Source organism: Carcharodon carcharias, chromosome 4 (genome assembly GCF_017639515.1).
Source record: "Carcharodon carcharias isolate sCarCar2 chromosome 4, sCarCar2.pri, whole genome shotgun sequence".
NCBI classification, from domain to species: Eukaryota; Metazoa; Chordata; class Chondrichthyes; order Lamniformes; family Lamnidae; genus Carcharodon; species Carcharodon carcharias.
Genome location: NC_054470.1, coordinates 139,385,902 through 139,674,259, shown reverse-complemented (window position 1 = coordinate 139,674,259; position 288,358 = coordinate 139,385,902).

Below are 288,358 nucleotides of genomic sequence, written 5' to 3'. Positions count from 1 at the left end.
AGCCATAAATCCTCCAGAATTACGCTGTCAACTTGAACACCTGTATTGTAATCACTTCTCCAGCCATTGTCAAACAAATACCAACCCAAAGAAACAGTGCAAACCAAGAAATTAGTTCCAAATCTTTAATTTTTGAATAGAATGCAAACAAATTAGAAAACTGAAAGTCGCCTGCCATAAGTGGTTTCAGGCTAATCTAGTGCTCTTATGAGGTACTGAAACTCAGTAGTTTCACAACAGGAGATGGAAGGCTGCTAATTATACACTAAAGGCCCTTGAGATGGCAGTGGTGGGTGACCTCTGATGTTCACTTTTCAATATTGGTGTCAGCCGGGGCGGTTGGGTCCATCTGACTGTCTGGTTCCAATACAGGCAGTGGTTGAGAGGCACACATGGGAGCAACATTGCCATCCACCTGAGGGAATACAGCATGTGCCTCCCTCATGATGCTGTTGGAACTTACCTTAGCACTTTCGCTGGTCTACAAAAGAACAAAGCTCAGGAAAGATGTGACCATTTGGCCAATGTGTCTAGGCTTTGCATCATACTTTGCAAACTGAAGGAGATGTTGGAGTCCAAAGCCACAATGGCAGAAGTTTGAACTTCTATCAAAGCTGTCAGAACTGTCACCAAAGGCTCCACAGTTGAGTGCCCTGTTGCAGAATATATAAAGATGACAATTGTTTACATTTTTCCTTTGCCCTGATATCAGAGTAGATTAATTTATGTAGTGCTTGAAAGTTGCCTCCAACGAGAAATGAAGGAAGTAACTGTGAGGTTAATGACAAGAACAGAGTATGTAAGTGGCAGCAGAGGGAGGGCCAGAAATGTGGTTGGAGGAGAACGACAGGAAGCAGGAGAAGGAAAGCTTAGAGTGCTGGAGCTACAGATGGTGCATGATATTAGCCTGTTCTGTCACCTCTGGCCTTTGTTACTGTGGACTTTTCTTCATCCATTGGAAAAAGCAGCTCACTCCTCATGATGCCTAAGAATTGGGCTGTCCTTGTAGAATGTATCCTAGTCACCATCTTCACTTTACAGCAGTAACTGCAATCTTTGATTCAAAACAATCTGTAACTCCTCTTTAAGAGATACATGTTGCCTTTACATGGTGCCATTTCCACCCAATTTTCCACACCCCATTCAGCAAGTTACCCATAAACAGAAGAAGTAGTTTGCCAATCATAATCAAATGGCCTCAATGACTTCCTCTCGAGCCCATCTCCAGTGCTACAACCCCCTTGCATTCTTCAATATTCTATCCCAGGCCTCTTCCACATTCCTCACATTTTTTGATGCAGTATTGGCTGCTGTGTTTTCCAATGCCTAGCTCCCACTTTCAATTCCTAACATATTTTAAAGGAAAGGCCCTCCTTAAAACCTGGTTGCATAAACTTGCCTTTGGTCAACATATAACACCCCTTATGGCACAGGTCCTTTTTCCCCCCTTATACCTTTGTGTAGAATTGTGGAACATTTTTCTTTGCTAAAGGTTCTAACTAAGTGCAAAATGGTGATATTGATATGATGTAGAAAAATTAGAGGAGTAGAAAGGATTCGAAAGATCACCAGGATCGACTCAGGGAATAGATAGAGGAAAGAGAAGGAGAAGGCTAGGGATTGGGAATGCAAAGCAATAAACAAGAAGACATAAAGGAAACTGTAATAAATTGGAGAAAGTCAGGAAAAGGTAAATGGGTGAAGAAAGGAAAAAGTTGAAACAATGGAAAAATATACAACATGACCAGAGAAACATAGTGAGTATGGAAGAAATAAAATAAAGTAAAAAAATAAATAGAATAAAGTGATAAAAAGAGGAAATAAACCATTAACTTTCACATTAGTGAAAAAGATTACAGAATGAAACTGAGGGAGAGATAACTGATTACACAGATATGCTTTACTATGGTTTGGCACAAGTCCAAGTTGCTATTACATTAACAGGAAGGAGTGGATACTGATCCTGTACTGAAATTATAACTGTAGATTAAAAAAGCAGGCCAAAAATTGTGGAGGAGACAAAGATTAATTATCTCTGTGCACACACAGTAATGTTTGCATTACAAACAAATTATATTTGCTTGTATTTAAACAGTGCATAAATCTGACACATGCAGATGAGTAAGCTGCAATGCCTGTTCAGGATGAGTGAGCACACTTGTTTGAATGTCATATTTATCCCTGTACTTTGTCAGAAAATTAACTTCTTTGGAGTTTGTACTTGAGATGAGCATATGGTTGCTGATCTCAGGAGATGACAGCCTATCCAAGCGATAGCTCCATGCGGCTCCAGCAGTCCTCCGTTGGCAGATGCTTTGGGCTTTTCTGCGATTAAGCAGAGATCATCACTGTTTTCTTTGAGCACTGCTGTGCCTTGTACTCTGAAGTGTTTTGTTAATCACTGTCTGCCTTCGACAGAAGCTGCCAAAGCTCTCATTAAGTTTGAATTCTGAACTGTCATGCTCGGATGACGGAATTTCATCCTTTTTCTGCATGACTGGGATTTATCATGGAAAGATGCCAGTTAGAAAATCCTGACACTAACATTATTTGTTTTTGCACTTCACTAACAAAAAAAGAGTTTTTTTTTTACTTTTGGTGTTAATTCCAGAAATAGTTAATTTGTGCATAACCACTCATTATTTTCCAATATTATTTTCTTCTCCTGGAGTTAAAGCAATCCCTGGTCCCAGTTCATATTAGCAGATTTCTACACATCTGCCCATGTTGACACTATACAGAGCATTTCTAATTTCTGTCATGAGGTTTACTTATTAATGCTCTACTCTTTTAGACCATGTGAACTCAACATATGTAAAATAAATACTTGAGAAATGAAACCAACTCCAACTATTTGAGCAGTTTTTTCTATGCTTCTGAATTTCTTGCACGTTACCTGTTTACTCGTTGACGACCAGTCCCATAGGTGCAGAATGTCAGTCCACTCCTAGCATTTCTGTCTATCTTGGGGGAAAACAGAAGCTTTTTTGTTGAAACAGGATACAAGATCAGGCAATAAGAATGACTGTTTTGTTCCTACATGCCTTATATCAATAGAATAATTCAGGTTGTTGCTGTTAATAATAAATCATGGTAATTTGTGGGTCATAGGACGAAGCAACGTGAGAGAAACCTAGAAGATGGCTAGATCAAGTGTTGCTAGAAAACATTAACCTCAATTCAATTCCAGATAACAAGTGACTGAATGGGTCTGTTGACAGCTGCCCCTGTATTTGCTTGCAGTTCTTCAGTGGAGCTTTTGATGCTGGTTTGCCTGAGCCCACAGCCAACCAGTTCCTGTCTGTGGTAGGTATTCAAGAGTGGCCATATCTATAACACCATACAGGCTTAGATGTTACCTTGAATCTCATAGTTTTCCCTATCTTGAGGGAAAAGTTGTGTTCTCAATAACATATTAGCTTTAAGAATCCAACAAAAAGTTATTTTAAAATGTTACTGAAAGAAATGCTTATACAAATGGATATGTTTATACCATAATGTATATTGCATATATGAACAATAGCCTGCTAAATGAAAAAAAAATATTCTGATCCTAACAAAAAATGTTTAGATTGTTAAGGCTTCATTTATTAAACCAAATTATCATTGGTTGCAAGAAGCAAAGGCAAAGTAAAAGTCCAACACTAAGGTTGAGTTTAGATGGCCTCTTTGAAAAGTAGCATAGCTCTGCAGTGGGATTGAATTTGTTTCAGGTCTAGAAGATGTTGAGCCTGAGATGCTATGTTTGTTTTACTGCAGTTCAGAGAATATTCACTCAACTGATACCCTGGGGAGGTTAACTTATGAGGAAAGGTTGGACAGGTTGGACCTGTTTCCATTGAGTTCAGAAGAATGAGAAGAGACCTTTTGAAACATAGGGCAGGATTTTGCCCTTGGCAGGTGTGCTTGGCGGGGGTGGGCAGGGGCGGTCGGGAAGACAACCACTACCTGTGATTGGCTCCACACTGCGATTTCACACAAGAGGGCCAATTAATGCCCGCCCTGTGTGGTTAGCAAGCGGCAGCACTGAGCGCTGCCTGTGTGGGTGGTGGGAGGAGGGAGAGCCGGGCCTAGAGCGCAGTTTGTGCATGCGCAAGAGAAAGCACTTTAATCTCCCTGAGGCAGGGAGCTGCCTTAGGGAGATTGAAGCACTGTGTAAAAAAAAATGAAGTGAATAAAAATTTAATAAAACATATCCTCTCATGTGACTTTGTCACATGAGCAGGGGCATGCTTCCAATTCAAAAATAAAGTTTTTATTTAATGTTTATTTGCTTTAGGAAACCTCAATCTGCTCATGGATGCGGTTTCCTGAAAAATGTAAAGGCCACTTGGCCTTTTCACCTGCCCGCCAACTGTAAGGTTGGACGGCAGCGTAAATTTAAATTTAATTAGATTGTTAATGGCCTTAATAAGCCTTTTAATTATCGGCGTGCACCCGCTGAACAAAATATCGCGAGACTGTGCGGGAAAGTTTTTATGTTACATAGTAGTTGATCAGCCAAGGGATTGCATATAAGAAAGCAAGGCCCACTGTGGTCTATAGGTGAGGTGAGAGGCCAGGACATAATTGGACCAGGGTGCACAGCTATAATTCGGTCCCTATTTTTAAAAAAAGTCCTATATTCTGCTTTCTTGATAATATACATTTCTATCTCCACACTTGTAATGGAAATTGCCCGTATAAACTTGTCATGCTCAAATTATGTTTTCTTACTTTAATTCTGAAACTTTAATAGGTATTAGCATTTGAAACTCTAAAGAATTTAATTCATAAATCCACTCTGTTATTAAAGATTCACTTCGCATTGAGGGTAATACCAATGTTGGCCAATTCCATGCAAAAGACTGTTTGATTCTAAGTGCCTTGAGGGAAACCACAGGGAATAAATGTTATGATCAGCTTTTGTGTCGCATTGTAAATATATTCTCTTTGAATGTATCTCATGGTGTCATTACACAAGTCTCCCCTCATCACCAGTGTCATTTATGGTGGTAGGGAGGAAAAAATGTTGAAGGCCTTTTGCAGCTGTGCTACTTTTGTGACTTAGGTCAATAATATGCTGTTTGAATAGAGCTAGGATTAGTTAACTCAATCTTAACTGATTCAAACTGTGTCTCTTAAAAACAGAGGATTGGTCAGACTGGTCAGATTAAAATGCCAGTAGCATAGTAAACGTTCCACAGTTTGATTGGATTATATTTGGACATTGAGTAAAATATTTATTTTGGATCCAAATTTTCTGTTGGTACTAATTCTTATCTGTGAAAGGATCGTTTTTCATGTTTATCATAAAGTCTCACAAATCCTTATTATTATGAATCACTGTAAATTTGTTAAAACAGATCTTGTAATATGCTACCATTTTTAAAATATAATTATTTCTTTCTAATAAGTAAAGTTGACATATAACTTTCTAAACAAATTAACTAATCAGATGGATTTTGTAAAATGTGTTATTTCTAACATGGTGATTCTTTTAAAATGTTCTGTTATTTCCTTTGTTTACTCTTGATGTAATGAGTTAAGATTAGCTTGCATTACATAATGTTTGAAACTGTCCAGAGGTTCCGCATCGCAGACCACTATAAAGCTCATCTTCAAACTGACTAGCTGAATTTCAGTAGATGACATTTATAATGGGATTGACTATTAATTCTGTTAGCTGGTTCAAACCTAGGATGTTGTAATCCAGCCACTTTAGTCTGCTTGAATTAGATAAATGTTCACATGTACAGCTCTGGTCTGTACAAGCAACAGTTATGATGGTATACATTAGAATATGGCTTTTGGCACTACAAGGCTTGGACACACAAAAAATTCAGATAATAATAGATAAAAAAATGGAGACATGGACAGAAATGGCTATTTTGCAACAAGTATAAGATGCTGTGATCATCACAAATGCTGAGGCCAGCTGAGATGTTTAATGGGAGGTGTGCGCAGAGCTGATTCTTGTGTTCTCTTTGCTACTGTTTCTTTTACTATTCATTTGTCTGAAATTTTAAATCCAGAATGAAAAGGTGATATTTAAAAGTTGTCTTGAATGTTGCTTTTTATGCACGCCTTCTCAATAACTTTCAATCCATAGTCCACTGCTGCATTGTTGAACCCAGGTAAATATTTCATAAGTGATCATGTCTATAGTCACAATTATAACTGTTATTTATGGTCCTTGAGACAAAAGAATAATGTTTTGTTGGATCATTTTGATTTACATTCTGTGTAATTTGTTTGCGGAGTGAATAAATATCGTGCACCGAAGCGATATAATAAAAAAATTATTACCCATTGACACTTATTATTTCTTCAGTGCATTACCAGTTTTGCAAAATTGGAAATTATGCATTTTGTAAAAAAACATGTTCAACAAATCTAATTTTTAAAAATCTTCTTTAATTATGAAAAATTACAGGTATAAAATATCTTCTAGTTTTCGTAACTCCACTCTGGCATGACTTATTAGAAATGTGCAGAATATCAGGTTTGCAAATGTTATTGATAAGAGAACATATTTTGAAATGGGAAAGATAATTCATAATATTCCGAGGGTTAATAGATACCCTGGCTGACTTGAACAAATTCAGTAGTCTGATCTCCATGTCCTATGGATGTATAGTTGACTACATGCAGGGATTTGCTTCACAGGGCTGATGCAATTGAGACAATTTTTGTCTTAGCTGAAGCAATGAATTATATTTGCAATGTTAGCAAAATTCTATGCATTGTAAGAACTCTAAACACATATGGAACTGAATTTTTACCTAGACACAAGATACAATGGAATTTTCACCACAGGAATCCCATTTTCCTTAGGATATATTGGCGCAAATTATGTTTATGCTGATTTTGTGCTACACTGAGCTGCATTTTCCCTTTTGACCTTGCCTTGGGGCCAAGTCTTTGCTCTGCACGTCATTTTAATCTCCAAATACACTAATAGGTAGAGGAGTCTATGAGTAAAAAATGTAGCTCATGTTATTTTCCCTGTTTTTTCACCGGTGCAAATAACTATGCCATCAACACAGCAAGAGCCAAATAACCAGAGGTGAGTAATTTAAAAGCACAGTACATGGAATAACATGGCCTTGGGGAATGCTATTATCTGTGTATGGAGTAGAGGAAGAAAGAAAAGCAACAGAGGGTATAGATGGAGAGGATCTATTGGCCCAATAGAAGCTTATGGTCTCTGTTGAATTAGCAGTGCTGAAGCTCATTTAGTCTTCAGAGCCTGACTGTTTTCTACTTATGTGTAGAACTAAGTATGAATCTAGGGAGATTGAGCCCTTTATTGGTACTCATTTGCTAGCATAGTAGTGAAGGTGACATTTTTCAAACTTTTACTAGTGGCTTATAGCAGTCATCTGTTGGCACCAACAAAATTGCTGTGCACTGTCATTAAACAGACCACAACTTCTTGGTCAATCAATCAGCCCAGTATAGTTGCTTCCCTGGAACCTCTGAAAAAGAAAAGCAAGCAGAAAGATAGTTATATAATTTAGTGATTTTTACAAGGGTTCTGAAATAATTCATTTGTGGTGATCAGTATATAAGAAAATACAGAATAGGGAAAGACTATTCAGCTATACAAATCTACTTCTTCCAATGAGCTATGTACAATTATCCCCAAATTATTTCGCCTTTACACACATCTCATGCCAGGTGAAATCTTCTAAGGACATAAAGACTGTGCATTTTTTCTCAAACAACTCTTGCCATGTTAACTAAGGAAGAACATTGAGATATCAATCTGTCTTTCATCACAACTATTTATAGTATGTCCATTCATTTCACTTGGATTAATCTTCCACTGAAGTTGTTAAACTGCAAAGTGAGATTACTTATGGATGTACTTCAGGAATGTGACTGACACATATAGTTATCACAATCTGCATTGATCACTATATAATTCTTCAAACAAAATATATTCATGTTCATTGATTCTTTCAATTATGTTGCCTTCTTCTAGGCACTAGATGTCCCTTGCTCTCTCTTTCAATAAATGTACTTGTATTACTGTAGTTACATAAGGGGGAGGCAACTGTTTTAATTACCAACACATCAACAAGAGACATATAGCAAACAATGAAAATATTAATCATAGATTACAATTTCGTAAATGCTGAATCAGTGCCATCAAACTATTAAATGCTACTGAATTTACTTAAACCTCCTCCAACATTTGTTGTCATTTTTAAATTCAATGGGTCTGATTTTGCATAGTATGAGGGCGAAACTGTCAGTGTTACCTTCATTGCTCCCTGAAACTGACAGCAACTTCTGGAGTCTAAACACATGCAGTTAGATGTAGAAATCCAGAAGTTGTGATTGGTGATTCAATGCTTCTCCATAGAATGCACTGTTGAAGTCCCCTAGACTGCAAGCAATTAAAATTCACTGAGCTAATGAAAATTTTCCCCTTTATACTATTACTATTACTGTAAAAACCTTTGAAAAAGTTACACCTTGCTGTCTGAGGTGGAACTGGGCATTTAATAGCATACTAAATTCATAATTACTGTTGAAAAACCTCTCAGGCCCTGAAAAACGTATATTTGTGGAACATCAAGTATTTCCATTATGATAAAAAAAACATTTTTTAAAAATGCATTTTTATAAGTTTGATATTTCAGCTTTTACCTTAATCCCATATGTATATCCCAATCATTTATTTTGTTCTCTGCAAAATGGAATTAAAGATAATCAGCACTTTTTGTACTCTGGGGGAAGAATACTCAGTGTGATTGGCTGCTTCTCTGCTTGATGAAATGACAGTTGCTGGAGGCCTGGCAATCCCTTGACTCAGGACCAGATTCAAATTAACATCAGGATAACTAAAAATAATTAGAATTTTGTAGGCAGCTTTCTTCATGTCAGCAGCGAATGTCACCACTTGCTACTGGCTGCAGAATTCAACGCACTATCTATTTCAAAGTTATAGTTTATTTTATTACGCAGTTTTGGTCCCTGGATACAGGCTGTAACTTCCATTGAATTCTGTTTCAACTGAATAAGGCACCAGTCCCACCCATCCTATTCCTATAGCTCAAATGTGAAATGGAACAAAAAAATACAAAAGTCAAACGACTGAATCATAACTCTACAAATTTGACTCCAGAATGGTTGATGGTTGATTATTGCTGTACATTGATATACTAGTGTGACACACCACCGAATATTGGGACATGAATCCTATATAGTTGGAAATTCTGGAAAAGAATGGCAACAATAGAAGTAAAACAAAAATGGAAGCCCAGAAGTGCATGCAACCACACTACTCTCCCATCACATCTCCTGTGACCTTAACTCTGTAGCCCCTATTTCTCTAAACTGATATGGCATCTCATTGCATCCACTCATCCAATTTTGGACAATTTTTCTTTGAGTTACCCAGTTGCAAACCAGGATATCTTGTGGAGTTTTTCCAAACCAGTTTAATTACTGAAAGACTATGTAATTTAAAAACAAATCTAATGAAATAGATCTACTAAGCTGACACAATTGTATAAACAAAATGATTACTCTTATTATCTCATTCATTACTTGTTGCATGAATACTTGCAAGTATGATTTTCTTTTCTCGTCTTTCAAAATACAAGGATTCAGGCTAAAACCATTACATAAGTAGTTTCCCCCTCTTGTCCCATGTGCTGCTGCCTATTATCAAACCTGTCCTCTTCTACCTCTATGATATCTCCTGCTTCCACTTCTCCATCCACCTCTTACTGAATCAATCCTATATTGCTTTGTTACCTCCAGACTGCAATGCTGCAATGCTTTCTCCTTACTTTCTATTCTTGATCCTCCATAAACATCAACTCATTCAAAACTCTTATACTTAAATTCCAGCCCACAGAAAATCATGCTCACCTATCCTACTCGTACTCCATTCCTTAATAACCTACATTGGTTTCTGGCCTTATTGCCTTATATATAAAATTATTGTGATTGTCTTTGAATCCATCCGCGCCTTCCACATTCATAATCTCCTCCACAGAAGCCCTACAAACTTCCTCTTTGAACTCTCCATTATACTACTCCAACCATTTGTGTATTCCTGCTGACCCAATGCCTTTGGTTGCTTATTTTGGAATTCTATCCCTAAATCCCTCTGCCTATGCACCACCTGCCTTCCTTTAGGAATCGTCTTAATACCTACCTCTTTAACCTAACAGTTGGTCACCCCTCCTAGACTTTCCTTCATTAGCTCCATGTCCATTTTCCTCATATAATACATGAGGAAAGAAGAGTCATATGGACTAGAAACATTAACTCTTTCTCTCTCCACAGATGCTGCCAAACCTGCTGAGTGTTTCCAGCATTTTCTGTTTTTATTTCAGATTTCCAGCATCCACAGTATTTTGCTATTATCCATTTTCCTCATGTGTCAGTGGAGTACCTTATGACACTTTTCTACATTGAAGAATCTACATAATTGCAAGTGGTTGATATTTTCTATTAATTAATTGTTTAGGTGGTATTACAATTAGGAACATTAGGTGCACAAAGATCTAATAAAACATTTGTTTATTGACAGATTGCTTTGATGTACAGATTATACCCCATACGGGAGTTTCACCCCTTTTCTTTTACTGTAGTATAATGGAGTATGTTAGACTAAGACCCATAAAGGGTTAACTCTAACAATCTGTGATGTCATAGAAGGAAGTGACCTGCACTCATGTCATCTGAGAGTTTAGGAGAAAGCAGCATGATCAGAAGCTAATGTCAAGAAGTGTTCTCATAACTGTAAATATGTTACAATAAAGTTAGAGTGTTTGCAGGTTATAGTCTTCAGGAGTTATTGAAACTTCTGCAATCCAACAACACAATAATATATAGTGGCAAATAATAATAGGATGGCACTACAAAAATCTCTACCTTTACCGGAGCACTACAGGAAAGTTGCAGGCCTAAATCAGGATGAAGCATGTCCAAAGTGGTATGAGAGATTTGCTCATTTTCACACTGCATCGGGCCTTGCAGCAAAGCCAGAATGTGAGCAGGTTAGTACGCTTTTGTAAGTGATGGGTGACTGTATGGACAACATTTTAGTTACCCTGAGGATTGATGAGGGTAAAGCCATCAATGCCAAAGTCAGTGATCCATTGGAGACATATTTCAGTCTCCACAAGAACATCATCATGGGACACACAAAATTCAATAAATGTACCCAGGGACATGGGGAAAGCTCTGACACATTTGTTAATGATTTATACAGAATAGCAGAAGACTCGGACTACGATAATCTGGAAGAGGAGCTAGTTTGCGACAGAATAGTTATTGGAGTAATGGATGATGTATTATCAGAGAATTTGTGGTACCGAGATGACTTGATGCTGGCGAAGGCAAATCAATTAAGTAGACAAGATGAGATTAGGAGGCAGAACTGATCAGTAATCAGAGGCAGCCTAAATCCCAAAGTTACACGTACAGTTGAATTTGTCAGACATAATAAAGGGAAAATAGAGAGAAGGAGACACGTGCAGCGTGAAAAGCAATTATTGGCAGCAGCCCAGATTTGCTGTTGTTGGTGCGGAAGAGAAGGGCACAGGCAGGGGAATTGTCCTGCCATAGACATGCAATGCCATTGGTGCAAAAAGATGGCACTTATTCAGGCAGTATGTGCAGTAGAAAAGCAGGCCAACAAAGAAAAAGTTTTAAAAGGAAACAAAGTCCATGAAGGTGAATATCCACAAGACATTGAGATATCCTTCTTTGTAGAGATTAAATAAGTAAGTGGAAATTATTGAAGTGCAGAAATCCTGGTAGAAGGTCACAGGGTACACTTTAAATTAGCTATTGGAGCAGTAGTTTCAACTCTTTCACATGCTAAACCATGGTTAAACAAGGCAGTTTTTCAACATCCTATAAAAAGTCAAACAGACCAGGAGGAACAGAGCTGAAGGTTCTGGGAGAATTAATAGCAACTTTAAAGCACAGAGAGAAAGTAATTACTGAAGTACTGTATGTAATTGAAGATTAGAGTTGTTCACTTTTAAGTAGGAAATCTTGCATGGAATTGAATTTAATTATCAGAATAGAAGAAATAAAGAATGGTGAAGGTCAATAAAGAGACTTCAGAGAAGAATTCCCGAAGTCATTTACAGGATTGGGAGAGCAAAAACAATGTATTGTATCACACTAAAAGCAGAAGTGAAACCAATATGGTTATTTACACCCAAAAAGGTTCCATACACTTTATTTACAAATAAAGAGATCAACTCAATGATTAGGCAAGGAGTCATTTCACCCATAAAAGAATCAAAAAGTTGATGCTAACAGTTGATACTGGTTCCGAATCCAAACAATTCCATAAGAAACAATAAGATAAAATCAAAATACTGCAGATGCTGGAAATCTGAAACAAAAATAAAAATAGCTGGAAAAACTCAGCAGGTCTGACAGCATCTGCGGAAAGGAACACAGTTAATGTTTCGAGTTCATATGACTCCTCATCAGAACTGAGGAAAAATAGAAATGAGGTGAAATATAAGCTGGTTGAGGGGGGTGGGACAGGTGGAGCTGGACGGAGGGCCAGTGATAGATGGAGGCAAAGAAGAGATTGCCAAATATGTCATAGACAAAAGGACAAAGGGGTGTTGATGGTGGTGATATCAGCTAAGAAGTGTGCTAATGGTGACATTAAGGGTGGAAAGCAGGATGATCAAGTGATAGCCCTAGCGGGGGTGGGGTGGGGGGAAGGGAACGTATGTGTTGATCTCACACAACTCAATAAAGCTGTGAAAAGAGAAGCCCATCCAATGTTATCAGTGGATGAGAATCTTTCAAAATTAGGGAAGAGCTCAAGATTCTCTAAATGAGACGTTGACAGTGGATTCTGGCAAATACCACTGGAAGAGGACTCCAATCTTGGCAAGATTTTCATAACACCATTTGGAAGATTCTGGTTTCACTGGTTGTCCTTTGGAATAACATCAGCACCGAGATTTTTCAAAGAGCCATGTTAAATCTTTTAAAGGGCTTATGCGGAGTTGTTTGCCACATGGATGATATGTTGTTACATGGGTCCGCTCAAGCTGAACATGACATGAGACTGAGAAGACTACAAGAGGCAGGATTGACACTCAGCAGGAAGTGTGAGCTTTCACAGCCAACAATTCCGTTTCTTGGTCACATAGTGAGTACAACAGGAATAAAGATTAATCCACTGAATGCCAGAGTCATACAAGAATTTCCAGCTCCAAGGAACATCACAGAGTTACAAAGGTTCATGGGAATAGTGAATCAAGTGGCAAAATTTCTAAACAAACTTAACAGAGTTCAACAAGCTATTTCAGTTGTTACGCCAAGGCAGTGAATGGTGTTGGGAAGAAGGACATCAGAAATCATTCAAAAAAATCAAGGAGAGTTTGATGTCTTCAGAGATATTAGCACATTACAATCTGGAGTTACCTACAATAATAGTTGTGTCCTACAGGATTGGGAGCAGTACTTTTTAAGATACAAAGAGATGGAAAATGCAGACCAGTCTATTAAGCATCACAGTCATTAACAGCTACAGAGAAGAGATACGCATTAGAGTAAGGAAGCATTAGCAGCCACGGGGGCATGCAAGAAATTTGCTGACTGTGTCTTAGGTCTTCCCATTATGATAGAAACAGGCCATAAACCTTTAGTCACATGATTGAATTTAAAAGAGCTTGCAGTGATGCCATCAAAAGTTCAAAGGTTTAAATTAAGATTGATGAGGTTTGACACTCATACGGTATATGTTCAAGGGAAACAACAGAACACAGCCAATGCATTATTATGCATTGAAACAGAGAATCCAGAAAAAAGCAATATTGAATTTGTGGAAGAAGTTGAGGATTTTACTATAATGACAGTACATACATTACTAGCAACTACACAAAGATTGAGTGAAATCAAAGAGGCTCAAAAATCAGGCAAGGAATGTAAGCAGATCAGAGAATTTTGCATTGTAGGATGGCCACATATATACCACATAGTCATATTTTGACACCATATTTCATGCAGTGAGCACACCTAGTAGTGATTTCCTGGTGTACAATGATAGAATAGTAATCCCAAGAGCATTGAGACTTCAAATCTTAAAATGCCTACATCAAAGTCATTTAGATATTACCAAGCGCAGAGTCAGAGCACGGTATTAGGTTTGGTGGTTGGGTTTCTTGAAGTCATGGGAAGAAATGATGTCCAGATATATCACATACAATTCACAAACAGGAATCAAAATAACCCCTAATTTCATCACCTTTTCCTACAAGGTCATGGGAACACCTAGGAATAGATTTATTTGAGCAACAGAGTAAAAACAGGTTGTAATCATCACAAATGAAAGACAACACAGAAGCAGGTGATCTTGAACCATTTACTAGTTTGAATTCTTTTAAACAGCATCCAGAGAACCAATAGCAGGATGAGAATGTGTTATTCCCTACAAATGAGAGGAGAACAAGGTATGGTAGAATATGAAGACAACACAATGCATATCAGTGTAAGAGAAGGTGAGAATCTCAATAAAATCATAAGAAGGAGAAAGAAGAGAGAACAAGAAGAAAACAACATTTACCAAGGAGAGCAAAAAGAAGCTGCATTTCCTATGAGACTTCAAAACACTGACAAGTTCAGAATCAACAGAGACTGACGGATTGGGTTTCCAGAATGTCAGTGAACATTAAAGGCTAAACAGAGACTTGGGGGGAGATGTAGTATAATGAAGTATATTAGACTAAGTTCCATATATGATTAACTGTAACAGTCTGTGATGTCAAAGAAGGAAATGACATACACGCATGTGATCTGAGTGTCTAGGAGAAAACAGCATGATCAGAAGCTGGTTTAAAAGAGTGTTCTCAAAACTGCAAATATGTTACAATAAAGTTAGAGAGTTTATGGGTAACAGTCTTTAGGAGTTATTGAAACAGCTCCAACCCAACAACACCATAACATAGTGATCAGGATTAGGGGCACCGAAGAATTGAAGCAGTTCTGTATAGAGTGAGAGAGAAATTCAACTACTCTAGGCTGCTGTCACATACAGTAAATTATAATTAGTCACAAACTAGTTATAATAACGCATAGACCTGAAACCTGAAGAAAGTGTATGTCACACAGGACATAAATAGGGTAGAAAATTACTTTAAAAATTAAAAGGTGGAGTGACAACAAAAATGCAATCCTGCTTTATTTGTGATTACATTTATCTAATCAATTGAAAATATCAGCATTGATCTGGTATTGGGATATGTAAAAGTTTGCCTGCGCATCCTTTGTAAAGATACTCTACTTATATAGTTTCAACATTTAAGCTTTAATATTTATATTGCAATGCAACATATGCAATTTTTTGATTGGTTATGTCTTTGATAGCCTGAATTCTGCAGCATTATGAGACATTGATGAAACCCAATGGTCGCAATTTGTAATTCCAAGTGAACCTTTTGATTGGACTTCCTTCTCTTAATTCGTCAATGGCAATACAGCACCTTCTGTTGGTGGTAACACAATTACTATAACCAATTGTCAAAATAACTTCCTCATGAAACATTAAATAGCACAATACCCCACTGTATTCCATTTATGAAGTTGAGTTTTATATACCTTTCTTTCAACTGTTATTCCTGATTTGTTAAAATGTCTCTACTGATTGAATAAAATGGGCATTTCATTACTGGCTATATATATATTTGCTATTTACTATTAGGAACTATTAAGGTACAACACACACATCTATAGGTTCATTTATATTTGTTTTCACATTACAGAATGACATTTTGTAATTAAACATTTTGGTCTTTGAAATTATGCATACAATGGAACAGAATTGTTTTTTTGTATGCTTTCTTGGCACATTCTTGTTAATGTAATTTTTGAGAGATGGAACATTGTGGAAATTGAAGAGTTAATAGCTCAGGTATAGAGAGTATGAGAATGCCAGTTGGCAAAAGTTAGCAGGTAGCTGTCACAGTAAATGGCAGCAGCTGCTTGGAGTTCTAAAGAGCATGTCCCAGTCAGAACTGAAAACTGATGGCATCTACATTAATACTACCTTAATGGCCCATCTGCTGCTCCGTAGGGTCCCTAGCTGCAGTATGGAGTCATAGGCATTTGACAGGCAGTCTCTGTATGCCAGAAGTGCATCATACCACATGTTTGAGACTGCACTGTATCATTCTGATCTGTCAAACTTTCTCAGTCATTTATCAGGCAAGAAGTTGTAAAGTTTTTACACGCGAATGGCTTTTGACATGAGGGAAGCCATTTTGGCAAGAAACAGAGCTTTTTTTTAAGTTATAGAAGCTCAGGCTGCATGTCACTCTGCTTAGGAAAAGAGACTTGATTCTTGATGAGCAACGCTGTGCATTCAGCAAGATATTATGACAGGCACATAGGAAAAATGAGTTCATCTGACAGTCAACAGTTCAATGTCAAGTGCATTCTTTGCAAAAGCAATTGCTGTGCCTGATGATATTTCTTCAAGTTGTATGGTGGTGTGGTTGTAATAAATGAGTGGGTATGCATTATTAATGAACAATGCAATGCCAGACAAAGTTTGAGCATTTGACTCAAGACAAACCACAATGGGAAAGTAAATCTTCCTGCATTGCACCCAGTTTTCCAGCCTACAATGAATGCAAAGCGTAATAATTTAGCAGTGCAACAGCATGTGTCCAATCTGCACAGGCGTTAGTCCCACTGGCAAATTCCTATGGCCCATTTTTTTAGGCATCCTGGATTTGGCATGTCATCTGAATCAGATGGAAAAGGGCATGAGAAGCAAGCAAAAGAATGGGCAAGTGATCAAGAAAACAAAAGAAAAAGCTGGCAACAAGCTATAGATATAGATTGGAAAGGCAGCCGGAAGAAGGGAGAATCTCAAAGCTCATAAAGTACTGCCAATCCACTTGTACTTTGGACAGAAATCTCCATATCTCTCATCCTGCTCCACCAGCAGAAATGCTCATGATATAGTTATGGTGTTGAAGTGAGAACAACTCTGAGGAAATTCAGTTTCTAGTCCACAGTCAAAAAGGGAATATGAGATCTAACATTTTAATTTAACCCAGAACTAATATTTGTGATTATTTGAACAGCACATGCTAACTTGATTGCACTATTAGGAAAATACTTTTAGTCATATTCAATTAAACACTGGCTAATTGCAGTATTTCTTGATAACAATTGAGTTATGTTGATTCTTGCGGGTAAAATATATTCTGGGCCCGCTTTCAGGATCAGGCTAGGCTACACAATCAATGCACACGAGCAAAGAGGCTTGAGATCAGCCTTGGGCCTCATCTACATGTTCGGGGTGAGCTGCCTGTCACACTTCCACAGAAAGTTCACCCCATGAGAAAAATGAATTTTGGGCAAACTGCCTTGCTAGCTATGACCCACAGGTAAATTCCAGGGCAGGACCAGGCATTGTTGGTGCAGTGATTGTTAGGACTGTGCACTAGGGTCCTTTTACTTTAAAAAAAATGAACTAATGCTTTTGTATTGTTCACTGTCATGGGAGCTGTCAAACAATCCTAAGTGGGGCAGGTCTGACTCTGTCCCGCTCATCGATAACTTATTTTGTAAAGGGGTGCTTCAATATCTGTTTTGCCTCTCATATTGAAAGCACTGAGTGCTTGTTTTAGAAATCTGCCCTGGATGCAGAGAAATATGCCCCACAATTTTAGCAGTGAGTCCAATGCTAGAGCAAATTGGGTACAGATTGCTCCACTACTAAATTGGTATGCTTTACACTGATTTATGCCTAAAAAATAGACAAAATACATGCCACTTTTTACTCCTTAGAATCTACTGGAGTAATTCATATATTTCACTTATGTTTAATAATAATAATTACCTGCAGAAGATTATATTTATTTGAAGTTTTCAATTTCTATTTCTGTTCTTGAAATTTGCTGAGAAGAGAGACATGTTGCCAAAGCTTTTTGTCTTGCACTCATCAGGGCAAATGCAGGAATTCCAAATTTCAAATAATCACAACAACTTATACTACAGGAGAAAAGGGTTTTGATTGGTTGGCAAGTTGCCTGTGATTGACTGAGGCATTGCCATGGAGAAAGCAATGAGGAGCTATAGGCTCTCCAAGCTCTGTTCTTTTTTTGCTTTTTGGATCTCTCATTGCTATCAAAGTTACTCCTTAAGCCTGTAGAATATGACATTTAGGCAGGTACATTTCTCAGTGGCCGCTGTAAACAGGGCCAGATAAAGGGGAGAAAAAAACTGGCACTGCCTGCTGATCTTTGGCCTAGCGATGGGGCATTCAGAAAGCATCCTGTTTTTGTGATCCAATGGCTCTGCAAAACAAAGATGTTCTATGGTGGTGCAGGGTTGGAGGACGTTTGATTGCCAGTTAAGTCTATGATTTGAATTTGTTAACTTGTTGGTTATATATTGCTCTACTTCAGGTATTAGTAGACAATCCTGTTGGCATCCATAACCCAAATATATTGCAAGGTAACCTCTGTCAGCTAGAATTTCAACAATTAGAGTTGACTGCATGTGTCAGCCTCAGATGGTAGGAATTCCCCCAGGCCATATTAAAGTCTTAGTATTTTATACAAATACACAGATGGTATACAGATTTTTATAGAAACAATGACAGTTTTTTTGGCTCTAACATGGCAGTATTCAATCATTTTTCTTTCCTTCTGTTTGAAGTCATCCCTGATCAATATGCATTCTTTGCAGATGGAATCCTATTCCATTGATCTGATGTATTTTACTCCTTCAAACCCACTGACAACGTTGAGCTGAACAGCTGTTAATGGTATTGAAGAATAACTTGGAGAGTAAGAAAAATAATTGTACAAACAGTGCAAAAATTAGGAGGGCTGCAAATGTTGCAGCCAAATGTAACTAATTATAATTGGGATAGGAATTCCTTTGATTGTTACATTGAATTTGCAACATTGTTTGGCTAAAGCAGTCTGTGTTGGTGTATTTCTTCCACACCTTTATCTAATGTTTACAATTTCCCTCAAAATCAGCCAAAGGAAATCTTCATAAATGTACGTACAAGGTTGCTGCATGTAGCAGCCAGAAGGATTATTAGATGATTATTAGAAATTAGAGGTGAATTGTAGAATTATAGCCAAAGAAAAAATTTAGCAAAATGTACAAAGTAGGTGGAGAATAAAACACCTGAAAATGTAGGTACAAATGTCTTTGGGAATTTGGGAAATGACAGATGTCTGGAATTAATTTTTCACGCCAGTATTTATAAATAATAACAAACTTTTGGGGTTTATTGTTTAATGTCAAAGCAAGTTCCAAGCCTAGATGATTGGTTCAGGAATCAATGCCATATATTGTTAAACAAGTAGGAATTTAAGCGTTGCATAAATAAAGAAAGAATGCCCAAAGACTAGATGATATTTCTCAAAATCCTCACATTCAGATGGTGCATGATTCAGGGAATTTCATGTTATTCTAACTATAGAAGGAAATTGTTGGGACTGATTTATGGACTTCTATCAATATTTATATAGAAAGCGTAGAAGAAAATAGAAATTGGCCTAGAAATTGGTTTGTACCCCCAGCAGAATATATGAACTAAATCCGATGAACAAATGGATCTCTTGCATCATCAAGATGTGATTGACATGCTGGCAATGCCAGTTGTGCCAGTCATGAAGAAAAACAGTTGTGAGTTTGGGATAGACAGCTAGACAGAGTTTTGGTCTCTCAGGCAATCAAGGGATATAGGCGGGAAATTGGGGTTGACATCAAGATCAGCCAAGATCATATTGAATGGTAGAGCAAGTCACCATCACTGGTGCATTCCCCATGGCAACACCACTTACTAACCAATCAGCACTCTCTTCACATACAGTAGAGATTGTCATTTTCTCTTTATATTGATATTCTTGCGAGTGTCCTGATGAATGCAAGACAAAAAGCTGAGACATGTCTCTTTTTTCAGCAATACTCAAGTTCTGTACATCCAAATGACTATTTGGATAGTGTAAATGTGTGTGCTAAGTGACTCAATGATATTTAGAGAGTGTTGCTATTACATTTATGTCAATCAACCTCAAGGACCTCTCCACAAAGCCTCACAGATTGCGCTGACACTCATCTTCCCTTTTATCCCCAATCTTTGTCTCCCTGACAGTGTAAGCTAATGTTCTTCTCCCCTCCACTCCTCCACCACTCCATCCCCTACCATTCAAGCTGATATGCTTTTCCCCATCCCAACTTAAGCTGGTACTCTTCCTCTACATGGCACATTCAAGCTGGAATTCTTATTCCTCTTTTCCCTTTCACCCAAAATTAAGCTGGTGGTTTTCTGTCCTCTGCCCCTCAGCCTCTTTGTTTCTGCTGGCACTTGCCCTCCTCCATTCACTGAAGTGTTACACAGTTTTTGATCTCCAAAATTACTGGTCTGGGCTTCTTCCCTCCTCCCCCTCCCAACTCACTATGACCAGTATAGTATAAGTCTACAGAGAACTATTCTGAGCCCCCTGCTGTTTACTTTCCTGAGACTTAATATGATGATTTGTGGTTGTTTTCAGCTATAACAATCAAGGACTTGAATAAACCTCTGTTAGCTCCAACAGGATGGGCTGCTTTGAGACTGGGGAATCCTCATCCTGTAGAGCTGATTAACAGAGATCCCCTCCTAGCAGCTTGTCTCTTTGCAGGGGGCTGCATTTCCTGATCATTTTACTCTGCAGGGGAATTATATTTCCCCGTGTGCAGGAACCTGTTTTAAGAGAACCTTTTTCTTGCTTTAGATACAACACAGAGAAATTGGAACAGGAGAAAGACATTGGGAATTGATACGTGAGGCAGGTCACTTAGAGGTTAGCTTTCTCCATTTAATGTAGCCCCCTCACAAAATAGAATTTGCCTATGATTTCTTTAGCTTTATTCATGTTCAGTATTTTTTCTATTTGATTTTGCACAGAGTACCTCCTATCTTACTCTTAACCATTATCCCATTTTGCAGAATGGGAGACATGAAAGAGGTAACATGGGACATTCTTGGAGATTTTCTGGAGCATCCACACAATCAGCTAAGCTTTTAGCTGGTTTAAGAAATTGTATCTTCTTCTCACAATTTATGAAATAAATGGCTACTTAATGTATTAAATAGAATGTGACTGGAGGCATCAAAAGTTATCACAAGAAAGATCTAGTGCATATATATGTAGATATGTGAAGCTGTTATGACCTCAGGGCATCCAAAGAAGTACATACTTGAACTTCTGACTACAGTTGCTGTGATAATGAAGGGAAATTAAGGGGAGGTGGTGACATAGTGGTATTGTTGCTGGACTAGTAATCCAGAGGCCCAGGGTAATGGTTTGGGGACCTAGGTTTGAATCCCGCAGCAGCAGATGATGGAATTTAAATTCAATAAAAGTCTGGAATTAAAAGTCTATTGATAACCATGCTGATTGTTGTAAAAGCCCATCTGGTTCACTTATGTCCTTTAGGAAAGAAAATCTGCTATCCTTACCTGGTCTGGACCTGGTCTCCAGACCCACAGCAATGTGATTGACTCTTACCTGCCCCCTGAACATGGGGATTTAGGGATGGGCAATAAATGCTGGCCTAGCCAGCAACACCCACATCCCATGAATGAATATATATATAAAAAAAATGACAACCAACAGCAAAATCCCACAAACAGGAATGTGATATTGCTTGAGTGATAAATGTTACCGAGGACACCAGAGTAACTTCCATGCTCTTTTTTGATAGTATCATCAAATCTTTTATGAAGACCTAAGAATGTAGCTGGGATCTTGGTTTATCATCTCATCCAAAAGACTGCAACTCCAATGTTGCAGTGCTACCTCAGTAATGCACTGCAGTATCATCCTAGGTTATGCATTCAGGACCTAGAAAGGGATTTGAACCCACATCCTTCTGACTTAGAGATGAATGTGTGGCTGCCAAGGTTGACACCTGATTTAATAGGCATATGGGCTTGAGATAGAAATTAGATTGTGGGTAATGGGCAAAACTCTCATTAATGATGCTACTTGCTGGAACATCTTGGTGTTTTTGGGCTGCTTTTAAGTAGCAGTTTTAATGTAAACAATTTAGTAACATGGAATAATTGAGAATCATCAACGGGTGTACTTTTGTATATTAGTCATTACCTGGTGATCGCTTTACCTTTAAGGAGCTATCTTAATCTCTTTGAGTGTAAGTTCTTCCTGAGCTATACTCTAAAATTTTCCATTTGTGATGTTCTGAAAAAGAAGTACACAGGAATGACACCAGGATTAAATTGACAGCCTGTGTAAGTGAAGCTGAAGGTGACTCCTCGCTTTATTAAACCCCTTTGTACTCTATGCTAAGTGTTTTTGCTTTTAAATGCTATTGATCTACATGTTATTTTTCACAAATGACCAAGGGAGCCCAAATATTTATTCAGACATCTGTGTGACAGAAGAGTATCAGCAAGGTACTCAGGCTTTTTGCTGACATTCTAATCTAAGCTTCTGGCTTCAAATTGTCCATTTAGCTGTGGTACAAATACCTAGTAAATTCAGGGATGAGCAAAACATTTGGATTTGACACACACATTTAGGGAGTATTGACTGTCTCAGATCTTTGACATTTGCAGCCTTTTCCTGTATCGTAGTAACAATGCTGCTTTAAAAAAAAATGAAGATATTTTGTATCTTCAGAGCATGGCTTAATTTTGTATGAAGTATGTTTGGAAAAAATACTTCCATGTAATCAGGGAAAGTATAGTCTCTCTTGCAAATGCCCCTTAAAGAAACCTGTCAAACTTTTGGCTCATCCTTAGAATGAATGGATTTACTGGGAGAGGAAATAATCTTATGTGAAGTGAATGCAGCTCAGTCTGTAGGTGAATATGGATGAGATTTCCTACATCCTCGTTATTGTACTGACTCCTCATAAATGTGGGGGGAATTACGGACGAACAAAATAAAGCTGTTTTCCTTCAAATGGCAGTTAAGATAACTCGAGGAAACATCATTAAATGGGAATGCAGTGGTGGCCTTGACAGTTCATCCTGACTGTGTATAAAATTTGTGTCATTTTCCTGAGCCACTTAAAATCAGCTTTGATAGTCTTCAGATTTTTGCCATCAACTAGAATGATTAGATTATCAAATCACTCCTGAAACATACATTGAAGAGGAAACAGGATAATTGCAGTTTTTAAGGTTGTCTGTGAATAGGGAAAGACGTGATTTTTTTTATCCCCAGTTTAGCATCAGAATTATTCAGCTATATTATTGCAGCTTAAGCCCATGTAACTCAAATGTATTGGAACATGAATATTCTGATAATATGACACTAGAGGGCGGTCTTAAGTCGCCGTAGATTGTATGGGGAAACATCTTAAAGAATTTCTCCTCCGTCCATTCAAGAACCCAAAATAATCACTGCTGTACATTATCATGACTGTGTTCTTGAAATGACTTCATTGCAGTTTACAGTTAGTGCTCTTACATCAAATTCATTGCCTTAAGAAGCAAATTACATTTAATAGTGGTGATTAATTTACACTGATAAAATATCAGGAATTTAGGGCTGAAATGGTTTATGTTTAAGAGTCATGATAATCTAAGAAGGGGTACATTGTACCCTTGTTCTTTGGAAAAAATATACTTCACAACTAGAATTTTGACAAGTAGATTATTTGAAAATTCAAAGATAAAATTCTAGACAAGCATTATTTCAATAGTATAGCCATTGTTACATAAAAAAATCAGGGGTCATATTGAACTGATAAAACTAAGAAAATAGCTCTTTTGAAACAATCAAATAGATATATACCATCAGAGGTAAGGGAAACAAATCACAATGGTCAATAAAATCTTAAAATCCAAAGAGGGGTAAACACTTAAAAGAAGCTATAGAATGAGTGATGCAAATTGCTAGTAGATTAAATAAATTATTACACTTACGCTTATAAATATCCCTTTCTATATTTGTATAATTTTCTAACTGGTGATTTGTTGCCAATTTCAGAACATTGTAATATATATTAATCAGTACGAGGACATCACTGTCATGAGAATTATAAGAGGTAGACCAATTCTGGTGACACCAGTGACTTATTTTAAGTTGGTTTGATTTAAGATTATTTTGAGCTGTAATAATTTGTGGATATCACGTGCAATTTTACTCAAAATAACAGAAAGTCAAAGATGTTTAAAGTGAAATTAGTCTATAATTTTCAAAAATCTAACAATCTAGTCTGACATTGCAATGCAGTACTTAGGGAGTGCTGCAGTGTCAAAGGTATCATCAGATGAAATATTAAATCTCTCAGGTAGGTGTAAAAGATCCCAATGAGGCATTCAAGAAAATACCAGGCAGTTCACCCAAGTTTCCTGGCCAATATTTATCACTCAAGCAACATCACTAAAAACAGTTTAAATCACTAAAAACTGATTATCTTGCTTTTAATTTCATTGCTGTTTTGGGAACTTTCTATGCACGGATTGGCTGCTGCTATTCCCTACATTACAATAGTGGGAATTTTCCGAGGCAAGGGGAGGTGAGTTTGCCTGCATGCCAGGAATTAAATCCCAGGAAATTGATGTCAGGTAGGGATCCCAACATCATTCCGCTCTCTTTTTGGTTCTGTTGGGCAGGATTGAGAGCAAGTGGGGAATCCCCTTGGATCTGTTGGTTATGCCATTAATGTAATTAAAAAGCCAATTAAGATCAGTTTTAACTCTCATTTCTTAATTTCCCAGCCAAAGCACTTGTTTCATGACCTGTCAGCAACTCAACAGGGTCTCAAAGGTGAGTGCACAGCAGGAAGAGATTCTCTGGTAAAATTAACATGCTGGGAGGCTTTGATCAGTTAGACAAAAGAGCTCCAGCCCTGGCCATTGAGAGACTGCTCTTAAAATCATTTCTTCTCTCAGGGTGCTGTGACTGCTTGACAGGTGATTGCCAACTTGTTGGAAGGCACTTCACCTTTCTAGTGTCTTACATTCAGCTGCACTTTCCTGCTGCCAGCCTTCATCCATAAGGAGAGTTGCAGAGGTTTGGGCATTTGAGATTCAATTTTTGTAAGGTCAGGAGAAACATTAATATGCCTCTTGACTTCCCAAAGATTATGTACAGATCTTTACTCCCACATTTTCCGAACAGCTTGTAGTTGTCCCTTTAAGAAACAACAAGTGTCAATGGGCAGAGATCACGCAGCATATTTTTTCCCCCAGATTGCTCCAGGGTAATTGACCCTGATTTCCAAAGGATAATGAGGCTCCCATTTCATGGTTCCAACCAAAATGGTGAAGACCTGAATGTCCATGGGAATTTTAATTGTATTACTGACTCCCTCCCATCCAGGCAATTGGATGAAACATGGCCCCAAATAACTTCTAGTTGAAGTATTCTCTTCCTTCCTCATGGGGCAGGATTTTTACCTCATTGGGCGGGCATGGCGGGTGGGCGCAGGACCAGCTGCGAAACTGACTGCTGTCCCGGATCTCAACCCGACCGCAATTTCACGCTGGCTGGCCAATTAATGGCCAGTCAGTGTGAAAGGCACGCTCAAAGCCTCAGCGCTGCTGGGATGGGTGCACAGAGCTGCCTCAGAGAGCTGAAGATTTTAAAGATTACAAATAAAGAATTGAAAAATAAGGAAAACATGTCCCCTCATGTGATTACATGAGCAGGGACACGTTAAAAATGAGTTATAAAAGTCTCTTTTAAATTACCGATCGAAACCTCATCCTGCCCGTGGATGTGGTTTCACAAAAAATGCAAAGGCCACTTGGCCTATTCGCCCACCATGAATTGTAAGCTTGGATGGGCAGGGACGAAATCAAATTAATTAATTAATTAATGGGCTTCACAGCCCTCTTAATTGTCAGCAGGCACGCTGCCAACTCCTGCACGCACCCGTTGACCAAAATATCACATGAGTGCGCAATGATGTTGCTCGCTATTTCACACTAGTGCGTGTTGGGCATGCACCCACACACCGAGCTGTAAATTCTGGCCATAAAAAAGAGCTTTTGTACAGAGTTTTGACTTCATGGAAACATGCCATTTTGTATCTCTGCTTTGCTTCTGAGTTAGTCCAAAGATAAAGGTCATATGTGCCCTGGAACAGCTGCATTGATTTTAATGGGAGCCAGGACTTTGGATTGGCCTACAGACAGTCCCTGAGCTATTCAAATAAAGTCGGATAAGGCTAAAAGTGCTGTACAAAATGAAAATATCTTTGGATACTTTTTAAAGAGATAGTTGTGGAGAGAGAAATATTTTGTCAAGAACAACTCTATTTCAGTGGAAGTCATTTTGCAAGTAAACAGCAGCTGATTCCTATCAATGAACTTGAGGCTTTAAAATTGTAGTCCTTAAACTTGTGTGTGTAAACAAACACTCAACTGCTCTCAAATGATGTTTTTCAGCTTTATTTACATCAAGATCAGTATCCTAATTGGTATCGTAGAAATCAATAGTTTACATCACAAGTTACACAGTGATGATCTATTTAAAAGAATTTACAGCTACTTAATTGTCTCAGTGACTGTTTAGGAGGTGCTGTATCCTGTTTAATTAAGAAATTAAATTACATAGCTGATGTATGGCTGATACATGATTTTACTTGTCGAGACAAGAATGTTGAGGGCTACTATTAATACAACGAAAGTTGCCTTGCATCATAATTTTTTGCCTATCTGAAATTGTTTATGTGTACTAAGGCGTATACAATACAATGATTTTATCATGGACTGTTGCTTAGAATGCTTCCCATCATTCATAACTTGACAGGCTTACCTTTCTGAACTGATCTCAGAACATTCTGGGTTTTTTTTTTAAAGTTATAAGCTTAGTAGCAATTCTCACTAATAAATCAAATGCAATATCTACTAATATAATAGCAGATCTCCCATAATGTTCACAGGATAATTACAGAAGAGAAAGGCCATTTGGTCCACTTTAATTTATCTATCTTGAAAGATCCTAAAGCCCCTCCATTGGTGGCATCCAATTGTTTCTTAAATGGTTCCTTGGTTTTGCCTCCAGTACTCTACCTCAAAGTTTGTTTCACGTGTTGGCCATTCTTCTACCATTGTAAGATGGTCTGCTCCACATCCGCCTCAACCCTGCTGCCGAAACCCTTTCCATTTCTCCATCCCTCTGTCTACCATCAGTGGTTGTGGTTTTAGTGGCCTAGGTCCTAAGCTATGTAACAGTTTATTATAACAGTAACAGCTTATTCTGATGGATGAGTAAATGTCAGTGCCACTGACACAGGTGTCAGTCCATCAAACTCCTTGAACATAATTATGTTCTGTTGTCCACTGCACAGCCTACAAACAGTGCAGTGTTTCAAATGTTCTGGTTTGGATTCTGCCCTTTCTTCCTATCAATGGTGGATGACCTTATGTAGATGATTCTGTCATAATCTTAGAAGACTTTCTTTCATTGTTTTGCGTTCATAGATTTTGTAGCAGATGAAACATGGGAAGTAATATATTGTTTTTACTGATAAATTATGGATTATTTATCTGTGGCTGACTCACAGTGCAAAATGTTGAATATTCATAGCTAGGATTGGATTGATATTGCCTTTTCATAGTCTGAGGATAGCTCTGTGGCTCAACCCTAAATCTTTCTGACACATTGACCCAAACAGATAAATGTCCTGGTTGTGATGTCTTTGTTTGTGAAAACTGCTCACTATTCCAGGGTCATCCTGGAATGCAAACATAGCCCCCAGCTTCTTTTCTTTACTGCAACTGTCTTATTAAACCCTTCTCCTTGCCTCTTCAACCATCACCTCCAATGACAAATGCAAGGAACTCATGGACTTCTATGTCACTAAGATTGGGATCATCTGAACAGCTGCCTCTGCCATTTCCCTCCCTTCCCTTATCCCACCAGGCCAAACTTCCTCCAAAGTTTCCCTCTGCCCTAGTCCTGAACATGTATATTTCTTCAGTTTCTCTCCCATCTCACCTTGTGCCCTCTCCGAGCTCATCATGTGCATTAGAACCACCTCTTGCTCTCTCAACCCTCTTTCCACTAACCTGCTGACCACCAAACTTTCCTTCTTGGCTCCCATTCAAGTTGATATTGTTAATATTTCTCTCTCCTCAGGTACTGTCCACCTCTCCTTCAATTCTGCTGCCATTACTCCTCAAGAAAAAAAACAACCTTTCACCCCTGCATCCCTGCAACCCACCGTCCCATCTCCAATCTCCCCTTTCTCTGCAAAATCCTTGAATGTCATTTAGTTTCTCAAATTAGTACCCATCTTTCCTCAAAATCCATAACTGAACTTCTCAGGCTTCTGTCCGTGCCACAGCAGTGAAACAGCTCTTATCAAATGCACAAATGACATCCTGCATGACTGTGACAAAGGTAATATCCCTTCACATCCTTCTCAATCTGCAGACTTTGACACAGGTGATCACACCATCCTCCTCCAATGTCGCTCCCCCATTGACCAGCTGGTTGGGACTGCTCTCACCTGGTTCCATTCTCATCTTTCTAATTGTAGCCAGAGAGTCACCTGTGATGGTTCCTCTTTTTGATCCTGCACAGTTAAATCTGATTTCCCCCATGGACCTATCCTGGATCCCTTCTATTTTATTTCTCAGCTACATGCTGCTCCTAGATGACATTATCAAAATGTCATATGAACATACAAGCATACGAATTAGGAGCCTGCTCTGCCATTCAATAAAATAATGGCGGATCTCCTTGTAACTTCAACTTTACATTCCTGCCTCCCCAGGTAACCTCTCGCCCCCTTGCTTATCAAGAACCTATCTACCTCTGCCTTAAAGATATTCAAAGACTCTGCCTCAACCGTCTTTTGAGGAAGAGAATTCCAAAATCCCTCAACCTTCTGAGAGCAAAAGCTTTTCCTCATCTTTGTCTGAAATGGGTGACACCTTATTTTGAAACAGTGACCCGAGTTCTAGATGCTCCCACAAGAGGAAACATCACTTGACAACCACCCTCCCAAGCCACATCAAGATCTTATGTTTCAGTCAAGTCACCTCTTCCTCTTCTAAACTCCAACAGATTCAAGCCTTGCCTGTCCAGCCTCTCCTCATAAGACAACATGCCTATTCCAGGTATTAATCTAGCAAACATTCTCTGAACTGTTTCTAATGCATTTAGGTCTTTCCTTAAATAAGGAGACCAATACTGCACACAGTACTCCAGATGTGGTCTCGCTAATGCCCTGTACAACTGAAGCATAACCTCCCTAGTCTTGTTTTCAATTCCCCTTTCAATAAACAATAACATTCTTTTGGCTTTCCAAATTACTTGCTGCACCTGTATACTAACCTTTTGCAATTCACACACTAGGACACCCAGATCTCTCTGCATCTCAGAGCTCTGAAATTTCTCACCGTTTAGATAATATGCCTCTATTTTATTCATCCTGCCAAAATAGACAACCTCACATTTTCCCTTATAATACTTGATTTGCCAGATCTTTGCTCACTCGCCTAACCTATCTATAACCTTTTGCAACCTTCTTATGCCCTCTTCACAACTTACTTTCCTACCTATCTTTGTGTTATTAATAAATTTAGTAACCATACCATCGGTCCCTTTATCCAAATCATTTATATAAATTGGAAAGAGTTGAGGCCCCAGCGCTGATCCCACTGTGGCGCACCACACATCACATCCTGCCAACCAGATAATGATCCATTTTTACCTACTCTCTGTTTCCTGTTAGTTAGCCAATCTTCTATCCATGCCAATATGTTACACCTGCACCGTAAGCTTTTATTTTCCACAATAACCTTTGATGGAGCTTCTTATCAAATGCTTTCTGAAAATCTAAGTACAGTACATCCACCAGTTCCCCTTTATCCACAGCACATGTTATTTCTTCAAAGAGCTCCAATAAATTGGTTAAACATGATTTTCCTTTCACAAAACCATGTTGACTCTGCCTGATTACCTTGAATTTATCTAAGTGCCCTGTTATAATGTCTTTAATAATAGATTGTAACATTTTCCCTATGACAGATGTTAACTAACTGACCTATAGTTTCCTGCTTCCTGTCTCCCTCCCTCTTTGAATGAAGACGTTACATTCGCTATTTTCCAATCTAATGGAGCCTTCCCTGAATCTAGTAAATTTTGGAAAATTGGAACCAGCACATCAACTATTTTTCTAGCCACTTCTTTTAAGACCCTAGGATGAAATCCTAGGACCTTGTCAGCCCCTAGTTCCGAAAATTGGCTAAATACGATTTCCCTGGTGACTATAATTTTCTTGACTTCCTCCCTCCCTTCCAATTCCTGATTTACAGCTGTTTCTGGAATGTTACTTGTGTCCTCAAAAGTGAAGACCAATGCAAAATACCTATTCAATTCACCTGCCATCTCCTTATTTTCCATTATTAATTCCCCAGATTTGCTTTCTACTGGACCAACACTCACTTTGTTAACACTTTTCTTTTTTAAATATCTATATAAATTTTCACTGTCTTTATATTCCTAGGTTACTCTCGTACTCTACTTTTCCCTCCTTATTAAACTTTTAGCCACTCTTTTTTTATATTCTGTCCAATCTTCTGACCTGCCACCCATCTTTGCACAATTACATGCTTTTCCTTTAAGTTTGATCTATCTTTAACTTTTTTAGTTAACCATGGATGGTGGATCCTCCCCTTAGAATTTTTCTTTCTCATTGGAATGTGTCTGTTCTATGTATTCTGAAATATCCCCTTGAACGTCTGCCACTGCATCTCTGTTAACCTATACCTTAACCTAAATTGCCAGTTCACTTTTGCTGGCTCTCTTTTATGCTCTCGTAATTGCCCTTATTTAAGTTTAAAATACTTTTAGACCCACTCTTCTCTCCCTCAAACTGAATGTAAAGTTCAATCATATTGTGACCAATGCTACCAAGGGGCACCTTCACTATGAAGTCAGGAATTAATCCTATCTCATTGCACAATACCAGGTCTAGTATCGCCTGCTCCCTGGTTGGCTCCACAACGTGCTGATCTAAGGAATTATCCCAAAAACATTCTGTCATCTACGCAACCTTTTCCCATCTGGTTGTCCAAGTCAATCTGTAGATTAAAGTCCCCCATGATAATCGCTGTACCTTTCTGACCAGCTCCTACTATTTCTCCTTTGATATCCCATCCCACCATGTGATTACTGTTGGGGTGCCTGTACACCACTCCCAAAAGCAACTTCTTGCCTTTATCATTCCTCATCTCTACTCCAACTGTTTCTTTTTCCTGGTTTCCTGAACTTAGGTCATCCTTCTCTATTCTACTAATGTTGTCTTTAATTAACAGAGCCACTGCTCCACCCTTTCTTATCTCCCTATCCTTCCTAAAAGTCAAACAGCCTTCAATATTCAGATCCCAGTCTATGCCATCCTGCAGCCATGTCTCTGTAATGGGTATTAGATCAGGCTTATTGATCTCTATTTGAACTTTCAGTTAATTTGTTTTGTGTAGAATGCTGCGTGCATTCAGATACAGAACCTTCAGTTTTGTCCTTTTATTATTTTTGTAACCTCTAGCTTTATCTGTTGGTTTACTCCTAGACTTGTACGCTCTGTCCCTTCCTGTCATGGTCCATTTATCAGTTACTATATTAACACCTTTCTCTTTTACCTTGTCTCTACTCTTTGATAAACCACATCTTCCCATTACTTAGTTTAAACCTTTTCTACTTCCCTGACTATTTGGTTCACAAGAACACTTGCCCAGCATTGTTCCGGTGGGAGCGGTACAGCTCTCACTTTCCCTAGTACTGGTGCCAGTGCCCGATGAACCGGAACCCACTTCTCCCACACCAGTCTTTGAGCCATGCATTCATCTCCCTAATCCTATTGACCCTATGCCAATTTGCATGTGATTCAGGCAATAATCCAGAGATTATTCCCTTTGAGGCTCTGCTTCTTAATTTGGTACCTAGCTCCTCATACTAACTATGCAGAACCTCTTGACTTGTCCTGCCTATGTTGTTGGTACCTACATGGATCACGACAACTGGATCCTACCCCTCCCATTGAACTTTCCTCTCCAACCCTGAGCAGATGGCTGGAACCCTGGCACCTGGTAGGCAACACAGCCTTCTGGATTCTCGCTCTTTGCTGCAGAGAACACCATCAATCCCCTCGCTATACTATCCCCTACTACTACATTCCTTTTGGCTCCCCCCCCTCCAACCAGCCCCCACCACATCCCCCCCACCCCCCCCCCCCCCCCCCCCCCCCCCGACCCCGCTTGAATGGCTTGCCATGATGCCATGGCCAGCCTGCTCATCCACCTTGTAAACCTTGCTTTTGACCTCAAACCTTTTGGACAATTACAAAGTATGAAGCTCCTCCACCACTGTCTGCTCAGTCCTTTTATCTGCACTCACTCATGGTCAAATCCACCTGACCCTCACCATTGAACAAAACTGGTGACCCTAATCTAAGAAGTGTGACCATCTTCTGGAACATAATGTCCAGACATTTCTCCCCTTCCTTCTGTTGTACAGTATCTGCAGTTTGACTTCCAGATCAATAATCCTGATCTGGGATTCTTCTAGCCGCTTACACCTTCTGCACACATGTTTGTCCTGGATTGCCTTGGCGTCCAGAAGCTTCCAAGTTCCACAGCTACAACATAAGATCTATCCTGCCATTGTTACTTATGTTATTTAGTTAATTTCTTTATTATCTGAATCAATTTAGAATAATTCCTATGCCGATGACAATTCACTGTGCTGATTAAATACTAGTATCACCTTCAACTAAAAGATTTTCAGATGATTATTATAATTATTTTACTTTGCATTTATTTTATTTTAAAGTTAAAGTCTTTTTATTTATAGATCTACCTTAACTCTGGCATCCTAAGCTGGAAACACACTATCCCTTATGCCAAACATTTAGCAGCAAATCAACATAGCAGTTTCCTGGCAAGCCGCAGTTGTTTTTCACTCAGTTTCTTCAAGCTGAGCCCAAGCTACTTTATGGGCTCTCTCTCTCCAAACTCCTACTGCTTTATGGGCCCTCTCTCTCCAAAATCCACACTGATTAATGGACTCTCTCACTCTCTCCGAACTCTGCACTGCTTTAGGGGCTTACCCTCCCTGAACTCTGCACTTGTTCATGGGCTCTCTCTCTCTCAAAGCTCCGCACTCCTTTATGTACTCTCTCTCCAAACTCCACACTAGTTTATGGGCTCTCTCTCTCTCTCTCTGAACTCTGCATACTTTATGGGCTCTCTCTCTCTTTCTCTCTGAACTCCAGCTGCTTTATGGGCTCTCTCTCTCTCTCTCTCGGAAATCTGCACTGTTATTTGGGCTATCTCTGTATTACAGGACTTTGCACAGCTTTATGGCCTCTTTTTCTCTCACCAACCTCCGTGCGTGTTTATGGGCTCTCTCTGTCTCACTGAACTCTGTGCTACTTTATAGGCTCTATCTCTACCAGGTCTGCACTGCTTTATGGTCTCTCTCTCTCTCCAAACTCCACGCTGCTTTCTGGGATTTCTTTCTCCAAGTTCCCATTGCTTTATGGGCTCTCTCTCCAAACTCCCACTGCTGTATGCGCTCTCTCTCTCTCTCTCTGAACTTCCGCTGCTTTATGGGCTCTCTCTCTGACTCCGAACTCCACGATGATTTTGGGATCTTCCCTCTCTCTCTCTCTCTCCTTTCATATCTCTCTGAACCCTGCACTACTTTATGCGTTCTCTCTCTCTCTCACCAATTCCGTACTATTTTATATGCCTTCTCTCTCAAAACTCTGCACTGCTTTTTGGGCTCTCTCTCTCTCCAAATTCCCATTGCTTTATGGGTTCTCTCCTGGAATACCCAATGCTTTATGCGCTCTCTCTCTCTTTGTCTGAACTTCAGCTGCTTTTTGGGATCTCTGCCTCTGAACTTCGCTCTGCTTTATGAGCTCTCTCTCTGAACTTTGCACCACATTAAGAGCTTTCTCACTCCACAAATACCCAATGCTTTCTGGGCTCTCTCTCTCTCCAAACTCTGCAATGCTATATGAGGTCTCCCTCTCTGAACTCCGCACTGCTTTATGGGCTCTCCCTGTCTGAACTGCGCACTGCTTTATGGGCTTTCTTTCTCTGAACTCCCGCTGCTCTATGGGTTCTCCCTCTTTGTCTCTCCAAAATCCTTCTGCATTATGGGCTTTCTCTCCCTGAAATCTGCACTGCTTTGTGGGCTCTCTCTCTTTCCGAACAGGCACCTTGTGGACTCTCTCTCTCTCTGAACTCCCCATGCTTTATGGGCTCTCTCTCTCTCTCACCAAGCTCCATGCTGCTTAATGGTCTCTCCCTCTCTGAACTCTGCACTGCTTTATAGGCTCTCTCTCTCTGTACCTTGCTCGTCCTGCTTTTTACCCTTAATTAGCTCATTCCTTTAGATAATATACCTTCAACACCTCTTTGTCCTTTTGTCTGCGGCATCTTTTGGTTATCTCCACCTATCACTGGCCCTCTATCCAATTCTTCTTGTCCCATCCCCCCCTTAAATCAGCTTATATTTCAACCCTTTTCTATTTTTCCTTAGTTCTGTTGAAGAGTCATGCAGACTCGAAACATTAACTGTGTTCCTCTCCACAGACCTGCTGAGATTTTCCAGATATTTTTGTTTTTGTTTTCCACACTGCTTTATGGGCTCTCTCTCTCTCTCGGAAATCTACACTGTTATTTGGGCTCTCTCTGTATCACAGGACTTTGCACAGCTTTATGGCCTCTTTTTCTCTCACCAACCTCCATGCGTGTTTATGGTCTCTCTCTGTCTCACTGAACTCTGTGCTACTTTATAGGCTCTATCTCTACCAGGTCTGCACTGCTTTATGGTCTCTCTCTCTCTCCAAACTCAGTGCTGCTTTTTCAGCTCTCTCTCTCTCTCCAAACTCCACGCTGCTTTCTGGGATTTCTCTCTCCAAGTTCCCATTGCTTTATGGGCTCTCTCTCCAAACTCCCACTGCTGTATGCGCTCTCTCTCTCTCTCTCTCTGAACTTCCGCTGCTTTAAGGGCTCTCTCTCTGACTCCGAACTCCACTATGATTTTGGGATCTTCCCTCTCTCTCTCTCCCTTCATATCTCTCTGAACCCTGCACTACTTTATGCGTTCTCTCTCTCTCTCACCAATTCCGTACTATTTTATGTGCCTTCTTTCTCAAAACTCTGCACTGCTTTTTGGGCTCTCTCTCTCTCCAAATTCCCATTGCTTTATGGGCTCTCTCCTGGAATACCCAATGCTTTATGCGCTCTCTCTCTCTTTGTCTGAACTTCAGCTGCTTTTTGGGATCTCTCCCTCTGAATTTCGCTCTGCTTTATGAGCTCTCTTTCTGAATTTTGCACCACATTAAGAGCTTTCTCACTCCACAAATACCCAATGCTTTCTGGGCTCTCTCTCTGCAAACTCTGCAATGCTTTATGGGCTTTCTTTCTCTGAACTCCCGCTGCTCTATGGGCTCTCCCTCTTTGTCTCTCCAAAATCCTTCTGCATTATGGGCTCTTTCTTCCTGAAATCTGCACTGCTTTGTAGGCTCTCTCTCTTTCCAAACAGGCACCTTGTGGACTCTCTCTCTGAACTCCCCATGCTTTATGGGCTCTCTCTCTCTCTCACCAAGCTCCATGCTGCTTAATGATCTCTCCCTCTCTGAACTCTGCACTGCTTTATAGGCTCTCTCTCTCTCTGTACCTTGCTCGTCCTGCTTTCTACCCTTAATTAGCTCATTCCTTTAGATAATATACCTTCAACACCTCTTTGTCCTTTTGTCTGTGACATCTTTTGGTTATCTCCACCTATCACTGGCCCTCTATCCAATTCTTCTTGTCCCACCCCCCCCTTAAATCAGCTTATATTTCACCCCTTTTCTATTTTTCCTTAGTTCTGTCGAAGAGTCATGTGGACTCAAAACATTAACTGTGTTCCTCTCCACAGACCTGCTGAGTTTTTCCAGGTATTTTTGTTTTTGTTTTCCATACTGCTTTATGTGCTCTCTCTCTCTCTCTCCCTCTCTCTCCATGCTAATTTATTGGCTCATTCTGAACTCCAAAGTCAGCCCTACTTCATGGGCTCTCTCTCTCTCCATACTCCGCACTGCTTTATGGGATCTCTCTCGCTGAACTCTGCAATGCTTTATGGGTGCTCTCTCTCTCTATGTACTCTTCCATGTTTTATGGGCTCTCTCTTTCTGCATTCTGCCCAGCTTTATGCGCTCTCTGTCCCTGAACTCCACTCTGCTTTTTGGGCTCTCCCTACTGAACTCTGGTCTGCTTTTTGGGCTCTTTCCCTGAACTCCTGCTGCTTTATGGGCGCTCTAACCTGGAACTCTATGCTGCTTTACGGGCTCTCTTTTTCTGAACTCCTGCAGCTTTATGGGCTCTCTCTCTCTCTGAGCTCTACACTGCTTCATGGCCTTTCTCTCTCACCAAACTCCACACTACTTTATGGGCTCTCACTCTCTCCGAACACTGTACTGCTTTAAAGATTCTCTCTATTTGAACTCCATACTGGTCTATCAGCTCTCTATCTCTCTCTCTCTCACTCTCTCTGAACTCTGTGCTCCTTTATGGGTTCTTCCCCACTGAACTCTGCACTGCTTTCAAAGTACTCTCTCCCTGACCTCCTGTTGCTTTATGGGCTCTCTCTCTCACTCTGTCTCTCTTGCTTTGTCTCCCTGAACTCCGCACTGGCCTATGGGCTCTCTCTCTCTCTCTCTCTCTTCCCAAACTCCGCACTACTTTTTGGGCTCCATCTCTACATTTGATGGGCTCCCTCTGTCCGAACACCTCGCTGCTTTGTGGGCTCCCTCTCTCACTGAACTCTGCCCTGCTTTATGGGCTCTCTCACCATGAACTCCACAGTGTTTTATGGGCTGTCTCTCTCTGAACTCCATGCTACTTTATGGGCTCTCTCCGATCTCTGAACCCTGCATGGCTTTATGGGCTCTCTGTCGTATTCCACCCTGACTTATGGGCTCTCTCTCCCTGAACTCCCCAGTGCTTTATGGACTCTCCCTGCCTGAACTCCGCACTGCTTTAAAGGTTCCTTCCATCCGAACTCCAGGTTGGTCTATCGGCTCTCTCTCTCTCTGAGCTGTCGGCTGACTTAAGGATTCCACATTGCTTTAAAAGTACTCTCTTCCTGATCTCCTGCTGCATTATGGGTTCTCTCTCTCAATCTCTCTCTCTCTCGCTCCCTCTCCATGAACTCCGCATTGGTCTATGGGCTCTCTCTCTCTCTCTCCAAACTCCGCATTACTTTTTGGGCTCTATCTCCGAACTCTGCACTGCTTTATGGGCTCCATCTTTACAAAGTCTACAGCACATTATGGGCTCCCTCTGTTCAAACACCGCACTGCTTTATGGGCTCTTTCACTATAAACTCCACAGTGTTTTATGGGTTCTCTCTCTCTCTCTCTGAACTCCGCGCTACTTTATGGGCTCTCTCTGATCTCCAAACCATGCACTGCTTTATGGGCCCTCTCCCTCTTCAAACTGTTTTATGGGCTCTCTCTCCCTGAATTCTGTGCTGCTTTATGGGCTCTCTCTCTCTGTAATCCACCCTGCTTCATGTGCTCTCTCTCTCAGTATTTGCCCTGCGTTATAGGTTCCCCCTGAACTCCACACTGCTTTATAGGGTCTCCCTCCAAACTCTGCACTGCTTTCTGGGATCCACCTCTACGAAATCTGCACCACTTTATGGGCTCTCTCTCTCCGAATTCTGCACTGCTTTATGAGCTCTCTCTCCCTGTACTCGGTATTGCTTTATGGGCTCTCTCTTGCTCCGAACTCTGCACTGCTTTATGGGCTCACTCTCCCTGAACACAGTGCTGATTTATGGACTCTCTCTGCACACCACCCTGCTTTATGGGCTCTCTATTTCTGTATTCCACCCTGCTTTATAGGCTCTCTCTCCCTGAACTCCGCGCTGCTTCATGGGCTCTCTTTCTCTGAATGCCTGCTGTTTTATGGACTCTCTCTTTCTGTATTCCTCCCTGTCTTATGAGCTTTCTGTGTTTCCAAATGTCACCCTGCTTTGGACTCTCACTGAACTTGGCACTGCTTTGTGGGCTCTCCACCTCTCTCCATACTCTACCCTGCTTTATGGGCTCTCTCTCTGTATTCCATCATGCTTTATGGATGCTCTATCCCTGAATTCTACACTGCTTTATGAGCTCTCTTTCTCTGAATTCTTGCTGCTTTATGGGCTCTCTCTCTCTGAGCTTTGCAATGCTTCATGGACGCTCTTTCCCTCTCACCGAACTCCATGCTGCTTTATGGGATCTCCCTCTCCGAAGTACACACTGCTAATGGGATCTCTTTTGCTCCAAACTCCACATTGTTTTATGGGCTCTCTCTCTCTCTCTGAACTCCGCACTGCTTTATCGGCTCTCCCTCTCTCTCACCCTGAACTCTGCATTGCTTTATGGGTCCTCTCTCTCTCTCTTCAAACTCCACTTTACTTTCATGGCTCTCTTTATCTCCGAACGATGCACTGCTTTGTGGGGCCATCTCTACAAAGTCTGCAGCACTTTATGGGCTTCCTCTCTCGCTGAACTCTACCTTGCTTTATGCGTTCTCTCTCTCTCTGATCTCCGCACTGCTTTACGGGCTCTCTCTCACTGAACTCCACATTATTTTAAAGGTTCTCACTCCCTAAACTCCCACTGCTTTATGGGCTCTCTCTCTCTCTCTCCAAACTCCACACTCTTTTCATGGCTCTCTCTATCTCCAAACTCTGCACTGCTCTGTGGTCTCCATCTCCATGAAGTCTGCAGCATTTTGTGGGATCCCTCTCTCTGCACTCCCTGCTGCTTTATGGGCTCCCTCTCTCACTGAACCGTGCCCTGCTTTATGTACTCTCTCTCTGAACTCTGCACTGCTTTATAGGCTCTCTCACCCTGAACGCCACACTGTTTTATGGGCTCCCTCTCTCTCTCTCTCTCTCCAAACCCCACACTACTTTATGCCCTCTCTCTGATCTCTAAACCCCACATTGCTTTATGGGCACTCTCCCTCTCCAAACTGCTTTATGGGCTCTCTCTCCCTGAATTCTGCGCTGATTTGTAGGCCCTCTCTCTCTGTATTCCACCCTGCTTTATGGGTGCTACGTCCCTGAACTCTACACTGCTTTATGGGCTCTCTTTCTCTGAACTCCTGCTGCTTCATGGGCTCTCTCTCCCTCTCACTAAACCCCATGCTGCTTTATGGGCTCTCCCTCTCAATAAAACTGCTGCTTTATGGGCGCTCTCTCTATCTCCAATCTCCAACTGCTTTCTGGACTCTCTCTCTCTCTCCAAACTTCAACTGCTTTATGGACTTTCGCTCTTCAAACTCTACTCTACTTTATGGACTATCTCTCTCCAAACATCCGCTGCTGTATGGCCTCCCTCTCCTAGTACTTCAGCTACTTTATGGGCTCTTCCCCTCTGTACTCAGCACTGCTTTATGGGCTGAACTCCGCACTGCTTTATGGACTCTCTCTCCCTTTGAACTATGCACCACTTTATGGGCACTTTCTCTCCAAACTCCACACTGCTTTAAAGGTTCTCTCCATCTGAACTCCACACTGGTCTATCGGCTCTCTCTCTCTCTCCCCAAATTTTGCACTACTTTTTGGGCTCTCTCTATCACTGAACTGTGCACTGCTTCATGGCCTCCATCTATAAGGAGTCTGCAGCACTTTATGGGCTCCCTCTCTTCGAACTCCCCACTGCTTTATGGGCTCCCTATCTCACTGAACACTCCCCTGCTTTATGGGCTCTTTCACCATGAACTCCACAGCATTTTATGGGCTCTCTCACTCTCTCTGAACCATGCACTGCTTTATGGGCTCTCTCTCCCTGAACACAGTGCTGATTTATGGGCTCTCTCGCTCTCTGCACTCCACCCTGCATCATGGGCTCTCTCTTTCTGTATTCTGCCCTGCTTTATGAGCTCTCTCTGTTTCCAAATTTCACACTGCTTTATGGGGTCCCATTCTCTCTGTGCTCTGCCCTGCTTTATTGGCACTATCTGTCTGTATTTCTCCCTGCTTTATGGGCTCTCTCTCTCTGTATTCCACCGTGCTTTATGGGTGTTCTCTCCCTGAATGCTACACTGCTTTATGGATGCTCTTGCTCTCTCTGTACTCCGCCCTGCTTTATGGGCTCTCTCTCCCTGAACTCCACACTGCTTTATGAGCTCTCCCTCTCTGTACTCTGCACTGCTTCATGGGCTTCTCTCCCTCTCACTGAACTCTATTCTGCTTTATGGGCTCTCCCTCCCCAAACTCCACACTGCTAATGGGCTCTCTTTCCCTCTGAACTCGACCCTGTTTTATGCGCTCTCTCTGTCTCTCTCCGAACTCTGCACTGCCTTATGGGCTCTCTCTCTCTGAACTCCACACTGCATTAAAGCTTCTCTCTCCCTGAAATCCTACTGCTTTATGGGCTCTCTCTCTCTCCAAACTCCGCACTACTTTCATGGACACTCTCTATCTCCAAACTCTGCACTGCTTTGTGGGGCTCCATCTCTTCGAAGTCTGTAGCAGTTTATGGGCTTCCTCTCTCTGAACTCCCCACTGCAATGTGGGCTCCCTCTCTCACTACACTCTGCTCTGCTTTATGTGCTCTCTCTCTCTGAACTCTGCACAGTTTTATGGGCTCCCTCACCCTGAACGCCACACTGTTTTATGGGCTCTCTCTCTCTCTCTGTCTCTCTCCCTCCCTCTCTCTCTCTCCGAACTCTGCATTACTTTTTGGGCGGTCTCTGATCTCTGATCCCCACAATGCATTATGGGCCCTCTCTCCCTCTCTGCACACCACACTGCTTTATGGAATCTTTCTTTCTATATTCCACCCTGCTTTATGAGCTCTCTCTGTTTCCAAATTTTGCACTGCTTTATGGGCTCTCTCTCACTGAACTTGGAACTACTTTATGGGCTATCCCTCTCGCTCTGTACTCCGACCTGCTTTATGGGTGCTGTCTCTCTGTATTCCATCCTACTTTATGGGTTTTTTCTCCCTGAGCTCTGCACTGCTTCATGGGCGCTCACTCTCTGACCTCCACACTGCTTTATAGGCTCTCTCTGTCTCCAAATCCTGCACAGCTTTATGGGATCCACCTCTACAAAGTCTGCACTACTTTATGGTTGCTCCCTCTCTCCAAACTGCTCTGCTTTATGGGCTCTCCCTCTGTGTACTCCGCACTGCTTTATGGTCTCTTTCTCTCTGAACTCCGTATTACTTTATGGGCTCTTCCTCTCTGCACTCTGCCCTGCTTTATGGGCTCTCTCATGCTGAACTCGGTGGTGGTTTATGGGCTCTCCCTCTCTCTCTGTGCCCTATCCTGCTTTATGGGCTCTCTTTCTCTGTATTCCACCGTGCTTTATGGGTGCTCTCTCCCTGAAGTCTACACTGCTTTATGGGTGCTCTTGCTCTCTTTGTACTCCGCCATGCTTTATGGGCTCTCTCTCTCTGTATTCCACACTGCTTTATGGGCTTTCTCTCCCTGAACTCCACACTGCTTTGTGAGCTCTCCCTCTCTGTACTCTGTACTGCTTCATGGGCTTCTCTCCCTCTCACCGAACTCTATGCTGCTTTATGTGCTCTCCCTTCCCGAACTCCACATTGCTAATGGGCTCTCTTTCCCTCTGAACATGGCGCTGTTTTACATGCTCTCTCTCTCTCTCTCTCTCTCTCCGAACTCCGCGTTGCCTTATGGGCACTCTTTCTCAGAACTCCACACTGCATTAAAGCTTCTCTCTCCCTGAAATCCCACTGCCTTATGGGCTCTCCCTCTCTCTCTCTCTCTCTCCAAACTCCACACTACTTTCATGGACACTCTCTATCTCCAAACTCTGCACTGCTTTGTGGGGCTTCATGTCTATGAAGTTTGCAGCAGATTATGGGCTTCCTCTCTCTCTAAACTCTGCACTGCTTTATGGGCTCCCTCACTCTGTACGCCACACTGTTTTATGGGGCTCTCTCTCTCTCTCTCTCGCCCTCTCTCTCTCTCTGAACCCCACAATGCGTTATGGGCCCTCTCTCTCCCTCTTCACACCACCCTGCTTTATGGAATCTCTCTTTCTATATTCCACCCTGCTTTATGAGCTATCTCTATTTCCAAATTTTGCACTGCTTTATGGGCTATCTCTCACTGAACTCTGCACTGCTTTATGGGCTATCCCTCTCTCTCTGTACTCTGACTTGCTTTATGGGCTCTGTCCCTCTGTATTCCACCCTACTTTATAGGTTCTCTCTCCCTGAACTCCACACTGCTTCATGGGCACTCGCTCCCTCTGAGCTCTGCACTACTTTATGGGTTCTCTCCCTCTCTCACCCAGCTCCACGCTGCTTAATGGTCTCTCCCTCTCTGAACTCCACTGCTTTATAGGCTCCCTCTGTCTCAAAATTCTGCACTGCTTTATGGGATCCACCTCTACAAAGTCTGCACTACTTTATAGTTGCTCTCTCTCTCCAAACTGCACTGCTTTATGGGGTCTCCCTCTCTGCACTCCGCCCTGCTTTATGGACTTTCCCTCTCGCTCTGTACTCCGATCTGCTTTATGGGCACTGTCTCTCTGTATTCCACCCTACTTTATGGGCTCTTTCTCCCTGAACTCCGCACTGCTTCATGGGCGCTCGCTCTCTGAACTCCAAACTGCTTTATAGGCTCTCTCTGTCTCCAAATCCTGCACAGCTTTATGGGATCCACCTCTACAAAGTCTGCACTACTTTATGGTTGCTCTCTCTCTCCAAACTGCACTGCTTTATGGGCTCTCCCTCTCTGTACTCCTCACTGCTTTATGGTCTCTTTCTCTCCGAACTCTGCACTACTTTATGGGCTCTCCCTCTCTGTGCTCCACCCTGCTTTATGGGCTCTCTCTTTCTGTATTCCGCCGTGCTTTATGGGTGCTCTCTCCCCGAAGTCTACACTGCTTTATGGGTGCTCTCGCTCTCTCTGTACTCCACCTGCTTTATGGGCTTTCTCTCTCTGTATTCCACAATGTTTTATGGGATCTCTCTCCTTGTCTGAACTGTGCTCTGCTTCATGGACTCTCTTTTTCTGAGTGCCCACTGTTTAATGGGTGCTCTCTCTCTCTCTCTGAGCCATGAAGTGATTTATGGGCTCTCTCTCTCTCTCTCTCTCTCTCACACGAAGCTCCATGCTGCTTAATGGTCTCTCCCTCTCCAAACTCCACACTGCTTTATGGGATCCGCCTCTATGAAGTCTGCACTACTTTATGGGCTCTCCATGTCTGCACCAAGAGAATGAGGATGAAGTAATCGTACTGGGGGAGAAAGACTGCAAGGTTCTTGAACAAACTGATATAGGGAGTGACAAGGTATTGGAGGCATTGGCAGGCTTAAAAGTGGACAAATATCCAGGTCCAGATGATTTGATTCCCAGACTGCTGAGGGGGGCAAGGGGGGAGATTGCAGGGTCTCTGACCCAAATTTTTAATTCCTCTCTGGCCACGGGGGAGGTGCCAGAGGACTGGAGAATAGCTAATGTGGTTCCGCTATTTAAGAAGGGCTGTAGAGATGAGCCAGGGAATGACAGGCCAGGGAGTCTCATGTCAGTGGTAGGGAAACTATTGGAGAAAATTCTGGAGGAGAGAATGGATCTCCACTTGGAGAGGCAAGGTTTGATCAGGGATAATCAGCAAGGTTTTGTCAAAGGGAAGTCTTGCTTAAAAAATTTGATTGAATTTTTTGAAGAGTTGACCAAGTGTGTAGATGAGGGTAGTGTAGTTGATGTAGTTTATATGGATTTCAGCAAAGCCTTTGACAAGGTCCCACATGGGAGACTTATAAAGAAGGTAAATGCACATGGGATACAGGGTTATTTGATAAGGTGGATTCAAAATTGGCTTAGTTGTAGGAGACAGAGGGTGATGACAGAAGGATGCTTTAGTGACTGAAAGCCAGTGTCCAGTGGCGTACCACAGGGATTGTGCTGGGTCCCCTAATATTTGTCATTTATATAAACAACATAGATGACTATGTGGGGGGTAGGATTGGTAAGTTTGCAGATGACACAAAGATTAGCTGGGTGGTTAACAGTGATGTTGAGTGTCTTGGGCTACAGGAAGATATAGACAGGATAGTCAAATGGGCAGATAAGTGGCAGATGGAATTTAACCCCGAAAAGTATGAGGTGATAGACGTTGGAAGGAGTAATTTGACAAGGAAGTATTCAATGAATGACATGACACTAGGAAGTTCTGAGGAACAACGGGTCTTTGGCGTGTGTGTTCATCGATCTCTGAAGGTGGAGGGGCATGTTAGTGGGGTGGTGAAAAAGGCATATGGGACACTTGCCTTTACCATTCGAGGCATAGATTACAAAAGTAGGGAGGTCATGTTGGAGCTGTACAGAACATTGATGAGGCAACAGCTGGAGTACTGTGTGCAGTTCTGGTCACCACATTGTAGGAAGGATGTGATTGCACTGCAGGGGGTGCAGAGGAGATTCACCAGGATGTTGCCTGGGATGAAACATTTAAGTTATGAAAAGAGGTTGGATAGACTTGGATTGTTTTTGTTGGAGCAGAGGAGACTCAGGGGTGACCTGATCGAGTGTACAACATTATGAGGGGCATGGACAGGGTGGATAGGGAGCAGCTGTTCCCTTTAGTTGAATGGTCAGTCACGAGGGGATATAATTTCAAGGTGAGGGGCAGGAGGTTTAGAGGGAATGTGAGGGAAAACGTTTTAGCCAGAGGGTGATGATGGTCTGGAATGCATTGCCTGGGAGGGTGGTGGAGGCGGGTTGCCTCACATCATTTAAAAAGTACCTGGATGAGCACTTGGCACATCATAACTTTCAAGGCTATGGGCCAGGTGCTGGTAAATGGGATTAGGTAGGTAGGTCAGGTGTTTCTCACGTGTCAGTCCAGACTCGATGGGCCAAAGGGTTTCTTTTGCACTGTGTGATTCTGTGATTCTGTGAACTCCACACTGCTTCATGGGTTCCCTTTCACTGAACTTCATACTACTTTATGGGCTCTCTGTCTCCGAACTCCACACTGCTAATGGACTCTCTTTCCCTGCGAACTCGGCTCTGCTTTATGCGCTCTCTTTCTCTCCGAACTCCGCACTGCTTTATGGGCTCCCTCTCTCCAAACTCCATTCTGTTTTATGGGCTCTCTCTCTCTCTCTCTCTCTCTCCCTCTCTCACTCTCCGAACTCCACATTACTTTATGGACGCTCTCTGATCTCTGAACCCAACACTGTGTTATGGGCCCTCTCTCTCTCTCTGCACACCGCCCTGCTTTATGGAATCTCTTTTTCTATATTCCTGCTCTATGAGCTCCCTCTGCTTCCAAATTTAGCACTGCTTTATGGAATCTCCCTGTCTGAACTCCTCACTGCTTCATGGGTTCTCTCTCCCTCTCTCCAAACTCCAGGCTGCTTCATGGGCTCTCTCTCTCTGAATGCCAGACTGCTAATGGGCTCTCTTTCCCAATGTGCTCGGCACTGTTTTATGCACTCTCTCTATCTCCGAACTCCACACTGCATTAAAGGTTCTTTCTTACTGAACTCCCACTTCTTTGTGGGCTCTCTCTCCCTCTATGACCTCTACACTGCTTTATGGGTTCTCTCTCTCTCTCTCTCTCCAAACTCCTGACTACTTTCATGGGCACTCTCTATCTCCAAACACTGCACTTCTTTGTGGCTCCATTTCTACGAAGTCTGTAGCACTTTATGGGCTCTCTCTCTCTCCGAACTCCCCACTGCTTTGTGGGCTCCCCCTCTCACTGATCTCTGCCCTGCTTTATGTTCTCTCTCTCTCTCTGAACTCCGCTCTGTTTTGAGGGGTCTCTCTCTCTCTCACCTCCTCTCTCTCTCCGAACTCTACATTACTTTATGGGCGCTCTCTGATCTCTGAACCCTGCACTGCATTATGGGATCTCTCTTTCCATATTCCGTGCTGCTTTATGAGCTCCCTCTGTTTCCAAATTTTGCACTGCTTTATGGGGTCTCTCTCACTGAACTCAGCGCTGCTTTATGGGTTATCCCTCTCTCTATGCTCTGACCTGCTTTATCAGCTCTCTCACTCTGTATTCCACCCTACTTTATGGATGCTCTCTCCCTGAACTTTACACTGCTTTATGCACTCTCTTTCTCTGAACTCCTGCTGCTTTATGGACTCTGTCTCTCTGTATTCAACCCTGCTTTATGGGCTCACTTTCCCTGAACACCGCACTGCTTTATGGGCTCTCTCTGCCTGAGTCAGTGCTGATTTCTGGTCTCTCTCTCTCTCTGCACTCTGCCCTGTTTTATGGGCTTTCTCTTTCTGTTTTCCGCCCTGCTTTATGAGCTCTCTCTTATTCCAAATTTTGCATTGCTTTATGGGCTCTCTCTCACTAAACTCGGCGCTGCTTCATGGGCTCTTCTTCTCTTTCTCTCTCTGCTCCGCCCTGCTTTATGGGCTCTCTCCCTAAACTCTACACTGCTTTATGGGTGCACTCGCTCTCCCTGTACTCTGCCCTGCTTCATGGGCTCTCTCTCTCTGTATTCCTCCCTGCTTTATGGGCTCTCTCTCCCTGAACTCCACACTGCTTTATGGGCTCTCCCTGTCTGAACTCTGCACTGCTTCATGGGGTCTCTCTCCCTCTCACTAAACTCTATGCTGCTTTGTGGGCTCTCCCTCTCCAAACTTAACACTGCTAATAGGCTCTCTTTCCCTCCAAACTCCACTCTATTTTATGCGTTCTCGCTTTCTCCGAACTCCGCACTGCTTTAAAGGTTCTCTCTCCCTGAACGCCCACTGCTTTATGGGCTCTCTCTCCCTCTCTCTCTGAACTCTGCACTGTTTTATGGGTTCTCTCTCTATCTCCCTCTCTCCAAACTCTGCACTTCTTTCATGGGCAGTCTTTATCTCCGAACTCTGCGCTGCTTTGTGGGCTCTATCTCTACGCAGTCTGCAGCACTTTATGTGCTTCCTCTCTCTCTGAATTTCCCGCTGATTTGTGGGATCCCTCTCTCTCCTTGAACTCTGCCCTGCTTTATGGGCTCTCTTACACAGAACCCCACACTGTTTTAGGGTCTCTCTCTCTCTCTCTCTCTTTCTCACTCTCTCTCTCTCTCTCGCTCCATCTCTCCGAACTCCTTGCTACTTTATGGGCTCTCTTTGATCTCTAAACCCAGCACTGCTTTATGGGCCCTCTCCCTCTCCAAACTGCTTTATGGGTTCTCTCTCCCTGAATTCTGCACTGCATTATGGCCCCTCCCTCTCTCTCTGTTCTACGACCTGCTTTATGGGCTCTCTCTCCCTGAACTCCACACTGCTTTAAGGGCTCTCCCTGTCTGAACTCCGCACTGCTTCATGGGCTCTCTTTCTCTTAACTCCCGCTGCTTATGGACTCTCTCTCTCTGAGCTCTGCACTGCTTTATGGGCTCTCCCTCGCTGTACTTTGCACTGCTTTATGGGTGGTCTCTGGCTCTGAACTCCACACTGCTTTATAGGCTCTCTCTCCCTGAACATAGTGCTGATTTATGGGCTCTTTCTCTCTTTCTCGCTCTCTCTCTCTCTGCACTCCGCCCTGCTTTATGGCCTCTCTCTTTCTGTATTCTGCCCATCTTTATGGGTGCTCTCTCCATGAACTCTGCACTGCTTTATGGGCTCTCTTCCCCTGAACTTCTGCTGCTTTATGGGCACTCTCTCTCTGAGTTCCATACTGCTTCATGGGCTCTCTCTCCGTCTCACCGAACTCCATGCTGCTTTATGGGATCTCCCTCTCCGAACTCCGCACTGCTAATGGGCTCTCTTTCTCTCTGAACTGCGCTCTGTTTTATGGGCTCTTTCTCTCTCTCCAAACTCCACACTGCTTTCTGGACTCTCTTTCTCCAAACTTCCACTGCTTTATGAGCTGACTCTTTCTGTATTTGCCCTTCTTTTTGAGCTCTCTCTGTTTCTAAATTTCACACTGCTTTATCGGCTCTCTCTCACTGAACTCGGCACTGTTTTATGGGCTTTCTTTCTCTCTCTCTGGGCAGCTTTATGTGCTCTCTCTCTCTGTATTCTACCCTGTTTTATGGGTGGTCTCTCCCTGAAGTCACACTGCTTTATGGGCTCTCTTTCTCTGAACTTCTGCTTCTTCATGGGCTCTCTCCCCCTCTCACCAAACTCCATGCTACTTTATGGGCTCTCCCTTTCCGAACTCCACACTGTTAATGGGCTCTCTTTCTCTCCGAACTCCACTCTGTTTTAGAGGCTCTCCCTCTCTCCGAACTCCCACTGATTTATGGGTTTTCTCTCTCTCCAAACTCCCGCTGCTTTCTGGACTCTCTCTCCAAATGACAACTGCTTTATTGGTTTTATCTCTCCAAACTCTGCTCTACTTTATGAACTTTCTCTCTTCAAACATCCCCTGCTACATGGCCTCCTTCTCCCCATACTTCAGCTGCTTTATGGGGTCTTTCTCTCTGAACTTCGCTCTGCTTTATGGGCTCTCTTTCTCTAAACTCCTGCTGCTTTATGGGGTCTCTGTCCCGGAACAATGCCCTGCTTTATGGGATCATTCTCTCTCTCTCTCACCAAACTCCACACTGCTCTATGGGCTCTTTTTCTCTCCAAACTCCACTCTGCTTTATGGGCTCTCTCTCTCCAAACTCTGACCTGCTTTATGGGCTCTCTTGCTCTGTACTCCCACTGCTTAATGGGCGCTCTCTCCAAACTCCCACTGCTTTCTGGGTTTTCTCTCTCTCTCTCTCTCTCTGAATCACAACTGCTTTATGGGCTATTTCTCTCCGAACTGCCCATGATTTATGGGCTCACTCTCTCTGAAGTTCGTGTTATTTTATGGACTCTCTCTTTCTCTTTCTATCTCTGAACCCCAAAGCGCTTTAAGGGATCTCTCTCACTCCAAGCTCCTGCTGCTTTATGGGCTCTGTCTCCCTTTGAATCCCCATTGCTTTATAGGCTCTCTCTCTGAACTCCTGCTGCTTTGAGGGTTCTCTCACTCACCCCAAACTCCTGCTGCTTTATAGGCCCTCTGTCTCCAAACTCTGACTGCTTTATGAGTGATCTCTCTCTCTCTCTCTGGGCTCCTGCTGCATATTGGGCTCTCTCTTTCTGAACACCCATTGCTTTATGACCTCTCTCTTTCTCTCTGAGCTCTTGCTACTTTATGGGCTCTCTCTCTTGCTTCAAACTCCTGCTGCTTTATGAGTTCTCTGTCTCTGAACTCCCACTGCTTTATCAGCTCTCTGCTTCTCTGAAATCCCACTGGTTTTTTGGGCTTCTCTGTCTCTCCGAAGTCCACTCTACTTCATGTGCTCCATGTCTCCAAAATCATGCTTCTTTATGCATTCTATCTCCAAACCCATGCTGCTGTTTGGGCTCTCTTTCTCTCTCCGAACTCCACACTGCTTTATGGACTGTCTCTCTCTCCTCTCTCTCTCCAAACTCCACACTGCTTTATCGGCTGTCTCTCTCTCTCTCTCTCCGAACTCCCACTGCTTTATGGACGTTCTCTTGCTTTCTTTCTGAATGCCAGCTGCTTTATAGGTTCTCTCTCTCTCAATCTCTGAACTCCTGTTGCTTTACGGACTCTGTCTCTCTGTCGCTCTCGATCTCCGAATTTCCACTGCTTTAAGAATTCTCTCTCTCCGAACACCCATTGCTTTATGGGCTCTCTCTCTTTCTGAACTCACGCTGCCTTATGGGGTCTCTCTCCCTTTCTCTCTCTGCACTCCTGCTGCTTTGTGGACTCTGTCACTCTGAACTCCATGCTGCTTTAAGGGCTCTCTCTCTCATTCCAAACTCCTGCTGCTTTATAGGTTCTCTATCTCCAAACTCCCACTACTTTATGGGCTCTCTCTCTGAACTGTCACTGCTTCATGGACTCTCTCTCTCACTGAACAGCTGCTGCTTTATGGGCTCTCTCGCTCTTAGAACTCCTACTGCTTTAAGGGCTCTCACTCTCTCTCCATATTCCCACTTATTTTTGGCCTCTCTCTTTCTCCGGACCCCCATTCAATTAAGACCTCTCTTTTTCTCTATCTGAACTCCTGATGTGTTATGGACTCTTAGACTGAACTCCATGCTGCTTTAAGGGCTCTCTTTCTCATTTGAAACTCCCTTTGCTTTATGGACTCTCTCTCTTGCTTCAAATCTGCTGCTTTATGGACTCCCTCTCTCTCTCTCTCTCTATCCCTGAACTCCCACTGCTTTATGGTTTCTCTCTCTTCCTCTCTCTCTCTCTGAACTCTGCGCTACTTTATGGCTCTCCATCTCTCTTTGAACCCTGCACTGCTTCATGGGCTCTCTTGCTCTCTGAACTATGTGCAGCACTATGGGCTTTCCTCTCTCTCCCAACTTCACGCTTCTTTATCGGTTCCCTCTCTCTCTCTCCCTGATCTCTGCACAGCTTAATGGGTTCTCTAGCTCTCTCGGAACTCCCACTGCTTTATGGGCTCCCTCTGTCTCTGAGCTCCCGCTTCTTTAGGGGCTCCCTCTGATTCCGAACTTTGAGCTGCTTTATGGGCTCTCTGACTCCAAACTCCTGCTGCTTTAGGGGCTCTCTCTGTCTCCAAACTCTGCGCTTCTTTATAGGCTCTCTGTCTCTGAGCTCTCACTGCTTTGTAGGGGCTCTGTCTCTCTCCGAACTCCTGCTGTGTTAAGGGCTCTCTCTCTCTCGCTCCAAACTCCTGCTACTTTAAGGGCTCCCTCTCTCATCAAATTCCCACTGCCTTATGGGATATTGGAGTCTGAGCTCCCATTACTTTAAGGGCTTTCCTCTCAGTACAAACCTCTGTTACTTTATGGACTCTCTCTCTCTGAACTCCTGCTGCTTTATGCACTCTCTGTCTCCAAACTCCCACAGCTTTATGGGTTCTCTCCAATGTCCAGCTACTTCATGTTTTCCAACTCTCCAAACTCTTGCTGCTTTATGGGTTGTCTTTCCAAACACCCACTGCTATTTTGATTCTCTCTCTCTCTCTCTCTGAACTCTACACTTCTTTATGGGTTCTCTCTCTCTCTCCCAATGAGCTCTCTCTATGAACTCTGCATTGTTGTTTCGACTGTCTCTCACTCCAAACTCCTACTGCTTCATTGCCTCTCTTTCTCTCCCCAAACTCCTACTGCTTTATGTTCTCGCTCTCTCTCTCTATCTTGCTGACCTGTCACTGCTTTATGGTTCTCCCTGTCTCTGAACTCCTGCTGCTTTTGGATCTCTGTCCCCGAACTCCTACTGCTTTATGGGCTCTCTCTCTCTCTCTCCAAACTCCGTGCTGCCTTATGGGCTCTCTGTCTCACTCTGAAGTCCCACTGCTTTATGGGCTCTCTGTTTCCAAACTCTGCACTGATTTATGGGTTCAATCTCTCTCCCAACTCCCCAATGCTTTATGGGCTCTTTGTCTCCCAACTCCAGGCTGCTTTATGGGCTCTCTGTCTCTGAACTCCCACTACTTTATGAGATCTCTGTCTCTGAACTCATACTGCTTTATGGGCTCCCTCTTTCTCTCTCTCTCTCCGAACTCCTGCTGCTTTAAGGGCTTTCTCTCTGTCTCATTCCAAACTCCCACTGGTGTATGGGCTCTCTGTCTCTCTCCAAACCCCCGCTGCTTTATGGGCTCTCTTTCCGAACTCTGCACTGTTTAATGAGCTCTTTCTCTCTCTGAAGTCCCACTGCTTTATGGGCTCTCTGTCTCCAAATGCTGCAGTGATTTATGGGCTCAATCCCTTTCCCAACTCCCCACTACTTTATGGGTGCTCTCTCTCTCCCAGCTCTGTGCTGTTTTTTGGGTTCTTTCTCTCCAAACTCCTGCTGCTGTTTGGGCTCTCTCTCTCTCCTTCTCTCTCCAAACACTGCACTTCTTTATGGTCTCTCTCTCTCCCCCAATACCCACTGCTTTATGAGCTCCCTCTCTCTCTGAACTCTACACCACTGTTTGGGCTGTGTCTCACTCTGAACTCCCACTGCTTTCTGGACTCTCTCCCTCTCTCTCTCTCTCTCTGTACTCCTGCTGCTTTATGGGCTCTCTCTCTCTCTGAACTCCCGCTGCTTCTTGGGCTCTCTCTGTCTCTGAATTCCCACTGCTTTAAGGACTCTCCCTCCCTCTCTGGACTCTAGTTGCTTTATGAGTTTTCTCTCTCTCTCTCTGAACTCCACACTGTTTTATGGGCTCTCAATCTCTCTCTGAGCTACTGCTGCTTTATGGACTCTCTCTCTGAACTCCCGCTGCTTTTAGGGCTCTCTGTCTCTGAAGTCCCACTTTCTTATGGGTTCTCACTCTCACCGAACTCTGTGCTGCTTTATAGGCTCTATTTCCCAATTCGCCATTGCTTGATAGGATCTCTGCCTACAAATCCCACTGCTTTATGGGCTCTCTCTCTGTGCTCTTGCTGCTTTAAGGGCTCTCTCTCTTGATCCAAACTCCCACTGCTTTTTGGATTCTCTCTCTCTCTCTCTGAACTCCTGCTGCTTTATGGGCGCTCTCTCTGAACTCCTGCTGCTTTATGCGCTCTCTATCTCCAAACTGCCACTGCTTTATCAGCTCTCTCTCTCTCCAAAGTCCATTCTACTTCATCTGCTCCATCTCTCCATATTTGTGCTGCTTTGTGGGTTCTCTCTCCAAACTCCCATTGCTATTTGGGCTCTCTCTCCGAACTCTGCACTTCTTTATGAGTTCTGTCTCTCTCTCTCTCTCTCTCTCAATACCCACTGCTTTATGAGCTCTCTCAATCTCTGCACTCTGTGCCGTGATATGGGCTGTCTCTCTCTCTCCAAATTCCCACTGCTCTATGGGCTCACTCTCCTTGAACTTTATACTGCTGTATGGTCTCTCTCTCTCTCTCTCTCTCTCAACCCCCACTGTTTTATGGGCTCTCTGTCTCTCTCCAAACTCCCACTGTTTTATGGGCTCTCTTCCTTTTTCTGAACTCTGCACTGCTGTATGGGCTCTATTGTCTCTCCAAACTCTGCACTGCTTTATGGGCTTTTTCACTCTCTGAACTCCATACGGCTCTATGGGCTCTCTCTCTCTCTCTCTGTCCCGACTCCACGCTGCTTTATGTGCTCCCTCTCTCTGTCTCTCTCTGTACTCCAAGCTGTTTTATTGGCCCTCTCTCTCCAAAGTCTGCACTGCTGTCTGGGCTCTCTCACTCTCTCTGTATTCCCACTGCTTTGTGGGCTCTCTTTCTCTAAACTCCCATGGCTTTATGGGCTCTCTCTTTCTCTCTGAACTCCCACTGGTTTATGGGCTCTCTCTCTTCGAACTTCCATCTCTTTATGGTCTCTCTCTCTCAAAACTCCCACTGCTTTATGGGCTGTCTCTCTTTCTCTGAACTGCTGCTTTATCACCCCCCTCTTTCTCTTTCTCTCGCTAAATTCCCACTGGTTTATGGTTTCTCTCTCTCCGAACTGTGCTGCTTTATGGGCTCTCTCTCTGAACTCCACATTGTTTTATGGGTTGCTTTATTTCAGTTTCCACATGGTAACACTCTGATCTACCTCATTATCACCTCTCTCAACCTCTTCATTATCTCTAAATTGTCAGGCTGCTGTCTTACTGCTGGCTGAGCATAAGTATCCTCCAATTAAATATTAGGAAGACCTAAGCCATTGTTTTCAGCCCCTTCTACAAATTCTGATCCCTAACCAACCCCATCCCACTCCCTAGCAAGTGTCTGAGGCTGAACCAGATTGCTTGAAACCTTGATGTCACATTTGATATCAAGATCAACTTCTGACTACATATTTGCACCATCACAAAGACATTTCCAACTCCATAACACACCTAACTCCACACCTGCCTCAGCTTATCTGCTGCTGAAATTCTCCTCCATGCCTTTGTCACTTCTAGACTCGACTATTCTAATGCACTCTTGTCAGGCCTCCCACATTCTACTCTCTGTAGACTTAATACAATGCAAAATTCTTCCTCATTTCCTAACTCACAGTAAGTCCTGTTCATCCATTACCCCTGTGTTCACTGACATATATTGATTCCCCATTAAGGCATGCTTCAATGTTAAAGTTCTCACCCATATTTTCAATTCCCTCCAAGACATCATGCCTCTCTATCTTTGTAATGTCCTCCAGCTCCACAATCCATTGAGATAGCCACACTATAATTCTGGCCTCTTGAGCATCCCCAATTCTAATTGATTCACCATTCTGGCCTTGCCCTCAGCTGCTAAGGCCCCGAAGCTCTGGACTTCCCTCCCTATACCTCTCTGCCTCTCGACCACACTCCTTTTTTTAAGAAACTCCTTAAAACATACATCCTTGACAAAGCTTTTGGTCATCTGTCCTAATATCCCTTTTGTGGCTTGATATCATATTTTGTTCTATGATGCCTCTGTGTAGTACCTTGGGATATTTTCTTATGTTAAATACATGTTGTCATTGTTGATATATCAGGAAAAACCCATTTTCCTTTGAAAAGTTATGTGCAAGAATTACTGTTTTCTTCCGGCCTTGATTGGTTTTGACATCCATTCAATCTTCACATGCTTTCCCTTGTGTTTGCTTCTTGTGCACTGTGATTTTTTTGGATTTAGCAGAATCATCCTTGGTGTGCCCATTCCTGCAGATCATCCAGGCCTCTCACTTTTCTGATTCTATTCCTGCATTTATGAAATATACGCAAATAGAAATATCATCAGTAAACACAACCCCAAGTCTCGGTTTGATGTTGAAATGTTATTGACTTAAATGAGGACCAGAATTGGACTGAGACCTGAGTTCTGGGTAATTCCTGCCTTTAGCCAAAACTTGATGCAGATTGTTGTGCCCACACTGACACCAATTGTTCACTGTGCCAAGAAATTCAATATCTATCAAATCATCTCACAGGGATGTCAAGTTGGGAGATGGCTTATCACAGCCCACTGTGCCAAACCTTGTCAACAGCCTCTTCCACATGCAGGAACACAGCCAATGTGCAGTCTTTCCTATTAAAAGCTCAGAGGATATGCTCTGATAGTCATAGTAAGTTGTCACTGATGCTTCTTCCTCTCCTGAACCCTTTTTGGCTTGAAGTCAATGTCCTTGATGTGATCTTGGAAGCGGTGTTTGATGATTCTCACCAGCTGAGCAGGCTGGCAAGCTAGTAATTGCAGCAATCATGACAATCTTTTCCTAGCCTGTGGACTGTAGCGATTAAAAATGGTATTTTAGCATTTCAGGAAGTAGAACAACTCTAATGACTTTGCAAAGGCACATGAGCTGCATGATTGTTTTATATTTATTTTCCATGTGCTTTGAGTTATCATAGAGTGGGAACATAGGAGCACTAGTAGGCCATTTTGCACCACAAGCCTGTTTCGCTATTTCATTAGATCATGGCTAACCTGTGTGTCAACTCCATCTACCTACTATAAATCCATAATTCTTAATATCCTCGCCCAACAAACACCTATCAATTTCAGTTTTAAATTTTCAATTGACCTAGGGTGGAATTTTCCCAGAATTGCACAAAATGTGGTAGTGGACGGGTAAAACAGAGTCCTACCCACTGGCGAAAATGACGAGTTTTCATGCCATATTTTCCCAAACCCACCTCATTATTTATGCACTCCCGGGAAACACACCATTTCCATGGCGAGTGGACTATCATTCGCCCACTCGCCATCACGCCACTGATGCATCATGCCAGCTGCCATCTTTAAAAGGCAGTCACCAGCAAAGCACTCATCGCCACCACCTCATCGCCACTGTTTGGGAGACATGGCCAGCAAAGGCAAAAAGACTGCAGCCCCCCTGCTTCAACGACAGGTCCCTCAAGTGACTCTGAACACCGTGGAGATCCGAGGAGAATTGCTTTACCCCTGCTCTGACTGCAGGATGGGGAACAATATCACCAACCTGGCTTGGGAGGTGATGGCAGCACTCATCAGCGTGAACGCCCTTCAGAGGAGAATAGCCACCCAGTGCCGCAAAAGGATGAATGATCTCCGTTCCTCCAGGGTAAGTCATTCTTTTCATTACTCCCAACTCACACACTCATAAGCCCATCACACACCCACAGGGCCCTCACTCACTGCCAGTGCAAGGGGATCACCATTCACTCTCTCACACATACTGTCATTGTTCTCATCCCATCCATGGGACCACTCACCACATGCACAGGCCAGGTATACTTATCATCTGGCCCAGCAGGAGTCCTGATACACTCTCCACATCTCTATCCATGCAGGACAAACTGGTTCACAACAGGAGGGAAAGGTGGCAGACAGGTGGAGGGATGGCGGAAATCAAAGTTCTGACAGAATTCGAAAACAGAGCCATCTAGCTGGCCAGTGATGACTGGAGCTGGTCCTGTGCTGACGGTGAGGTCGGTGGTGTTCTACCAAGTGAGGATCCGGCAGTGCAACATCCATCAGACAACCATGCTATGTGTGATGTGTCCTCTTTCACAGGCCACTGTCATGCACTAATTACCTCCCTTTGCTTTCGCAGGCATATCTGGGTAGCAACCAACAGAGTCCATGACCCAAGTTCTCCAAGCGAGCTCCAAAGAAACCTCTGAAGACGAATCTGAAGGCACCCTCCCTTAAGTGCCATCACAGCGCTCACATGCACCCTCCACCACCACAGAGACAAACACCTCAGTGGCACCTAGCTTTAGAGTAGCCTCACGATCACAATTTGGTGAGCACATTGCACGTTCTGATCCACATCATGCGGAGGCAGGGACTTCCCAGGTCTCCGGCACTCAGAGTCAGATGATGAGCCTCTGGACTCGGGAATGCCACAGTTACTGGAGCTGCAAAGGCAAGCTCGGGAACATCAGGAAGCGATGAGCGCTGCACTCCTCAGATTACAAGGCACGATGGAGGCAGCCGTCCGTCTTCAGGCTGAGGTGATAGCGCCGGCATTGCAACGCACGGGGTCAACACTGGCAGGATGGCAGTCACCATGGAGACCTTAGTCCAGGATGTCACTCCTGCACTGCTGCACGGGCTTAACTCCATTGTTGATGCCATAGTTGACTTCCAACAGTGTGTGCGTAAGAGGTATGCTGGGCAGCTCAATCTCACTCCAGCTACCTCTTCCGCTCATGGAGTCAGCCAAGGGCCCTCAGGCATCCATTGGGAGGAGGATCAGCAGATGCACGCTCAGGGCCATCCACCCAGGTGACTCTGGGAGTGACCGGCCCATCCAAACCCTATCTTCCTGTGACCTCCAAAGATCCAGCTTCATAGGCCGAGGAGGGTGCTCTGCCACACAGCAGGACCCTAAAAGAAGGCCAGAGCCTACCTAGTCTCAGTCCTCCAGAGGATGGCTACCAAAGTCATCACAGACAGGGCATCACAGTCAGCAGGGAGCACCAAGGCGTAATGGCAGGGTTAGGAAAGTTATGTAAAAGTATTTGCACAGCTTGGGCACTGGTGTTGATCACTTGCACATACTGTTCACTGTTGTCAATAAACTCCTAAGTATGTCTCTATGCCTGTGGCTCACCGTTCTGATGAGCAGTGCTCTTGTTACTCAGATGTGAAATCCTTCTGCACAAGATAAAAGGCAGGTGATTAAGTTCAGGGCCTCTCCCCTGTGCTCTGTGCAGCCTTCAGGCCAAAGTGATGGTCCAGCCTCACACTTCCTGGAAACATTACTAATGCCTGCACCTCGGCAGTGCTGGTCATTGCTGCCAGAATTTGGTGGGCAGGCATACTCTCGATGTACTCTCAGCCTCTTTAAGGTGGGGCTGGCCCCCATCACACCAGCATGTGTGACCAATGATGCTGTGCACCAGTTTCTGAAGGGCTGATGTGCTGAAGGCGGAGACAGCATCAGATGCGTCTAAAGTTTCATGGCTGCGTCTCTGAGATAGCCCTGGTCATGGAGCGCAAGTGAGCTGCCCTCAGCCAGACAGGAGTCAGACATTCTCAGGGGCTATGTGAAGATCTATAGAGAGTCCTCACTTCATGTTGTCATCCTCCTGTGATCGAGCGACAATTAGGGCCTCCTCTGCATCTCCATGATAGGAGCATTCTCACAGAGGGTATTAGCACTGTGATAAACCAGACAGAAGTCAAATGTTCACAACTGGGATGTGAGGATCTACGGGGACACCTCACTGCGTGTCATCACTATCCTCCACAAATCCGTCAGCTTTGAGATCCTCCTGAGTGTGCCTGCCTTGTCCGGTCAGTGTGAGAGCCTCACCCATGTTATTGTCACCACCGTGGACCCCCTCACCCTCATCCCCATCAGCGTCCTCCTCATCGGAGAAGATGTGCAGCTCCTCCATCTTCTCCTCAGCCAGCTCCTCTCCCCATTGCAGCACCAGGTTGTAAAGGGTGCAGCAGATGACGACAATGCATGACACCCTCTGCATACGGTATTGCAGGGCTGCACCAAACTGGTCCAGCCACCGGAGCCGCATCTTCAGCATCCTGATGGTTTGCTCCACCAAGTTGTGAGCTGCTGCTTGAGCCTCATTATAGCATCACTCTGCTGCAATCTGAGGCCACCGCACGGGTGGCAACAACCACGGCCTCTGCGGGTAGCTCTTGTCCACAAGGAGTCAACCCTGCAGCTTCTGTGGACCCTGAAAGACTGCAGGGATCTGCAAGTGAGTCAAGATGTAAGTGTTGTGCACGATCTCTGGAAGCCACGCGCATACCTGCAGGATGCGTTTCTGGTGGTCACTACCAGCTACACATTCAGTGAGTGGAAGCCCTTGCGGCTGATGAAGTCCACTGTGCATAACGATGGAGACCTGAGCGCCACATGAGTGCAGTCAATTGCACCCTGCACCTGTGGGAATCTCGAGATCAGGGCGAGGCAAATGGCCCTTGCATCCTGGCTGTCCCGGTCCTGGGCAAAATGCACAGAAAGTTGTGTGTCATGGAGGAAATAGCATCCAAGATGTCATGGGCGCATTTGTAGATGGCAGATTGTGAAATCCCTCAGAGGTCACCTGCGGAGCCCTGAAAGGAGCCACTGGCATAGCAATTAAGCACCGCAGTCACTTTCACTGCCACTGGCAGTGGATGCCCTCCATGTCCCCTTGGCGCCAAGTCCTGCAGTAAGTGACAGATGTGAGCCACCAGGTCCCTAGACATGTGCAGTGGTTGACAATACTGGTTCTCAGTCATCTGCAGGAATGCCTGGCAGGATGGCCTTTTAGTTAAATGCTAATGTATTACAATTAGCTCCCCATCGGCCAATGGCTGGGAGTGTGGACACCATTGGCAGCCTGAGCAGACGATCGCCAGTGTGAAGTAGGTCACGTCATATTTTCGGCACACGCCACCTATCACATCTACCGCCAGCGGGTTCAGAAAATTCCGCCCCTAGTCTTAACAGTTTTTGGTGGAGTGACTTCCAGACTTCACTCCCCATTGTGTGAAGAAGTGATTCCTGACATCACTCCTGAATGGTGTAGCTGAATTTCATGTTTATGCCTCCTTGTTCTGGCCTTTCGCACCTGAGCAAATAGTTTCTCTAGACCTACTCTATCAACTCTTTTAATCTGTTACCTCTCCCGGCAAGCTTTGGTAGTCGTGGGATTACAAGCATGGCCATACAACCTATCCTCATAACTTAACCTATTATTTAACATAACCCGATATCTTTCTGGTAAATCTGTTTTGCATCACCTTCAAGACCATTAGATCCTTCCTGTGATGCTTTGGATACTTTATTTCCCCAAGAGCAGGTTGAAGACTATACTCGCAATTTATCTCATGCAGAGATCTGATTGAGTTTGTCAATAGCAGCTGGAAGTTTCCCAGATTCTCAACTCACAGTCCAGAGGGCAGGGCAGGCCCAAGCAAGGAAACGTTCTCATTCATATCTCCAGCACTGAGTCATCAATTATATGGGTTTTGTGGCTTTGTTTTCGGAATTTGACAATGTTTTATGTGTTCATTATATTTCAGTTTTTGTTTCACTATGTGTGCTCATCTTAATGAAGAAGGAGAATGACAACAAATATCTAACAAACTTTTAGAATTCCTCATTTTTCTGTTGCTAATTCAATTTTGCTACGTTTTAATTTTTCACATTCAGCTAATTGGATAGTTGATTGGTAAATTAATAACTTTATGCTAATTTGCACCAAATACTAACCTTTCCACCAAAGATCTGTAAGTCTTTCAAGTATGCTGCTGTGAGATGTAATTGCTGAAGATTTATGCTTCTCATGTATGATGCTACATTTTTAGTGGCCGAGGGATTCATTGGCACTGTCTCCACTTTTCAGGTACTAAATGGATGTCCTGAGGCCTCATTTAACTTTCTCTTGACAATTCCTATCCCACTGAAGGAGTACTTGCTCCTTCTCTTTTTCCTTCCAACCATTCATACATAAAGTGCCTTGCATTTGTCCTTATTAAACTCTATTATTACCAATCAGTCCACTTTGCAAATCCTGTCAATCTCTTTGTATTATCTTGGCTTTCTCCTCTTCTAGATTTTAAAAACAGATTGTAAGAGTTTTTACAAATAGATTAAAGGATGAGAATAGCTCAATAAACATTGATCACTTAGAGACAGATATAAGAGACTTTATCACGGGGAATACAGAAATAGTAGAAACATTGAACAAGTATTTTGTGTCTGTCTTCATAGTAGAAGTCACAGGAGTGCAAAAGATAAGGTCATTAATATCAGCAGAGAAAATATATTGAAGAAACTTTAAGGGGCTAAATATCAAAAAAATCCCCAGAACCTGATGGCCTACATCTTAGTGTTCTAAAAGAGCTAGCTTAACGGATGCACTGGTTATGATTTTCCAAAATTCTCTAGCTTTTAGAAACATCTCAGCAGATTAGAAGTTAGCAAATGTAACATTGCCATTCAAGAAAGGAGGGAGAGAAAACACAGGGAACTACAAGCCAGATAATCTGACAACACTCATGGGGGGAAAAATGCTGGAATCATTTATTAAGGAAGGCTTAACAGGGCACTTGAACAGACAGAGGCAATATGGTTTTGGGAAAGAGAAAATTTTGACAAATTCCTTAGACATTTTTGAGGATGTAACTAGTAGGGTAGGGTAGATAAAAGGGACCTAGTAGATGCAGTATACTTGGATTTCCAAAAGACATTCCATGAAGTTAATACACAAGGTAAGGGTTCATGGAGCTGGGGGCAATATATTAGCCTGGATTGAGTTAACAGATAAGAACCAGAAATAGAGATAAACAGAGCATTTTCAAGTTGACAGGCTATATTGAGTGGAGTGCTGGTGAGGACCAACCCAGGGGCCTCAGCTGTTTACAACCTATATTAATGACTTAGATGGTTTGCTGACAATAAAAAGCTAGATGGGAATGTAAGATGTAAGGAGGACACAAAGAGGCTGCAAAGAAATATGGACAGGTTAGGTGAGTGGGCAAGAAGCTGGCATTGGGAGTATAATGTAGAGATGTATCAGATTATTCACTTTGGTGGTAAAATAGAAAAAAGAATAATTTAAAAAAGTGTGAAACTTGTAAATGTTGATGTTCAGAGAAACTAGGGTGAATTCGTACTAGGAAGACGCAGAGTTAGCATGCCGGTACAGCATACAATCACCAAGACAAATGGCAATTTGGTCTTTATAGCAAGGGGATTGGTGTACAATGAGGAAGCCTTGCTACAACTGTATAGGGTTTTGGTGAAACCACAACTAGAATACAGTGTGTAGTTTTTACTCCTGATGGGAGTGGGCATGGAGGAAGAAGAGTGTGGAATCTTGTGCCACCAGTGAGTTCCCCTGCTCCTATTGAGGCCAATTTTTAGAGGCAAACTTGAATTTTCCGGTCAACCTCTAGGTCCCCAAAGGCATTGGGAAGCAGTGCAACTGTCTGGGGCTGACCTCCCACTGGCCTTGGCTACAGCTACAGGCAGCCCTGTGGTCAGGTTTCCCCCTCCATTATGTTGGCCCGGTTGCTGAAGGCATTTTTAAATCTAAAGTTGAAAAAGTTGGAGAGAGGGCACTGCAAAATGGAGAGGTCCTCTCTCTCACTAGCACTGCAAGCTGCTGCTTGCTGCTGCAGAGGCTCCTATTGGCCCTCCAACTTTGGAAGCCCATCTGCTATCCTTATTTGAGCAGCAAGCCTGACTTTCGTCAGTTTTTGGCTAACTTGGGAAAAAGCAAAGTTGAATGAGTCACCCCCACAATGTGGTGAAAATCCTGCTGTTGGTCTCTATATTTAAGGAAGGCTATACTTCCCTTGGGGGCAATACAGTAAAGTTTTGCGAGGTTGGTTCCTGGAATGAGACAGTTGTCCAATGATGAGAGGCTGAGTAAATTGGCCTGATACTCTCTAAAATTTAGAAGAATGAGAGGTGACCTTCTTGAAACATACAAGATTCTGAAGGGGTTTCACAGAATAAACAGTAGGAGGTTGTTTCATTGGCTGGTGAATATAGAACACAGAGACACAGCTTCAGGATAAAGGATTGATCATTTAGGACTGAGATGAGGAAAAATTTCTTCACTCAGGGCTGTGAATCTTTGGAATTGTCTAACCCAGAGGGTTGTGAATGCTGCGTTCATTTAAGACTAAAATAAACAGATTTTTGGTTGCTCAGGGAATCAAGGAATGTGGGGAGTGGGTGGGGAAATGGGGTTGAGGCAAAAGATCAGCCATGATTGTATTGAATAACAGGTAAGGCTTGATGCAACCACATGGTCTACTCCAGTAGCTAGTTCTGGAGTAGACCATATGGTCCCGTCAAGCCTTACCTGCCATTCAATACAATCATGGCTGATCTTTTGCCTCATCGCCATTTCTCCACCCACTCCCCACATTCCTTGATTCCCTGAGCAACCAAAAATCTGTTTATTTCAGTCTTAAATGAATGGAGCATTCACAACCCTCTGGGTTAGACAATTCCAAAGATTCACAGCCCTGAGTGAAGAAATTTTTCCTCATCTCAGTCCTAAATGATCAATCCTTTATCCTAAAGCTGTGTCTCTGTGTTCTATAATCACCAGCCAATGAAACAACCTCCTACTGTTTATTCTGTGAAACTCCTTCAGAATCTTGTATGTTTCAAGAAGGTCACTCTCATTCTTCTAAATTTCAGAGAGTATTGGGCCAATTTACTCAGCCTCTCATCATTGGACAACTGTCTCATTCCAGGAACCAACCTCGCGAAACTTTACTGTATTGCCCCCAAGGGAAGTATAGCCTTCCTTAAATATAGAGACCAACAGCAGGATTTTCACCACATTGTGGGGGTGACGCATTCAACTTTGCTTTTTCCCAAGTTGGCCAATAACTCACGAAAGTCAGGCTTGCTGCTCAAATAAGGATAGCAGATGGGCTTCCAAAGCTGGAGGGCCAATAGGAGCCCCTGCACAAGTCAAGATATGAGCTGCCAAACTTTGGATCAACTGAAGTTTACAGACAATAGAGTATAGAAGGCAGAGCTTAGGAATAATCTAGAGGTAACCAAAGCATGGATGGCAGTTTCACATCTGGTGGGCTGAGATAGAGATGGAGATGAACAATATAATGGAGGTGGAATTATGCAGTTTTGCTAATGGAGCGGGCATTAAGTGAAGATTTTTGAGGCATGCAGAATTCGCAAACCAGAGACAAAGAGGGGAATTGGGCTGTATGAAGGTAAGAATGTTGGGCAGAAATAAATAGCAGGTAGAATATAATGCATCAATGGTGCTAATACGTGAAGCGAATTGTTAAAGGAAACTAATCACATGCAAAACACTTCCATTACATTTGGATTGTTATATATTTGTAAACTATAGATATTGTGAGAGTATAATTAATATTTAGGTGCATCAGCTGCAGTTTTTAAGAATACTTAGTTTTGAAAAAGACAGTAGAATACATTTAAATCTACTCAGTCATTCACATCTGATTTAAATATGTCATCAATCAAAGAAGTTGTCAATAATTTAGAGAAAAAAGGTTTTCAATTTTAATTTTATGAGAATGGGTTACCTGCAATGTTTTTTCTTTAATAGATCGTAGGTTCTCTGCGGTATATAAAATGTTGGTTCATTGTTGGTTTACCCAATTTCATCTTCCTGATATTCAACTTTCCATCACATCTATATTGTTGTATGTCAGAATATTTTACTGGGCACTATCGTACTCAAATGACAACTAACTGTACATTAAATAAAATATAAAATAAAGATTTGCGGTGTAATACATTTTAATACAATTGCCTTCAATAGTTCAGTCAAATCAATGACAGATGCTTGTTTGAGTAAATATCTGTCAATATTGTCTTAGGGAAAATAGAGTATTGGCATTTCAAATTTTCATTCTCTATATGTTGTCATTTTAATTGCATTTCTCTAATATAAAATGAATGCTTTATTTAAAAAAAATGTATTATTAATGTTAAAATATTTGCTTTTGGGTTCACATGAAAAGTAATGTTTTTGAAAAAAAAAGTCTGGGAAAAATGACAGTTCTGTAAATCCTTTATTGATTTACTTTACTGATACAAAATTAAATGATTTAGAAGCTGAAGATTATGAAATCTCTCTATGATGACTGCCTAACATCAGCCCCAATAATAAACTGATGTTTTATTAGAGACCATGCTTCAAACACTGTGCCTGGATACTTTTTACTTTTTGTCCATATCATGTAATGCATTCACCTAATAATCCAACCTTCTCAAGGGCAATTAGGGATGGGCAATAAATGCTGGCCTTGCCAGCAACACCCACCTCCCACAAATGATTTTTAAAAATGACTTTACATTAGTTAAATATTGGCTATATAAGAGCCCTATATTAGGCACAGTCACAGTCCATGTAGGCAAATTCAGGGAGAGTTTATAGTGAGGAAGCATAAATGAGAAAATGTTACAATGGCATTTATTGCTGCCATTCTCATTTGATAGTCTCATGTTTTTCTCCTACTATTGACATCCATCATAAAGTATTGCTTGCATGTAGGAGAAATATCCTTCCTGAATAATTCTGTGTTTGGAATTCTGGTAACAATGCACAAAATTTCTTCAAAGTATCTTAATTTAAACAAAACTCCCTGAAGCATCATCAAGACAATGGTGTGGTCCACAGACTCTGGTGCAAAAATATCTCCGAATTGGTCTTTGCCTTTGTTATAGTGTTATGATCTCCATAGAGACCAATACTTTTAAAACGAATTTTGAACTTCCAGTTAGTAGTTGCAAAAATAACGTCAAGATTTCACTTTTTAAGATGTTTACTCTAACAACTTTTTGGTTTCTAACTGCTCCCTCTCTCCCAGATCCAGACAGACTCAAAAACACCGCCTGTGATATTCAGTGACATTCTCGGAAAGTCATAACCTAACCTTTAGAATGGCTTCCTCTGCATCCTTCCCAATGGCAACATGAATCACATGGGCTTTGTTTCTGGTAGAATTAACTATCTAGAATTGACTCGTAATTAACTATCATTGACCCCCAACTCTCTTCCATCTTTGAAGTAAATGGACAGATTACAGTGCAACTGTTTACAACCTGATACTTTCCATTCCTTTCTGGGACCTTTGGGAGACTCAGAGCTTGCGAGCTTGGAGACCACTGCCATTCTCTCCAACGGTGAAAACCTTATGTCATTGCCCCAGTAACGTAACCTGGACCTCCTGTTGATCTTTAATTGCCCAAGACCTGTTTTCAAGCAGACTTCAGAACAGATCATATGACCCCCTCTGTTTTACCTTAAATTAAACACACAATTCCAAACATAACATAAACCTCATAATTATAACACTAGCTTTATTCTTAATGTCATGCATCTGCCTCATGCTGGTTTTGTTCTTCATCACATCTGTATATAGAGGAATGTCCAAAGTCAAAACACAATAAAACACTGGAAAAGGAAAATCTTGCCTGAAACAACTAAAACACAGCTAGTAGAATCATTTCTGATCTTGCATCATATCAAGATTTGCAAAATGTGATCCAATCAGTTATGTATTTAAATTTAAATTTAATATGTTAATGTTCTTTCACGGGCCGCAATGTTGTGACTCTGTGAAGATGACTCTGCCAACAAACTTTATTCTGAAACTTTAGACAGACTCATAATTCAACAATACTGTGTCTAGTATAAATGTATCCAAAAGTCCATCTGTGTTGGAGGGTGTCTTGTTTCGCCACACCCATTCAGGTTCAGAGCCTCTCTGGTATGCTCAGGGTTACAGCTCAGTCTGAGTTCAAGGAGAAGATGAAATTGTCAGGAGGAAGTGTTTTTTTCTAGAAACCGCAGCATAAAGAGCTTCATGGATTTTCTCAGCAAGCACCCTTGTTTGTGAGCTGTACTTGTTTGGTGGAAACCAAGTGAATGGATAGCTAAAATGTCCCCAGTTTCTTAACTGCTGGGAATGAGGTGAAATTTTTATTCAGATCTTTGGATTGGCGGCTAAACTGATGTTGCTTAAATATGCAGAACAGGATCTGAAGGCGACATCAAGCCCCAAATGCAATTTTAACTCAGGCACGAGTGGAAAGGTCACCACAGTTTTCCCACAAAATTGCAGAGAACCAAGACCTGCCAGAAAGATGAAGAAGCCCTTTTTTTTAAACTTTACTTTGTAGAGCCTGCTGTCTTTGCAACCCTGCAGCATCCCCACCACTTCCCACTTGCATGATGCGCCTGGAAACCTTTCCCCACATCTTCCTTCAGGCTGGCATTTGGTCAAAGCCTATCCATTTTCAGCAGGCCTGCAGCTATTTTCCATCTACTTATTCATTAATGATTCTGCTCAGGCATGCTAATTAAGCCCGGCAGTTAAAATTATTGTAGCTTTATTCTATCGCAGCTAGGAAGAAAATGAATTCACCAACATAGGAACCCACTGTGAGTTAAAATCTACTCAATTGTCTTTGAGTTTGCAGTGATGCCTGTAATACATTGCATAATACTTTAAAAAAAAACCTCTGAAGGCTTAGCAGAAGACATTATCTTAAATAGGTTAGATACATTGTTAAAACAACAAAATCAAGGAGTTTACTGTGAATGTGTTGGCCAACATGTGACAACCACTGTGCAGTGACTTGCAAATCAACAATTTTCCAAGGGTTTCTGACATAATAAAAACTGCAGATTTACAGGAAAATGTATGAAAACCATAATACTCCTGAAAATATTACTATTAAGTCTTTAACTGGTGGAAGGCAAATTTTGCAGAAATGAGAAGGGATTTGGCTGAGGTAGACTGGACAGCACTGCTGGAGGATAAAACAGTGGAAAACCAGTGGGAAGCACTAAAATCGAGATCCTAATTGTACAAAATAGACATGTCTCCTACAAAAATAAGAGTGGTACTGCCAAATCTAGACCCCCCTGGTTGCCTAGAGGAATACAGGGGAAGATCAAATAGAAAAAGAAAGCGTACGATAGGCACAAAGAACTAAGCACTGCAGATAGCCTAGACGAATATAGGAAGTGCAGGGACAAAGTAAAAAAGGAAATAAGGAAATCAAAGAGAGAGCATGAAAAAAGATTAGCAAGTAAAGTTAAAGAAAACGCAAAGATGTTTTACGAATACAATAATGCTAAAAGGTTAGGTAAAGAAAAAGTAGGACCTATCAGAGATGAAGATGGAAACTTGTGTGTAGATGCAGAGGCTGTAGGAAGGGTTTTGAATGAATATTTTGTCTCTGTGTTTACAAAGGAAAGGGAGGATGTAGATATAGTAGTCCAGGAGGAACGCTGCGAGATATTGGATGGAATAGTCATTAAGAGAGAGGAAGTACTCGAAGGGTTGAAATCCTTGAAAGTTGATAAGTCACCAGGGCCAAATGCATTGTTTCCGAGGCTGCTGAAGGAAGTCAGGGAGGAGATAGCTGATGCTCTGAGGATGATTTTCCAATCTTCACTAGATACAGGGGAGGTACCAGAGGACTGGAGAAATGCAAACATAGCTCCATTATTCAAAAAGGAACCAAAGGAAATGCCAAACAATTATAGGCCAGTTAGTCTTACATCAGTGGTGAGCAAATTAGTAGAATCAATCCTGAGAGATAGGATTCACTGGCATGTGGAAAGGCATGGACTAGTCAGGGATTGTCAGCATGGATTTGTTAAAGGAAGGTCTTGCCTCACAAATTTGATTGAATTCTTTGAGGAAGTGACAAGAAGGGTTGATGAAGGTAGTGCAGTGGATGTTGTGTATATGGATTTTAGCAAGGCATTTGACATGGCAGATTGGTTAGGTAAGTAAAATCCCATGGGGTTCAGGATAATGTGGCAAACTGGATAAAAGGTTGGCTTTGTAACAGGAAACAAAGGGTAATGGTCGATGGATGCCCTTGTGAATGGAAAGTTGTCTCAAGTGGTGTTCCACAGGGCTCGGTGTTGGGACCCTTGCTGTTTGTGTTATATATTAATGATTTGGACATGAACATGGAGGGCACAATTGGGAAATTTGCAGATGACACAAAGATTGGCCAAGTAGTGGATAGTGTAGAGGATAGCCATAATCTCCAAAACATTATAGAAGGATTGGTGTAGTGGCCGGTAAAGTGACAGATCGGTTTTAAGATAGAGAAGTGTGAGGTCATACATTTAGGGAGGTCAAACAGTTACAGGGATTACACAATAAATGGGAATATACTAAGAGAGGTAGATGAAGTGAGAGATCTTGGCATACAAATACATAGGTCCCTGAAGGCAGCAGTTCAAGTAGACAAGGTTGTAAAGAAGGCATATGGAATGCTCTCCTTCACTGGCAGAGGTATAGAATATAAAAGTAAGGATATACTGTTGGAATTGTATAAAACACTGGTGAGGCCACAACTGGAATATTGTGTGTAGTTCTGGTCACCACATTACAGGAAGGACGTAATAGCTCTGGAGAGAGTGCAGAGGAGGTTTACAAGAATGTTGCCAGCGTTAGAAAAGTGTATCTACAAGGAGAGATTGGATAGGTTGTGGTTATTTTTCTTAGAACAAAGAAGAGGAAGAGGCGACGTGATTGAGGTATACAAAATTATGAGGGGAATAGATAGAGTGGACATGATAAAATTGTTTCCCTTGGTGGTGAATTCTAGAACCGGGGACATAGATTCAAGATAAGTGGCAGAAGGTGTAGGGGGGCCATGAGGAAGAACTTTTTTACGCAGAGGGTACTGGGTGTCTGGAATCCGCTGGCCAAGTTGGTGGTAGAGGCAGAAACTCTAAACTCTTTTAAAGAGTACCTGGATCTCCACTTAAATTGCTGTAAGCTGCAGGGCTATGGACTGGGTGCAGGAAGGTGGGATTAGAAATGGCACCTGGGTGTCCTCGGGCTGGCATGGACAAGATGGGCCGAATGGCCTTCTCTGCTGTAACTTTTCTATGGTTCTATGGTTCTAAAGGCAATGGCCAATCCCTGGAAAAGGTTTCCTTGATGGATGAAATTAAAACTATTCTTTCTGATGCCTGCTTTTGGGGTGAATTTTTCCTAAGGCGGATGGGCTGGGTGGGAGCGGCCACAGGCAGGTGTGGAGTTGATCGCCACCCACGATTGGCTCTGTGCCACCACTTTACGCGGCCAGACCAATTAAGGCCCTCCTCGCGTGCATCATGGCTCCCGAGATCAGCGGAAAGGGGTGGGCGGTGGCGAGAGGCCACTGACTGCCGGGTCCAATGGCGACCCGGCAGCCTATTTATAAATGCCGTAGACAGCCTCCTAATGGCTGCCACCGATGTTGCACTGGAGGATGTCCAAGAGCGGTCTTGGAGAACAGGCCAGGCGGGAGGGCAGGTCGGCAGGACAGTATGCCCCAAGATATTTGAATGAGTGTCTCGTTGTCCTCCTCGAGGAGGTGGCAGCATGGCGTGACATCCTTGTGCCAAGGGGTGGGAGGGGAAGGCCCCTCTGCATGACGAAACATGCCTGGAGGTGGCAGAACCATTCAGCTCCCACGATGTGGTGATGCGCATGGGTGCAGTGCCGCAAGTGATTTCAATTACCTCTTGCTGTGTTGCTCTCAGGGAGGTGCCAGTGGCTGGTGCACACCCTTCCCACCCCTGCTTGTACCACTCTTTCACCCAGCCCCATTCTTACAGCTCAGGCAACACCCCTCCCCTTCTCCCCACACTCCCCCGACCTTACAGCTCTGGCAGCAACCCCACGGTGTTAAAATCAGTGCTTTGGGCAGTGACATATAAGTCATCAGCATATATAAAACGGCATGTGACACCGTCTATAGGTTGGTCATTCGTGTAGATGTTGTACAGCAGCAGTGCAAGCATGCTTCCCTGAGGAAGACCATTCTTCTGAATGCACCACCTGCTGCGCTTCCCCCCTAGTTCAACATAGAACCGGCGATTCTGAAGCATGCTTTCTAACAGCTCTGTTAAGTGAATATCTTTTGTCATCTCTAGGAATATGCAGAGGAGACGTCTATGGTTCACTGTATCATTTGCTGCTGACAGATCTACAAAAACAGCACCTGTTATCATCCCTTGCTCAAAACCATCTTCGATGTGTTGTGTGAGGTTGAGCAGTTGGCTTGTTGTTGATTTGCCGGGGCGGAAACCTGCTTGATCTGGAATGATCTTCTCATCTACAGTTGGTGCTATCGAGTACCAGGTGTTCAAACAGCTTATTGGTGTGGCAAAACAGTGAAATTGGCTTAGGATCTGAGGGATCTTTTCCGTGCTTTAATAGTGCTATAACATGTGTCTTCTGCCAAATATTAGGTAGCTTGTGTGTTGCCAGGCAGTGGTTGAACAATTGTAGGAGCCATTTCTTTGCTTGCTGTCTGAAATGCTTTATCTGCTCCGTTGCTATATTGTCAAGACCAATTGCTTTCCCGTGTTTTAGACTAGATATACCAGTTTCCAGTTCTTCCATGGTGAATGGTCCACAGAAGCCAGGGTCATCGCTGTACTTCTTCCTATTTAGTTGTTCTCTTGGTTGTTTCTTGTTGATTTTTCCATTTAGGAGCAACTGGTGTGCAATTTGGTTTGCAGACACATTTGGATGTTGGGCAGCTTTCTTGGGATCGCCTCCAAGTTTGCATAGGAGAGACCATGCCTTCTTGCTGTTTTTTGTAAGATCTGTTGTCTCTATCAAGGTGGAGAAAACGCTTTCTGAGGCCTTGGAGGGACTAACATCCTACTATGAAGAAAACCACCTTCAGGCAAACCCATCAAAGATGCAAATTTGTGCTTTACACCTCAGAAACCGTGAAGCCAAACGCCAGCTTAAAGTAACCTGGTGTGGAGCAACACTGATGCATTTCGAGCACCCTATCTACTTAGGAGTCACCCTTGACAGATGCCTCACCTTCAAGAACCACATTGAAAAGACAAAGGCAAAAGTGAGTGCACGAAACAACATCCTGAATAAGCTCACTAACACAAAATGAGAAGCAAGCTCGAAACCATTGCGAACCAGTGTACTTGTTCTTTGCTATTCCACTGCTGAATACGCCTGCCCTGCATGGGAAAGATCTACATATGCTAAGAAGATGGATGCCGTTCTGAGTGCAAGCTGCCGACTTATCACAGATTGTTTAAAACCAACAAACACCAACAGCCTATATATCCTGGCAGGTATCACTCCCCCTGATATATGAAGAACGGTAGCTAGCAAGAAAGAGTGACTCCGTCAAACATCAGATGAGAGGCACCCTCTACATGGTCGTACACCTACACCCAGCCACCTAAAGTCAAGGAAGAGCTTCATGAACAATGTTGTTCCATTACAATCAACCCCATCTGAAGCCTGCATCGCCTTGTGGAAAGACCAGCTCACCAGTCTCGAACAACCCCCAGCAATGGAAATTCTACCGGATGAAAGCCTTCCCCCAGGAGCTAATTGCAACTGGGCAACCTGGAAGTGCCTTAACAGACTTAGGGCTGGTGTAGGTCATTCAAAGGTGTCACTAAGCAAATGGGGATATACAACCAGCCTGACAACTTGTGAATGTGGAACTGAGCCACAGACTATGCAACATCTCCTGTGATGCCTATCACTAGTGGAACCCTGCCCTGTTGCAGATCTTGCCGAATTCAACAACAAGGCGCAAAAATGTGTCCAGATCTGGCTGGGCCATGTATAGACTGTCCATGGACACAATAAAAAAAAGCAACCCCACACCACCACAACTGGACCCCCACTCCTCACTCTTACAGGTTTGGACCGATACCAAAGTGTCCCTTAAAATTTTTGTGGGAGCTGGTCACACTGAAGAGAGGGGAAGTTAAATGGCAAAAGGGATGATGGTGCAAGATCAATGGGACAAGTAAAGGAACAAGAGATGTATTATATCCTGAGAGGCATGAATGGCAAGATAATGAGAAGTCATGTTTTTATTTCAAATTTCCAACACCTGTGAATTTTGCTTTTTTGTATTAAGTTGGATTTTGCAGTCTCATGCAACTATTGGTTATGTGTAATTGGACTTCTTGGCCTGCAGTTGGAGTTCCATTAATGTAAGATGCTGGACATTTTCACAAGGTGGACTCTCATCTGCTAGGAATTGGGTTTAGGCCACCCCAACTCATTTAATGTAGGGTCTAAAAAGCTCAATTAATGGCAAGTCCTTCTACATCCCTCAGATGAATTCAAAACTAAGCAATGAAAGAATGGTCTTCAAATCTGTACACCATCCAAATTTAAAATACATTAAACATTTTATTTCCCGATAATTAACAGAGTCACCATGACTGCAGATGCCATTGTTTGTTAAGTGCTTTATCCCCAATGACAGGTGTTGCACAGACTCTGGTGAAAATACAGGAAATACCGTGAATATAGATTGTATTGTAAGAGATATTTGGAGATAATTTCAATGGTGCTATCTCATCCAGGAATTTAGCAGATAGCTGCAAACCACTCGAGCTTAAATCTTGTTTTGTGACATCAGTTAAAATTGCTAATGTGTTTATTGCTTTCTGATCATAGAATCATAGAATGGTTAATCATTTCTGTTAACTATAATTGTCCATAAGGTCCATAGAATGATTTTTGATAATAGGCGTAATGTTAGAGATCTTCTCCTCCTGCAGATTGTCTGGTTGATACTGGCACAGTTCATTCCTATATTATAGAAAGCTGTGGGTAATCCTAAATTAAGACTAGGATTTATCTTTTGTGTCCCGTTTAAAAGTACACTTTAGCATTGCTGCGGTCAAAAAATTGAAACTTTGAGCTTTTGAGCAATGAGCAATGAATTGTTGTGGTTTAAAAACAGAAAGTGTTGCAAAATGAGAATCTCCAATATAAATGCAGATGATTTATAGGAACAAAAATAAAGTTGATAGTAAATATGCTGCTAGCAATCAGATTCAATGGTCCTTCAGTTCAAAATTCCTGTGAAGGAAAGTTCTTCTAATAGGGTTATGGAGAAGTCAAAATTATAGATGCTTTCATGTTTAATAAGTTACAAGTGTAAGGCTGTATGGAAGTGTGTATTCACATCAAAACCACAACCTCCATCACCTGTTCAGATCATTTTATGACCTTTTCTCAGGTGGGTAAAACTATTATTGCATGTCGATTAAAACCCACACACAATTAAATGGGTGCTACTCTGCTCGAATGTGAAATCAATGTACAGTCTAAATATCAGAAAACATCCTTGTAAACTAATTATCACCTTAACAAAGGAAATGGACATTATATAATTGGCATTACTTCTGTCTGTCTTTGTTAATACAGAGACTTGAAAAATCATTAGTAGAATTAACCTAAACTGAGTGTGTGGGGTCAAAGGGGCCAATAGCTTGAACAAACTTATGCTGTGGTTCGGGAATAGTGAATTAAAAAAAAATAAGTACACATTTATGATATCATAATTATTCAGCTGCGGGAACTGAGATTATTGCCCTTACTGATACCTCAGTCCCCAAAATTTAAAGCTAAAATCCGATTCCACAACTCAGTTTCCTGAAGACAAGTTTTTTCTTTATAACATCTCTGGGCTAGAATGAATTTTTAGCTCCATGACTCACACTGACCTTCTTCCTTGCACCCATCACCACCACCCTACCCAATAACTAACACCTCCCTAAAACCCCCTACTCTCCCACAAAAGACACTACTGTCTAAATTCACCAGCATTATGGTGCAGCTCAATAGTTTGAAATTGTTGCGTTATTGGTAATAATGCTGAAAACTTGGTTTGCTGCACAGAATTTAATAACTAGACATTAGTTTTATTTCTATTGCAGCTACTGACTGCAAGTTCTTATTTTTAAACAGACTATTTTATGTGTGTTCCTAGTTTACAGAACTAAAAAAAAGTACCAGTCAATGTTTGAATGGAACTCTCTGTGCAACTGAAATGGTCATATGATCTTAGTGCTTAATTCCTACCCAGGTATTTTCAAGATGGTGAACTGATACCTCAGCAGGAAGTCATTACACATGAAGGAAATTTTAAATCAATTTCCATGTTTATAATACATTAACATAAAAAAACTACAATTCCAATGTAAACTATTTTTGTGGCATGATTTTTATTTCTATCTGTGAAGCTGGCCATAACTCACTGGAGATCTTTTTTTCACCAGTGACTTAGACAGTCAACCTAATTTTTAAAAAAATCCTGGAAACTCCATTAGAAATAAAAGTCAGGCAGGTTCTGTAATGGGCAATCAGTTCTACCAGTTTACTGCCCAAGGGCTGAAAGGCATAACTTTCATAGTAATTTAACCCCTTTCTTATATTACTGATTAGAAGGTCTACCTCAGTTCTTCGCGACTTCGTCCCAGTTGTTTTAGAAGCTGGTGGGCCCTCTATTCCTCACCTCTCACAACCCTCAGCCCAGCCCACTCCCCAAGCCATCTTCATGCCAACTTATGTCCCCCACCACCCCATGCCTCATACCTCCCATGCCACCTCCAAAGCCAGTCACACTCCACCAGGGGCAGATCTCAGGAACCATGTGGAGATGAAAATAAAACTTCTAATAACCTAATACAGCTCTCACACATACATACTTGTTGGTGAAAAAACTCCCATTCATGAAACACATTCAAAGCTATTAAAGTTCATAGTTGTTAATTTCTTATAAAAACAAACACACTTTTACTCAGTAGCCACATCAAAGACAGCTAATCTTTTAATAGCCTCTATAAGGTGTCAATCAAACTGTGAAGTCAGAAACCCCTGCTGAGATAGCTGTTTTTGTAGCTTTTGAAAATCACCCAAACATTCATAATTACATAATAAAAGCCCTTGGGAAATGTCAACAAACAGCTCTATTGAAAATGTGAAACAGATGGTCATATTTCCAAACCTACACCGGGTGGCCTGTCAATCCATGCAGTCCAGGATGTGGTGTTTTGTTTTTAACTTTCATGGACAGCATCATCCTGGGAGATTTATAAGTCTTCAAATCATGACGCTTAAACAGACTTGAACCACCCTTTAAGAGTGTTTTCATTTACCCCATCAATACATGACTCCCAAACTTTGGGTTAAGGCCCTTGGAGCATCCAAAATAAGATCTGTTTGATCTCGGCGCTAATTTCAAATGGTCCAGCTGAATTTTGGTTCCCCACCAATGTGATTCATGCATCATCTACTCCTTCCATTGGCAAAAATAGGACCTCTCTGAAATGGGGGCAGGACCTCCACATCCTGGTCACGCCCACCATTTTTAAAGGTCCGCAGAGTCTTTCTGGCTCAATGAAAATCAGGCCTCCAGTATCTATTGATGTGACATATCTTTCTGACCACCAGTTCATTCTGCCCATTTTCTTACCCTGTGCCTGCTCAGTGGGAACTAATCTGATTAATTCCTATGACTGCCATATTGTTTCGTCACCCTTTCTCACTCTGAGCAATGCCTGTTTTCCTCTTGCCTCTCTTCCAGTTCTTTGATTAGTTAAAATGAATAGCCGTCCTATGCTTTTCAGCTATAGCTTGCTGCAACACTTATCACAACTTACACTTTTAAAGGTCAGCAGGGTACAGCTGAAAGCTTCTGGTTTGCCCTCCTGCTGATAAATGTGATTAGAACATGATTTCATGATGTCATGCTTTCACATGAAGGCAGCTCATTTTCAGCCATATCCCCCTCCCCCCCACCCCCCCCAACCACCCCCCCACCCCACACCCCCAACCTCTTCATGTAAGTGTCAAGTTGCCCAAACACCTACAATAGTGACACACCCTGCTGGCATTTGGGAGCCCTCAGACAAAGAATCACAGAATCATACAGTACAGAAGAGGCCCTTCGGCCCATCAAGTCTACACCGTCACGTGAGAAAAACCTGACCTACCTACCAAATCCCATCTATCAGCACTTGGAGCATAGCCTTGAATGTTATGATGTGCCAAGTGCTCATCCAGGTACTTTTTAAAGGATCTGAGGCAACCTGCCTCCACCACCCTCCCAGGCAGTGCATTCCAGACTGTCACCACTGGGTAAAAAGGTTTTTCCTCAAACCCCCCCTAAACCTCCTGCCCCTCACCTTGAACTTGTGTTCCCTCGTGACTGACCCTTCAAGTAAGGGGAACAACTGCTCCCTATTCACCCTGTCCATGCCCCTCATAATCTTGTACACCTCAATCAGGTCACCCCTCAGTCTCCTCTGCTCCAACAAAAACAACCCAAGTCTATCCAACATTTCTTCATAACTTAAATGTTTCATCCCATGCAACATCCTGGTGAATCTCCTCTGCACCCCTCCAGTGCAATCACATCCTTCCTATAATGTGGTGACCAGAACTGCACACAGTATTCCAGCTGTGGTCTCACCAAGGTTCTATACAACTCCAACATGACCTCCATACTTTTGTAATTTATGCCTCGATTGATAAAGGCAAGTGTCCCATATGCATTTTTCACCACCCCACTAACATGTCCCTCTGCCTTCAGAGATCTATGGACACACACGCCAAGGTCCCTTTGTTCCTCAGAGCTTCCTAGTGTCATGCCGTTCACTCAATACCTCCTTGTCAAATTATTCTTTCCAAAGTGTATCACCTCACACTTTTCAGGGTTAAATTCTATCTGCCACTTATCTGCTCATTTGACCATCCCATCTATATTATCCTGTAGCCCAAGACACTCAACCTCACTGTTAACCACCTGGCCAATCTTTGTGTCATCCACAAACTTACTAATCCTACCCCCCACATTGTCATCTATGTCGTTTATATAAATGACAAATAATAGGGGACCCAGCACAATCCCTGCGGTACGCCACTGGACACTGGCTTCCAGTCACTAAAGCATCCTTCTGTCATCACCCTCTGTCTCCTACAACTAAGCCAATTTTGAATCCACCTTATCAAATTACCCTGCATCCCATGTGCATTTGACTTCTTTATAAGTCTCCCATGTGGGACCGTGTCAAAGGCTTTGCTGCAATCCATATAAACTACATCAACTGCACTACCCTCATCTACACACCTGGTCACCTCCTCAAAAACCTCAATCAAATTTGTTAGGCATGACCTCCCTCTGACAAAGCCATGCTGACTATCCCTGATCAAAACTTGCCTCTCCAAGTGGAGATAGATTCTCTCCTTCAGAATTTTCTCCAATAGTTTCCCTACTACTGACGTGAGACTCAATGGTCTGTAGTTCCCTGGCTTATCTCTACAACCCTTCTTAAATAGCAGAACCACATTAGCTGTTCTCCAGTCCTCTGGCACCTTCCCCGTGGCCAGAGAGGAATTAAAAATTTGGGCCTGTACCCTCCCCATTTCTTTTTTGAATGCCCCCCCCCCCCCACATTGCTCTTCTGTAGATTTCCCCACAAGTAGCTGTTCCTAGTTTACCTTGGCCAGATCCTGCCTTATTTTACTAAAATCCACTCTCCCCCAATCCAAAACATTTTTTTTGCAACTTGTCTATTTCTTTGTCTGTAACAAGCTTAAATTGTACCATGTTGTGGTCGCTATCACTAAAATGCTCCCCCACCACTACCTCAGCCACCTGTCTGGCTTCATTCCCCAGAATTAGGTCCAGCACTGCGCCGTCCCTTATTGGACCCTCTACATATTGACCTAAAAAGTTCAGCTGTACACATTTCAAGAAATCCACTCCATCCAAGCCCTTAACACTATGTCTATCTCAATTAATGTTGGGAATGTTGAAATCACCTAATATAATTAACCGATTGTTATTGTTTTTACACACCTCCGCAAATTGTGCACATATTTGCTCCTCAATTTCCCGCTGACTACCTGGGCGTTTATAATAAAGACCTAACAACGTGGTTGCCCCTTTTTTATTCCTAAGCCCTACCCACAAAGCTTCATTCGATGCCCACTCCAAGGTATCATCTCTCCTTACTGCAGTAACTGACTCCTTAACTAATAATGCAATGCCTCCTCCTCTTTTACCCCCTCTCCTGTCTCGCCTGAAGATTATATATTCTGGAATGTTGAGCTGCCAATCCTGCCCCTCCCTCGACCACATCTTTGTGATGGCTACTATATCACAATTCCACGTGTCAATCCTCACCGTTAACTTATCCGTTCTACCTGTAATACTCCTGGTATTAAAGTAGAGGCCATCCAGCCTTGCCTTACTCCCTTGAAACTTAATGCAGCTGTACTCCCTCTGACTTAATTGTTTTACTTTATTATGATGTGCCCCTATTCTGCTAACATTCTGTGTCCCCTCCCCCTGCTGAATTAGTTTAAACTCCTCCCAACAGCACAACAAACCTGCCCGCAAGGATGTTAGTCCAGCTCTGATTCAGATATAGACCGTCCCGCTTGTACAGGTCCCATCTTCCCCAGAAACGGTCCCAGTGATCCAGGAATCTAAAACCCTCCCTCATGCACCAACTCTTAAGCCACATCTCAAAGGCTACTACGATCTCAAAAAGTTGATTCTAGCAAAGCCAAGCATGATTGCCATCTCAGGTGTCACCACAATGGTGCCGCATCAGCACAATTTTAAGAACAGGAGGGAAACAAAGGTGGTTAGGTTAATAAGAAGTGGTTGCTCTAACTATAAATGTACTAAGCAAAACCACATGGTTGTATTAGTCCAGTTTTCTGAAGTTAGTCTATTCTTTGATTTTTGTGCTTGAGAGCATGTTTTTAGGTCAGTTTGCAACAAGATTCATGACCTAAATTCCATGAGGTATCTGTTTGTCTTCCAAGATAACTCCAACATTCGTTCAGTCTTCGGATGTGAATGTTCCCTGAAAGGTTGGCACTTATTGCCAATCCCTAGTCACTCTGAGATGGTGGTGCCAGGCCTCCTTCTTGAATAGTCAGTGTGGTGAAGGCGTTCTCACAATGCTATTTGGGTGGAACTATTAGAACTCAGAGATACAGCACAAATGAATGTTTACTCCAGTTTTCTAAGGGTTAAGCTGACATACTGATAGTGTTAGGGCAGAAAAGAAATACACCTCCTGTGGAATTTCAGAACCAGAGTTCTTCCCAATGTTTAATGTTTCAGGGAGATGATGACCCTTCATCATCAATCTTAAACGTAAACTCTGCTTCTCTCCACAGATGCTGCCTGGCTGCTGAGTATTTCCAGCATTTTCTGATTTTATTCCAAATTTCCAGAATCTGCCATAATTTGCTTTTGTGGTCTTCCAATGCTTCATCGTTGAACTGTTGCCTCCTGAAACAGATCTCTTCTGTAATGTCATTGGGGTGTCTTGTAGACCATGGTAGAAGGGTACCGCTTGGTTGGTCTTCTCTTTTCCTGCAACTTCATTTGTGTGCTTCTGCCATTTTATCTTCCTCCTATTCCTGTCTGTCTCTGTTATCGGGTCTTTTCTTTAGGGTTATTTTGAGTCAGGTGCAGTTCTGGCGAAAATGGTGAATTTTTTTGGACAGTGATTTTGGGTCCTTTTGTCTTGTTGTTTGTGTAAGTGAAGTTGATGGCATTCTCTGGCAGCATTTAACTTCATTGGAATTTAGTGTACATTTCTAAACAGCTATAACATTGCCACATCTGACTTGTACTCCAAATTCTGGCCCCCTAATTTGAACAACATCCACATTTGGTAGCAAAACAAATTTGGACATCAATTCTTCTGTATTAAGTATACCAATTAAAAGTTATGAAATTGGGAGAAAGAAAGGAAGTCATTGAGAATTTCTTGACTGAAATAGAGTAATAGAGTGGCGAAATAATTTACTGAGCAAGGCTTTTTATTGAAAAGGATTACATAAACAAGTTTTCACATTGAGGATACCCTCCATCGTGTTGGTGGCAATGTCACCGTTCTAAATGGGATAGATTTTGAACAGATCTAGCAACTCAAAACTGGACATCCATGAGGCGCTGTGGGCCATCAGCAGCAGCAGAATGTACACAACCACAATCTGTAACCTCATGGCCTGGCATATCCCCCACTTTACCATTACCATAAAGCCAGGAGATCAACCCTGGTTCAATGAAGAGTGCAGGAGAGCATGCTAGGAGCAGCATGAGTCATTCCTAAAAATGAGGCATCAATCTGCCAAAGCTACAACACAGGACTACTTACACACTAAACTGCGAAAGCAGCTTGTGATAGACAGTGTTAAGTAATCCCATAAGCAATGGTTCAGATCTAAGCTCTGCAGACCTGCCACATCCAGTCATGAATAGTGGTGAACAATGAAACAACTAACTGAAGGAGGAAGCTCCACAAATATCCCCATCCTCAATGATGGGGGAACCCAGCAAATCAGTGCAAAAGGTAAGGCTGAAGCACTTGCAGCCATCTTCAGCCTGAAGTGCCAAATGGATGATCCATTTCAGCCTCCTCCTGAGGTCCCCAGCATCATGGATGCCAGTCTTCAGCCAATGCGATTCACTCCATGTGATATCAAGAAATGGCTGATGGCACCAGATACCGCAAAGGCTATGGACCCTGACAACATTCCAGCAAAGGTACTGAAGACTTGTGCTAGAGAACTAGCTGCGCTCCTAGCCTTTCTAGTACAGCTATAACACTCCCATCCACCCATCAATGTGCAAAATTGCCCAGGTATGCCTCGTTCACAAAAAACAGGACAAATGCAACCTGGCCAAATACCGCCCCAACAGTCTACTCTCACCATCAGCAAAGTGATGGAAGATGTCATTGACAATAGTATCAAGTGGCACTTACTCAGCAATAACCTGCTCACTGATGTTCACTTTGGTTTGCACCAGGGCCACTCAGCTTCTGACTTCATTACAATCTTGGTCCAAACATGGACAAAAGAGCCGAACCCCAGAGGTGAAATGATAGTGACTCCCCTTGATGTCAGAGCAGCATTTGACCAAGTATGACATCAAGGAGCCTTAGCAAAACTGGAGTCAATGGGAATTGGGGAAAACTCTCCACGGGTTGGAGTCATACCTAGCACAACAGAAGATGGTTGTGGTTGTTGGAGGTCAGTCATCTCAGCCCCAGAACATTTCTGCAGGAGTTTTTCAAGGCAGCATCCTAGGGCCAGCAATCTTCAGCTGCTTCATCAATGACCTTCTCACCGTCATACAGTCAGAAGTGGTGATGTTCGCTGACGATCACAAAATGCTCAGCACCATTTGCAATGACTCAAATACTGAAGCAGTCGAGCCCAAATGCAGCAAGACCTGGAGCATATCCAGGCTTTGGCTAATAATTGGTAAACAACATCCATGCCACACAAATGCCAGGCAATGACCATCTCCAACAAGGGAGAATCCAACCATCTCCTCATGACATTCAGTGGTATTGGCATTGTTGAATCCCCCACTATCAACATTGTGGGGGTTACCATTGACCAGAAATTGAACTGGACTAGCCATATAAATACTGTGGCTGAAAGAGCAGGTCAGAATCTGGGAATTTTTTGGAGGGTAACTCACCTCCTGACTCCCAAAGCCTGTCCACCATCAACAAGGCACAAGCCAGGAGTGTGATGGAATACTTTTCATTTGTCTGGATAAGTGCAGCTCCAGCAACACTCAAGAAGTTCTGCACCATACAGGACAAATTTTGCCACCCCATCCATCACCTTCAACATTCACTCCCTCCGTCACTGACACAGTGGCAGCAGTGTGTGCTGTCTACAAGATGCACTGCAGCAACTCACCAAGACTCCTTCGACAGCACGTTCCAAACCCGCAATGTCTGCCACCTAGAAGGACAAGGGCAGCAGATACACGGGAACACCACAACCTGCAATTTCCCCTCCAAGCCACTCACCATACTGACTTGGAAATATATCATATATTGCTGTTCCTTCACCGTTGCTGTGTCAAAATTCTGGAACTTCCTCCCAAACAGCAGTGTGAGTGTACCCACACCACGTGAACAGCAGCGGTTCAAGAAGGCAGCTCATCACTACCTTCTCAAGGGCAATTAGGGATAGGCAATAAATGCTCACACCCCATAAGTGAATAAAAGAAGCTCTCCCGCACACATGGAACCTTCATCCATCACAATCATCTCACTGTCCTGAACATTTTCAATGCTGCCTGCTGGGATTCTCTTTCCGTTGTCCATCTGATGCTGATCTGCATCACCGCCAACCCATTGATTGCACTTCCAACATGAGATTCTGCTCACTTTCGATTTCGATAGCCATGGTAGTCTTTAAGTTTCTGATCAGCTTCCCCATCCTTTCCCCTCCTTCATTCACCCATGTCTTTCCCCCATCACTGTTGACCCGCTTGGCATCACCTTCCATCTCCACACTGTCACCAACCAACCTGAACCCTTTTATTTCTAGGGTGTCCAAGTGAACGTGCAAATTCCTTACTTCCCTGGCAATCCCACCTCCGTCCTCACTGACGTCCCCAATCTCCACCTCCCACCCCCAGGGTCCGTGTCAGCCCCGAGTCTCTACCAACTACCCTTGCCGTCCCTTCTACCGCTACCATCGCACTCTAATCCTCCCATCCTCCCGGCTCACTCTGACCCCTCTCACACTCACTGTTTTCCCCCCTACCACACCCACCCTATGTTTGCTTCCCAGGAGGCAGTTATTGACTCCACAGGCCCTTCCCTTGCAGGTTCACCTGGACATCTTCCACACCAACCACACCCCCCCATCCCCGCCTACTCCCTCCTCCACTCTTACTCCCTCCTCCACCCTTTTTCCCTCCTCCACCCTTTTTCCCTCCTCCACTCTTACTCCTTCCTCCACCCTTACTCCTTTCTCCCCCCAGCCCCCCCAGTCTCCTTCCTCCCCCCAGACTCTTTCCTCCCCCCCGGACTCCTTCTCCCCTCCGAACTCCTTCTCCCCTCCGAACTCCCCTTACACCTTCCTCCTCCGTTACACCTCCCCCCCCCAACTTGTCGCATTCTCCCCCTTTACACCTTCTTCCCCCTGCACCCAGTCCTCCTCCCTTCCAACCTCACTCCTCCCCTCAGTGGGCAATAAATTCTGGTCTCACCAGCGATGCCCATATCTTCTAAAGAAAAGCACCTTTTATCCCATAAAACATTTGTTGCCTTTCTGATGGACAAAATGATGAAACATATAGGGAAATATTAACTAAGAGGAAATCAATGTGGTTCTTATGGGAGGGTCATGTCAAACAAACCTATTGGATTTCTTCAATGAGGTAATACATTTAATGGATACGCAGAACACTACGGATGCTGTAGAACTGATTTAACATAAAGGTTTACCAGTGGAGAAAACTGGTCATGAAATTCGTCTCCAAAGTGCACAATTTGTAAGATGCTATATTCTATGGCAAAAGAAAATATTAGCCAAAAGTAAGCAGTGGTGGAGATCTAAGGGGCTGAGTTGACTCTGGGGGAGGGCCTCAGTTTTGTGGAACTTCCCAGGGATTGCAGACTTGGCAAAAGAGTAAGTTGATCTTCCTTTTAAATTAAATTTTAAAACTGTGTAAATTATTGTAATCAGAATAATCATTAAATTAAAATAGTTTGCTGTAAAATAGTTCAGAAAACTTTAATTGCACAATTTACAAAGTATTATTTTCACCACAACTATTTCTCTCTCCATTGTTACAAACAATTTTCTTTACCTTCCTCTCTATTCAGGTTTGTGGGATCATATTCTAGGTAAATAGAAAACTGAAAATTTTAAAGAGCTTTTAACAGTTTATGATTCATATTTTTAATTAAGATGTATTGTTGGGGAACAGCAATCATTTAGGTATAGAAAAGGTAATTTATATTCAAAGAACTGTTCAAATAATTTTGAAGTTTCTGCTGGTACATGTAGAAGATAAACAGATAAAGAATGCAGTAAATGTGCTGTTCACCCCCATGGTGAGTTTGAACTATCAGAACAAGCCTGGACTAGGTCAGGTTTCATTGCACTCATCTAAAATGTAATGCATGTTATGCAATTAAATACAGCAGGAAGAATCTGCTGCTCCTGTAAATTTCTTTTTAACAAGTTCTCAGATAAATCTTCACACTACCATTGTGTAATCAGTTTGCTTTTGAAGAAACTACTTCCTAAAAGCATTAGTTTTAGTTGAACTGAGGGTGAAAATACACTTATTGAATATTTTTTGTTCAGAACAGGAACCTGACATTGCTTTAATGTAAACATTCGAAACTGTGCATTTGTAGCCCACACCAAAACGTTAAGGAAAAAGTTCAGTTATCACATTCCATCCATTATCTTTAATAAAAGTTATCTTAGGCCAGCCCCTGAATGAATGTAGCATTTGGCTTGTATTGAGATATACAGACCAAGAAAAACCTTGTTTGATCCTCACTCAGTGTTACATTAATTGATCTTAACCAGAGAATGCAGCAGGGATCAGCAATTGGTTTCAGGATCCCTGGAGGCAAGCACAGCTAGTGTTGTCGCTTTTGATTATTGTCCAGTAACCCTTGCTAGAATAAGCAAATGTATAAAAAGTGGCTGTAATGATACCTCCTCCTAAAATAATAATGCTATTTTACTCCTGCACATCTGTGTTTGTTTGAATGTGCCTGAGTTTGTTTGTGTGTAATCAATTTTAGTTTGTGTGTATGTGCATGCATTCATGTGTTTGTCTGCAGTCATGCATGTTTGAGTGCATGTCCTTGTCTGTGTGTGCCACCTCCCAATGTGTTTTCCCGCCAACGTGGGCAGACGATCCAGCAGGGGGGAATGAGTCCGGCGGGCTGGCCTTATAATGATATGTTTATGTATTACAATAAGGTTCCCGATGGGGAACGTGATCTGCCATCGATGGGCTGAGCAGATGATTGCAAACTGGTTTCACAACATTGTGAAACAGATTTTTGGCCTTCTCACCATATTGTCCGCTCATGCTACCGAATGCACCTGACGCCAGCGGGCACGGAAAATCCTGGCCACAGTTTCAATAGAATGTCATAATCTGGTTGGCTTACATATACAGTAGTTTACAGTAGTTGGACAAGGAAGGGAAATAGAATATCATGATAAACTTGCTGCTGACATCTGTCCTCCTTTCGCTTTCTCAATTCCTCTGCTTACTGCCTCTTCACATGCAGCAAAATCTTCTGCTCATATGACAGCTGGGATTTTAGGATCACCTGTTCACCTGTCACCAATCTCTCTCTCTCTAGTATTGCAGTCTTTTTGTTAATACGAATAATGAGAACAGCCTCTGGGAGCCATAAGTTGTGGTTAAACACAGGTGTCAGAAGCCAAACTGCACGGGGATGATGACATGGTTGTTCACCACACAATTGTACACCATCTGAGGCTTTTGATGAGGCACACGAATGCAAACTGAGAGTAAACTAACAATTCCAGCTGAAGGCATCTACCGCCTCCTGGACATTACATAGAATCATATACAATTTGCAGTACAGAAACAGCCCAGTCAGTTCAACAAGTACATGCTGGTGTTAATTTTCCAAAATTCGCTAGATTCTGGAAAGGTTCCATCAGATTGGAAAGTAGCAAATATAGCCCCTCTATTCAAGAAGGGGGGGAGGCAGAAAACAGGAAACTACAGGCCAGTTAGCTTCATGTCAGTCATGGGGATGTTATTAGAATCAATCATTATGGAGGTTATAGCTGGGCACTTAGAAGAGCTCAAGGCAATTGGGAAGAGTCAGCATGGTTTTTTGAAAGGAAAATCATGTTTAAACAATTTATTGGAGTTTTTTGAAGGAGTAACATGCGCAGTGGATAAAGGGGAGCCTATAGATGTATTGTACTTGGACTTCCAGAAGGCATTTGATAAGATGCCGCATCAAACAATTATTATGGAAAATAAAAGCACATGGTGTAGTGTGTAACGTATTAGCATGAATAGAAGATTGGCTGGCTGGCTGGGAGAAAACAGAGAGTATGCATAAATGCATCTTTTTCTGATTGGCAGGATGTGACAAGTGGAGTTCACAGGGGTCTGTACTGGGGCCTGAACTTTTTAGGATTTACATCAATCACTTAGATGAGAGGAATGAAGGCGTGGTAGCTAAATTTGCAGATGACACTAAGATAGGTAGGGAAGTATGTTGTGAAGAGGACATGAGGAGGTTGCAGATAGATAGCTTGTGTTAGTGGGCAAAGAGCTGGCAAATGGAGTTTAATGTGGGAAAATGTGAAATTGTTCACTTTGGCAGAAAGAACAAAAAAAAAGCAGACTTTTACTTAAATGGAGAATAGCTGCATAATTCTGAGGTGCAGAGGGATCTAGGTGTTCTAGTACATGAGTCACAAAAAGTCAGTATGCAGGTACAGCAAGCAAATAAGAAAGCTAATGGATTGCAATCATTTAATATGAGAGGGATTGAACATACAAGTAAGGATGTTACGATTTAGTTATACAGAGCATTGGTGAGACTGTGTCTCGAAAACAGTGTGCAGTTTTGGTCTCCTTATTTAAGGAAGGATGCATTGGAGGTGGTTCAAAGGAGGTTTACTAGATTGATATGTGGAATGAGTGGGATGTCTATGAGGAAAGGTTGGACAGACTGGCCTTGTTTCCACTGGAGTTTAGAAGAGTGAAGGGTGATTTGATTGAAGTATATAAGATCCTGAACAGCCTTGACCAGTGGATGTCGAAAGGATGTTTCCTTTTGTGGGTGAGTCCAGAAATAGGTGGCACTGTTTTAAAATTAGGGGTCACCCTTTTAGGACAGAGATGAGGAGAATTTTTTCCCTCAGAGTGTTGTGCAACTTTGTAAATCTTTGCCTCAGAAAGTGATGGAGGTGGGGTCATTGAATATTTTTAAAGCAGAGATAGATAGATTCTTCTTAGGCAAGACAATCAAAGGTTATCGGGGTTAGATGGGAATGTGGAAATCGAAACACAAGAAGATCAGCCATGATCTTACTGAATGGTGGAGCAGACTCGAGGGGCCAAATGGTCTACTCCTGTTCCTATTCCTTTTATGTTCTTATGTGTTTATGCTCAACACAAGCCTCCTCTAACCCTACTTCATCTAAATCATGGACCAGCATAAAAATTAGGCTGGTCATCTCTACTTCCACAAAAGGAATGAGACCTTACCTAAACCATGCATTTACATACTTGAGGTATTCAATAATTCATATTAAACAATGCAGTTATGCATTCAACAAAATTACTTAAAATATATATTTGAAATAAATCCAGTCCTACTTTGGCCCCCTTCCACAACTCTTTCTCCGGTACATCGATGATTACTTCGGTGCTGCTTCATGCTCTCGTCGGGACTTGGAAAAATTTATTAATTTTGCTTCCAATCTCCACCCCTCCATCATTTTCACGTGGTCCATCTCTGACACTTCCCTTCCCTTCCTTGACCTCTCTGTCTCAATCTCTGGTGATAGACTGTCCACCAATATCCATTACAAACCCACCGACTCCCACAGCTATCTCGACTACAGCTCCTCACACCCCGCTTCCTGTAAGGACTCCATCCCATTCTCTCAGTTCCTTCGCCTCCGTCGCATCTGTTCCGATGATGCTACATTCAAAAACAGTTCCTCTGACATGTCCTCCTTCTTCCTTAACCGAGGTTTTCCACCCACGGTCGTTGACAGGGCTCTCAACCGTGTCCGGCCCATCTCCCGCGCATCCGCCCTCACGCCTTCTCCTCCCTCCCAGATACATCATAGGGTCCCCCTTGTCCTCACTTATCACCCCACCAGCCTCCGCATTCAAAGGATCATCCTCCGCCATTTCCGCCAACTCCAGCATAATGCCACCACCAAACACATCTTCCCTTCACCCCCCTTATCGGCATTCCATAGGGATCGCTCCCTCCGGGACACCCTGGTCCACTCCTCCATCACCCCCTACTCCTCAACCCCCTCCTATGGCACCACCCCATGCCCACGCAAAAGATGCAACACCTGCCCCTTCACTTCCTCTCTACTCACCGTCCAAGGACCCAAACACTCCTTTCAAGTGAAGCAGCATTTCATTTGCATTTCCCCCAACTTAGTCTACTGCATTCGTTGCTCCCAATGTGGTCTCCTCTACATTGGAGAGACCAAACGTAAACTGGGCGACCGCCTTGCAGAACACCTGCGGTCTGTCCGCAAGAATGACCCAAACCTCCCTGTCGCTTGCCATTTTAACACTCCACCCTGCTCTCTTGCCCACATGTCTGTCCTTGGCTTGCTGCATTGTTCCAGTGAAGCCCACCGCAAACTGGAGGAACAACACCTCATCTTCCGACTAGGGACTTTACAGCCTTCCGCACTGAATATTGAATTCAACAACTTTAGGTCGTGAGCTCCCTCTCCCATCCCCACCCCCTTTCTGTTTCCCCCTTCCCTTTTTTTCCAATAAATTATAAAGATTTTCCTTTTCCCACCTATTTCCATTATATAATAAAAAAAACCCTACTAGAGCTATACCTTGAGTGCCCTACCATCCATTCTTAATTAGCACATTCGTTTAGATAATATCACCAACTTTAACTTTAACACATATGTGTTCTATTGTACTATTGTCATTGACATCTTTTGATGATCTGCTTCTATCACTGCTTGTTTGTCCCTACAACCACACCCCCCCCTCCACCTCTCTGTCTCTCTATCTCTCCGCCCCCCACACACACACCTTAAACCAGCTTATATTTCAACTCTTTCTTGGACTCGAACTCAAGTTCTGTCGAAGGGTCATGAGGACTCAAAACGTCATCTCTTTTCTTCTCCGCCGATGCTGCCAGACCTGCTGAGTTTTTCCAGATAATTCTGTTTTTGTTTTGGATTTCCAGCATCCGCAGTTTTTTTGTTTTTATTTAAGTCTAAAATTATTCATTCCCAGCTAAAATCAGACAAAGCACTGTTCTTGGGCTTGCAGAAAATATGCAGAAAACAGTACTTCAAATCCAGCACCCTCAGGACCGAAGTCATGTCAGATTTTGGATATTTTAGGATTTCGGGTAGGGCGGTGGGCAATTCAAGTCAAGCCAGGTCAGGTGGGGTCAAGGGTGGCTTGGATCATGGGATAGAGATACACACGAAATGGAGAGGCTGGTAACTAGTTTGGAGGCACACTGCGCCAATGCAGCACCTAAGTGAATTGTCCAGGTAAGTTGCTTTTTAAAATTTTATTTATGATGAGTGGATAATTATAAAAATGTATGGTTTTCAACCACCGCCATTTTTTGGGTAGCCAGATTTGAGGTACTCTACCTGTAATGAAAGAAGTGCACTATTTTCTTTGACAAACTAACATAATCCAAATGACTATATATTAATATATTTTTATTATGGATGATCGATTAATGATAATGCTGTAGTACAAAATACCCAGTAAAACAAATGGTACATGCCATATCTTAAGTGAGCACTTCATATTCAGGGTCAGAGATAAAGTTTTGCCTTAAGACTGCTGATAACATCTATTTTTCACCTGGTCTTTCCATATTCTCTTTGCATGCTTAACACTATCATTTATTTCAATCACTGTCACTGGGTCAAAATCCTGGAACTGCCTTCCTAACAGCACTGTGGGTGTACCTACCACATGGACTCCAGCAGTTCATGAAGGCGGCTCACCACCACCTTCTCAAGGGCAATTAGGGATGGGTAATAAATATTGGCCTAACCAGCAATGGCCACATCCTGTGAAAATATTTTTTTAAATCACGTACAAATTTTGTAAGTAATAATTTGACTAGGCATTGTCTGTCCACAAACTGTTTTTATACAGCTAACAAGGATATTTAAAACATCTGTGTTGTTGCAAATTACAGAATTTAGGGATCTTTTACTTAAGGAATTAAAAGATTGACTGGATTGTGCACTAAATGTTAATAAGAAAGGGAGGGATAAAGCACTGGAGCCATCAAGACTTCATTTTGAAAGAATGTTTTCCTTGTTGACATGAAATAAGCTATGTGTCAATTCGCAGTTATTTCTCATTGGCCATATAGGTGCCATGGACTTTGCATAAAAGCTTTGCTTTTTTAACTGTAACAATAGTAATATAAATTAATTGCATTGCTTAGAAAAGTATCGTTTAATAAAAAAACTGTAGACTGGTTAAGTAAAGAAACCTATAAGAAATGTTACCTTTCAGTGCATCAGAGAGAATGGTGCATTCATTACTTTGATACAATGATTATCATGTCATGTTCATTTTGATTATAAAAATCTATGAAAGAATTATTGGTAGGTTTGTCTTTGAAATTTGCTGATTATTTACCTAAATGAAGCTTGCTTGGCAGAAGCTTGCCACAGATAGTTAACACAGTGTAGAGACCACAATGTTACATTGAATAACTGACATAAACATAGAAACATAGAAAATAGGAGCAGGAGTAGGCCATTCAGCCCTTCAAGCCTGCTCCACCATTCGTTATGATCATGGCTGATCATTCAACTCAATAGCCTGCTCCCACTTTCTCCCCATATCTTTGATCCCTTTCGCCCCAAGAGATATATCTAACTCCTTCTTGAAAACATACAATGTTTTGGTCTCAACTACTTTCTGTGGTAGCAAATTCCACAGGCTCACCACTCTCTGGGTGAAGAAATTCTCCTCATCTCAGTCCTAAATGGTCTACTGAATATCCTCAGACTATGACCACTGGTTATGGACTCCCCCACCATCAGGAGCATCCTTCCTGCATCAACCCTGTCTAGTCCTGTTAGAATTTTATAGGTTTCTATGAGGTCCCCCCTCATTCTTCTGAACACCAGCGAATATAATCCTAATTGATTCAATCTCTCCTCATATGTCATTCCCGCCATCTCAGGAATCAGTCTGGTAAACCTTCGCTGCACTCTCTCTATAGCAAGAACATCCTTCCTCAGATGAGGAGACCAAAACTGCATTCAATATTCCAGGTGTGGTCTCACCAAGGCCCTGTATAATTGCAGCAAGACATCCCTACTCCTGTACTCGAATCCTTTCACTATGAAGGCCAACATACCTTTTGCCTTCTTTACCGCCTGCTGCACCTGCATGCTTACCTTCAGCAAGGTAATATTCATTGTACGTTGTTAACTTACATGGGCAGAAGCCTTTGCATTAAAGGCAGCCTTAATGTGACCTAGCAAGTTGTCTTTACAGCATGAAATGAAGACCAAGGGCCCTTGAAAATAACTGATCAGACTAGTGCACTTGTAGTCAATCTGTTACTATCATGGGTAGGGAAATGCACTTTTGACATTTTTTTTATTAAATGGGAACCTTGGGAGGAACTTTTTTCACTACATTTTTAACTGTCCATTTGAAATCCAAATTATTTGGTATAGTCAAAGCCTTTCGGGGTGACATTCCAATAAAGAGCGAGAGAACTAATGTGCTCTTAGAAAAGGCCATAGAAAGTCATACACACAGTGTTGGCTATTTCTCTTTCAGCCTGCCATATTATAATGCTTGTACTTTTTCAGTCAAGTTTACTCCCAGGTTTTCTGAGTTTAGAACAATACAGATAATTATACTGTGCTGTTCTCTTCCAGGATTTGAAGTCGTTAGGATTATCAGATGAAACAGACAATATATTCTTTTATATGAAATAATCATGCAATTATGCAATAGTCTGCTGCCCATATATTACTCGCACCAAATCCTGTTCACCCATCACCCCTGTGCTAGCTAATCTACATTAGCTCTAGGTCATGTCCCAATCCATCCATGGCCCTGCCTCTTCCTATCTATATAAACTCCTGAAACCATACACTTTTCCAAGAACTCTGTGTACCTCTAACTCTGACTCTTGTGCATCTTCTACGTCCTTTATCCCACCATTGAGAACCGCGTCTTAACTGTCTAGGTCCTGAGCTTTGGAATACCCATCCGAAACCTCTCCAGCACTCTACCTCTCTGTCTTCCTTTATCATATTTGTTAAAAATCAACATCTTTGACTTAGCTTTTAGTCTTCGGTCCTAATGTCAGAAAACTCTTGAGTATGTTCAAAATAGCTTTCTGCAATAGTGGCCTGAATTTTTCCCTCGTCACACATGCACGATCGACAGGCCTGGGAACGTTTGGGAAACGGGCCCCCAATTGCTGACCGCGATTTCACACTGGCCAGCCAATTAACAATCAGCCAGCATGAAACACACGCTGAAACGCTCAGTACTGCTGGTTGGGGGTGGGAAGAGGGCAAGCAACAATGTCACTGCAGGTGCGGGTGAGCGCTTCAAGAGAGCTCCCTGGAGGCAGACGGATGCCTCAGGGAGCTGCAGACCTGCAAATAATAAAAGAAAGCATAAAAAAGCTGCAGAAAATGTCCATGCAGCACAATCAAGCACCTGAAAGCATACCTCATAAAAATGCTGTCCCCAGGTATTTCTTTTTTTTTTATTTCCTAACAAAGATTTCATCATGCCCTTGGATGAGGTTTCATGAAAAATGTAAAGGCCTCCTGGCTGATTGCCATGAGGTTGGATGGGCTACAAAAAAATCATGTTCAATTGCACTGTTAAAAGGCTTGATTGCCCGCTTAATTGTTGGCGGGCACGCTTTCAACTGACGCACACACCTGCTGAGCGAAGTATTGCTCGAGTAGGCAATGATGTCGGGAAGCTCACCTGACCTCATCTTGCACGATTTTGCGCCGGGTCAGGTGCGCGCCCACCCATGGAACATAAAATTCTGCCCAGTAGGTCTGAGAGCCAGAAAGCGGGTTGACCATATTAGATTTAGTAATGAGGAATGAGCCAAAGTTGGTTAACAATCTAAAGGCCAATGAACAGTTTTTTTTTGTTCATTCACGGGATGTGGGTTTCGCTGCCTGGGCCAGCATTTATTGCCCATCCCTAATTGCCCTTGAGAAGGTGGTGCCGAGCTGCCTTCTTGAACCGCTGCAGTCCATGTGGTGTAGGTACACCCAAAGTGCTGTTAGAGAGTTATCTAATAGTGATCATAATATGATCGACTTCAGCATAGTGTTTGAAAGGGAGAATCGTAAAACAGCTACAAAGATTCAGATTTAGGTGATTCAGATTTAGGTAAGGTTGGCTTCAATGGGATGAGACTAAGACTGTCCACAGTAAACTGAATAAATCCGTTAATGGGTAAAAGGACAGATCTGTGGAAAGTGTTCAAAGATAAATTTAATGTGACACAGAACCAGTTTATACCCCTGGGGGGGCAAGTGTTCTACTTGCGAAAAAAATGACATGTGTGACTAAAGGGGATAGAGGCAGCATAAAGCTAAAAAAAAAGTGTTCAAATATACAAATAAAAGCACATATCCTGGCATAGGGATGATACAAAAAACAGCAATGGATGACAAAACAGTAATTTGATCAACATTTAAAGAGATATTAAGGGAACAGATAGGGTAGAAGGAGAGAAACTATTTTTGCTGATTGCTAAGTCTAAGACTAGGAGGCATTTCTAAAATTTAGAAAATTGGAGCCAGACCATTCAGGAGTGTATTATGACACACTCCTAGATACAAAGGGTGGTAGAAGTTTGGGATTCTTTTCCGCAAAGTGCAATTGATCAATTAAGTCAATTGTTAACTTTAAATCTGAGATTGATAATTTTCTGTTAACCAAAGGTATTCAGAGATATGGAACAAAGGCAGGTATGTGGAGTTAGGTTGCTGATCGGTCATGATCTCATTGCATGACAGGACAAGCTCAAGAGGATAAATGGTGTATTCCTGTCCCTATATTCTAATACTTCCTTCTTCCACTTGTTGTCAATTATATTTGACTACACTCTTGTGCAATAACTTGGGATGTTTTCCTATATTAAATGTTCTGTATGAATACAAGCCATTACAGTTACTGTTGCTATATTAGGTTTGTAAAAGTGTGGCACTGTCATTGAAGTCTGAATTCACTGTCCATATTCATCTATCCACATTAATTTGTGGAAATAAACAAGAATGACACTTTTTAAAAGAAAAACCTCCAAGAAAGTTCTCCCATTCTTCAAGCATTTTTCCTAGATTTCCATGACTCTTGCACCAATGGTACAGTGAACAAGTGAGAAAAACCTCCTGGAAATGCACAACTATTATCTGTGAGATGATGATCGATTATATGATTATGCTTTTTTATTTATGAAGCAATTTGAGCAGACCCAGCTTTCTGACACAAATTATATAAGCTTACATTTGCTTGATGATCATCTGCTTATGTATAGCAGTATTATGGATTAAAATCATCATCAGGAACAACCGTTATTTTTAGCACTTTACAGAAATTTGAATGAGAGAAGTAGCAGCAGCTTCAGTTGTCTTGACAGGACAGTTTTCCCTTGTGCAAACCTATATTTTGTCAAAATAGACATATGTTTCATTCTCCAGTAATGAAATCAGAGTCACTAAGCAAAACACATTATCCTTTGAATCCAAGAGCCCCTCAGGAATGTGATTCTAGATTTGGTTTAAATCCAGCACAGTCTACTCCACTTACTTTTATATCTGTTACGTGTACAATTCTGTTAAATAAATTGTTTTGAAAAGCTGATATTCTGCCCTATTGATTTCTACAGGAGTTTAGTTCTGCTTTCAAATAAATTTGTGTATTGCAGTATATTATACAGTATGTACTCTTTCTTGAAATGTAGAAACACGATGATATTGGAGATACTCCAGACACTTAGGCACAAATTCTCAGCTGACATTCCTGTACAGTATTGCAATGGTGCCACACTGTCAAAGGTGCTGTCTTTCAGATAAGATGTTAAACTGAGGCCTCTTCTGCCATCTCAGGTGGAGGTTAAAGATTTCATAGCATTATGTCACAGAAGATAAGGGAGTTCTCCCCTGTGTTCTGGCCAATATTCATCCCTCAACCAACATCACAAAATAGATTATCTGGTCATTATCACGTTGCTGTTTGTGAGGGTTGCTGAGCACAAATTGACTGCTGCATTTCCTGCATTACAACAGTAACTACAATTCAAAAGTATTTATTTGGGTGTAAAGTGCCTTGGAAAGTCTTGAGGTCATAAAAAGCAGAAATGCAAGTCTTTCTTTATCTGCTCTAAGTATGTGTGTGTGTTAAGGTTTTAAAAGCAAACTTGATTTAAAGGAACACTAGTTTAATTGACAGCAAGCTAAAGATTTTATCCTCCACTTTAAGCAAAATTTTAGAGCTAGATGGTAGTTCATTTTCAAATCATTTTACACAGGATACAAAAGGCCCAGTATGAAGGCTATCTGGAGAATTGCTATCTCTTAGCTTGTAATAGATGCACATAATGGATGGAATTTAACTCCCCCCTTGGGAGCATGATAAGAGGTAAAGTAGTGGAGGGGGGGGGGTGGTAGGTGCTGCTGTTGAATTGGGGGAGAATACGGGAGGTGGAGTACATGTCATCTTCCTTACTTAGTTGGGCTGGGGAAGATCAAGAATGGCCTTCCTACCCGGAGGTAATTAAGTGGCCAATTAATTCTTCTAGCAGCAGAGGGGTCAAATGTCACATTGAGGAGCCACCCAGTAAAAACTGGTGGCCTCCTTGACCTCCTGATTGGGCAGCTTGAGGCCCACAAAGGACTCCCCTGAAAGATAGCCTCCTGACCTCACAACCCAACTGAACCCTTCCTCCCCCCACTTCTCACCTGGTAAGCCCCACAAACCCATCTGCTGGCCTCCAGGGCCTCTTCCATGCTGGCTGGTCTGGGTTTGTTTCAGTACCAGAAGTGGTCACCGCTGCTGGTGGAGCTGTGACTGAAATGCTCCTGGCTCTCTGATTAGCTGACAGCTCCTGCAGGTGGGATATCTGCCCTTAAAGGACCAGAAGCCTTCACAGCAGGCAGTTAACTGCCTGTTTGCCAGTGAATTCCATTGGAGTTTCCAAAAATGGCTGGGGTGACTTTGACCCTGACCTTCTAGCTGATGGCTGGGGCCACTGCCACAGCCATTAAACTCAGCCTAATGTATGTGGACAGTTAAATCATACACTGGAGCACAAAGCTACTAGTTGCCAACTGTCGTACACTTCGCACCTTCTGTTGGATTCCCTTCTACCTGGGTTCTCAACTGCACCACAACACCAAAACTCCTGCAGTCAACATTACCAGTATTATCATTTGTGGCTGCACATTTTTCCTACTTTATCTTTTAGTAGACTTTGACACATTACATTTTGTTCCACTGCTTCTGCCCTATTCTGCATCTTTACAGCACTATTCTATCTCTGCTTACACCAACTTAACTAGTACATTCCAATACAATGGCTTCTGGTCTCATCTTTCTGTAAACAACCCTACCATGCATGCAGGTTTAAATCTTGGTCCCCTTCTATTGTGCCAGTCCCCTCTTATGTGCTGTCCAAAAACAATATTTACTCTAAACATAGAGGTCAGTTTCAGTTTATATGCTGATGACACCCAGCATCACCTATATCTGTCACCATCCTTGACCCTACCACTGTTAGTTTATTTTCCAAATGCCTGTCTGATATTAAGTGATGGATAGACATAATAGCACATTTTATTATTACTCTAATAGAGCAATTAGAAGCCATTGTGCTTGGTTGCCACTAAACCTATTGCCTTCAATTCCATTTTCCTTTCTGTTTACTGTTTCCTTTTTAAACCCAGTAAGTAAACTTCAAATCTCACATTTGCTCCAACACCAATAGTGCCTCCTTTCATCTCCATAAAATTGCCCATCTCCTTCCTTAATTCACCTCCGGGGTTTGATTTTCGCTGATGCACTCTGCCTTGGTCTCTGTTTTCCTGCCTATCAGTTTCATATCTTCATGTAGCTGACATTCTTCAGAGGAAAAAGGTCAGCAGAGGAATGACAGGCAGGCCAGGTTGTCCTTGCTACTTGCTCAGTTGAGTTGTGCAATGAGAACCTGTGTCACATTCACACTTTTTAATACCTCAGTTCATTTTTAGAATAACCTATTGTGTAACACATAATCACTTAGTGACACCAAGATGGCATGCAGATTGTCTACATGACTATCATTATGCATATTCTCCTTTAACTACCAACTTTCAAGGAGCACTTTTCTGCTGGAATTGCCAGATGGCACCTTGATGGTTCAATCCGAAACCTGGTGAGTGGATGCCCTCATTAAACCTCCTGTGATATGCCCAGATGAGCAAAACAGTGAATTTTTCAGAGATAACAGAACATATGCAAATGATAATGAGTTTTGCACCATGGAACAGCAACAAGCCCCTGTGTCCTCAGCATTGTACCAGAGCGATAATTTTTCTCATGTACACCAAATTATTTCTCATTGACATTACAAGTTGCATAACCATAATTGACAATATTTATTTTACACAAAGAGAACACTGACTGGTCTCTAACTCTACTTGTCAGTGTAAAACTCTGTTTTTAAAAGGATAGGATTTTAAAAATTACAAATTTCAGCATTACAATTAGTAATTACTGCTGTTACCTCCTCCAGACATTGAAACAGAATTCAGACAGAACTATTCCTTGATAAAGCTATGCAATTTTAACAGGTCTAGCAACTGTACATTACTCAGAAGAAGTCTCATGTGTGACATTCCGATTTTCATCCTTCTCACCTCAGGATCACTATCTTATCTGTTTAAGAAATGTGTCAATAATTGTTAGTTTCTGTTCCTTTCTATTATGGGAAAGGAAGAGAAATTACTTGCTCATCCCGCAGGCAAGTGGTCTATGAATGGAGAAACAGAAGTACAAAGTAAGTATGACACAAGGTGGAATGCAGTGATTCATTAGGGGAGGTGGTGGTGTAGTGGTGTTGTCATTCAAACTAGTAATTGGGAATCCCAGGGGCAATACTCTGGGGACTGAGGTTCAAATCCCACTGTGGCAGATAGTGTAATTAAAAGTTTAATGATGACTGTGAAACCATTGCTGATTATCATAAAAAGCCATCTGCTTCACTAATGTCTATTAGTGAAGGAAATCTGCTGGTCTGGCCTACATGTGACTCCAGGTACCCAGCAATGTGGTTGACTCTTAAATGTCCTCTGAACAAGTGCAATTGAGGATGGGCAATAAATGCTGGCCAAGCCAGCAACACCCACATCCTATGAATGAATTGATCTTTGATCAGATTGTTTTTGTTGTCCACCAGTTGTTTTTGGCATTTTGATTTCTTTCGGGGAGCTGACACAATGGGCCTACTTCTATGCTGTTAAATTGTGTAGGAGAATAACTGTACCTTATTACGTCCAGTTCAGAACAAAGCACCAACTTCATGGTGTTATGTCCTGTGCCCAAACAGTGCCTGAAGTACATTTGGCACCATTTTAGTTCAGAAAATAAAAGTGAGCACCTGAAACCAAAATTAAGCCTCATGTTTCGCGATCCTGCTCCAAAACTTAACAACACTAATCAACGCATGTGCCAGATTCTGTCTGAATTCTCTATTCACTTCAAATGCAAAAATTTTGTGCCCGGCTTCTTCAATCTTGGTCAGCATAAACAATTTGTCTGGACTTACCTTATACATTTTTGAAACCTCCTATATGTCCACACTGAAATCTTGTTTCAATGAGAATAAATGTGACTTAACCTTTGCTCACAACTTAGATTCCTGAGACTAGGTATCATTGGTGTTGCTGTATGTTGCCACAACACAGGGCATTAATATTCTTCAATATTTCGTCGAACAAGTTCAAAATAACCTTCCCTTCTTCGATAAATACCAGCTGTTCCTTTGTCAAACTGTTCCCTTCTAACTGTTCACTAGTGAATCTCTTAAAAACTTCAGGTAAATATTTCAGTGTGTTTCAGATTCAACATCGGGAGTTTGTAGGGGGTGGTGGTGTGTATGTCAGCTTCATCTCTGACTTCTGAGCGGTTCGAATCGCTCCCACTCCCTGGGTTCTAGACCATGGACTTATTTGGGAGTTGTGACAAAGTGCAGCAAAGAACTAGTTTTGGTTGCAGAAAAAAACTGAGTTTATTGAAGTCACAAATGAACTTATAACATTAGGATTACACTGATATTATACAGACTTACAAAGTACACTTAGTTAAGAATGGGGAACACACGACATATTGAGGGAAAATCATGCTACTTATCCCCTTACCCTTGTCCCACCCCCAAAACCTAACTAAGTTGAACTAGGAGAGGTCAGGGATCATGCTCACCAACCAGGGTTCCTTGACCATTCGAAATCCAGCCAGGTAAGCTGGTTGCAGTTTTGGGGTACGCTCTTTGTGTCCTCTGGGCCCTGCCATCCCCACGTGGTCCTGGTATGTGGAATCTGCAAAGGTTCTTCAGTTGGGTGGAGGGCACGGTTGTGGGTAGTCGATCTTTGTAGAGGGCTGCAGTTGCGGCCTTGCTGTCTTTGGTTGAGCCTGCCACCCCGTGCCCCTCGCCGTGATGTTGCCTGCGGGCCTGCAAACCTCCGGATCTCCTCCCTGCTTGGCTCAGCTCCCTGTTTAAACTCGGCTTCAACCGACCCCAACTGCTCACTGCCCTGTGTCAGCTTTCAAAACTGCTCACCCTTCCGTGTCCCTGCCCAAAACTGCTCACTAACCAAAACAACTGCTCACTTCAGATCTCCTGGCCCAGTTATACTGTTTTTTTTCGAATTTCTTATCTCAATCCAAATCAAAGTTAGTTCTTTGTTTGATCTTGGTGGGCTTCCCCAGGTGATTGTTGTCTCGTTTTTAATGGGCTTGTGTGATCTTTATCATTGTCTTCCTGCCCCCGTAACTAGTATTGAACTGAAAGCCATTGTATTGACGGGTTCGCATAATTGCATTGATTGTTATCTTCCTGCCTTAGTAGTTAGTAGTGATTATTTATGCAAGATTTTGATGGGCTTTAGTTTTGTGTCTTTCTCTGGATTGATTGTTTTAAAGGGAAGAATGTGTATTCTGTCTCGTCTCATTGTCTGGTTTCAGGTAAAAGTCCAAAGTCCTTGTTGATGATATGAAAAATGTGGGAATTTTGAGAATCCTTCAAATTGCTAATTGATTTTAACTTTAAATACTCAATTCCGGCATGACAAATATTGAACTATTCATCATTTGGATTGGTGGAATTTTATGTCAATTTATTACATAGGCTGTTTAGTTCAAAAAAATTTCACAGGGAGCTAATATAACATAATTTGCTCATCAACACATTGGCCTGGATTTTGCGGTCTGCGATGAAGTGATGCCACATGCCGCCCACCTCGAACAAAGCAAATAATTGCTATGTCAAAGATTTCACCTTTCTGGTGCTAATTTTACTCTGGCATCAAATCAAGGGGATTTCCAAGTGCACAGCAATGTGAGATCATCAAGCAGTCTAACTGCAATGAAGAATTTCCACAGACAACCAACCAGGATGTAAACTGCACTGACGATCCTTCACTTTTCATAAATTTTACAGAGTGAAATAAAGTTTGGGACATAGATATAAGAAGCTGAAATGTTGTAAACAAACTTTAAAAAGCTTACATTAAAAGAAGATATGGTTTTTTTTATCATAATGGAAAAATTTGAAATTATCTAAATATAAAATTAGTTTTGCATGGCTGGGGGAGTTCTTCAGCAGCACTTATGCCTTAGCATGCTGTTAAAAAGTAGTTACACCTTATTAATATGGTGCAACTATTTTAGTTAACAGTGCTGTTACAGCTATCAAGGGAAGCTTTCCTCAATTCAGTGATTTCTAGAAGATTGCCAACTGCAGGGAACTAAAACAGTGCACCCTGGGCAGAGAATCATTGACGGCATCTTCTGGATTTCTGGATTTAACTGTGCTTGTGCAGACAACAGAAGTTACAATTGACAGTTGTAATGACAGTGGTGTTTCACCATAATTACAAGCTCAAAATCCAGGACATTATGACTTAATATATCAAATAGCAGTAATTGAAAATTATAAATTGACATTATTGGATTAGCATGCATTCAGTGCTAAGTTCATTTTAAAAACTTTAAATTTCTCAATATCTTTTTGAATGGTCTGGACAGCAGTTATAGTCACATTAGGAAAATAAACCGCTAAAAGAGTATAAACATCATTCTTGCATCCTGGAAAACGAATCTAATATGTGAAGCTAAATAGTTATCGCATTAAGCTAACATGCCATAAACAAAAGGCTAATGAGATCTATATACATGCTGTCATGTTAAGCTATGTGCCATAAGCAGACAATTAATTCTACCCATATAGAGAGTTTCTTCAGGAAGCACAAAGAATCTTTTGGGTTTCTACTTTATAAATCCATTTTCAAACAAGCAGTTAATGCATAATACATCTAAATGAACTTTGTCCTAGAACCAAATGACAAGTAACTGTAAACTTGGGAACCACTCTTGTAGTTTCTGCATTGGTTAGGCGCCAAGCAATATGATTTATATTACCACTGAAAATGCTAAGATATGTTGATGTGAATGTTTATCCAAAACAAGCAACAAGATTGATATGTCATAGTAGGGTAAAAAATGTTTTAAGAGGAGATTTAATAGAGGTGTTCAAAATGATGACCAGGTTTAATAGAGTAAATTATAGCATAAACTTTCTGTGGAAAGGCAGCAGGACCAGTAACTAGAGGACACATTTTAAAGAAGATTGGCAAAAGAAACAGATGCAACATGAGGAATTGTTTTCTTACACAGCAAGTTATTGTGATCTTGAATTCACTGCCTGAAAGTGGAAGAAGTTTAAGTTGTTCCATTCCAAAGACAAATGGACAAATACTTGAAGAGTAAAATATGCAGGGGTATTGGAAGAAAGCGGGCAAGTGGATTTAATTGCATAGATTTAAAGAATCAGCATAGATACAATGATCTGAATAGCCTCCATCTGTGCTGTAACATTCTATGATTCTCAGTGAAGGATGTTATAGCCCTGAAAACAGACACAGAGATTGCAATGCATGATTAACCTACATCCTGTGACTGCAGTGTAAGCAATATACCAACTTAGTTGTTGTTTTAAATGATTTCAGCATCCAGCCAGTGTTAACCACACTGTTGATTGTTTTGTTGCTGAGTAGCGGGCCAGTACTGTGACTGGCTAGCAGCATTTAAATCTAGCCTTCACTGCTTAAGCTAGCCTGCACTATTTAAAGCAGAGGGGTATTGCAGCTGAGCAGGTGCTGGCAGTCATACAGGAACTGCATCTGCTGGGCAGCATGGGAGAGAATAGTGCCAAGATTTTCTGATGCTGCACTGGTGGTCTTGGTGGAGGAAGTGAAAGGATATCCTGTCTCTGCAGAGGACCCTCCAGACGCATTCTGAGAGAGCACGGTTTATGTGGGGATCGGGACAGTTCCTTCCTGCTGCAGAATCTGTATTAAGCTGTGTGAGTTTAAGAGAGGCCATTAAGCAAACATTATGTTCCACAGTGCCACTGCTGGCATCAAATAGATGTCATGATGTGTCTGCTCTACATACTCTTGGTGACATTCACTCTATACACTTCAATGCTCTCACTAATAAGACATCCAACACAACTCACCTAAAAGTGTATATGTATACTGTGGGTGAGTTCTTGGACACCAAACAGCACCGCCAGTGAGTACTAGTGATCCCAATTTCATACCAAAAGTCTAATTTGATGATTTAACTGTTGGACAACAGTAGATATGTCTTGATAGATATTATTCTGCTGCCAGTTTTGAAAGTGATGATAAAATCTTAGGTTATCAAACCACAGCTGAGACATACGGGAATAGATTTATAAGGATGATGTAGCCTTGGCTTTCCAGTCTCGTCCTGCTGTTTTTCCAGTTAATCTGGGGTTTACAGCCAGCAATGTGCTCAAAGATGTATAAACACACTAACCTCTGCCTCCCTCTTCTTTACATGTAAATCAGAGGATAATAAGTGAAACACAGCCTACATCATATCTCTTCCATTTACCCAGTTCAAATACTAGATGCAGGCCCCATCAGGCCAAAATAAAAACTTGCAGCCAAAAAAGAAAAATTCTTCAATCAGCTCGGCAGGTGTGTCTTCCTCCTCCTGTGACAGCCCAGCCCAAAGGTCTATGACAGTAATTTTCTACCCTAGTCTAGAAGAACTCCCTGGTGGAGGTCAGCAAACTTATCTCCTGTATATAAATTGTCTCAGGGTCAGAAAAGCAACCAGAGTCAGGGCAGCAATTCTGATACAGGCTAAATTTCTGCCCCAGAAGAGGTGTCCTTATTTGCAAAACCTTGGCTTGTATCTCAGCATGAATATCTGTGAAATATCACTTTAATTGTTGGTTGACAGAGTTTTCTCATTTAAGAATTTTAAAATTGGGTTTCAAATCCATAGGATACATATAATATTTTCATCAAAGTAACCACAGTGTAGCAATGCTACATATTTTAATACTTAATTTCCCTAATTCTATAAACTATTTTCTTCTTCATTTTGCATAACCCCTTAAGCAAGAGGGCAGAAAAAACATCTGTTCTCAGGCCTTTGCCAATTCCAGTTTTGAGCAAGACACTGTTCTTTCAGTCCTCAGGGTGTGTGCCTTTTCTGGATGCCATATCATTGTGAATATTCAATGGTCCTGAGCTTCATCCTCCTTATTTATTTGAGTGTCACTCTACATTTATCACTTATAGGTTGTAGGTTATTAAAGCTGTTGAATCTGTGTAAGAATTAGGAAGATAAGAATATAAGAGAAAGGAAAGATAAATCTGTCCACCTGCCTTTTCCTTCAATTGATCTCTCTCTAAAGCTCATGTTGGCAGATCCTTGCCAACTCTCCAGCTTATATTCCTGTGTTCTTTCAGGGAAAGAAGTGCCTTATTAAATAAAGTAATTGTAATCAGTTTTTTTCTAATTGAGAAAGAAAATGACTGAACAATAATTTATTTAAAGAAATTTTCCTTTCCTTCTAACATGATAAACTGGCTTCTAGAAATTGTTTAATTTTAATTTCCTGCACAACAATGATTGAGACTATGCCTTGACATGTTTTAAGATGATGAGGTCTGTTGCTACATACTGCTTAGGTATTAGCATAGCATGTAAAGTATCAGAAAATATTGATGATTTACAGTGTTATTCTCATCGTGTTATGAGCTGTCATTATCTAATTGAATCCTTTTGAATAATAAGGTACTTTTTATCTCAACCTTTATTGCTAACAAGTTGTTGTTGTTTCTCTGGACACTTGATTTAGACATTTAAACCTTGTTATACCTAACTTCATAAGTACTTTAATCCAACATATAGCTGTGTAAATGTCATTCTACTGAACTTCCTTAAGAAAAGGACACATTTATTTTTAAATAACAGTGATATTGAAATGGATACTGGGCTATTATATTAGACACAACACACTAGAGAAATATTTAAGAATCCTGTATTTCCCATCAAAAAATATTACAACATCACTATGCTATACAGTATTACTTACATCAGGTATTTTTAACATTTGGAAAATTTATTTTTCAGTCTTCCTTTTCTTCTGATGGTACACAGTATGCTAGTTCTAAAATTGCCATCAGCTTTTTAGATTATTCTCATATGTGAGGCTAAATTATAAAGGTACAGGAAGGAACATAGGAGTAGGAGAAGGCCATTCAGCCCATCAAGCATATGCTTCCATTCAAGTAGATCATAGCTGATTTATAACTTAACTTTATCTATCTGCCTTGGTTCCATTATCCTTAATACCCTTTCCTAACAAAAATCATTCACTCTCATTTTAAAATTTTTAATTGTCATAACTTCAACAGATGTTTGGAGGAAAGAATTCCAGATTTCTACCACCCTTTGAAGAAGTACTTTCTTACATTACATCTGAATGACTTAGCTCTAATGATAAGATTATGGTCCCTTTTTCCTGAATGCCCACACCAGCGGAAATAGTTTCTTCTTATCTATCCTATCAAATGATTTAATTATTTTAAACATTTCAGTCAGCAATCAATCCTTAAAGTAAACTCCAGCCTAATTTGTAACTGGAAGGGTTTTCACTCCCTCAACATCCAGCTAGTATTTGCCTGTAGCAGAGGGTCACGCAGGCCAATGCTCATTAGGCTGGCAGTGATGATGCCTTCATCCTGCAGCAGTCTGTTTTGCCAGCTGCATTTGAGACACCAAGCCAACGGGTGACCAAGGGCGATGAGGGCTATCTGCTGACAATAAGGCTGATGTCTCTCATGTGCAACACATGCACCTGTGATCAGCATGCTTTCAATGAAAGTCATGCTCTCACATGAAACATGATAGTGCAGGCCATTGGTTGCTGAAACAATGCTTCTGCTGGGCTGCTCTGGAGGAGCCATGCAGTACTCGCAGAGCAGGTGTCAAGATTCATCATGGCCGGCTGCATGTGGCACAATCTCATCATTAGCGAGGGACAGCACTTGCTACCAGCTATACAACAATTAGTTCAGGAGCAGGAACCTGAGGTAGAGGCTGGAGGGAAAGAGAAGAGGCAACCCACGCATAGAGGATGATCTCGAGCAGTTATGGCACCAGAAGGCCTGGTTGCAGACTGCATTATCTCAGCATGGCTGGCAGCAGACTGGGCTGGCTGGTCAACAGGCAACAATAAGAACACTGATGGAGAGAGAGGGGTGGGAGGATGAACGCAATCTTACTGAGCGAAAGCGATAGCACCATGCTCCATGAAGCCGCCTACACTGCTGGAATACTGCCTCAGCAACCCTAGAAATATGTTGGACGTCAGATTGCTGAGCTTCTGTAACATTCTGTAAGATGCTTTGATCACTGAAATTCACAGCTATGATGGCAGCAATCTGAGCTTGCTTGGCAACAAGCTGATCTTGTATGATTTCAGTCTGAGCTTTCACTGCAGCACTTACACATTGGGTGGCTATTGCTTGTGCCACAATGAAAACTGAAGCACGTTTGGGCCACAAGTGTACGAATGAAGTTGGCTGCTACTTCCCTGCTGGAAAGGATGGGCTCCAAGCTCTGTACAAAACCTTGTACTGAGTGGGTGTTAAACTCTTCCATGTTCCTTGACATTACAAGCAGGCTTTCTGGCAGGCTTTCCAATGCACCATGCATTTTATTATGCATACCCATCAGCCTTTTTCTGTAGACTTCTCCATTGAAGTAGTCACCTAATTTCTCTGCAGAAGAAATCAGGTGACCTGGATCTGCGCTATCCTTGTCCACTACCCCAGTTGCAGCCCACTCATACCCAGGGACTCACCACATGCAGGTCCCACCTTTATGCTATCCTCTAAATGACATGTAATGCCAATATCTGAGCTGGTGACTGCAAGTGAAATCAAGCCATGATGCTGTGTCTTAATATCTTCTTCCACTGCCTGGCTAGGTGGCACTCTTTGGGTATCTGAAAGGAGAAAGGTAAGGTTGTGATGTAGTGAGGGGAGGGAGTAATAAGAGGTGCATGATTACACCACCTGCAGCTTTTAAATCTTAAGGGATTGTGAGATGACGGGGAGGTAAGATGGGAAAAGCAGGAATAGGTTCTAGGATCCATTAGCTTTGATTTTTGTACCTCTGCTGAGCTGAGCAATGTGTGGTCCCAATAATGGCCATCACTGAGTCCTCCATGGAGATATGACATGTGGCCACACCTGTTCCTGAATGGTTCACTTCAGCTAACTCTTGCTGTGTGCCACCTACTCCTGTGACTGTTGTGCAATGTGTTTGACTGATGTGTTTGTCATAGTTGAAAAGTTGGCCATGTGTGCAACTTGTGAGATGTTGGTGTGAGATTGCAGCAGTGCTAAGTTTGTGAGAGCATGGGGTGGCATATGAATGTCAAGCATGAGTCCTAATCAATAAGAATTGTTTGTAAGTAAGTGATGGGAGTGTGATGAATGGAACAGCGGCTGAGGCTACTGAGGCATTTGAAGATGCATGCAAATGGATGCATTGACTTTGACCACTCTTGTAAGGTCTTTGAACTTCTTGCAGCACTGCATCCAGATCCAATGCCTTCTGACATTGACCTCCATATTTTCTGTTCCCACTGGCTTTTGTGCATGTATCTGGATGGCTTTTTGGTCCCCTGTGGAAACAAAACAGTCCTCCTTCAGTGCAGCATCTAACAATATTGGAACTGACTTTCTCCCATGTTACACCATCCTTCTGTCTTTCCCAACTCAGGTTCAAATTCCATAGGACTGACTTCCTGCTGTAGCCACAAAGAACCTCCACTTTAAGCAGTGCAGGCCAGCTTTAACAGGTGCCCAGCCACTCATGAAGTTACCCCTCTGCTCAGGCGTTCAGTCAATCAGCGGTGTGGTTAGGTCAAACTGGACACAGAAACAACAGCAGGCAGTACAAAGTTTGTTTGATGCCTGCCTTGCAATCAATTGATGTGGGCTAATCACCCCAGTACAATTCTTGTGCCTGGTTCCAGATGCTATTGAATTTAACTCCCAGTTTAATTGAAGCCTTTGAGGAAGTTCTTAAAACCAAGCTGATTCTTTTGGACGCAAAGACAATATAGACACTTTGTATATAATTACTTTTAATTAGCTTTCATTTACTAAGAAACTGACTACTATGTACTAATGTAACAGCAAATAGTTCCGCAGAGATTTTTTCAGTCATTATTAGTTATTTAAATCGGGTTAGGGGGATTAGACACTCTAATTTAAAATGCTTATTTTTGGGTGATAAACACATTGTCAGCTCCATTAATAAATCAGAACCAGGTTCCCACTCTTAAATATATCAGGAAATATATTTTGCCGAGCATACGTTGCTAAGTGCTGCCCAATTGTGCTGGTTCATGGCACATTTTATGTTCAGCCATATTTTTAGTGGAAACTTGAGAGAAAGAAAGCATGTCTCAAAGTTAATGAAATCTTGGGTGTAATTTGTGCCCAGATTGCCAATTGCACTCAAAGCAGAAATTCTTCTGCAGGCCTATATTGAAAATGCTATATGTAGCATTAAACATTTTCATGGGATTTTTATAATAAACTTGGGTTGCAGCAGTTGCATTTATCCTACTGCAGTATTTTTTGCAGAACCAGTTGCTGTCATTGCAAGCTGAAAACATCGTAGGAAGGAAAACCAGGCATCAGGGACCTGAATGAACAGCGCAAGTAAACATGCATCTCCTTAACCAATCAGACTGAAAGATTGTGTAATAAACAGCTCAAGAACTGAAGAGAAGGTGTAAATTATTGGGGATGAATTCAATGTCAAATCAGGTACAGATAGGGAAGGAAAAATATGATTTAAAAGCAGAAAAAAATGGTTCAGAAAGGAATTGCCTTGTAATTTAACCCTTGTAGACCTGGAGCTGCCCCTGTAGTAAATTTCAACTCATCATCAATGACCTTAAGGCCTTAAAAATCAAAAATAGATTTTTTACTCACTTTTACAAATTTAGGTAGTGATGGTTAATGCAAGTACATTACTTTCATTCAATTAGACCTGCATTTGATGCTGCACATTTTTAGATTGCAAAACAGAGGAAACAAAATAAAAGTAACATAAAAAGAAAAACAAATCATATGATGCATAAATAATGGAAAATTACTATTGCAACTGGATAAAATAATTTTTAAAAAACATAAGGAGGCTATGAAATGACATAGGTAGATTAAGTGAGTGGGCAAAAATCTGGCCATTAAATGGAGTATAATGTGGGCAACTGAAATTGTCCATTTTGGCAGGAAGAATAAAAAGGAAGCTTATTATCTAAATGGTGAGAAGTTGCAGAGCTCTGAGATTCAGAAGGATCTAGGTGTCCTAGTGCGCGAATCACAAAAGACTAGCATGCAGGTACAGCAAGTAATTAGGAAAGATAATAGGATGTTATCATTTATTATGAGGGAAATTGAACACAAAAGTAGGGAGATTATTCTTCAGTTATTCAGAGCACTTGGTAGATCACATCTGGAGTACTGTGTACAGTACTGATCTCCCTATTTAAGGAAGGATGTAAATGCGTTAGAAGCAACCTCAGAGAAGGTTTACTAGACCAATAGCAGGAATGTCTTATAAGGAAAGGTTGGATAGGTTTGGCTTGTATCCACTGGAGTTTAGAAGAGTAAGAGTTGACTTGCTTGAAACCTTTACAAACCTGAGGGGTCTTGACGGAGTGGATGTAGAGAGGATGATTCCTCTTGTGGAAAAATCTAGAACTAGGGGTCATGCTTTAATAATGTGTCAGAGATGAGGAGAATTTTTTTCTCTTAGAGGGTCATGATCTTTGGAACTCTTTTCCTCAAAAGGCAGAGCCTTTGAATATTTTTAAGGCAGAGCCAGATAGATTCTTGATAAACAAGGGGGTGAAATGTAATCAGGGGTAGGCGAGAATGTGGAATGGAGGTTACAATCAGGTCAGCCATGATCTTATTGCAAGTTGAAGCAGACTTGAGGGGCCGAGTGGCTTACTCCTGCCCCTAATTTGTATGTTCATATATATTTTGAGCAACAGAAAATGAAGAATTTTCCCTTTAATTTCAGATTTGGTTCTTTATCAAACATAACTTAATCAAAAACACAACCGATGTAGTAGTATGCAGCAGACAGATTTATTTTGCTGGCTCTCATATTGGTGTGAGAAAGGCATTGCCAATGGGGTCTGAATTGAATAATTGAAAATAACTACTTATTTCCCAATTCTCACAACACAGCAATGATTATAATCCACTGAATTTGTTTTTAAATAGTTGCAACCTCTTAGGCAATCGCAGAAGTGATCTTTATAGTATAGGCCATCACATTAACAAATGCACACATTCACCACATGCTTCAGTATGCACATTTCCTCTTGCTCACCGTGGTATCTAACTGCCAGGCTCTGACATGTGCATACATTGCCAATCACATGCTTTGAGCATCAATGGACACATCATGTCCAATTTTGCCATTGCTTCTATTCTTGAAAAAAGTTACAGTTACTTAAAGTATAATAGCTTCATGAGAAACTGTGTGAAGACACATGTTTTATTCAGAGAAGAAACATCAGAACAATTGTGTCTTATATTAATCACTTGTAGGTGACAAAGTGTGCTTTATGGGATATGTATGATATGCTATGTCTATGCTGATCAGCATGATAGGAGGAGTTTCTATAAAGGCCTGGAGATTGGCCCTCCCTCTTGTGGCTACTCCCCTGTTCCTGTGCTGATGGGTTCAGACAGGACAGATACCAAAGACCGCTGGGCTGAGCACTTTAGAGTTGTGCTTAATTGCTTATCCACTATAAATGGGATAGCTATAGAGAAACTTACAGACTGGCCCAAATGTGAAAAAGTGGGCAATAAACCCTCAAGGAAAGTTCCAGGCTCAGCTGGGACCTCAGGAGAAGTTTACAAGTCAGGGGGATCCCAGCTCGCCATCAGGTCACACAGCTATATCACAAAATGAGGGATCAACAAATCAGTCTTCAGGACTCCAAGGATGTCATGACTATTCACTTGTACAAAGAAAAAGACAAAAATCTGTATGTAACAACCACAGAGGAATCTTGCTGCTTGTGATAGCTGGTAGTGTTCTAGTAAAAGTTCTACCCAACAGACTGGTAAGCCACATAACACAATGTGTACTGCCAGGAAGTCAAAGTGGGTTCAAGAAAGGCAGAGGCATTTGTGACATGATCTTTACCCTTCAGGAAATACAAGAGAAATGCCATGATTGGACTCTACAGTGCTTTTGTTAACCTTTGACCCAGTAAATAGAGAGGTCTTGTAGAAAGTCTTAGACAAACTTGGATGTCCTGATAGAGCTGTAAGTCTGATACCGCAGTTTCAGGGTGGAATGATGGCCAGAGTCACTGACTGTGGTGAATACCTTTGATTTATTTGATGTTTGGTATGAAAGAAAGGTATGTCCTGGTCCCTGTGCTCTTCAGTATATTCTTTGCTGTCATGCTTTCTGGGGCATTTGATGGAAATGCTGATAGAATATACATCCAGTGCAGAACAGATGGCAATCTGTTCAACCTGAGACAACTGAAATCCGCAACTAAGGTATGTGAGATGATGATGGGAGAATTGCTGTTTGCCAATGACCTGATGTCACACTGAGCACAGCCTTCAAAGAATCATAGACAGTGTTTCAAAAGTGGCTGATTGTGGGCTAGCCATCAGCTTAAGGAAGACAGAGATTCTCCACCAACCACCACCAAATTCAAGACACGACTCTGAAGGCTGTAGTTAACTTCACTTATCCCAGAAGCATAATCTCCAGAAAATACTGCATTTACAGCAAAGTGGCAAATAGAATTGCCAGAGCAAGCCCAGCATTTGTCTGTTTGTATAACAGATTGTGGAGGAAACGAGGTATCAAACTTACAATAAAACTTGCTGTGTACAAAGCTGTGATGATACTTGAACTCCTACTCCAGACATGTTGAGCAGTAACTTCTAAGCTCTCCAGCGTTGGATTGGGGGGTACCCCAAACATGAGCTGGGCAATCTTTCTGGGAAGTCCCCAGGTAAGGGTTTGCATGGCAATTGCCCAGAAGTGCACGTTTCCTCTGGACAATTGCGCTGCACTGAGAACCATACAAAAATGCGATTTAAATCGCAAACTTTGGATGGTTCTGACAGGGTTACATCAATAGCTACTCAGTAAAAGTTAGAACAATTAAAATCTCTTCTAACTTCTGGATAACTATTGTAAAGACCAAGACTACCCACCCATGCCACCCCCCACCCTCTCAGCGCCACAGGACTTCTGCCACACCCCTAAAGCCCCACAAACCGACTAACCACACCCCTGACAGTATTTCCCAACCCACCGACCCCTCCCCCCACAATGGGATTTCCCCCATCTGCACAGAACCTCTCCCCCCCATCCAACACCCTGACTCCTCCGCCCACCCGCAAGCCCGGCCTGACCTGGCAATCCCATCCCCAATGCAGACCTGGGCCGACCCAACCCCAACCCCCAAACCCGACCCCCCCCAACCCAACCACCCCAAGATCCAAGCCCCCCCCAACCGAGGCCCAAGCCCCCCACCAGCACCCGAGGTCCGAAACCACCCGACCTCTGATTTTCCCCCACCCTCCAAATCCTATCCGCTTATCTTAGACACTTACCTTCACCATGGATCATCAGTTTCATTGGGATCTTTAACTTACCTGGCTTACGGCAGCCAGTGCCATAAAAAAGGGGGCATGTCCTCCTTCACTTCAACTCTGCTGGACTGCGAAGCTAGGTCAGACAGTCAGGTGAGACAGACATGGAAGAAAACTCATTGAGGTAATTGGGCATGGATTGGCAATCTGACACTGCCACACTGGGGAAGTTACAGCTCATTAAGCTGTTGGATAGGTTCCACATAAAATCCATTCAGAACATCATGGGCATCAAATGGGATGACAAAGTGTCTAACACTGAGGTACTTCAAAGAGCAAAAATGTCTGGAATTGAAGCACTTCCCATCAAAGGTCAGCTCAGATGGAATGGACATGTAATACGTATGACTGATGATAAGGCAGTTCTGTATTCACAACTTAAACTTGGACTCCTCCTGCGAGGTAGGCCAAGATTAAGGTTCAAGGATTTCAGGAAGGTGAACCTCAGGAAATGTTGCATATCCACCACAGATTGGGAGAAAAGTGCAGAAGAAAGAACAAGGGAGCAATCTCAAGTAGTGGCATTATTTCCTTCAATCAGCTAAAAAAAAGAGGGAGCAAAGGACAAAAGACAAGCTGAAAAGACTGGCTAATCCCCAAAAAATCAGAGTATTCATCCTTGCACGCACTGTGGAAAGCCATGCAGGTCTGAAATTGGGCTCCACAGCCACATTAGAATGCACAACAGATAACTCCACGCACACAAGATACAAAGGGAATAAAGGGAAATCAACGATGACGATGATGACATTATAGGGTTTGTACGCAAGTAGATTTTTGAGGTTCCTTGAAGTAAAGGCACTATCCATTTACTACTTCCTACTCTTTGTAGGCTATCAACAAATGTTCATTATAGCCCACTGACTCTCACGGCTACCTTGAATACACTTGCTCACACCCTGCTTCCTGTAAGGGTTCAATTCCATTCTCCTTGTCTCTCCGTCTCTGTTGCATCTGTTCTATTGGTGCAACTTTCCACACCAGAGCTATATTTCTTTTTCCTTAACCAAGGATTCCCCGCACCTCCTCCATCCCATTATGGTTGACAGGGCCCTTGATCTTGTCTGTCCCAGTTCCCGCACTTTTGCTCTCAGACTTTCCCCTTCCTCTCATAACCATGATAGAGTTCCTCTTGTCATCACCTTCCACCCCACCAGTCTTCGTATATAATGGATCATCCTCCTTCATTTCTGTCATGTCGAACATGATGCCAGCACCAAAGACATCTTCCCCACCAGCCCCCCTACTCCTTTCAGCATTCCTAAGACGGAGTCCCTTTCTCAACATTCTGATCCTTTCCTCAATCACCCCCAACATCCCGTTCCCTCCCACATCAGCTTCTCAGCAAGTGCAGAAGATGCAGCACCTGCCTTTAACCTCCTTTCTACTGTCCAAGACCCCAGGCACTCCTTCCAGGAGAAACAGCAATTTGCCTGGGGTTCTTTCAATTTAGTAAATTGTATTCACTGCTCATAATGCAGTCTGTCTATGCTTGGGCACCATATGCATATTGGGTGGATGATTTGTGAAAAACCTCCATTTGTCCTCAGGACCCCAAGCTTCTGGTGGCTTGCCATTTTAATTCTACACCTTGATCTCACATTGACCTAACACTGGCCTACTGAAATGTTACACTGAAGTTCAGTTAAAGTTCAAAAACAGCACCTCTTCTTTCAATTAAGCACTTTGCAGCCTTCCAGACTCAATAATTTTAGATTGCAATCTCTGCCCCATTTCCCCATTTTGTTTCCTTTTCTTTGCATGTTTAGGTCTTAATCTTTTCTCCTGTTTTGCTTTCAGATGGCAGCTGTTCATCTTTCCATGCACCTCCTCTGGACAGACCTTTTGTTTCTTTACTTGTCCAATGGCTTCTCCCTTTGACTCTTCATAGCGAGCTTGTTTGTCATTTAGCATCCCCAGTATCTGGCCTATCATAGATATTCCATTTTGTTCTTTTCCATCTTCCCCCATTCCACCTGCTAAAATCTATTTAATTTCATTTCTAACTTTTCTTAGTTCTAATGAAAGGTCATTGACCTGAAACATTACCTCAATTTCTCTCTCCACAGATGTTTCCTGATATGTTGAGTGTTTCCAGCATTTTCTGTTCTTATTACAAATTTCCAGCACGTGCAGTATTTTGCTTTTGCATCTGACTGTGTTTTGGAGGATCTGTAACCTGGCTATGTCTAGATGATATGTAGCATCTACAAACATTTAGGGGAGAATTTTCTCCCCGTTGGGGGGGCTGTGTGGGGGTGGGTGTGGGCGGGCCAATTAAGGCCGCGCAGCTTGACACTCGCCTGGAAGCGCTGAGCATTCCCTGTGCGGGCAGGGGTAGTAGGCTGAGTCGGGGAGTGTGCTCTTTCGCTCATGCGCACAAAAGAGCGCAGAAATCTCCCTGAGGCACCTCTGTGCCTCAGGGAGATTAGTTTCATGTATAAAACATTGAATAAAGGGAGAAAATTTTTTTAAGGACATGTCCCCTCATGTGAAACTGTCACATGAGCTGGGACCCATCCATTACTGTTAATAAAAGTTTTTCCATCACTTTAAAAACGTTCATGAAACCTCATCCCGCCCGTGGATGAGGTTCCATGAAAAATGCAAAGGCCACCCGAGCTCTTTAAGGTTGGGTGGGCAGGTCAGGTCAGGTCAATGACTTAATTGATTGTTAACTAGCCTTAATAGGCCTTTGACAGTTTGGCGGGTGCGCAGCCGATTCAGTTGCGTGCCCGCCCAGCTGAAAATCTGAATGACGCACAGTAACGTCGGGACACCCGGCCGACATCACCCCATGTCATTTTACACCTCAGCGAGCAGGCCCCACCCCTGCTCGCCAAGCCAACAATTCTATCCATTAACTGGGAGCAGGAGTAGGCCATTTGGCTCCTCGAGCCTGCTCACCATTCAACAAAATCATGGCTAATCTGGTTGTACCTCAACTTCACATTCTGCCTACCCCCACTAACCTTTGACTCCATTGTCAGTCAAGAATCTATCTACCACTGCCTTAAAAATATTCATTGACCCTGCCTCCACCGCTCTCTGGGGAAGAGAGTTCCAAATATTCATGACTTTCTGAGAGAAAATATGTATTCTCATCTCTGTCATAAATGGGAGGCCCCTTACTTTCAAACCATGTCCCCTAGCTCTAATTTCTCCCACAAGGGTACACATCCTTTCAGCATCCACTCTGTCAAGTCCCCTCAGTATCTGATATAATTCAATAAACCACCTCTCAATCTACTAAATTCCAATGGATACAGGCCCAGTCTGTCTAACCTTTCCTTGTAAGATAACACCCCATCCCAGTTATCAGTTGATTGAACCTTCTCTGAACTTCTTCAAATGCATTTATATACTTTCTTAAATAAGGAGACCAGAACTGTACATAGTGCTCCAGATGTGGTCTTAACAATGCCCTGTACAACTGAAGCAAACCACCCTACTTTTATATTGCCCTTGCAATAAAAGACAACATTTCATTTGCCTTCCTGATCACTGCATACTGACTTTTCCTGATTCATGTGCCAGGACACCCAGATCCTTCTGCACTTTAGAGTTCTATAATCTCTCTCCATTTAAATAATATGTTATTTTTCTATTCTTCCTACCAAAGGGGACAATTTCACATTTTCCCACATTATGCTGCATCTGCCAAGTTTTTGTCCATTCATTTCACCTATCAATGTTCCTTTGCAGACTACTTGGGTGGAATCGTCCCAGATTTGCTGTGTGCTCGTGGGTGGGTAAAATAATGTTTTACCCATTGGCTGCAATGGCGGATTTTCACGCTGTATCATCCCAATCCCACCGCATTAATTCTGCATTCCTGGGACACACACCATTTTAATAGCGGCGAGCTCCGATTCACCTGCCACACCGTCACCTCACCACTTCATCACACCAGGTATCCCATTTAAAGTCCAGCCACGCTTAGTGCTTCCAGCCCAGGACTGCTGCAAAGGAGACATGGCCCTGAAAGGCAAAAAGACTGCAGCCCTCAATCACTTTTTTGACACCATGGGGGCATGCTGTGATGTCCCCTATCCCTGCTCTGGCTGCAGAAGGGGCAGCTACGTTACCACACCAGTTTGGTAGGTGATGGGAGTGGTGCCAATGTTGCACAGAAGAGGTTGGCCATCAAATGCAGATAGAAGGTGAATGATCTCATCCATGCGGCCAGGGTATTGCAACCATTCATCGCTCTGAAATCATGTACTCAAGCCCATCACACATTCACTGGCATTCCATTCACTGCCAGCTCAAGGGACATCACCACCCATTCTCACACATATACCCTCACATGTCCATCTGGCCTCATCTCTTCTGGAGACTGCCTCCTCAGCCCTCATCATCTTGAGGCCACTTGCACAGAGCAACATATGCCCCCACACACATCCTGGGATACCTTCCTTCCCCAGCACAGCTCTCATCCAATAGCCTTTTCCCTTGCCTAAGGCCACTTCTCCCCCTTCCCCAAGCAAGACCTTGCCCTGCAGCTCCACCCACATGATCCAATAGGTAGAGACCTACCTTTGAGCCCCCGTAAAAGTGATGTGGTACTATCTGTGAAGTCTGGTACTGATGGCTGCGAGTGCTGACCGAAGCAAGGTAGGCAAACAAGCCTTGAAGTCCCAAGTGAAGTGCAGCCTGCCAAGTGCACACCTTATATACGCTGCTATGAAACATTTCGGTGTATTTTTCCGCCTTCGTGGGCAGATGATCCAGTGGGGGGAGATGAGTCTGGCGGGCTCACCTTATAATGATATTCTGATTTATTACAGCGAGGTTCCCAACATCCAATGGTGGGGCATGTGACCTGCCATTGGTGGGTGGAACGGATGATCATAAACTGGTTTCATGATGTCCTGAAACCAATTTTTGGCCTTCTTGCCTTATTGTCCGCTCACACCACCAAATGTGCCTGACGCTGGTGGGCACAGAAAATCCTGGCCCTTATGTCCTCTTCACAACTTATTTTCCTACCTATCTTTGTGCCATCAGCAAATTTAGCAACAATACATTCGGTCCTTTCATCCAAGTCATTGATATAAATTGTAAAAACTCAGTCCCCAGCACTGATCCCTGTGGCACTCCACTCATCACATCTTGCTAACCCAAAAAAGATCCATTTAACCCTACTCTCTGCTTCCTGTTAGCCAACGACTCTATCCATGCTAATATGTTACCTCCTACACCTTGAGCACTTATTTTGTGTCGTAACCTTTGTTGTGACACCTTGTCAAATGCTTTCTGGAAATATATGTATAGCGCATCCACAGGTTCCCCTTTATCTACTTGCTTGTTACTCCCTCAAAGAACTCCAATAAATTAGTCAAACATGATTTCCCTTTTACAACACCATGTTGACTTAGCATGATTACACTGAGATTTTCTAAATGCCTCACTATAACCTGCTTATGAATAGATTCCAGCAATTTTCCTACAATATATGATAAGCTAACTTGGCTGTAGTTTCCTACTTTCAGTCTCCTTCCTTTCTTGAATAGAGGAGTTACATTTGCTATTTTCCAATCTGATGGAATCTTTCCAGAATCTAGGGAATTTTGGAAAATGAAAACCAATGCATCTACTATTTCAGCAGCCACTTCTTTTAAGATCCTTGGATGAAGTCCATCAGGACCTGGAGACTTGTCAGCTTCTAGTTCTAATAATTTTCTCAGTACCTTTTCCCTAGTGGTCGTAAGAGTTTTAAGTTCCTCCCTCCCTTTCACCTCCTGATTCATAATTGTTTCTGGGATTTTCTTTGTCTCCTCTTCAATGAAGGCAGATGCAAAATATCTGTTCAGTTCATCTGCCATTTCCGTATTTTCAATTATTAATTCCCCATTCTTATTCTCTAGAAGACCAATGCTCACTTTGTGTACTCTTTTCCTTTTTAATTACCTGTAGGAACTCTTACTACTGTTTTTATATTTCTAGATTTCTCTCATACTCTAATTTCTCATTCCTTATTAATCTTTTAGACATTTTTTGTTGTTCTTTATATTCTGTCCAATCTTCTGACCTGCCACTCATCTTTGCAGAATTATATGCTTTTTCTTTCAATTTGATGTGATCTTTAACTTCTTTAGTTAGCCATGGATGGTGTGTCTTTCCCTAAGAGTCTTGCTCTCTCACTAGAATTTATCTTTTCTCAGTATTCTGAAATATCTCCTTAAATGTCCGCCACTGCATCTCTACTGATCTATCCCTTAACCTAATTTCCCAGTTCACTTTACCCAGCTCTGTCTTTATGCCCTCATTATTGCCCTTATTTAAGTTTAAAACACTAGTCTTAAATTCACTTCTCTCTCTCTCAAAATGAATGTGAAATTCAATCATATTATGATCACTGCTATCTAGGGGTGCCTTCAATATGAGGTTATTAATTAATCCTATCTCATTGCACGTTACCAGGTCTGGTTGATGCTAAAATGCTCTAAGAAACTGTCCCAAAAAACACTCCGTGAATTCATTATCCAGGCTACCTTCACCAATCTGATTTGTCCAATTTATATGTAGATTAAAATCACCCATGGGGCAGAATTTTACAGTCACCGCATTTAAGGTCCCGTCCCTGCCGAAACGGGGCTGTAAAATTCTGCCCATACTTATCACCATAACTTTCTCACAAGCCCCCGGTATTTCTTCTGTACACCCCGCCCTACAGTTTGGTTACTGTTAGAGGGCCTATAAACCATCCCACAAATCACTTCTTAACTTACTATATCTCATCTCGACTGTTAGTCTCAAGAAGACTTGAAGTTTTCTTTTACAAAATGGAAGCAAAAAGGTCTTAAGTTCACCTTGGAACTGTAAACAAACAGGCTTCTTCCAAGAAATCACCTGACCTGTATGGTACTTGAGAAGGAGTTGCTTGTTTGAACGGCAAAGCACTTCACTTAATGAAAAGCTGGGAGACAACAAATGCAGTCACGTGGGAGAGAGGGGAAAAAAATCTTAAATTGTGAACCTGCTTGTTTGGAAGGCAGTTTTGTTGGACAATAAGCTGAGAAAGGAAGGCTACCTTGACTGGCTCCCTCTCTCTACCTTGCCTAAAATTTTGTGTGGCTATCAACCTGTAGCCAGAGAACACTCATCTGAGTGTAACTGGTCTGCCTTTGGACCTGCAAAGCTGAGACCAGCGGGGAGAACTTGCAGGCACCCACCAAGACCAGCAGCCTGTCTGTATGAGAGAACTCTAGGTCAACAGTGTCAAGACCCTCCGGACTTTATCTTTTATTTCGTAATACCCATCCTCCAAAGCCCATCTCTGCAGAGAGGTTCTATCTGTTCGTCCTTTGTTCGTCTGTGTGTGTCTGTGTATGTGTTGGGGTGTTTCTTTAGAAAGAGATAGATAGTAATACTTCCCAATTACAATTGTGTGTTAATCAGTATTTGCAAATTGTTAAAGAAGTTTTGTTTTAAATTAAATTAATCATTCTGAGCTTTTGAAAGGAGCCTGGTCAGAGTCTTTTTTCTTCTGGGTTCTAGAGATATAGATACACAATTGACCATTTCAGTGATCAGATTAAACATTTAAATTATTGTTACAGCCTGTGGATTAGCGAGGCTTTGATAGTTTGTGCACTCCTCCCAACCCGGTCATAACATAAACTGAGGTCTCTGCAGGATTTGAAACATGAATAGCGGGTGATTGGACGTGGAATAATAATTGGTAAGGGATAAATGGATGGAGGCCAGGTTTCTTATACATTGGTAAACTAACATGGTGTTGGAAGTTGCTAAGTTTTTTTTACAGATGGAAAATGTAACCATGACTAGTTTACAGAAATTAACCAAGAGTAAACTAATGGAATTGGTGGATAAGCTGGAGTTAGAATTACCCTAAGGGGTGAGGAAAACAGACATAGTTGAGATAATAGCACAGAAACTAGGAGGGATAACAGAGAGACCACATTCTCCAGGGGTAAGTCAGTTGAGTTAGCCAAGATCCGGTTGCGAATGAAGCAACTTGAACATGAAAAGGAACTGACATAACTTGAATTGGAGGCGAAAGAAAAAGAAAGGGAATTGGAATTGGAACAGCTGGAGGCAGATGAAAAGGAAAAGGAAAGAGAACAAGCATTTAGGAAGCTGGAACTGAATTTCAGGCAAGGGAGAAGGATAAAGAAGGAGAGGCAAAGGAAAGAGAGAAAGAATGAGAAAAGGAACACCAGCTTAAAATGCTGGACCTTAGAAAAGAGGCCTCAGATGCTGAAGAAGGTTCTGATGATTAAAACACCTTCAACCCAAAGCTCAGTGGGGAGATGTTTAAATTTGCACAAGCTCTTCCAAAGTTTGAGGAAAGGGATGTAGAGGCATTCTTTATTTCATTTGAGAAGGTGGTTAAGCAAATGAAGTGGTCAAATGAAACTTGGACATTGTTCATACAGATTAGCTTGGTGGGTAGAGCTCATGAGGTTTATGCTTCACTTTCAGAATAGGTATCGATGTATTTTGATGCAGTTAAAAAGGCTATTCTTAGTGCATATGAGTTAGTCACTGATGCATACAGGCAGAAATTTCAGACTATAAGGCAGGCCTATATTGGGTTTCAGAGGGTAAAGCAGAGTAATTTTGAGCATTGGATATGGGCATTAAAGGTAGAGACAATCTTAGGGAAATAATTCTCTTGGAAGAATTCAAAAACTCACTGCCTCCAGTAGTTAGAAACCATGTTGAAAATCAGAAGGTTAAAACCGCAAGACAGGCAGCAGATACAGCTGACAATGATGAGCTGGCCCATAAAAGTAAACCCTTTTTCTTTCATCCCCACAAGCCCGAGAAGGATTGAAGGTGGGAAGGTAAAAGGAAGGCAAGCAGCCAGGGAAGAGGAGGAACAACTGGGAGCACCCTGGAAATTTCTCCTCATGCCAGAAAGGAAGGTGCTGGGGGTGGAAGTGATATCCGAAGGCCTAACTATTTCCGTTATAACAAGGTGCAACATGTTCATGCCAATTGCTGGAAGTTATGTGGGAAATCCATGGGATTTATTGGAGTACATAAGGGTGATTCAGGAAAAGGAGCCCTGACATAAAGTGCAACAGATCAAGTTGCAGCATTAACTGCAGCTGTGAAACCGACTGTAAACAAGGCTATGAGTAAACAAGGAGAGGTGAATGAGATACATGGGAGTTATAAAGATTTTTTGTCAAGCAGAAAAATAACCCCTTCTCCCTTAAATTAGATAGCTAACCCTATAATTACACTTAGATACAGGAGCCACTCAAACACTTTTGCTGGGAAAAGGTGTAACTTTTCCACCAGAGAGCGCATTAAAAACCAAAGTTTTAGTCAATGATATTGGTGGGGAGTATGTACCCGTAACTTTTTACTGGGTGCACTTGGAATGTGACCTATTGTCTAGGACAGTGACAGTAGGGGTTGTTCAGCAGTTACCCGTAGATAGAGTTGATTTACTCTTGGAAAATTAGTTAGCCAGAGTGAAATGGTAGCTTCTCCCATAACTACAGAAAGCCCAAGTGAGGTTAGAGATGGAGCAGTAACAGGAAAAGGTTCTAGGAATTTTTCCTTCGTATGTGATGACCCAAGCAATGGTGAAGCAAAGTCTATCATCAATGGTCAAAGTGATACCACTTTGGCTGGATGAAACTTTCTTTACAGACTTAGATAATCCGAAAGAGATGTTTAACAAATCTGCTCTAGCTGAGGCTCAACAAGCTGATCCAGAGTTAAGTAAGATAGCACAATCAGTCCAAACTGAAGATGAGGCTAAGGCAGTTCCAGAATGTTTTTATACTGGAAGCGGAATTCTAATGAGGAAGTGGGGACCTCCTCACAGACCTGCAGGTGAGGAGTGGATGCTTGTGCATCAGGTAGTGGTACCACCCAAATATTGTAAAGAGATACTATGGATTGCACATGAAAGTCCTATGACAGGATATGTAGGGATACGAAAAACTAAAGCACGGATAAACCAACAGTTTTACTGGCCAGGTCTTCATAAGGATGTGGTTAAATTTTGTAAAATGTGCCATATGTGCCAGATCGTAGGAAAACTACAACATGCCATCAAACCGGCACCCTTAATTCCTATAACCTTTCTTGAGGAACCATTCAACTGGGTGTTAGTGGACTGTGTGAGACCATTACCCCAAAAGCAAAAGCAGGATACCAGTATGTCCTATCCTTACTATTATGGATATGACAACTCAATTTCCAGAGGCCATCCCTTTAAGGACCATTATGGCCAAAGCATTGGCCGTGAAGTTAACCCAATTTTTTATTTGACATGGATTACCAGCAGAGATCCAGTTGGATCAATTTTCAAGTTTATGTCTAAAATTTTTCACAACCTAATGAGTAGTTTGAGTATAAAACAGTTAAAGTCCACAGCAGATCATCCACAAACACAGGGAGCTTTGGCGAGGTGCCATCAAATTCTCAAAACAGTGATTAGAGCAAATTGTCATGAATATCACCATGATTGGGACAAAGGACTGGATTTTCTTTTATTTGCTACCTGAGATTCACCAAATGAATCTACTGGTTTTAGCCCTTTGAATTAATTTATGGACATGAGATAAGAGGCCCTCTGAAATGAATCAAAGGAAAGGTTTCAGGAGAGATGGACAAATCCTCTATGTTAAATTATGTGTAAACAGCTCACAGGAGCCTGCAAAGTAGCTCAAGAACATCTTAAAATTTCTCAAACAAAGGTGAAAGAATTTGCAGATAAGCAAGCTGTAACCCGAACATTATAACCAGGGGATGAAGTTTTAGTATTATTGCCATTGCAGGGGAGTCTCTGAAAGCATGATTCAGTGGTCCATACAAGGTAATTAAGAAGGTTAGTAAAGTAAATGATTTGATAAATACTCCAGATCATAGGAAAAACAATCTGCTGTGTCATACCAATATGTTAAAACTATACCATCGCAGGGAGGAAGATAGGAAAGAGCAGGTATGTCAGGTTGTAAGCTTAGTGGAGGATGGAAGACACAGTGAGAGTGAGGTAGAAAGAAACTTAGACAGTTGACAAATTGAACCTCCTACTATCCAGTTAGTTAGCACTGAAATATTGGGACAGTTACATACCATATTTTCATAATTAAAGGTAGGACAATGAGAGGTTCTATTGAGGTTACTTACAGAATTTAAAGGGATAAACTAGGGTCCGCAACTTTAGCCACGCATGATGTAAATGTAGGGGAATTTTCTCTGATAAAGCGACATCCTTTGCAGTCAACAAAACAAAAACAGAATTACCTGGAAAAACTCAGCAGGTCTGGCAGCATCAGCGGAGAAGAAAAGAGTTGACATTTCGAGTCCTCATGACCCTTCAGCAGGACTGGATGAATCCAAGGAGAGGGATGAAATATAAGCTGGTTTAAGGTGGTGGGGTGGGGGTGCTGGGTGGGGAAGGTGGGGGGGAGGTGGTGTTGAGTGGGGGGAGAGAAGTGGAGGGGGGTGGTGTGGTTGTAGGGACAAGCAAGCAGTGATAGGAGCAGATAATCAAAAGATGTCACAGACAAAAGAACGAAAGAACACAGAGATGTTGAAGTTGGTGATATTATCTAAACGAATGTGCTAATTAAGAATGGATGGTAAGGCACTCAAGGTTTAGCTCTAGTGGGGGTAGGGGAGCATACAAGATTTAAAAATAATGGAAATAGATGGGAAAAGAAAAATCTATATAAATTATTGGAAAAAACAAAAGGAAGGGGGAAGAAACTGAAAGGGGGTGGGGATGGAGGAGGGAGGTCAAGATCTAAAGTTGTTGAATTCAATATTCAGTCTGGAAGGCTGTAAAGAGCCTAGTCGGAAGATGACGTGCTGCTCCTCCAGTTTGCGTGGGGCTTCAGTGGAACAGTGCCAACCGGACATATGGGCAAGAGAGCAGGGTGGAGTGTTAAAATGCCAAGCGACTGGGAGGTTTAGGTCATTCTTGCGGACAGACTGCAGGCGTTCTGCAAAGTGGTCGCCCAGTTTACGTTTGGTCTCTCCAATGTAGAGGAGACTGCATTGGGAGCAACAAATGTAGTAGACTAAGTTGGGGGAAATGCAAGTGAAATGCTGTTTCACTTGAAAGGAGTATTTGGGCCCTTGGACGGTGAGGAGAGAGGAAGTGAAGGGGCAGGTGTTGCATCTTTTGCGTGGGCATGGGGAGGTGCCATAGGTGGGGGTTGAGGAGTAGGGGGTGATGGAGGAGTGGACCAGGGTGTCCCGGAGGGAACGATCCCTATGGAATGCCACTGGGGGGCTGAAGGGAAGATGTGTTTGGTGGTGGCATTATGCTGGAGTTGGCGGAAATGGCGGAGATTGATCCTTTGAATGCAGAGGCTGGTGGGGTGATAAGTGAGGACAAGGAGAACCCTATCATGTTTCTGGGAGGGAGGAGAAGGCGTGAGGGCGGATGCGCGGGAGATGGGCAGGACACGGTTGAGGGCCCTGTCAACGACCGTGGGTGGAAAACCTCGGTTAAGGAAGAAGGAGGACATGTCAGAGGAACTGTTTTTGAAGGTAGCATCATCAGAACAGATGCGACGGAGGCGAAGGAACTGAGAGAATGGGATGGAGTCCTTACAGGAAGCGGGGTGTGAGGAGCTGTAGTCGAGGTAGCTGTGGGAGTTGGTAGGCTTGTAACGGATATTGGTGGACAGTCTATCACCAGAGATTGAGACAGAGAGGTCAAGGAAGGGAAGGGAAGTGTCAGAGATGGTCCACATGAAAATGATGGAGGGGTGGAGATTGGAAGCAAAATTAATAAATTTTTCCAAGTCCCGACGAGAGCATGAAGCAGCACCGAAGTAATCATCGATGTACCAGAGAAAGAGTCCGGCCCCACAACTCTTTCTCCGGTACTCCCCAAAAGCGAGTGTCACTCTTTCGGGCATGCGCACAAAATAGTGCACATCTCCCTGAGGCTAAGTGCTGCCTCAGCGAGATCGCTTACGTTCTTAAAAATATTAAAAAAAGAAAAAAAAAAAATCCCTAACATGTCCCCCTCATGTGACTTATGGGACATGTTCCTAATTTACATACTAACTTCATTAAACTTTTTAAAACCCTACATGAAATCTCATCCCACCGCTGGATGAGGTTTCATGTTTTCTCTATTCCCTGCCGGGGCTCCTGGACTGCCCGCCAACTTAGGTTTGGACAGGCAGGTCCTTTAATTGTATAATTGATCATGTCAATGGCCTCAATTGGCCATTGACAGGTGGGCAGGCCCTAAGCTGAGTTTGCTGTGCACCCCCAACGTCATCCCATGTCATTTTACCCGTCGGTGAGCAGGCCCCGCCCCCTGCTCGCCCACGGCAAAATTCAGCCCTCAGTATATGTTAGAAAGTCGCCTAGTTGAACTCATCAAAGTATTTGATGTTCTCCAGTCATGTTAGTACTTAAACCTGATGGGGCTACCAGATTCTGCATAGACTACAGAAAGCTTAATGCGGTAACAAAAACAGATTCCTACCCAACCCCTTGTCTAGAAGATTGTATTGACAGGGTTAGCAGTGCCATGTTCCTCATGAAGATAGATTTGTTGAAAGTACCCTTAAAATCACGAGCTAAGGAGATATTGGCTTTTGTCATGCCAAACAGGCTATACCAATGCCATTTGGACTAAAAAATGCTCCAGTCACTTTCCACAGACTAAATAAACAGGTGATCACGAATGTTCTTAACTGTGTGGTTTATTTGGATGATGTATTGCTTTATAGCAACACAAGGAAAGACCATTTAAACCAATTGGAAGCCTTATTTAAACAATTAGAATGGGCAGATCTAGTAATAAACCTCACAAAAAGTGAGCTTGCAAAAGCATAAGTAACTTATTTAGGGCATATCATAGGGCAGAGACAAGTCTTGCCAAGAAAAGACAGATTTTGATAGAATTCCCTCTCTCTAAAAGTAAACAGAAAATCATGGGATTTTTAGGGTTGTGCGGTTTCTACTGTAAATTTGTGCCAAACTTCAACACAATAGCGGCTCCACCAATGGATTTATTGCAAAAGAAAGCAAAGGTAGCCTGGTCAAGAGAGTGCCAGAAACTTTTTGAGAAGCTGACAGTGATTCAAACTAATGAACCGGTGTTAGCCCCCCGCCTAATTTTGCTAAACCCTTCAAGCTGGCAATCGATGCGAGTGATTTGGGGGTGGTTGCAGTCTTATTGCAAGAAGATGAATCGGGCATGGAGTAGCCAATGGGTTACTTTTTGAAAAAATTAAATTGGCAACAAAAGAGATACTCTATGATAGAAAAGGAAACCCTGGGATGGTTACTGGCTCCTAAGCATTTTGAGGTATATTCCATCAGGGCTGTTAAGAAACACTAGTATCTACTGACCATAATCCTTTGGCATTTGTGGAAAATTTAAGACTCAGAATGACAGATTGTTCTGGTGGAGTTTACTAATATAATCTTAAAACTTGAAGATCGTTCATATTGCTGGAAAAGGTAATATAATTGTTTGATACAATAGCACAAATGTAAATTGTTTATAATTGCTTCTTTTTAATTCATTCACGGGATGTGGGCTTCGCTGGCTGGGCCAGAATTTATTGCCCATCCCTAATTGCCCTTGAGAAGGTGGTGGTAAGCTGCCTTCTTGAACCGCTGCAGTCCATATGGTGTAGGTACATCCACAGTGTTATTAGGAAGGAAGTTCCAGGATTCTGACCCAGTGACAGTGAAGGAATAGTGATATATTTCTAAGTCAGGATGGTGGGGGACTTGGAAAGGAACTTCCAGGTGGTGGTGTTCCCATCTATCTGCTGCCCTTGTCCATCTAGGTGGTTGTGGTCATGGGTTTGAAAGGTGCTGGCGAAGGAGCCTTGGTGAATTCCTGCAGCGCAACTTTTAGAAGGTACACACTGCTGCTACTGTGTGTCAGTGGTGGAGGGAGTGAATGTTTGTGGATGTGGTGCTAATGAAGCAGGCTGCATTGTTCTGAGTGGTATCAAGCTCTTGAGCATTGTGGGAGCTGCAATCATCCAGGTAAGTGGAGAGTATTCCATCACACTCCTGACTTGTGCCTTGCCAATGGTGGACAGGCTTTGAGGAGTCAGGAGGTGGGTTACTCGTCACACTATTCCTAGGCTCTGAACTGCTCTAGTAACCACAGGATTTATATGGCTAGTCCAGTTCTGTTTCTGGTCAATGGTAACCCCAAGGATGTTGATAATGGGGGATTCAGTGATGGTAATGGCATTGAATATCAAGAGGCAATGGCTGGATTCTCTCTTGTGTGGCACAAATGTTACTTGTCATTTGTCAGCCCAAGCCTGGATATTGTCCAGGCCTTGCTGCATTTGGACTTGGACTGCTTCAGTATCTGAGGAGTCACAAATGGTGCTGAACACTGTGTAATCATCAGCGAACATTCCCACTTCTGACCTTATGATGGAAGGTAGGTCATTGATGAAGCAGCTGAAGATGGTTGGGCCGAGGACACTACCCTGAGGAACTCCTGTCGTGATGTCCTGGAGCTGAGACGACTGACCTCCAACAACCACAACCATCTTTCTTTGTGCTAGTTATGACTCCAACCAGCAGAGACTTTTCTCCCTGATTCCCATTGACTCCAGTTTTGCTAGGGCTCTTTGATGCCGCACTTGATGTCAGGGGCAGTCACTCTCACCTCACCTCAGGAGTTCAGCTCTTTTGACCAACACTGTAATGAGGTCAGGAGCTGAGTGGCCCTGGCAGAACCCCAAACTGGGCATCAGTAAGCAGGTTATTGCTAAGCAAGTGCCGCTTGATAGCACTGTTGATGACCCCTTCCATTACTTTACTGATGATCAAGAGTAGACTGATGGGGCAGTAACTGTCTGGGTTGGATTGGTCCTGCGTTTTGTAAATTTTCCACATTGCCGGGTAGATGCCAGTGTTGTAGCTGTACTGGAACAGCTTGGCTAGGGGTGCAGCAAGTTCTGGAGCACAAGTCTTCAGTATTATTGCCAGAATATTGTCTTGTCCCATAGCCTTTGCAGTATCTAGTGCCTTCAGCCGTTTCTTGATATCATGTGGAGTGAATCGAATTGGCTGAAGACTAACATCTGTGATACTGGGGACCTCCGGAGGAGGCCGATATGGACCATCCACTCGGCACTTCTGGCTGAAGATTATAGCAAATGCTTCAGCCTTATCTTTTGCACTGATGTACTGGGCTCCTCCATCATTGAGGATGGGGATATTTGTACAGCCCCCTCCTCCAGTGAGTTGTTTAATTGTCCACCATCATTCATGACTGGATGTGGCAGGACTGCAGGGCTTAGATCAGATCCGTTGGTTGTGGGATCACTTAGCCCTGTCTGTCACTTGCTGCTTTTGCTGTTTGGCACACAAGTAGTCTGTTTTATTGCTTCACCAGGTTGACACCCATTTTTAGGTATGCTTGGTGCTGCTCCAGGCAAGCCCTCCTGCACTCTTCATTGAACCAGGATTGATGGTAATGCTAGAGTGGGGGATATGCCAGGCTATGAGGTTACAAATTGTGTTCGAGTACAATTCTGCTGCTGCTGATAGCCCACAGTGCCTCATGGATGCCAAGTCTTGAGTTGTTAGATCTGTTCGAAATCTATCCCATTTAGCATGGTGGTAGTACCTCACAACACGATGGAGGGTACCCTCAATGTGAAGACAGGACTTCGTCTCCACAATGACTGTGCAGTGGTTACTCCTACCGATACTGTCATGAACAGATGCATCTGCGGCAGGCAGGTTGACGAAGATGAGGTCAACTATGTTTTTCCTTCTTGTTGGTTCCCTCATCACGTGCTGCAGACCCAGTCTAGCAGGTGTGTCTTTTAGGACTCAGCTAGCTTGGTCAGTAATGGTGCTACTGAGCCACCCTTGGTGATGGACATTGAAGACCTCACCCAGAGTACATTCTGCACCCTTTCCACCTTCAGTGCTTCCTCCAATCGGTGTTCAACATGGAGGAACACTGATTCATCCGGCGAGGGAGGGCAGCATGTGGTAGTCAGCAGGAGGTTTCCCTACCCATGTTTGACCTAATGCCATGAGACTTCATGGGGTCCAGGGTCAATGTTAAGGACTCCCAAGGCAACTGTATACTACTGTGCCACTGCCTCTGCTGGGTCTGCTGATGGGACAGGACATACCCAGGGATGGTGATGGTGGTGTCTAGGACATTATCCATAAAGTATGATTCCATGAGGATGACTATGTCAGGCTGTTGCTTGACTACTCTGTGAGACAGCTCTCCCAATTTTGGCACTAGCCCCCAGATGTTAGTAAGGAGGACTTTGCAGTGTTGACAGGGCTGTGTTTGCCATTGCCAGTGCCTCAGTCAATGCCAGGTTGCCCATCACGTTTCATTCCTGTTTTGTGATTTTGTAGTGGGTTGTTACAGAGGGCATTTAAGAGTCTACTACATTTCTGTGGGTCTGGAGTCACATGTCGGCCAGACCAGGTAAGGACGACAGATTTATTTCCTTAAAGGGCATTAGTGAACCAGATGGGTTTTTACAACAAGCAATAATGATTTCATGGTTATCATGAGACTTTTAATTTCAGATTTTTATTGAATTCAAATTCCACCATCTGCCATGGGGGGCTTCGAGCCTAGGTTGCCAGAGCCTGGGTCCCTGGATCACTAGTCCAACAACAATACCACTACACCATTTCTTCCCCTCGCTTCCAAACTGAGAAGGAGTTGCTTGTTTGTTTGAACTGCAAAGCATTTAATGAAAAGCTGGGAGGCAAAAAAATGCAGTCACATGGGAGAGAGGGAAAAAAAATCTTAATTTGTGAACCTGCTTGTTTGGAAGGCAGTTTTGTTGGAGAATAAGCTGAGAAAGGAAGGCTACCTTGACTGGCTCCCTCTCTCTACCTTGCCTAAAATTTTGTGTGGCTGTCAAGCCAGAGAATCCTCACCTGAGTGTAACTAGTCTGTATTTGGACCTGCAAAGCTGAGACCAGCAGTGAAAACTGAGGACCAGCAGCCCATCTGCACGAGAGAACTCCAGGTCGACAGCATCGAGACCCTGTGGACTTTGTCCTTTATTTTATAATGCCCACCCTCCAAAGTCCATCTTTGGAGAGAGACTCTATCTGCTTATCCTTTGTTTGTCTGATTGTGTGCCTGTGTGTGTGCTGGAATTCTTTAGGAAGAGGTAGATAGTTATGTTTCCTGATTACAATTGTGTGGTAACCAGTACTTGCAATTTGCTAAAGAAGTTTTGTTTCAAAATAAATTAATCGTTCTGAGTTTTTGAAAGAAGCCTGGTCAGAGTCTCTTTCCTTCTGTGTACTAGAGTTATAGGTACACACATTGGCCATTTTGGTGAGAAAATTAAACATTTAGATTAATGGTATGGCCTGCAGAATAGTGAGGCTTTGATAGTTCATGCATTCCTCCCATCCCAGTCATAACACTACCCAAACTGATTCTACATCTTGATCTCCAGAACTAAGGCCATCTTTCGCTCTGTTGTACCATTGTCATCTTCCACTTTTGCTGAGCTTCCTATCCTTCCTTTTACTGATGCTTCTCTTCTGACAGTGCTGGGGTATGTTTCTATCCCACCATTATATCCCAATACCGCAGCATTATTTCATAGTTCAACTAATTGCTTTTTCCCATGTAATAATTTGCACAGTAGGGAACATCGCAGGCCACTCCTGTTCTTTGCCAATATCTATGTACATGGACTTTCCAGAATGGACCACTGGATAGTAATCAAGGACAAAACATTAACTGATTTTCTTTCCCCCCTACACACCAACAGTTTTCTACTGTCAATCGAAGCATCTCTTCAAGTGGTCTAGATGGATCAATACTGATGAGGGATCAGCTTTTCCAGCCTATATAGCTTGGTACCACACTGAATGACTTGTTTAGTTTTAAGCCATTATAAGATCACTGACAATAATTTTCTACATTTTGGGATTAAAAAACAATTAAATGCAAAATTATTTTATAGGAAAGTGCAAAGACATATGAAAATTGCATTTGCAAAATAATAGAACTTGCAAATACAAACGATAGTGCAGTTCGTTTAAAAAATAGATATTCTTTATTTAATTACGCCAGCATGCAGATTAGAATAATGTTTCTCCAACTTTGTGATTACTTTAATATTTTTGAAATATTAGACTTAGGACATCCTTTAAAGAACCACCTCCACTTGTCCAACATGTACTAATTTGCATACCAGTAATTCCACTAATTATTGTAAGTGGGCTGGGGTTACTGTAGCAATGAATAAAGGTTATCATTCACTGGGCTTTTGTGGCATCAATGCATCTAAAATATCAATCAAATTGATTTGTGATAAATAGTAACAAGGGTATTTTCCAGTTAAGTTACAGAGTTGATTTGTATTGTATGTATTTATGTAGAGAATAATAGGTGTTACAATGCAGTAACACACTTGTGGGATTTGAATGATGTCATAAACCATAAAAGTGTAAGCATATTCCAGCTCCAAACACGTTCCCAGCCACTTTTTATTCTTTATTATATGTACTGACTGTTTTATTTCCAAGTGATATACTGTGGATTTTCACTTAATAAATTTCCAGCGTTGAATCTTCGATCATTAATCCTTCAATGTGAGCTACATGGAGCACATTGACTTTCGGTTCTAACTCAGTATAATGGCACTTCCTGCTAGCAAAAGAAAGGAACCCAAAACAGGTTAAAAACTATCATAGTAATAGAGACATAGTGCTGAAATAGATCATATTGTATGCACTTCCTCATTCATGTCTTTCTTACCTCTAGACTTGACTATTCCAACACACTCCTAGCTGATCTCCCACATTCTACTTTTCGTAACTTGAGGTCATCCAAAAGTCTGCTGCCAGAGTCCTTACTCACAGCAAGTCCCGTTCATCTATCACACCTGTGCTCATTGAACTGCATTGGCTCTAGGTCAAGTAACAACTTGATTTTAAAGTTCCCATTTTTGTTTTCAAATACTTCCATGACCTCACTGTTCCCTATCCCTGTAATCTCTTCCAGTCCGATCACTCTCCCAGCTATTTTTCAAATTCTAATTCTAGCCTCTTGAGCATCTGCAGCTTTAATTGCTCGAGCAGTGGTGAGCATACCTTCAGCTGCCAAGGCCCTAGGTTCTGGAATTCCCTCCCTTTGTCTCTTCACTTCTCTGCTTCTCTTTCCTCCTTTAAGACACTCCTTAAAACCTGTCTCTTTGACCAAGTTTTTGGTCATCTGTCCTAATGGGAAGAATTTTCCCCCCATCGGAGCAGGAGTGGGCGTGTGCAGGCACACCTCCAATCGGCGCCCCCAATTGGGGGTGCGCCGCCATTTTAAGTGGGCAGGCCAATTAAGGCCCGCCCAGCATGACATCTGCCAGGAAGCGCTAAGCACTCCCTGTGTGGGTGGGGGGGGGATTCCCTCAGCTGAGAGTGCACTCTTTTGCACATGTACGTGAAAGAGCGTATTCATCTCCCTGAGGCTAAGTGCTGCCTCAGGGGGATCAGTGCCAAAATTAAAAATGGTAAATGTACAAAAATAAAATTTTCCTGACATATCTGCTCATGTGACACTGTCACATGAGTTGGGACATGTCCATCACTTTTAATCAAACTTATATTAAATTTTTAAAAACCCTCATGAAAACTCAACCCGCCCATGGAGGAGGTTTCATGCTTTTTCTGATCCTTAAGGTTGGACGGGCAGGTCAATTAATTACTTAAATTAGTTTTTAAATGGACTCAATAGGGTGTTGACAGGTTGGTGGGTACACAGTTGATTCGGCTGCGCCCCCGCCGGCCTGAAAATTGAAATGAGGCGGGGTGACGATGGGAGTTCCGCCCAACTTCATCCCGCGTCATTTTACACGTCGGTGAGTGGGCCCCGCTCCCCCACTCGCCAACCTAAATATCTTGGCCAGTATCTCCTTATGTGGCTCAGAATAAAAATTTGTTTGTTAATGCTCCTGTGAGCTGCTTTGGGATGTTTTACTAACTTAAAAGCACCACCTAAATGCAAGTTTTTGTCGGCATATTGCAGATGCAATTCAATGTCAATTTCAATTTTCTGTGTCGCACTTACTGACCTAGAAATTTAATGACACTGCATTCATTTTTCAGGTGCTAAATAGCACCTACTTTCCAAAATGGTTGGTATTGAAAGCCAAACTTCTTATGAGTCATTTTGCTGAAAAAGACCACCGAGGGCCCCCACCAATAAAGTACGTTTGCTCACAACACCTATCTGAATCTGGAGACACTCTTCCCATCTCCACAGTAAAACCACAGGTTGTTGCCAGCCACCTTTCACACCATTCTCCCAATGAACCCATACGAATGTTCTGATTGCCACCATGCTAATCGCACTACCTCATCACCCCCCCCTCCAGTCCACCTCAGTGCTAAGGATGCTAAAAGCGCAAATGCTACTGTATTAGATTTCTATATGTTTCCCATGTCAATGGCACCTTTACGGGCTTCAAGTAAGATTGCAGTTTTGAGCCATGTTAGCTTTGTGTAACTGGACCAAGTGCCCATGCCTCTTCCAAGCCACTCCACTCCACCCCCAACACCTCATACCAAGAATTGAGCTGGGATGGCCCAAGTGCATTTCATTCAGAACCCCTGCAAAGGCAGGGAGAGAACATTTTCACCTTATTAGTGCAGAACGTGCGTCCCAGCATTGAAAGGATGGCTAACTCATTGTGGAACCCAATTCCTTCTGTTTTTCAATTGTTCATGGCACAAACACTAAACATCTGGCATAGACGTTAGTCTAGTCGAAGCTGAAGGCTTGTCTGAAATTGGGGCTTATCTAACTATGCTTTGCCACCACCCCCACAGGAAAGTCAGCCTTGTTCAGGACTGAACTTCCTTGCCAGTACTGACCCTTTGGTAAGTTCTGGGAGGGAGGTTAGAGTGGGTAACGAATATGAGAGAAGTGATTACTAGGACTATGGAGTCAGAGTGAGCATTCCTGCTGCTCCTGACTCTATTGGAAAGGTTTTTAAAAAATATATATATAAACTAACCTTTAGTCAGCAACCACAGTGGCTAATCCTGTTAAGGTTTCCTTCAATAAGCCCCTGATTTACATATTCAAATGCTGAAATTAATAAAATTTTCCTATCTTTAAAAGTCTAATTCTTAAAACTGTATTACCCTTCTAAGTCCATTCTCAATGTTTCTGACTGTCATTGTTCAGACATTCATTTGTGTGCTTGAGTATTTTATTTATTTCATTGACATCTTCAAAAACAAATAATTGGGTGTCATATGTGTCCATCATCTGCATAATAAATAGTTTGACTTGTCACCTATAAGAAGATAACGGATTCATGTAAATGAACTTGTGAACTGCCAGGAGGTGTTGAATCTACCCGATAATGTGGAAAATTGCCCAGGTATATCCTGTCCACAAAAAGCAGGACAAATCCACACTGGCCAATTACGAGCCCATCAATCTACTCTCAATGATCAGCAGAGTAATGGAAGGCATCATCAATAATGCTATCAGGCAGCATTTAGTCAGCAATAGCCTGCTCACCAATGCCTAGTTGAAGTTCTGCCAAGGCCAAATGGTTCCAGACACCAATACAGTCTTTGCCAAAAAATGGACAAAAGAGCTGAATTTAAGAGGGGAGGTCAGAGTGACTGCTCTTGGGATAAAAGAGAATTTGACCAAGTGTGATATCAGGAGCCCTACAAAACTGAAATTAATGGGAATCAGGGGGAAAGCTCTCCACTGGTTGAAGTCATACCTAGCACAAAAAAGCTAGTTGAGGTTGTTGGAAGTCACTCATCTCAGTCCCAGAACATCGCTACAGGAATTCCTCAGGGTAGTGTCCTAGGCCCAACCATCTTCAGCTGTTTCATCGATGCCTTCTCTCCATCATGAGGTCTGAAATGGAGATGTTTACTGGTGATTGAACAATGTTGAACACCACTCTTTAGACACTGAAACTGTCTGTCCTTATATGCAGCAAGACCTGGACAACTTTTAGTCTTGGGCTGATAAGTGGCAAGTAACATTCGCACCACACAAGTGCCAGGCAAAGACCCTCTCCATCAAAAGAAAATCTAACAATCACCCCTTGATATTCAATCATCGAATACCCCACTATCAACATCCCAGGGGTTACCACTGACCAGAAATTGAACTGGGCCAGCCATGTAAATACTGTGGCTACAAGAGCAGGTCAGAGGCTAGGAATTCTTTGGCATGTAACTCACCTCCTGACTCCCCAAAGCCTGCCCACCATCTACAAGGCACAAGTCAGGAGTGTAATGGAATATTCTCCACTTTCCTGGGTGAGTGCAGCTCTGACAACACTCATGACACTCAAACCTATCCTGGCAAAGCAGTCCTGCATAATTGGCACCCCATCCACCAACTCAAACATTCACTCCCTGCACCACCAGTGCACAGTGGCAGCAGTGTGTACCATCTACAAGATGCACTGCAGCAAATCGCTAAGGCTCCTTTGGCAATGCCTTCAAGCCCACGACCTTTACCATGTTGACGAACAAAGGCAAGAGATGCATGGGAACACCACCAACTTCCTCTCCAAGTCACACACCATTCTGACTTGAAACTGTATTGCCATTCTTTCACTGTCAGGGTGACAATCCCGAACCTTCCTCCCTAATAACGCTGACTTCACTTACACCACATGGACTTCAGCGGTTCAGTAAGGTGTCTCGCCACCACCTTCTCTACGGCAACGAGGGATGAGCAGCGATGCTCACATCCCAAGAACGAATTAAGAAAAGGTTAACAGCACTCACCTGAAATGGATCAGGTGGAATGGTCAGCAAGGCTTATGGGTGGGATTTTCCAGCCACGCCTGCTGCAGGATCGTCTGGTCCCACTGAAAGTCATGGACTTTCAGCTGAGCTGCAAATCTCCTGCAGCGGGTCCGTCACGACGGGGCTGGAAAATCCCAGCCTACGTCACTCACAGCTGCTTACAGCAGTATGCCATGAGGAGTATTATGGTCACATACTACCCAAATCTGCCAGGTTTTTTTTAACATTGATGCATTCAGATCTTGAGCGTCTTTATATGACTCGTCCCCATTCTGAGTGGAAGTTCAGAAATCAATTTTCAATTCTATCCTGGGAGAAATAGAGTTAGCGTTTCAAATTTGTATGACTCTCCTTCAGAGCTCTGAAGAAGAGCCGTGCAGACTCGAAACGTTAACTCTGTTTCTCTCTCTACAGACCTGCTGAGTTTTTCTAGCATTTTCTGTTTTATTTCAGACTTTCAGCATCTGCAGTGTTTGCTTTTATTCAATTCTATCCCTTTGTCCACAAGGCTGCATCATTTTAAGCAGTCCTTTGCAACCAAAATGATCATTTTCTTTATTAATAATCTTTTGGCTTTTATGCAAAGGGAGAATGGCTGGAAACGGATCACTGACCTGTCCGTACTTAGTATCAGTCTCGTGTAACTTTTTAACTACATCTCCCTCTCCTTTCCACTTTACACCCTGAAGAAAAAATACAACAGTATAATTTTATTCCTTTCTTGCTGTATTTAGCCCCTTCTTAGTAATATTGTCTGCATGATTTACCAGCTGAATGTAATCTTTGCCCTGAACGGCACAGCACAACGAAAAATGGAAGCTGTTAGCAGAGTGAGTGGCAAAAAAGTGTTATTGACCTATGCTGGCAGCCATGTGTTTCAATTATTTTCAAGAAACCATTTGTCAAATAAGTGAAGCGATGTGGGACGCCAAGTTCAAGCTGGGGTTAGTGCCTTTCCACATCAGATATGATGTATCTTCTGCAGCGGTTTAATTGAATTACCCAATTTATTTTTCAAGCAACAATGCCCTACCCAGACCCATGACAGCAAACAATTAAAAATCTTACATGAGTTGAAAAAATTCTTAACTTTGCCTAATTCTTTTCATGGCACTGTTACATTTGTAACATATAGCCACAGTTTCTGTTTTGAAATAGTCAGTCAGAAGCGTGTATAAATTGTCTTCATTAGGTCAGAAACTGAACTGTTGAGCAATTCAAGAAAGACTTGCTTTTTTCAGTTTGCTGATATAAGTCTTGTAATTATCCTGCATTTTAAACTGTATACCAAATGTCATACACAGATAAACAGAGGCTGCAAGCTTTTCAGAAATTCTCTAATTATCTAAGTTGGATTTCTTATTGCCTGGAGATGATTTATGAGCATATTGATATATCCTTAAGTATTGTTTCTCAAGTTCACAGATGCAAATAATTAAGACGCTAGTCATTTACCAAAAAAAAAGAAGCCGGGGGGTCAGACTTGTTTCATCACACAATAAATTACTGTTATATTAGTGACGCGTATCAGATTAGTGTAAAGATACTGTATTAAGAAAGTTTTCTATAAAATTAGTTCAATATAAAGACATTGTGATTTATAGTCGGTTAGCCTGAGAATGGTAGCAATGGGGTTCCTGATGTTAATTGTTGATCGTTTAATCATTGCAGATGTGTTTATACAAATATCTGATTAATAACACTTCAGAATGCTGCCCATAATCAGGGTTAATAAGTAAGTTCTACATTAATATATTCACTTCTTTTACTCTGCCATGCTGTAATTATAAGACCCCAAAATAAAACAAAAATGTAAATTATTTTAATTTTCAGAGCTATTATCTGAAATAGATCATGTTTTTATGGTGAACACAAACAAAAATAGCTTTATTCTCAGCTAACTTCACCATTTGGGTTTTATATCCTTTTACGTTAAAGATTCTGAGGTCTGAAAGCAAACTTAAATCAAGCTAATTGTTTATTTGTGAACTAACACTGCCTTGTTTAGAAACTGCTGAAACAATTCTCATAATAACAAGTTAAAACAATATACTTAAGCTGGCATAGTTCCCCATCATGCAAATGATGGGCTGGGTTTTCATCTTCAGTTTGGGACTCGTGAGTCAGACCACTTTCCGATACGTGCTCCCAACGTCTAAAAGGCAGTGGATTCACTGATATTTTGGGCTTTGGGATTTGGGTGCAGGCTTAGCGTTGGGATCCCTGCCTCCTGAGGCAGCAACGTAGGTGGGCGGATGCTGAGGCCAGCAGGTTAGATGGCCAGCCTCCATTTACTCAGAAATCAGCCCAGTTCTATTTGGGCTTAGCCTTTACCACCTGCCACACACAGCCCCACCCCTCCCCCCACCAACCCCATGTCCTCCCCATTTAAACTTAAAGCTTTTAAAGTACCTGCCAAAATGTTCCTAACTGCACATTGGGCTTCCCCCAAGGTTCATGCCTGACTTACCTGGCATGGTTCCCACAGCTTTCAGGGATCCACCCGCCTCCACGAAAATACCAACGACAGGGTAAATTGAATTTGCAGCAGGTATTTAAATAGTGAACCCAACATCACGTTAAGTGAGCAGTGTGTCACAGCCTGCCATGTTTCCTAACCTGGTGACAATGGCAGGAGGTGGGAATCAGAGGGGCAGTACAAAACTGTGGCCTCCTCCCCCATGCTTCCTGTTTCATCCTCCCGACGTGGGGTTGAGCAGTGTCAGGAGTCAAAAATTCAATGTCTTTTATTTTAAGTAGAAATGTTTCAAAAAAGACTGGATTAGCTGATGTCAAGAGCGATATTTTGTTTCTGCTGTGATTGAAACTGCGGTGCACTGCCACTAGACAATCTAAAGAGGCAGAAGTCTTCTTCCTTGGTTGAAGGGAGAAAAAGTCAATCCTGTGGGGTTTTTTCTTCCTCATAGAAGTTTCAAGCCCTTGAGCAAGAAATAAAATCAGGCACTCCTGTAGTTCCATCAGCGAAATCAAGGCTTCACTAACTAACTGAACAGAGGGGAGCTTGCGATTTTGATGAATTTTCTCCTGACGCGCAAGTAATATTGGGAAAAAAATGGATAGGTCTCTCCCGATTCAATCAACTCTTGGAATGATGAACTAACCAGACCTGTTATCAAGAAGCATGTTGTTGTGTATTGTATGTTCAGCAGGCCTCACAAAAGGGTTCTGAGTCTTGTCAAGTTGAACATTAAGTATTTATTGATAACGCATAACCATAAGAGCATAAGACCATAAGACCATAAGACACGGGAGCAGAAATTAGGCCATTCGACCCATCCAGTCTCCTCAGCCATTCAATAATGGCTGATAAGTTTCTCAACCACATCTCCCCTCATCCTTCTAGCTCCATTGAGTATAGACCCAGAGTCCTCAAACGTTCTTCATATGTTAAGCCTTTCATTCCTGGGATCATTCTCGTGAACCTCCTCTGGACCCTCTCCAGGGCCAGAACATCCTTCCTGAGATATGGGGCCCAAAATTGCTCACAATATTCTAAATGTGTTCTGACCAGAGACTTTTAAGCCTTAGCAGCACATCCCTGCTTTTATAAACTAGTTCTCTTGAAATAAATGCCAACATTGCATTTGCCTTCTTAACTAATGACTCAACCTTCAAGTTAAACTTAAGAGAATCCTGGACTAGGACTCCCAAGTCCCTTTGCACTCCAGATTTCTGAATTCTCTCCCCATTTAGAAAATAGTCTATGCCTCTATTCTTCCTCCCAAAGTGCATGACCTCACACTTCCCCAGTTGTATTCCATCTGCCATTTCTTTGCCCATTCTCCTCAACTTTCTAAATCCTCCTGCAACCTCCCAACCTCCTCAATACTACCTGTCCCTCCACCTATCTTTGTATCATCTGCAAACTTAGCCAGAATGCCCTCAGTTCCTTCATTTGGATCATTAATGTATAAAGTGAGAAGTTGTGGTCCCAACACTGACCCCTGCGGTACTGCACTAGTCACCGGCCGCCATCCTGAGAAGGAACCCCTTATCCCCAATCTCTGCCTCCTGCCAGATAGCCAATCTTCTATCCATGCTAGTACCTTGCCTCTAATACCATGGGCTCTTATCTTAGTGAGCAACCTCCTGTGCAGCACCTTACCAAAGGCCTTCTGTAAGAGCAAGTAGATAACATCCATTGGCTCTCCTTTGTCTAACCTGCTCATAACCTCCTCAAAGAATTCTAACAGATTTGTCAGGCTTCCCCTTGATGAAACCATACTGACTTTGCCTGATTTTACCATGCACTTCCAAGTATTCTGAAATCTCATCCTTAATAATGGACTCTAAAATCTTACGAACGACCAAGGTCAGACTAATCGGCCTGTAATTTCCTGTCTTTTGCCTCACTCCCTTCTTAAACAGGGGGGTTACATTAGTGATTTTCCTCTGGGACCCTCCTTGACTCTAGTGATTCCTGAAAGATCACCACTAACGTCTCCACTATCTCTTCAGCTATCTCCTTCAGAACTCTAGGGTGTAATCCATCTGGTCCAATTCAATTTTGAAACCATCTTATCAAGTTACCCTGTATCCCATGTGACTTTGCCTTCTTTATAAGTCTCCCATGTGGAACCTTGTCAAAGGCTTTGCTGAAATCCATATAAACTATATCTACTGCACTACCCTCATCTACACACCTGGTCACCGCCTCAATAAATTCAGCCAAATTTGTTCGGCATGACCTCCCTGTCACTTCATTGCCCATTCTCCTAACCTGTCCAAATCCTTCTGCAGCCTCCCCGCCTCCTCAATACTACCTGGCTCTCCACCTATCTTTGTATCATCTGCAAACTTAGCCAGGATGACCTCAGTTCCTTCATCTAAATCATTAATGTATAAAGTGAAAAGTTGTGGTCCCAACACTGACCCCTGCGGAACTCCACCATTCACTGGCCACCATCCTGAGAAGGACCCCCTTATCCCCACTCTCTGCTTCCTGCCAGACAGCCAATCTTCTATCCATGCTAGTACCTTGCCTCTAACACCATGGGCTCTTATCTTAATGGGCAGCCTCCTGTACAGCACCTTGTCAAAGGCCTTCTGGAAGTCCAAGTAGATAACATCCATTGGCTCTCCTTTGTCTAACCTACTCATTACCTCCTCAAAGAATTCTAACAGATTTGTCAGGCATGACCTCCCCTTGATGAAACCATGCTGACTTTGCCTGATTTTACAATGCACCTCCAAGAATTCTGAAATCTCATCCTTAATAATGAACTCTAAAATCTTACCAACGACCGAGGTCACGCTAATCGGCCTATAATTTCCTGTCTTTTACCTCACTCCCTTCTTAAACAGGGGGGTTACATTAGCAATTTTCCAGTCCCCTGGGACCCTCCCTGACCCCAGTGATTCCTGAAAGATCAGCACTAACGTTTCCACTATCTCTTCAGCTATCTCCTTCAGAACTCTGGTGTGTAATCCATCTGGTCCAGGTGATTTATCCACCTTCAGACCTTTCGGTTTTCCTAGCACCTTCTCCTTGGTAATGGCCACCATACTCTCCTCTGCCCCCTGAATCTCTTGAACTTTGGGGATGTTACTCGTGTTTTCCACCGTGAAGACTGGCGCAAAGTACCTATTCAGTTCCTCTGCCATTTCTTTGTTCCCCACTACTACTTCTCCAGCGTCATTTTCCAGCGGCTCAGTGTCCACTTTTGCCTCTCTCTTACCCTTTATATATCCAAAAAAAAACCTCTTGCAATCTTCTTTTATAATACTGGCTAGTTTACCCTCATATTTAATCTTCTCCCTCCTTATTTCTTTTTTAGTTGTTCTTTGTTGGTCTTTGTAGGCTTCCCAATCCCATGATTTCCACTGTTCTTCGCCACATTGTATGCTTTCTCTTTAGCTTTTATGCTCTCCCTGACTTCCCTTGTCAGCCATGGTTGCCTCGTCCTCCCTTTAGTATGCTTCTTCTTCCTAGGGATGAATTTTTGCTGTGTATCCCAAATTACTCCCAGAAACTCCTGCCATTGCTGTTCCACTGTCTTTCCTGCTAGGCTCATCTCCCAGTCAATTCTAGCCAGGTCCTCCCTCATGCCTCTGTAGTTGCCTTTATTCAAATGTAATACCATTACATCTGATTCCAGCTTTTTCCTCTCAAATTGCAGGGTAAATTCTATCATATTGTGGTCACTTCCTCCTAAGGGTTCCTTCACCTTAAGCTCCCTTATCAAATCTGCCTCATTACACATCACTAAATCTAGAATTGCCTGTTCCCTAGCAGGCTCCACCACAAGCTGCTCCAAAAAGCCATCTCGTAGTCATTCCACAAATTCCTTTTCTTGGGATCCACTACCAACCTAATTTTCCCAGTCTACCTGCATATTGAAATCCCCCATCCTCACTGTAACCTTGCCTTTCTTACAGGTCTTTTCTATCTCCTGGTGTATCTTGTGCCCCACATCCTGACTACTATTCGGAGGCCTGTACATAACTCCCATTATGGTTTCTTCACCTTTGCGGTTCCTAAAGTCTACTCACACAGATTCTACATCATCTGCCCCTATGTCATTTTTTGCTATTGATTTAATTTCATTTCTTACTAACAAAGCAACCCCACCCCCTCTGCCAACCTGCCTATCTTTTCGATAGGATGTATATCCTTGGATATTTAGCTCCCAGTCCTGATCCCCTTGCAGTCATGTCTACGTAATGCCCACCACCTCATACCTGCCAATTTCAATCTGCGCCACAAGCTCATTTACCTTATCTCGTATACTGCGTGCATTCAGATACGACACCTTCAGTCCTGTATTTCCCGTCCCCTTCCTCATTATCATCCCTTTATATGATGTGCTTGAAGTTAGACTCCTAGCCCTTTCCAAACACTCTGTCCTATTTTGTGTTCTGGAGACTTTAATAGCCTCTCCTGGGCTCTCCTTTCTTTTCAGTTTATATGCACATATATAGAGGGTATAGCCTAAACTATGAGCTAATGTACGTATATACAGTGTATAGCCTAATCTATGAGCTAATGCCATGTTTGCTTTTTCTCTGCCCACTCCACAACTGACTCTAGTGTCAGGTCATATGTCGCTTTACATCACACTGTGGGTGGTACTGTTTCCATTCCACCTTAAGCTTTGCAATGTCATATACCCTTATACTACACCTTCCCCCATGTCTTTACCCAAAGCATTTAAATTAAAATCGTGCTACCCCATTGTCCCCCACTCAAGTCTCTGACTATACATTCAGATGGCTTGGAGCCTTGACAATTCTTCCAGATCGATTCTGGTAACATTCCTGCAGGATAACTTTGACACACCCTATTTCAGCATCAACATGCATGGTGAACAAATGGCCTGGCCCTATTTACAAAGTTGTCAATAAGATCATTTTGTACTGTATATCATGTAAACTTATGAACGGGCCTAAGGCCATCACCTTTGGCCCTGAAAAGTGCCTAGTCAACTCAGATTACCCTGGAAGGGCAAGGTATGTCAAAAATTTGAACTGGTGAAGTTAGCTGTTTCATGCTGCTACTATGCAGCAGCAACACAAGTGGTATTCACCACTAACAGGATGCCTGCAGGATAACTTTGATGTTCCCTATTTCAGCATCAAGCCAAAGAACGTTCTGCCCATCCCACAAATGAATAATGCAGTATATGAATTTCAGCGCTAGTGTGATGCTAGGTATGTAGGCCGTACGTCCCAAAGACTGGTGGATTGTATCGAACAGCATGTCCAATACGCTGTTTACAATGGGCTAGAGACAGTCTGTATCCAACCAGCCTGTGCTTGCAAAACTCACAACACAATGTCCAACATTAGATGTGATTCTGCAATTGGACAACATTTGCTAAATAATCCTCAGTTACTAAGAATTACATTGACAACCAATTTAACATTGTCAGTTGGGCTCACAGTGTGATGCATTTGCGTGTACTAGAAGCTACATATATTAATACACAGAGCCCTGTCTTTGCAGACAGAAAGAACATGTACTCACATTGCGTCTGTTTCAGCTAAATAAAATAAGTGACAGCCATTCGCTGACTCATTCTTCAGGGCAATGCCTTGACCAATCAGAGTCAATCTGCCTGGTTTAAGTTTCAAGCAGTACTTGGCATTTAACTGTCAGTCAGCATCACTGGTGCATTCTCCATGGCAACACCTTTACCAATCAGAGTCCACTTGCTAACTAATCAGCACTCTTATCAAATATAGTATAAATTGTTATCTTCCCCCTAATTTGGCATTCTTGCAAAGTGTCCTGAAGATTGCAAGATGAAAAGCTTCGACATATCTCTTTTTTCAAGTTCTGTGCTACCAAACGACTATTCTCTGAGGCTCTGGGTTTTTCCATTAGCTGCCACCATGATGTGTATACAGAGTGTAGCCCAAGCTACACTCCATGCTAGCTCCATGCTTGCTTCTACACAGGTCTCTGCCTAATCCACAACTGACTCTAGTCTCAGGTCATCTATCTCTTTACATCACACTGTACTGTTTCCCCCTCCCACATTAAGCCTTGCTATGTCAGATACTCTTATACTACACATGACAGCAAGGAGACTGAAGAGAGCCATCTTAAGCTGCATAAAAGTGAAAACTACAAAGGTCTCAATTGTTGCTGTGCAATTGGTTCGGGAGAGAGTTGAAGAGATGAATTGCAAGAAGCGGAACCAGGAAGGAATAGAAAGCTGAGCTAAAATCATGGCAATAAGTCCAAGTACAAAGGCTGTTCAGGAAATGTTGCTTCTTAAATCTTCCTTCCACATCTCTCATATGACAAGAAGAGAAAGGACATGCAAACAAAACAGTGCACCAGCAAATAAGATTACAGTAGGAAAAATGGTAAAAAGACAGAATTAAAGGCTCTTTATCTGAATGCACTTCGCATTCATAACAAGTTGGATGAACTCACAGAAGAAATAGAAAGAAATGAGTATGACATGATGGCCATTACAGAGAAATGGTTGCAAGGTGACCACAGCAGGGACCTGAATATTACAGGGCATTTGACATTCCAGAAGTTCAGGAAGGAAGGAAAAGGATGTGGGGTGGCTCTCAATAAAGGATTAGTCATTAATATTGATTTAAATACTTGAGGCCCTGGCACTGATCCCTGTGGCACTCCAATAGTTACAGTTTGCCAAACTGAAAATGACCCATCTGTCCTGGCTCTGTTTCTGTTAGTCTATTCATGCTCATATGTCACACCTAAGACCATGAGCCCTTATCTTGTGTAGTAGCCTTTTATGTGGCACCTTAGCAAATGCATTTTCAAAATCCGAATACACTACATTTACTGATTCCTTTTTATCTACCCTGCTCGTTACATCCTCAATGAACCCTAATAAATTTGTCAAATGCAATTTCCCTTTCACAGAAGTATGTTGACTCTTTACAAAATGATGTTCAAGGACACCCAGATCCCTCTGTACTGCAGCATTTTGCAGGCTTTCTCAATTGAAATAATATTCTGCCAAAGTGGACAGCCTCACATTTTCCCATAGAACACTCCACCTGCCAAATTTTAGCCCACTTACTTAATCTATTTATATCCCTTTACAAAGACTTTCTATCCTCCTCAAAACTTGCTTTCCTACCTATCTTCGTTTCATCAGCAAATCTGGCTACAATACAGTCTGTCCTTTTAGCCCTCTCCTGATCTTATGAGAATGCTACAGTACAGAAGGATCTGGACATGTACTTGTACATGAATCAAAAAAAGTTAGCATGCAGGTACAGTAAGTAATTAGGAAGGCAAATGGAATGTTGGCCTTTATTGCAAGGGAGATGAAGTATAAAAATAGGGAATCTTGCTACAGCTGTGCAAATACTGAAATACTGAAATACTGTGTACAGTTTTGGTCTCCTTAATTAAGGAGGAATATATTTGTATCACAAGCAGTTCAGTGACAGGGTAAATGCTGGGAGGACGTTTCCACTCCTGGAGGAATCTAGAACTAGAGGGCACAGTTTAAAAATAATGGGTCTCCCATCTAATATGGAAATGAGGAGGAATTTCAATTATCAGAAGGTTATTAGCCTTTGGAATTCTCTTCCTTAAAAAGGGCACTGGAGACTTGGTCATTGAAGGTATTCAAGGCTGAGCTTAACAGATTTCTGATTGTCAAGGGAGGTAAGGTTTCTGGGAGGCAGGGAGGAAAGTGGAGTTGAGGCCTTAATCAGATCAGCCATGATCTTATCAAATGGCGGAGCAGGTTTAATGGCCCAAATTACCTACTCCTGCTCCTATTTCTTATGATCTTATTTATGATCTTATGAATGATAGATTTTTGTTAACCAGAAATATTAACAATATGGGGAAAAGACAAATTTAGGGATCTAGATCGCAGATCAGCTATGATCTCGTTGAATGGTGGAACAGGCCTGAGGTGCTAAATGACTTACTGCTGTCCCTATGTTCCAATGCCAAATCGCAAAGCAAAGTCAGTGCAATGCAAATCGGACATGAACTTGTGGCAATTTGCAATCCATGGGCTTTCTCCTCCACTTTGCTGACCAATTTGCAGCAACAACAACAGCTTATATTTATATACTGCCTTTAACATAATGAAACATCCAAATTTGCTTCACAGGAGCATTTTAAAACAAAATATGACACCAAGTCGCATAAGGAGATAGTAGTTTGGATGACAAAAAGCTTGGTTAAAGGGATAGCTTTGAAGGAGTGTCTTAAAGGAAAGTGAGATAGAGAAATGGCGAGATGGAGGGAGGGTATTCCAGAGCTTATAGCTTGGCAAGTGAAGGTGCACTACCGATGTTAGAGTAATTCAAACTGGGGATACTCAAGAGACCAGAATTCAAGGAGTGCTGATACCTTAGAGGTTTTTGCACTGGAGTAAATTACAAACAAAAAGAGGTGCAAGGCTATGAAGGAATTTGAAAACAAGGCTGAAAACTTTAAAGTGAAGTAATTGCTTGACTTGGAGCCAATTTAGATCAGCAACTAACAGAAGTGGAGTGATAGGTGAACAGGATTTGGTGTGAGATAAGAAATGGGTAGCAAAGTTTTGGATGATCTCAGGTTTACAGAAGGTAGAATGTGGGACACCAGCCAGAAGTGCGTTGGAGTAGTCAGGTCTAGAGTAATAAAGACATGAATGAGGATTTCAGCAGCAGATGAGCTGTGACAGCAGTGCAGTCAGACTATGTTATGGAGGTAGAAATAGATGGTCTTAGTGAATGGCACAAATGAGGTCAGAAGGTCATCTCCAGGTCAAATGTGACACCAAGGCTATGAACAGACTAGGCAGTTGCCAGGGAGAGGGATAGAGTTAGTAGTTGGGGAGCAGAGTTTGGATTGGGACCAAAAACAATGTCTTTCATCTTCCCAATATTTAATTGGGAGACATTTTTGCTCACCTAATCCAGTAATTTAGCAACAGTGGAGGAGTTCAGAGAAGCGTTGTGATGTAGAGTTGGATGTCATCAGCGTACATGTGAAAACTAATGGTGCTTTTTTGGATGATGTTGCCAAAGGCAGCATGTAGATGAGAAATAGGAGGGGGGGGCCAAAGATAGGTCCTTGGGGAACATCAAAGATAATGGTGTGGGATCAGGAAGAGAAGCTGGTGCAAGTGTTTATCTGGCTACGATTAGATAGGTAAAATTGGAACCAGGTGACCACCCAGCTGGATGACAATAGAGAGGCTTTGGAGAAGGCTAGTGTGGTCAGCTGTGTCAAAGGCTTCAGGCAGGTCAAGAAGGATGAAGAAGGAAAGTTTACCTTTGTCATAATCACTTAGGATGTCATGACTTGCACATTAATAACAGCATGTGTTATACGTTAATTTTTCAGCAAAATCTGTGCCAATATTACTTTGAAATTATCTGCTGATTTTTAAAGAAGATTTGCCCTCCATTTTTAATTTATTTTCCTACCTTTTTGGTTTTAGTTTCATACCCTCTATCGCACATCACTTTCTGACTAGCTGACTGTGAACGCTTCTCTTGGCCTCTGACTTTAACAGGTTGCCCATAGGGAAGCATTTCATCTGCCTTTATGGCATAATTCAGATTGGAAAATGACAGATTCAAACTGATATATTGCAGCTCTATATTCAAAGCACTGTGCCATCCTGTCAATGTCTTTGATAAAGTGGTGCATCCATTTGTTTCATATCAAGTTTCAATGTGAAGTATATTATCATACTGTGGTGTGTTGTTAAAAGCTGTCCAAAAGGTTTGCCAAATATATTTTTTGCACGGACAGTGCATCTTTTAAAACTATATGCCATTCAGAAAGTTCAGTGCCATTTTTAGAGAAATAATTCCGTTCCGGGCCGAACACCTTTATTTTACAGTTGCTGGTGATATTTCTACTGTCCCAAAATGATAATTCACAGAAGTTAAATAAAAATAATTGTAATTGTATTTGAATTATTGCTTAATTGTCTGGGCCACACGTTGCTTTCCAGAATGATTGCGAAAAAGGCATTATTAAGGGAATCATGAAAGGTCCCATATCTCATGGAAAATGTCAAAAAAGCTTTAGAAGTGTAATGAGCATGAAGCTGTCTTTTTGCTTGTTGAGGCCATGCTAATAAGCATACGCTACCATAATATTAAAGCCAACAAAACTTTACCTAAGAAGGCATCCACAGTGCTTATGATCATGAAGTTTGGCGTATGTTGAAATGCAGTCGAATCAGTATATAATTTTATTTTTGGAACTTGCATAATTCATTTGACAGATGTTATAATTGATCTGTACATTGGTCAAACTGAGCCTTGTCTAAAGAAGTATAGATGTGTGACATTGAACCCCATTTTACAGCAAGAGCTCTTTTTCACAAAGAAAATGTGAGAGGGAGTGGGAGAGGGGGGGAGGGGGAGTGAGGGGGAGAGAGAGAGGGAGGGAGGGGGAGAGAGAGAGGGAGGGAGGGAGAGGGAGAGAGACAAAGGGGGAGGGGGGAAGAAAGGAAAAGAGATGGGGAGAGAGAGAGAGGGGAGAGAGAGAGAAAAGGGGACAGAGGGGGGGAGAGAGAAAGAGGGATGGAAGGGGAGAGAGAGAGAGGGAGAGGGAGGGAGACGGAGGGAGGGGGAGAGAGGGGGATGGTGGAGGGGAGAGAGAGGGAGGGAGGAGAAGAGGGAGAAAGAGGGAGGGAGGGGGAGAGAGAGGGGGAGGGAGGGGGAAAGGGAGAGAGAGGGAGGGAGAGAAAGGGAAGGTGGGAGGGAAGAGGGGGGAGGGAGAGAGAGACAGAAAGGGAGGGAGGGGGAGTGAGAGAGAGAGGGAAGGATAGAGGGAGAGAGAGAGGGAGAGAAGGGTAGAGGGAGAGAGGGGAGGAGAAAGAGAGAGAAGGAGGGAGGGGGAGAGATAGAGGGGGAGATGCTGTATCTGCACCTCAACAAGGTCACTGAGATGACTCCATAGTGGGAAGACCTTCTTCAGTGAAACTGATATAATGGAGAGGCTTTGATCAGTTACACTGAAGAGGTCAAACATTGGCCAGGTAAGAGACTGCTGTTCAAAGTACTTCCGCTCTCAGAGTGTGCTTTCACTCTTGACAGGTGATAGCCAACTTCTTCAAAGACATTTCTTCCATCTAGCACTTAACTCATCTTCAGCTGCATTGCCTTGCTGCCAGCCTTCAATACAGATCGCATGGGATCAGCTTATGCAGTTCTACCTTCCATCTCTCCTGAGGGGCAAGAACAGAAGCCACACCACCATGAAAAGCAGCAGCAGCAACACTAGCACCAGCTGCCTTCTCCTCAACTGCATGCGGGGCAGAGGGGATGGACACAGAGATCCAGCTAGATTGTAGCAAGAACTCCAACACAGGCTCAATAGGCAGAGGATAAACTCTTTTGACATTTCTGAGTGCCAGTGCTTCAGGAGGCTTGGGCTCTCATAGCAGGCCACTGTGGACATCTGCAGCCTCCTGGACAAGGCCGCCTCCCCAATGGAACAATTGGGCACACATTGCCCGTGGACAACAGGATGCCTTTAATTGGAGGTCCAATTCTACCACCTTCTTCCACCACCTCCTGCACAACCACCATCCCCCACCAACCCCCTAACAACTTGGATCTCTGCCTTTTACCAAGTTGCGTACTTCCTTCTCCTGCAAGGTGTGAGCACTCGTAATGGTTTGTATGGAGGAGGGAAGGACGCCATTGCATAGGGTGTTTGTGAGGCATGGGTGTGAGAGGGCTGAGTTGCATATGAGTGTTGACTGTCTTGATGGAATGTGTGTTGCCTGCGGAGAGAGGAATGAGTATAACTGCAAGTGTGTGGATCTGAAGATTGTTTTGCAGGAGAATGTTAGGCAAAGCAAAGTGTGGGGTTTGGCACCTGAAAGTGTTATGTCGCTCACCTGTCATACCCTCTTGAAGTCCTGGATCTACTTAGTGTCTTCAGGTTGGAGGGACAAGACTTCTGCTTCTGACTTTCTTGGCCACTTCTGTTTATACTTGATTGAATGGGGAGGCTGCTTCCTCCTGTCCTTGGCAGTGCTCATCTCACTGCAGCCCTTCAGATCCCACAACAGGACCTCCAGGTAAACAAGGGAGGTTTGGAAAGCAGCCTTCCCTGTGCTGTACTTTTCTTGGTTCTTGGTTCTTGGTCTCCTTTTTATTCCTGTTGTTGCGGCAGCCTCAAAAATCCAAGGCCAGCATTTACTGTTTGGCGTGCGGGGCCAACGCATAAAATGACGCGCGGTGATGTCGGGCGTGCATCCTGACCTCACTGCACATCATTCTGATCTTTTGTTCAGCGAGTGGGCACTGGGGTCAGCTGTGCACCCGCCGAACTGTCAAAAACCTGTTAAGGCCATTTAAAAACCAATTAAGCCTATTGAGAAAGCTGCCCATCCAACCTTAAGGTAGGCGGGCAGGCGAAGAGCCCAGCCGGCCTTCGCATTTATCATGAAACCACACCCATGGGCAGGATGAGGTTTCATGAAGGTTTTATAAATTAAAGCTCCGTGCCCCAGGGAGCTTTCTGCGCTCTTTCACATGAAAGAGCGCAGACCCCAACTCTCCCATTTCCCCCCCACCTGCACAGGTAGCGCTGAGTGCTACCAGGCGCGTGCCACGCTAGGCCCACCCACATAAAATGGCAGCGCGCAGCCGATCATGGGCGGCACTCGGCTCCGTGCCTGCTCTCAACCTGCCCGCCCGATGGAGAAAATTCTCCCCCAACTGTTGGTAAACAATTTTAACACATGCATTGGTCCCTTTAATCAGTCCCTTCGCAAAGGCAGTTAGAAATGGGCAATTAATGCTGGCCTAGCCAATGCCTCCCACATCCTGTAAAAGAATAAAAAAAATTAAATCCTCCCTTTGACAGAATGGATGCATCGTTCCACCCACCCTCCCTTTTGGTCCAGGATTCTCAAGGTGGAATGTTAATGTCAGCAAAGCCCACCTATTAGAAAATCATGTTCCTGACCAGAAAATGGTCCCTACAATTTCAACAGGGACTAAGTCCACGTGACTCTGCCATCATATCAATTGTCACTACTCACCAGTCATAGCACTCAATTAGATCAGTAAAAATGAAGTAACAGAGATCTGCCTGTAAGGAAAAATTGATAGATTCTGCAGTCTTGAAAATACTGGTGACAGGCTCAACCAGGATCACCATTTCCTAACTAGAGGTATCCATGAGGCAGGTATTAAATATGGAGGATCCACCTATGAAAGTTTGCACCTTCCTATTACACTCTGATACAACAGATTTTCTTGCCAGCCACTGTTAAGAGGAATGGGCTATGCAATTAATGTTGCATTTAGAATGAGAATGGTTCAAGTATTAGTTAAAAAAATTTGCGAGGAGGTGGCTAGAATAAAGGTTGAATGGAAGTGTTGTTAATTGGACGTTACAGCTTCTTTCCTACTAAGCCTTCCTTTCATCTGTCTTTTTAATTATTTCATTATCATTTTGTACTGCAGTTCACAGTGAAATGACCAATTGTGTTTAAGTGAAAGCTAATTATTAGGACTGAATTATTGTGCAGTTTATTGATCCCTATGGTGGATTAAGGGCTTTAGGTTCGTCTAGACAGAATAGTTAGTGAAATGACAGAGGAAACGTATAACACCCTTGGGAAGAATCCCCACGCTCAGTAAGCAATTAATGCCTCCCAGGTAATGGAATTTAAGTTGATACTAAATTCTGCAGTGCTTTGGCATTTCAACTGCCTTATATACACATTAGCCTAATGAACAAGAGTGCCTGAATGGGCTTCATGCATATCAATAAATTGTGAAATTTTCCCTCTTTTTTCAATCTCTTACCATTTGAAAAATGTGTCATCTTCTATTGGATTTTGATGAAAAATGAAATGTGCCATCCATATTGTTTATCTTTGTTCATTCGTGTCTCTTGATGGATGTGTATTAACAATTTCCATTTCCCAAAGAACTCTAATCTCCCTATGGATGTGAAAAGTATGTGGTGATAAACTAAAAAGAAAATACAGGACTGCTGAGTAAGAAGCCAAACAAGCCATTCATCTCAGTCCAGTTCTCTGAAAGTTTAAAAGCAATCCGTCATTATCTTGATGAGCAAGCCACAGCTTGTGCTAACCATACAAACCTTTGCAGCTATTTCGATGAGCGTGTCCTTGAGTAGACTAAGAAGAGATCAGACAAAGTGTATTTAATGTAGCCCTTTTTTTGATGTAGTTCTAGTTCTCAAGGGCTAGTTTTGAACCACTTTCTGGGCAACTTGCCAGTAACAGGACATTTCAAAGCAAATGCAATGTCTTTTATCCATGGAGAGAAGGCCAATTATACAGCTAAAAGAACACTGTGGTTTGCTAAATACCAGCAACTGAAACTGTTCTTTTACCTCCACTGTTGTTTTGCCAGATCAGTACTACTGATGCACTGCTGGTCTTTAGATTTCTCAATGCAAGATGATGGTTGTCCTCACTATATCACTTTTCAATGAAGGTGCTTTAGATTAAAAAAACAGTAAGTGCAGCATTTTTCATTAAGATCCCTTTGTACCACTAGACCACCATTTGCAAATTTAATCAAAAGGCACACCAGCAGAAATAAGTACTATTTAAAATGGTTTTATTAATGCTTTTCAAATCAAGAATATTTCCATGAATCACATTCTTGTCACATCTGATCATCAACCTGCTTTTGTTTCAACTCATTTTATTTTAAAGTCAGGCATCAGTAAAATAATGTCAGATCATTGTGCAAACTAGTTAACCAATCGATTTATCTACTTTGTGGAAAAAAATTTTCCATCGCTTATCACTAAATTCAAGAGATTCCAATGAATTGCATGAGCTGGAAAACAAATGAAAGCAGTTTGAATCCTTTTCTTGCTGAGATTCTGAAAGATGTGTGATAATGCATGAAAACCTAATTATTATGCATATTAAGAGGACAAAACTCATTTTTCAATCAGTCTTCCAACCTCATTTTAAACTGCAATCCTTGCCTTTGATAGGAACACTGTGTACCTTGGCCCTGTAAGTTCTTTAAAGAACTCTTCAAGACTCCATCTTTTCACACATGGAAGGAAAGACTTGATTGTAGTTACTTCTCCAGTCAATGTATAACTTGTAAATGATCAAACACAACTAATCTAACAGATTGACACCTATATAATATGAAGACAAATGATGTCTGAAAAATCAAACATATGTTGGTATTGGGCAAGGGGCAAATGTGCAGGTCACAAAGCAGTTTCTTGACTTGACGATGTATTTAAATTTGTGGTTTCAAGGTCAAAAGCCAAGGTTCAGAGCTCAAAGTAACACATTTATCTGTTCACAATACCAACTAGACATTAGGACATTCATTAGTCCACAATCTTCCACCCATCATTTTAATGCGATAAAAATATTCACGATCAGGTGAGTGCACAATTGAACATCCACAGTCAAAATATTTTGGTAGTGGGTGTATTATTTAGGATCATGGGAAAGTGAAGGCCTGAAAAACACTCAAATACAACTAGCTGACCCCATTTTTACATAGAATCTTTTTGTCTCTTAGCCAATTTTGTATCTATTCCTTTAAAACCCAGTGCTTCAATGTTGTAAGCAAGTCTATTATGTATAATTTTATCAAGGGCCTTTATGAGAGTCCATATACGCTACCTTCATCAGCAGCCCAAGTGAAAATTAATTTTGTCCAGAATAATGATTTATAGAGATTTTTCAATCACTGGCTGGCCTCAGGTCTATCCTCTTTTTTGAACAAGGATGTAGTATTCAGAACCCTCTAATACTCCAGCATCATTCCCAAGGAAGATTGGAAGATTGTGACCAGAACCGCTGCTATTTGCACCCTTAATTCCCTCAGCAACCTAGGAAGTATCCTATCTTGACCAAGCGACATTGAGCCTTGCCAATTTTTAAAGTAACTCCTCTTTATCTATTTTTATCCTATCTGATTTCTCTATTTCCTCCTCTTTTGCTGTGACGTTGACAGCATCCTCTTACATTCAAGAAAACATGTGTAAAATACTCATTTAGTAACTCAGGCATGCCCTCTGCTTCCGCAAAAAGATTCCTTTTTGGTTGATTATTGGCCATCCCTTTCTTTCACTATTCCCTGAAATATTCATCCAATCCTTCCTTAGATTTTTCCACAAGAACTGTCTCCAATCCCATCCTGGGAAACCCACTCTACATTTTCACCACCCTTTCTGTAAAATAGTTAATCAAAGCTATTAGTGTAACTTCACTCTTCTAAGCTTGAGCCAATATTCCCTGCTTGTAAAGTTTAAGGAAACCACAAACGTCTGATCAGGTTTCATTAATTTGATTCCTTAATAATCTTGAGTAAGTCCTTTAAATCTTCTTCTTTCTATAATAAATAGTCTCCAACAACTCCATGGGCAGAATTTTCCCCCTGTTGGGGGGGAATTTGATGGGCTGGCGCGTGTGGGCGCGCTTCTAGTTGGCGCCCCCAATCAGAGACATGCGCCGTTTTACGTGGGCCAATTAAGGCCCGCCCAGCGTGACGCCCACAGGGAAGCACTATGCGTTCCCTGTGCGGGCGGGGGGGAATCCATAAAATCAAGAGTGCGCTCTTTCATGCATGCGCATGAAAGAGCGTACTCATCTCCCTGAGGCTAAGCGCTACCTCAGGGAGATTGGCCAGAATTTTTCCGTCGACGATTTGGGGCCTGGATCCACTCACTGACGGGAAAATGATGCGGGATGACGTTGGCAGGAATCCCCGACATCATCCTACCCCATTTAAATATTCACGAAGGCGGGCGGACAGTGAAATCAGCTGTCTACCCGCCGACTTGTCAATGGCCAATTGAGGCCATTGACAGATCAGTTAAAGTGATTAGTGAACCTGCCCGTCCAACCAGGAGCCCCAGCGGGAAGGAGAAAAAACATGAAACCTCATCCACCGGCGGGTGAGGTTTCATGTCTGTTTAAAAAATCTTTAATAAAGTTTATGTTAATATTTATTAACATGTCCCATCTCATGTGACATTGTCACATGAGGCGGACATGTTAATAATTTTTTTATTTTGCTACTTTTGATGTTTTTTAAACTGTCACCAATCTCCCTGAGACAGCACTTAGTGTCAGGGAGCAGTGAGCTCTTTTGCCCCCCCCCCCCACACAAGAAGCGCAAAGTGCTTCCCGTCGGGCAGCTCGCTAAGCGGGCCTTAATTGGCCCGCCCACTCAAAATGGCGGCGGGGCCCGTTTCGGCGGTGGAGTTCGGCTGCCTGCCCGCCACTGAGCCGGTGGGGCACGCACGCATAGAGGGTTAAATTCTGCCCATTGGTTCTACTTTCAACAATATTAAAAATAGAGAAAAAAAAATCCCTTACATGTCCCCTCATATGAAAATGTCACATGAGTTGGGACATGTTCATAATTTCCATAACAACTTTATTAAAATTTTTAAAATTCTGCATGAAACCTCATCCCTCCTATGGATGAGGTTTCATGTTTTTCTATTTGCCGCCGGGGCTCCTGGCCTGCCCGCCAACGTTAAGGTTAGATGGGCAGGTCTTTTAATTGCTTAATTGATCCTGTCAATGGCCTCAATTGGTCATTGACAGGTCGGCGGGGCTGCAGCCGATTTTGCTGAGCCCCTGCCTTCCTGAAAATTTAAGTGGGGCGGGATGACGTTGGGAGTTCTGCTCGACGTCATCCCACGTCATTTTAAGCATCAGTGAGTGGGCCCCGCCCCCTGCTCGCCAACGGTAAAACCCTGCCCCATATGTTTCAGAAGTCTTAACCTAGAAGAGAATTTTAACCCATGTCACCTGACAGGAAACTGTTGGGATCAATCGACTGTATACATTCCAGCTGATTTTGCATTCCATTCACTTCAATAGAAAGTAAAATCCGGCAAGGTGTAAAACACGTGGCTGATTTAATTAAGTGAGTTAAGTTAAAATGCTCCATTAAAGACTTCAGCATCTCTGGATATACTAAAGAACATTTTTAAAATCAATAAAGTGCCATCACAGTTCTTCTGTGAGTGAACACAGAAGCCAATTTACACAGATATAAAAATACCTGGAAAAACTCAGCAGGTCTGGCAGCATCTGCGGAGAGGAACACAGTTGATGTTTCGAGTCCGTATGACTCTTCAATAGAACTAAGTAAAAATAGAAAAGAGGTGAAATATAAGCTGGTTTAGGGTGGGTGTGGGACAAGTAGAGCTGGATAGAGGGCCAGTGATAGGTGGAGATACACAGAGTAAGGTCCACAAACAACAAATGACTAAAAGATAATCTACTTTAAATGATGAAGGATTTTGGCCAAAACACATGGAGAAGTCTTTGTTCTTCCACAATGAGTGCCATGGGATCTACCTAAACTGACAAATAGGGCCTCAGTTTTCTCACCTGAAGCCATTGCCAACTAAGGTTCAAACAACTTTCTTTTAATCCCAGGTTCCAAATTAAATTCAAATCTAATGAAAAATGTTGATAACAGAATGGCTAGGCTATAGTTAGAGTACTGTTTGCTGTTTTGGGCACCCCATCTTAAAAGGATATTTAAATCATAGAGCATGTGATGTAGGTTTACGAAGATGCCAAAAGGTAACAAATTTTATATGGAGAGATGGGATACAGAGACCTTTTCAATTGGAGCTGAAGAAGGCTAAAAGAGGAATTAAAATAGATATTGAAATTTATAACATTTTGATAGAGTAAAGAGAAGTAACTATTTCCTCTGGTTGTCGAGTCAGTGACACGGGGCCTGGATTTTCCCTTTGGAGATGGGAAACAGGACCTGGTTGTGTTTTTGTCCCAGAAACCCAACTCTGGCAGGAAACTGACTGAGTTTTGAATTTTCCTGGGAATGAGCTCTTAATTACGTGGAGATGGTTTTCCTGCCCAGTTAAAGCCTGTAAGGGCAGGAATGGAGGCTGGTTTCAGACACCCATGGCAGCCATCACTGAGGTTGCTGGCTATCCTGCGGGAGAGTTTGTGCCAAATTCTGCCACTGCACCGCAGGGAAGTAGGATGTCACAGGGGAGCCGGAGGCCTGACACCAAGAGGACGAGGAGAGAGGTCCTCTTTCTGGAATGTGTCAGGAGGAAGCCACCTTGTCATGCAACAAGGACACCTCTGTGTTGAGCATCATCTCCCTCTGCCTCCAGTTCCCCTCCTCTCTTACCTCCTCTCGCAATGAGCTGTCCAGAGCCTCACCGTCATTAAGGTGCACATCTCTCTGAAGGGGCATGTTAAGAATGCAGCAGACCACCAAAATGATTGAGCCCTTTGCAGAAAGGTATTGCAGGGCACCACCAGACTGCACCTGGCACCAGACCCAGTACCTTCTGCGCCCATGACGTCCCATCATTTGTGATCCTGATGTGTTGTCCAGCACCAGTAAAGAAAGTATCTGTCACCTGACTGATGTACCAGTGTGTAGCCACCTGTGAGATGATGCAGACTGGAGCACAGATGCTTGTGACCGTCTGTCTAGAGAGTCGCAGTCTCCTTTAACACTCAGTGATCTACTGCAATCTTCACCTCTGCCTGATACTGTGCTCTAAGTAGTGTCTCCTTCTGCTTCGTGCTCCTCATCCTTCTCCTCTGGCCTCCTAATGCCCAGTGCTCTGCCCTTCTTGTGCAACCTGGTGCTTCTCAATGGCTCCAATGACTTTGATTTCTGAGGGTGGAGTACCTCATTCCAGCTGCAGGCAGATTCGGAGGACTACGCTTTCCCCAGTCTTTGAGGAAATTGGGGAGAGCGGAAACAAAGGCAAACATCCAGCTGCGCAACATCATGGCCATTTCTTTACCTGCCCGGCTCCAATCCAGCTTGATTGGTGGGAGGAATCCAGCCCAAGGCATCAACAATTTAAATTGTTGCATGAGCCATTGCATTTCTTTTAAAAGAGAAGTCATTAACATTTCAAGCAGAGCAAGTTGCGGGGGTATGCAATTAATTTTGAATAGTGCTCGCAAAGACCCAGCACAAGCACAACAGGCTGAATGGCCTCTTGCTGGTGCCAGTAAATTCTATGGTTCTTCTAAATCATTTACATAGACTACAAGCTTGAATGACCCATACTCTGATTTCTGTGACACCCCTTTTCCTTGCCACTCCCCTCGTAAAAGCTTAAGAAACGGAGTCAAGTGCTATAAAGTGCTTAAATTTCCAGCTATATCGACATACCTCCATTCACAACGAGTCGTTGCTTTCTTTGATTTAGCTGATTTTCACTTCAGTATCTCTCTTATTCATGCCTGTCTACATTGTGGATTAATCACTTGTATGACATGTTCTAAAATGCTTTACTGAGATCTAAATATATCACATTCATACATTGTCAGCAAGGTGCATCATTTCCTCGACGAGCTCTAGTAAATTTACTAGACAACATAAATCAAAGCTGACTCTGTTTCACCACACCCCGCTTATTTTAAGATATCTTCTAATAGATTACCACAAGTTGACAGCTCACTCGTTGATTTCTTTAGGACAGGGAAAGTTGAGGTGAGATTTAATTGAGGTCTACAAAATTATGAGGGGCCTAGGTAGAGTGGTTAGGAAGGATTTGTTTCCTTTAGCAGAAATAGCAATAACCAGGGAGATAGATTTAAAGTAATTGGTAGGAGGATTAGAGGTGAGTTGCAGGGAATTGTTTTCACCCAGAGGGTGGTAAGGCCAGCCCTCAGCATTAAATTGCTGTGGGGCAGCCATTGGGATTGTGCATGGGCTCCCACCTAACCTTTGAGCCAAGGAGAGACGGGGACCATGCCATCCCAATAAATTCAGCCCTCAATTTGAATGATCCAGTCAATATCAAAGCAATCTGATTTCACCAATCATTTTAAGTGCTAGTGTATGGCAACTAACCCGACATGATGTTTCGTGACTTTTTAACCTTTTCAACCAGTCAGTTTAACTGAAATTGCCTTTCTTTAAAATGTACATGATACTTCCTGTGCTCATCCACCAGAAAATCCATGATATTAATACTGCCCATGGAAGTTCGTTCATGAACTAAGGAAATACAAAATCATTTAAGATATTTGCTGTCCTACTGTCACATGATATCAGGACATCTTTGTCATCGATCAAGAGCCCCAGCAATTACTTTTTATTTGTTTGCTGCAAAGTTATTTATAGAAATGTCAAATACTTCTTTTAATAGTGACTGCTAACCTAATCTCAGGGTGGTATTTTCCGTGTGGGCTGTAATCGGGCATGTTCAGCAGCGTATATATAACAGCATATATAAGGCATGCACTTGGTGGGCTGCACTTTGAGGGGAACGTGGAGGTGAATGCACAGTAACGTTGCGCAGCACTCGCGAGGAGCGCCTGTTTGAGGTGACTTGGCGGGATAAGGGCTGTGCTGCATTTGAAGGTTGTGCATAAATACATATGGGTTGAAGGGAGGGAAACGGCCAAGCACCAGGGAAACCTTGTATAAAGTAACCATTCCGTCACAGCTGAGACAGTTCAGACGCAGCCAAATTAACAGGCTTGGAGTCAGGCCTCTAGCTTATCTGCCCACTCAAGCAACACAGAGGCATCAAAGTGCCACCAAATGCTCCAGAGATTTTCACCCCTTGGGCACAGACTACAAACTAATGAGCATTTTAGTGGACGGCAGAACAGTTGGGTGACTGCACACGTTGTACAATCTCCTCGCTAAAGCTAGCCGTGGAGCAGTCACTGGTGGAGGTGCCCACAGCCCCTTTCCAACGTCATCATCCTGGTTTGGACCAGTCTCCCTGATGGATCAAGCTAACAGAGCAGCCTTGCAGTGTGGGTTAGGAGAATGCCTGCGCCTGAGCTGAAAGCACAGCGTGCAGTCCAATGGGCAAAGCTGCTGCCAATCAGTCAGGTGGAGTGGGGCAAAGCAGGGTGGGGTTTCAGGCATCCATGCAGCACACTAATCTCTGGCCATCCAAGTAACAGCCAGCACTCTCCAGGATGGGTTAAGGGGCCTTCAGACATAACCAAGGGAGGTTCTTAGAACACCCAAGCTAACCCACGTGTCCCTCCCTTTCATCCTGCAGGAGGAGTACCTCAGGAGCATGGAGACTGGTGAACTAGCTGTATGCCTCGTGGCATAGAAACAGCAGAGATGACGGAGGCGCTTGGCTGTGTAGAGAGGGTAGCAGCACCCACAGGAAGAAGGAGCGGTACTTAGAACCATAGAACCATAGATCACTACAGCACAGAAAACAGGCCATTCGGCCCTTCTAGTCTGTGCCAAAATATTATTCCGCTAGTCCCATTGACCTGCACCTAGTCCATAACCCTCCAGACATCTCCCATCCATGTATCTATCTAATTTATTCTTAAAACTTAAGAGTGAGCCCGCATTTACCACGTCAGATGGTGGCTCGTTCCACACTCTCACCACTCTCTGAGTGAAGAAGTTCCCCCTAATGTTCCCCCTAAACCTTTCCCCTTTCACCCTAAAGCCATGTCCTCTCGTGTTTATTTCTCCTAATATAAGTGGAAAGAGCCTACTCGCATTGACTCTGTCTATACCCCTCATAATTTTGTAAACTTCTATCATATCTCCCCTCATTCTTCTATGCTCCAAGGAATAAAGTTCTAACCTGTTTAATCTTTCCCTGTAACTCAACTCCTTAAGACTCGGCAACATCCTAGTAAATCTTCTCTGCACTCTCTCAATCTTACTGATATCCTTCCTGTAGTTAGGCGACCAGAACTGCACACAATACTCCAAAGTTGGCCTCACCAATGTCTTATACAACCTCACCATAACATCCCAACTCCTATACTCAATACTTTGATTTATGAAGGCCAGTATGCCAAAACCTTGTTTACAACCTTGTCTACCTGTGACGCCACTTTCAGGGAACTATGTATCTGAACTCTCAGATCCCTTTGTTCCTCCGCACTCCTCAGTGCCCTATCATTTACTGTGTATGTCCTACCTTGGTTTAACCTTCCAAAATGTAACACCTCACACTTTTCTGCATTAAATTCCAACAGCCAATTTCTGGCCCATTTTTCCAGTTGGTCCAGATCTCTCTGCAAGCTTTGAAAGCCTTCCTCGCTGTCCACACACCTCCAATCTTAGTGTCATCAGCAAACTTGCTGATCCAATTCACCACATTATCATCCAAATCATTGATATAGACAACAAACAACAATGGTCCCAGCACCGATCCCTGAGGCACACCACTAGTCACAGACCTCCAGTCTGAGAAGCAATCATCCACTACCACTCTCTCTCTTCTCTCACACAGCCAATTTCGAATCCAGTTTACAACTTCTCCATTGATACTAAGTGTCTGAACCTTCTGAACTAACCTCCCATGTGGGACCTTATCAAAAGCTTGCTTAGCAATAATCTGCTCCCTGACGCCCAGTTTGGGTTCTGCCAGGGCCACTCAGCTCCTGAGCTCATTGCAGCCTTGGTTCAAACATGGACAAAAGAGCTGAACTCACGAGGTGAGGTGAGAGTGACTGCCCTTGACAATAAGGCTGCATTTGACAGAGTGTGGCATCAAGGAGCCCCAGAAAAACTGGAGTCAATGAGAATCGGGGCAAACTCACCACTGGTTGGAATCATAGCACAGCACAAAGGAAGATGGCTGTGGTTGTTAGAGGTCAGTCATCTCAGCGCTAGGACATCGCTACAGGAGTTCCACAGGGTAGTATCCTCAGCTCAACCATCTTCAGCTGCTTCATCAATGACCTTCCTTTCATCATAAGGTCAGAAGTGGAGATGTTCACTTATGATTGCACAATGTTCAGCACCATTCGTGATTCCTCAGTTACTGAAGCAGCCCATGTCTAAATGCAGCAAGACCTGGACAATATCCAGGCTTGGACTGACAAGTGGCAATTAACATTCATGCCACACAAGTGTCAGGCAGTGACCATCTCCAACAAGAGAGAACCTAACCATTGCCTCTTGACGGTCAATAGCATTACCATCACTGAATACCCCAGTATCAACATCCTGGGGGTCACCATTGACCAGAAACTGAACTGGACTAACCATATAAATACTGTGGCTACAAGAGCAGGTTAGAGGCTAGGAATCCTGCAGCGAGTAACTCAACTCCTGACTCACCAAAGTCTGTCCACCATCTACAAGGCATAAATCAGGAGAATGATGGAATACTCTCCACTTGCCTAGGTGAGTGCAGCTCCCACAACACTCAAAAAGCTTAACGTCATCCAGGTCAAAGCAGCCCGCTTGATTGGCACCACATCCGAAAATATTCAATCCCTCCGCCACCGACACACAGTAACAGCAGTGTGTACCATTTACAAGATATACTGCAGGAATTCACCAAGGCTCCTTAGATAGCATCTCCCTAACCCACAATCACTACCATCCAGATGGATAAGGGCAGCAGATAGATTGAAACAAGACTACCTGGAAGTTCCCCTCCAAGTCACTGACCATTCCCTGACTTGGAAATATATCGCCATTCCTTCACTGTCACTGGGTCAAAAACCTGGAACTACTTTCCCAACAGCGATGTGTGTGGACCTACACCACATGGACCACAGCGGTTCAGGAAGGCTGCTCACCACCACCTTCTCAAGGGCAACTAGTGATGGGCAGTAAATGCTGGCCCAGAGACTGAAGCCTACATCCTGTGAATGAATAAAAAAAGGCTCCCGCACATGCCGCCAAAGAGCCGTTGCTAGTCAACGCCTAGCTAAACCCAATGTCTGTAAACGCTGCCTTTCATTCCTGCAGATGACGGAGAACCAGTGTCACTGAAGGCTGCGCATGTCCAGGGAACTGGTCGGTCACATCTGCCAGCTACTGCAGGATTTGGTGCCGGGGACATAGAGGGCATCCACTGCCAGTGGCTGTGGAAGTGACTGCGGTGCTCAATTTCTACACCAGTGGCTCCTTTCAGGGCTCCACAGGTGACTTCTGTGGTTATCACAAGCCACAAATGCATCCATGAGATCACAGATGCCATCTTCACAAGGGCACGCGCACATAAGGTGCATTTCGCCCGGGACTAGAAAATCCAGGATGCAAGAATGATTGGATTTGCCCAGATCTCAGGTTTGCCATAGGTGCAGGGTGCCATCGAATGCTCTCACATGGCACTCAGATCTCCATCACAACAAAGGGTCAACTCTGTCAACCGCAAGGGATTCCATTCGCTGAATGTGCAGCTGGTGTGTGACCACCACAAATGCGCTGCAGGTCTGCGCACAGTTTCCAGGGAGTGTCCACAACTCATACATTCTCAGTCAGTCACAGATTCTTGACATCTTCCAGGGCCCACAGAAGCTGTAGGGATGGCTCCTTGGGGACAAGGACTACCCGCAGAGGATGTGGCTGATGACAGCCATGCAATGGTCTCAGATTGCGGCAGAGCAAAGGTATAAGGAGGCTCATGCTGCAACCTTGGTGGAGGAAGCCATCAGGATGCAGAAAATAAGGCTCTGGTGCCTGGGCTGGTCTGGTGGAGCCCTGCAATACAGTCCACAGAGGGTGTCACACATCAGTGTCATCTGCTGAACCTTTTGCAACCTTGATCTGCAACAGGGAGAGGAGCTGGCTGAGGAAGAGTGGGAGGAGCTGGAGGCCTCCTCCGATGAGGAAGGCGTCGATGGGGATGAGAGTGAGGAGGTCCTCAAAGGCGACGATGATGGCGCTGAGACCCTCGCACTGACCAGGCAAGGCAGGTGCGCTCGGGAGGCCCTCATAGCTACTAGATTTGTGGAGGGTGATGGTGGCTTGCAGTGAGGAGACATCATAGATCACAAGAGCAACAGAACTTCAGAGGCTCACCAACTATAGGGAGGTGGAAGCTCAGTAGAAAGTCACTGTTGGCTGCAGCGAAGCAATCATTGTAAGTGGTAAAGTGGCATTGTAAGGAGGGTGACACTGAGTAAATTGTGGCAGTGGCAATCTGGAGGCTTGCCAAATCTGGCAAGCGCAATCGAAACATTCTGACTGGGTGTCCTGTCTGACTTGCCACAAGTGTGTACAGAGCAAGGGCGGAGCAGAACAGGAATAGGGGTGGAATGCAGTGGTGGAAGGCCTTGGGAAGTGAATGCAGCAATTTCTAATGGGTCTCATTCACTCAAGTTTTGAGATCTCCAGAGAGGAGGAGCATCACAGAGGGAGAGATCTGCAGCTCCTGGGAGTGGGAGGAAAATGAAGCTGGTAGGGGGCATCAACAAGGATAGTGCAGAAGGCACACAATGAGCCTCTTATGCGCAGAAGATGCCACGCATCAGACAGCGTGTATCATTAGAGGCTCTGCTTCCTGCAAATATAGAAGCAGACAATGTCAGAAGCCCGCATCTCTCAAGGGAGGTGGTCACTTGGTGCACGGTGATCTATGCACCATGATGGAGGGGGAGTTGATGCCATCTTCAAATGGACCGCCCAACACATATGGTTTTGCACTGATCCAGACAGCCAAGTTGCAAGGGTTCTAGAACTTGGGGCCACCAGTGGACTTCCCAGGTGCAGGGTGTCATCAGCTCCTGGCAGTTACTTCCACAGGCCAGGCAGCAGCCTTCAGCAACAGGAAGAGCTACCACTTGTTTGAGGTACAAATGGCCTGCAACCATGTAAACTGATCCTTCATTTCCGTGCAAAGTTCCAGGGAAGCTGCCACAATGTCTTCACACTAAGGCAGCCCCAGTGGCACAAGCTTTTCAGCCCTTTCATGTGTCTTCGAGGATGGATACTGGGTGACAAAATCATGGTTCATTTTGCCTATGTAGAACCCTAGCACAGACTTAGAGGAGAGATACAACAGCTGCCACGTGACAACTCGAGTGAACATTGAGCAGGCCATGTAGCTTCTGAAGATGCGGTTCAGATGCCAATCTACCCCAGCAAGGATTTTGCATATCATTGTGGTATACTTGGCTTTGCATATCACAGAGGGGAGAAATTTTGAACAATGAGCACTGTGCCTCCTCTGACGGACAGCAGCAAAGATGCAATGAGAAACATGCGAAAGAGGCTTGGGACTCACTAATACATTTCTCATGAACCTACATTAGACGTCCATGCCGAAAAGCAAATTTCCTATCTTCCTCGGCCCTAGGAGATCTCACTGAACCCAAAAATGCATTGACCTCATGTGGTGTGGAACTTTCCATCAAACCTTTTGGCAATCAAACTGGTAATGGCCCAGTAGTGCAATATTGTGATGCAGCATATCAGATTTCATTAAAGAAAAATAAACAGCAAGGTGACATCAAGCACATAATACAACCCGTGAAACCTAAGTGCAGCTAGGTGCTTTTTCGTGGACGCTGTGGATGCTCCTATGTGGTTCTCTTCCTGCACTGTCAGCTGAGGCAGGCTGTTGACCTTTCTGTGGTTCTTGATGGCTGGGGTGGCCATCCTCTGCCTGAGGGCCCTGGCATATTGGGGGTCTCCTGCACAGGTGCAAGAGCTGTCTGAGCTTTTGAATTTTTCTGAGGCTTTGGTGCTACTGTCTGTCAGAGGGGATGAGGACCCATCCCCACATTAGGAGCACTCTGAGAGGTGTCCTCAAATGATATGTAGTGCTGCCCTTGCAGTGCACACTAGGCCCTTCCTGCTTACCTGAGGAGTTTGAATGTCTATTGATGACTCCAGGCATCTCACTCCTCTCCTCGCCACCATTGCTCCACAGTACTCATGGAGATGGTGATGGATGGAGCTCTGCGTGCATCTCCACCGGGTGGTCTGATGTGGCTCTCCATGACGGACACCAATCTCTCAATGGAGGATGTCATGCATGCACACGCCAGAGACATTCATAGCCTGAATGGACTCCATTGTTTATGTATGGGTGCACAAAGCCTCCCAAAGCTCTGCCAGATGTTCATACACATCACACTGCAGCACCAGCATCTGTCACCTTGTTGCTGGCTCCATGGGCATTTCATCAGCCTGAAGCTAAGCATTGTTAGGCACTCCCACTCTGAGTGTGAGTGATCGCAACTGTAACTGACTCCATCAGCTATCATGTCTATGCTCACCACGCCATGATCCCTTTGCTGCCCACCAACCTGAGAGTATCTGTGCTAGTAGAGGATAAGGGGAAATGATATGACACTGTCATCTCTGCAGTCTCCTCTTCAGAGGTGGAGGGCTTTCCCACAGGCTCTCCAGCTGCTTGTTCTTGAGGTTGACTGGGAGAGAGGGGTAATGAGAGGGCACTGCGTGTTCCAATATGTCCTTCTGACTATTCAGCATCTGAAGCTGCTTGTAACCAGTGGTAGCCACAAGAGCACAATCATTTTTGCTCACCAGAGGGTCTGTTGCTACTATCCATATTTCTGGGGGCTCCATACCTGTCTCACCATCAGCGATTGCCTGCCCTGCCTCAATCCCTCCTAGCTCCAATATCTCTTCTTTCACTGACATGAAGAAATTGCCATATATAGGACTCCGCCCCAGTCCTACCTCTCTCTCGTGCATTGTAACCAAGCATATAAATATACATTGTCAATTGCCCATCAAAGGCATGCAGATACCTACACTGGTGGTAGCCTAATTGTCAATCATGGCACCAAGCGATGTCTGCTGCTTGGGCCTTGCAGTTCAGGCAGTGCAGGGTCAACTTTGACTCACCAGTGTCCTTCACAGAGAGCCTTTCATGTATGTGACACCAATATTGATGCCTGGGAATGCTGACTGGGTGGGCAGCCCCTTCTCCAAACTCATATTCATTCTCTGTCAGAGTTAAAGCAGTGAGCATAATGTTTTGCACTATCCTCATCTGGCCAGAATGTATCCTCTTTCAACAATGCAGCCACATACGTGAAACCACCCCACAGCTGCTCACCTCCTCCACCATCTCCAGTCATGCCCTTTATATCTGGTGAGCCGGCCTCTTGTTTCTGTCCAGATGGCAATGTCATCCCCTGAGCCCGTGCCACCTAGAACAGCTCCAGGGAGGCATCAGGGAAAATGGATGCCATCCTTTCTCTACCCTTTGCCATTTCCCGATCACTCCAGTTGATTGGGCTCCCTCTCAGTTTCCTCTGGGGCCGCTACCTTTAAAACTACTGGTGGCTCCTGTTTGAAGCCAGCCACTGTCTGTGCTACCTAACCGGCCTTCTCCCACACCTACCCGACATTACGAAAATACCACAGTCCAACTCTTGCTCCTTGCCTGCACAGCCATGCCACATTGGTTAACATTCCGTGTCAGGATAATGTAGTTTTTTGCATGGACAATGTAAAATACTAGCCAATGTTTCAGGTTCATGGTCTTTCACAGTCCTGCATGAACTGCTGAGTATATCCATCATTTCCTGTTACTTTACCTAATTTCAACTGTTCCTCCCCTAAGTTGTTTTTTAAAAATTCTTTTGCTTTGCTTTTATATGTATATAGGTACCCCCACACTACCCATTGCTCTTTGCTTTGAAGTGAAGTTGTTAAAGTAATGTAACTTTGGGATTTTACCATCCAAGCTGGGGGCAAAGGTTTTTGCTGTGAGGGCCTGTGACCCGAAAACAACTACCAGTATTGTCCTGCATGATACAAGGTGTAACAAGGTCTAAAAGCTTTGCAGAGTGGTTCAAGTCCAGCTGATGGCTTTTCTTACCTCTGAGGTGGAATGCTTTGCCACCACAAGTAATGCACCTTTTACATGAATGATCTGTATGTTGCTTATTCAGGATTTTAAAATTCAATTCCTAGATCTTTGCAAGCACAAAATAACGTCCCATAGATAACCTACTGAAATGGAAAATAGTCCCCCTGTGCAGTTTTTTTTAAGGCAGCTTCTCATGTGTCACCATATGCATTTTTTCCTTTTTGTACCAGTCATTCTGAAGTATCAACTAGTTGCTGCATGATGATGGATTTTAAAATATCGATTCTCGCTTCCAGAAAATCCTTCTCAGGTGCACACTCTGGTATTTTTTATATTTAATTCCAGAATTTTAAAATCACTAAATCCTCTGCATGATTTGTTTTATCTAGTCCTCTAACGACCTCAGTGTAAATAAGTGATTCTTCTCACTTCTTCATTTTTTTAAATAATGATTTTAAATTAACAGTCTCTAGTTAGTGGACTGCTGACCAGTAATTTGTTTTCCGCAACATACATTATCAAAACTCTTGATAAATCTGAACACAATATTGTTGGTATTTCTTAAAAATAAGCATTTTTAATGCTGTTTTAATTTGTCTTGAACTGAATTAGTGTTGCAGTTCTTATATTTCTTGGCGATTTAATGGGGTGTACAGAAAGGCAATCTTATAATTGTCCAAAACTCCCTTAAAGCTTTTCCGGTTGCTGATGAAATTGATTGCCAACTCTAGTTTTTCTCTTATAAATAGCTTTTTGATTCATACCGTCAACTATAGCAGAATACAGCTTACCAAAAACCTGTATTTGCCTTTTTTTAGAATAACTTTGGAATATCTAACTGAAACCCACATGAGGCAATAGTTTTTTCTTTCACTTCTTTATCTTTTTGAAATATGCCAGTAAACTCAGAATAAGGTGTTTCCAATTCTGACATCACTTAATGTTTATTATTAAGTTTGTTTCAGATGTAATAAAAATGTTGCAATGATCTGAAAATGCAGGAATAGTAGCATAATGGTAACTGGGCTAGTAACCTAGAAACCCAGCTGAATGCTCCAGAGGCAAAAGTTCAAATCCCACGGCAGCATATGGAGAAATTTAAACTCAATTAATTAATAAACCTGAAATGAAAAACTGATCTCAGTGACCATGAAACAATCAGTTTATCATAAAAACACATCTGGTTCACTTCAGGATTGGAAATCTGATATGTGTACCTGGTTTGGCCTCACAGCAATGTGGTTGACTCTAACTGCCTGATGAAAGAGCCTAGCAAGCCACTCAGTCACAGAAAAGGCAAATAATAATAAAACCAAATAGGCCACCTGTCATTGACCTAGTCATCAGAGACAATAAAGTTGACACTGCAGTCCTCCTTACTAACATTTTGGGGCTTTTGCCAAAATTGGGAGAGCTGTCCCACAAACAAGCTGACAGAGCCATAATCACCAAAACAAAGCTTACAACCAATGCCCTAGATTCCTCCATCACCATGCCTGGGAATGTCCTGACCAATGGCAGGATAGACTGACCAGAGGTGGTAGATAGAAATATACAATCGGTTGAGAGTGGCTCTAGGAGTCCTTAACATTGACTGTGGACATGATGAAGTCTTATGTTATTTGGTCTAAAACAGACAAAGAAACCTCCTGCTAGTTGTCACCTATCACCATCTCTCAGCTGATGAATCAGTACTCTTTCACATTGAATGGAAGAGTACTGAGGGTAGCAAGGGCAAACAATGTACCCTGGGTGGGGGACTTCAACATTTATCACCAAGTGTGGTGCGGTAGAACCACTACTGACTGAGCTGGCCATGTCCTAAAAGTCATAACTGCTGGACTGGGCCTGCAGCAGGTGGTGAGGGAACCAACAAGAGGAAAAAAATCTACTCGACCTTGTCCTCGTCAATCTACCTGTCACAGGTGCATTTGCTCATGACATTATTTGTAGGAGTGACCACTGCATGGTCCTTGTGGAGACAAAGACCAGCCTTCATACTAAGGACACCTTCCATTGTGTTGTGTGGCACAACCACAGTACTGGTGGGGTGGGGGAGGTGGGGGGGGCGTGTGGCAGGTGGGGCCCCCACCACTTCCCACTTTCACCCCAGTTACTTCTGTAGTAGGACACCCCATTAACGGATGCCCATTTAAGGGCCTCGTCCTATTGCCACTGGTATAAACCCAGTGGCAGGAGGGGGGGGGCTTGCCACGCAAGGAACATGACAGGCAAACCCATATGGGGTTGCTTGCTGGCTCCCGGGAAAGGAGGGAGTGACTCTTGTTCAAAGGCATGCAGTAAATGACTGGGGGGATCCAGCATTGGGAAAAAGGGGGCCTGCTGGGTGTCACTAGTTTGCCCTTGCTGCTGATCCCTTTCCCTCTCCCTCGCAATCCGGACCCCTTGATCCTCACCCACCCCACCATCATTCATCTCTGGCCTAGGATTCAGTGACAATGGCCGGGCCTTGAGTGGGTGTCATACTGGCAGCGGTCACCACCTCCCCAGCGGTACTGCTGCTCATTAAAGCTGCTGGCTTCTGATTGGTTGGTAGCACTCAGTGGGTGGGGGTTGCAGGTGGGTGGAGACTTCTGGGGCACCCTCCCCAGCCTGTCAAATGCCTGAGTGGAACAAGACGAAGCACATACATATGTCTACAAAATTACTGCTATAGTAATTATCAAAATCCCCAAATTAATCTGACTCTCAGTTAGACCCCTGGTAAGGCAACCATAAAACACATAGATTTAAATGACCCCTGGAAAAGCACACTGTGGACAGTCACATTCAAAATGAGTTTCTTTCAGCTCTTGGTCCTTACAGACAGACTTGAGGTTTACAAGCTGGAGGCTTTAGAACTTAGAATCTCTTCTCCTTTTACCAACAGCCTTCTCTTCCTTTATACATATTTTCCTCTTTCAATGCAAATTCTCATTGTCACTAGGTTTTTTTAAATAAATTTAAATCTTCTAACAATAAAACCTTTTCATAGTACCCACTTTACCAGTAAGTTTAAAAAAATAAACACGTTTCTGAGATTTACTCGGGTAGATGTAATATTTCACGCCCTCTTTTGAATGGTCTATATAAAAATGCAAGTTGCCCCCTTTAGACCTCATCTTCCATTTCCCAAATTTATCTAATTACCATTTGAAACCTACTTCTGTTTTATACCTTAAAGTCTCCAGACCAGCTGTCTTTAATCCAATTAAGACACAAACACATACATGCATAGACACAGGTACCACTAAACTGTATTTTAAAATAATTTCCAATAGCATTATAGACATTATTATATCTTCTTGACGCTACCCGAGCTGTGTAGTGGGGCATACCAGGAGCAGCACCAGGCATATCTAAAAATGGGATGCCACCCATTTTTGTGGGAAGCCACAGCACAGGATTACATGCATGCCAAACAGCGAATAGCATGCTAAGGACAGAACTGAGCAACTCCACAACCAACAGATCAGATCAAAACTCTGCCACCCTGCCACATCCAGTCCCGAATAGCTGTGGACAAACAACTAACTGGAAGAGGAGGCTCAAAATCCCCACACTCTATGCTTGGGAGCCCACCACATCAGTGCAGGCAAGGCTGCAGTATTTGCAGCTATCTTCAGCTAGAAAGTGCCAAGTAGATGATCCATTTCAACCTCTTCCTAAGGCCTCCAACATCACAATGCTGGCCTTCAGCTAAATTAATTCACACCACTTGATTTCAAAAAATGGCTGAAGGCACTTGACATAGCAAAAGCTGACAACATCCTGGCTGTAACACTGAAGGCTTGTGCTCTAAAACTAGCCCCGTCCCTAGACGTTGTTTCAGTACTGCTACAACACTGGTGTATAATTTTTTTAAATTCTTTCATGTGATGTAGGTATCACTGGCAAAAACAGCATTTGTTGTCCATCCCTAATTGCCCTTGAGCTGAGTGGCTTGCTAGGCCATTTTAGTGGGCAGTTGAAAGTCAACCACATTTCTGTGGGTCTGGAGTCACATGTAAGAAAGGCAGATTTCTTTCCCTAAAAGACATTAGTGAACCAGATGGGCTTTTAAGACAATTGATGATAATTATTAGTGAACCAGAGGGGCTTTTACGACAATCGATGATAGTTTCATGGCACCATTACTGAGACTAGCTTTCAATTCTAGATGTATTCATTGAATTCAAATCCCACCAGCTGCCATGAGCTTTAGCCTCGGTTTCTGGATTACTAGTTCAGTGACATTACCACTATGCAACAATCTCCTCAATACACTCCACTTGCCTAGATGAACGCAGCTCCAATAACACTCAAGAAGTTCAACACTAAACAGGGCAATGCATCCTGCTTAATTGGCACCTCATTCACCCCCTCCACCACTGGTGCACAGTGGTAGCAATGAATACCATCTTCAAGATGCATTGCAACAACTCACCAAGTCTCCTTTGATAGCATCTTCCAAACCCAAGCCCTCTACTATCCAGAAGGACAAGGGAAATGGAACATGGGAACACTACCATCCTGACTTGAAACTATATCACTGTTCCTTTACTGTCATTGAGTCAAAATCCTGGAATTCCCTTCCCAACAGCATGGTGGGTGTACCTACATGGACTGCAGCGGTTCAAGAAGGCGGTTCACCATCACAACTCAAGGCCAATTAGGAATGGGAACAAATGCTGGCCTAGCCAACAACACCCATATCCCATGAGCGAATAAAAAAATGTCACCTCTGTTTTTTTATTAATCAACCAATATAGCTGGGCTACATATAGCTGTCAATAATGTGAACCAGGTTACGAGAAACAGTTGGAATTTACTGTACCTGCCTAAGGATACAAAGTTACACAAATACTGACAGAACTAAAAATTTCCCATAGTTCAGGAAGATTCAATATCTTCTATAGTCAACAGTTTCAATTTCTTTCAGTTTTAATGTTATCAGCTCTGCTTCCTGTAAGGAACAAGTTTGCCATTGATATTTATTTAATCTAATAGATGTTGTATCCTTTTGAACCCCAGCAAACACAATCAATATCATTGCAACTAAAGGCTCACTTAAAGAAAACTACAAGAGCTTTAGAACAGCATAGAAGAAAGTAACACCAAGAAAAGTTCCAAGTTTATGATCTAGAATAGAGATGTTAAAGACTTCCAAAACAGCTTTATAAAATATTAAATAACCTCTAAATGAAGTTTATGCCAAGGAAGGTAGTAACAGACAAACAAAAATTCAAGTTAGTGAAAAGGAAATTCTGCCCAGATGTTAAATAGTTACAATAATCTAGTTGTCAAGAGATGTCAGTTGTAGTTCAAGATGTCAGCTGCAGAAGACTGTGGGTTCATGTCTCACTTTACTTGAAAATAAAACCTATGCTGTCACTCTATTGAAGTAGTGAGGGAGTGCTACACTGTTAGAGATGCCATCTCTCATAATATATTAAGCCAAGGTCCTATTTGTCCTATAAAATATCGTGTGGTATTATACAATAATTGGGGTGGGGTGATATTCCTGGTGTCCTGGCCAATATTTATCCCTCAATCAACATTACTAAAAAACAGATGATCAAGTCACTGCTGTTTGTGGGATCTTGCTGTGCACACAGAGGCTGCCTATTTCCAGCACTATAACACTATAAATACTTCATATGTGGCCTGATTGATTAATCAAGTTATGCAGCTAGGACATTGTCAGTTTGATCATACTGGTTCTCTATTCTGCATTTAATTTCTTTCCAAATGTCATCTCCAGCTCAACCTATTAAACCTTTGATGAACACCATCTCTTTGCCAAATTGTAAGATAAAATATATGTCCTATATGTTAGACATTAAGAGAATACTTATTATCTCCCAAGTGCTGAACTACAAGTAATATAGGCAGCTATTCAAGAGAGGGAAAATGGCCACATTCATGTATTGCTGATACTTATAAATTTTATAAAATTAGACCACTAGGAGCTGGGTCAATGAGCATTGAATGAAATGGAAAGAATGCTGGTTGCAGATTTCATTGAGCCTTTGTGATCAGACGTTTGCTGTGTAAACTTCAGTTTTTTGTTCGCCCTTTTGCACAATAAGCTGCTTTCAGCTTTTCATCATCTCAGACATCTTCTTGCTGCAGAACGCTCCAGCTTTTATTATAAGTGGGTTTTCTGGTTTTTCTTTTTTCCCTCATTTGTTCCTGTTTGTTCTGTGACCTTTTGCACCGTGCGCTATTCCCCACGGTAATGATTGCTGAAGCATTAAAGAGAGTGAGAAAATGAAGGTATTTATAATGTATTTTCAATTTTAAAAAAAAGAGATTTCTCTTTTGCCCAATCGATACAAATGAAGCAAATTTGGAATAACTCACCTTTTCCTAGACTTTCCAAATTTTGGATATAAAGCTGCTCCTGGTTCTTACTTATAGGCAGTGAGCCTTCTACCTCCAGTCATGTTTGTGGACTTTCGCCCAGAGCTCTGTTGTGTCTTCTATCTCTAAACGGATTATTAGTTATTTGATAGTCCATAGTTGATCGCCAGCCTGTACAATTTTCATTTCAAGTTCTTAATGCTTACTGCTCTGAAATTTTCCTGACTGATGAGAGTGGTTACAGATATGCTGTACAGAAATGGGCAGTTGATTTATCAAAGATCCTATTTGCTGCCTCCTATCTTCTCAATGCTAATTTCACTCCATGGAAAATAATAATGTGGTGAGAATAGAGGAATTATAAACAAGCTTTGAGGAAACCAAAATTATCCCTTTTCTGATATTGTGTTGAAAAAATTCTACCTCTTGACTTTATGCTTTTTCTTCCAACCGTCCAGCAATACTAAAGTCCAAATGTAATATGAATAATCTTATTTGATCTAAGATAGTAACAATGGAGCTGGAGTAGGCCATTGAGCCGCTCTAAGTCTGTTCCATGATTCAGTTAGATCATGGCTGATTTGTTTCTGAATGTCATTTATCCACTATAGTACCATAACCCTTCCTACACCTTGCCTAACAAAAATGTGTCAATCACAGCGTAAAAAGGCTTTTCAGAGGAAATGGCCATTGGGCCTAAACAAGCCTGTTCATTTTCACAGAACCACAGAATTGTTACAGCACAGAAGGAGGTGATTCAGCCCATCGTGTTTGCAGCAGATCTTCAAATGAGCATTTCACTTAATGCCATTCTTCTTCCTTATCCTGTATCCCTGTACATTGATTCTATTCAAACAATCATCTAATTCCCTCTTGACTGCCTTGATTGAACCTGCCTCCACCACACTCTCAGGCAGTGCATTCTAGATCTTAATCATTCACTGTGTGAAAATGTGTTTTCTTGTATCAGTTTTGCTTCTTTTGCCAATTACCTTAAATCTGTGCCTTTTCCTTCTCGATCCTTTCACGGGTGGGAACAGTTTCTTCCTATCTACTCTGTTCAGACTCCTCATGATTTGGAATACCTCTATGAAATTTCCTCAGAGCCTTCTTTTCTCCAAGGAAAAGAATCTCAACTTCTCCAATCTATCTTTATAACTGAAATTTCTCATCCTTGGAACTATTCTTGAATACCTCTTCTGCATTCTCTCCAATGCCTTCACATCCTTCCTAAAATGTGATGCCTAGAACCGCACACAATACTCCAGCTGAGGTCTAACTAGTATCTTACACAAGTTCAACATAACCTCCTTGCTCTTGTACCCTATGCCCCTATTAATAAAGCCTAGGGTTCTGTATGCTTTATTAACTGCTCTCTCAACCTGTCCCGCCACCTTTAATGACTTATGCACATATACACCCGGATCCTTCTGCTCCTGCACCTGCTTTAGAGTAGTAGTACCTTTTATTTTATACTGCCTCTCTATGTTCTCCCTAACAAGATGTATCCCCTCACACTTCTCTGCATTGAACATCATCTGCCACCTATACGCTCATTCCTCCAGCTGTCTATGTTTTTTTGAAGTTCCTACTACCCTCCTCACAGTTCACAATGTTTGCAAGTTTTGTACCATTTGCAAATGTTGAAATTGTTCCCTCTATACCAAGGTCTAGGTCATTAATATGTATCAGGAAAAGCAAGGATCCCAGTACAGACCCCTAGGGAACTCCACGACAAATCTTCCTCCAGCCCGAAAAACATCCATTAACCATTACTCTCTGTTTCGGGTCACTCAGCCAATTTTGTATCCATGTGCTACTGTCTTTTTTATTCTATGAGCTATAACTTTTCTCATAAGTCTGTTGTGCGGCATTGTATCAAATGGCTTTTGCAAACCTATGTGCACCACATCAATAGCATTGCCCTCATCAACCTCTTTTACCCCTTCGAAAAACTCCAACAAGCTAGTTAAACATGATTTCCCCCTAAGAAATCTATGCTGGTTCTCCTTAATTAACTCTCATTTGTCCACATGACTACTAATTCTGTCCCAAATTATTGTTTCTAGAAGCTTCTCCACCACCAAAGTTAAACTGACTGGTCTGTAATTGCTGGGCTTATCTTTAAACCTTTTTTTGAACAAAAGCGTAATGATTACAATTCTCCAGCCCTCTGGTTCCACCCATGAGTATAAGGAAGACTGAAAAATTTTGGCCAGTACCTTTGCAATTTCCACTCTCACCTCCCTTAGTATCCTTGAAGGCATCTCAAGTGGTCACAGTGCCTTGTCAACTTTAAATACAGACAGCCTAACCAATACCTCCTCCTTGTCAATTTTAAACCCTTCTAGTGACTGAATTTCCACCTCATTCACCATGGCCTGGCTAGCATCTCTTCCTTGGTAGAGACATATGCAAAGTATTAATTTAATACCTCAGCAATGCCCCCTGCCTCCATGCGTAAGTCCCCTTTTTGTCCCTAATAGACCCTGCTCCTCCTTTTACCGCCCTTTTACTATTTGTATGCCTATAAAAGACTTTGGAATTCCCTTTTATATTAACTGCCAATCCCTTTTCATACTCCCTGTTTGCTTCTCTTATTTGCTTTTTCACCTTCTCTCTGAAGCTTCTATATTCAACCTGGTTCTCCATTGTATTTTCTTCCTGACACCTGCCTTAAGCACACATTTTCTTCATTATCTTAATTTCTACCTTCTTTGTCATCCAAGAAGCTCTGGCTTTGTTTGCCCTACCTGTCCCTGTTGAGGGGATATACTTGGACTGTGCTCGAGCCATCTTTTCTTTGGAGGTAGTCCAGTGTTCAGCTATAGTTTCTCCTGCCAACCTTTGGCTCCATTTTAATATAAAAGCAAAAAGCAAAAAACTGTGGATGCAGCAAATCCAAAACAAAAACAAAAATACCTGGAAAAACTCAGCAGGTCTGGCAGCATCTGTGGAGTCATTCGGACTTGAAACGTTAACTGTGATTTTGATCACCACCTTCAACACCTCTTTGTCCTTTTGTCTGTGACATCTTTTGGTTATCTCCACCTAGCACTGGCCCTCTATCCAGCTTTTCTTGTCCCACCCCCCCCATCCCCCCTTAAACAAGCTTATATTTCACTTCTCTTCTATTTTTACTTAGTTCTGTTGAAGGGTAATTCGGACTCGAAACGTTAACTGTGCTCCTCTCCACAGATGCTGCCAGACCTGCTGAGTTTTTCCAGGTATTTTTGTTTTTGTTTTGGCTCCATTTTATTTGGCCCAGTTCTTACCACATTGATGCTTCTCTGACAGGGTGCAGAACTGATAGAGTCTAAGGTAATCAAGGGGGAAGGCTAGTAACACCTTGCCTTAAACGTGTATATAGGAGCCTAACTCCTGTTGAAGGCACCCTTTGTGAAATTAGTTGGTGATGACCAGGCAAAAAGTCTGATCTTCTCTACGTGGTAGTCTTCAGCAGCCCTCAGATGCAGGTGAGTTAACATTTCTTTTCAAACAACAAAACCATCATGAAGAGCTACTAGGACACTGCCGACACCATAGGAGTCACAGTTAGCCACCTTCCCTCATCCCCTCACACCTGCACCCCCATCCCATCCAGCAAAGTCTAATACCCCTGCTCCATCCCCTGGGACTTATCTGATGTTTGAGGAGCTCATTAAAAAACTTATGTGAGAAAATAATTATTTTTCGAAGGTCTGTTTGGCTCAGCTGAGTAAGAGAGAGTAGCTGTTATTGGATAAAGGAGAAAGGAATGAAACTGGACGGACCACCTGGCGTTGACCTAAGCACCGGAAACGACAACGGCAATCACAGCCCTGTCAACTCTGCAAAGTCTTTCTTACTGACATCTCTGGGCTAGTGCCAAAATTGGGAGAGCTATCTCATGGCTAGACAAGCAACAGCCTGACATAGTCATCCTCACGGAATCATACCTTACAGATATGTCCCAGACTCCACCATCACCATCCCTGGGTATGTCCCGTACCACCGGCAGGGCAGACCCAGAAGAGGTGGCGGCACAGTTGTATGCAGTCTGGAGGGAGTTGCCCTGGGGGTCCTCAACATCAACTCCAGACCCAGTGAAGCCTCATGGCATCAGGTAATACATGGGCAAGGAAACCTCCTGCTGATTACCACGTACCGCCCTCCCTCAGCTGATGAATCAGTGCTCCTCCATGTTGAACATCACCTGGAGGAAGCACTGAGGGTGGCAAGGGTGCAGAATGTTCTCTGGGTGGGGGACATCAATGTCCATATCCAGGAGTGGCTCGGTAGCACCACTACTGACCAAGCTGCCAGAGTCCTAAATGACATAGCTACTAGACTGGGTCTGCGGCAGGTGGTGAAGGAACCAACAAGAAGGAAAAACATGCTTGAACTCATCCTCACCAACCTGCCTGTCACAGATGCATCTACTCATGACCGAATTGGTAGGAGTGACCATCGCACAGTCATTCTGGAGACAAAGTCCCGCCTTCACATTGAGGATACCCTCCATCTTGTTGTGTGGCACTACCATCATGTTAAATGGGATAGATTTTGAACAGATCTCGCAACTCAAGACTGGGCATCCATGAGGCACTGTGGGCCTTCAGTGGCAGTAGAATTGTACTTGAACACAATCTGTAACCTCATGGCCCAGCATATCCCCTACTCTACCATTACCATCAAGCCAGGGGATCAATCCTGGTTCAATGAAGAGTGCAGGAGGGCATGCCGGAAGCAGCACCAGGCATACATAAAAATTAGGTGTCAACCTGGTGAAGCTATAAAACAGGACTACTTGCATGTCAAACAGCATAAGCAGCAAGTGATTCCACAACCAACAGATCAAATCTAAGCTCTGCAGTCCTGCCACATCCAGGCATGGTGGTGAACTATTAAACAACTCACTGGAGGAGGTGATTCCACAAATATCCCCATCCTCAATGATGGAGGAACCCAGTTCAGCAGTGTAAAAGATAAGGCTGAAACATTCGCAACAATCTTCAGCCAGAAGTGCTGAGTGGATGATCCATCTTGGCCTCCTCTGGAGGCCCCCAGCATCACAGATGCCAGTCTTCAGCCAGTTCAATTCACTCCACATGATATCAAGAAACGGCTGAAGGAACTAGATACTGCAAAGGTTATGAGCCCTGACCATATTCCGGCAATAGTACTGAAGACTTGTGCTCCAGAACTTGCCGTGCCCCTAGCCAAGCTGTTCCAGTACAGCTACAAAGTTGGCATCTACCCAGCTATGTGAAAAATTGCCCAGGTATGTCCTGTACACAAAAAGCAGGACAAATCCAACCCAGACAATTACCATCCCATCAGTCTACCCTCATCAGTAAAGCAATGGAAGGGCTCATCAAAGGTGCTATCAAGCGGCACTTGCTTAGCAATAACCTGCTCAAGGATGCCAACTTTGGGTTCCACCAGCGCCACTCAGCTCCTGACCTCATTACAGCTCTGCTCAAACATGGACAAAAGAGCTGAACTCCCGAGGTGAAGTGAGAGTGACTGCCCTTGACATCAAGGCCGCATTTGACCAAGTGTGACAACAAGGAGCTCTAGCAAAACTGGAGTCAATGGGAATCAGGGGGAAATCTCACAGTTGATTGGAATCATACCTAGAGCAAAGGAAGATGATTGTGGTTGTTGGAGGTCAGTCATCTCAGCTCCAGGACATCACTGCAGGAGTTCCTCAGGGTAGTGTCCGAGACCCAACCATCTTCAGCTGCTTCATCAATGACCTTCCATCCATCATAAGGTCAGAAGTGGGGATGTTCGCTGATGATTGCACAATGGTCAGCACCATTCGCGACTCCTCAGATACCGAAGCAGTCCATGTGCAAATGCAGCAAGACCTGGACAATTCCAAGCTTGGGCTAACAAGTGGCAAGTAACATTCGCGCCACACAAGTGCCAGGCAATGACCATCTCCAATGAGAGAGAATCCAACCATCGCCCCTTGATGTTCAATGGCATTACCATCACTGAATCCCCCACTATCAACATCCTTAGGGTTACCATTGACCAGAAACTGAACTGGACTAGTCATATAAACACAGTGGCTACAAGAGCAGGTCAGAGATTAGGAATCCTGCACTGTGTAACTCACCTCCTGACTCTCCATAGTCTGTCCACCATCTACAAGGCACAAGTCAGGATTGTGATGGAATACTCCCCACTTGCCTGGATGAGTGCAGCTCCCACAACACTCAAGGAGCTGGATACCATCCAGAACAAAGCAGTCCGCTTGATTCGCACCACATCCACAAACATTCACTCTCTCCACCATCAACACACAGTAGCAGCAGTGTGTACCATCTACAAGGTGCACTGCAGGAATGCACCAAAGCTCCTTAGACAGCACCTTCCAAACCCACGACCACTACCATCTAGAAGGACAAGGGCAGCAGACACATGGGAACACCACCACCTGGAAGTAACCCTCCAAGTCATTCACCATCCTGACTTGGAAATATATCACCGTTCCTTCACTGTCGCTGGGTTAAAATCTTGGAACTCCCTTCCTAACAGCATGTAGGTGTACCTACACCCAATGGACTGCAGCGATTCAAGAAGGCAACTCACCACCACCTTCTCAAGGGCAACTAGGGATGGGCAATAAATGCTGGCCTGGCCAGCGAAGCCCACATCCCGCGAATGAATAAAAAAAGTGGTTGTTGAACAAAATTTAGATATAGAGAAATTATACATAGTATAAAACATTTTCTATGATCATGACATTCAGAAACCTCTGTAATAATACTGTCAGAGGGAACCAGTGCTGTGTTACTGTGGATCTACAAGTGTCAGCAGTCCTGTGAACCTGTTGATTTCATAGATCCACCTCATCCCAGGCCATACAATCAATGGGCTGAAATTAATGTGGTCTGCATGAGTGGGCTGCAAGGCTGGGGAGGACGCTTGGATCAAAACAGGATGTACTGGAGTGGAATCTGTGCTGTCATGTCCACATTCTACCAGTGGTGGGAAACAGAGGGGTTTATTGCAGGACTTCAAGTGCAAGGTTTAATAACTTAGTACCTGTGGCCATCAAGGCTCTCTCAGATGTTTCAGCAGCCTTCATAAACAGGAAGGCGTTCCACTTGATCAATCCACTCGATCAATGTCCAACTGGCCTGTGACCACCGAGAGCACATCCTGCAGGTCTGTGCCCAGTTCTCTGTTGGCACTGCTGATGCCAATGTACTTCCCATTCCCAGGAGCTACAGCTGTTCCAGTGCCTGGCACAACTTCAAGGATAGACCCTTTAGACAAGGGTTATCCACTCAAGACATGGCTGCTAATGCCTGTGAGGAAGTCCTACTGTGCAGCCAAGGAGCGTTATAATGTCTGCCGTGGATCAACCCGAGCCACAATCAAGCAGGCCACTGGCCTTCTAAAGGTGAAATTCCATTTCCTGGACCGATCCGATGGAGCCCTGCAGTATGCCCCAGTGAGCATTTCTCATATCATCATCGTCTTCTGTGCATTGCACAAATTTGCATTGCGGAAGGGGCAAGCCTTGCATCTGAGGGGTTTAGATAAGCGCCACTCCTCATCTGATGAGGACGATGTGGAGGAGTGGGCAGAGCAGGCAGGATAATGATTTCACTGCACCAGAGGCAAAAGCCATTGAGAGACACAGGGAAGCTTGGGAAACTCAAATTCACACCAGCTTCCTGCAATGATGATACCCTTGGAATGCCCACCTCATAAATATCCATCACATGCTGGCATGATATCTCCTTCCACTCACCATCACCTAGCATCTGGCCTCTCCACGCACAGTGCCACATCTGAGAAGATCAGGAGACTTCACTTGCCCCTACACAGGCAGGCAACTAAGAACGCAAGGGTATATTTTACATCTGACCAGACACAATTCACTGCATCACTGGCCCACATCTCAAATTGTTATGGCACAGTGGATGATAAATGATGAGATGTTCAAATCCCAGAGGGAAACTTGAAACAGCTGCCACAACTGTTTCTGGGATTTGTATTTTTATTTCGAGATGTGTGCCTTGAATTCAGTAGTAATAAGTCCACCAAGTCTTCGAGGTTTTTTACAAAAATAAATTAAACATTTATTAATAATATAAATGATTTAAAGCACATACAAAGGTTTATAAATTACTACCATGATAACTCATAGCTCCCCTAATTAATCTAACTGCTATTTACACCTCCATTAAGGCAATAGTAAAACAAGATCAATTTCAACAGACCCAGGCAAAGCACACAATACCCTGGACAGTGATATTTAAAATGAATTCTCTTAGCTTCGGTTCCTGGAGACAGCAGCTTGGTCCATTGATGCTGGAGGCTTTTCACAATTGTTGGAGCTTAGAATGCCTCCCTTCCTTACACATAACCTCATCTCCTTTATACATGTTTCTCTCCTTTCAATGTAAATCCCATTGTTCCAATATGTCTTTGCAACTTTGCTTTTTCCAAAATATAAATCTTTCATAGTACTCCTTTTATCAATAATCATTGGGAAAAATGACTACACTGCTTGGCTCTGTTGGCTTGGTGTAAAACCTTACTAAGTCTTTGAAATTCACGACTCTGGTTTATCTAAAAATGAAAATGTTCTTCACACCTCACATTCTAAAACTTCAGCCATGTTTACGTAATTAGCATTACTAGTGAATGTTACTTGCCATTGGGCTGACAAGTGGCAAGTAACATTTGCACCACACATATGTCAGGCAATGACCATCTCCAACAAGAGAGAATCTAACCATTGCCCCTTGACGTTCAATGGCATTACCATCACTGAATTCACCACCACCTTCTCAAGGGCAACTAGGGATGGGAAATGAATGCTGGTCCAGCCAGCAAAGACCATATCCCATGAATGAATAAAAATAAATTTCAAACCCAGTTTTCCTTCTGATACATCAAAGCAGCCAGACCAGCTGTCTGTAATTGAATTAAAACCCACACACGTACCCCAACACAAAGAGAAACTAATCCAAACCCCACTATTAACCTACTTTTACAATAAATTACAATATTATGAAAATGATTATGTTTTCTAGACAAAATATTACAGCAATTTATTGAGCTAACACTATTAATCTTTAATGTGCGCAAACTCTTAACATCTGTGAGTTCCTGTGGTCTTGATGCTCTTCTTACATCACCCAGGCTTAAACAATCAAGTACCGTCAGCACAGTTCACTTGCCAGTCTCACGTAATCAAATGCAGAACAGTTGAACCATTGAACACAACGCTCAGCTGAGCCTGAAGATTAAGGGGCCACTGAAATTCTGGCAGACCTTTGACGATGGCAACAGCACTTGCCTTCCAGTGACGCCTTGCTCCTACCCCTGAACAGTTTTGAATTAGCCCAGCAATGCCATGATGTTAATTGGCCAACCGCTGTATGATTGTGGTCAGCCAGCTGCATTCAACAACCGAGACCCACACAATTGGAATTAAATTCAATACCCCATTGACAGACTTGGCAAGGATGTCAGCAATGTTTGTAGAGTTGCCAGAAATTAAGTAAAGGGTAGAATTATATGTCCCTGAGTAAATTACTAAATCACCAAACTTTAGCAATTTAATTACTTATTTATTGTTCAGCATATAATACATATTTAATGCTAACAATTAAAAGTATGCACAGTGACCAAGGATTTTTTACAGTAACCCAAAATAGCAAAGCAGAGGCTTCTAAGTCTTTGGTTCAATAATACCACTTTAACACTGAAGTCAGAAGGCTGTCGATTCGAGTCCCATCCCAGAGACCTGTGGCTGAATATTTAGCTCATTACAGCTGATTTGTTCTCTTGTACCAATTCAAAAAAGGCTTTGAAAGGAAATATGTGCAAAAGCCAAGAAATTGTGCCAGGTGTTTATTTAAACATATTTGCATGCATTCTGGAATCCTAATGAGGCTACGGTAAAAAATGTGTGCAAGCGTTCTCACACATGTTCTATGGCCAACCGGAAAATCATGTGGAAGAAATTGGGGTCAGTTTTAGACTGCTCTAGCAAAGAATCAGCAGACACAAAATAGGTCAAGTAGTCTTTTGTTCTGTAAACCTCTGCCATTCTAAAATATCTTCAAGGCCTGTTCATCTCATTTACCAATCCTCCTGCTTCCATTCCATATCTGCACAACTGGCACAGCTGAGTGTAAAATTAGCCCCAATGTATCTTGACTGGAGGAACAGGCTTTGAATGTTTGCCTTATCTTTTTTGTACTCTGTATTCACTACAGATTTTTAAAATATATATATATATATTTTTGGAATGAACTTTTGAGGAACCACCTTTATTCCCTCTCCACAATAAGTTTGATTTTTAATGTCCCAAATAAGAGCCCATGTTTCCTGGAAAACAGACTGTAACTGCAGCATTTACGGATCTTCAACAGACCAGAAGTTGATGAAAAGCGAAGAAGCAAGTAAAGGAATACTTAAATTCTAATGCCTTGAAAATGTGTTGGCAATGGAGTAATGAAGGAAGAGATACAAAAGAGGCCTGCATCAATGTAATGATGAGTTTAGAAGGAGATAAGTTGTAGAACTGGAGGGATTTAAAGAGATAGGAAGGAAATACAATGGAGCAGTTTCAGCACGAGGCAGGAGTTTTAAATTTTGAGGTCTTGGGGACTGAAAACAAATGCTGATCAAGAACGACAGAGGTGATCTGGGGATTATCGCGCTCCCCAAGAAAACCCTACATTAATGAGTTGTTTTGTTAGAATGGAATGATCCTGATGGGGTCCAGCTAATCTAGGATGGTTTGCCAAGCCATTTCTGTGCCAGGTAAGCTTTTTTGATTTAAGGAAATGAAAACAACATCAAGGGGTGCGGTGAGGTCATGGTTGGTAATATGTCAATTTGGCTTTTGAAATTGTTGTTTATAAGTAATTTGGAGGCAGAGATTTTTCTTCAGTGCATAATTCAGAAGGGAATGGAGTTAGAAGGGGATAGGAGACTCTAAGTGTGTAGAATAAAAGGAAATAGTTGGAGATGGTCTTATCATTGACTGAGATTTTGGAAATAGAGAGGCTTTGAGCGATGATGATGTCGAGGGGAGGTAATGGTTGTGAGGAGGAGAAATTATATGTGGGATGCAAGCTACTTTGGTACTGCCTAGTCCTGGGCCATGAATAGGTTGACAATTCCAATCAGAGGTTACTTTATTGTGCATGGGACACAAGAACAGAAGAATTAGGAGAGGAGGCTACAAATAGATATAGACAGGTTAAGTTGAGTGGACAAAGATCTGGCAGATGGAGTTTAATGTGGGAAAATGTGAAATAGTCCATTTTGGCAGGAAGAATAAAAGAGAAGCATATTATCTAAATGGTGAGTGACTGCAGAGCTCTGAGATGCTGAGGGATCTGCTCCCCGAGTGCTTGAATCACAAATACTCGTAAGCAAGTACAGCAAGTAATTAGGAAAGCTAATAGAATGTTATCATTTATTGCGAGGGGAACTGAATACAAAAGTAGGGAGGTTAGCAACCACATTTGGAGTGCTGTGTACAGTATTGGTCACCTTATTTAAGGAAGGATGTAAATGTATTAGAAGCAGTGCAGAGAAGGTTTAGCAGACTAATATATGCAATGGGTGGGTTGTCTTATGTGGAAAGGTTGGGCAGACTAGGCTTGTATCCACTGGAGTTTAGAAGAGTAAGAGGTGACTCAATTGAAACATATAAGATCCTGAGGGGTCTTGACAGTGTAGATGTGGCGAGGATTTTTCCTCTTGTGGAAGAATCTAGAACTAGGGGTCACTGTTTATAAATGAGGAGTTGAGGTGAATTTTTTTAACTCAGATATCTGTGACTCTTTGGAACTCTCTTCCCGAAAAGGTGGTGGAAGCAGAGTCTGAATATTTTTAAGGCAGAAGTGGACAGATTCTTGGTAGGCAAGGGGGTGATAGGTTATCGGCAGCAGATGGAATGCAGATTTCAGGCTACTATCAGATCAGCTGTGATCTTATTAAATGGTGGAGCAGGCTCAAGGGGCTGAATGGCCTACCCCTGCTCCTTGTTCGTATGTTTGTATGTTCATATAAGTGAGCCATTTGGTCCCTCAAGCCTGTTCCGCCATTCAATAAGATGATGGTTGATCGGATTATGGCCTCAACTCCACTTTCCTGTCCATCCCCTATAACATTTGACTCCCTTATCAATCAAAAATCTATCTAAATCAGTTTAGAATATATTCAATGACCCCACCTCCACTGCACTCAGAAAAAGAATTCCACAGACTAACACACTTCTGAGAGAAAAAAAATTTTTTATCTCAGTCTTAAAAGGGAGACCCTTTATTTTTAAATTGTGTCCCCAAGTTTTGGATTTCCCCCAAAGGGGAAACATCCTCTCAGCATCCATCCTGTCAAATAGTTGGTATGCAGATACAACATATATTTCAATAAGATCACTTCTTATTCCTTTGAACTCCAATGGATATAGGCCCAACCTGCTCAACTTTGCCTCATAAGATAACTTCTTCATCCCAGGAATCAGTCAAGTGAACCTTCTCTTAACTGCTTTTAATACAATTATATCCTTTCTTAAGTAAGGAGACCAAAACTGTGCGCAGTAGTACAGATGCAGTCTAACTGGGGCCCTGTACAGCAAAACTTCCTTGATTTTATTCTCGATTCTCCTTGCAATAAATGTCAACATTCCATTTGCCTTCCTAGTCACTTGCTGTACCTGCATACCAACTATTTGAAATGCTATCCTTTATTACGAGAGGAATTGAACATAAAAGTAAGGGTGTTATGTTTCAGTTATACAGGGCTTTGGTGAGACCATATCTCGAATATTGTTTGCAGTTTTGGCCTCCTTATTTAAGGAATGATGTAAATACATTGGAGGTAGTTCAGAGAATGTTTACCAGATTGATACCTGGAATGAGTGGGTTGTGTTAGGTTGGATAGACCGTGCTTGTTTCCACTGGAGTTTAGAACAGTGAGTATTGACTTGATTGAACAGTATTAACAAGGTGAACGTGGAAGGATATGTCCTCTTATGGGTGAGTCCAGAACTAGGGGACACTGTTTTATCATTAGGGCTTGTCCCTGTAGGACAGAGATTGGGAGAATTTTTTTCTCTCAGAGGATTGTGGGACTTTGGAACTCTCTGCCTCAGGAGGCGGTGGAGGTGGACTCACTGAATATTTTTAAGGCGGAGGTAGATAGATTCTTGTTAGGCAAGGGAATCAAAGGTTATCAGGGGTAGGTGGGAATTTGGAATTTGAAACAGAACATATCAACCATGATCTTAATGAATGGCGGAGCAGATTCGAGGGGCAGAATGGCCTCCTGCTCCTATTTCATATGTTCATATGTACCAGGGAGCTCAGATCCCTCGGTACAATAGGGTTCTGCAGTTTCTCTCCAGAGAAGGGAGGCGGTGGCCTCTAGCGGAGACCACTAGACTGATATTCCAGAAACCCAGGGTAATGCTCTGGGGACCTGGATTTGAATCCTGCCACGGCAGATGGCGAAATTTGAATTCAATAGAAGTCTAATGATGATCATGAAACCATTGATAAAAGCAAAGAACTGCGGATGCTGGAAATCCAAAACGAAAACAAAAACAGAAATACCTGGAAAAACTTAGTTCTGTTGAAGGATCATGAGGACTCAAAACGTCAACTCTGCTCTTCTCCGATGCTGCCAGACCTGCTGAGTTTTTCCAGATATTTCTGTTTTTGTTTTTATCATGAAACCATTGTTGATTGTTGTAAAAACCCATCTGGTTCACTAACCCCCTTTAGGGAAGGAAATCTGGTCTGGTCCACATGTGACTCCAGACCCACAGCAATATGGTTGATTCTTAACTGCCCTCTGAATAAGGGCAATTAGGGATGGGCAGTAAATGGTGGCCTAGCCAGCGATGCCCACATCCCATGAACAAATAAAAAAATTCAAAAAATCTACTGCTTTTATCATTTTCCCTGCTAAAATGAACAAGTTCACATTTTCACACATTTTCACACATTATATTCCATCTTTCAAATTTTTGCCCACTCACTGAAACTATCTAAGTCCCTTTGCAGTGTCCTGCTGAGACAGCATGAAGAAAAACATCTAAAATAAATTTGTTTCCCTTCTATATTCTCTTAATTAAATTCTGTTTTTTATAAAATGGACAACTGGCTGGGCTGATAAAATGGCCACCACTGGCCACATGATGGTAGTTTGGAAGTTTCTGATAAGTTTAAAAATGGATAAAGGCTAACACATCAAACACCTGGAATGTGACACTCCTTGCATTGTATAAACATTCTAGTCAAGCCAACACAATGGATAATAGATGAGAAGACTGCACCAGCCAGCTATGGACAAAGGCAGAGCTGTTTATGACTCCTCATCTCCAATGTTGTGCTCACGGTTCTACAGTTACCTGCTCAAAACACAATGGGTTTTAACAAGGGGCCTCATTCGCTAAATAGCTCAACCCTATCACATGACCTAGACTTGAGCTATGTGAATTGCTTTAATTAAACAGCTTTTGGGGTTTTATCTTTAGTCGCTGTTTAACCTCAGAAGAGAAACAGGACTCCAGGCTCTGTCTGCCACTTACCACCTAACAGAGCAGCAATGGAACCAGGGCTCTGTCCAGGTTTTAAATTACCTAGCCCTCATCTACTGGAACATCTGAACTTCGCTGTCTGTGCCTGGAAGACTAATTCATCTCCATAAGCCTTCTTCCATCATGGAAGTCATCTCTTCTGGGAAAGTGGATCACCCTGCAACAGTGTCAGCCTGCTAACCTCTGAAGGAATGCACCACAGGACTTTTTAATTCTGGACTCTGGATTCATGTGAAACCATCATTCTTATTTTTATCATAGCCTTTGTCTTGAACCTCATTCTTTCCCTTATCCCTCTTTTATTGTATGAATGCAAAAAGGGAATGGACATTGTGAAACCCCTTACCGCGTTTTTTGTGTGTGCAAAATAAACTACCCTTCTAACTTTACCTTATCTTGAGTTTGCTGTGGGGTTGTTAGTAGAGCATTGGATCACTCCAAAACTGAAGGGTTGGGGAAAAAGTGCCACCACTTATAAAAGGCGAAATCAAAAATCAAAAACACCTTTCAGTTTACAGTTGGGTGGTAAGTGGAGAAATAACGGATGCTTAAATTAAACACCTCCCTGACTATAACAGTAGACACTTTATGTACCCTTGACAACTTACTCTCCTACCTATATTTATGTCATCAGCAAACTTAGCTACCATATATTCAGTCCCTTCATCCAAGTCATTGATATAGATTGTAAATAATTGAGGTTCCAGCATTGAACCATGTGGCAAGCTAGTAATTATAGCTTGTCAACCCAAAAATGACCCATTTATCCCTACTCACTGCTTCCTGTTAGCTAACCAATCCTCTATCCATACTAATATGTTATCCCCTACACCATGAGATCTTATTTTGTGCAGTAATATTTAATGTGTCATTTTATCAAGTGCCTTTTAGAAGTCCAAGTACACCACATCTACAGGTTCTGCTTTATCTACCTTACTTGTTACTTCCTCAAAGAACTCAAAATAAATTAGTTAAACATGATTTCCCTTTTACAAAACCATGTTGACTCTGGCTGGTTGTATTATGATTTTCTAAATGTCCTGCTATCACTTCCTTAATAATAGATTCTAGCATTTTCCCTTTGACAGATGTTAGGCTATCTGACCTATAGTTTCCTGTTCCCTGTTTCCCTCCTTTTTTGTATCGAGGTGTCATATTAGTGATTTTCCAATTTGCTGAGACCTTTCAAGAATCTAGGGAATTTTGGAAGGCCACAACCAATCTCTCTCTGCAGCCACTTCTTTTATGACCCTAGACTGTAAATCATTAGTTCAGGGGACTTGTCAATCTTTAGTTCTAATAGTTTTTCTAATACCTTTTCCCTAGTCATTGTAATTGTTTTCAGTTCCTCCATCCCTTTTACCTCCTGATTTTCAATTATTCGTTGGATGTTTTTTGTGTTTGCAGTGAGGACAGATACAAAATACCTCAGTTCTGAAGAGGAGTCATATAGACTAGAAACATTAACTCTTTTTCTCCCTCCACAGATGCTGTCAGGCCTACTGAGTTTTTCCAGCATTTTCTGTTTTTATGACACAATATACCTGTTCAACACCTACACCATTTCCTTGTTTCTCATTATTAATTCCCTGGTCTCACTCAGAAGAGACTTTAGCCAATCTTATCCTTTTTAAATTCTTGTAGAAAGTCTTACTCTGTGTTTTTATATTTCTAGCTAGCTTTCTCTCATACTCTAATTTCAGCCTCGTTTTTTTTTAGTCACTCTTTGCTTGTTTTTTATATTCTGCCCAATTTTCTGACCTACCACCAATCTTCGCAGTATTGTAAGCTTTTCAATTCAATTTGATACTATCTTCACCTTCCCTAGTTAGCCACAGGTAGTGCATACTTCTCATAGGGCAGAAATTTGCATTTGGCGGGTGAGTGCGCGTCTGACCAGCTCGAGCATGAAATGACGCGCGTTGACGTCGGCTGAGCGTGCCAACATCAACATGCAGTCGCGCGATATTTCAGTCATCGGGCACATGTCAGAGTCAGCAGCATGCCTGCCAACAACTAAAGGCCTGTTAAGGCCATTAAATAATCAATTAAGGTGAATTTTTCGCTGCCCATCCAACTTAACGGTTGGTGTGCAGATGAAAAAAACAAGCAGCCTTTGCACTTTTTTGGAAACTTCATCTATAGGGGGGATGAAGTTTCCAAAAGCAAATAAAAATAAAATAAAAGTTTTGCAATTGAATTAATAACAGAGTGTGGTGTCGATCGCAGGCAGCGGTCAGCTTTCTGCCCGCCTCCGCTGAACATGCCCGCCAAGAGCAAAATCCTGCCTGTCAAGTCTAATGGAGAAAGATATTACTGAGTGGCTGCAAATCAACCTTTCCATATAAATTTATAAAATTCAACCTCATCAATTATTTGAAAGAGCACATACCAGGTGTCAGTAGGGTATTCGTGCAATATATTGTGAGTTTGTGTTGCAATTATTTGATGTTTGAAGATGTCAATGCTTCCAGTTGTACTCTGATGCTTCAATGGGCTCCCTGCTGAACTATGGCTTAATTATTGTGTCTCTTCTCTAGTGATGTACAAAATAGAGAATGTGTGATAATGCTTCTGACATACACATAAGGCAGAATTTTACCGGCAGCATGTGAGGGCAGGCCCAACATGCCAACGTGTAAAATGACACGCAATGATGTCAGGCGTGCATCCCGATGTTAACCATGCGCCGTTGTGATATTTCGGAGGGTGGGCACGTATGACTTCTCAGGCACGCTCGCCATTAATTAAAGGGCTAGTTAAGGCCATTGAAGCAGCAATTGACAGCAATATTTTGCAGCCTGTACAATTTTCAGTGCATTGGGCACAGGCTCGATGGGCAGGTGGGTAGGCCACATTTTTAAAAACTCATCCACGGGCAAGATAAGAGGGGTGAGTGGGCTCGCTAATGCGAGTTGTTAGTATTTTACTTTTTAAACTTACTGTTACTCGCTTGTGTGAACAGGACAAATTCAATTCTCTTCAGAGCTGCTTTGACAGGAAGGAACAAGCTTCAGTTCAGAAGTCTGAAGGAATCATAACACTTGGGGCCTTCCAGGTATCAGACAGCCTTCCCTTACCCTGGGAATGGGGATTGTGGTCTCCGCTGAAGGCACCTCCTCTGAGGAGGAAGAGAGGGCCAGAATGGGGAGGAGGCCAGGAGTCCACATTCAACCTCCAGGGGAGCCACCTTTGGAAGGATAGGCACAAGCACAAGGGGCACAGTGCCAGGAGGAGGTCCAAGGCAGAAAAGGGCTGCAGAAGATGCCTCTATCCTGCTGCCAGGGTTTACAGGCAGTGATGCAGCTACCTCAATATGTCTGAGGTGCAATGCTGATGGAGGGTCCGTCTCTCAAGGGAGAGAGTGACCTGCATCTGTCAGATGATCGCCCCTGAGATCAAGTCCAACTTTGTGGGTGAACACCCCAGGCCAGTGGTGTGAAGGTTACAGTGGCCCTCAACTTCTATGCCTCTGGCTCTTTCCAGGGGTCGGTGGGTGATCTTTGTGGAGTCTCCCAGTCAGCTGTCCACAGTTGTGTCAAGCTGGTGACAGACGCTCTGTTCAGGCGTGCATTGACTTTCATTCACTACCGCATGGACGAGGTCAGACAGGCAGAGCGAGCCTGTCTGAGGCTTTGCCACGATTTCTGGGTTCTCCTATGTCCAGGGCGCAATCGATTGCACACATGTGGCCATCAAGGCACCAGTTGGTGAGCCAGGAGCCTTTGTTAACAGGAAAGGATTCCGCTCCACAAACATGCAGATAGTGTGTGACCATAGGATGCAGATTCTGTAAGTCTGTGCAAGGTACCCAGGCAGCTCCCATGACACCTACACCCTGAGACACTCCCAGGTGCCGGGGCTCTTCAGTGCCCCAGCCCAGCTGGATGGAAGGTTGCTGGGTGACAAGGGTTCTCCTCTCAAAAGGTGGCTCATGACACCTCTCTGCCATCCAAGAACAGAGGCTGAGTAGCAGTACAATAGGCACCATACCTCCACAAGGGCTGTGGTAGAGAGAACCATCGGTCTTTTCAAGATGCACGTCCGATGCCTGGACTGTTCAGGGGGTGCACTCCAATACTTCTCAGATCGTATGTCACTGATAGTGTTTGCATGCTGTGCTCTCCACAATCTGGCACTGGAAAGGAGGGACACAGTGGAGGAAGAAGATGTAAACGCAAATGCTCTGGCTGTGGGCGTTGAGTCCAGTAGTGAGTCCATGGACGGGCATGCTCAGGAGAACGCTGAGGGGATAGATGCTGACCCGGGCAACCTCCAGGGATGCAGCGACATCTGGGAGGCTTTAATCCAATGCTCCTTCAGCTAGCCTACCAAAGAATAACCTTCAACACATGCCAGGGCTGCAGGTTCCATACTCGATACCTGAGAGCAACATTTGCCTGCTAAGGATCATTAACTATGTGCCTTGTCAATAAAGCTCAATGACAAACACTCATAACTTCATGGGTTCCCCTTCACCTGCAGAACTAATGATGCACCCAGAGGCTTGTTAAGAACCAAAACATATAATGATTAAGAAATGAAAGTGTATTAAATGGTGTCGAGCAGCACACCTACTGAAAAACTACTGAATTGGGGGGTCAAAAGAAAACCACCAGTGATAAGCCTGTGATGTGTCTAAGGTGATTTATGTTTACATTTGTGGGTGCTACGTCTTGGTGCTCCCCCCTCACTGGCACCGGTATTGGAGACAGCTTGCTCACTCTGCTGTCCCGTTAGCCTTGATGACCTCGGCGGGCATCCTTTGGCCCGTGGAGCCTGTGCTGGCCCCGACTGGGAGGGAGCAGCCAGTGGCACAGCTGGTATCTCCCCAGTAGCCGCAGCCTCATCAAATGCCACGGCCACTGCCAGAGGGGTGGAGGAGCTGCTGCCCTCATCTGGAGCGCCCTGAGAGAAGCCCACAGACATGAACAGGCATTCATGCACCAACATGTGGTGGCTTCAGACTTCCTTGCTCACCATTGGTGGACGGGCACCTAGCTGGGATACTGGGTGCCCAATCCATCTCCCACACTGACACTGACCTCCTGAGGTCAATGCCGCTGTGAGGGCTTGCAGGTCCGAGCGCAGCCCCAGTAAGCCCAGATTGTTCTCCTGGAGCAGCCGCTCCATGAGATTCGCCACACTCTCCATGGAGGAGGCAGTGTGCTCAGCCATGAGGGTCATTGCATTGCTCATGCTCCGCAGCAATTCCTCCATCACGGAGACCATGGCACACATTCCCTCATGTATCTCCGCCAGATCCTCCTGCACACCCTGCTGGACTTCCAGCATCTGCTGCCTAAGGGACAACTCCGGAGGCCCATCATCAGCCATCGATTGAGCATCTTCCTGGTCACCAGGAGTTCTCTGAATGCTGGCGCCCTGGGCACTCTCTGCCTCTGCCTGCACCTCAAGCGAGTGTGAAGTGCCCTCACCGCTATGCACCGAGATGCTAGCCAATGATCTTATCCCCACCAAGGTGCTGATATCTGTGCTAATGCCTGTCTGGTTGAGATGTTGTGACACTGGTGCGTTTATATCTTCTGGCCCTCAGGGTCAGTGGCGCTTCCTCTGCCTCCTGAGTCTGGGCGTGCTCCGGTGAGGCTGAAAGGAAGAACAAGGACATTTGATTAGTAGAAGTTGTTACACTATTAATGTGCATGCCTGGCACCCGGACCAGGATGCGCTCCTTCTTCCATTATCAATGGGAAACCCATGTTGGATTCTGAAATCAATATACAGTCAACAGTGGAATGTTTGCCCTGACAGACATTGTGACCTCAGGGCACGGCACTCTCACCTCCCACTGGCACCCCAACCTCACCGTGGCTGGTAGACCTGGGCACATGGCGCCTCTCAAGAGTCACCTGTTCATATCTGGTCAGTATGAGTAGGAGGGTTTGTCCTTAGCCAGTCCACAGCTGCTCTGCATTATTGTGTGCGGCCTTCTCCTGAAAGGAGAGAGGAGCATTGATTAGTCCACCCTGTACCTGCATTGCCATTGCAGCCCTGTCACCCCCACCTGAGTGAAACATTGCAGGGCTCATCTGATTCGTTACCCTGGAGCCTCCATACACTCACTCCAAGCAGCCAGTGCTGACCCGCTTGCCCGAATGCTGCCTCCATTACATTTGCCACTCACACTGTAAGACCTTCCAAACCAAGGAGCACTTCCATCTAGAAGGACAAGAGCAGCAGATGGATGGCTACCCCACCACCTGGAGGATCCCCTCCAAGTCATTCAGCATCCTGACTTTGAAATGTTTCGACGCTCCACCACTGTGGCTAGGTCAAAATCCTGGAGCTCAACCCCAAACACTACTGTGGGTATACGTGTACCACGTGCAGTGCATACAGAAGGCAGCTCACCACCACCCTCTCAGAGACAACTAGGTATAAGCAACGTGGTGGCCAACCCAGCGAAGGCCACATCCTGTGATGAATGCAAAAACAAAATTCTTAGTTGGGTGGGGGGATGGGAGGGGTATCTATCTGCTGTGATAAGTACCCTATGCCAAGGCCGTACTCACCCTTCTCGATTGCAAAAGGCCATTAAACCACTTGCGACACTGCACCCTGGTAACCGGCATCTCACCACATCATGGGAGCTGACCCTTTCTGCCACCTCCCCCCAGACACGTTTTGCCATTTGGGTTGGGGGGGTCCTCCTCCTCCAGTCCCTTGGCACAAAGATGTCATGGCGGCTGCCACCTCCTTGAGGAGGACGGCAAGGCACTCATCCGAAAATCTCAGGGCACACTGCCCTGCCTGGCCTGCTCTCCGAGAGCGCTGTCAGACACCCTCCTGTGTGACATCGGTGGTAACCATTGGAAGGTTGCCTGTGCTGTTTTTGAATAGGTCGCTGGGCCGCCATTGGTCCCGGCGGTCATTGAACTCCCGTTGCCGCCCGCCCCTTCCTGCTGTTCTCGGGAGCCGCAATTCAAGGTGGGCAGGCCTTAATTGACCCACCCGCGTAAAATGGCGGTGGGGACCCAATCGCAGGCAGCGATCGGCTCTGCGCCCACTCATGCCCACTCCCAACCAGCCCACCTGCCATAAGTAAAACCTTGGCCATAAAGTTAGAAGATGGAAATAAGCTATTTGACCCAATCATTGTTTGTGCATTCATCTTGTGCGTGATGAAATAGCTCAAATCATACGCACCCATCTTATTCCAAAATTATTTCCTAAAAACATAAAATTATAAGAAGCAGGAGTAAGCCATTCTCTGATCCCTGCGATCAATTTCACAACGTTTGTTAACATCAGTAAAGTGGTTTCAAGTCTTTGTGGTTTTTGAAACATTAAAGAGCCTGGATGATCAACACTTTAATTAGCTTGCCATCCAGACTCTTTTTCATAGGAGAAAGTGATCAATGGATTACATTTTTTCAAAGCATCTTTTTTTGAACTGTGGTGATCATTGGTTCTCAAAAGTATACAGTGGGTCAATGGCATTGAAGTTCCAGAGCATGGCATAGGGGCCATAACAGGCCCGAGGGGTTGGGTGGAAGGGCAGAACCTGACATAGGGGGCATGAGGGGACATAGGGGGTGGATGGGGAGCATGAGGTGGCATGGATGGTGCATGGGGAGTGTTTGGAGGGTGAAGGGGGTGTGGGCGGTGAGGGTTATAGAGCCTATGTGTTTTTTTTACACTGGACCATGTCCCACAGCACCAAGGCAGGCCTTTTGAACAGCAGCTACTCTGGCTGCCTCCACACTTCTTGCCAGTCAGCTAGCCAATCTCCAGCTCGCACCTGGCCCCCAGCAATGAAGGTCCCACCTTAGTGGCTGCTTTCTCCCAAGGCCAGTGGCTGAAGCGGGAATTTATCCAACTCACCCTATCCAACTCAAGGATGAAAATCCAGGCCCTTATGTCCTCCTCATAACTTGCTTTCCTACCTCTCTTTGTACCATCAGCAAATTTGGTTACAGTATACTGTATTGTCCTCGCCAGCAATGCCCACGTCCCATGCTAGGACCATTTTTTAAAAAATTGCCACTAGGTAAAGTCACATTCTCCCAAGCTGCTTCTATCTGTTTTAGCTCCCTATTTTTCTGTGTCTGTAACTCTTTCTCAAGTTTTTCAAGCTGGAAAGCACTCTCTATCTCTCTCTCTCTGTGAATTCCCTCTTTTTTTACTAGAGTTCTCCCTCCCTCCTTTCCTTCTGGGCTTCCAGCTCCTCTTTTCTTGTCTGAAATTCTAACTCTAGCCTCTAGTCTTCTAAGTGAATTTTGACTAAGATAGCTTAGTTTGTAGGAGGTTCTGTTTCTTCAATTTATTCCAATTCTGAGGTGAGGCCAAGATGCTCAACCAGCATTTTAAGTACTTGGGCTTCTGTGCTTTATTATGTACATTTAATTCTACCTACTTAGCTATGGCTTTTAGCTGTTCTGTGTTTATGGATGCTAATTTTGGCCAAGTTGGGTCCAACTCTTGCATAGATGTTTTTACATTGAAAATAGCCATCTTACATTTTATTGTTAGTGTTCACACAGCTTACTGCTGTAATTCCTTTTGCTTTTGTTTCACAATTTTGGCTATGTTACTTTTTCCCTTCTACTTTCAACTTCCATTTAAAGTCAGATTTATCTCATTGGTAGTGGATCTTATCTCAGATTGCAGCCCCAAACTCTGCCATGGACAGAAGTTAATGTGGTCCTTTTATGGCCCATGATCAGTAAGTTTGTGTGTAGGAGGTCTGTGTTTTCTTACCATCAGGGTGAGTGTCCCAATTAAATAATTCCAACAGCAAGCTTTTTGTGAGTTTCAAATAAAGAAGGTTATTTATTATCAGATACTTACCCTGAATTTAACACAATATTTCACTCACTCGTTTCACACAATCTCACACATACAACGTTGGATACAGATGAAGGTACTATATTCTTATAGCTTATCATTATCTCAGTTTCTTTCATAGCAGGCCTATAGTTTCTTGGATGAAATTGATGCTTTAAAGTTGAAGAGATGTACTTGTTAAGTGAGGTTTCTTACAGTAAGTTTTTTAGGAGGTTGGTTCTCAGGTGAATCTGAAGTTGGAACAATTGGGGGTGCCATTCTCTCTGTTAGGATCTCCCTCTTTCAAGGTGTTGCTGTTAATTATCTTGGCTGCCTCGATGACTTGCAGCTTGTTCGATGGCTTTCGGTGTAGCCCTCTTTCAAGCAGTTTCTTGCTGACTTAGAGGAAGATTGCAAAAATAATTCTCTCATCATATGACTTCCACAAGATCAAAGTCCTTTTTTCAAATAAAAATGTGGTTTATATGTTGATTCCTATCATTCTGTGTTGGTGTTTGACATTAAGATTCGCCTTGAACGAGGGAAACCATCAAACTATGATGGAAGGTTGACAGGATCCATTCACATCCATCTTACACTCAATAGGTGGAATCGTTGCAGATTCGCACTAATGACATTTTACCTGCCGGCCGTGATGGCGGTTTTCACGCCGTATCGTCTCAAATCCGCCACATTATTTATGCACGCCCAGGAAACATGCCGTTTTTATGGCAGGCGGGCTGTCATTAGCCCGTCTGCCATCACCCCACTGTTGCATCACGCCGGGTACCATATTTAAAGCCCAGCCACAAGCACACATCTGAGTGCTTCTACTGCTGCATGGAAGACATGTCCCTGAAACTGAAGAAGACTGCAGGCCCCAGGTTCGGTGACGTGTCCCTCAAGCGCCTTTTGGATGCGGTGGAGGCCCGCTAGGATGTCCCCAACCCCCACTCTGGCCACAGGATGGGCAGCAACAGCACTAATCCTGCTTGGGAGATGATGGCAGCAGTCGTCAGCGCCAGCGCCCTTCAAAAGAGGACAGCTGCCCAGTGCCGCAAAAGGATGAATGGTCTCCTCCGCTCTGCTAGGGAAAGCAACTCTTCTCATCACTCTCAGCTCACACACTCACAAACTCATCACACATCCACAAGGTCCTCACTCACTGCCAGTTCAAGGGACATCACCATTTACTCTCTCACACTTACCATCATTGTCCTCATCCCATCCATGGGACCACTCACCACCCACACAGGCCAGGCATACTTATCATCTGGTCTGGCAGGCATCTTGCTTACATTTTCTCCATCTCTCTCCAAGCTGGCACACAACAAGACGGAGAGGTCACAGACCAGTGGCGAAATCAAGGTCCGCACAGGATTTGAAAACAGAGCTTTGCAGCTGGTTGGCGAAGACCTAGACCAAGCCTGTGCTGATAGTGAGGTCAGCAGTGCTCTACCATGTGAGGTTCCAGTAGTACAACATCCATCAGACAACCATGCTGTGAGTGATATGTCCTGTTTCACAGGCCACTGCCATGCACTAATTATCTCCCCTTGCTTTTGCAGGCACATCTGGGAAACAGCCAACAAAGTCCACGACCCAGAGCCTCCAATAAAACCCCAAATAAACATCTGAAGAAGAATCTAGAGGCACCCTTCCTGAAGTCCCTTCACAGTGCTCACCCACACCCTCCACCAGCGCAGAGACACACACCTCAGTGGGACCTAGCTTTAGAGTAGCATCGGGATCACAATCTGGTGAGCATATTGCACTGTCTGATCCACAGCATATGGAGGCAGGGACTTCCCAGGTCCCCAGCACTCGGAGACCTGCTGGAGGTCAGAACATTGCTGAGTCCAAGTCATGTGACTAGCCTCTGGACTCGATCATGTCACAGTTACGGGAGATGCAAAAGCAGGCTCGGGAATGTCAGGAAGGGATGTCCGCTGCACTCCTCAGATTGCAAGGCACAACAGAGGAGTCCATCCGCCTTCAGGCTGAGGTGATAGTGTCAGCATGCCAATGCACCAAGGGCAATACTGGTAGGATGGCAGCCACCATGGAGACCTTGGTCTAGGGCTTCTCTTCTGTATTGCTGTGCGGGCTCAACTCTATTGCTGATGCCATTGCTGGCCTCCAACAATGTGTATATGAAAGGGATGCCAGGTAGCTTGATCACACTCCAGCTACCCCTGCTCCTCAAGGAGCCAACCTGGGGCCCCGGGCACGCATAGGGAGCAAGATCAGCAGGTGTGCACTCTGGGCCCATCCACCCAGGTGACTCTGAGAGTGTCCGGCCCATCCAACTCCCTCTTCCTGTGACCTCAGCAGCTTCAGCTCCACAGGCCAAAGAGGGTGCCACTGCCAAACAGCAGGACCCCGAAAGCAGGCCAGGGTCCTCCAAGTCTCAGCCCTCCAGAGGACGCCTGCCAAAGTCATCACAGACAAGGCGTCACAGTCAGCAGGTTGCCTCCACCTCTGCTGTGGATGTCCAGGGAGCAACAAGATGTAGCGGCTGGGTTAGGAAAGTTAAAGAGAATTAGTTGCACACCTTGGGCACAGGTGTCAATCACTTGTATATACTACACAAAAACAAAAACAGAATTACCTGGAAAAACTCAGCAGGTCTGGCAGCATCGGCGGAGAAGAAAAGAGTTGACGTTTCGAGCCCTCATGGCCCTTCGACTTGTATATACTGTTCACTATTGTCAATAAACTTCCAAGAATGCCTCCCTGCCTATGGCTCTTAGTTCTGATGAGCAGTGTTCTTGTCATTCCCATGTGAAACCTTTCTGCACAAGATAAAGGTAGGTGTCTTAGTCCAGGGCCTCTTCCCTGTGCTCTGTGCTGCCTTCAGACCACAGTGATGGTCCAGCCTCACACTCCCTGGAAACACTCCTGTTGCCTGCACCTTAGAGGTACTGGTCATTGCTGCCAGAATGCAGTGAGCAAGTGCCACAGAGTTCTCTGATTCTCTCGCAGTGCTCTCAGTAGCTTTAAGGAGGGGCTGCCCTCCAGCTCTTCAGCATCTGTGACCACTGATGCTGTGCTCCGGCTCCTGAAGGGCTCAGGTGCTGGAGGTGGACAAAGGATTAGATGTTTCTAAAGTTTGATGGCTCTGTCTCTGAGATGATTATGGAGTGCAGACGATTTTCCCTCAGCAGGCAGGAGTCAGACATTCCCAGAGGTTATGTGAAGATCTATGGAGTGTCCTCACGGCAAGTCGTCATCACCCTTCTGAAATCAAGCGACTATTAGGCCCTCCACTGCTTCTCCATGACAGGAGCATTCTCAGGATATTCATGCTGCCATAGGCTAGACTGGAGTCAAACATTCACAGATGTGATGTGAGGAACCATGCTGTCACCTCACTACTTGTCGTCATCATCCTACACCTGCCTAGTCTAGCCAGTGCGAAGGCCTCTTCCCCATTATTGTTGCCTCCAAGGATCTCCTCACTCTCACCTTTGGCATCCTCCTCACCGGAGGAGACGTGCAGCTCCCCCATTTCCTCCTCAGGCAGTTTGTCTCCCCGTTGGAGTGTCTGGTTGTAAAGGGCGCAGCAAACGACGACGATGTGTGACACTCTCTGCAGACCGTATTACAGGGCTCCAGCAGTCCAGTCCAGGCACTGGAACCTCATCTTCATCATCCCAATGGTTTGCTCCACCAAGTTGCGAGTTGCAGCATGAGCCTCATTATACCATTGCCCTGCTGCAGCACGGGTGTTGTCAGCCAGGCCCTCTGCAGGCAGCCCTTGTCCCTGAGGAGCCATCCCTGCAGCTTCTGTGGATCCTGGAAGACTGCAGGGATTGATGACTGACTGAGGATGTAGGCGTCGTGCACACTCCCTGGAAACTATGTGCACACCTACAGGATGCATTTCTGGTGATCGCACACCAGATGCATATGCAGCAAATGGAACTCCTTGCGGTTGATGTAGTCCACCATGTGTTGCAATGGAGATCTAAGCACCATATGAGTGCAGTCAATCACACCCTGCACCCGAGGGAAAACTGAGATCTGGGCAAATCCAATCGCCCTTGAATCCTGGTTGCCCTGGTCCTGGGAGAAATCCACAAAGCTGTGTTCCCTCACAAAGATGGCATCCATGACCCCGTGGATGCATTTGTGGGTGGAGGCTTGTGAGATCCCACAGAGGTCACCTGTGGAGCCCTGAAAGGAGCTACTGGCATAGAAGTTGAGCGCTGCAGTCACTTTCACGGCCACTGGCAGTGGATGCCCTCCAAGTCCTGGGGGCACCAAATCCTGCTGTAGTTGGCACATGTGACCAACCAGTTCCCTACACATGCGCAGTCTTTGGCAACCCTGGTTCTCAGTCTTCTTCAGGAATGAAAGGTGGAGTCTATAGACCCTAGGTGTCGCTAGGCACCAGCCTGCAACGGTTCACTATGGCTCTTGGCCAGTGTGTGTGGGAGCTCCAACTGCCCCCTGTCCCTGAGGTTGCTGTTCCTGCCCCTGTGCAGTCAGAAGCCTCAGTCACTCTCTGCTCCATCGTCTTTGCGCTCTTTAAGTCATTAATTATTCATGCTCTGGATTATTCCTTCTCCTTTCACAGAATCACAGAATCACACAGTGCAGAAGAGGCCCTTCAGCCCATCGAGTCTGCACCGACACGTGAGAAACACCTGACCTACCTACTAATCCCATTTACCAGCACTTGGCCCATAACCTTGAATGTTATGACATGCCAAGTGCTTATCCAGGAACTTTTTAAAGGATGTGAGGCAACACACCTCCACCACCCTCCCAGGCAGCGCATTCCAGGCCGTCACCAATTGCTGGGTAAAAATGTTTTTCCTAACATCCCCACTAATCCTCCTGCCCCTCACCTTGAACTTATGTCCCCTCGTGACTGACCCTTCAACTAAGGGGAACAGCTGCTCCCTATCCACCCTGTCCATGTCCCTCATAATCTTGAACACCTTGATCAGGTCGCCCTCAGTCATCTCTGCTCCAACGAAAACCATCCAAGTCTATCCAAACTCTTTTCATAACCTAAATGCTTCATCCCAGGCAACATCCTGGTGAATCTCCTCTGCACCTCCTCCAGTGGATTACATCCTTCCTATAATGTGGCGACCAGAACTGCACACAGTACTCCAGCTGTGGCCTCACCAAAGTTCTATACAACTCCAACATGACCTCCCTACTTTTTAATCTATGCCTCAATTGATAAAGGCAAGTGTTCCTTATGCTTTTCTCACCACCCCACTAACATGCCCCTCTGCCTTCAGAGATCTGTGGACACACACACCAAGATCCCCCTTATTCCTCAGAACTTTCTAGTGTTATGCCGTTCATTCTATACTTCCTTGTCAAATTACTCCTTCCAAAGTGTATCACCTCACACTTTTCAGGATTAAATTCCATTTGCCACTTATCTGCCCATTTGACCATCCCGCCTATTTCTTCCTGTAGCCCAAGACACTCAACCTTACTGTTAACCATCCGGCCAATCTTTGTGTCATCTGCAAACTTACTAATCCTACCCTCCACATAGTCATCTATGTCGTTTATATAAATGACAAATGATAGGGGACCCAGCACAGATCCCTGTGGTACGCTACTGGACACTGGCTTCCAGTCACTAAAGCATCCTTCTGTCATCACCCTCTGTCTCCTCCAATAAGCCAATTTAGACCATAAGACATAGGAGCAGAAATTAGGCCATTCAGCCCATCGAGTCTGCTCCGCCATTCAATCATGGCTGATAGGTTTCTCAACCCCATTCTCCCGCCTTCTCCCTGTAACCTTTGATCCTCTTACCAATCAAGAACCTATCTATCTCGGTCTTAAATATACTCAATGACCTGGCCTCCACAGCCTTCTGTGGCAATGAATTCCATAGATTCACCACTCTCTGGCTAAAGAGGTTTCTCCTTATCTCTGTTCTAAAAGACTCTGAGGCTGTGCCCTTGGGTCCTAGTCTCTCCTACTAATGGAAACATCTTCCCCACGTCCACTCTATCCAGGCCTTTCAGTATTCTGTAAGTTTCAATCAGATCTCCCCTCATCCTTCTAAACTCCATCGAGTATAGACCCGGAGTCTTCAAACCTTCTTCATATGTTAAGATTTTCATTCCTGGGATCATTCTCGTGAACCTCCTCTGGACCCTCTCCAGGGCCAGCACATCCTTCCTGAGATACAGGGCCCAAAATTGCTCACAATATTCTGAATGTGGTCTGACCAGAGCCTTATAAAGCCTCAGCAGCATATCCCTGCTTTTATATTCTAGTCCTCTCAAAATAAATGCCAACATTGCATTTGCCTTCCTAACTACCAACTCAACCTGCAAGTTAACCTTAAGAGAATCCTGGACTAGGACTCCCAAGTCCCTTTGCACTCCAGATTTCTGAATTCTCTCCCCATTTAGAAAATAGTCTATGCCTCTATTCTTCCTCCCAAAGTGCATGACCTCACACTTCCCCAGTTGTATTCCATCTGCCATTTCTTTGCCCATTCTCCTCAACTTTCTAAATCCTCCTGCAACCTCCCAACCTCCTCAATACTACCTGTCCCTCCACCTATCTTTGTATCATCTGCAAACTTAGCCAGAATGCCCTCAGTTCCTTCATTTGGATCATTAATGTATAAAGTGAGAAGTTGTGGTCCCAACACTGACCCCTGCGGTACTGCACTAGTCACCGGCCGCCATCCTGAGAAGGAACCCCTTATCCCCAATCTCTGCCTCCTGCCAGATAGCCAATCTTCTATCCATGCTAGTACCTTGCCTCTAATACCATGGGCTCTTATCTTAGTGAGCAACCTCCTGTGCAGCACCTTACCAAAGGCCTTCTGTAAGAGCAAGTAGATAACATCCATTGGCTCTCCTTTGTCTAACCTGCTCATAACCTCCTCAAAGAATTCTAACAGATTTGTCAGGCTTCCCCTTGATGAAACCATACTGACTTTGCCTGATTTTACCATGCACTTCCAAGTATTCTGAAATCTCATCCTTAATAATGGACTCTAAAATCTTACGAACGACCAAGGTCAGACTAATCGGCCTGTAATTTCCTGTCTTTTGCCTCACTCCCTTCTTAAACAGGGGGGTTACATTAGTGATTTTCCTCTGGGACCCTCCTTGACTCTAGTGATTCCTGAAAGATCACCACTAACGTCTCCACTATCTCTTCAGCTATCTCCTTCAGAACTCTAGGGTGTAATCCATCTGGTCCAATTCAATTTTGAAACCATCTTATCAAGTTACCCTGTATCCCATGTGACTTTGCCTTCTTTATAAGTCTCCCATGTGGAACCTTGTCAAAGGCTTTGCTGAAATCCATATAAACTATATCTACTGCACTACCCTCATCTACACACCTGGTCACCGCCTCAATAAATTCAGCCAAATTTGTTCGGCATGACCTCCCTCTGACAAAGCCATGCTGACTATGCCTGATCAAACCTTGCCTCTCCACGTGGAGATAGATTCTCTCCTTCAGAATTTTCTCCAATTGTTTGTTTACCACTGACGTGAGACTCACTGGCCTGTAGTTCCCTGGCTTATCTCTACAACCCTTCTTAAATAGCAGAGCCAGTCCTCTGGCACCTCCCCCCATAGTCAGAGAGGAATTAAAAATTTGGTTCAGAGCCCCTGCAATCTCCTCCCTTGCCTCCCTCAGCAGTCTGGGACACAAATCATCCGGACCTGGAGATTTGTCCACTTTTAAGTCTGCCAACACCTTCAATAGCTTGTCATTCCCTATGTCAATTTGCTTAAGAACCTCGCAGTCTCTCTCCGTGAGTTCCATATCTTTATCCTCATTCTCTTGGATGAAGATGGACGTGAAGTATTCATTCAATAGTCTACCGATGTCCTCTGGCTCAACTTATAGATAGCCCCCTTGGTCCCTAATGGGCCCTACTCTTTCCCTGGTTATCCTCTTCCCATTGATATATTTATAGAATATCTTGGGATTTTTCCTACTTTTACCAGCAAGAGCTTGCTCATATCCCCTCTTCACTCTCCTAATTGTTTTCTTAAGCTCCACCCTGCACTTTCTGTACTCCACTAATGCCTCCGCTGATTTGCTTCCCATGTACCTGCTAAAAACCTTTCTTTTCCTTCTCATCGTATCCTGAATATCTCTGGTCATCCATGGTTCTCTGGTCTTGTTACTCCTTCCTATCACCCTAGAGGGAACATGTTGAGCCTGCACCCTCCCCATTTCCTTTCTGAATGCACCCCACTGCTCCTCTGTAGATTTCCCCACAAGTAGCTGTTCCCAGTGTACCTTGGCCAGATCCTGCCTTATTTTACTAAAATCCACTCTCCCCCAATCCAAAACATTTTTTTGCAACTTGTCTATTTCTTTGTCCATAATAAGCTTAAACTGTACCATGTCATGGTCGCTATCACTAAATACCACCACCACCTTAGCCACCTGTCCAGCTTCATTCCCCAGAATTAGGTCCAGCACTGCACCGTCCCTTGTTGGACCCTCTACATATTGACCTAAAAAGTTCTCCTGTACACATTTCAAGAAATCCACTCCATCCAAACCCTTAACATTATGGGCAGAATTTTCTACCTGCCGGGCGGGCGGGCCGGACCCAATCTCCGGCGGGTGGGGAGCCAATCCCCGCCGGAGAAGCGGGCCCCGACGCCATTTTATGTGGGTGGGCCAATTAAGGCCCACCCTACGTGACGCCCGGCGGGTTCCTGTGCGGGCAGGGGGGATTCCCCAAAAGCAAGAGTGTGCTCTTTTGTGCATGCACACGAAAGAGCGCACATCTCCCTGAGGCTAAGTGCTGCCTCAGGGAGATCGCTTACAGTTTTAAAAATGTTAAAAATAGAGAAAAAAAAAAACCTTAGCATGTCTCCCTCATGTGACATATGAGATGGGACATGTTCATAAATTACATTAAAACTTTATTAAATTTTTTAATCCCTACATGAAACCTCATCCCGCCGGTGGATGAGGTTTCATGCTTTTTCTAATGCCCACCGGGGCTCCTGGCCTGCCCACCAACTTTAAGGTTGGACGGGCAGGTCCTTTAATTGTTTCAATGATCCTGTCAATGGCCTCAATTGGCCATTGACAGGTCAGCGGGCTCACAGCTGATTTTGCTGTGGGCCCGCCTTCCTGAAAATTTAAATGGGGCGCGGTGACCTTGGGGGGTCATCCCGCGTCATTTTACACATCGGCAAATGGGCTCCACCCCCTGCTCACCAACGGCAAAATTCAGCCTGATGTCTATCCCAATTAATATTGGGAAAGTTGAAATCACCTAATATAATTACCCTATTGTTAATTTTTTCCATGGCAAACCTAACTTATGATACAATGGTCACTGTCTCCTAAATGCTGTCCCACTGATATTTGATCCACTTGGGCCAACTCATTCCCCAGAACCAGGTTCAACAGTGCCTGCCCTCTCGGTGTACCAGAAACATACTGCTACAGAAAATTATCTTGAACAGATTCCAGGAACTCTCGCCCTTCTTGTCCCTTTGCACAGTCTTATCCCAGTCTATATTTGGATAATTGAAGTCCCTGATTATAATTGTTTTATAATTCTTGCCCCTTGCTGTAGTTTTTATCCCTAATTGTTTGCACGTGGAAACAGAGGAAATAGTGGAGGTATTAAAGGAGGTATTAAAGGCATCTGTCTTTACAAAGGAAGAAGATGCTACCAAGCTGAGGTGAGAGAAGAGGTAACTGGTAGAACAGAAGAATTTACAGTTGAGGAGGAAGAAACTTTAGAACGGCTATCTTTACTTAAAACTGATAAGGTACCATGACCAGATGAGATGCATCCAAGGCAACTGAGGGAAGTGAGAGTGGAAATTGCAGGGGTGCCTAGTGATAATCTTCCAGTCTTCCTTAGGCACAAGGGTGGTGCCAGAGGTCAGGAGAATTGCAAATGTTACGTCCTTGTTCAAGAAGGAGTGCAAGGATAAAGCCAGCAACTATAGACTAGTCAGTTTAACTTCAGTGGTCAGCAAACCTCTGGAAACTATAAATTGGGACAAAATCAGTCCTCACTTAGACAAGTGCAGGATAATTAGGAAAAGCCAGCATGGATTCATTAAGGGAAAATCACGTTCAGCTAACTTGCTGGAGCTTTTTGAGGAGGTAGCAGAGAAGGTTGATAAAGGCAATGCTATGATGTGGTGTAATGCATTCTCAAAAGGCATTTGAAAGTGACACACAACAGACTCGTGAGCAAAATTCTGGTTCATGGAACAAAAGGATGAGTAGGTACTTTTACAACATATTGGCTAAGTGACAAGAAACAAAGACTACTGGTTAAAGGATATTTTTCAGATTGGAGGAAAGTTTGTAGTGGAGTTGCTCAGGGGTCAGTTTTGGAACCCTTGCTCTTCCTGATATTTATTAATGACTGTGGTGTTTAGAGCATGATTTCAAAATTTGCAGGTGATACGAAGATTGGAAATATTATTAACTGTAATGAGGATAGTCTTGAACTTCAAAAGGACATAGACATGTTGGTGGATTGGGCAGACAAGTGACAGATAAAATTCAATGCAGAGAAGTGTGAGGTGATTCATTTTGGCAGGAAGCATATGGAGAGACGGTATAAAATAAAGGTGGAAGCTCTAAAGGATGTGCAGGGACAGAGGGACCTCAGTGTATATGTATATACGTCATTGAAGATGGCAGAGCATGTTGAGAGCAGTTAATAAATCATATAGTATCTTAGGCTTTATTAATAGGGCATTGAGTAGAAGAGTAAGGAGGTCATGTTGAACTTGTATAAGCCACTACTTAGCCCTCATCTGGAGTACTGTGCTCTATTCTGGGTACCATACTTGACAAAGGATTTGAAGTCATTGGAGAGAGTACAGGGAAGATTTGCAAGAATGATTCCAGAGGTGAAGAGCTGTAGTTGTGAGGATAGATTGGATAGATTGGAACTATTATCCTAGGAGAAAAGAAAGCCGGGTGGAGACTTGATAGAGGTATTCAAGATCCTGAGGAGTATGGGCAGGGTAAATAGTGAGAAATTGTTCCCATACAAGGAAGCATCAAGAACTAAAGGGCACAGATTCAAAATAATTGGCAAAAATGATGCGAAGAAAATTTTTTTCGCCCAGAAGTTGGCTGGAGTCTGGAACGCACTTCCTGAGAGTAGGATGGAGGCAGGTTTGATCGAAGTATTTAAAAGGGAATTAGTTTGCTATCTGAAAAGAAAGAATGTGCAAAGTTAGGGGGATAAGGCAGGGGAGTGGGACTAGATAGAATACTCTTTCAGAGAGCCAGTGCCGACTCAATGAGCCAAGTGGCCTTCTTCTGTACTGTAAAGGTTCTGTAATTCTGTGAAGTTGAAGCTGTTTAACTTATTATTATTCACTTTGAAAGTTTCTAGCAAGATGAAAAATGAAAGTCACTGTAGCTGTGAGGATAGATTGGAGAGATTGGGACTGTTTTCCTTGGAGAAAAGAAAGCTGGGCGGAGACTTGATATAGGTATTCAAGATCCTGAGGAGTATGGACAGGGTAAATAGTGAGAAACTGTTCCCACTCAAGGGAGTATCAAGAACCAGAGGACACAGATTCAAAATAATTGGCAAAAATGATGTGAGGAAAAGGTTTTTCAGATAAATTTAGAAGAAGTTTTTAAAAAAAACTTGCTTATCCTGTGTTTCAAGGATTTAGAACTTCAAACATATAATTCAAGATTTTATACATAAATTTAAAATTCTGACTTAAAACACTGTTTAACCACAGACTTTCTTCAAATAATCAATCATCTTCTGTGTCCCTCTGTTTCTGTGTCCCCAATGTGTTTACATTTCAGTTAGGGTTAGATCCAGTTTCAGGCATGTTAGTCAGGTTTATTGTGTTTGATGCTGAATCAATAGGCTCAGAAATCAAAATAAGCTTGGGGGACAGAACTTCTAATTCAGTCACAGTAGACTCCAATTCCCACATAGCCTCTCAAATACACTAACCTGCTGATGAGTAAAAGTACTTTTTTGTTCTTTATTTCTTTGAAATGAAAATAAAGAGTTTACCTATTGTTTTATACCAAGTGTTCATTACTGGACAAACGTGCTGCATATTATTATATACTGCATATGCATAGTCTTCCATTAAATATCATATATAATGTTCAGTATTTGGAGCAATAGTGGTTTAAGAATGAGAGTGAGTTGCAGGAAGTGATATTAGGAAGGAGTTTAATCTATTGGTTCCCCAGAAAATTCAAATAAATTCACAATTAGCCAAAAAAAATTCAAATGCTCATGATCAACGTATCTTCTCTGGTTCAGGCATTCTATTACAAAAATGGCAGAGAACTTCAATGTAAGTTCCACACAACAGACTTGTGAGAAAAGTTATAGCTCATGGAATACAAGGGACAGTAGCAACGTGGATACAAAATTGGTTGAGTGACAGGAAACAGAGGAAAATCGTCAATGGATATTTTTTGGGCTGGAGAAAAGTTTGCAGTGGAGTTCCCCAGGGATCAGTATTGGGACCCTTGCTTTTCTTGATATATATTAATGGCCTAGGCCTTGGTGTGCAGGGGACAATTCCAAAGCTTGTGATGATACGATACTTGTAAACTGTGAGGAGCACATTATAGAACTTCAGAAGGACATAGACAAGTTGGTGGAGTGGGCAGATAGGTGACAGATGAAGTTCAATGCAGAGAAGTGTGAAGTGATGCATTTGGTAGGAAGAACGTGGAGAGACAATATAAAATAAAGGGTACATTCTTAAGGGGGTGCAGGAGCAGAGGGACCTGGATGTATATGTGCATAGATCATTGAAGGTGGCACGACAGGTGGAGAGAGCAGTTAATAAAGCATATAGTATCCTGGGCTTTATTATTAAGGGCATAGAGTACAACAGCAGGGAGATTATGCTGAGTTTATATGAGATACTAGTTAGAACTCAACTGGAGAATTGTGTGCAGTTCTGGGCACCACACTATAGGAAGGATGTGAATGCACTGGAGAGAGTGCAGAAGAGGTTTACAAGAATAGTTCCAGGGATGAGAAACCTCAGTTATGAAGATAGATTGAAGAGGTTGGAACTGTTCTCCTTGGAAAGGAGAAGACTAAGAAGAGATTTGACAGAGGTGTTCAAAATTGTGAGACGGCTAGATAAGAGTAGATAGGGAGAAACTGTTCCCACTCGTAAAAGGATCGAGAATGAGAGGGCACAGTTTTAAAGTGATTTGCAAAAGAAGCAAATGTGATGTGAGAAAAAACTTTTTCACACAGCAAGTGTTTCAGGTCTGGAATGCACTGCCTGGAGTGTGGTGGAGGCATGTTCAATCGAGGCATTCAAGAGGGCATTAGATGATTGTTTGAATGGAAACAATGTGCAAGGGCACGGGGAAAAGGCAAGAGAATTGCACTAAGTCATAATGCTCATTCGGAGAGACGGTGTAGACACGATGGGCCAAATGGCCTCCTTCTGCGCTGTAACATTCTGTGTTTCTGAGATTGGAAAAATGTCATTGGGATCATTAAAATATCTGTTATTTATTGTAATTATTTATTTGTTAAGATGCATGGCACACTATAAATGACTGAGGGTTCAAACTGCACAATAGAACTTAGTTGACATGCAGGGACGTACTACATTGTCGGAGGTGCTTGTGAGGTATTTATTTTGAATGCGATGTTAAACCGAGGCTGCATCTGTCTGTTCAGATGAACATGAAAGTAGCACTATTTGTGTCTCCAACAGGTCAATGTGATGCATCTAATATATGGATGAAGAGAATTAACATACTTTCTGCTTTTGTTTGCTGCTTTGCTTCTCATTTTCAGCCAACACCACTGGCTAGCAGCAATGTGAAAAACACAGCCAGATGTGTGTGATTCTCCCTGTCAGTACGCAGCCTCTCCATCAGCAAGACCTCAGCTGGGCCTCCACATGGCAACACATGGAAACTGGGTTCCTCATGATCTGAGGCTAAAGCTTCAGAGGAACCCGGAGGAGGTTTAGTCCCCAGCTATGCAGTTTGTAGGCCCATCGACATGTGGACACAACTTGACACTCATCAACCAAACTTCCAGCTATGGGCGAATCGTTCCACTGCCTTGTGGATACCTCTGGGAGAGTTGGAGGCTAATGGAGTAACCCTGACAAAAAATCTGGAATGGAGCACAAAGGCAGACTGATGCCTAAATATGTCATCATTCCTACAACTCCTGTAACGAAACTAGTGCCGTACGTACTGTTTTGTATTCCTTTGGACTGAACCGGGGAGGTGGAGAGGGGGGCCTTAGGCAGCCCAGGATCCTCATAAATTTTGCCCAGATTTGCAACCTGGGGTGGACATACCAGTGTCACTGCAGAGCATAAACACAACACAGGAGACAGCAGTTATGAGTGATAAGACCAACTCGATTGGTATAGAGAATGGGCGCTATGAGCTGTCTGCCGATAGTTGAGAATGACCATCGTGTCCCACTCATCAGCCACTGTCATGTCAAGTTGGGCTGCCCCCAACTAATAATGTGCTGACCCACCACTGCCATCTCCTTCAATAGGTGCTTGGAGATTTGAGTCTCTCTCAACAAGTGGACGGAATCCATCACACCAGGCAAACAAAGGAAATAAACAAAAAGAAAAAAGATGCCAACTCTTTGCTTGGCAATCTGCAACATCAGGGCCATGGACAGGGGGCTTACAGATGAATTGCAGTTGATCAATAATGTGTGCATGACAGCTGTGAGCAATATGGAATTGAGAGGCTGAACATTGACAGAGCATCCCTACAAGAGACCAGGCTCATGAGAACAGATCACTGACAGAAATTATATGTCCATCTGGCTAGGGAAGAATTCAGAGGAAACGTATGAGTAAGGTGTAGGCTTCATTGTACAGAACTCTTTGCTCTCAATCATATAACCATCTGCTTCTCAACTCAAACAGGGCCAGTTGACCTTATGCGTATTTACTCTCCAACACTGTGCTCCACAACAGAGGTGAAAGATCAGTTCTGTGAGGAGCTTGATGCTGCTATCAGCAGAATCCTTAAGTCAGAACATCTTTACCTACTGGTGGATTTAAATGCAAGAGTGGGCATTGGCCATGAGGCTTAACCTTCCTGCCTCGGACACCATGGCCTGGAAAAGATAAATAAGGACAGAAAGAGACTACTTGAGGTTTGCTGATACAACAAGCTTTGTGTAACTAACACCTTCTTACAGAACAAACTATGCCATAAAATGTCCAGGAGACATCAAAGATCAGGGCATTGACACCAGCTGGATCTGATCATCACCAAGTGTGGCTCTTTGAATAACATTTGCAACATGCATAGTTACCACAGCAGATAGTTGGGAACACCATCACCTGGAAGTTCCCCTCAAGTCACTTATCATCCTGACTTGGAAATATACTCCCTCTCTAACAACACTGTGGGTTTGCCTACGCAACAGGGACTGCAGCAATTCAAGAAGGCAGCTCACCACCGCCTTCTCAAGGGCAATTAGGGATGGGCAATAAATGCTGGCCCAACCAGTGAAGCCCACATTTCATGAATGAATTAAAAAAAACACAAACCTTTAGCATTTGAATTGCTGACAGATTAAATATCACTGGGACAATTACACATCTAACATTATTGGACAGGCTTACGTGGGTATGAGTTACCACTAAGTTATTCTCAGGACCTTCAGTTATCTCAGGGCAAGATCTCCTTTCCTTATCCCACATCTTATTAAGGTTCTTTACCAATCTTTCTTTTTCTAGCCCATGAGGCCATGTGATCTGAAAAGAGTGTGGTTGACATAGTTTACAGAGTTCGGTTTCCTCTTTCCGCAATCCCAGGTGATTATGGGTGGTGAGAAATATAGAATTATTGTTAAATGGCCATTATTTGTTGTGATTCAGTAAAAACCTAGCCAGTAAAATGTGATTCCTGATTACTATCAACTTGGATTGGCACTGCCCAACTGCAGACCAGGATATGGCAACCATCCCATCACTCTAAACTCAGACACTCAAGCCCATCACACATTCACTGGCATCTCACTCACTGCCCGCTCAAGGGACATCAAAACCATTCTCACACAAATACCTTCACATGTCCATCTGGCCTCATCTCTTCTGCAGACTGCCTCCTCAGGCATCACCATCTTGAGGCCGCTTCCACAGATCAACATAGGCCCCCCACGCTCACCCTGGGTTACCCTCCTCCCCCAGTAAAACTCTCATGCTGCAGCATCTTCCCTTGCCTGAGGCCACTTTGCCCCCTTTGCCAAGCAAGCCTTAGCCCTACAGCCATTGAAGAGCCACCCACATATGGCTGATCTGGTAGGCAGAGTCCTGCCATGAGCCCCCCCAAAAGTAATGGTGCTGCTAGTGAAGCCTGGTGCTGATGAAGGCGAGTGCTGACTGAAGCAAGGTAGGCAAACAAACCTTGAAGCCCCGAGTGAAGTGCAGCTCGCCACATGCGCATCGCTTAGGTGCTGTTGTGAAACATGTCAGCATGTTTTCAGGCCAACGTGAATGGATGATCCAGCAGGGGCGGGAGGGGGCAATTCTGGCGGGCAGACCTAATAATGATATGCAGAAGTATTACAATAAGGTTCCTGATGTCTGATGGTTGGGAATAGGGCCCGCCATCATCAGGCTGAGCGGGTGATCACGAACAGATTTCACACCGTTGTGAAACCGATTGCACCATATTGCCCGCTCATGCCACAGAACATGCCTGACACTGGCAGGCCTGGAAAATCCCGGCCATTGTCTGTGTTAAGAAATATACACACATAATAAACTTTGAGGAATTTTTTTGATTTAAGGAGTTTTAGTATTTCAAGTTTGTTAAAAATGAATGACAAGGAAAATGAAAATTACAGAAATAAAATTGTTTTGCATCTATTTTTTTTCTTTCTTTCGCCATTGACCCTGATTAGGCATTCTTTATTCTTTACAGAGCAGGTTTTTCACTTCTTTTGTGGAAAACAGTGTTTGAGTGCAAATACAGGTTAACTGTCCCTGTTTGAGTTGAGAGGCAGATGGAGAGAATGCATTCTGAACCATTTATAGGGCATGATATCATTGAGAGTAGAGAGTTTCTCACAGTGAAGCCTACATCTTTCTCAAGTGTTTCATCCAAACTCTTCCCTTGTCAGGTAGACATGTAAGCTTTTTATTTCAGTGATCTGCTCTCACGAGCCTGATCTCTTGTGAGAAGTTATGTTAATATTCAACCTATCAAGTTCCATGTGGATCACAGCTGTCTTGCGCACAGTATTGATCAGCTGCAAGGCATCTGTCAGTCCTGTGTACATGGTCCTGATGGTCCAGTTTGCCAATTGAAGAGTTGGCATCTTCTTTCTTTTTGTTTCTGTTTGTTCTGTTTGTTTGCCTTGTCCAAACAAGAGACAAAGTTAGTGGACTCTCAGACTCCTTAATTTGAGTTATTGTTGGAGATGCCCAGATTGATAGGTTGATGCATGGTTAGCTTGGTACAGAATTCAAAGAATTGATTAAATGTGCAGTAAGTAATCAGTTAGGGGACCAGTTAACTAGATAGCTAATATATAGTTCCGAATAATGCCAGCACAAGGTTCATTTCCCTTTCTGGCTGAGGTAGACTTGGGACCTGCCTCCTCTGCTTCCCCCTGAGAGTGGAAGGCAACAGCAAACCACCACTGACAAAATCTGCCAAGAAAACAGCTCAGGATGAAGCATCTGCAGACAATGAGCCAAGGACCTGCCTTCGGGCAGAGCATGAATGAACGAGGTTATCGGTTAGCAGGATGACCAGTGAAAGGTAGTGACATTAATTATGATTCAGACCTAAGGCTTTAGTGGAAACAATTGGCTTAAATATTATTTTAGAGGAATACTGAGGACATTTTTTTTAACATTAAAGAAGCAAAGCTTCTAGGTAGTATTTAACTTTCATTCATTGGGTGAAATGTACATGGTATCTAGATTATTAGAGAAAAAAAATAGAGAACAAGGCCAGGGAGACGGGCTTTAAATTGTACCATGTATTATGGCACTATTCGCATTCTCCCAAGTAATGTATAGAATGGTTGACATCAGTAGCAGGGAATTTATTTACTTAGGTTTCATGAATTTTTTCACTTTTCTTGTAACTCTAATGCTGATTAATAGATTTTCTGTTCTGAAACAATATTTTTTCATCTAATTTGTTTTGCTTTAGCTGACCTTGAGGTGAAACAAACAGAAGATGTATTCCCTCAATTGAATGCCAGGTCCGAGGTGTTTCTCTTGCATCATCAGATCAATGAAAAGTAAATAGCCTACACTTCTTGTTTCACAGTGCAGTATTGATCTTTCTTCAGCTTTTGCTTCCCATTTTTCCCTGCGTCTTGTGTCTTTCAACCCTTGGGACTGAAGTGATTGCCATAGATTGGACAAGCTAACAAGCACATTATGATGGCCTGTATTTTGTGACACAATTGCACATACAAGCATTGGTATAAAGCTTGCACTGCTTTGTGTTAAGATAATGGTACCATTTTGTAATGGCACAAGGAAGACTACAATAAAGCAACTGGGAGAGCGTGTCAAAGCTTCTAGAGCTCTAAATCTGAGTCCAACTTTACCCTTTTAGCTGGAGCCACACTTGCTAAGGAGTCTGTTCTTCGGGAAAGTGAACCAGGTAGCATGTGGAGAATGCCATACACTCTTTGCTTTAGAGAATGGGAAGATAGCGGCCTGTGGGTAAGTGATAAAACTCTTCATACTAGCAGGAGCCTTTTGGTAGTAGAGTGATGCCCTATTAATTGTTCCTTTGATGTGAATAATTGCACATATAATATTAGAACTGATTTTCATCCATAGAGTCATATTTTGGTTTCATTAAATTTAACTTGTTTCCATTCTACTTCTTTATATTAATAGAATCTGATAATCATTATGGCAATTACTTTCTAAGGGAACATTGCTTCCTGCATCAAGGTTAATATTTTTAGGAAGATTGCCATTCTGTTCTCAGTGGTTAATTGTATGAAGGAATAAGCTATGACTGCCACTCTTTAATGAACTGCTTTGTACTGCACAATGCAGCTGAGCTTGATATTGATAGAAAGAGGTTGAAAAGCATCTTACGCAGTTCCCAAAATCTAGCTAACTTATTTTTCTCAGATTATACAGTATTATCTGCCACAGCAGGCATGACAACTTGTCCATTAAATAATCCTATTATTAACAGTCTCAGAACTGCGATACCTGAGTTTAACATGTACAAATGCTATGTCTGCAATGCAGCTTTTTATTGACATCATTTTCCTCAAAACACCATTAGTTTCTTATTGAATTACTATTTGCTACAGATGTTGTTCCGTGTGTTGTCCCTTTTCTTTTTTCAACAAATGTCCGATGATTGTTACTGTGAACTGGTTGGGGTTCAGCGTAACCCTGTGGGATCTCATTTATTATTTACAGATACACAGATCTGGAGAAGAGAAAGTTGAGAAATGTGAATTATATTTGGGGTTAGTTCAGTTTTATAACTATTAACACCTTGTGAGCTGCCCTGCTTTATAACCAGTGAGAAAATTGGAAAGGTTATCGGAAGGTTGGTTTTTTATTAGCTTATTAATTTTTCTTTATGCAACTCACAGCAAAGCAATTGTACTCATGAATGACATATATAGATTGTGTTCGAGGCTACTTTAATTAAAGATTTATTTGCGCTTGTGCACATATTCTGATAAAACCTCTCGTTAGTACCTTCCAGTTCTAGTAAGGTATGAGTACTGTCAAATGATTCATCTTATGAGAATGTGAAACTGAAAAATAACAGAGTACTGCAAATGCTCTATATGGATGACGAAAATTTAAGTTAATCCTGTAACATCTTAAAAGAAACATCTATCAGATCACAAATGTTTACCTAAGATAAACCATTATCATAAAACATTATTCAATGATTGACATTCTGGTACTCATAAATACATTCCCTGCGTCAGGGTGTGCAATATTTGTTAGTGTCGAGTATTAGTTTTCTGGGAATCAATAAACTGACCACTTTCTCAACATTTACCCCACCAAATGTCTTGCAGGCACTAGATTTTCCAGCTACAAAATCTGTGAGGAGTCATACCTTCAGTTCAGTGGCAAATTAGTTATGCTCCAACTGACCCTCTGCAGTCTAGCAAGACTAGCATGGGAGGGTACTGATGGCTATCCCAATGTTACCCTGGGATTGGGCCCTGCAGAATTTCAGGGCATGTCTTGAAAGCCACATTTAGTCATGAATGTTTCAATGAAGTTGCCCAAGATCAATTATATTGTCCATCTTCTATTTATAATTAGGGCCCCTTTTGGTCTTCCCTGCAATTAGGAATATCTCCTCCAAGTCCATTCCATTCAAATTATTCATTATTTTAAAGGCCTCTTTCAGGCAACCTCAGTTTTTTTTTTTTCTGGAGAAAAGAGCCCCTGCTCTTGTAGAAGAACAGTAAGCAAACCAGAAATTATATCATAGTTCAGGCATTCAGCATATCATCATCAATAATATTTGCATGGTAAACTACATTTTCTTGGTAGATATTAATTAAAGCAGTTCAGAAATAAAATTTCGGATGTAATTTCACAAGCCACAGGATCATAAGCTCATGAAATAACATATGTACATGAAATTACATTTAAAGAAATTAATCTGATTTACCTGTGTGCTACTGACAGGATGCACTGCAATAACTTACCAAGGCTTAGCAGCAGCTCCCAAACCTGCCAGCTCCACCACCTAAAAAGACATGGTCAACAGGTGCATGTGAATACCACCCACCTCCAAGCTCCCTGCCAAGTTTCACATCATCCACACTTGGACATATTTCATGGACCCTTCATCGTCACTGGGTTAGAATTCTGGAAACCTCTACCTAACAGCATTATGGAGGTGCCTTCACATGTGTTCTAGCGGTTCAAAGATCAGGTCCACCAATCATCAAAGGCAACTAGGATTGTTTTCCAACTCTTTCATGGCATGTGTATTTTGCTGACCAGGTGACTTTGAAAAGGTGGTGGCAGTAGCGAGTTTCAACATACTGATCCAGTGATGATGAAGGAAAGGCAATATAGTTCCACGTCAGTAACTTGGAAGTAGTGCTATTCTCATGCGCTTGCTGCCCTTATCCTTCTTGGTGACAGAGTTCACAGATTTGGGAGATGCTGTCGAAGAAGCCTTGGTAATTTGCAGCAATGTGTCTTGTAAATGGTACATACTATAGTGACTGTGCTCCAATATTGGAGGGAGTGAATGTTCAAGGTGGTGGATCAACTGCCAATCAAGTGAGCTGCTTTGTCTTGATGGTGTCAAGCTTCTTGAATATTGGTGGACCTGCATACATCCAGGCAAGTTGACAGTATTCCATCACACTTCTGGCTTGTGCCTTGTAGATGTTTGAAAGATGTTGAAAATCCCCATTTTCATCTGGATTTTTCATGTCATTTTGAGATTTGAACCCTTTGTCTTCAGATACTTAGTGAAGGCCCCTGGACTGCTAGCCCAGTAATATATCTGGATGTTAATATACCTTCATAAATGGGCAACAGGTGCTGACTTTTCCACCAGTACTCCAATCCCAAGAATGAATAAATGAATAAAATTATATTGGGCTCCTGCTGTATCATAACCAATGAAAAATAATTACTCAGCACTACATATAAATCAAGTGCCATGTAGTGGTACATGTTGGTGGTCTGAGGTAGCATGATACTTATACTTGTGCTTTGTTTTAATTGAGTGGCATCTAATCTACAACTTCAAAATGGTTCCCTTTTGGAAGAACTAAATGAGTACTGTAGATACTGCCCACAATAGTCGAGTGTTAATGGTACTTGATCAGAAATTATGGTATTGGACTAAGAACCCAGAGGTTGAATGTTCAGTTCCCACTATGGCTAGCTGACTGAATTCAATAAATTTGTGGATTCATACCAAAGAAATGGTCATGAAAGCTGTTATTGATGTGCCAGTTTGTAGCATAACATGAGTGTGGTACCTGCTCATCTCTCTTTGGAATACATTCCTCAGTCTTAGACCACTTCAATCATAAAATTGTATTTGGGATACTTTTAACCAACCCACACTATGAACTGTAGCATAGTTTGCTGATCACCACAGACTCATCCATGGTCATTTCCTGAGTTTCGATGAATTTTTTATATTGTCTGAGCTCCTTTTTCATACTCCCTCTTTTTACAGTGGTTTCTCAATCTGCAGAAGCCTTGGAAATTCTTAAACTACAGTTAGCATTCCCCTGAATCAATAGACAATGTTTGCCAGCTAATGTTCCACGTTAACATTGTGAATTGTTGGGAGAAAGAAAACAGTTGTCAAAAAAATTTAAAGCATTTAGGAATTTTTTTCAAAAACATGGCAGTAAACAAAACAAAGCTTGTACTAAAAGAAAAGAACAGTAAAACTAGAAAATAATTTTAAAAAGGATAAAATGGACTTCTGTCGAAGGGTCATGAGGACTCGAAACGTCAACTCTTTTCTTCTCCGCTGATGCTGCCAGACCTGCTGAGTTTTTCCAGGTAATTCTGTTTTTGTTTTGGATTCCAGCATCTGCAGTTTTTTTGTTTTTATCCTCAAGAAATATGCTGCTCATAAAGCTTTCTAGTGAGCTCACTTCAGATAGGTGAAGATGGTACCCGACTCTGTCCTGGGGTAAGGATTGGTGTACTTTGTTTAAAGACGACTGTGGTTGCTTTTAATTGATACTACTTTAACCAAGTCTAAAATGCCTTACAGTAAATTGTATGCAACCCTGAAGTGATGCAGTTCTGGCTATATTGGACCTGAGCCAGCTTTCCAGTCCATCATTGTCTGCACAACTTCTGCAGCATTATCTAATAGACAGGAAAATTTACCTTTTGCAGAGAATGGATAATATAAGTCTTTGTGGAAATTCTTATCTCAATTTTCATTGGCTTACTCTGTTCTGGCTTGGGTTTACATATGATTAATCATGGTGTAAGTGGAATTATTTTTAATCACTTGATTAATTTTGGAAAAAAGATAAAACGTATCATTTGTGCCTTTATTTCACTCTCTTTTGATGAAACAAGTTTTGTGGCTAGATGATCAGTCAGCTTGATGACATTCAAATTGCTTGGAAAATGTTAAAAGTCCAGTAGCTAAGGAACTTTGGATAATTTTTAAAATGAATAAAGATAATGGAGAGCATATTTGAATAGAAAACATGAAACATGGGCACACAGAAAAAGTCTAATTAGCAAATGAGTAAAATAAAAAGAATTCTGTTGTAATTACTGACCACGCACTGCAAGTGCCTAATCCTTCCGAGGGGGTTGTAAACAGAGCCATCAAGCACTTTGATACCTCTCAAAATCATTTGCTGTAAGCTGAAACAAAACAAGTTATTTGAATCATTTAAGTCATTGGTATGGCCTATTTGAAAAATTGTGTCTGTTTTCATACATCCTGCCTTCAAAGACCTTTGATGCCTTGGGGAAGGTTCGGAGAAGAATGACAGAATGATTCTGGCTCTGATTTATAAAGAGTAGGTCACAGGGCTGAAAATGTTTTCATTGGAAAAAAGATTTACAGGAGATATGATTAGAAGCGTTTAAAATAATGATGTGAATGGATAAAGCCAATGTGAAGCAACTTATGTAACAGAACCAGAGGACACAAATACAAAATTAACTAACATTAAATAAGATTACATTTTTTTATCCCTGCAGACTATCGGGTAGCGACTCCAAGCAAAGAAAGTGAATACTCTGTCAAATATTTAGATAGAGAAAGTAAAAAAATGGAAATGCTGATGCTAGATAATGGATCCATAAGTATAGGAAGAGAAAAAACTGCCTAGGTTTTCAAGTGGAGATTCATCAAAGCTGGTATAAAAGGGAGCAGAATATTCCTTACCAGCAACACCCAAAGGGAGAAAGCTATTGCAACTGGTTAAGAATATAATTAATGTTTTTTATCGAGATTAGCAAATTTATTACAATGTTGCACATGATGCATTAGTGATTATGCCTTTACAAGGGAAGGCAATGCTGCAGTATGAAGGTTGAGGAGAATTGGAAATCTTCAGTGAAAGAATTATTACAAAGGAAGTTCAGATCTCATCAGAGACAATTAAAATAAATATTTTTTGGTCCTAAAAGATTAACAAATACTATTTTATTTACCCAATGCAGGTAGATAAATATATCTGTGTCCAAATATACACACCTGCTGCCCAACAACGTTAGTAGTCTGAGATCTGACCAGTCTCTTGGCCGGGCCTTATTACCTTTCTCTTGGTGAGCTCCTCGTGTTCACTGATTGAAAGGGACAGAAAAACTGGCAGTTCCATTGTGGAGGTCATCTGGTGCAGGAAGGTCAAGGTGAGGGAAAGACAGTTGCTTGTGAAGGCAATAGAAAATTGGGTACTGAGAGATCAATTTCTGTGGAGCTAAAAGAATCACGAATGCACCATGTCAGTTTGAAACTTGATTTATCATTTGCAATCTTTTTTTATTCATTCATGGGAATGTGGGTGTCGCTGGCTCAGCCAGTATTTATTGCCCATCGCTAATTGCCCGTGAGAAGGTGGGGGTTAGCTGCCTTCTTGAACAACTGTAGTCCATGTGGCGTAGGTACACCCACAGTGCTGTTAGAGAGAGAATATCAGGATTTTGACCTGGCGACAGTGAAGGAATAGCGATAAAGTTCCAAGTCAGGATGGTGTGTGGCTTGGAGGAGAACTTCCAAGTGGTGGTCTTCCCATCTATCTGTTGCCCTTGTCCTTCTCGGTAGTAACAGTCATGGGTTTGGAAAGTGCTGCCTAAGGAGCCTTGGTGAGTTAGGGCAATGCAAAGAGTAGGGCCCATTAGGGACCAAGGGGGCAATCTATGGGTGGAGCCAGAGGACATCGCTAGAGTGTTGAATGAATATTTCACATCCATCTTCACCCAAGAGAATGAGGATAAAGATATTGAACTCGGGGAGAGAGACTGCGAGGTTCTTAAGCAAATTGATATAGGGAGTGACAAAGTATTGGAGGTGTTGGCAGGCTTAAAAGTGGACAAATCTCCAGGTCCAGATGATTTGTGTCCCAGCCTGCTGAGGGAGGCAAGGGAGGAGATTGCAGGGGCTCTGACCCAAATTTATAATTCCTTTCTGGCCACAGGGGAGGTGCCAGAGGACTGGAGAACAGCTAATGTGGTTCCACTGTTGAGTTAACTTGTCGAGTTAAGCCAGGGAACTACAGGCCAGTAAGTCTCACGTCAGTGGTAGGGAAACTATTGGAGAAAATTCTGAAGGAGAGAATCTATCTCCACTTGGAGAGGCAAAGTTTGATCAGGGCTAGTCAGCATGGCTTTGTCAGAGGGAGGTCATGCCTACCAAATTTGATTACATTTTTTGAGGAGGTGACCAGGTGTGTAGATGAGGGTAGCACAGTTGATGTAGTTTACATGGATTTCAGCAAAGCCTTTAACAAGGTCCCACATGGGAGACTTATGAAGAAGGCAAATGCACATGGGATACAGGGTAATTTGATAAGGTGGATTCAAAATTGGCTTAGTTGCTGGAGATAGAGGGTGATGACAGAAGGATGCTTTAGTGACTGGAAGCCAGTGTCCAGTGGCATACCACAGGGATTTGTGCTGGGTCCCTTATTATTTGTCATTTATATAAACGACATAGATGATTATGTGGGGGGGTAGGATGAGTAAGTTTGCGGATGACACAAAGATTGGCCGGGTGATTAACAGTGATGGTCTTGGGCTACAGGAAGATATAGATGGGATGGTCAAATGGGCAGATAAGTGGCAGGTGAAATTTAACCCTGAAAAGTGTGAGATGATACACTTTGGAAGGAGTAATTTGACAAGGAAGTATTCAATGAACAGCATGACACTAGGAAGTTCTGAGGAACAAAGGGACCATGGTGTGTGTGCCCATAGATCTCTGAAGGCAGAGGGGCATGTTAGTGGGGTGGTGAAAAAGGCATATGACACACTTGCTTTTATCAAACGAGGCATAGGTTACAAAAGTAGGGAGGTCATGTTGGAGTTGTATAGAGCCTTGGTGAGGCCACAGCTGGAGTACTGTGTGCAGTTCCGGTTGCCACATTATAGGGAGGATGTGATTGCACTGGAGGGGGTGCAGAGGAGATTCACCAGGATATTGCCTGGGATGAAACATTTAAGTTATGAAAAGAGATTGGATAGACTTGGTTTGTTTTCGTTGGAACAGAGAAGACTGAGGGGCGACCTGATCGAGGTGTACAAGATTATAAGGGGCATGGACAGGGTGGATAAGGAGCAGCTGTTCCCCTTAGTTGAAGGGTTAGTCACAAGGGGACTTAAGTTCAAGGTGAGGGGCAGGAGGTTTAGGGGGATGTGAGGAAATTTTTTTTTACCCAGAGGGTGGTGACGGTCTGGAATGCACTGCCTGGGAGGATGGTAGAGGCAGGTTGCCTCACGTTCTTTAAAAAGTACCTGGATGAGCACTTGGCATGTCATAACATTCAAGGTTATGGGCAAGTGCTGCTAAATAGGATTAGGTAGGTAGGTCAGGTGTTTCTCATGTGTCGGTGCAGACTCGATGGGCCGAAGGGCCTCTTCTGCGCTGTGTGATTCTGGATTCTGTGATTCTGTGAATGCATCATGTAGATGGTACCCACTGTGCGTCGGTAGTAGACGCAGTGCATGTTTGTGGACCGGGTGCCAATCAAGCAGCTATGTCCTGGATGGTGTCGAGCTTCTTGAATGTTATGTGAGCTGCACTCATCCAGGCAAGTGGAGAGTATTCCATCATACTCCTGACTTGTGCCTTGGTGGACAGGTTTTGGGGAGTCAGGAGGTGAGTTATTTGCCACAGGATTCCTAGCTTCTGAGCTTTTCTTGCAGCCACAGTATTTATATGGCTCGCCCAGTTCAGTTTCTGGTCAATGGTAACCCTTAGGATGTTGATAGTCGAGGATTCAGTGAAGGCAATGTCATTAAAGGGCGATGGTTCTCTCTTTTTGGAGATGGTCATTTCCTGGCATTTGTGTGATGCAAATGTTACTTGCCACTTGTCAGCCCAAGCCTGGATATTGTCCAGGTCTTGCTGCATTTGGACATGGACTGTTTCTGTATCTGAGGAATCACGAATGGTGCTGAACGTTGTGCAATCATCAGTGAACGTCGCTACTTTTGACCTTATGATGTAATGAAGGTCACTGATGAAGCAGCTGAAGAAGGTTGGGCCTAGGACACTACCCTGAGGAACTCCTGCAGTGATGTCCTGGAACTGAGATGACTGACCTCCAACAACTACAGCTATCTCCATTTGTGCTAGGAATGACTCCAACAAGCAGAGAGTTTTCCCCCTGATTCTCATTGACTACTGTTTTTCTAGGGCTCCTTGATGTCATACTCGGTCAAATGCTGCCTTGATGTCAAGGGCAGTCACTCTCACCTCACCTCTGGAGTTCAGTTGGTTAGCCATGATCAAACCAAGGCTCTATTGAGGTCAGGAACTGAGTGGCAATGGCGGAAACCAAACTGAGTGCTAGTGAGCAGGTTATTGTTAAGCAAGTGCCACTTGATAGCACTGTTGATGACATCTTCCATTACTTTACTGATGATCTGGAGAAGCCTGGTTGGATTTGTCCTGCTTTTTGTGGACATGACATACCTGGACAATTTTCCACATTGCCAGGTAGATGCCAGTGTTTTAGCTGTACTGGAACAGCTTGGCTAGGGGCGCAGCATGTCCTGGACACAAGTCTTCAGTACTAGTGCTGGAATATTGTCAGGGCCCAGAGCCTTTGCAGTATCCATTGCTTCAGAAATTTCTTCATATCACATGGGGTGATGGAGTGAATTTAATTGGCTAAAGACTGGCATCTGTGATGTTGGGGACCTCTGGGGGAGGTCAAGATGGATCATCCACTCAGCATTTCTGGCTGAAGATTGTTGCAAATTCTTCAGCCTTGTCTTTTGAAGTGCCGAGTGGATGATGCATTTTGGCCTCCTCCGGAGGTTCCCAGTATCACAGATGCCAGTCTTCAGCCAATCCGATTCACTCCACGTGACGTCAAGTAACAGCTGAAGGCACTGGGTACTGCAAAGGCTATGGGCACAAAGGAAGATGGTGGTGGTCATTGGAGGTCAGTCATCTCAGTCAAGTCAGGAGTGTGATGGAATACTCCCCACTTGCCTGGATCAGTGCAGCTCCCACAACACTCAAGAAGCTTGACACCATCTGGGACAAAGCAGCCCATTTGATTGGCACCACATCCACAAACATTCACTCCCTCCACCTCTGACACACAGTAGCAGCAGTGTGTACCATCTACAAGATGCACTGCAGGAATTTACCGAGGCTTCTTCAACAAAGCCATGACCACTACCATCTAGAAGGACAAGGCCAGCAGATAGATGGGAACATCACCACCTGGGGGTTCCCCTCCAAGTCACTCACCATCCTGACTTGGAAATATATCACCATTCCTTCAGTGTTGCTGGGTCAAAATCCTGGAACTTCCTAACAGTACTGTGGGTGTACCAGCACCACATGGACTGCAGCGGTTCAAGAAGGCAGCTCACCATCACCTTCTCAAGGGCAACTACGGATGGACAATAAATGCTGACTCAGTCCGCGAAGCCCACATTCCATGAATGAATAAAAAAAGAATGCTCTGTCCTTTGGCACTTGAAAATTGCTTCGGGTCGTCTTGAAGTTGTGGGCTAGCTAATGAAGTTCCCAGGATTTTCCAGTGGGCCACTCATTACATGTCCAAAAACTGGCAGCAACCTGGACATTGTGGGGGCAGGGGGTTATGAACAGGGTGAATGAGGTGGTAAGTGACGTTCTGTTGTTTCTATTGTGCCATCCACCGCCACATCCCATTCTGGCCAGGAATACGAATTCTGGGATGTTTTTAATTTCCTTTCATGTGACAGCATCAGCTTAATAGCTGGAAAAACACATGCATGCATTACACATGGAGTTCGCGTATTACGTTTTTATGAAGGTCGATAGATTCTTTTGAACATATGCATCCACCTTTTCTCTTGCCACCTTTTTTACCCTTGCCATGTTCTTTTTACGATTATGAGGTTTGTGAGATTATTATATTTGGGACTGTGGGTGGAATTTTCCGTGCCCGCTGGCGTCAGTTGTGCTGAGAGGTGTCAGCAGACAATATGGCGAAAAGGCCAGAAATCAGTTTCATGATGCCTTGAAACCAGTTTGCGATCGTCTGCTCAGCCTGTCAATGGCGGGCTGTATTTCCCACCATCGGACGTTGGGAACCTCATTGTAACACACCTGCATATATTTATAAGGCCAGCCCGCCAGAATCATCCCCCACCGCTGCTGCTGGATTGTCTGGATCGTCTACGCTCCCCCACTGCTGGATTGGCTGCCCTGCAGCTGAAGGTAGTGCACAAGCACATGTGGGGTTGGCGGGAGGGAAGCGGATACACATTAGGGAAACCTTGTATAAGATGACCATTCCTCTGCAGCTGAGACAGTACAGGCACAGCCGCATTGACAAGAATGGAGTCAGGCCTCTGGCTTATCTGTCCACTCAAGCAGATGCATCAAAGTGCCACCAAGTACCTCAGGGCTTTTCATCCCTCAGGCACAGACTCAGTGGACTGCAGAACAGTTGGACAACTGGGCACACTGTATAATCTCCTTGCTAAAGTTGGCTATGGTGCAGTCACTGGTGGAGGGGCTCACAGCCCCTTGCAATGTCATCATCCCAGTTTGGACCAGTCTCCCCCATGGTTCAAGCTAACTGCACAGCCTTGCAGCGCAGGTTAGGAGAATGTCTGTGCCTGAGCTGAGAGCACAGCATGCAGTCCAGTGAACAAAGCTGTCGCCAATCGTCAGGTGGAATGGGGAGGAGGTGGGTGGGGTTTTGGGCAGCCATGCAGCGCACTAATCTCTGACCATCCAGGGACGAAGTAAAAAAGGAAATGAGGAAATCAAAGAGAGGGCACGAAAAAGATTAGCAATTAAAGTTAAAGTTAACCCAAAGATAGTTTACCAATACATTAATGCTAAAAGGCTAGTTAAGGAAAAAGTGGGACCTATCAGAGATGAAGATGGAAATTTGTGTGTAGATGCAGAGGCTGTGGGAAGGCTTTTGAATGAATATTTTGTCTCCGTATTTACAAAGGAAAGGGAGGATGTAGATATTGTAGTCCAGGAGAAAGGCTGCGAGATATTGGACAGAATAGTCATAAAGGCAGAGGAAGTACTCGAAGGGCTGAAATCCATGAAAGTTGATAAGTCACCAGGGCCAGATGGATTGTTTCCGAGGCTGCTGAAGGAAGTCAGGGAGGAGATAGCAGATGATTTGAGGATGATTTTCCAATCTTCACTAGATACAGGGGAGGTACTAGAGGACTGATAAATGCAAACGTAGTTCCATTGTTTAAAAAGGAATCAAAGGAAATGCCAACTAATTATAGGCCAGTTAGTCTTACATCGGTGGTGAGCAAATTAGTAGAATCAATCCTGAGAGATAGGACTAACTGTCATGTGGCAAGGCATGGACTAGTCAGGGATGGTCAGCATGGATTTGTTAAAGGAAGGTCTTGCCTCACAAATTTGATTGAATTCTTTGAGGAAGTGACAAGAAGGGTTGATGAAGGTAGTGCAGTGGATGTTGTGTACATGGATTTTAGCAAGGCATTTAACAAGGTCCCACATAGCAGATTGGTCAGGAAAGTAAAAGCCCATGGGATTCAGGGTAATGTGGCAAACTGGATAAAAGGTGGCTTTGTAACAGGAAACAAAGGGTAATGGTCGATGGATGCCCTTGCGAATGGAAAGTTGTCTCAAGTGGTGTTCCACAGGGCTCGGTGTTGGGACCCTTGCTGTTTGTGCTTTATATTAATGATATGGACATGAGCGTGGGGGGTACAATTGGGAAATTTGCAGATGACACAAAGATTGGCCGAGTAGTGGATAGCGTAGAGGATAGCCATAATCTCCAAAACGATATAGATGGGTTGGTGGAGTGGGCGGTAAAGTGGCAAATGGATTTTAACAGAGAAGTGTGAGGTCAAACATTTAGGGAGGTCAAACAGTTACAGGGATTACACAATAAATGGGAATATACTAAGAGGGGTAGATGGAGTGAGAGATCTTGGCGTACAAGTATACAGGTCCCTGAAGGCAGCAGTTCAAGTAGACAAGGTTGTAAAGGAGGCATATGGAAAGTGCTCCTTCACTGGCAGAGGTATAGAATATAAAAGTAAGGATATAATGTTAGAATTGTATAAAACACTGGTGAGGCCATAACTAGAGTATTGTGTGCAGTTCTGGTCACCACATTACAGGAAGGACGTAATAGCTCTGGAGAGAGTGCAGAGGAGGTTTACAAGAATGTTGCAGGGTTAGAAAAGTGTAGATACGAGGAGAGATTGGATAGGTTGGGGTTATTTTCCTTAGAACAAAGAAGGCTGAGAGGTGACTTGATTGAGGTGTACAAAATTATGAGGGGAATAGATAGAGTGGACAGGATACAATTGTTTCCCTTGGTGGAGAATTCTAGAACCAGGGGACATAGATTCAAGATAAGTGGCAGAAGGTGTAGGGGAGACATGAGGAAGAACCTTTTTATGCAGAGGGTAGTGGATGCTTGGAATTTGCTGCCCATGTTGGTGGTAGAAGCAGAAACTTTAAACTCATTTAAAAAGTACCTGGATCTCCACCTAAAGTGCTGTAAGCTGCAGGGCTATGGGCCGGGTGCAGGAAGGTGGGATTAGAAAGGGCACCTGGGTGTCCTTGGGCTGGCATAGACAAGATGGGCCGAATGGCCTCCTCTTGTGCTGTAACTTTTCTATGGTTCTATGGCTCTATCCAAGTGGTGGACAGCACTCTCCGGGATGCATTAAGGGGCATTCAGACTTTACCAAGACAAGTTCTTCTCATACCCAAGCAAACCCACACGTTGCTCTCTCTTTCATCCTGCAGGAGGAGTACATCAGTAGCATGGAGCCTGGTGAACTATCTGTATGCCTCGTGGCATACAGAACGTGAAGTCGATAGAGAAGAGAGCGACAGAGGCATCTGGTTGCACAGAGGGAGGAGCCGCACCCTCAGGAAGAAGGGGCGGCTGGGCTCCCAGACAAGCCCCTGAAGAGCCACAGTGAGCCATTGTTGGTTGGTGCCTAGCTAGACCCAGGGTCTATAGACATGCCTTTCATTCCTGCAGATGTCCGACAACCTGTGTTGACAAAGACTGCGCATGTCTGGGGAACTGGTCGGTCACATCTGCCAGTTCCTGCAGAGTTCGGCACCATGGAAGGCATCCACTGTCAATAGCTGTGAAAGTGATCACGACACTCAAATTTTATGCCAGGTGATCTCTGTGAGATATCACAAGTTTCCACCCACAAATGCATCCACGATGTCATGGATGCCATCTTTGCGAGGACACACAACTATGTGCATTTCATCCCAGACCAGGACAGCCAGGATGCAAGAGCGATTAGATTCACCAGATCTTGGGTTTCCCACAGGGGCAGGGTGTGATGGACTGCACTCATTGGTGCTCAGATCTCTGTCACAACGAGTGGTCAACTATGTCAATCGCAAGGTCTTCCATTTGCTGCATGTGCAGCTGGTGTGTGACACATCTTGCAGATCAGTGCATGGTTTCCAGGGATTGTCCATGACTCCTACATTCTCACTCGGTCACAGATCCCTGACGTCTTCCAGGGCCCACAGAGGCTGCAGGTATGGCTCCTCAGGGACAAGGGCTACCCACATAGGACGTGGCTGATGACACCCATGTGGCAACCTCAGAATGCGGCAGAGTGAAGGTGTAACAAGGCTCATGCTACAACTCGCAACTTGGTGGAGTAGACCATTGAAATGCTGAAAATGAGGTTCTTGGGCCTGGACCAGTCTGGTGAAGCCCTGCAATATGTCTGTAGAGAGTGTCACACGTCGTCATCGCCTGCAGAACCCTTTACAACCTAAAGCTGCAATGGGAAGAGGAGCTGGCTGAGGAGGAGGCGGAGGAGCTGCAGCTCTCCTCCAATGAGGTGGACGCCAATGGGGATGAGAGTGAGGAGGTCCTCCGAAGTGGCGATAACGGGGTTGAGGCCTTTGCACTGGCTAGATGAGGCAGGTGAGCTTGGGAGCTGCTAGATTTGTGGAGGATGATGACAACATTCAGTGAGGGGACCCCGTAGATCCTCACACTGCATCTGTGAATGTTTGACTCCAGTCTGTCAGATGGCAGTGCACATACCTTCTGTGATAATGCTCCTGTCATAGAGTTGCAGCAAAGGTTCTAATAGTCGCTCGATTGCAGGAGGATGGTGACATGCAGTGAGGGCAATCCATAGATCTTCACAAAGCCTCTGAGAATGTCTGACTCCTGTCTAGCTGAGGGCAGCTCACTTGCGCTCTGTGATCAGAGTCATATCATGGAGACACAGCCATGAAACTTTAAAAGCGCCTGATCCTTTGTCAGCCTTCAGCATCTGATCCCTTCAGGGACACAGCATCACTGGTCTCAGATGCTGAAGAAATGGGGGCCAGCCCCACCTTAAAGGTGCTGAGAGTCCACAGAGAGAATGATGGAACTCTGTCCTGCTTGCCCACTACATTCTGGCAGCAATGACAAGCACCATCAAGGTGCAGACATAATGACTGTGTCCAGGCAGTGTGAGGCCGGATCAACACTTTTGTCTGAAGGTTGCACAAAGCACAGGTAAGAGGCCCTGGACAGAGGCACCTGCCTTTATCTTGTGCAGGAACCAAGGTTTCACATCTGAATGACACGAACACTGCTTATCAAAACAAGGAGCCATAGGCAGGGAGACATTCTTGAGAGTTTATTTACAATAGTGAACATTATGTACAAGTGATTAACACCCATGCCCAGGCTGTACAACTACATCTTTTTGACATTCCACCACTGCCGCTACGTCCTGGTGCTCCCTGGACATCCACCGTGGAGGTGGAGGCAGCCTGCTGACTGCCACGCCCAGTCTGTGATGACCTTGCTGGGCATGTTGTCAAGGGTTGAGACCTGGAGGGACCCGACCTGCTTTTGGGATCCTGCTGTGTGGCAGGAATAACCTCCTTGGCTTGTGGAGCTGGAACTACTGAATGGAGGAGATTATTCATCCTCTTGTGACACTGGGTGGTCGTCCTCTTTTGCAGACCATTGGCACTGACCACCACCTCCCATGCTGATTTGGTGATGCTGCTGCCCCTCCTGTGGCCAGAGTGGGGGTAGAGGGCATCATGGTGGGCCTTGGCAGCATCCAAAAGGCCTTGAGAACGCCTCACTAAACCAAGGGGGCTGCAGTCTTTTTGCCTTTTGGAGCCATCCTGTCTTCTGTGCAGCAGTCCAGGGCTGGAAGCACTGAGAGGTGCACCTGGCTGCACTTTAAATATGGCACCCAGCGTGATGAAGCAGAGATTGCCTGCCATGCCATGGAAACAGCATATTTCCCGTGAATGCATAATTAAAGCAGCGGGTTTGGGACAATACAGCGTGAGAAGCTGCCATTGCGACCAGTGGGTAGAACGTCGTTTTCCCCTCCTGCTACCGCACTTCGAGCAGATGTGGGACGATTCCACCCTCTGTCTTTAATTTAGGGCAAAAATGAAGGGGGACTTGTTTTGAAGTTTGCTTGACCACAAGCCTGGTTGGTTTGATCATTAGAGGGGTCCAGATTGTCTTACTGAGCAGAAAGTGCAAGGTTTTTGCACTTGAAGTCAATGGCAACACACTGTGTGCTAGTAGTTGATAAACTGAGAGTCTCTAAAATCCCAGAACATTGTTGAGAATGTGAGGTTGTAAACAGTTATCCATTTACTTCCAAGATGAAAAAGAGTTGAGCTCTCAAGGATAACTAACTCCCTTGATACAAGGTCGATATGATGCATGTTACCATGGAAATGGGCTTTGGGAGGGGAAAGATTTCTCTGATATCCCTGAAAACACACAACTGCAGTTTGTCTGCTAGGGTCCTGCAGAGAGAGAGAGAGAGAGAGAGCAGCTAGAGGCTGGAAGTCCCTATGGGTCACTGTGCCGTAATATGGACGGAAACTCGCACTCGAATTAGAAAGATCAAATCTCATGGGGAGTTGAGATGAGGCAAAAAGCTTTACCTCTCGATTTAGTTAGAGGGAGAAGTCTCCAGGAAAATTCAAATCGTGAAAGACAGTTCTAGAGTTAAATCTTTCCAGGCTGGAAGAGGAAAAGATCGTAAGTAAACCCTCAGGAGCTAAGAATCACCTTGGACTGATTCCAGGAGAATTTAATATCTACTTAAAGGAGAGTGTAACATGTACCTGTGCAGTGTGTTTTTTGATTGGACTAAAAATAACAAGTGGGGGTATTCCATTCTGTGATTTGACATATATGTTGCCTATAAAGATAGTGTTTAGCCGAAAGTGATTTTAGTCTTTTGTTACAGTAAATGTCTTGGAAGATGAAAACTTGTTGTGTCCTCTTTTCAGCTATTAACTGGAAGTTCAAATTTCTTCTTAAAAATTATTGGTTTCAATGGAGATCATAACATACTTGTTAATACTTCAAGTGTTGTTACTTCCTTCTCAACAAGGCCCATATTTAAGTTTTTAACTCATCTTCTTGCGTTCTCTTTTACTTTCTGACCAAACTGATAAGTCAACAATAAAGCAATATCTAAATACATATAAAAAGTCTTGAATTTGGTGCTTCTGTTGCATCTCAAAAATGTCATACTTTAAGATTTTATACATATAAAGTTTGTATCATAAGATGTATTGACTCTACGAATGTAGCACTAATGAGAAGCAATATTGTTGCGTTTGTAGTTTAAATGCAGCCTGAATCCAAAGTCAAGGCCCAACCCAACACTGGAGAGAAGATTGGAGGACTCACTGCCTCTCACCATTTCGCTTTGGAGTCAGTTTGAGCCTTGACATGCAATTTATGTTCCACAAGTTTAACACTGTTATGAAGTAGAAAACAATTTTCGCTGATGCTAAACATGTGTGATTGCACCAAGATTTGTACTTTATTTGCATAAATATATTATTCATTAGCTATAACACCGAACATTCCTTTTTAAAAAAAACCTAAAGAAAAGCCAGATGGTTTCTCATGACCTTGATAACCTGTCCTTGTCACAAAAGATGCTTTGGAATTACAAGCAGCTGCCAATTTTAGAGCTTCAGGAGACCAATGAGCTGTTCCCTTCCACGACACAAGGAGTGGTGCCGTATTGCTGCCTCATGATGTTTTTGACAAACATCCCTCTGCAACAGCAAATAGCTTCTAATTGACATAAGGATGTGCTTATTTAGAACATTTCCCCAGAGGGTGATTAAGCAGGTAGATCATTAGACCTCTGCTTTGCTGAATACACTTTGCTTTTTTTAAATCCTTTCACATGATGTGGGCATCACTGGCAAGGCTAGCATTTATTGTCCACCCCTAACTGCCTTTGAGAAAGGGGTGATGAGCCACATTCTTGAATGCAACTGAGTGGCTTGCTAGGTCATTTTAGCAGACATTTCAAAGTTAACCACATTGCTGTGGGTGAGGAGTCACCTATAAGCAAACGAGATCTGGACAACAGATTTCCTTCTATGAAGGACATTAGCATACGTACATGGTTTTTGTGCCAAGTCAATTGTTTTGCGGTCACCATTTTTGATACTATCTTTTTCTTTCAGATTTATTTGAATTTTTAAATTTCCCAGTTGCCATGGTGGGATTTGAACTCACATCTGCACCACTAGCTTAGGCTTCTGGGTGAGTAATCCAGTAACATAAGCACTCTACTACCATACCCTGTTTAAATGTTAAAGGGACAGATCAGGTAAAACATAGCTTCCCCTCAGTTACAGAAGGAGTTCCTAAAGGCAATCCTTTTATGCCTGTTAGAAAGGAACAATTAAAATACATATACTTCCCTTTCAATTATATTATAATACATTGTGTGTTGTGTGGTATAATGCTCCTTTAATAAAAGAAATAAACACAGCATGCTCTCTGTCTTAATGTGAGCACTGCCATGGGAGATGTCCTTTTAGTTATATCTGGAATTTTACAGCAATGAAACAGAATATTTGGCGCATTGTATCACGGCTGACTCATTGAAAGAATTATCATTTCATTCCCATTTCCTTCTCTTTTCCCCAGACCCTATTAGACTCTATGACCGAGATTTTCCAGTACTGCTCGAAGTCAACAGACCTTTGGCTGGTCTGTCAAATTTTCCATTCTGCCCGCGAAAATTCCCACCACGGCCAGGACCAGAAAATCCCAGCCTTATGCATTTCTTGCTTTCGATCTGATGACTTTGTCCAAGATAAAAGTACATTGGGCAAGCACATTGATATGGGGAAAAGAATGTAAGAACTTATGAAATAAGAGCTGAAATAGACCATTTGGCTCATTAAATCTGCTCTGCCATTTAACAAGATCATGACTGATTTTCTACATCAACTCTACCTTCTGACACCATCCTCAAATCCATTAATTTCCTTAGTAGGCAAATACCTATCAATCTCTGTCTTAATATACTCAACAACTGAGCATCTACAGCTTTCTGGTTTAGAGAATTCCAATGATTCACACAACTGTTGAGTGAAGAAATTTCTCCTTCTGCAGGATTTTACATCCCATGGAGGGCACGTGCCCAACCCAATCGGGTGTAAAGTCACGCGTGATGACATCGGGCGAGCATCCCAGCATCATCGCGAACTCGCACGTTCTATCGGTCAGCAGGCATGCACAAGAGTTGGCAGCCACCCGCCGACAATTATGGGGCCTACTAAGGCCTGTAAGCAGGTAATTAATTTGTATTTTTTGCTGCCCATCCAAACATTTGGTTGACAGGTGGGTGAATCAGCCAGGCAGCCTTTGGATTTTTAATGAAACTTCATCCACTGGGTGGGATGCGGTTTGCAGAAGTAATCTTAAAAAATAATTTTTAAACATCATTTTAAACATGCCCCTCTTCAGGTGACTGAGTCACATGTGGGGACATGTTTTTCTCATTTTTAAAATGTTTGTTTTTGTGTCCACAATTCTTCAGCTTTCTGAAGCAGCTCTGTGCCTTCAGGGAGCTTTTAGCGCGCACTCCCCCACGCAGGCGCAGGCTTCTGCCCTCGCAATCCTCCTGCCCCCACCCAGCATGAAATCGCGGTTGGGGCGTGGTCATGGGCAGCAGACTGTTTTGCAGTCACTCCTGGGAAATGTCTGCTGTGCCCGCCTGACGATCAGAAAAACCTGCTCAAGTCTCTGTCCTAAATAGCCAATCCCTTATTCTGAGATTATGTGACGCTGTGCTCTAGATTCCCTTAGCCATGGAAAATGTTTTATCAGCATCCACCCTGTCAAGCTCCTTAAGAATTGAACATGTTTCAATTAAATGCCCTCTTATTCTTCTAAGCTACAGGCCTGGTCTACTCAATCTCTCCTCATGGAACAAACCCCTCAGCCCAGGAACCAGTCTGGTGAACCTTTGTTGCATTCCCCTGACAGCAACTATGTCCTTCCTTAGGTAAGGAGACCAGTGCCTGAGAATTTTGTTCATCTAGCACGCGCAATCGACAGGCCCAGAAGCAGATAGGAAACGGGCCTCCGGCTGCGATCGGCCCCCGAACACGATTTCACGCTGACTGGCCAATTAACAGCCAGCCTGTGTGAAATGCACGCTGAAGTGCTCAGCACTGCCGAGGCGGGTGAGGGGGTGTGGGAACAGGGCTAGCACCGTCCTAACTGAGGGTGTGGATGAGCACTTCTAGTGAGCTAACTGAAGGCAGACAGCTGCCCCAGGGATCTGCAGATCTCCATAGAATTAAAGGAAACAACAAAAATGCTGCAAAATATGTCCATCCAGCACAATCCACCTGAAAACATAACTCATAAAATAACCAGCCCCCAGATATCTCTTTTTATTTTATTTCCCCATGGAGATTTCATCACACCCTGGATTGCGGTTTGAGCAAAAATGTAAAGGTCGCCTGGGCGAGTGGCCCATCCACCAACCGCAAATGTGGATGGACCGCAAAAAATCGCTGTTGATTGCATCATTAAAGGGCTCAATTGCCGGCTTAATTGTCAGCGGGCGCACTTCCGCCTGCTGCACATGCCCGCCAAGCAAAATATTGCATGAATGCACAATGACACCGGGACACTCACTTGACGTCATCTTGTGCTATTTAATGCCCAATCGGGTTGGGCACGTGCCTGCGGGACATGAAATTCTGGCCCAGATCTGGACATAGTACTGTATTCTAGGTGTGGCCTCACCATTGCCCTAAATAATTGTAGAAAAACGTCTTTACTCTTATACTTCAATACCTTTGTAACAACAGATAATATACCATTTACCTTTCTAATTGTTTGCTGTACCTCCATGGTAACATTTAGTGATTCATGTCCAAGGACATCCAGGTCCCTCTGATTGCAAAGCAATAGGAGTGGCAGAGTTAAAGATAAATTAAAAGTGCTCTGTGACCAAGGCTCAATTTTATGAATCAAATGTACTCTTGGGTTCATGTTCAGTGACTGTGGAATCACATTTCCAGTTAAAGTGCCACCCAAGAAATTTAGCAAAAGATGGCCAACAGCCTCAAACGAAGCTGACAACTCAAAAATCAGACCTGAATGTTAGTCTTAGGATTTGAAGGCAAGGAGTTGAACTGAAAGGTTAGCAGTAGTCAGGCCTGACACAGTTTAATTGCAGATATATTCAACATTCTATAATTTTACTGTAGTAATTGTAACCCAAGTTAATCAAAAAATGCTGCACACAATTTTTGGACTATTTGAAATTATTTTGGAAGGGGTGCAATTGTGAGTGTTGAAGGGACATATTTAGTTTTCAGTGGTATGTGTGGTGTGCCTTCCCCTTGAATTTTCCTTTGGTCGAGTATATTTTTATACAGTATTGTTAGCCTTCAGAATGTGCTTATGGAGTTAATGATAAAAGCAGAAACTCTGGAGCCAGTTTGAACTCTTGACTGGAATCCAACTTGGACAGATGGTCATCCTGTGCAAATGTTTAAGTGGGAGGCCCAGTAGACTTTAATTAGTCAGCATTATTTGAATTGCACCAGTGAACTGCTTGCCTATTTAATGCAAGAAACTGAACTGGCTTCTGGATGGAGTGCGATATGGTAGTTTGGCAAGGGAGGGTGGGGGCATTGGTTTTTATTTATTAATACATGGAATATGGGCTTTGCTGGCTAGGCCAGGATTTATTGCCCATCCCTAATTGCCCTTGAAGAAGTGGTGCTGAGCTGCCTTCTTGAACTATTGCAGTCCATGTGGTATAAGTACACCCACAGTGTGCTTAGGGAGGGAGTTCCAGGATTTTGACCCAGCAACAGTGAAGGAATGGCAATATAGTTCTAAGTCAGGGTGGTGAGTGGCTTGGAGGGGAACTTGTAGGTAGTGGTGTTCCCATCTATCTGCTGCCCTTGTCCTTCTAGATGGTAGTGGTCAGGGGTTTGGAAGGTGCTGGCTGTGGAGACTTGGTGAGTTCTGGTAGTGCATCCTTTAGACAGTACACACTGCTGCTACTGTACATCAGTAGTGGAAGGAGTGAATGTTTGTGAACAGGGTGTGAATCACGCGGGCTGCTTTGTCCTGGGCGGTGTCAAGCTTCTTGAGTGTTGTTGGAGCTGGACTCATCCAGGCAAGTGGAGAGTATTCCATCACACTCCTGACTTGTGCCTTGTAGATGGTGGACAGGTTTTGGGGAGTCAGGAAGTGAGTTACTCACCACAGGATTCCTAGCCTCTGAGCTGCTCTTGCAACCACAGTATCTGTATGGCCAGTCTAGTTCAGTTTCTGGTCAGTGGTAGGCCCAAGGATGTTGATAGTGAGGGATTCAGTGATGGTAAAGCCATTGAATGCCAAGGGATGATAGCTAGATTCTGTCTTATTGGAGATGGTCATTTACTAGCACTTGTGTGATGCAAATGTTACTTGCCACTTGTCAGCCCAAGCCTGGATATTGTCCAGGTATTGCTGCATTTGAACACTGACTGCTTCAGCATCTGAGGAGTCACGAGTGGTGCTGAACATTGTGCAATCATTGGCGAATATCCCCACTTTTGACCTCATGATAGAAGGAAGATCATTGATGAAGCAGCTGAAGATGGTTGGACCTAGGACACTAGCCTGAAGAACTCCTGCAGTGATGTCTTGAACTTAGATGATTGCCCTCCAACAACCACAACCATCTTCCTTTGTATTCTGAAGGAGATAGCTGAAGAGATAGTGGAGGTGTTAGTGGTGATCTTTCAGGAATCACTGGAGTCAGGGAGGGTCCCAGAGGACTGGGAAATCGCTAATATAACCCCCCTATTTAAGAAGGGAGTGAGGCAAAAGACAGGAAATTACAGGCCGATTAGCCTGACCTCGGTCGTTGGTAAGATTTTAGAGTCCATTATTAAAGATGACATTTCAGAATACTTGGAAGTGCATGGTAAAATAGGGCAAAGTTGGATGGGTTTCATCAAGGGGAGGTCATGCCTGACAAATCTGTTAGAATTCTTTGAGGAGGTAATGAGTAGGTTAGAATAAGGAGAGCCAATGAATGTTATCTACTTGCTTTTCCAGAAGGCCTTTGACAAGGTGCCACACAGGAGGCTGCAGAATAAGATAAGAGCCCATGGTGTTAGAGGCAAGGTCTGGCAGGAGGCAGAGAGTGGGGAGAAGGGGGTCCTTCTCAGGATGGCGGCCGGTAACTAGTGGAGTTCCGCAGGGCTCAGTGTTGGGACCACAACTTTTCATTTTATGTATTAATGATCTAGATGAAGGAACTGAGGGAATCCTGGCTAAGTTTGCTGATGATACAAAGATAGGTGGAGGGACAGGTAGTATTGAGGAGGCGGAGAGGCTGCAGAAGGATTTGGACAGGTTAGCAGAATGGGCAAAGAAGTGGCAGATGGAATATAACGTGGGGAAGTGTGAGGTCATGCACTTTGGTAGGAAGAATAGAGGCATAGACTATTTTCTAAATGGGGAGAGAATTCAGAAATCTGGAGTGCAAAGGGACTTGGGAGTCCTAGTCCAGGATTCTTTTAAGGTTAACTTGCAGGTTGAGTCGGTAGTTAGGAAGGCAAATATAATGTTGGCATTTATTTCAAGAGGACTAGAATATAAAAGCAGGGATGTGCTGCTGAGGCTTTATAAGGCTCTGGTCAGACCACATTTAGAATATTATGAGCAATTTTGGGCCCCGTGTCTCAGGGAGAATGTGCTGGCCCTGGAGAGGGTCCAGAGGAGGTTCATGAGAATGATCCCAGGAATGAAAGGCTTAACATATGAAGAACGTTTGAGGACTCTGGGTCTATACTCGATGGAGGTTAGAAGGATGAGGGAGATTTGATTGAAACTTACAGAATACTGAAAGGCCTGGATAGAGTGGACGTGGGGAAGATATTTCCATTAGTAGGAGAGGCTAGGACCCGAGGGCACAGCCTCAGAGTAAAGGGAAGACCTTTTAGAACAGAGATGAGGAGAAACTTCTTTAGCCAGAGAGTGGTGAATCTATGGAATTCATTGCCACAGAAGGCTGTGGAGGCCAGGTCATTGAGTGCATTTAAGACCGAGATAGATAGGTTCTTGATTGGTAAGGGGATCAAAGGTTACGGGGAGAAGGCAGGAGAATGGGGTTGAGAAACTTATCAGCCATGATTGAATGGCAGAGCAGACTCGATGGGCCGATTGGCTTAATTTGTACTCCTATGTCTTATGGTCTTATGGTGTTAGGTATGACTCCAACGTGCCGAGAGTTTACTCATTGATTCCCATTGACTCCAGTTCTGCTTGGGGACCCTGATGCCACACTCGGCCAAATGCTGCAATAATCTTCAGCCAGAAGTGCTGGGTGGATGATGCATCTTGGCCTCCTCACAGATGCTGGTCTTCAGCCAATTCAATTCACTCCACATTATATCAAGAAATGGCTGAAGGTCACTGGGTATTGCAAAAGCTATAGGCCCTGACAATATTCCGGCAATAATGCGAAAGACTTATGCTCCAGAATTTGCCGTGCCCTCATCAAACTATTCCGTGGCATCTACCGGGCAATGTGGAAAATTGCCCAGGTACAACCCCATCAGTCTACTCTTGATGCTCAGCAAAGTGATGGAAGGAAATTTAAACAGTGCTATCAAGTGGCACTTGCTTAGCATTAAACTGCTCACTGACACCCAACTTAGGTTCCGCCAGGGCAACTCAGCTCCTGACCTCATTACAGCTTTGGTTCAAACATGGACAAAAGAGCTGAACTCCAGAGGTTGGGTGAGAGTGACTGCACTTGACATCAAGGCAGTTTATGTTATGCTGGAGTCAATGTAACTCAAACAAAAAATCTTGGCCTCTTTTGCCTCTGATTTTGAAGTGTCTCTTTCAAAGAAGCTAAATGGAGATTTCTGGGCAAACTTCCATTATTGATTTACTCCTTCCTATTTTGTACTGTCAATGTCAAAAAGGTGTTGCTCTTTAAATATTAATTTGTGATGGCTGTCACTGAATTTAGACTGCTGAATCTCAGAATTTAGCCAACCAAAATACAAGACTTGAGTTTTTCTCCTAAACTTTACAGCTTCACTCAAACAATTTGATTTTTTTTTCATTTAATTCACTGTAATTTTCCTCTGCTGATTACATTTTAAAATGTACAGTTTATTGGTCTAACACAAAAGTTTTCAACAGGCTTGACAATCTAAGTCTTAGCTTACTTTTAACTTCAGAATGTCACCAGAAAATCTTTGCAAAATCTGTCTTATGATTGCCTCTTGGCAATATGTTTGACCTTTATTGTTGGAGATTAAAATGCCATGTTATAAATACATGAATATAGCTTAGAGGCATGTAAATATGAGCCAGAATTAAACATATTAAATAAACTGATTATTTTGATGAACAATCTCTATATTAGGTTCAAAGTGCATTTATAGTATTTATTTTAGAAAGACTTGATGATAAAGCTATCTTCTATGTGTGCAATACAATACACTGTTCCTGTACTAACCTTTAAATATTGTACAGTTAATCAATCACTGCAAAGATTGAATGTGCATGTATTATTCATTTGTATAAAGCAGGAGGCATCATAAATATATTTACATAATAACACATTATCATTAAAGCTTGGGGTACAAAATTCGCTACCCCTCCAAAACATGCAGGAGGATAACAAGGCACAATTAACCCCTCTGCTGTTTTTTGATGTGGGAGCACAAAGTGTGACAAGGCCTGAATGCTATGAGGTACAATGCTAACTTGGGAATTTGGTGCAGGTGGGAATCCCTTTGGTAATTTTTTTCTCAGGCTATAATTTAGATTCGCAGTCAGACTCTGACTTAGAACTTTAAAACTGCAAGCCAGTTAAGGCTATTTTACAGAGATTGCATGGCGGCGGCACTTATCTGTGAATCAATTGAAATTGAAAAGGTGTTAATCATTGTAGCGGGAAGCTGATTTAGCAGTTGCAACTTTGGGGTGAGTCTTCAGCTCCCTATAAATGTAGACAGGTTTTGCTTTCATGCAGAATGTGGTGGGCTCAGGTGTTTCAACAGACTAATGGATTTCGGGGATCTCAGCGAAGCCTCATTATGTGTTCTTGGCTGAGAGCCCGGACATCCATTAGGGTACCAAAACACCTGAGCCCCAGAGAAAATACTGCTTGATTGACAGTGCTGGTTCTCTGATCTCTGCTGTCAATTGTGCATTGTTTATTTGCAGAAGGTTTAGAAGTTTCAAGTGTCTGTAGCATCTTCTATTAAAACTTTAAAAGGTCTGATTGACACTTTTATTGCCCTGTAGTAAAAGGACCTTTTCTTAACATAATAGAAAGTTATGAATGAATGACTGTTTAATTAATTTTTTTACACATTCTATTGTCACTATCAAATTCATTGGTTCTATACACTGTATGGTGGGTCAATGGGCTTGGAGGTGCCACCCATGGGGGGTGGGTGAGGGGCATAGCTTGGCATAGAGAACATGAGGGGTCATAGGAGTCAGGAGGAGGTTCCTAGCTTGGCATAGGGGCATGAGCAGGGTATTTTGAACTTACCTTTTAAAAGATTCCCTCATGCAGATTATGATTCACAACACCTCTGAGGTGCTGTGAGCCATGACTCATTGAAAATCTGGCCCATCTCCATGGCCAAGATCTTCCCTATGGCGGGCAGGGGTGGGCATGGAGCTGATCGCCACCCGCAATTGGCTCCATGCTGCCATTTTACACATGTGGGCCAATTAAGGCCTGCCCAATGTAATATGCGGCTAGTAGCGCTCAGTGCTACCTCTGCAGGTGGAGGGAGGGAGGAGAGTCGGGGCCAGAACCCTTTCGCACATAAGCGCGAAAGAGTGCAGCAATCTCCCTGAGGCACGGAGCTGCCTCAGAGAGATTGAATGAATATTCAAATAATGAAAGAAATGACTTAAACATTTATTTAAACATGTCCCCTTATGTGACTGTGTCACATGAGTGTGGACATGTTTTTATATTTGTGAAAATTAATTAATTTAATAAAAGCTTCAGGAAACCTCAACCCGCTCATGGATGTCATTGCATGTCATTTTATGCATGGACGTGTTGGGCCCACCCTCGCACGCCGACCGGAAAACTTTGCCCCATGAAAAGTGCAAGGGAATAGGATACGTCTATCCCTACAATGGAGCCAGCCAAGATGGATGTGCTGGGGGTGGGTTTTTGACCCAAATCAGCCCACACCCTTAAAGGTCACTCCTGAAATCTGAAACCTTGGCAATGGGTTCAGAAATCCCAGAATCAGGTCCTAGTCATCAATTTTAAAGGGTTCCCAAGTCATCCTGACAGAGTCAGTGGAAATCCAGCCCATGGTTGATAAGTGATCACGATAGGGATCTGAAAAAAGACAAGGGTATTTGACATTTCAGAAGTATTGGAAGAAAGGAAAAGGAAGTGGGCTAGCTCTGTTAATAAAGGATAAGATCAGTACCGTAATGAGAAAGGATCTTGGTTCGGAGGATCAAAATTTAGACTCAGTTTGGATGGAGAGAAGAAATAGCTAATGAAAGGAGTCACTGGTGGGAGTGCTTTATAGGCCCCCTGGCAGCAGCTACACTGTAGGGCAGAGTTTAAATCATGAAATAATGGGGTTATGTAAGAAAAGTAACTGCAATAACTGGAGATTTTAATCTTCATATAGGTTGGACTGAATCAAGTTAGCAGAAGTTGCCTGGAGGATGAGCTCAAATTCAGAACACTTTCTTAGAACCATACATTCTGGAACCAATCATGAAAAGGGCTATTTTTGACCTGGTAATGTGTAATGAGACAGGAATAATTAATAACCTCATAATAAAGGATCCTCAATGTTAGAGAGTTCATATTATAATAGAATTTCACATTCAATTGAGAGTGAGAAATTTGGGTCTGAAACTAGTGTCTTGATTTAAATAAAAGGCAATTACTGGGGCATGAAAACAAAGTAGGCGAAAACGGAGTGGAAAAATAGGTTAAATGGTAAGAGGGTAGAGAAGCAGTGGCAGACATTTAAGGAGATTTTTCATAACTCTCAGCTAATATAAATTCCATTGAGAAAGAAAGATGCTTTGAGAAGAACGCACTGTCCGTGTCTAACTAAGAAAGTAAAGGGTGTTATCAAATTGAAAGAAAAGATGTACAATGCTGTGAAGATTAGTGGTAGGCCAGAAGATTGGGAAAATTTTAGAAACCAGCAAAGGATGACTAAAATACTAATAAAGAGAGAGAAATTGGAGAATGAGAAGAGACCAGCAAGAAGTAAAAACAGACAGTAAAAGTTTCTATAAGCATAGAAAAAGGAACAGAGTAGCTAACGTAAGCATTGGTCCCTTAAAGGGTGAGACTGGGGAGTTAATAATGGGAAACAAGGAAATTGCAAAAACTTTGAACAAGTATTTTGTATCTGTCTTCACAGTAGAAAACACAGAAAACATCCCAAGCATAATAGAAAATCAAGAGGCAAAACACAGGGGGGGACTTAAAGCAATCATGATCACTTGAGCAAAAGTACTTAAAACTAAATGGACTAAAGGCTGACAAGTTCCCTGAACTTGATGGTCTGCATCCTATGGTCTTAAAGGAAATGGCTTCAGAGATAGTAGATCCATCAGTTGTAATCTTCCAAAATTCCCTAGGGATTATAATGTGGGGAAATGTGATGTTGTCCACTTTGGTGGGAAGAATAGAAAAGCAGCATATTATTTAAATGAAGGGAGGCTGCAGAATGCTGCGGTACAGAGGGAACTAGGTCCTTGTACATGAATTATAAAAAGTTAGCATGTAGGCACAGCAAAAAGTTAGGAAGGCAAATGGAATGTTGGCCTTTATTGCAAAAAGAATGAAGTATTAAATTAAGGAAGTCTTGCTACAGCGGGGCATTGATGAGACAGCACCTGGAGAACAGTTTTCATCTCCTTACTTAAGGGGGAATATGCTTGCATTGTAAGCAGTTCAGAGAAGGTTCATAAGGTTGATTCTGAGGATGAAGTGGGTATCTTGTGAGGAAAGGTTGAGCAGGTTGAGCCTGTAACCTTCGGAATTTAGAAGGATTAAAATATATAAGATTCTGAAGCAGCTTGACAGGGCAGATGCTGAGAGCATGTTTCCCTTTGTAGGGGAATCTAGAACTAGGTCACAGTTTAAAAATAAGGGGTTTCATATTTAAGGTGGAGACGAGGAAAAATTTCTTTTCTCAGAAGGTCATTAATGTTTGGAATTCTCTTCCACGGAGACCAGTGGAGTTTGGGTCATTGAATATATTCAAGGCTGAGTTAGACAGATTTTTGATTGTCAAGGAAGTAAAGGGTTATGGGGGCCAGGCAGGAAAGTGCTTGTTCAAGGCCACAATCACGATTAATCATGATCTTATCGAATGGCAGAGAAGGCATGATGGGCCAAATGGCCTACTCCTGCTCCTATTTCTTATGATCTTATGATGCAGGCAGCGTGCTGTTAAAGGACTGAGGTGTGCGAGACAATCACTCCTTAAAGCCAGCCTGCAGCTCTAAAGGAGTGTTCTGGCTGACGAATGTGCTGAAACTGTTTGTGAGAAAACCTTAGCATGAAGAAATGTGATGTAAAGCGCAGCAGTGGAGAGAATAGGCTTCAAGGTTCTCTGACACTGCACTGGATGCCTAAGCAGGGGAGGTGGAAAGGAGGAGAGATGTGACCTATCCACAGGGAGTAGGAGGCCCTTCAGGCAAATTTTGTGAAGGCAGTAGGTGGAGGCAGCTTTAGTGATCAATGCCAGGACACAAGCACCAAGGACCTGGATGCAGTGCCGCAGAAAATTCAATGACCTGGCACACGTGGTCAAGGCCAGTGAATGTATCTTCCACCAGCCCTGCCTCAGCCACTGGGGCAGCACTGCATAGACTTTAACATCCAGAAAGAATGTAGAAACCAGTAAATATTTCTACAATCAGAGCTAAAGCTAGTAGAAATCAACCAGCAACTAACCTTTAAGTAGTTGATCATACCTTTAGTAGCTCTAATCCTTCCTGCTGCTGAATGTGAGTTCAACCGTGCATGTTTAAGAGGCAGTGTTAGTTGCATGTTGAGCTTCAAAATGGCAGCACTGGCATTAAATCAGCATTACATGTAAATTAGCAGCAGAATGTGACTACTCTACATCCTTCCTGCAAACGGTCTCTGTGTTTGTGCTAATGGCCTCACCAAAATGGTGTCCAGTGCAGCTCACACCAATATGTGTGCATGAGTCCTGTGAATGCATTTGTGGAGCTAAACCAGCACTTGTAGTACCAAAAAACTGAGCAATAAGGATCCAAATTCTGTGGCCTAGGTGAAGCCACAGTTTGTGTTGTTTAATTAACCCTTACTCTATATATTATGTTTATAGTTTTGTTGGATCCCTGCATTATGGGGTTTCCCACTGAAAAATATAAAACGTTCCAAGTATTCAACATACCGTTTGATTCAATCTGTATATATAGTAACATATTATCTCACATCTCATTAGTTACTCCTTGGGAAATTATCCTGGTGCAGGTTCTTTTTGCTGTCAGAAACAGGAATCACCTGTGTAAACATTACATTTTATTGATTCTACATTGCCTGTGTTCTTGTGGATGTGCATATTGTCATTTCCATTCCTTTCAAATCCATATTCCATAGCATTGTTCTAGTACATACCAGTGATAAGCATCTGCTTGTCTGATACAGCATTTCCAATCTGGAAATGGAATGAATTAAGATATTTTCCTGTTAACTAAATAGTTCTCTGAGAGTGAAGGGTATTCTTTTTAATGTCAAAGCAAAATTTATTTCAACTTCAAGCAATTTCTTTGGCAGGGGCAGGGGTGGGCAGTCGGGAAGACAACCGCCGCCTGCAATCGGCACTGCACCATGATTTTACGTGGGCAGGCCAATTGAGGCTCACCCAGCGTGGAACACGAGCGGCAGCGCTCAGCACTGTCTGTGCAGGCAGGGGGAGGAGGCCGAGCGTGAAAGGGCACGGAGCTGGCTCAGGGAGATGAAACGCTGTTTTTAAAAAAAATGAAGAGAATAAAAATGTCATAAAGCATGTGACATCCGCCCATGGATGAGGTTTCCTAAAAAATGCAAAGGCCACTTGGTGTTTTCGCCTGCCTGCCAACTGTAAGATTGGATAGGCAGAGTAAATTTGAAATTAGTTACACTTTTAATGGCCTTAATAGGCCTTTTAATTGTCGGCGGGCATTCTGCCGACTCCGGTGCACCCCTGCGAACAAAATATTGAGGGACTACGCGATGACGACGGGACACTCGCCCAACATCATCGTGTGTCATTTTACACATTAGCTGGGTCAGCCGCCAAGCTCAATATTCTGCCGTTTGTCGAAATTCATTCTTTGAACGCCCAGTATTTTTAGATAGAAATTAAAATAATTAAAGCTGCTCAATAGAAGTGAGCAAATGAAGTACGGCTAAGGACAAAATCAGGAGTATTAAAGTTGTTTGAAAACACTGTACAATAACATTTATATAATAAATATTAATGAATTCATAATAAGATCATAAATTAATAAATAATGCGTGCGAGACAATCACTCCTTAAAGCCAGCCTGCAGCTCTAAAGGAGTGTTCTGGCTGACGAATGTGCTGAAACTGTTTGTGAGAAAACCTTAGCATGAAGAAATGTGATGTAAAGCGCAGCAGTGGAGAGAATAGGCTTCAAGGTTCTCTGACACTGCACTGGATGCCTAAGCAGGGGAGGTGGAAAGGAGGAGAGATGTGACCTATCCACAGGGAGTAGGAGGCCCTTCAGGCAAATTTTGTGAAGGCAGTAGGTGGAGGCAGCTTTAGTGATCAATGCCAGGACACAAGCACCAAGGACCTGGATGCAGTGCCGCAGAAAATTCAATGACCTGGCACACGTGGTCAAGGCCAGTGAATGTATCTTCCACCAGCCCTGCCTCAGCCACTGGGGCAGCACTGCATAGACTTTAACATCCAGAAAGAATGTAGAAACCAGTAAATATTTCTACAATCAGAGCTAAAGCTAGTAGAAATCAACCAGCAACTAACCTTTAAGTAGTTGATCATACCTTTAGTAGCTCTAATCCTTCCTGCTGCTGAATGTGAGTTCAACCGTGCATGTTTAAGAGGCAGTGTTAGTTGCATGTTGAGCTTCAAAATGGCAGCACTGGCATTAAATCAGCATTACATGTAAATTAGCAGCAGAATGTGACTACTCTACATCCTTCCTGCAAACGGTCTCTGTGTTTGTGCTAATGGCCTCACCAAAATGGTGTCCAGTGCAGCTCACACCAATATGTGTGCATGAGTCCTGTGAATGCATTTGTGGAGCTAAACCAGCACTTGTAGTACCAAAAAACTGAGCAATAAGGATCCAAATTCTGTGGCCTAGGTGAAGCCACAGTTTGTGTTGTTTAATTAACCCTTACTCTATATATTATGTTTATAGTTTTGTTGGATCCCTGCATTATGGGGTTTCCCACTGAAAAATATAAAACGTTCCAAGTATTCAACATACCGTTTGATTCAATCTGTATATATAGTAACATATTATCTCACATCTCATTAGTTACTCCTTGGGAAATTATCCTGGTGCAGGTTCTTTTTGCTGTCAGAAACAGGAATCACCTGTGTAAACATTACATTTTATTGATTCTACATTGCCTGTGTTCTTGTGGATGTGCATATTGTCATTTCCATTCCTTTCAAATCCATATTCCATAGCATTGTTCTAGTACATACCAGTGATAAGCATCTGCTTGTCTGATACAGCATTTCCAATCTGGAAATGGAATGAATTAAGATATTTTCCTGTTAACTAAATAGTTCTCTGAGAGTGAAGGGTATTCTTTTTAATGTCAAAGCAAAATTTATTTCAACTTCAAGCAATTTCTTTGGCAGGGGCAGGGGTGGGCAGTCGGGAAGACAACCGCCGCCTGCAATCGGCACTGCACCATGATTTTACGTGGGCAGGCCAATTGAGGCTCACCCAGCGTGGAACACGAGCGGCAGCGCTCAGCACTGTCTGTGCAGGCAGGGGGAGGAGGCCGAGCGTGAAAGGGCACGGAGCTGGCTCAGGGAGATGAAACGCTGTTTTTAAAAAAAATGAAGAGAATAAAAATGTCATAAAGCATGTGACATCCGCCCATGGATGAGGTTTCCTAAAAAATGCAAAGGCCACTTGGTGTTTTCGCCTGCCTGCCAACTGTAAGATTGGATAGGCAGAGTAAATTTGAAATTAGTTACACTTTTAATGGCCTTAATAGGCCTTTTAATTGTCGGCGGGCATTCTGCCGACTCCGGTGCACCCCTGCGAACAAAATATTGAGGGACTACGCGATGACGACGGGACACTCGCCCAACATCATCGTGTGTCATTTTACACATTAGCTGGGTCAGCCGCCAAGCTCAATATTCTGCCGTTTGTCGAAATTCATTCTTTGAACGCCCAGTATTTTTAGATAGAAATTAAAATAATTAAAGCTGCTCAATAGAAGTGAGCAAATGAAGTACGGCTAAGGACAAAATCAGGAGTATTAAAGTTGTTTGAAAACACTGTACAATAACATTTATATAATAAATATTAATGAATTCATAATAAGATCATAAATTAATAAATAATGCATTTCTTAGTTTTTACTAGAAAAGGACAACAGTAACCCTGACCTGTCAGCATGATTAACATTAAAAGTCAAAACCAACTTCAAAATTTGCCCAGAGGTTTTTTTTAAGATCAATAAGCTGGCAAATATGTGCATATGTGAATTGTTGTTTTCGGGAGATCTGCCGGTGGCTTGTATGTTTCTGTTGAATGACATCATTAGCCTGCCCTGTAGTGGAGGTTTATATAAACTCTAACTATTTCAAGAGCTTTAATTATCACCAGCTGACATTAGCAGATAAATGCTTTAACCTGAAAAAATAGGCTCCTTGATTAATCATTAGATTTCATATGCCACAACCAAATCAAATCAACAACATTTACTGCATATAGTGCCCTTAATGTTGAAAAATCGCATATGCTAAATAAATAATATACGTGGAAAAATCTCCCACAAGCTTAGTCAAAGGTAAGTTTTAAGGAATGTGTTATAAGAGTTGAGAAAGATGTAGAAGCTGAGGAGTTTAGTGAATGAATTTGAGTTTAGTCACTGAAGATATAACAACACCTTGCATTTATATAACAGCTTCAATTTGGGAAAATATCTCAGAGCACTTCATAGAGTTTTATCCATCAAAATTTGACATCATGCCACACAAGAACATAGCAGAGCAACTTGTAGGATTTGATCAAAGTCACAGATTGCTCAAAAGGGTGGAGATATCATGAGTGGTTTGCTGAGGAGTAACAGTTAAAAATACAACACATAATCAGAGTAGACCTAGTAGATATATGACCTGTAATAGGTGAGAAGGTTTAAAAGTTCCAGAACAGAATGATGAGGCAGACCAGTTTGATCTTTGTAGCCTGTGATGATCTCTTCATCTTCCATCATCTCTCAGACTGGCTGAGTTGTTCAGCTGAAATTGGCATGGATCCACCTTGAGCTTTAGTTGGCTAAGGTGTTCAACTGAAGCCGACATGGATCCATCAGGGGCATCCTTTCTCATTGCCTGGATTTCCCCATCACAACTTTCTGTTTATATACTTTGCTTTGGATACCTTGGTCTGAATTTTCACCAGGTTGGGCTGAGTCCGGAGCCCTCTAAAGGTGGAGGTGGGCCCTAATTCCAGGATTCCCAGGGCTGTGCAATTTTTGGGAGTGTCTTTAAAGGATGCTGACTGCTTTTAGTCAGAAGCCCGCATTTGGCACTCCTGACCTGGTCAGCTCCATTGTGGAAATAGGCATGTCCTAGCCCTCTTATTATCATGGAGTCAGCCAGATTTTTAAGGAGTGGTGGTTCATGACTCCTTAGAAAGGTCATAAAACCTAGTGTACATAGAGACCTTTTAAAAGGTAAGTTCAAAAGGTTCCCCTCATGCCCCACCTGCCAGGCTGTGCCCTTCCACCCACCCACCCTCAGCCAAGCATTATTATGTACGCTTGGGTGAGAGCCTAGGTGTCTATTAGAATAACAGAACCTCTGCACCTTAGAAGAAACATTGTTCAATTGACATCTCAAGCTCTCCAGCCTTTGCTGTCAATTTCACTATGTTTGTTGACATAAGTAAGTGGTTTCAAGTGTTTGTGGCTTTTGAAACTTCAAAGCGCCTGGGACATCGATGCTTTCATTCACGTGAATGCTGACTGCTTCTTGTCAGAAGCCCGCATTTGGCACTCCTGACCTGATCAGCTCCATTGTGGAAATAGGCATGTCCTAGTCCTCTGCCTTTTTCCTGTAGTCCTGCAAATTTTTGCTGTTCAGATAATTATCCAATTCTCTTTAGAAGGCCCTGACTAAATTTGCCTTCACCACAATCTCAAGCAGTACAATCCAGATCTTAGCCACTTGCGGTAGAAAAAAAGTTTTTCCTTATATTACCATTGTTTCTTTTCCCAATCACCTTAAATCTGTGTCTTCTGGTCCTCAACTCTTCCACCAAAGGAAACAATTTTTCCCTATGTCCTCTGTCAAGACACCTCATGATTTTGAATGCCTCTGTTATTGACAGGGGTGGGAGAGAACTGAAACCCTTGTCCCTTTCCCTTACTGTCCATAATCAGTGTGTTTTTGAAAAGGAAGTCTTGTATGTTTCTCAACCCCTGAGTTCGTGGTCATTTTTAAAAATAATTGACAATAAGCTTTTGGGGGTTTAAGTAAAGAGAATTATTGATTCATGCATTCACCCTGAAAGTCTAAACACTATGGGCAGAATCTTATGCTTTCACTTGTGGTAAGCTTTGAGGCGGGGAGGGTATTATCAAGGAATTATCATATTTTCCCTAATATTATTGTGGGATATTTCAAAGCAGGCTTGTGTGTATGTTGCGGAGGGGTGGGGGGGGGGGGTGCGGTTCTGTGTGTGTTGCTAATTTAATTAAACTAGAGATGGTTAGACTGCAAGGTTTAAATTTCAAAGAAGTGAGGTGTAACACAGGCATTTGAAATAGACATGAGTGGAGCTAGGGTGAGGTCAGCAGATACAGTGTGAATGAAATTTGCATTTTTAGACAAATGGAGAAGTGTTTGATTTTCAAAGGGACATGGAAAATGTTTACAACTGGCAAGATAAGTTAGGCAAGATTGTTATGTTGATTTTTTCCAAAAGTGCTGGCCACAAAGAGAACATGAGGGATTTTCATATTCTGGGAAAAGTAACTTCTAAAGACAAGTGGAAACAATGAGATTTACAAATCAAAAGGGATAAAATATATTTAAAAAAGGATGGAAGGTTGTGTGAGGTATGGCCATGTAAGATCTTGAAAGGTGACTGTGTGAAACAGACATGGGAAAATAGCCTCTAGCCACCCTACAGGAATTTGCTGTTCCAGGAACCAAAGTTATGTTAAAGGCCTTTGGAATTCTGTTGTCCAGTGGGTGCTTGTGGTAATACTGCTGGATGACTTTATAAATTTGGCATCAGTTTGGACTGTTGCTTTAAAGGAGATGTGGAGTTTGGGAGTCTGGTTAAGTAGAAATTTTGGGAACTGTTATAACTGTGTAACTGTAATTTTGTGTGTGTTTAACATTGTTCTTTTCATAATAAATATCTTAATTTAATCTTTAAAATCTCTAAAGGTGGCAGTGGACACATTACTTCTACTTCATTGCACAAACTTTCTCATAATAAATACAAATAGCTTGGCCAAGTTTCCCTTGTGGATTTGGTCAGCTTGGCAAATACCACCTGCAGCAGGATGGTGATGTACTTGAACCCAGCTGCCTTTCTTGTTCCAGAAGAAGTAAGTTCTGGTGGGAAGACGAATGGTCCACTTTCCCGCCCTGCTGCCAATTGAGGCCCTTAAGTGGCCAACTAACAACAACTTAAGGATTTCATCCTGCCACCACTGGGATTAACCCAGCTGCAAATGGTCATGTCATCATGCAGCTGGAATGACAGGTGAGCCAATGCAGCCACTTGTCACCTCAGGTGGGGGGGTCCCTAGTTCAAAGGCAATCAGTGCCTAATAGAGGGACTAAAAATGGGAAGAAGGTGCCCACTGAGAGCCAGCCCTATGGCCTTACTTCTGACTCCCTGCCCCCACTCCCCAGAACCCCTATCTGCCAACAGCCCCCCACCCACCACATTACTCAGCTGTAGCCTGTAACTTCCATGGGACTCTGGGGAATATTCTTCCAGCAGCAGCCATGGTCTCCTTAGTGGTGCTGCTGCGTGCAAGTGCTGCCAACCTCTGATTGGCCAGTAGCTCTTACTTGGCAGCTCTTCCACCCTCGGGATCTTGATTCCAGGGGAAGGCCTCCAGATGGCCTCACCACTGCCTGATTGGCTTGTGGTTCAGTGGGTCTTTCTGAAAAGAGAAAGCACAGGTCTCTCACTGGCTCTCCAGCTAGCAGGTGAGACCCCTGATGCCTCTACAAGACTCCACCCTACGTCACACACTCACTCTCACACACACACACACACACACACACACACGTTCGAGAAAGATACAATTCAAGAGAATAGTGCACTGTTACAAGTTGTAAGTAAAAGAATAGTTCGGCTCATCATAAGAAAAACAGTCATAGAAAGCCCATTAAAGAAGACAGTTTATTCTGAAAGAGTAGCCTAGGTTGTTTCAACAGCTGGAGTCATACATCAGCATTGTTTCAGGATTCCCACAAAGAGATGGCTTTTTTGGTAGATTGTGAACTGAATTACTTGTGGTTTTCTTACCAGGAGGTCAAGTTTCTGCTCTGGTAAATTCTGAAAAGGAACAGCTAGGGGACTTGTAAAATGTATTTTCCAACGAGGAGAGAAAAATTCAAAGGGGAGGAAACATCATCCATGGTTAACTAAAAAAGTTAAAGATAGTATCAAACTTAAAAAAATGCACATGACTGTGCAAAGATAGGTCGTAGGTCAGAAGATTGAACAGAATATAAAAAGCAGCAAAGAATGACTGAAATATTAATAAGGAGGGAAAAATTAGAGTATGAGAGGAAGCTAGCTAGAAATATAAACACAGATAGCAAGAATTTCTATAAATATTTAAAAAGGAAAAGAGTTAGCAAAGAGAGCATTGGTCCTATAGGAAGTAAGCGTGGGGAATCAATAAGGGAAAATAAGGAAATGGCAAATGAATTGAACAGATATTTTGCATAAGTCTTCACTATAGAGGATACAAGCAACACCCCAAAAATATCTGTAAATCAAGAAATGGAAGGGACGGAGGAACACAAGAAAATTATAAGCACAGGCAAGTGGCACTTAGCAAATTGTTGGAGCTACGGGCTGACAAGTACTCGGGTCCTGATGAACTTCACCCCAGGGTCTTAAAAGAAGTGGCTAATGAGATGCTTTGGTCTTAATTTTCTAAAGTTCCCTAGATTTGAGGAATTTTCCATTAGATTAAAAAATAATGAATGTAACTCCTTTATTCAAAAAGGAAGGGAGAGAGAAAGCAGGAAACCACAGGCCAGTTAGTGGTCTGTCATACGGAAAATGTTAGAAGCTATTATTAAAGACATTGTAACAGGGCATTTCGATAAATTCAGGGTAATCAGGCAGAGTCAACATGGTTTTGAGAGAGGAAAATGATGTTGAACTAATTTATTGAAGTTCTTTGAAGAAGCAACTGGTGCTGTGGATAAAGGGGAACCAGTGGAGGTACTGTACATAGATTTCAAGATGACATGTGATAAGGTGTCACATCAAAGGTTATTGTGGAAAATAAAAGCTCATGGTGCAGGGGCTAATATATTAGCATGGATAGAAGATTGGCTAGCTAACAGGAAACAGAGAGTAGGCATAAATGGTCATTTATGGTAAGATGTAATGAGTGTTGTGCCACAGGGATCAGTGCTGAGGCCTTAACTTCTAACAATTTATATAAATGGCTTGTGTAAAGGGACCGAAGGTATGACTGCTAAATTTGCTGATGACACAAAGGTAGATAGGAAAATAAGATGTCAAGAGGACATAAGGAGGCTACAAAGGGTAATAGACAGGTTAAGTGAGTGACAAATGGAGTATAACGTGGACAATTGTGAAATTGTCCATTATGGCAGGAAGAGTGAAAAAAGAACATATTATCTAATTGGTAGGAGATTGCAGGGCTCTGAGATGTAGGGGGATCTAGGTGTCCTAGTGCATGTATCGTAAAAGGTTACTGCAGTTACAGCAAGTAATTAGGAAAGCTAATAAAATGTTATCATTTATTGTGAGGGGAATTGAGTACAAAAATAGAGAGGTTAAGCTTCAGTTATACAGGGCATTGATGAAACCACTGTGTACAGTATTGGTCTCCTTATATAGGGAAGTATTTAAATGTGTTGGAAGAAGTTCAGAGAAGGTTTACTAGACTAATACCTGGAATGGGAGGGTTGTCTTATGAGGAAAGGTTGTACAGGCTAGGCTTCTTTCTGCTGGAGTTTAGAAGAGTAAGAGGCAACCTGATTGAAGCATATAAGATTCTGAGGAGTCTTGACAGGGTGGATGTGGAGAGGATGTTTCATCTTGTGAAAGAATCTAGAACTAGGGGTCACTGTTTAAAAATAAGGGGTTGCCTATATAAAACGGAGATGAGGAGAAATATTTTCTCTCAGAAGGTCGGAAGTCTTTGGAACTCTCTTCGTCAAAAGTTGATGGAAGCAGAGTCTTTGAATATTTTTAGGGTAGAGGTATATAGATTCTTGATAGGCAAGGGGATGAAAGGCTATCGGGGGTTGGTGGGGATGTGGAGTTTATGTTGGGAATGTGGAGCTGAGGCTACAATCAGATCAGCCATGATCTTATTGAATGGTGGAGCAGGCTTGAGGTGCCGAGTGGCCTACTCCTGCTCCTAATTCATTTGCTCATATGTAGCAGTCTCCAGTTGGTTAAAAGGTATGGATGTTACTGCCTTTTTCTGTAGCTGCTGCTTCTTGCTATGTTCTGCTGCAGACTGACCAGTTTCTTTCTGGAATGAAAGAATTTGCAATCAGAAGTTCCAGTCACATGATCAACTGCTGTTTTTCAACCAGAATGGTTTAAAGCTAGAAGACATTGCTTTACAATGGAAAATGGATGGGAAGCCTGATCACACCCACCAATGATAAACTTGCTTCTGTAGCTTTCATTGTTAAGTTTCAAATTTGGAGACATAAAGTCGGGAAGTTCATTGGCTTGGAGTTTTGGGTAAACCACAAATAATAACAGGTATAAATTTCACAGATGGGTTCTGTCTTGGTTTGTCCATTCAAGGCACAAGGCCCCCGGCCAGGGTTATTCAACAAGGAACTTGCCAGAGAATTGAGGCATTCTTGCGCACAAACTGCAAATCTCACCTGACCTTTGGAAGCCATCTTAGCCATCTTTCTAGTGTCCATTTTTGAATAAAAAACAGTTCCAGAAAATAATATACTAAGTGCAGTCTACATTTAAAGCTATGAATAGGAGATGCCTTCACTGGGCATGACATGCCTCCACCACACAGAAACCGTTGGAATCGTGATTACATTTTTACATTGATTTCATGGAAAGGCAAGGGTAATATGAACACACATTTTGCACATGCTCATTCCAACATCCACACATTAATCTTGTTCTTGCTATGGCTCACTTTGTCTATACCAACCCTAATCATCATTTTGGGTAAGGCACAATGTAATGAAATTTATTCGGGTGTTGGGGCCTGGCTTTAAGAAGGCTTTTATTCAGGAATCTAATGTCCTCTATCCCCGTTTCCCCTTTTTAAAATTCCCAGTTATGAGTTTTCTAGGTGGCCAGGATATTTATTAACATTTGGCTGTAGAGCTTTGGGAACTTTAATGTCAACAGACATGAGACTTCTGGTGAGCTATGGGGTTAGCAGAGATACAAGCTTGACTCTGAAGTCCTGGAAGCAGTCGACTTTCACAGGCTGCTGAAGAACAAAGCTTGTACTCTACAAATTTCTCTGACTGCATGGTTACACTTCCTGTAAAGCTTTTGACCCTTCAATGGCTGTTTCCACAACCCATGGATTGGGTAGGTCAGGTTGCGGTCCATTGATGATTTTTATTTCTAGGGAGACAAGGAATTTGTAATCCGTTCTTAAACACTTGTAAGGTGTCTGAGGTGTCCTCTTGTACCTTGTCTTCATTGGGCTCTGAAGCTAAATTGCTGGGTTTGATGAAATTTGAAATTCGAACTTGACCTTTTGGTTCTTTAGTGGAAATTCTACATTAACTGCACTTGTATTTCCCTTATGGTATATACAAGTGCTCCTCATCTTAGGGTTATTGTCTACCCTTTTCTTTTTACCTCAGAAATGAGTTTCCCCCAATCCATTCTTTGTCCCTGGATTGCTATTGCCCACAAATGGCTGTGCAGCCTCTGCTGCAATCCCTGTGGCACTTCAGCTGGATGAAGCATCTTTCTCACTTTCTTGGTTCCTTCCTCTGCTGCATTTCCTTCAACTTCTGCTGCTTTTATCCCAGTAATTTTGCTTTCCTCTGGCCCTGTCTTTGCCATTTTAAATTCTGCATGTTCTACTCTGACCTATGTAATTTCTGCAGGGTCTAACCTGGCCCCTGTAAATTCTGCAGCCTCTAACCTGGCCCCTTTAAATTCTGTGGGGTCTAACCTGGTTCCTTTAAATTCTATTGGCCTTCCTTTAGCCTGCTTAATCCTTAATGGCTCTATCACTTCCTGCAGGATCTCTGAGACTTCCTCAGCCCTCTGCAGCTATTGGTTCCTACCATTTCCCTAGTCTCCATGGACGGCTCTGGACACAAGGCCTGACATCCTGCTAAGTCATTGCCCAGAAACAGTTCAACCCTTTGCATTGGTAAGCTCAGAATGACCCCAACCATCACTACCTCCGTGAGCAACTTACTCTGCAGGTAAATTTTTTTAAAGGAGCTTTTTCACATTTTCCAGTGAGTCTATCAACCGGGACTTAGGCATCCACTCTGCTTTCAGATGGAAAACCCCCATCTCCAGCCACGAGCAAAGTTTTCCAGCAGCCAATATCTCTGAGGATGCTGATGTCCTCTGGCTTTTTGGAAGATCAAGGGGTCATTTTCCCCTTAAACGAAAAATCCTGACAAATATCTGGATTGGTTGTTGTAATATTTGAACATAAACTGACCATTTTATGGCCAAAGCCAAGGATTAGGTTAGAGAGCCCTCTTTTGGCTTTTTGGCATGTCAACGATTTTCTCTCAGATGTCCAGGTTCTCCACACTGAAAACATGCTGAACATGCTCCTGCTGGTTTACCTTCAAGCTTCCTTCTTTTAAAACTCAGGGATGATCGTGTTTTCCTTCCTTACATTTCTCTGGAGCTTGTTTCTGTTTCATCTACCTCTACCCTATCACTCCCCAGCTTGTAAGAGTTACTAAATCCAAATTTATTCTGAATTGGAGGTCTGTGGGTTAAATCATAGACATCTGCTATAATGGCTGCTTCCCTGACTTTTGAAACTCTTTGTTCTTCTATGTGAGTTTTAAGGTTGTACGGGAGGCAATGTTTGAACTTCTCTTACAGCATTACTTATATTAATCCCTCATAAGTGCAGTCAATTTTGAGTGCCTGCACCCACTGATAAAATGAGAGTTGTTTGAGTCTCTTGAATGAGAAAGGTTTGACTGGGCTTTTTGCGAGAATTCCTAAACTTCCAGTGGCATGCTTCTGGTACTAATTCATAAACGCTCAGGATAGCACTTTTTGATTGTTCATCATTTGCAGAGTTCTCTGAAGGCAACAGGGGATAAACCTCATAAGCTTTCCCTGTCAGCTGGCACTGCATTAGGAGAACCCAAATCTCTCCAGGCCACTTTAACTTATCTGCAAGGTTCTTCTCAAAGGTTATGAAGAATGTTTCAACATCTTCTTCTTCAAATTAGGGTAACTAACCAGGAATACTTTAAGAAATCAAACTTTGTCTCTGGACTGGGGTTATTTGAATTACCTGAAGCATCTCTACTACATAAAGACAATTTTTCCCTAGCCAGCTCAATCTGTCCTATTTCACTATCTTTTTGCATTTACAATTCCTTCTCCAGCTTTACCAGCTGGAAGATTTGCTGTTTCACTTTATCTGTGATTCCTCTCTCTTGTTCTCTCTTTCTCTCTTGCCTTTCGCATTCTTCTTTTTCCCTTCTCTCCTGCTCTTCTGCCTATCTCGTTCCTATTTTCTTGCCTGAAATTTAACTCTATCCTCCACCCTTCTAAACCTTGGCTGTTTCAGGTTCTATATCTTCTACCTGTTCCAATTCTGCGGTAAGGCCAAAATGCTCACCCAACATTTTTGGCACCTCAGATCTCCGTGCCTGTTTTCTCACAATAGATTACAGCTGGTCAGCTACAGCGTAAAGCTGCTCAATTGTTACAAGTGTTAACTTTTGTGAAGGTAAATCCTCCTGTTCCACAAATTATTTCACATTCATGGCAGCTATCCAACTATACAGTGCTAATATGTGAAACCTGCTACAGTCGTCCTTTTTTAAAAAGAAACAATTTCAGCTATTGAGCTTTTCTCTTTTTGCTTCTAATTTAGCTTTAAATGTCAGATTTGGCTCATTTTAGTCTACTTGGTTCAGATCCCAGATGCAGCATCCAATTCTGTTATGGACAGGGATGGCATAAATCTATAAACCTTGTCCCCTTTCCTTACTGTTGGAAAGCAATGTGTTTTTGGAAAGGAAGATAGATATCCTTCTCAACCTCTGAGTGTGTGGTCAATGTTTTTAAATAATCAGCAGCAAGCTTTTGTGTGTTCAAATAAAGAGGATTAGTTATTTACTCATTCACTCCAAAAGTCTAAACACTTGACATCAAAGCAGCATTTGACCGGGTGTGGCATCAAGGAGCCCTAGCAAAACTGGAGTCAATGGGAATCAGGAAGAAAACTCTCTGCTGGTTGGAGTCATATCTAGCACAAAAGAAGATGTTTGTGGTTGTTGGAGGTCAATCACCTCAGTTCCAGGACATTGCTGCAGGAGTTCCTCCAGGGTAGTGAACTATGTCCAACCACCCTCAGCTGCTTCATCAATGACCTTCCTTCCATCATCAGGTCAAAGTGGGGATGTTTGCTGATGATTGCACAATGTTCAGCACCATTTGCAACTTCTCAAATACTGAAGTAGCCCATGTCCAAATGCAGCAAGACCTGGACAATATACTAGCTAGGGCTGACAAGTGGCAAGTAACATTCGCACCACACAAGTGCCAGGCAACAACTATTTCCAACAAGTGAGAATCTAACCATTGCCCCTTGACATTCAATGGCATTACCATCGCAGGATCCCACGCTATCAACATCCTGGAGGTTATCATTGACCAGAATTTGAACTGGACTAGCCATATAAATACTGAGGCTATAAGAGCTGGTCATAGACTAGGAATCCTGTGGCAAGTAACTCACCTCCTGACTCCCAAAGCCCGTCCACCATTTACAAGGCACAAGTCAGGAGTGTGATGGAATACTTTCCACTTGCCTGGATGAGTGCAGCTCCAACAGCACTCAAGAGGCTTGACACCATCCAGAACAAAGCAGCCCACTTGATTGCTGCCACATCCACAAACATTCACTCCCTTTTTTAAATTAATTCACAGGATGTAGGATTTGCTGGCTGGGCCGGCATTTATTGCCCATGCCTATTTGCCCTTGAGAAAGTGGTGGTGAGCTGCCTTCTTGAACTGCTGCAGTCCATGTGGTGTAGGTACACCCACAGTGCTGTTAGGAAGTGAGTTCCAGGATTTTGACCCAGCGACAGTGAAGGAACGACGAGGATGGTGAGTGACTTAGAGGGGAACGTCCAGGTGGTGGTGTTCTCAACTATCTGTAGCCCTTGTCTTTCTAGATGGTCGTGCTCCACCACCGACGCACAGTAGCCGCAGTATATCTACAAGATGCACTACAGAAACTCACCAAGGTTCCTTATACGTACTTTCCAAACCCACAACGAGCATGGTGCACTTTTACAAGTTGCAAACGAAAGAATAGCTCAGAGTTCATGTGATTGGCTTATTGTAGGAAAAAAAAGTTGTTGTATGCACATTGAAGAATGCAGTTCATTCCAAAAGGGTAGCCTAAGCTGTTTCAGTAGCTGGAGTCGGAAATCAGCATTGTTTCAGGATTCTGTCAAAGAGAGGGCCTTTTCCGTAGATCACAAATTGAGTTACTTGTGGTTTTCTTACCGGGATGTCAAGTTTCTGTTCCGGTGGATTCTGAAAAGGAACGGCTGGGAGACGTTAATATGTAGCAGTTGCGAGTTAGTTAAAAGGCCTGGGGCGGGATCGTCCCAGGTTTGCACTATGTGCGGTCGCAGTCGGGAAAAAGGACGTTTAACCCTCCAGCCACAATGACAGCTTTTCAAGCCGTTTTGTCCCAATCCTGCCTGGGAAACACATCATTTCGATATCGGGTGGTTTCTGATTCGCCCGGCACACCATTACCTCGCCGCTTCATCACACCAGGCGCAATATTTAAAAAGCAGCCACATGCATACCTTTCAGTGCTTCCAGCCCAGGACTGCCTCACAGAAGGCAGGACCCCGAAAGGCAAGAAGGCTGCAGCCCCCCTAGTTTGGTGATGTGTCCCTCGAACGTCTTTTGGACGCCACGGAGGCCCGCTGTGATATCCTATGCCCTCACTCTGGCCACAGGAGGGGCAGCAACATTACCTCTCCGGCTTGGCAGGTGGTGGTAGTGATGATCAATGCCAACGCTGTACAGAAGAGGTTGGCCAGCCAATGCAGATAGAGGGTCAATGATCTCATCCATGCTACCAGGGCAACATGAACATGTTATCACCCTAAACTCACACAAACAAGCCCATCACACATTCACTGACATCTCACTTGCTACCAGCTCAAGGGACATCACCACTCACACACATCCTCACATGTCCATCTGGCCTCATCTTCTCTGGAGACTGCCTCCTCAGCCATCTTGAGGCCACTTGCACAGATCTATTTGTGCCTCCACACACACCCTAGGATACCTGCCTCTCCCCAGTACAGCCCTCACCCTGCAGTCTCTTCCCTAGCCTGAGGCCATATCTCCCCCTTTTCCAAGCAAGCCATAGCCCTGCAGCAGTTGAAAAGCCACCCCCGCCTTATGGCTGGTCTGGCAGGTAGAGACCTACCTGTGAGCCCCCTAAAGGTGGGGTGGTGCTGTCCGCGAAGCCTGCCGCTGATGAATGTGAGTGCTGACAAAGCAAGGTAGGCAAAGAAACCTTGAAGTCCCGAGCAAAGTGCAACCTGCTAAGTGCACATCGCTTATGTACAGTTGTGAAACATGTCAGCATGTAATCATGCTGATGTGCTCAGAATATCTAACTTGGGGAGATGATTCTGGTGAACTGGCCTTTTAATGATATGCAGATTTATTACAATGGGGTTGCCGGTGTCTGATGGCGGGAAACGCAGGCCACCATTGATAAGCAGAGCGGACGATTGCAAACTGGTTTCACAACATCATGAAACTGATTTTTGGCCTTCTCGCCATATAGTCCGCTCACGCTGCTAAACATACCGGATGCCGGTGGGCTCGGGAAATTCCACCCATGGATGTTTCTGATGATGTTTCTGAAGTTGTTGCTTCTTGCTGTGTTCTACTGAGGACTGACCAATCTGTCTCTGGTTCTGTTCTGCCTCAAGGAGATGAAGATTTTAAGAATAAAAAATAAACAATTTTAAATTGTTAAGAAACATGTGCAGGGACATGTTATTAATGAAACACTTATATTTTTATTTAATTTTTAATAGTTGTTGGAAACCTCATCCTGTCCGTGGATGAGGTTTCCTAAAAAATCCAAAGGCCACTTCACCTTTTCACATGCCCACCAACAGTAAGGTTGGATGGGCAATGAAAAATTTAATTCAGTTGGGACTTTAATGGCCTTAATAGGCCTGTTAATTGTCAGTGGGCCTACCGACTGAGATATCGCGCGAGTGCGTGGTGACATCGGGTCGCTCCACTGACGTCATCACGTGTCATTTTACACTCGTTATAGTCAGGCGCACGCCTACCCGCGCCCACCTGACGAGCTAAAAACTCTGGCCAGTGAAACAGTGGGCGGGCCCGACAGTGGCCAAGAAAAGGTCCGCCGCCAACAATTGGCCCCCGACTGTGATTTCATGCTGGCGGGCTAATTAAGGCCCGCCCAGCGTGATTATGGCTCCGCACGGGTCAGGAAGGGCCGAGTGGGGGCCTGTTGGCCGCTGGGTCCAATGGGAACCCGGCAGCCAGTTTAAAAGCAGCCCAGGCGGCCCCTGGAAGGTTGCCCTGGAAGGATGTCTACTCTGTGTTCCCAAACCAAAGTTATGGAGTCGACTGTGGCTGGACAAGGCAGGTGAGAGGGCACGTCAAGTGGGCACTCGGGCCCCCACTTTTCCAACGAGTGTCTCGCCATCATCCTGCAGGAGGGGGCTGCCAGGAGGGACACCCTTGTCCCCAGAGGAGGGAGGAGGAAGGCACTGCACCTTACCAAGAGGACATGGAAGGAGGTGGCAGCAATGGTGAGTAGCCATGATGTGGTGCAACGCACATGGGTGCAGTGCCAGAAACGCTTCAAGGACCTGCTGTGCTCAGGAAGGGTGCAGAAGTGTTATGGTGTGGCCATTCTCCTGTGGGCCTCAGGAGTGCTAGAGTCTGTGTGCCAAATGTCAATGATGCTGGAGCTGGCCAAGGGGGTGAGCCTTGGCTGCTTGCACTGAGTGCCTTGTGGTTCAAGGGCCACCACTTAGGTGTGCCCTGGGAGGTGTTCCTCAGCTGGGGTTGGCCAGGCGGCAATGGCACTGCAGGCAGAGAGCAGACTAATCAATGTTCCTCTGTTCTTTCAAGAGAAGACAAGCCATAATCAGGCAGAGAGGGCACATACAGGAGGAGGGCAGCCCAACCTGCTGTTGCTCAGTAGGTTTGAGCAAGTCGCCCTGGAACTCGAGAGCTGGCATGCTCCCTGTGCAACCAGGCGTGGCGTGGCGGGGGTGCCATGTGAAGGTAAGAGTGCAGTGCACAGAGGTGAGAGTTTCAGATTGTGCAACCATTCTAGTGTAGTCTTCTCATTGATATGAGCCTCAGACCTGGAGTCCGCATTGATCATTGGAAGATGATGGCACCATGATGCAGATCTCCATTGTCTCACCAGGGTGCCTGGCATGCACAGTGACAGTGTGATGTCTTTAACTAATGAATGCCAGCAGGCGTTCGCTCTGCGGACCCCAAAAGGCCATCCCTGACACTGGAGGACCACTGAGCTTCTGTTGAACCTGTGTCACACCCACTCTCTGAAGCAGGCACCAGCACAGATACCAGCACCTTGGTGAGCATCAGTTTGGTGGCTATTATCCCGGTGCACATTGGTGAGGGCACTGCACACTCGCTTGAGGTGCAGGCGGAGGCAGAGAGTGCCCGGGGCGCCGACAGTCAGAGGACGGCTGGGGACCAGGACGGTGCTCAGTTGAAGGCTGATGATGAGCCTCTGGAGTCATCCATTAGGCAGCAGATGCTGGATGTCCAGCCAGATGTGCGGGAGGATCTGGTGGAAATCCATGAGGGTATGCACACCATGGTCTACACTATGGAGGTGTACATGCGGAACACCAGCACTGCGTTAATCCTCATGGCCAAGCACATTGCCTCCCCCATAAAGAGGGTGATGACTCTCATGAAGAGGCAGCTCCAGGGACAGAATCAGGGGTTTCTGGGGTTGTGCTCGGACTCGCAAGCCCTCACACAGAAACCGAGCTCAGGTGGTGGTGACAGTGTGGGAGATGGGTGAGGCACCCAGAATCCCAGCTCGGTGCCCATCCATCAATGGTGAGCAGGGAGGTTCAGCGGGACCTCACGTAGGCGCACAAGCTGTTTGTTGTCTCTGTGGGCTTCTCTCAGGGCACTCTAGATGATGGCAGCAGCTCCTCCACCCCACTGCCAGTGACTGTGGTATCAGATGAGGCTGCACTGACTGGGGAGATGCCAGCTGTGGCACTGGCCACTCCCTCCCAAGCGGGGCCAGCACAGACTCCACTGGACAGAGTGTGACTGCCAAGGTCATCAAGGCCAACAAGATAGCAGAGTCAGCAGGCTGTCTCTAATGCCAGTGCCAGCGATGGGGGAGCACCAAGATGTAGCGCTCAGAGGCATAAGTTAAAGGCACCCTGAGCACAAGAGGGACAGGTTACAGGTGATTTTATGTTCATTTATGTTTACTTTATCTATACTGGTGTGGGAATGAAAACCAGAGCAGGTTATGTAAATTGTTTGGAATTGTCAAACTGAGTTAAATTTTGCTTTTATCGCCATGGCCTGAGTATGCTTCACCTTTTTATCATATTGCTGCAGGGTATATTGGTATGTAATGCTGGACGTGAGTGGCTCAGAACTTTATTACTCAGGCACTGAATGTTCTTTGTGTTCAAACGAAAGGGTCCTTTCAGACATCCAGGATGGAGGCAGCAGCTCTGACATGCGGTAGCTGAAGGGGCATTGTATCAAGGTGTCCCTGCCTCCCTGGAGATTACTGGGGTTTGCCTCCATGCCCTCCGCATTCTCCTCACTGTGCTCCTCTTCTGACTCACCCTGCATTCACCATCTGTGGCATGTGGAGCTGCATCAAGATCCTCTTCCTCCAGTGCCAGATTGTGGAGAGTGCACCCCCTAAACAGTCCAGGCATCAGAAGTGCATCTTGAGAAGACCTATGGTCCTCTTTACCACCTCCTTTGTGGAGGCATGGCTCGTATTGTAACGCTTCTCTGCCTCTGTTCTTGGTTGGCGGAGAGGCACCATGAGCCACCTCTTCAACGGGCAGCCCTTGTTACCCAGCAGACATCCATCCAGTCAGGATGGAGCACAGAAGAGCCTCAGCAACTGGGAGTGTCTCAGGATGTAAACATCAAGGGAGCTGCCAGGTACTTAGTACAGACTTGCAGAATCTTAATGGCCTTAAGTGACCTATTACTTAATGGCGAGCGCAGCTTCGGTACCCATCGAGCGGAATATTGCGCCAGTGCATGATGACATTAGGACACTCGCCCTACATCATCACGCATTATCTTATGCCCGATCGGGTTGGGTGCACACCCACCCGTGGGATGTAAAATCCTGTCCAATGGGAATTTGCATTCAAAAGGGAAAGTATAAAGGAGAAAAGGCTGTGTGCAAGGGAAGGCATTCTAAGATTTAACAATTGTGAAAAGACTCCAGCCCCTGCGCTCAAACTGCTGCCTGCAAGAACTCAAGTTAAGAAAACTCACTTTGAATTTGACTGTTCAGGATATCATGTGACTTTGTCTGGGTCTTTTAAAATCTATGGGCTGCACTTTACCTATGTCGGGCGGGCTGGGCGAGAGCAGGCAGGGGCGGGTGTGGAGGCAATTGCCACCCGCCATTGGCTGCGCGCTGCCATTTTACATGGGCGGGCCAATTAAGGCCCACCCAGCGTAATGTGCATTCCAGGGCACTCAGCGCTACCTGTGCAGGCAGGGGGAGGAGGGAGAGTCGGGGCCTGCGTACTTTCATGCATACACGTGGAAGAGAGCAGCAATCTCCCTGAGCACGGAGCTGCCTCAGGGAGATGAAATACTTTATGAAACATTTTAATAAATAAAGAGAAAAATTATCCAGACATGTCCCCTCATGCGACAGTGTCGCATGAGCTGGGGCATGATTGTCAATGTAGCAAAATTAATTAATTTATTTTACTAAACCTTCAGGAAACCTCATCCCACCTTAAGGTTGGACGGGAAGCATTGTTAATAGGGGTACTTTTTTAATGGTCTTAATAGGCCGTTGACAGTTCGGCAGGCATGCATCCACCTCCAGTGCAAGCCCACCAAACAAAAGATCGAGATGACGTGTGGTGACATCGGGACACACGCCTAAAGTCATCTCACGTCAGTTTGTGTGTCAGCGTGTCGGGTCCACCCCGCACGCCAAAGGCAATATTCTGGCCACTGTTTCCTTGATGGGGGTGTAACTAGCAGTTAGATTAATTAGGGGAGCTAGGCGGTATCAGCAGTAATTTGTAGACCTATGTATGTGCTTAACATTATTTCTTTTGTTAATAAATGTTTGATTTAGTTTTGTAAAAATCCTCTAAGCCTCAGTGGCCTTCTTTTTACTGAATTCAAAGTCCACATCTCAAAATAAATACAAATTGCACATAATTGTGGCAGATGCTTCAAGTTTCCCTCTGGGATTTGAGCAGCTTAGCATTTAGCATCTGCTGTGCCAGAACACACCTGTCTATGTCCTCTTGAAATCTATCACTAAACTCTCCATAGTTCATCAGGCTTCCAAGTTTTGTGTTATCTGCAAATTTTGAAATTGAGCTCTGCACACCCATTGATCTATTGACATAGATCAAGAAACACAGCTGTCCTAATACAGGGGAAATCCATTATGTACCTTGCTCCAGTCTAAAAAATAACCATTCACCACTACTTCCTGATACTCAGCCAACTTTGTAACTCTTTTGAGTACAAACATGTTTCCATCTGTTCCTGTTCAGATGAAGTTACATTGTCTGCCATTGTGAGATTTGAACTCTTGATCTTGGGGTTACAAGCCCAGTACCATAACCACTTGGCTATTTAGGCCAAGTCCTGGCCAACTTTGTATCCATGCTGCCATTTATTTTATGAGCTTTAACATTGCTGACAGGCCTGTCATGTGTCAGATGAGGTGTATATTAGGAGAGTGACTAAGGTGAGAGAGAGTAATGGTTTTAATGAGGATAAGGATATCCACGGAGAAGCAGGCAATATGATTTAGCAAATCAGTAGCTGCAGAAATCATCATGATGAAGTCTGGGCCAAAAGCTAAATCATTGGTAATTTGAAAGGACTGTGGGTAAATGGCTTGAGGGAAAGTTTTTTTCAGGGTGGACATAGAAAAAAGTAGCGTAGTGCAGGGTGGAGATTGGAGGCAGAGGGGAATATGGGTTAGGAGCAAGATAAAGAACCAATCCGAAATTGCCTTATCAGTGATAATTAATTCAAACATGGAATTGCGGGAATGACAGGTACAGATAAGTGAGGCACTAATGGTGAGACAAAATGAAGAGTATGTGCAAGAGGCTAGAGTCAAAGGAATGGATACTTTGAGCAGGAGCTTGGAGGAAGCTACACGGATACGGAGGGGATATCATCATTATTGCAATTCTTTTCAGCCTTTTTTTTCCTTGTGGAACTCTATTTTAATGCCTAAGACTTGGTGTCACCCCAGAGTGAAAATTTGGGGAGCATGAGAATTATTGACCGAGAGGGGTGGGGTGGGTGGGAGCTGGTGGTGGGGAAGCGGGCCATTGCCAAAATGTAATAAAACAGCAGGACAGTGACCCTCAGTATTTCTTTTTAAGTTCATATAATCTTAAACTTATGAAAACCTATATAAACAACATAGGTGACTATGTGGGGGGTAGGATTAGTAAGTTTGTGGATGACACAAAGATTGGTTGGGTGGTTAACAGTGAGGTTGAGTGTCTAGGGCTACAGGAAGATATAAATGGAATGGTCAAATGGGCAGATAAGTGGCAGGTGGAATTTAACCCTGAAAAGTGTGAGGTGATACACTTTGGAAGGAGTAATTTGACAAGAAAGTATTCAATGAACGGTATGACACTAGGAAGTTCTGAGGAACAAAGGGACCTTGGCGTGTGTGTCCATAGATCTCTGAAGATAGCAGGGCACGTTAGTGGGGTGGTGAAAAAGGCATATGGGACACTTGCCTTTATCAATCAAGGCATAGATTACAAAAGTAGGGAGGTCATGTTGGAGTTGTATAGAACCATGGTGAGGCCACAGCTTCAGGACTATGTGCAGTTCTGGTTGACACATTATAGGAATGATGTGATTGCGCTGGAGGGGGTACAGAGGAGGATGTTGCCTGGGATGAAACATTTAAGTTATGAAGAGAGGTTGGATAGACTTGGGTTGTTTTCGTTGGAGCAGAGAAGACTGAGGGGGTGACCTGATTGAGGTGTACAAGATTATGAGGGGCATGGACAGGGTGGATTATCCACATTATACTGCATCTGCCATGCATTTGCCCACTCAGCTTGTCCAAATCACACTGAAGTATCTCTGCATCCTCCTCACAGCTCACCCTCCCACCCAGCTTTGTGTCATCTCAAATTTAGAGATATTACATTTAATTCCCTCATCTAAATCATTAATATATATTGTGAATAACTGGGGTCCCAGCACTGATCCCTGCGGGACCCCACTAGTCACTGCCTACCATTTGGAAAAGACCCGTTTGTTACTACTCTTTGTTTCCTGTCTGCCAACCAGTTTTCTATCCATCTCAATACACTAGCCCAATCCCATGCACTTTAATTTTACATGCCAATCTCTTATGTGGGACTTTGTCGAAAGCCTTCTGAAAGTCCAAATAAACCATAACCACTGGCTCCCCCTCATCAACTCTACTAGTTACATCCTCGAAAAATTCCAGTAGATTTGTCAAGCATGATATCCCTTTCGTAATCCATGCTGACTCTGTCTGATTCTGCCATTGTTTTCCACGTGCTCAGCTATTAAATCTTTTATAATGGATTCTAGAATTTTCCCCACTACCAACATCAGGCTGACTGGTCTATAATTCCCTGTTTTCTCTCTGCCTCCCTTTTTAAATAGTGGGGTTGCATTAGCTACCCTCCAATCTGTAGGAACTGTTCCAGAATAACAGTTCCCGACAGTATATCCACTCCACGGCAGCCATTATGGCCTCAGAGCTCATGACTGCAGAATCTCATCCCATCAGGGGTTACTACCCATGGTTTGGGAAGCCCTGTTCCCAAAGTTAACTATACTGCTTATTTTCTGATCATCTGCAACTTTCAACACTACTTCCTCTAGGCTTATACCCAAATTATTGATACCTAGTGCTGGATTTTTGTGGAGTTGGGAAGGCTCCTTAGACCTTAAAAAATTGTGGGCAGGACCCAGACACAGAAACCCTGTCCCATTTCTGATAGATCCATTGTTTGTCAAAGTATGAAGGGGATGGGGCATGATTCATACAACAGGGAAACCTGAGCTCAGCAGGGCTATTTGCACTTCATGCTGAGTTCAAACAGACCCCAGTTTGTGGCTGTTGTGAGGGCCTTAATCCACAGTGTGGGACTCACAAATTTATGGAGTAGATGTAAACATCCTTAAAGGGCAGGTAAGGTCTGTTTAATTGTCATAATCTGATGTTTCTTAAGTCCTCTGTTCTTTAAACTTAAAAAAAGGCAAGCTGTCACTGAGAGTGAGAAAAAGGCTTTGTTAGGCTGCTTTGATTGACAGGCAATCTGCTGAGCTTAGAAAAATATACAGTAGTATCTGTTGGTGCATTTCCAATGAAGTTCTTTGTTGACATTTCTCCAACGACTATCATTATGTCATTATAGATGCTTGGCTGAGTTTCAAAAGCTAACATTATCTCAACAGGGGGCTCTGAGTTCACAGTCTGACTGACAATTTAAATTGGCTATTAAAAGTTATTAGCTGTCTTTGATATGGGGTCTGAATAGAAGTTTGTTTTGTTTTTTATGAGAGATTAACCACTTGAGGAAATGTAAAAGCTTTGAATGGGTTTCTGGATTGGGAGTTTTTTTCATTATCAAGTACGTAGGAGTGAGAGCCATATCATATTGTTGTGAGTTTTTTAATCTCCACGTGGTTCCTGAGGTTTGCCCATGGTGTGTACTGGGTGAACTGGCATTGAGTTGGCATGGAGAGTATGAGGCACCACAGGGCCTGTATGGGGCTTGAAAGGGTGTGAAGGGTGAGTGTTAAAGGGCCTAACAGCTGCTGAAACAACTGGGACAATGTCCCAGAGAACTGAGGTGGGCCTTCTAACCAGCCCACCTCAGCACTCACCACCCCCCCCCCCCCCCCCCCCCCACCCTCTGTGGCCGCTTATGCTCTGCTTCTGGGGTTGGAGGGCCCAACACCATTCCGCCCCTTGTAACCCTGGAGTGAAAATTGCACAATTTGGGGTACTTTTAACCAAGTCAGGTCTGACAAGTCAGGAAATTTCCCGGCTCAAGCTACCTGCCTAGGTAGTGAAAATCCAGCCCATAGTGATCAGAAGGGGCCCTGAACTGAAGCTTTTGGGACAAAATCTCTATATAACTACCTTTAGCTTCCACTCTTTCTTTTTCTTCCTGACCAATTCCATATCCTATGATTTTCTCCAGTAGTCTTTCATGTAGTACCTTGTCACAGGTCTCCTAAAGTCTACAATGCACGTCATCCATTGTATTTTCATATAACCATGATCAGAAGTACTCCACCATGTTTAGCTCACCTACCAGACCTATTTCATTACTTATAACTAGATCAAGTGAAACTGCTTCCCTGGTCGGCCTTTTAACATAATGCTTGTGAAAAAGTCCTGTACACAATTGGGAATTCAATTCACTTTTCTCCATTTACTGAGTATCACTTGTATTTTCCTGAAGTTAGAAAATTTAAACATTCTAATCACTGTTATACATTTGGTAAATATACCTGGAGGAAGAGTGAGAAACAAATTGAGGAAGGGGGTGGGGTGCGGTGGGGATATGGGACAGGAAAGAGAGACCTGAGTGGGCAGACAGATGAATTTCCAGGAGCTGAATTTTCCCCCCATCGTGGGGGCGGGCGGGAATGAGCGCGAGCCCGATTGGCGTCACGATAGGGTGCGCGTAGCCATTTTACATGAGCAGGCCAATTATGGCCCGCCCAGCGTGACATGCACCCGGAAGCATTAAGTGCTCCCTGAGGGGGCGGGGGTGGGGGAGTGGGGAGGATTCCCTGAGTCCGGGCGTGCAAAAGAACGCAGAAATCTCCCTGACCCAGATCTCCCTGTCGCTTGCCATTTCAACACTCCACCCTGCTCTCATGCCCACATGTCCGTCCTTGGCCTGCTACAACGTTCCAGTGAAGGTCAATGCAAACTGGAGGGACAGCACCTCATCTTCTGACTAGGTACTTTACAGCCTTCTGGACTGAATATTAAGTTCAACAATTTTAGATCATGAACTCTCTCCTCCAGCCCCACCCCCTTTCCGATCCCACTTTTTTCCAATAAAATTGTGTAGATTTTTCTTTTCCCACTTATTTCCATTATTTTTAAATGTATTTCCATCCATTGTTTAATCTCTTTCTTTTAGCCTATTTCAATCCCTTCCCCCCACCCCACCTCCAATAGGGCTATCTGTACCTTGCTCGTCCTGCTTTCTACCCTTAATGTTACCTTAATGTCACATTCCTTAGATAATATCACCACCTTCAACACCTCTTTGTCCTTTTGTCTATGACATCTTTTGGTTATGTCCACCTATCACTAGCCATCTATCCAGCTCTACCTGTCCCACCCCCGCCCCCCCCTCCCCCCTCAACTTAAACCAGCTTCTATTTCATCTCTTTTCTATTTTTGCTTATTTCTGTTGAAGTCATACGGACTCGAAACGTTAACTGTGTTCCTCTCCATAGATGCTGTCAGACCTGCTGAGTTTTTCCAGGTATTTTTGTTTTTCTCTATCATCAAGATTGCCTGTTTCCACCCCCGTAACATCATTCAATTCTGACGCTGTCTTAGCTCATCTGTTGCTAAAACCCACATCTACACCTTTGTTACCTCTAGATTTGACTATTTCAATGCTCACCTGACCAGCTTCCCATCTTCCACCCTACATAAGCTTGTGCTCATCCAAAACCCTGCTAGTTTTTTCTCAACGTGCTTGCTAACCTACACTGGCTCCCAGTCCAACAGTGCTTCAATTTTATAATCCTGATCCTTGTTTTCTAACCCCACCATGGCCTCTCCTTGCCATGTCTCTGTAACCTCCTCCATTCCCACAGCCCTCTGAGATCTCTGTATTCCTCCTATTCTGCCCTTTGCACATCTGGATTATAATTATTCCACCATTGGCAGCTGTGTTTTCAGCTGTCAAGGCCTAAACTCTAAATTCCCTCCCTAAACTTCTCTGCCTCTCTACCCCTCTTTCCTTTTAAAATGATTATCGAAACCTCCGCAGTTTTTAGTCATACGTTCTGTTATCCCCTTCTATGATTCAGTGTCAAAAATCAATATCAATAAAGTCAAGGCAAGATAGGCATTAATGTGGGAAACAATAAACAGACTGTGACAAGAAGGGACAGAGAGTACAAATCTAATCAGATTAGGCTAGACACTACAAAAAAATAAAAGGTCAAGACTAAAGGCTCTGTGTCTAAACACATGTATCATTCAAAGCATAACAGATGAACTGATAACACAAATAAAAATAAGTACGATCCGATAACCATTACAGAGACATGACTACAGGATGATATAGATTGGGACCTGAATGTTGAAGGATATGTGACATTTCAAAAGGACAGGAAGTTAGGAAAAGTTGGAGGGATGGCTGTGTTAATTAATGATGGTATTAGCACATTAGAGAGGGATGACCTAAGTTAAGGGAACCAGAATGTAGAAGCAGTTTGGGTTGAGTTAAGGAATGATAAAGGCAAGTCACTTGTGGGAGTGGTGTACAGGCTCCCTAATTGTAACTACACAGTGCGACAGAGTTTAAAAGAAGAGATAATGGGAGCTTGCCAGAAAGGTATAGCAATAATCATGGGGGATTTTAATCCACATATAGACTGGAAAAATCAGATGGGCAAAAGCCACAAAGATTTGGAGTTCATAAAATGTTTTCAGGATAGTTTCTTAGAACAAAAAGTTCTGGAGCAGGCTATACTAGACCTGGCATGGAGCAATGAGATAGGATTAATTAATAACCTCCAAGTGAATGCACCTGACGTAGCAGCGATCATATGATTGAATTTTAAATTCATTTTGAGGGAGAAATGAGTGTGTCCAAGATGAGTATTTTAAACTTAAATAAGATCAATTATGAAGGTATAAAAGCAGAGGCAGCTAAGGTGAACTGGCATCTGAGGTTAAGGGGTAGGTCAATAGAAGTTCAGTGGCAGACATTTAAAGGGATATTTCAGAATACACAGAATAGATACATTCCAATGAGGAAAAAAATTCCAAGAGGAGGGCCCACCATCCTTGGTTAACTAAAAAACTTAAAGACAGTATCAAATTTAAAGAAAATGCATATAATTATGCAAAGATAGGTGGCAGGTCAGAAGATTGGAAAGAATATAAAGAACAGCAAAGAGTTACAAAAAAATTAATAAGGAGGAAAAAATTAGAGTATGAGAGAAAGCTAGATATTAATATAAAGACGGATAGTAAGAGTTTCTATAGATATTTAAATAAGAAAAGAATTAAAGTTGGTCCTATAGAAAGTGTGTCTTGGGAATTGATAATGGAAAGTAGGAAGATGGCAGATGAATCAGACAGATATTTTGCTTTGGTCTTCACTATAGAGGACACAAGAAACATCCTAGGAATAACTGTAAATCAGAAAATGGAAGGGAGGGAGGAACTCGAGAAAATTACAATCACCAGGGAAATGGTATTGAGGAAATTGTTGGAGCTGTGGGCTGACAAATCCCCAGGTCCAGATGGACTTCACCCTAAGGTCTTGAAAGAAGTGGCTAGTGAGATAGTTGATGCACTGGTTTTAATTTTCCAAAATTCCCTGGATATGGGAAAGGTTCCATTGGATTGGAAAACAGAAAATATAACTCCTTCATTCAAAAAGTGAGTGAGACAGAAAGCAGGAAGCTACAGGCCAGTTAGTCTAACCTCTATCATAGGGAAAATGTTAGAAGCTATTATTAAAGATGTTATAGCAGGGCGCTTAGGAAAATTCAAGGCAAACAGGCAGAGTCAACATGGATTTGTAAAAGGGAAATCATGTCTAATCAATTTATTGGAGTTCTATGAAGGAGTCACATGTGCTGTGGTAAAGGGGAATGGATGTACTGCACTTAGATTTCCAGAAGGCATTTGATAAAATGCCACATCAAAGATTATTGCAGAAAATAAAATGGTGTAGGGGGTAACATATTGGCATGGATAAAAGATTGGTTAGCTAACACGAAGCAGAGAGTTGGCATAAATTGGTCTTTTTCTGGATGGCAGGATGTGACCTCTAGTATGCCACAGGGATCAGTGCTGGGGCCTCAACTTTTTACAATTTATATAAATGACTTGGATGAAGGGACCGAAGGAAAAGTTGCTAAATTTGCTAATGACACAAAGATAGGTAGGAAAGTACATTGTCAAAAGGACATTGTTATGACATAGCAGTTGGTAAATGCTGAGTTGTTTAAATCCCAGAGGGAAAATTGAACAACTTTCATAACCTATATATTCAATTGATATGTTTGAGATGCAGCTCTGAATTCAGGAATAAGACCATCGAGCCTCAAAATGTTTTTATATAAGACTAAATTAAACATTTATTAATTTAACAACAAATAAATGCATACACATGTCTACAAATTACTACCATAATATCTTGTAAACAAATTCACAAATTAATCACTCCTAAATAAATCTTCACCAAGACAACAGTAACCCATAGACTTTAAACAGACACCAGGCTAAGCACATATGACCATACAAATTCAAAATGAGGTACCTTTCAATTTGTTCCCTTTGCAGATACAGTTGTAGGCTAAGAGGCTGGTTAGATCTTAAATGCCTCTGACTCACACACACAAATTCCTTTCGGTTTATACTTAGCTGCCCCTTTGAATGTAAATTTTCCATTGTATTACTAAGTGTTCAATTTTACCTCTCCTAATAATATCCTTTCATTCCACCAATTTTATTAGTATTTTAAACACATTGCTTGGCGTCTCCCAGCTAGATGCAAGATTTTAATCATTCTTTTGAATGGTTTATTCAACAAAAGCAAATTTACACTTTGCCTTCTCCTTACATTTATCTAATTAACATCTCAAAACTACTATACATCAAAGCACCCAGACCAGCTGGCTTTAATCCAATTAAGACACACATAGAAACACATATAGGCACAGGCCCTACTACAATTCCAACTTAACAATAATTTCCAATAACATTATAGACACTGATATCTCTTCATGACAATGTAAGGAGTCTACAAAGTGACATAGATAGGTTAAGTGAGTGGGCAAAGATTTGGCAAATGGGGTATAATGTGGGAAAATGTGAAATCGTTCATTTTGGCAGGAAGAATAAAAAGAAGCTTATTATCTAAATAGTAAGAGATTGTAGAGCTCAGATTCAGCGGGATCTGGGTTTCCTAGTGCATAAATCACCAAGACTAGTATACACATTCAGCAGGTAATTAGGGAAGCTAACAGAATGTTATCACTTATTGTGGGGGGAATTGATTAAACAGTAGGGAGGTTATGCTTTAGTTGTACAGGGCATGGGTGACACCACATCTGGAGCATTGTGTACTGTACTTATTTAAAGAAAGATGTAAGTGCGTTAAAAGCAGTTCAGATAAGGTTTATGAGACTAATACCAAGAATGGGCGGGTTGTCTTGTGAGGAAAGGCTGGACAGATTAGCCTTGTATACACTGGAATTTAGAAGTGTAAGAGGTGACTTAATTGAAACCTTTAAATCTTGAGGAGTCTGTGGAGAGAATACTTCCTCTTGTGGGAGAATCAAGAACTAGAGGTCACTGTTTAAAAATAAGAGTTTGCTCATTTAAGACAGAGATGAGGAGAAATTTTTCTCTCTCAGAGGGTTGTGATCTTTGGAACTCTCTTCCTCAAAAGGCGGTGGAAGCTGAGTCTTTAAATATTTTTAAGACAGGGCTAGATAGATTCTTGATGAACAAGGGGGTGAAAGGTTATCGGGTGTTGGCAGGAATGTGCGGTTAAGATTACATTCCGATCAGCCATGAACTTATTGACTGGCAGAGCCGGCCCAAAGGGCCGATTGGCCTACTCCTGCTCCTAATTCATATGTTCATGAAGAATCCTTCATCTGTAATCAATCGTTGTCCCTCGAGGTTAGCTCTTCTGTCACCAACACCAAAAATTTGCTGGTTTCATCATTGGCTACATCTTGTCACCCAGAACATGGGGTCCATACCTAGGCCTGGGACAACTTACAAAAGGACAGAGATGACCAACCCCTGAAGTCTCAAATGACCCCTGTACTTTAACCTTCGCTTCTGCGCAATTTATAAACTGGTCAGCTCGAGAGTTTTCACAGGAAACCTCCAAAGATTTAAATGATCTCATCCCAGGAGCCTTTTAAGGTCTAATTGTTGTCAATGTATCATGTTTTTGTTCTGTGTCCTGTCTGCAATGGTAATCAGCCTTTTACTATTCAAAATTAAAACAATTAAATAAGGCATTTCATCTTTTTGTATTATTGAAGTACTACCCAGACATCATAGCTGTATATATCAATGTGACAGAGACCTGATTACTGGGCATGTCACAGGTTCGAACAAAGCAGAATCAATGCCTTTTCCTCAGAGGAAGAGAGTGCAAACTGACCTCTAATCTCTCTTTGCACCTGTTAATGAACAGTATCATTGAGAAAGAAAATAATAATGGCAACTCTTCTTTTCAGACGGGAAACAGTGCGTGACATATATGAAGGGGAGACTAAAAGATTTTTTTTAATGAAATATGCATCTTAGGGCTATATGTTCTTTACTGATTATATTTTAGAAATTAATGAATAAAGAAAGAAAGATGCCTGGTATTACAGTTTTTCCTCTTCACCCTATAGCACCCCCTGCATCCTACAACACAACTCCCAAGCCTGCACCCATATCCTCCCAGATGAGGGTGGGAGTAAAAATGGTGTTTGCCAGTAGCAAATAGCAAACAAGCAAATCATTTTACAGTATGCAAAATTTTCTTATTGCCGCGTAATGGTTCTAAACTGGAATAATAAGCCAAGAGGTCATGAGTTCAAATCCAGCATGGCAAGTTTTGAAGTTCCAATCAAGATGCCTAGAAATCTTTGGTCCAGCAGCAGAAAACATAACCATGAAGCCTATCGGATTGCCATAGGTATCTGATAGCTTCACCTATGTCTTTCAAGGAAGACAGCGGGCCACTCTTAGATAGTCCAGCCTGTGTGTGATTCCAGTCCCACACAATGTGGTTGGTTCTTTAATGGTCTTTTAAGTGACCTGGCAAACCATTCAGTTGTAAGTAATCGCAACAAAGTTCTGTAAAAAGGAAGAAATTGGATTGACGAGGGTAAAGGAATCTCAGCCCCACTGAATCTGCAAAGGTTACTTTATATACATATGGTTACAGACCAGTCAATCCGCAACCTAACAAAATGACATCTATCACTGAATGCTCTGTGTTTTCCTCCACCAAACCACAGTTTGGGTAGAATGGTCAGAGGTTGGACAAGTGAGATGGTTGGCTGGGTTTCAAGCAGTAGATCTTCAATCTTGCCTCTGGGTCTCAGAAAGTTTCATGGTTTCAGGTTAAACAAGGACAAGGAAACCTTCTGCTGATCACCATTTACTGCTGCTCCTAAACTAATGAATCAATATTCTTTCATGTTGAACACTACATTGTAAGATGATAAATCTGTATTAATTTTATACATTTTTGAATTTGAACTTGAATAATTCACTAACTGTTTTGGACATACCCTCTCATTTATGGTTCAACTAAAAAATTTAAAAAGGTCTTGGTTCACATAATCTTGCGATGCAGTTCTGGTTTACCAGTCAAAGGACAGAATAACAATAGAAATGCTACTATTGTGACATCTACAATTGTAGAAAGACACAATGTAGAGGTATGGATTGTTATATTTATGACTCCAAAATATTGGCCTGGAGGACTGCATTATTCACAGTGCAGAGACATGCACTTCTTAGCAGTAATAAACTGTTTCTCTATTACATAGAAAATAGCTTAAAAATATGTGACTTGTCAATCGTATCTTTACGGTGCACATAATGCCATAGAAATGGTAGTATTTTACTCCCTAATAAAAGCTAAGAGACAGAGATTGACAGAAGGAATATTGGGGCGTGCTGACAAGTAACATTGAAAGAAAAATGAGCACATCAATAAGAGAAGTGCAAGTTATAGGTCAGTGACATGGAAGAAATTATATAGAATTTAACTCTGCAAGCTCCAAACCAGTCAGTAAGTTAAAAACAAATCATGAAAATGTTGCACCCCTGAATATTTTAGCTTTTGCAACAATAATGAAGCAATAGCCTTTCCAGTTTTAACAATGTTACATTATTTTGGTGTTTGTGATTCCAATGTAGGTTTTTTCCTTGATGCGAGTAAATATGAACTATGAATCAATCTGAAATAATACCATGGCCTTTGGGTTTTTTATACAGTTAATCCAAATGCAGAGACATTAGAAGGTAGCTTAGGAAATTTTTTTTTCCTGCAAGCATACTTCTTTATGACAACTTTGAAAATCTACTAAATGTATTAAAATATCATTCTACTACTTGACTACAGTTTGTGACAATGCAATTGTCCCGTTTGATACATTCTACAAAAAAAATGAGTTAACCCATTGAGGCAGCATTTTTGTACTCATATCACGGCAACATTGAAAGCAAAATGTATTGAGGTTTTACAATTCATCCTAATTTATTTATTGCACAGTTATAATGAATTAATAAATGTTCTATGGGTCACAATAGTTCTCTAATTCTGCTTCGTAAGACTCCTCTGTAGAAATAGAAATACATTAAGGTTTGTGGATATAATTTGAAGAGGAGACATATTTTGAAAGCTGAATGAATGAAAGTTCCTGAGTAAAAAATATACCAGATTTTTCTGTCCATTATTTCATCTATTATTGTCAGCTCTGTGGCATCATCCACAATTTTCAGCTCACATAATAGTACAGAGGACAAAGTAATTCTGCTGATGGACAAGGTAGTATAGAATGAAAGGAATGATAGGAAGCCATTTTAATTACCACCATATTTCAGTTAATCTTTTAAACCAGATTTAAAAGCTGCATTATCCTGCCTGTAGACTACATACATGATTATTCTAAGAAATAGAACAAAGGCACATCTGTTTGGATTTTGTAAATTTTGCACAGTATCTCCTTCTATAAGTTCTTTGAAATTTGTTAAAATAATGTAAATACTATAGAATAACCTACATACTGAAATCTATTCCAAAATCTATGATTACCAAAGCGATAATAGCAGACACATAAATAAAAGTTTAAATTAGGCTAATTGACAACAATAAAAGAGTTACAATATATTATTAAACAGCAGACTGTATGCTTGCATAAAAACATGCACAGATATTCAAGTAACACAATGAAAAGTGCTCACAGTCCCTTAAATGTAGTAGTACATAGGTAAGTATTCATTTTGGTGGCAGAAGCACAAACACCTAAAGAACTTTAAAAGTAGAGAATAAAAAGGAGGCTAGAGTTTCCGAGACCAGGGGTTGGATGGTCGCGGATTGAGGATGACTCCTGAGCCATTTAAAAATAATGTGTCAGACCCAATTCTGGGATCTCCACCCCATTACCAGTAACGGCAATATTCACCGGTGCAGGTTAAGGGTGCGCATAGCAAGCTCGCACCCTGCACTCTCAATTTCACCGGCTCCATTGAAGAGGTGTGTATCTCCTAGCCCCCGCAGCTTTTGTGGAGTCAAGCCAGCTTCTCCATGACTTGTGGTTCACATTCTCTCAGAGGAGTCTGTGTGGTATCCTGAGGTGTAATACACCTTTAGGAGAATGTGAGCAGATTGACCACTTGACTGTAAGACCTAATAGCTGAGTAGCATGGGCTACCATGTTAATATTAGTCTAGAGTAGGGTCCAGTTGGAGAAGCACAGATAATGTTATTGCTCTGTTGTCTGTGTAAATAAATAGCATATACTTCATTTCATATCAGTCTCTGTGTCTGCAGTATATCGTAGTCGCCTCACCTGCCAATAGATAAACGTGCAACCAGTTCGTGAGCAAAGCAACCCTATGATAGAACACAACAATTGGTGACGAGGCAAAACACGATCAGTCAACGACACCAAGGTAAGCAGCGAAAACTCAACTGAAGTGCATCAGCCCTGCTTTGCAGGCTGATTGTAAGTAAAGCCCTCACCATATTCGTCAAAGTTATCTCCCTCCAGTTTGCCACAATTTGGCCGCATCGAACCATTTGATCAGACCACTGATGACTGGTCACATTTTATTGAATGACTCACATTTTTCTTTTTGGCCAACGACATATCAGGGGAGGAGAAGAGGTGTCTTATTGACATGTTTGGCAGTAAAAAATACAGCCTAATTCATAGTCTAACTGCACCCAATGCCCCAGATTCCAAGAGCTTTGATGAGTTGGTGAATCTTGTGAAAGGCCACTTTCAACCGAAACCCTTGATAACAACACAGTGTTTTAAATTCAATTCAAGGTGTCACGCCCCTGGAGAGACAGTCGCTTGCTCTGTAGCAGCCTTAAACAATTGACAGAGCACTGTGAGTTCGGGTGTCGATTAATGACATGTTAAGAGACCGATTAGTATGTGGGATTAACGAAGATGTCATTCAAAAAAGGTTGCTGTCAGAAACAAATTTAGACTTCAGCAAAGTGCTGGAGTTGGCGCTCGCAATGGAAAGTGCAGTCAGGGACTCAGAAGAAATCAAGGGAGCACAAACTGGAGTCATCCTTTGCAGAGGGAGGAACCAGCTAGAAATGGCACGGAAACGCAGGGCTCCAGGGAAACACTGGAAACAGCCGCCATTAACAGACCAGCTAAAAGCAATGGTTTAATAGATAAAAACCACACGGATAATAGCAGAATTAGAACCAGACAGCCCGCAAATGAACAACAATTTAAATAAACTGAGTGTTTCTACCATCGCAATGGGCACATTATGTGATATTGTAAAGAAAGATTGGTGCAAAATTTCAAACAAAAAGGTAGAGGTCGTGAAATTTATATAATGGAGGAAGCAGAAGAAACAGTCACTACACAACTTAAAATGGGTAAAAAAGAGCCAATCTACATCGCAATAGAAAACCCATTCGAATAGAGGTGGATACAGGTGCATCTGCGACAGTCATAGGGGAACAAACGGTCAGGTATCTGAATCGAGGAGGCCACTCACTAAAGCTAGAAAACTGAGATACTAGAATAAAGACATGTACTGGCGAAAACATACAAGTAAAGGGTATATGCAAGGTTTCAGTACCATATGGAAGCCAGTCTACTAACCTACTCCTGATAGTGGTAGCAGGGGAGGGTCCAACTCTACTTGGCTGAAATTGGCTTAAGGAAATAAAGGTGGAGTGGACTGAGATATTCCCATTAAGAATGAAAGGTCTGCAAGAATTATTACAGAAATATGTCTTTGTGTCCTGGGAACAGCTCAAGGGCTGCAAGCTAAAATCCACGTGGATCCTGGAGCGACACCCAGATACTTGAAGGTGAGGCCAGTTCCCTATGCATCACGAGAAAAGTGGATATTCAATTGGACATGCTGGAAAGTTGGGAGTCTTACAACCTGTACAATTTCTGAATGGGCAGTGCCCATAGTTCCAGTGCTAAAACCTGATCAGAGTGTGTATACATATGGGGACTACAAATTGACCATTAATAAAGTGGCCAGACTTGATACGCACCCTATACTAAAAATTGATGAATTGTACTCCAAGTTGGCAGGGGGAACCGCACATATGAAACTCGAAATGAACCTCACTTACCAGCAAGTCAAGCTAGAAAAAACCTCTTGGGATCTTGTGACTAACTACGCATATAGAGGGTTATACTAGTATCAAGTTGCCCTTCAGAGTCTCATCAGCTTGTGCTATTTTCCAATGGACTATGGAAAATTTACTCCAATGTTTACCCCATGTGGTGGTTTATCTTGATGTCCTAGTAACAGGACTAACTGATGAAGAACACCTGGCTAACCTGGAAGAGGTATTGAAGCGTTTCTCACAAGCCAGAGTATGCTTGAAAAGGGAAAAATGTATCTTCCAAGCAAAAGGAGTGGTTTACCTGGGTCATAAAGTCGACTCATACGACCTTCATCCAGTAGAAGACAAGATGAGAGCCATTCGTGAGGCGCCAGCCCTGAAAATTGCCATAGAACTCAAGCCCTTCTTGGGAATGGTTAACTACTATGGTCGTTTTCTCCCAAATTTGTCAACAGTATTGGCTCCATTATATGGGTTACTCAAGGAAAACCATAGGTAGACTTGGCAAGTCCCACAACAACGGGCTTTTATGCCAGTAAAGCAGTTACTACATTCATCGGCCCTGTTGGTGCATTTCAACCCAAAGAAAGATTTGATTTTAACCTGCGGTGCATCCCCTCACGGAGCAGGGGCAGTACTCTCCCACCGGATGGTGGATGGCTCCAAACAGCCCATTGGATACGTCTCAAGAACACTCAGTGTGGCAGAACAAAGATACTCACAAATAGAGAAAGAAGGTTTATCCATTGTATTTGACGTTAAGAAATTTCACCAATACATCCATGGTCGCCACTTCACCATTGTATCTGATCACAAGCCACTACTAGGCTTGTTTGGGGGAGACAAGGCAATACCCCAATTGCCTTGGCATGCACCCAAATATGGGCACTGATTCTAGCTGCTTATGAATATACTTTTATCCACTGGGTGGAAGCCAGATTGCCAATGCCGAGGCGCTGAGCCGATTACTTCTAAAGGACAGCAATGTGAACATCTCCACCCCTCAAGAACGTGTCTTGTTATTAAACCGCCTGGATTCTTCACCAGTGTGTGCCAAACAGATCAGAGAATGGACAGACCACAATCCAGTCTTGCCTCACATCAGGGAACAAGTCTTGCAGGGATGGTCTAATGAGCCAAAGTCAGACAAAATGAAGCCCTATTTTAGCAGGAGATATGGGATCACCTACCAGGATGGCATTTTATTGTGGGGAACGAGAGTCATTGTGCCTCCCAGAGGAAGGCAACCATTATTGATAGAATTGCAGAGCACTCACCCCAGCATCTCCAGAATGAAAATGTTGACACGCAGCTACTTTTGGTGGTCAGGGATGGACACTGAAATTGAAAGCATGGCCAAGAGCTGCATGCAGTGCCAACAGGTGCAGAAATCACCTCCTTCTGCTCGACTGCATCCCTGCAAATGGCCAGGAAGGCCATGGGTCCACCTCCACATTAACCATGTAGGGCCTTTTTTGGCACAATGTTCCTCTTACTTATCGATGCTCACTCCAAATGGATGGACATATACGAATTGAGATCACCCACATCTGTCACCACCATAGACAGATTGCGTCAGAGTTTTGCAATACATGGTTTACCAGAGATAATAGCGTCTGATAATGGAACAGCATTCACCAGCGAGGAATTCCAACGATTCACAAGTCTCAATGGCACAACACATGTTAAGACCTCGCCATACCACCCTACATCCAATGAGTTGGCCAAGACGGCAGTCTAGGCCTTCAAGGCCGAAATGAAAAAACTAGATGGGTTCTCTATAGCAACAAAGTTAACACATTTCCGGCTCAGCTATAGGACTACTCCACATATGACCACCAGTATTGCCCCCACAGAGTTCTTAATGAAGAGGTGTTTCAGGACATGTTTGAGCCTTATAAGGCCAATTTTAGGCTGACGGGTAGAGAGAAGTCAGAAGGTCCAGAAAAATTAACATGATTACCACAATCATGAAAGAAGCTTCACTGTAGGAGAAGCAGTTTTTGCAAATAACTTTGGAGATGGGCCCAAATGGCTATCAGGTGAAGTCAGAGCAATGACAGGACCCCTGTCCTACCATATATCGGTTGAAGGTCAGATATTCAGGAGACAATTAGATAGCCTCAGGAAAAAGGAAATAGATCCAGAAGGAAAGGTGTGCCAAACATTCCAGTTGGAGTCTACACCACAGGTAGAAGGAATTCCCCTTGCTTTGGAAGTACCTGTAGGACCTGTTGAGCCTGAGAGAGTTAAAGAGGCAAACTTACAGGTTTCTACTGAGGATCCCAGTGGACAGATAAGTCCTGAGAGGGAGGCCTCAGATAAATCATCCAAAGTCGTAGAACTACGACAGTTGACACATTTGAAAAAACCCCCGAGAGACTGAATTTGTAAATAGTTTATTTATGTAAATAGTTAATATATTGTAAAATGTACTTTCAAGTAAAGGGACAGCGATGTGGTAACCTGAGGTGTGATACACCTTTAAGAGAATGTGAGCAGATTGACCACATGACTGTAGGACCCAATAGTTGTGCAGCGCGGGCTATCATGTTAATGTTCGTCTAGTGTAGGGTCTGGTTGGAGAAGCACGTTAGTGCTCTATTGACTCTGTAAATAAGTAGCATGTGCTTCATTTCATATTGGCCTCTGCATCTGCAGTATTTTGTAATCAACTCATCTACCAACGTGCAACTGGTTCGCGAGCAAAGCGACCCCATGTAGAATATAACAGTCTGGGTTCGGGAACTTTTGAAAGGTAAGTTCAAAAGACCTTACCCATACCCTCAGCCACACCCCATGGCCCCTCATACCCTCCATACCAACTCAATGACAGCTCATGCACTATAATGGGTCTCATCATCTCTTGGTTGGGATGGCAAATCTGTCTGGAACCCTAGACCTGAATTATTTTTGCCAATCTTACTGTAATATGCATCTGTGTGAATGTCAGCTTATGATGCCCTTCATAGTTGGATAGCCCTTCAACACACTGTCCAGACTTACACATTAAGGGCAAGTTGGTGAGAAATTTGAGGGCCACCAGCTTTTGTGGACGACAACCAAACAAGACCCAGTGCTTTGAGAAAAAGAGGGCAAGGATTATTTTTTACTAAGTGAGACTAATGAATTAAGGATCAGCATCACAAACAACCATACTTCACATACATAAAGTTGAGATAAATGTTGCCTGAATTCTCTGTAATTTTGGATGTTACATGCCTGTAAAAGGGTTGTCAAACTTATACCTAGTTTATGGAGATGAACCAAAGACTTCACATTAGTTAGCACTATTCCATGAAGATTAAATTAAAACTTACTGTTATTGCATCCGAAGGTGCACAAATACGTTTCTTTGTTATGTGTGCATGATCCTGCAAATAGTGTGCGTGTTTCATTATACAAGTACACCTGAAAAGATTGAACATTATCCCTTTTCCACTGACCTGTGGCCACCACTGAGTTCATTAGTGCAGAACATCCTTTCCACTGACTGAGTTTGCCCCATTGTTCGTATTGGCCAGGGTCAAGTCAAGGGCGCACAGCCTAGATTGGACTCATTTGTCACAGAGTCTAGTAACAAAGCTGATTTCAGCAGAGACAGGGCAGGCTTCATGGGGCAGGCTGCAACCTTTGACCTTGCGTGCTCAGGGCAACTGAAGCTCACACAGATGGTACACCACAGTTAAAGCATTTATGTGCAAAAGGGTGCAAATTACAAAAATAAAGTTTAGTCACTCAGCAATTTTTTTTCAAGAGCTCAAGTTGTTTGCAGGTTTTTGACAATCCAAAATTGCACCTTAAGCATTTGTGATAATCATAGCACTTTTCTGACTAAAAAGAAAAAAAATCAGTTGGGAGCTTATTGCTTAACTTGTGTGTAAGTGCAGCAATTTAGACTGGAGCCTCAGTTTTCCATGGTCAGCAGGACTCTGCATGAACAATGGATCGTGCTGAGGTAGCATGTGGAAAATGACTTTAATACAGTATATAGAAAGGCTTATTGCTTTGGTCAAAAGGCTTCAGTGAAGATGGTGTATTCAGCCACTTGGGAAGTGCAGACCTGTCACAGAACTCCATGACTGATACACTGGAGCTGCTTATGAGGTCTCTAATGGAAAAAAACGACAAGCAAAGTTATAAAGGTTACATTTGACATGTGCTTCACCATTGTCTTACATTTATCCATAGTTCTTTTCAAATCTCCTATGTTTTTCCTATGCATTACTATAAATACTTTGAGTTTAATTGAATTTCTCTAAATTGTTTTGAGCGCTCTTATTTTCTTTCTTTTCAAAATTGTGTTACCCATAAAAAGCTGTAAGTGTTTTTTAGATAATTTAAATAATGGATATTATAACACTGGAGAATATATCAAATAAAATGTTTTTGCATGAGTTGAGTCTTGTAAATATAATTGCAACATGGTGAGCTGTATTATGTTTACTTTGCTTGGAAATATTAATTACAGCAAAGCTTCCACCAGCTGCATTAAAATTGTCAAGGGAGCTACCAGGTTCAATTTTTGGTTTTTAGCTAACATTTTTTACAATTATCCTCAATATTTAGGATTTGTATAAATGGTCATAGATCCAACTCCTGACCATTATTTAGTGATCCCCAGATACATATGTGAGTATTAGGCAAGAGAAGGGTTTAACATGGCTTCCTCTCACTTTCAAATAGACTACTGACAATCAGTGTCAGGGAAACAGCCAGTTAGACAAGGAACCAGAGGGTAACCAGTGCTTACAGATCCTTACCACAGCAAGATGTCAACATCTCCAGGAGAAAAGGAGGGAAAAGAAAAGAATGTAATAGAATTTCTTTGCGCTGAATATCTCCCACAGTTCCAACTTTTTTTGTTTGTTGTTAGCTTATTGAAATGTTGCTTTAGAACATTTCAGGATATCTTGTACGTTCATTACCATATGATAAACTCAAGACTCAATAATTTCCCAGTAGTTGTCTTTTCCTCATCCTCCATTCATAAATTGCTTTGTTCTGCCTTTCAGAGTTTTAACAGTTAAAGCAACATTCATTCTGAACTTTGCCAGCACTTTTAAGTTTATGATCAAGTGTTTGGTCTCCTTTTTCTCCCACCCCAAGGATTTTATTCTTGACTTTTCTGTATGAAGATGAACCCGAAGAATTATGAAGAAACAAAACTATGCTAATATTTTGACAGAATAACATTGGCTAATATTCCTCCCTCCAGTTGCCACACTTCCTTATCGGTATTGTGAACCCTGGGAGAAAAAAAAAGTTAATGCACATTTTTTCAGAAAATCTCTTAAAAATTGGTTGACCTCTTTTAAAAGCAAGAAAAATACAGCCGTGTAAATGCAACAGTTACCAAGGTATTTATGTTTCTTTGGTTGTGTTTATTTTGCCATTACATTTAAGATTCACAAAATTTTTAATTGAGAATTTTTTTATGGCAATGAAATTAGAGTTCCACAATTTCACCTATTGATGCACTTTGGGAAAATTGGCTGGTAATTTTAAATGCATCTATCTTTATCAGGGCTGGATGGGACAAGTTCTAGAACAGAACCTTTCTGCAGATGTAAACAAGATATAGATAAAATAGAGTTATCACTTTAATGAATAAATTTCTAATTTCAGTCAACCAACAGGAATTGCTTTTATATTCTAATCAGGCAAACATTGGTTGGGTGTGCTTGTGTATGCACACAAATGTATTGGATGTCTCCACTGATGTAGCCAAATAGATATAGTCCTTCATGTTTACTTCATCACAGAAACAAAATGAGGGATTGCTTGAGTGATTGATAAGATCTCTCATTAACGTTGTGATAATGAGTGTTTTAATATCAGACACAAATTATGATATTGACATTAACATTTTATTCTCTAAATTTGCAAGTAGCTTCAAAAAACACTTTTGCACATTTCCGTAAAAAAAGTGGAATTTTTTTTTCCCGTTTGATTGTGTGTTG